Source organism: Carcharhinus amblyrhynchos, chromosome 13 (assembly GCF_965287045.1).
Source record: "Carcharhinus amblyrhynchos chromosome 13, sCarAmb.v2.hapA, whole genome shotgun sequence".
Lineage (NCBI taxonomy): Eukaryota > Metazoa > Chordata > Chondrichthyes > Carcharhiniformes > Carcharhinidae > Carcharhinus > Carcharhinus amblyrhynchos.
In genome coordinates, this window is record NC_137336.1 from 57,762,271 (window position 1) to 57,980,537 (window position 218,267).

General features: G+C 43.5%; 1 protein-coding gene, 1 non-coding gene and 1 pseudogene across 2 annotated transcripts; all 3 read left to right on the top strand.

Annotated features, from left to right (window-relative positions):
- The first annotated feature begins 5,951 nt into the window (after positions 1-5,951).
- On the top strand, positions 5,952-7,079 carry LOC145351935 (actin-1 pseudogene; annotated as a pseudogene).
- A 70,016-nt stretch (positions 7,080-77,095) lies between these two features.
- LOC145351533 (shootin-1-like) lies at positions 77,096-197,717 on the top strand. Its single transcript, XM_080201129.1, has 17 exons — positions 77,096-77,260; positions 92,306-92,366; positions 150,075-150,169; positions 150,826-150,982; positions 152,210-152,307; positions 159,936-160,017; positions 164,978-165,072; positions 168,680-168,826; positions 171,333-171,486; positions 172,524-172,689; positions 173,711-173,781; positions 174,585-174,685; positions 175,892-175,909; positions 179,970-180,029; positions 184,569-184,689; positions 188,274-188,421; positions 195,144-197,717. Exons 1-17 carry the CDS (start codon positions 77,096-77,098, stop codon positions 195,319-195,321), a joined length of 1,917 nt encoding a protein of 638 aa, XP_080057255.1. The 3' UTR covers positions 195,322-197,717.
- Positions 197,718-211,683: 13,966 nt separating this feature from the next.
- On the top strand, positions 211,684-211,756 carry trnaa-agc (transfer RNA alanine (anticodon AGC)). Its single transcript has one exon. It is a non-coding gene; the product is annotated as a tRNA-Ala (tRNA).
- The last annotated feature ends 6,511 nt before the right edge of the window (positions 211,757-218,267 follow it).

Genomic DNA, 218,267 nt, shown 5'->3' on the forward strand with positions numbered 1-218,267 from the left:
GCATGTCATTCTTTCAAACACTTCTCTGGTTCCTCCCACCGATCCCAGTGATGTGGGCCCACCCCTGAAGCTAGGCAGCACCTAGGACAACAGGAATGGAAGCATTGTTCAAGGAAGCAGTGTCACACCAGATTAGCTCATCAGGCACCGGGGCAGGCACATTCATCTTTGTGTGCACACTCTCAGAGCGTTGTGTGACAAACACAGCACCAGTGAGCAGGGGGAGCTGTCTGACACAGAGACATCTGTGAACAAGGCCTCTTGGAGAGGGGAGAGCAGTCACAGGCATGCTCCACAAGGCAGTGAGCAAGGGTGTCAGCAGTCACATTTTGGCAACCTGCCAGTATTTGGACCTGCAGCAGCAGATATGTGACCACGTGGAATAGTTCACTGAGACATTGTAGGGTCATGTTCTGTGAAGGAAGCAGTGCACTGTACAGAACGGCACGGTCATATCTCAGGGTTTTGAGCATGTGAGCTCCACCCATGAGTGATGAGCCTCATGGAGAGGCACATGCACGCAGGAGCATTGCCATGTCAATCGCAGAGTGTAAGACTCACTCTGTGGCCTGGACCAGTGAGTTAGGTCAGTGCCAGATTGCTGATGTCCATGGAGTAGCAATGGCCTAAGGGTGGTTGGTGGAGATGGCAGCTATATCCCAGCAGCAGCCTCCTTCCAGTCAATGGGAGAGAATGTAAAGTGCTGAAAATGATGCAAGGGAAGGGCTGAGGAGTTCTGGACAGAATCGACTCAGACTTGCCCCTTATTATTTCTGTGCAGGGTTTTAGTATGAGGGCACCTGGGTTTAGAGCCACCTTCTGAGAGGGGTGGAGAGGGTGAATGTGGTGAATGGGGTACCATCAGAAAGTCCAACAGCTCCTATTACCTTCCCATGGAGCATGACCCCACACCTTTCCATCAATCCATCATCTCTGGCACAGTCACCGAACTCTCTGCCCGTTGAAGTGGTGGAGGCTACCTCGCTATATATATTTAAGTCACGGGTAGATAGGTTTTTGGTAGGCAAGGGGATTAAGGGTTATGGGGAGAAAGTGAGAAAGTGGAACTGAGCCACTTCAGATCAGCCATGATCTTATTGAATGGCGGGGCAGGCTCGAAGGGCTAGATGGCCTACTCCTGCTCCTATTTCTTATGTTCTTATGTTCTCATCTCCTCCGGAGACATTCCCTCCGTAGTTTTCCATCTCAGAGTTTGTCGGCACAGAACAGGCCACTTCTACCTCCTTCCCAAAATCCACAGACAGGATAGTGAACATTCATCGATCTGCAATGCTGGCTTTGTTTGTCGCTCCGCAGATGTTGAGTATCACTGGCATTTTCTGTTTTTAATTCAGATGCCCAGCATCTTCTTGTGCTTGGCTGCTTAAGTGAGGTAAAGGGCTGGAACCACCAGTTGGAGGGACAGGTGGAATCAGGGGAAGGGCTTTATAGACCAGAGGCATGGGACTGTCACCTGGGGGCAGGGAGATCAGGGTCTTTAACTGCTTTAACTTTTGACAATACAAGACTCCTGAAGCCAGTGTCTCCTGTTACAGCGCAGAGGTTGATCCCCTTTTGAGAAGCCACGCCGATCTCCCATAGGGGATTACCTCGCTTTGTGATCTGTTAAAAATGTTTCGGAAGGTGTGAACTGTTCTTCATTAACATTTAGAGGTTCATTAACAGAAAGACCTGGCACTCACTTTAAGTGAATAATTAACAGGTTATTTATTTACCCAACTGAGAATTTTAACTAGACAAGTAGCACATCAATTAAAGTAACGTTCTACTGGAATGCTGTTCAAATAAATGGAAGGACCGTTCATAACCAAAATAATAATAATAATAATTTAGTCACTCTCAAAAATATACAAACAAGTTTTGTGGCTTTGGAAAAAACCTTTGGAGTTCTTCTGGTGATTCTGCTGTCTGTAAACTCTTTCTGATTTGATATCTTTTGTTAGATAAATGGAGAATTCTCTTAAGAGATATTCTTTAGCTGGCAGAGAGCTGCTCTTCCCTCTCTCACTGTTGAGAGATAGTAGCCCTTCAGTTGAACTGCCAGCAGGCAACTGAGTTCCTCTTAATAACTCTGATGATCTATCAATTTTCCTATACCAGGATTGGTCTGATTTTGTCAACAACAAAAAATTCAAATTTGATACGTTCCTGATAGCTGAGTGATTTCTTTAAATTGATAGACTGTCAAAATGCAAAAGCTTGCAAAGCCTGTTACCAAGCACTCTGATGCCTGGTGCTTGTAAGAAATGTTGCAATCTGTGTACCCTGTAGACATCTGCATTTTGAACAACTAAGCACCGACACAAAACCAGTTTTTAAAGGGACCATACTTCACAAATTCAATGTCACAACACTCAGTTTAAAGACTTAACTTTATTTTGACCAGCAGACACTCGGAAACCATCAAAAGGATCAGGGCAGCTGAGTTAGAGCAGCACGACCTCTCCAGGGTGGGGAGGGGGCAATAATGAGATGCAAATGTATTCAACTGAAGGTCCTGATGTTGAATGGTGAAAAATATGGCCTGCCACTGACGGGGCAAGGGGACGATCACAGCAACCTTCCACACTGATGTAAAATGTGACTTTGGCCTTCTCACAAGATTACCCATTCCACTATGGAACCCACCCAGTGCTAATGGGAATTAAAAATCCCAGCCTATGTCTCTGTAATTCTACATTCAGCTAGGCCAGTTAGACATGAATTAAAGAAATTATCCCTTCAAAATCCATGCAGCCTTTCTCCAGATGCTGAATCACCCTGTCCATAACAATAGAGCCTAGTAAAGCCCCTACAAAAATTTCTGCCTAAACCATCAATTGTTTCCTATTTTCTCTCATCCCCTTCTTACGCAATGGAGAGATAGCAACAACTTGTCTCTGCGAGAGGAATATTCCTGAATTAAGGAAAGAAGAATCCTCAAATTCTTCACTTGCTTCATTCAGCGCCCCAGAGGGAAACCATTGGTAGTGGAGTTCTGTCAATTTTCAGTCTCATTATTTTCTCAATTTTATTGTTTTATTTATAAGCATTCAGTTGAAGAGAATTTGAGTATTGCTGGAAAAAGACTTGTCAAAGCTTTTCATCTTGCACTCATTAACACAATCGCAAGAATATCAATGTTACTGGAAACATATGTTTTTATATGAAATCTGGTATGGCCCTCCCTTAGTTTATTTTTAGTTTTCATATCTCTGCTATCTTATCCTTTTCTTCTATTGATTGATGCAAAGTATTTAAGTGAGTGATCCCCAAGCCTGTCCATCATCTCCAGAACACAAGTCAGGCATGCAATGGAATACCCTCCAATTGTCTGGATGAATGCAGGTCCTACAACACTCAAGAAACTTGCCAGTATCCAGGATAAAGCAGCCTGCTTGATTGGCACCTTATCCAAAGACTTAAACATTTATTCCCTTCACCAACCATGCAGAGTGGGAGAAGTGTGTACCAGCTACAAGAGGCACTTCAGCAATTCCCCAAGACTCTTTCATCAGGAATAATATCGCCATTCCTTCTCTAATTGCTAGGTCAAAATCCTGGAACACACTCCCTATCAACACTGTGGGTATACTTATACCACATGGACTGCGGTGGTTCAAGAAGGCAGCTGACCTGCACCTTCCCAAGGGCACGGTCAGTAAAAGTTGGATTAGCCAGTGAATCCCACATCCTGTGAATGAATGAATTTAAAAAGAACTGGTCTGTAGGTTTCCCTCTTAACCTTGCTTGAATAACAGAGTGACATGATCAATTTTCCAAATTACAGTAACAGTTTCTGAATGAGAGAAAATTGGAAGATTAAAATTGGGGAATCAGAAATGTTCTCACTGACTTCTTTTAAATGCCTGAGATGGAAACCACCTGACCCAGGAAGTCTGTCACTCTTTAGGTACCATTACTCTCACCATTACTGCTCTTACCTTAATTTTGTTGATTCACTGTCTCTAATTCAATATTAATCCTCTTGGGATGCCTGGCATACTGACGTCTTGTAAATACTGTTGAAAAGTAATTCTTTAACAGTTCCTTATTTCCATTAACTGTATCACAACTTTTAATTTCCAAGAGGCCCACATTGCCTCCAACCATACACTTTTTCCCAATGCAACTGTAATTTTTTTTCCTTCTTTTTATGATATTACATGCAATTTCTTTTCGTATTTCTTTTGTAGCTCCAATGATCTATTTTGTCACCCTTTGCTGCTCCATACCTTTCTCATTTGCTTGAATCTGTGCTTTTGCTTGCGTTAATATTTGATTTTTTTCTTTTGGTTTTGTGTTGTTTCATACCTTTTTAATTGTACAACCCTTTAGCTTCTGTTTCTGTATCACAGTAAGTTCTTTTTTTGAACGCCTACCAACCTTCTGTTATTTTAGTGATTACAGATTCCCCAATATATTATTGTGAGTGTTTTTTGCTTCATCCCATTTGAAGTTAGCCTTACCTTAAATGTATCTTAGCTCAAAGCAAGTGTGGAGTCATCCAGACTCGAAACATTAGCTCTATTCTCTCTCCATAGATTCTGTCATACTTGCTGAGGTTTTTCAGCATTTTCTGTTTTTGTCTAAAATCATAGAATCCCTGCCGTGCAGAAGGAGACCATTCACCCCATCCAGTTTCCACTGACTCTCTGTCAGAGTATCATACCCAGGTCCTTTCCCTCCCTATCCCCATAAACCCACACCTTACTTACAGCTAATCCATCTAACCCACACATCTTTGGACACAAAGGGACAACTTAGCAGGGCCACCAGCCTAACTTGCACATCTTTGGACTGTGGGAGGAAACCAGAGCACCTGGAGGAAACCTAAGCAGAAATCTAAGGAGAATGTGCAAGCTCCACATGATCACCCGTGGCTGAAATCAAATCCAGGTTACTGGCGCTGTGAGGCAGCACTGTTAACTACTGTGCCACCATGCCGTCCTTAGCATCTGTTTCACAATTCTCCCTTTCAAAAGTTACATTGAACCGAAGTTTATTGAAATCGCTATGAAATATACATTCCTGCGCCATCAATGCTGTTAGGTAAACCCTTACTAAACTGAGGATGGCTTGTCTTTCTGTCACTTTGCTCAGAAGCAATCATAGTCTAAGAATGTCAGACTTTAATGAAGTGGCAATGGATGTAGTGGTAATCAGGCACGTTGTCATTCTGACAGAATGTCTGGGGTCAGCAGCTACAACAGCCAAACACTTTTTGTTCGGGTTATTTGTACTGTAATCAATCAAATGCAATCCTTATCTAACAAAAGTTTAAACACAAATCAATCAGTCAGCATTGACCTGTCTCAGCACAGCATGAGGTGGGACATAAGACAAATTCGGAATAGCAGATGGCGTCAGATCAGTCAGGAACTGATGATCAGATGTGTTCAGAAGAGATCAGTGAAGCGACCAATTCATCTTGTCTCACTTTTATTTGAATATATTCAGGGTTAGATTATGCCGAACAGGGTTTCATCCCGTCAGGCGATTCACGCATTCTTTGCAATGTGGGATTCTCTGTAAACTCTCGTTATTGACTTTAAATATTAACCATGTTGTGATATGGAACAGATGATGCTGCAATCATAAATTCAAGTTGTGCCTTTCTGACATGTTAACTAGTTGTTACATTGTTCTGTCCAAACTCTTGCAGCCATGGCATAGCTCATGAATGGGGATGACTGTCAGGTAATACTTAAGTGGCTCATTTCCCTGATCATCCGGCTGCCCATTATGGCATCATCATCAGTGTAATAATCTGAGCTGTTTAACCCCCTCCCCCTTAAGCGGTGACTGCACTGACTGTGGTTGCCTGTGCTGAGGAAGCAAATATTAATTGACAACCACACTCACATCCCCCGCCCCAAAGATTGTAGAAATTTAAAATCAACCAGTGCCTTTTCTCAACGTGTTTTGCATATCATTGTGTGTCTGCAAACATGATCAAAATGATGTCTAACCCTGCTGTGATCATTGACAATGGATCTGGACTCTGCAAATCTGGAACAGTCGGCGACAGTATCCCTACATCAGTTATACCCTCCATTGTGGGCTGCTCCAAATCGACAAAGGGATCACGTAATGCCAACCTGAAAGACTATTATGTTGGAAAAGCTGCCCAAGCCAGAAGAGATGTCTTGTCTTTGAAGTATCCGATAGAACGTGGCGTAGTGACTTCTTGGGAGGAGATGGAGATGATCTGGAGATATATATATGGTTTTGAACTGCGTGTGAAATCCAAAGAGAGACCAGTTTTATTGACTGCTGCCCCATTGACTCCTTTCTTCAATAGAGAAAGGATGGCTGAAATCATGTTTGAAGGATTTTCCGTGCCGGCTATGTTTGTTGCTATCCCAGCTACATTAGCACTTTATACATCGGGCCGCACTCGAGGCATAGTCTTGGATAGCGGATATGGAATAACTGATGCCGTGCCCATCTACGAGGGCTACTACCTTCCAGATGCTGTTCAAAGGCTTAACCTGGCAGGAAGCGACATCACCGAAAATCTTTGGAAGCTCATATTGGAAAATGGGCAGTCGTTTTCTGAAAAACTGGAGAAAGAGACTGTCCAGGAAATCAAGGAAAAACTCTCCTATGTTGCCCTTGATCCTAAACAGGAGAGCAAGAAGCCAGCTGAAGAACTCCAGCATGAGTACCAGATGCCAGATGGCACTCAGATTGTGCTGAAAAATGAACTGTTTGTTGCACCAGAGTTGCTTTTTATGCCTGAGAGTATGGGATTGAAGGAAACCGGAGCTCACAAGTTAATGCTAAACAGTATCACAAAATGTGAGCAACGACTACACAAAGAACTCTTTAGTAACATGCTGCTATGTGGTGGTTCGACCCTCTTCCCAGGAATGGAGGAACGCTTGCTCAAGGAGATCAAGCTGCACACTCCCAGTGGAGTGCAAGTCAAAATCATTGCTCCACCAGAGAGGAACTATTCTGTTTGGGTGGGAGCCTCAATTTTAACAAGTTTGGCATCCTTCAAACATATGTGGATTACCCTCAATGATTACAATGACTTTGGGCCATCTGTGGTGAATAAGAGGTGTTTTTAAAAACTGATTTCCCAAAATGTGACTATAGTGATCAAATTTTAAAATGTATGTGATCAAGTATTGGTTCATAGCACACGCTGCCTTGAGTGTTGGGCAAATCAACGAAAGATTTGGAATTAATATTTCTTGCGGGTAATTCTGTTTTGGTTGTATTTCTTGGCACCCTTTTCTTTGTAGAAATGGGACCAGTCCTGTTCGGTAGACAAAAGAAAATTGAGCTTATAAACTATTTGTAATAGAAGCCACTAAGTTGTAAAATGAACGTGTAAATTTGTTTTGGGCCTTTTCTTCATTGTCAGGTTGTATGGTTAATATCCAAAGTGGTACAGCGGTCCCACAACTTTGCTTTTAACTCATTTCCTCCTCAGTTTCCTCAGTCAGCCTCTTATTTGGTTACCATATACCATGGAGTACACTGACAGGTCTTCACTATCATTGTTCTTGAACATTGAGTGAGGAAGGGTCCATTGTGTAAAACTAATCAAATTCCAGATTTTCTGTGGAGCTGAATGACCCTAAGTGCACAAGTAGAATGTCTCAGGTTTGGTTTACATGTGGTGTTGGGTGGTTACAACTAGGCACTCACTTTAGCTGTTACTCCTGAGCAATCAAGGAGACAAACCAACACACTGTGCAGGATTTTCCAGCTGTGCTGGCTACAGGTCCGGAAAATCTTGTCCAAGATCAATGGACCTTTGCGTGGTCTGTGTCCCACCCACTATGATTCTCGTAGCAGGGATGGGAAAATTCCACCCATTGTTTCCACTTCTGATTGCAATCTGGTGATGCTTGCCAGAAAATGCGCCCATGGACAGAAACCACTTTGGGTGAGTAATAGATGAGTTTTAATTTTGATACTCTCCATGGCTCAAGGGTCTGCAAACGTATCTCACATTTGTAATATTGCTATTCGAGAAAGAATCTAGATGAGTTTAAAGATTTGGTGTAAAAATAGAGGTAAATATCTATTTATAAGATGTTAGAGATGTTTTAAGCAAAGGTTAAATGAGCGCATTGTGTTTAGAAATGTAAAAAAGAGAACAGGATAAAATGGGAGGAAGGATACTTTGGGTGTGGAGTTTTCAATCTTTTATCCTCCGTGTCCCCAAAAATTCCAACAATCTTCTCACAGCAGAGCTGCTGATTGATAGTGTCATACATCCGAGAGATCTGATCATAGAATCATACAACACTACAGTGCAGAAAGAGGCCATTCGGCCCATTGACTCTGCACCAACCACAATCTCGCCCAGGCCCTACCCCCATATCCTTACATATTTTACCCACTAATCCCTCTACTCGACACATCTCAGGGCACTGAGGGGCAATTTTAGCATGGCCAATCAACCTAACCCACACAGCTTTGGACTATGGGAGGAAACCAGAGAAAAAAACCCATGCGGACACAAGGAGAATGTGCAAACTCTACAGACAGTGATCCGAGCCAGGAATCGAACCCAGGTCCCTGGAGCTGTGAAGCAGCAGTGCTAACCACTGTGCTACTGTGCCACTCGGCACGGTATTTCAGGGAATTTCAGGGAAAGTAAAACCTCTGGTTTGAGCTCAGCTGATGACCTCGGGATTAGTCACATGTCTACATCATTCATGTTGTAATATCTTTGCTGGTCATAAAGAAACTGGTGTCTCAAGCGCCCAGCTGAAATTAGTTTAATCCAGCTTTGGCTTATATATACCCATACACAAGAGGATGCTATTAAACTTCTCCCTCAATGAAAAGGTTGCACAATGTTCCCATTCCATATAACATATATAAATTTCTTATTTTTAATTCATTTACAGATCAAACTTAACCACTAGTTTTCTATTTTATAAAACTCTAACAGGGTTAGACAGGGTAGATTCAGAAAGAATGTTCCCTATGGTGGGGAGTTCAGAACTTGGGGTCATAGTTTGAGGATAAGGGATAAATCTTTTAGAACTGAGGTGAGGAGAAATTTCTTTACCCAGAGTGTGGTGAATGTGTGGAATTCAGTACCACAGAATGTAGTTGAGGCTAAAATATTATCTGATTTCAAGAAAAAATTAGATCTACTCTTGGGGTCAAAGGATATGGGAGGAAGGGGTGTCAGGATATTGAATTTGATGATCAGCCATGATCAACATGAATGGTGGAGCAGATTCGAAGGGCTAATTGGCCTATTCCTGCTTCTAGTTTCTATGTTTCTACGTTACCTCTAGGAGGATACCTGCTTTCTTGACCCAAACTTTCAGAACTTTGATTCACTTCAGGCTGAATCTGAGGAGACCTTTTCTTGATTTTGCCTTTGTCCTTCAATTTAATTTTCCACTTCATCAGACATGTTTGATCGACTCTGACTCGGACCCGAACTGGTTTCAGGCATAACTTGCGATGGTATTCTACTCATATCCCAACTATCTAAATCATCACTCATTTGATTCTTCCCAATCCCTTTGTGAACCTTTGATGGTAAAACATGATGGAGATGTACGAACCTTTCCATTAACAAACACCTTGAGCAAATATGTGTGAGGACCGCTTATTTTCATGAACTTTCCTGGTAGTCACTTCAAATAATAATGATGATCTTTCACCTCAAACTTCTGGTTCAATCTCAGGCTTCTTTCTCTCAATCTACCCCCATCGTGATTTTTTTCAGCCTGGATCTTCTACTAGCTGTGCCTTCAGCAATGAAAATCTTAGTCTAGACTGGCTTCTAAGAAACAAATCAGCTGCCACTCTGCTGGTAGTAATGTGAGGTGTGTTGTAAACAACAAAAATAATCACCAATTTGTGATTCAATGACAACAGGCATTTCTTCTAATTTGTGTCTAGAATTTATTTAACAAGATCATGCTTAACAATTTGTACTGTATGCTTGGCTGCTCCATTTGAATCAGTGGCATAGGGTGGAATTCTAATAGGCTTTTCCCATTATATCTCATAAGAACATTGGAACTAAGAGCAGGAGTAGGCCATTCAGTCCCTCAAACTTGCTCCGCCATTCAATACAATTGTAGCTGATCTCATCTTAGTCTCAACTCCTCTTTCCTGCCCATTTACCACCCTTTGTTAACCAAGATCCTTGCTCCACTTAATTGAAAAACTCTGGGTGGAATTTTCATAAACAAATTTTAAATGTCACACAAGTCTGAAACATTTTTTCAGCAAGCTACCAGGAGCAATTTTGCCACACTTGGTCAATTTTTTTGGCAGCCAGGAGTTTCAAATCACTGTGGGGAGCCTAAGGTTGGAGGAGAAGCTGGCTGCAGGCTGCTATGCATATGCCATGTTCTCCCACGTACTGTGTACAAGAGCGATCTGTCAAACCACCACCCCCACCACACAAACATCGCTGCCCCTCCTCACACACCCCCTGCATCACCACCCCCCCAAAGGATGCTCCCCATTGCCACCGCATCCCCCCCCCCCAGAGCTCTCCAAATCATGCCTTGCACCTTCCTCACAGACCTTCCTCGATCGCCAATCCCCAACAGACACCCCCCATTGCCATCCCCCCGCCACAGAACCCCTAATCGTGCCCTCACAGAGCTCCACCCAAATTGCCATCCTCCCACGGACCCCTCACCATTGCCACACCCCTGCAGCTTCCCCCCACTGTACGCCATCCCCACCACCCCCCGGTTCCCCGTTTGCACTCCCAATCACCAGCCTCCTGATCGCTGGCCTTAACACCCAATTGACAGTTTCAACACCTGATCATTGGCCCCAAGTCCCGATCAGCAGCCCCGACCCCGATTGCCAGCCCCACCACCAGCCCCCAACCTGATGCACGTTTCCCCCCCTCCCTCTCCTCCTACTGACCTTTCCCCTCCCTTGTCTGGCTCCACAATATCTGGATCTTCCCCAGTCAACCTCATCCCCTTTATGAAGCCCTGCTTCCTCAGGTTCCACCTCCCTGGCACAGCCTGGTACCTGATAGGCAGCACCATGATGCCCAGTGGGCAGTGACAGGTGCTAGGTTGGCACTGCCAGGCTGCTAGGCTGGCATTGCCCAAGACACACGGCCCACCCTTTCCCCCGACAACCTGGGAGGGCTTCAATGACCTCTGGTCCCACTGGTGAGGTCATCACATCAGGTCCCCATTGGTGGGGGCCATTTGCAATCCTTGCCTGTGAGGACTATGTGCGAGATCAGACAGCTAAGTGAACCCAGTCTATCAAGCCCCAGTGTCATATCCAGATCTAAATAAGCCTGTAAATTTCTGCCCATTCTGCTTCTTCCTGGGTGCAAGCCTGACTGCGCTGTCAAAAATAGCCTATAAGGAGCAGGAACAGCCCGATGCCAGGCACAATTCATGTTTTTAGTTTCGTGCTTTAATTTCCCACCTTATAATATTAATCGACCAGTGCAGCAGGGCAGAAAGATTGCACTACTTGTGACACTAACATTTAAGAACATAAGAACATAAGAAATAGGAGCAGGAGTAGGCCATCTGGCCCTTCGAGCCTGCCCCGCCATTCAATAAGATCATGGCTGATCTGTCGTGGCTCAGTTCCACTTTCCCGCCCTCTCCCCATAACCCTTAATCCCCTCTCTTATCAAAAACCCATCAACCCGCTTCTTAAAAATATTTAGCGAGGCAGCCTCCACCACTTCAACGGGCAGAGAATTCACCACCCTTTGAGTGAAGAAGTTCCTCCTCAACTCCGTTCTAAACCGCCCCCCCTTTATCTTGAGGCTGTGCCCCCTAGTCCTACTGTCTTTTTTGAGCGGGAAGAGTCTCTCCACCTCTATCCTATCCATCCCATTCAACATCTTATACGTCTCAATGAGATCTCCCCTCATTCTTCTAAACTCTAATGAGTACAAGCCTAGTTTATTCAGCCTCTCCTCATAGCTCAACCCCCTCAACTCCGGTATCAGCCTAGTAAACCTCCTCTGCACTCCCTCCAAGGCCAAAATATCCTTGCGCAGGTGCGGCGCCCAAAACTGCACACAGTACTCCAGCTGCGGCCTCACCAATGCCCTATACAGCTGCAGCAAGACCTCCCTACTTTTATATTCAATCCCCCTCGCTATGAAGGCCAGCATCCCATTCGCCTTCCTGACCACCTGCTGCACCTGCAGGCTGGGTTTTTGCGACTCATGCACAAGGACCCCGAGGTCCCTCTGCACCGTCGCCTGCTGCAGTTTTTCGCCACGTAAGTAATAGTAAAACGTAAGTAAAATTTAAACAAATAAACATGTAAACTGTTAACTCCTTGGTCTCATCCTCCAAGGGACCAATTTCACTTTAGCTACTCTCTTCCCTTTTATATAGTTATAGAAGCTTTTGTTATCTCTTTTGTATTTTGCGTATTTTTCTTTCATAATTTACCTTTGACAGTTTTGTTACTTTTTACGAATCCTTTGTTGATCTTTTAAAGTTTCCCAATCTTCCAGCTTGTCATTGGCCTTTGCAATATAGTATGCCTTGGTTTTTTTCTTTATGTTGTTTTTAACTTCCTTGCTTAGCTTTGGATTTTTTTATCCTCTCACAATCTTCATTCCTCTCTGGAATATATTTTAATTGGAAGGAATTGATTATCTGCTTAAACAACTGCCATTGCTCATCTACTGTCCTACCTTTTAGCCTTCCTCCCCAGTCCACTAGGACCAAGTCTGTCCTCGTGCCTACGTAATTATCTTTGTTTAATTCCAAAATGCAAGTGTGGGACTCCAGTTTCTTGCACTCACACTGAATTTTGAATTCTATCTCTCTTCCCTAGAGGATCCTTAACTATGAGGTCATTAATTAATCGCTGCTCATTACACAATTTCAAACCCAGAATAGCCTGCTCTCTGCTTAGTTCCACAATTTCTAATACGTACAATGAACTCCCCCATGAGGCTATCCTTGCCAATTTGATTAATCCAGTCTATATGCATACTAAAATCACCCATGATTGTTGCCATACTTTACTAATAAGCCACCAGTATTTCCTGGTTTATACTGTGCCCACTGTGGAACTACTGTTTGAGGGCCTATGCATTACTTCCACCAGGGACTTCTTTCCTTTGCTATCATTTCTACCAGTCTGATTCCACATCTGGATCTCCAGTGCTTGATGAAGTTTGGCAATTCCTCTGAACAAAACTGTCACCTGTTGTCATGCCATTTCCTCTGGGAACGCATAAGCCACTTCAAGCGACTGCCCATCACAATGAATAGCTGTTGTCTTTCAAATCCTGAAAACTGTACGTCGCACACTAGCTGGTCATTTCCATAGTTGCAAAGGTACTATTAATAGCTTCTTTTCTGAAGCTTGATCCATGCTTTCATTGTGTCTCCTACGTCCTTATCAAACCCTGACCATCAAAGATAACCATTTGTTAGACTCTTTGTCAAGCTCATTCTTGGGTGTTGAACATGGGGATTGCATAGCAACAATGATCTGTACTTTTCAGGAATTAACCATTTTGCCTCCTGACATAAACCAACCTTTATCAACTGATAACTCATTCTTACTTATGAAACAATGACATGATTTTTAAATTGATCGGCCATCCATTTGCGGTATAATTGTATATCCTTGCCAATCTAAGGTTCCGACAAGCTGTTCTACTTAATGTCATCTGCTGTGACTGCCAGCTCATTATTGTGCAAAAAGAATACTCTTCCTGTTGGGCTCTACCTCTGATAAGGACATTGCATCACCATGGCAACGATCTTCCAATTGCCTGTATTTAATGTCATACTTATAAGCAGACAACATCAATGTCCATTGCTACATTCAGACTGCAGCTAAAGTGGGAGCTGGAGATATTTAAAATAGCCATCCGTGGCTTATAATTTGATTATGAAACTATGACCATACAAGTATTAAGAAATCTTCTTACTCCAAAAAATCAAAGACAATGCTTCACGTTGTGTCTGAGCTTTCTCTTCTTAGGCAGTCCCTCAGAGTCAAAGGTGATTGCTTCCATACTAAAAATGAGTTCTCAGGTGATTGAGGAGTCCAATACATGACCCACAATCTGCGTCACATGTGGAGCAGACATTGGTTGGAGCAGCAGGTGGATGGGGTGCCCGGGTTGCCAAGCGCTCCTTTTGCTGTCGATGTTTGGCTTCACCTTGACAATGAAACACCGGGTGTTCAACTCCTTCCCAGATGCTTTTTCTCCACCTCAGGTTGTCTTGGGTCAGAGATTCTCAGGTGTTGGTGGGGTGTTGCACTTTGTCAAGGAGGCTTTGAAGGTGTCCTTGATGTATTTTACCTGACCACCTGGGCCTTGCTTGCCACGTTGAAGCTCCATGTGAAGTGGTAGTTTCGGAAATCTGGTGTTAAGCATGTGGATAACATGGCCTGCTCAGTGGAGCTGATCGAGTAAGGTCAATTCTTCACTGCTGGGAATATTATCCTGAGCGAGAACACTGATTTAGTGTACCTATCCTGCTAATGCAGCATACTTTTGTTCACTGACAGTGAGGATGTATGAAGCAGATACAATAAATCTCTCCTCACCGTTTCCGAATACATCAGAAGGCACAGCACCTTCTCCATATTGAGAGGCATCGCATGCTAGCTTAATCTTTTTGGACAGATCGTAACGTGCAAACACTGTACCATCTACCAATTTACATTTACACAACTGGAGTGCCTTGTCACACTCCCTTGTCCAATGGAACACCTTCCTCAAGAGCTAGTTCAATGAATGCAATAATCTTGCCACATTTAGTATGAGTTTACCACAGTAAAGTTGGGTGAGTTATCTTATGAGGGAAGGTTGGGCATACAGGACCTGTATCCACTGAAATTTAGAAGGATGAGAGGTGATCTTTTGAAACATATAAAATCTTGAGGGGACTTGACAGGGTGGATGCTAAGAGGATGTTTCCCCTTATGGGAGAGACTAGAATGAGGGCATACAGTTTGAAAATAAAGGTCTCCTATTTAAGATGGAGATGAGTAGGTTTTTTTCTCTTAGATTGTCATAAGTCTTTGGAACTCTCTTTCCCAGAGAGTGGTGAAGGGAGGGTTATTGAATATTTTTATGAATGAGGTAGATAGATTCTTGACTAACAAAGGTATTGGGGGTAGAAACAATGTGGAGTTGAGACAACAGCCAGATCAGCTTACTGAATGGTGGAGCAGACCCTCAGGCCAATTGGCCTACTTCCACTCCTAATTAGTACGTTCAAACGTATGTTCACTAAGTCACAAAACAGATCTGAGTCCAAGAGATATTTTGAGGGGGTGGATATTTATTATTGCTAAGGCATACTCCCTTCCACCTTCTTCCATCAGGAAAAAGATAGAAAAGTCTGAGGACACATACCAACCCACTCAAGAACAGCTTCTTTCCTGCTGCCATCAGACTTTTGAATGGACCTATCTCACATTAAGTCGATCTGTTTCTATACCCTAAATACGACTGTGACACTATATTCTGCACCATCGCCTTTCCTTCTTCCCTATGTACTCTACGAATTGTATGTCTTGTCTGTGTAGCACGCAAGGAACAATACTTTTCACCGTATCCCAATACATGTGACAATGATAAATTAAATCATTAATACATCCAATTAAATCCTCTGGGTCACTGACACCTATATTCTCGGTCCTTTTTTTCATTTCAGTTCAAACAGTTACGTACTGTGCATCTGCTTTAGTGAGGGAATCACAGAATAGTTTCAATGCAGAAGAGGGCCATTCGGCCCATCATGTCTGGTCTAGCTCTTCAAGTGAACTTAGTGCCACTGTCCTGCCTACTCCCTGTAACCCCACACATTCTTCCTTTTTGGATAAAGAATTGTCTCTAATGAGGTCAAGAAACTAATGTGCAATGTATTAATTTGCTAACATATTCTGTTCTCTATGGATGCTATGGTTTGTCTGTGTAATGTGTTAAGAAACATTACTTTTCACCGCATACCGAAACATGTGACAATAATAAATCAAATCAAATCAAATGAAATTTGGTAGGGTATAATCCATTTTGTCTACCCTGTGATCCAAATACTCTACAGAGCTTTGAAACATTTCATGTTTGTGGACGTTTGAACTCCAGGCTTTTTCAAATGTTGGAGCTCCTTAGTCAGCCTGACATCATGGGTCTGCCTGTGTGGAGCTGAAATAAGTATGTCATTCCAATAGTACACTACTCCCTTTGCAAAATTTGGTTCATCACCCTCTGGAAAACTCTGGAGGCTGAAGAAGCACCAAATGGCAGCCAATGAAACTGAGATAGTCCCACATGTGTATTAATAGTAAAGTGTGACTTTGGCTAACAGAAATTGCAGATAGGTGTTTGTCAGGCCCAATATTGAAACAAAAAATCTGGCCTCCTGATAACATTGTGAACAGATCAGCCAAGTTTAGCAAAGTATTGGGTGGGTTACATTCCAGCATTTGACTTATGGTTAATTTATAATACTCAAATCTTCTACTGTCACCAGACTTTGATCCTGCCATTATGGGGGTAGTCCAATTACTCTGTTCTATTTTAGACGTAAAGGCCCAAAAATTCCTGAGTGTGACAACCTCCAGCAGATTGCCATTCTTGGTGGACTTACCCACGTCAAGATTGCAAAGTCCCTGTTTTGCACAATGTTCCTCATTCAGGCTGGGTGAGACCGGAGTAGTGAAGCTCCCGGCAGCATCAGTGAGGAGTAACTGGATTGCAGGGAATAAAGGAATGTCCCTTTTTTATGGCACTAGCGGCCATAAAGGAGAGTTTAAAGGCACAGTTTAAAAGGAGAAAGTAAGTTACAAAGGTGAGTGGTTCAGACAATTGGAGGGAGACTGGGAAGAAAGAGGGGTGGGTGGCAGGGCCATGGGGTTGAGGTGTGGGATTGAATTGACATAGTGAGGGCTGGGGCCAGACCACAGTGGGGTGGGAGTGTGGGATGCATTGGGTCAGGGCTGGGTAGATTTTGATAGAATGAATAGAGTGGGACTGTTTCCACTGGCAGCAGGGTTGAACACATATTTAAGATTTCTGATAAAAGAACCAGTGGAAAGACAAGATTAATTGTTTTGATATGGGGAGTTATGATCTGGACTGCACTGCCTCACATGGTGGTGGAAGCACATTCAAAAATGGGATAGATGCATGCTTGAAAGGGAATGTTGTTGGACTGAATGATTCTGTGAGATTTTGCAGTGTAAACTTTGAAATATTGCAGGAATGTGTGTTTTAAGCTTGTTTCTCTGGAATTTACCTGCAAAGCTGAATTTATCTCCTAGTTTATTACAAGTCAACTGCATCAAGTACAAAATAGGAGTGTAGTACAGTACAGCACTGGCCAAACACCCATGTCTCACCCCAAAAATATCAAAAACTGTATTGCACACAATTTGATGTATTTACCAAGAACTCCATTAAGTATTTCTGTGCAGCTAAGGACAACATGACCATCAGTGTGGTCGTACACAGACAATAACTTGTTTTTAGGAATACACTACCACACTACTGACTTCTATTCGAATCTATCATTCATGGATACTTTCCAGTCTTCATGACATGTGGACATTAATCCTGTAAGATCAGGTTTGCTACAGTCTTTCCTGCAATCAGATTATTGCAGATTCAGACCCAGTAAGAATTTTGTTAGACACATGGTCCAGTGAGTAGTCTTAAGTATTCAAGAGTTATCCTTGTTAGCTATGAAATGTCGTGACACCTCTGTAAGTGATAATGACCAACTAATAAAGTCAGCATGGCTGATGATCTAGCTCACAATGGAGTTATGGTTATACAAGGTGGCTGAACTTTAATGTCATAAAAAACTGAAAATTGGAAATGAACACATTTTAATTTTGATGAAATTTTCTAGTTTTTTGCAGCTCAAAAGTGTCAGCTGCTAGGTGGAAATAATAAAGAAAAGCATTAATTTGTAAAGCACATTGTCACATTTCAGAATGTCTCAACGTATTTCACAATTAAATGAATTACGTCTGCAGTGCAATCAATTTGTCACATGAGCATCTGATGAGGCGATGACCAGTAAATCTGATTTTGGTCGTACACATACCAAATAGTTCTGCATTCTCTTCGTAATGAAGTGGTTCTCTGAACCACATCCCAAAGAGTACTGTGTTGACAGTAGTGTAAGCTCATGTGATAGGTGACACAGCCTTGTGTGGATCAGAAAGAATGCCCATTAGTAAAAATGCCCACGTATATCCAGTATGATTCCAGGCACCCTCTAGCCATAACACATCTATAGCTCATGGAGAAATGTTCATATTAATTAAATAGATTCTTTCAAAGGTCTCATAAGAGTCACTAATACGTCTTGGTTATAAGTGACTGTTTTTCCAAATGGAGCTAAGAATAAAACATCCAAAACTGTAAATTGGTTTAACAAAACAAGTATGGAAATAAAGACCACTTTATGAAGGAGGAATGTTGCTCAAGTCACTGAGAAATCCTTCTTCTTCTTTGAACAAACTAAAGTCATGTTGCCACACTTGTGAAATGTTTTATTTCTTTGCATTTCTTATAATTGACCCAGTGTTAAAATTTGTTGTTACTTATGATAGGACTTTAATCGTATGAATCAGTGCCAGCCTTACACCAAGAATTACCTACCAGTTAAAGCGATATCTTCAGACAAATGCAGATCTCGCATCTGTTGTACAAAAATACTAAAAATAGGAATCGAAGTAGATGAAATAGTCCAACAAGGCTGCTCCAACAACTAACACAATCCTTGGCGTTCTTGAGTTTCAAATCCATTTTCCTGTCCTCTGCCCATACCTCTTAATTCCCTAAGAGATCAAAAATCTGTTTATCCCAGCCTTAAAAGTATTCAACAATGGAGCATCCACATAACCCTCTGGATTAGAGAATTCCAAAGATTCACAACCCTTTGAGTGAAGTCATTTCTCCTCACCTCAGTCCGAAATGATCAGCCCTTTACCCTGAGTCGGTGCCCGAGTGTCTTATATTCCCTGACCAGCGGAAACATCCTTTAGCATCAACTCTATCTAACCCTTCCTGTGTGATCCTTACAGCACTCCACAATGACTTGCTGCAATTATATAGAGCTTTGGTAAAACAACACCTGGAGTATGGTATACAGTTTTGCTTTTCTTATCTCAGGAGGGATATTCTTGCCGTAGAGGGAGTGCAATGGAGGTTCACTAGACTAATCCCTGGGATAGTGAGATTGTCTTGTGAGGAGAGATTGAGGTAACTATTCTCTAGAGCTACCAAGAGGTGATTTCACTGAAATTTACAAAATTTACCAGCATGCGGCAGGGTAGATGTAGGATGTTTCCCTGGTTAGGGTAGTCGAGTAAGAAGTCTCACAACACCAGGTTAGGGTAAGCTATAACCAGGGAACACAGTCTCAAAACAAAGCGAAGGGCATTTAAATCTGAGATGAGGAGGAATTTCTTCACTCAGAGGATTGCAAGTCGTTGGGATTCTACCCAGAGGGCTGTGAAAGCTCAATCACTGAGCTTGTTTTGAAACAGAAATCGAGATATCTGAATACATATGGCCTCAGGGGATACAGGATGCTGGGAGGAAAATGGAGTAGAGGTAGATGATCAGTCATTATCTGTTTGAATGACAGAACAGGCTTTACAAGAAATATAGCCTACTCCCATTCCTATGTTCATATTTACTACCTGCCTTCTTGAAAATGCCCTGTTTAAGCCCATTCTCTGCTTTCTGTCGATTAACCAATCCTCTATCCATGCTAATATATTACCCCCAATTCCATGAGTCTTTATCCTTTAACACTTTGTGAGGCACCTTATTGAATGCCTATTGGAAATCCAAGGTTTACAATATAGGTTTCCCTTTATCTACCCCATTAGTTAAACCCTCAAAAAATCCTAATTTGTCAAACAGAATTTCCCGTTAGCAAAACCTTATTGATTTGCTCTAATCAGGCATTGCTATTCACAGTGCATTGTGAAGACTTTCTTAATAGTAGAATCTAGCATTTTTCCAATGATTGATGTTAGGATAACATTAGATGGGATACACTGTAAAAAGGAATGTCACACCATTGTTAATTGTTTACCTTAAATGGGTTGGTGTCTCCTTGGAAATGCTGGTTAAAATAATTTGATGCAAGCATGTTAAAGAAATTGAATTGGGTACTTTTTTTAAAAAGGCCCGAGCATCTCAGTATTCAATTATAGCCCACAACCATTCATTTGCATTGTGCATTGCTGGTGTTAAATTTGTGCATCAGCATTAATTTTCACATGTGATCCAATGACTGATCTATCCATCTCACTACCACCTCTCACAATTGTCTCTAAGTTGTCTAACTCCTTATTCGACATCCAGTATTGGATGGGCAGAAATTTCCTTCAGCTAAATATCAAGAAGATAGATCAAAGCCATCACCTGTGGTTACCGTGGCAAACTCGGTGTTCCCGAGCCACCAACTCCTTCCTTTTCCTGCTACCTGGCTGAGGTGGAACCAGACTGAGTCACAATCTTGGTGTTGAATTTGATCCCAAGTTAAGCTCCATTCACATATCATGCCATCTCTAAGACTGCCTATTTCCAGCTCTGTAATTAGACTGCTCGCCTGCTTCAACTCAACTGCTGTTGAAATTCTTGTCTATGCTTTTCCTACATCTGGACTCAGTTTTTGCAGTGGCTGGTCCCCCATATTTCACTCTCCCTACACATCCAAAACTCTGCTGCCCATGTCCTAATTGGTATCAAGAATCTTTCATCCCTCACCCCTATGCTCACTCACGTACATCAGTTCCCGCTTGAGCAATGACTTCAATTTAAAATTCTCATTCTTGTTCCTAAATCCCTCTATGGTATTATCTCTCCCTCCCTCCGTAACCTCCTCCAGCCATATAAATCTCTGAGCCAGCTTTACTCCTCCAAGTCTGGTCTCTTGTGCATCATTGATTTTAATTGATTCATCACTGGTCGCCATGCCTTTAGCTGCCAAGGCCCCAAGCTCTGGAATTCCCTTCATTAACCCCTTCACCTCTTTACCTCTGTGTGCCCCTTTACGAGGCTCATTAAAACCTACCTTCTTGGTCAGACATTTGATCATCTTCTGGAATAATTCTGTAGGTGGCTTGGTTTCAGGTTTTGCTTTATAATACAATTGGTTGTTGTTTTTGCTGCCTGCTATTTGAAAAGTCTGTTACGTGCAGAGACCGCTACTTGTGCTATTTATTGGTCGCATACACCATTAGGGAGCCAGAAATCAGAGGCGGCTCATGCTGTTTAAAGGCAGTCTGCACTTCTTGAAGGGGAGGTGCACTGTGGCTGCCAGATGTGGTGAAACTCATTTCAAAACTGAATCTTGTGTGGTGAAGTTCAACTAAACTTGTGGGACAGTGCGAATCGAGTTTATCTGAGAGTACTTTTAAGGTCTTGGTGCTAGATGTGGTGAGATGCAGGGAGCTGCTGGATTTAAATATTTCCACAGGCCTTCACTTGCTTTTCCCCCCCTCTGATTCCCCCAACTTGATAACAAATAAATACCCACTGGCAGGAAAAATTAAAGCAGGGCGGCCTGGTCAATTTTCTCCCGGAGTCTGCGCGGGCTTGTAACGAGTGCTCTGGGATCCTCCCACAGTTCAAAGATGTATGGGTTAGATTGGCCATGCTATTTTGCCCCTTAGTGTCGGGGGGGGTGAAATTAGCTGGGGTAAATGCATGGGGATAGGGCTTGTGTGAGATTGTGATTGGTGCAGACACAATGGGCCAAATGGCCTCCTTCTGCACTGTAGGACTCTATGATTCACCCCCAACATTTCTGCTGGGGGTTGCAAAGAGTCCAGCCTCAATGTACAATCCCATCCATAAGATAGTATGACCAAGGATTGGAGGAGTTTAGAAATTAGTACTGTTGATTAAAAAAGGGAATAAAATAGAATGCAAGAGTGAACTGGTCAGGAATAATATAACAGATTATCAAGTATTTAAAAAGAGGAGCGGTTAAGATAATCATAACTAAAATAGAGGCAGAGACAGGAAAAATTATCATGGGAATGAAGGGCTGGGACTTCAAAGAGTTTAAGTCAATAAATATTAACAGTGAAACAGTATTATAGAACAGAGGGATGAATTTTACACTTCTCATTTCCTGGCAGCAGAGGGGGTGGTGGGGAGGGGGTCCTGTAATTCCCCAGATGACTTTTCCATCATCTTCCCATCTAGCCAAGCCTGCCTGCAATTTTATACTTTATGGTGGAACAAGCAAAGCTTGGGCCAGCCCACCCACCTTGTATTAATTGTGACCTTTAAGTGGTGCACTGTCACATTTATGTTGTGGGCGACACGTTGGCATAATGCTTCCTCACAGCCTGAGAGATCTGGTCCATTTCCTGCCTCGGGTGACTGTCTGTGTGGAGTTTGTAGGTTAGGTTGATTGACCATGCTAAATATGGTTACAGGGGTGAGGTGGGGTTGGGGGGTTTACCTGGGTAAAATGCTCTGTCAGATTCAATGGGCCAACTGTTCTCCTTCTGTACTATAAGAGCTCTATGGATTCTGTGCTATACGTTTGTGTCTACTTGTCACATTTCGGTTAACATTACCGAATATACTGTGCCTTATCCTTTCTCTTTAACTTTCCAAGTCACTCCCTCATGTGAATTCTCCCCCACATTATTTTGTTTACAGCTGCAGTTATACAATTCAATAAAAAGTCTGACAACACCAGGTTTTAGTCCAACCTATTTATTTGATAATATACTCACAAGCTTTCGGGGTTAGCCCCTTTGTCAGGTGATTCACCAGGACACTGGTCCCGGCATGGTCCAGGTGGTCCCAATGGTGCAACTTCCTCATTTTCCTCAGTGCTGGTGCCTAAGAATTGAAACCCAAAGTTAAATGTCCTGCAGGAAATACTGAACATAATCATTCACAGTTAAACTATTCTATAACAGCATTTCAATTATGGAAGGCCAGTGAATGATTGCAGAAAACTCAGATATCAGCTGGTAAAACCGCAATGGAAATCGGTAACTCTGTTTGAATGGCAGTAAGTCTCAAAATGACAGTCTCGAGTTAGTCAATTAGAATTTATGATTGCCAGCACGTTACGCAGCACACCACAGCTCCAATTCTGGAGTAGAAATATATCTACATCTGCAGGCTGCTGCAGTTCAGTTCAGAATTGGAGTCACTGGTGCACAAAGTTAATTGGCGCAGTTTATCTCTAAAGTAAAGTAAATGAACCAAATTAATTACAGAAGTCTGTGTGGGGACTAGAGCTATCAGACGTTTTGAAATTCAGAAATATGCAAAGCTGGGTGACTATGATATTGGTAAATGCTTCCAAAACAATTTACATTTGAAAAAAAGAAATAACCAGAGTCTATAATTATCTCCTGGATAGCACGATCAGACTCATCAAATACCATCTGTCAGCATATTTACAGCGATTTGCACATGGTTAATCTATTCTTGACAGCAGCTGAGCTACTACAATAAAGATAAATCAATAAAAGGAACTGCTTTAAGGAAACAAAAATGATATTGGTTACCGTGACCAGGATGGGCACAGAAGCAACAGGGATACCCTACCATGGTGTTTTGCCACCTCCCGCAGCAGTCTCCCCATCGTCACTCTTTCATTTGCTTTTCCCAGACTCAGTCCATTTAGTTCAGCTTTGGACTTCCAGGTGCTGCTTGCTCATTAAGATCCTCTCTGCCAAAGATATGAGCGGTCACTTGTAAACGATCCTTGACTTTTCCCAAAATTGTGACAAGTACAGGAAGTCTGTCTTATTCTTTTTGTAAATGTGCTTAAAGTGCTATAACTTAATTCAAAACCTTTTTTTTAAATGTAACAAAAAAGGAATGATCGGTCTCTCTTACAGCCTCGTAACCTTTTGACCCAGGCATGGATTGGATTGTGCATCTGCATTTTACATGGGCTAGATTAGCTTTTCGTCGGTAGTTGACACAATGGGCAGGATCCTCCACTCTTACCTGTGGTGGGACCTGTTGCGAGGGAGAATGGAAAGTTTGGCCAAGTTCCAGCCAAAACTCCATTCACCTTCTGAGACACCAGAAAATCCCAGCCACGAACAAGGACTGAAAATTTCAGCCACGTGTGAATGGGAAAATTGCCTGAAGATCCTTAAAGTTGAAAGCCCCTCCTCCTCAATATTTTCTGTCCTCTTAACTAGAAGATAGCATCATTCTCACATGTTCCAGTAGGATGCCTCTTTGCCCTCACAGAATTTGGTTCTATCATTGTGACGGAGGGAAAACTGAATTGTGTATGGAAATACTGGACTTTGAGTAAGACCAATGGGTTTTAAAAGAAAAATGGAAATTAGAGCCAAAGATTCCGAGTTAGTAATTGGCTGAATTGCTGGTAGGTGATACTAAAAGAGAGACAATGGAGCTACAACCATCCACATGTAAGGGTAATTTATTAGCTCGGATAGAGGATTGGCTAACCAACTGAAGGCAGAGTTGGGATAAATGGGTCCTTTTCTGGTTGGCGAGATGTAACTGGTAGGATGGCACAGGGTTTGGTCCTTAGGCCCCAACTATTTTAGTCTATATTAATGACATGGATGCAGGGATAGTAGGTACCATAGCCAAATTTGCAGATGACACTAAAATAGGCGGGATAGTAATTTCGATAATGGATATGGATAGGTCAAGCAAAATTTGGTAGATGAAGTGTAACGTAGAAAAGTGGCGACTAGGGGATTTTCACGTCACAGTGTTAATGCAAGTCTACGTGTGATAATAATAAATAAACTTTAAATTTTAACTTCGTGAATCACAGAAACCTAGTATGCAGGTAATAGGGAAGACAAATGGAATCTTGGCATTTATTGTTAAAGGAATATAATATAAAAGTAGTGAAGCATTGCCGCTACTGTACAAAGCATTAATGAGAACACACTTAGAATACTATTCACAGTTTTGGTCCCCTTAATCGAATAAAGATGTAGTTGCACTGGAGGTGGTTCAGAGGAGGTTCACTAGATTGATTTCAAAGATGAAGGGTTTGTCGTAGGAGGAGAAATTGGGCAATTTAGGCATATAATCCCAGAAGTTTAGAAGAATGAGAGGATAGTTAATTGAGATGCATCCGATGATAAGGGGGACTGACAAAGTAGATGTGGAGAGGACTGGTAAGGAGGCAGGGAATTTGAAAGGTTTAGAGTATTACAGAATAATTGTGATATTACCATTCCCAGCTGATTCCACGTGGCTAAAATGATGGTTAAAGCATTGAGTGATGGAGGACATAAACAGGTGGACTTTCCAAAGAAAGTCCTCTTTCAGGACAAACTAGAACGAGAGGCCTTAGTTTTAGGATAAGGCGTAGCAGATTTAAAACAGGTGAGGAGAAATTACTTCTCTCAAAGGGTCATGAGTCTGTGGAATTCACTACCCCTAGAGCACGGTGGATACTAGGACATTGAATATACTTAAGCAAGAGGTGGACAGATTTTTAATTAGTAATAAGTTGAAGGGCTATGGTGAATGGGCAGGAAAGTGGAGTTAAGGCCAAGATGAGATCAGATGTGATTGTACTAAACAGCGGAGCAGGCTTAAGGGGATAAATGGCCTATCCTGCTCCTAGCTCATATGTTTACCCTGTTTCCAGACAAGGATGTTTACCTTAAGCTATAGAGCAAGCCATATGAAAGCTGATGGCTATCACCTGTGGAGATAATGGAAGCTAATTACATTTTCAGCGAGAATGATTCAGTGAACCATGTCGCAGACAGGGTTGTGAAACTCAGGCATATAGAGAGGCTGGGATAAAAGTCAATTGTAAATCTTGATCAGATGAAGACTACTGCTGGGGTTGTCAGAGTGTGTGTGACATAGAAGCAAAAAGCCTACCATCTGCAGACACTCCAGCATAAGTTTTTATGAGGCAGCTCACTCTCTCTGATTGCTGAGGGAAGAAAAGTCATCAAAGCCAAAGTAGAAAAGGAAACAAGGCAACTTACCAATCAAAATGCAGAACATTGGAATCCTGAAACCAACTATTCACCAGCTGAAGGCAGCACTACTGGAATCACGAATTGCAATGGCCGCGATGTTGCATCAGCTAACTGAGGGACAGGTTCAAAGACTGTTTCATTTTTTTTGGACTTATTATGGACTCAATTCTCATTTCTAATTTATGTGAATGTATATGCAAGCCTTTTATAATTTTCTTGTGTTTGGTAGTTAATAAACTCTATCTTTAACTCAAGAAAATCTGGTCAAATTGACCCCTTTTAAAACTAAATGTATTGAACTGGGAAACCTTATAAACAAGGGAAGAAATCCCTTTAGATTAATCTTGTTGTGACCAACCAAGGGGCTTGAATAAAGAAAGAGGTCCAGTTCATTCCTGCTTCGCCTGTGGAATAATGTATCTGGGTATCCCGGCCAGCTGTTAATAAATTTGGGGAATCTCACCTGGGGACTGGCGGTAACAACTCTCAACATCACACAGAAAACAGAAATGCTAGGCGTTAACCTCAAAAGGGCGCTCTTGCATATCCCCAAATGCAGTTTATTGTTGCCAGGGCGATTATTATATTCTACCAGAAATATTTCCAGTTAGATCAATGCACCTCCTCGTTGGTTATAACATTATATACCCTGCCAAGTAAATAAGCTCATCATAGCTTCCCTGTCCTCACCATCAATGACCACCTCTTTAGTGTGCTTTCCTTCTCCTGGCACTTTTCCCATATCATGACTATAATTTTTATCCTTGAAAACTCTACCTATTTATGCTCTTTGTCACTGAATGCTTTAACCATCATCATTTCAGTAATGTGGAGTCGGCTGGGAATGGTAACATCACAATTATTCTGTAATACCTTTCAAATCCCCCACTTCCCAATGGTCCCAAATAATAGCAAAGTGGGTAATAAGATACAGACTTCATGCATTCAAAATCATTCTCCTCACAAACAGAATGGCAGGCAACTAAAACTCACCACAACATATGTGAATGCATCACCATCATGCTGTTCATGATTAGAGCAAATTCTGATTTGATTTGATTTATTATTCTGACATATATTGGTATACAGTGAAAAGTATTATTTCTTGCATGCTATAGAGACAAAGCATCCCATTCATAGAGGAAAGGAGAGAGTGCAGAATGTAGTGTCACAGTCATAGCTAGCGTGTAGAGAAAGATCAACTTAGTGCAAGGTAGGTCCATTCAAAGCCTGACCTCTTTTTAAGTTCACTTATGGGACATGAGCCTCGCTGGCTGGCCAGCACTTATTGCCCATTCCTAGTTGCCCAAGGGCAGTTGAGAGTCAACCACATAGCTGTGGGTCTGGAGTCACACGTAGGCCTGACCAGGTAAGGATGGCAGATTTCCTGTCCTAAAGGACATTAGTGAAATAGATGGGTTTTTCTGACAATTAATAATGGTTTCATGGTCATCTGTAGATTTTCAATTCCAGATTTTTATTTAATTGAATTCAAATTCCACCACCAGCCTTGGCAGGATTTGAACCCGGGGCCCCAGAACAGTAGCTGAGTTTCTGGATTAATAGTCTAGTGATAATACCACCAGGGAGCGAGTGGCTGAGGCTTGAAGTGAGAATCAAGGCCTTCACTAAGTACTATACCACTCCCTGTGGCCATCACCATCTTCAAACAGCAATACAGACCTCCAAACACCTCTACTAACTCAGCAACAGCCATCAGAAATTAATCAACACCTAATCTGAAGTGGTTATTGAACACTTGAAGTAGTGTTGCAGGGGCTTCATTCCTGCTGCTGAGTAGACAAGGTTAACAAAGAACAAAGAACAAAATCAGCCCGGGAAACAGGCCCTTCGGCCCAACGAGCCCGCGCCGCCATCTCAACACCACCAGTCCCCCTCTCTACCCATGACCCCTGTCTAATGTTTTATGGCCATCCAGATTGAGGGAAACTGATTTAGGGACAATTTATTCCTGCCAATCAGCCTAACAGCACATCTTTGGGGTGTGGGAGGAAACCGGAGCACCCGGAGAAAACCCACGCAAGCACGGGGAGAATGCGCAAACTCCCACAGACACTGGCCCAAATCCATGTGTCTGCACAGCAATCAGCGATAGTCACCGAGCTGTCGTCTTGCCCAGTATCTTGTCCAGTTTAAGCACACACTAACGACATGAAGCACTAGGCCAATCTCGAACAACCAAGAGCAGCCCCAGTAAGACCCATCGTGTGTATGCCCCTCGTTGGACATCAAGGTGGACCAACTTAAAACCTGTGAATGAAAAGAGAAAAAACATTATTATCATACTATACCCATTTACATTACCAGGGACGCCCCAATGCTAATGACCCTTATTTAAAAGGATCTCCTATATCCACCCATCTCCAACTCAGTCATGTGCCTGTCTAAGTTACTCTTAAAGGACTCTAGCGTGTTTGCCTCCACCACCTTACTTGGCAGAGCATTTCATACCCCCACTACCCTCTGTGTGAAAAACCTCCCTCTAATATCTGTGTTGTACCTCTCCCCCCTCACCTTAAGTCCATGGCCCCTTGTCCTACGTGTCTCTATTATAGGAAATAGCTTACCTCTGTTTACTCTATCTATACCCTGCATAATCTTATATACCTCTATTAGATCCCCCCTCAGTCGGCGTCTTTCAAGGGAAAAGAGCCCCAATTTCTTCAATCTTTCCTCATACCCCAGTCCTTCCATACCAGGCAACATCCTGGTAAACCTCATCTGCACTCTCTCCAGAGTCTCCACGTCCTTCCAGTAGTAAGGCGACCAGAACTGGACGCAGTACTCTAAATGCGGCCTAACCAACGTTCTGTACAACTGCAACATTAGACTTCAGCTCTTTATATTCTATACCCCTTCCTATAAAGGCTAACATACCATAGGCTTTCTTCGCCACACTCTCCACTTGCACTGCCACCTTCAAAGACTTGTGCACTTGCACCCCCAGGTCTCGCTGCAATTCTATACTCCTTACGGGCTTACCCTTTATCGTATAACTTCCCCCTACATTATTCCGGCCAAAATGCATCACCTCACATTTATCCGGATTAAACTCCATTTGCCACATATCTGCCCAATCAACCAGCCTATCAATATCCTGCTGTATTGCCAGACATTGCTCCTCACTGCCTGCCAATCCAACCATCTTGGTGTCATCAGCAAATTTGCTAATCACACCACCTACTCCCTCTTCCAGATCATTTATATACACTACAAAGAGAAGAGGTCCCAGTACTGAGCCCTGCGGCACACCACTAGCGACAGACCTCCAGCTAGAAAAAGACCCCTCCACTACTACTCTCTGACTCCTCTTAGCAAGCCAGTTCTCTACCCATCTAGATACCTGACCACATATTCCATGAGCTTTAATCTTCTGTACCAACCCACCATGAGGGACTTTGTCAAACGCCTTACTGAAATCCATATAGACGACGTCAACGGCTTGACCTTCGTCAACTGTTTTTGTCACCTCCTCAAAGAATTCTACCAGATTTGTAAGGCAAGACTTCCCCTTGACAAAGCCATGCTGCGTATCCTTAATCAGATCGCAACGCTCCAAGTGCGCATACATCCTATCCCTAAGAATCCTCTCCATCAACTTACCTACCACTGATGTTAAGCTCACCGGCCTATAGTTACCCGGGCTATCCCTCCTATCCTTTTTAAACAACGGTACCATGTTTGCTATCTTCCAGTCCTCTGGGACCTCACCTGTGTCCAAAGAAGAGACAAAGATTTGCGTCAGAGGCCCAGCAATCTCATCCCTCACCTCTCTAAGCAGCCTAGGATAAATGCAATCAGGACCCGGAGATTTATCGGTTTTAATGCCCTCTAAAAGCCCTAACACCTCTTCCCTCGTAATCGATAGATCTTTCAATTGGTCTACCGCTCCCTCAATGACAGTACTGGACATCAAGCCCCTCTCCTTTGTGAATACCGACGCAAAGTATTCATTCAGGATCTCCCCCATTCCCTCTGCCTCTAAGCACAATTCCCCATGCCGGTCCCTGAGAGGACCGATTTTACCCCTAGCCATCCTTTTGTTCTTAAAAAGTTAATTGGAATGCTAGCCTGAGAGATCTGCAGGAATGGCACCACTACAGGCGAATCACAATCTGCCGACTCTACATATTGATGGCACATGTGTCTCGTCCTGGAATATTTGCTGCAGCCCACATCAGAACCATGCACATGTTATACAAACAGCATTTTGTACATGGTTCATTCTGTAAGTTAAAGCACCGTAAGTGTTAGTTATTTATATTCTGATGCCATCTCCCTCATGACTTTTTGTTGTTGGCTTCATTCTATCTAGATTGTAAGGAGTTAACTTGAAGTAGCTATATCAACTGTGCAGATCTGGTGATTTATGTGGTAACCATAGCAACTGCACGGTGTCTCCTTGTTCCTTTGACTTGGAGGTGCCATCAGATGCAATTGCCGCTCTCACTGTGACTGGGTTAAGCTCAGGGACAGAGGCAGTCATAGTGGACCCAAGCTGATCTTTGAGGGACTCACTAATTGTGCACCTTTTAAACTCTGCTTTCTGATAGCTCCCCTCTCCGCTGTAAATATACAATGGTCAACAGAATAAGCATTACTAACAGGAAGGCACTCCAAAGCACAAGGCTGAAATCTTCCTTGTTGCTCCATTCCAAGGAAAGTAAGGTTAATAGCAGATAAAACCATGAGGAGAAGCAAACCACTATCACTTCATCTTGATCTTTCCCCCATGGTTCCTATTCCCCTTCTGTTCCTCCTCTTATTGTTGCCCCTGCAGCAGGTTAATGGTGATAGATGCTAGTAATGGCTGCCATTCCCTTATATCTGCCCTGGTTTTTACCCTGTAGGCCTTCAGAGAAATATTTTCCCCGGTGTGTGGGTCTCTGTAGGCCTTTGGGAGACATCTTCCAGATATTTCTGGACACCATTGCAGGCATCTAATTTGTGGTGGGATCCCCTTTGGAAACCAGTCATGTATATATATAGTTTTAAAATTTATTTTTATGGGATATAGATGTCGCTGTCTAGACCAGTATTTATTGTCCATCCCTAATTGCCCTTGAGAAGGTGGTGGTGAACTGCCATACTGAACCGCTGCAGTCCCTGAGGCGTCAGTACATCCACATTGCTGTTGGGAAAGAATCCCAAGATGTTAACTCAGCAGCAGTGACGGGACAGCGATTTATTTTTAAGTCAGGACAGTAAGTGAACCTCCAGTGTTGGTGTTCCCAGGCACCTGCTGCTCTTGTCCTTCAAGGTGGTATCGGTCACAGGTTTGGAAGGTGATATCCTGCACTGTATCTTGTAGACAATACACACTACTGCTTGTCAGTGGTGGAAGGATTGAATGTTTGCGGAAGGGGTAGCAATCAAGTGGGCTGCTTTGTCCTGGATAGTGTCAAGCTTACGTTGCTGGATCTGTACACATCCACGCAAGGGGAGAGTATTCTATCACACTCCTGATCTGTGACATGAAGATGGTGGACTGGCTCTGGGGAGTCAAGAAGTGAGTTACTCGCCACAGGACTCCTAGTCTTTGACCTGCTCTGATAACCACAGTATTTATACAGCTAGTCCAGTACAATTTCTGGGCAATGGTAACCTCCAGGGTATTGATAATGGAGGATACAGCGATGGTAATGCCATTGAGTGTCAAGGGGCGACAGTTAAATCCTCTCTTGTTGGAGACGGATATTGCCTGCACTTGTGTGGCACAAATGTTAGTTAGGCCCTTACACATGAAACAGGCTGAGGCCTCAGTAGTGTCAGGGGAGCAGGTGGAATCCTTGCTTCTCCTCTTCTTCCAGTTTATTCTCGGAGTATGAACATCACTGACAAAGACAGCATTTATTACCCAGCCTAGTTTCCCTTGAGAGGACGATGGTGGTCCCATGCATGTCCTTCACTTTACAACCTGGGTTGAATCTAACTCAGATGAACAGGAGAAAGGTCTTGCTTCTTTGTGACATACACCTGCGATATTTACAGTGAGATTTCTCACATCTGTAATTCAACACCAAGGAAGGGGGGGGGGGAGTTTTCCCATCCTGTCCTCCATGGGAATTGCAGTGGGCAGGGTGGGGGGGAAGTGGGGGCAGACCATGCAAAATTCCATTGACCTTGGGCACGATTTTCCGGTTTTGGGGAAAGCGGGGCTGGAAAATCCCTCCCAACATGTGTAGTAAAGGTAGGAATGGAAATATAGGCTAGGTGCTTCTGGCCTCTTTCATCATAACTTTGTTAGAAGTGCGGTAGAAATATGCCTACACACATAAACACCATGGGCACAATCTTACTGGCCATTCATGCCCCACTGCTGCTGCAATTCAGGATGGAGAATTTGGTGCTCAGCCAAATATCTACTCACCATAGCAGGACCAGAAATTCCCACCGGCATGAACAGCCGGAAGATTGCCCCCCAGGTATTTTTAGTGAGCTAGGACAGCGGGACAGGAGCACTAATGAAGTGGGAATGCTAGTCTGACTGGGACTCATTGTTGTATGGGTTTTATCTTACTTCTCACCTATTCTCCAGCAACCCTTTTTTATGCCTGGTGTAGAAATGGATGATGGGATGGTGCAGAGGGAATATTTACTGTATAACTAATGCAACATAAGAACACTTGACACTAACACTGGAAATCAACCAGTTGAAGATTTCACACTTACAGCATTGGCATTGCTTTTAATTGCTCCAACCAATTACTTCTGAAATGCTTTTCTTCCATGACTAATTCGAGCACAGCAAGGTGTCTTAAACAACAAAGAACAAGCGTGTAAATCATCTGCATTTTGTCAGTGTTAGTTAAAAGTTGGCCACGTAGTACCATCAATTCTTCTATACCTACTTAATGACCAGATCCAGCTGATAGGGCTTCAGTTTAATAATTCATCTAAAAGCCGGTGCCTCTGACCATGCAGCTGTTCCTCACTATAGTTTTGTAGAGAAATGGGCTTTCATGGGGATTGATTTATTGTGATATCATCTTGTTTAGCAAAATACAAGGTTCTTTTTCAACTGGCTGCAGATTTAACTTCAACATGGTGTAAGGTTAGAAGCAGTCAAAGCTTTTGTCTTTCATGTTGTACAAATCCAGTCTTTTCTCTTGCACAGTAACGTAATCTCCCTCTGTCTCTAATGCTAGCTGTGTTTGTCTCAATCTCACTAATTGATTTTTGACTGACAAGTTGCCCTCTACCCTCTAGGACTCATTATTACCTGACAGTATTACAGTGACTGTATTACAACTCTGAATACACTCCTTCATCTTGCATTTAGAAAGACAACCAATTTATAATGGCTGCTTAACCATACTTAGATTATTTAGTCTGCAGGCAATTCAAAAACATATATTAGACTACCATCACTTAGCTGCTGGGATATTGGTCTCAATACAAACTAAAGCAATAAATATATTGGGATCGATACTCTTCAGTTGTGAGTTTACCAGTAAAATTGTTTAACATTTGCAGAGAACTTGTGCACCCTCACTAAATGTTCATGGCTGTCTCCCAGGACTATTAGTTTATTCAAAAGGGAATCTGACTGGGAGGAGCAATTCAGTGTTGTTCCAACAACAGAAAGAGCGAAGGCAGCCATTTTGAATCCGTAGCAATCGAGCTGAGTGCAACGTCCTAGGCTAGCTTATAGGGCAGCGGACATTTGAAACCTCTTCAATTGAACTGTTAATGTCTATAAACTGGTAAACGATTATCCAGCTTTTTGTTGTGAGGGGTCAGTGCCAAATAGGGGAATGGTCCAGGCTCATGGAAGAAGGAATAAATTATTTCTACTTCTAAAATTTATTCCCTCCTGGCTCCTCAAGGGCAATGATATGAGAGGGTCATTATCTAGTGCACTGTCAGAAGCACATTTCCTGTTTACAGCCACCTTGCTTTCTGTTTGGAACACCATCTGGAACTGGTCACCCAGATTCACATGATGCAACAATATCCCTCATCCTTTCTTAAGCAAGCATTTCTTTATTCACAGCAGCTGAGTGAGAAAAGTAGTCGGGAGGATCACGTGATTGGCACTTCATTGTCAGAAAGTTCCATGTGATGACACATAGAACACCTTCATTACCTTAGTTCTTGTTAAAGGATAACTTGCCCGTATTCAAAGGAAGTGTCACTTCAATCTCCCAAAGCTACTACTTCAAGTTATCAGGCAGTCAATCCAGAACCTCTTGCTAGTGTAATAGAAGTATGAAGATACTATTAAAGGGCAGACAAATGTTGGGTTTTTAACTGTGCAGCCTAGATGTGTTTAATGTATAATAATGCTGACATATTGGGTTGGACTTTTACCACCTCGCACATCACGGGAATCAGAGCGGGCGAGCAGCACACCATGGGAAGGTCTGTAGACCTTGGGTCGGATTTTCTGGACTTGAGGCAAACGCAGCTGGAAAATCCTGCCCATTAAATTTGTTTTCTGTTCAGTAGTAACATAACATGAAATTCAAGTACCCAGATTGTCAAAAGGTTGAAAAATAAGAACATAAGAAGTAGGAGCAGGAGTAGGCCATCTAGCCCTTCGAGCCTGCCCCGCCATTCAATAAGATCATGGCTGATCTGAAGTGGCTCAGTTCCACTTTCCCGCTTTCTCCCCATAACCCTTAATTCCCTTGTCTGTCAAAAACCTATCTACCCGTGACTTAAATATATTTAGCGAAAAAATATAAATCCTTTCTTCCATTAGTATCAAATCTTTATAAACATTAATGAAAAAGTGGAATGATGGATCATTTATGTTTGGGATTGAGATGCAGCCATTTAATAAAAGTCTTACCTCACTTGTAGTCGTATGGCCTCTACCATGAGGCACAGGCTTGGGTCATCCATGTTACATTCAGTTCCAATGAACACATTGTACTAGAAACAAAGTACTCATTGAACCTGTAATAATATACAATGTATGTTACTGAACGACTTTCAGATCCACTAGGAGAATGTTGCGCGCTTAACTCCTCATCTCTAATCAACTGGGCAGCACAGTTCAGTTGGTGAAAGCTTTTATCACTAGTTTCCTGTGATTAAATAAGCCAGTACCTCATCTGCTAAACACAAAAGGAACCTTCCTCTCTGTGGGGTTTCTCGGGCTCAAGGGTGTTGTCCAGTCAGTCTGACTAGGTCTCCAGCAGCTATATTCATTCCACTTCCCAATTCTCTAGCCATTGTCAAAAGTTTCGAGCTGCCCTACTCATGGCCTTGGCTCTTACCACATGCAAGTCAAGTCTTGGAGCTTCTCGCTGCTAGCTCCCACCCTCATGGCAATGGCTCCACCTTCTCAGCCTGCCAAGGACATGGCTCCCTGCACAGATGAAGCCACGGGGACCTGGTCAGATCCCCTGCTCGGTGCTCTACCCACATAGAATCATAAAATGGTTACAGCAAGGCAGGAGGCTGTTTGCCCTCTTGTGTCTGGGCCAGCTCTCTATAAAATCTATTCAGCAAGTCCCACTCTTTCCCCTTAAGCCTATATTCTTTAAGTTTATGAAGATCTTCTTGTAATTTGTATCCATCACCCTGACTATCCCAAATGTCTGTTGCAAATTTAGAAATTAAGTTTTTGTTTACAAGGTCTAAATTGTTAACATAAGTTGTGAGCAAGAGTGTCCCAGCAATGGTACTTGTAGGATTCCAGCTCTCACTTTCTACCGTACTGAATAGATATCCTTTACTCTGATGCTCTACTTTCTGTCTTATACCCTGTTGTGACCAGTCCTCACCTGGATCTCCAGGTGAGATCCCTCAACTTGCTACCATCCGGCTGAGATATCCCAGACTTTTATGCCCCAGGTGAGGAGGAATGAACTGGTTTTCTTTTTTTAATTCAACCCCCTCTGCTGGTCACAACAAGATTAATTTTAAAAAGGTGCCCCTCCCCACAACCCTCCCCCCACCACACACACACACACACACACACACTCTTTTCCCTTGAAGGACAGCGACTGAGGGGGGATCTAATAGAGGTATATAAGATTATGAAGGGTATAGATAGAGTAAACAGAGGTAAGCTATTTCCTATGATAGAGACACATAGGACAAGGGGCCATGGGCTTAAGGTGAGGGGGGAGAGGTATAACACAGATATTAGAGGGAGGTTTTTCACACAGAGGGTAGTGGGGGTATGGAATGCTCTGCCAAGTAAGGTGGTGGAGGCAAACACGCTGGAGTTGTTTAAGAGTAACTTAGACAGGCACATGAATGGGTTGGAGATAGGAGGATATAGGAGATTGTTTTAAATAAGGGTCATTAGCATTGAGGCGTTCCTGGTAAGGTAAATGGATATGGTACAACAATAATGATTTTTTTTCTCTTTTCACTCACAGGTTTTAAGTCAGTCCGCCTTGTGTCCAACGAGGGGCATACATGCGATAGGTCGTACTGGGGCTGCTCTTGTTTGTTTGAGAATAGCCTAGTGCTTCATGTCGTTACTGTGTGCTTAAACTGGACCAGATACTGGGCAACACGACAGCTCAGTGACTATCACTGTTTGCTGTGCAGACACATGGATTTGGGCCAGTGTCTGTGGGAGTTTGTGCATTCTCCCCGTGCTTGCGTGGGTTTTCTCCGGTTTCCTTCCTCACCCCAAAGATGTGCTATTAGGCTGATTGGAGGTAATAAATTGTCCCTAAATTAGTTTCCCTCAATGTGGATGGCCATAAAACATTAGACAAGGGTCATGGGTGGAGGGGGGGGACGAGTGGTGTTGAGATGGCGGCGCGGGCTCGTTGGGCCGAAGGGCCTGTTTCCCGGGCTGTTTTTGTTCTTTGTTCTTTGTTCACACAGGGGTCCCTTTTCCCAGCTCCAATATTTATGTTTTAAAAGGAACCAGTTTAACCAGACTTTTTTGAGTTAATGAGAAAGTGATTTGATTAGCTACTAAAAGTAACAACATGATGAAACACATGCATATACATTTGCAAACAAGTGAGAATTGGTCCGAAGTAAGTTTAAAAAAGTATATTGTCCAGTCCTTGACTCATGGAGAATAGATGATTGCGTGTTGCAGCCGTTACGATTTGAGATTTCAGTAGGGCAGTCCAGCAGGCAATTAGTCGGTTTCGAGATTCCAGCATTCCTCAGCATGGTGGAAAATCTTCCCTGTTTCCATCTCAGCTGTGGTCTTTACTGGCTTGGCTTACCTCAACACTCAAAAACAGTAATGAAGATGTACCTGTAAAACACTTTTGCAGGGATTCTGCCACTACTGGCTGACATTTTGCTTCTTTGTCACATACCCTCAACCACCCCAGCTATGTTTTAGTTGGCTTTTATCCCAGTATTTGTATACTCCTGGAAGGCAAAATACACAAATCTGGCTAGACATTATGCATATATCTCTTAATGAGACGATATTCATCTGCCATTATGTCCCATTGTCCCCATTGGAGATGACAATGAATTTAGAAGTACTTTGCCTGGAAACGGGATAGTCCCATTGCCTCTCAGAGTAATATCCACCAGCAATTCAGCCAATGACTGAATATTTACATTCTCAGCCATCTTTAGCTTGTATGTCCATTAAAAAAAACACACAGGTCTTATTTAAAGTTCAATACTTTTCACATTATTTTATATATTTTCTCATGACAAACCAGATAGTTATCCAGGTCACCATTGTCTGCTGACTCTGCATGCACTGTATGTTACACAATCCCACTGCAAACAAAAATATTTATTTAGTGGGAATTTAGATAAACATGTGAGAAAGGAACATAAGAACTAGGAGTAAGCCATCTGGCCCCTCAAACCTGCTCCACCATTCAATAAGATCATGGCTGATCTTATTGTGTACTCAGCTCCAGTTAGATGTCTGCTCACCATAACTTTTAATTCCTTTACTGTTCAGAAATCTACCCTTGCCTTAAAAACATTCAATGAGGTAGCCTGAACTGCTTCACTGGGCAGGAAATTCCACAGATTCTCTTTGGGTGAAGAAGTTCCTCCTCAACTCAGTCATAAATTTGCTCCCCCTTATTTTGAGGCCATGCCCCCTAGTTTTAGATTCACCAACAAATGGAAACAACCTCCCTGCTTCCATCTTCTCTATTCCCTTCATAATCTTATATGTTTCTATAAGATCCTCCCTCATTCTTCTAAATTCCAATGAGTATAGCCCCAGTGTACTCAGTCACTCATCATAAGCCAACGCTCTCAAATCTGGAATCAGCCTAATGAATCTCCTCTGCACCCCCTCCAGTGCCAGCATATCCTTTCTCAAGTAAGGAGACCAAAACTATACACAGTACCCCAGGTGTGGCCTCACAAGCACCTTATACAGCTGCAGCATAACCTCACTGTTTTTAAACTCCATCCCACTAGCAATACAGGACAAAATTCCATTTGCCTTCTTAATTACCTGCTGCACCTGAAAACCAACTGTTTGTAATTCCTGCACAAGGACTCGCAGGTCTCTCTGAACAGCAGCATACCACAATTTTTTACCACTTAAATAATAGTCCATTTTGCTGTTATTCCTACCAAAATGGATGATTTCACATTTACCAATATTATACTCCATCTGCCAGACCTTCACCCACTCACTTTGGCATCTATATCCCTTTGCAGACTTTCAGTGTCCTCTGCACACTTTGCTCTACCACTCATCTTAGTATCATCTGCGAACTTTGACTCACTACACTTGCTCCCTACCTCCGAAACATCTATGTAAATTGTAAACAGTTGCAGTCCAACATTGATCCCTGAGGCACACCACTAGTCACTGATCACCAACCAGAAAAACACCCACTTACGCCTACTCTTTGCATTCTGTTAGTTAACCGATCCTCTATCCATGCTAATACATTACCCATAAAGCCAGGTACCTTTACCTTATAAGCAGCCTTTTGTGTAGCATTTGTCGAGTGCCTCCTGGAAATCTAGATACACCTTATCTGAGGAAGGATGTCCTTGCTATTGAGAGAGTACAGTGAAGGTTTACCAGGCTGATTCCTGGGATAGCAGGTTCGTCATATGAGGACAGACTAAGTTGGTTAGGATTATATTCATTGGCGTTTAGAAGAGTGAGAGAGTATCTCATGGAACTTATAAAATTGTAACAGGGTTAGATAAGGTATACTCAGAATGAGTATTCCCAGTGGTGGGGTGCCCAGAACTAGCGGTCATAATTTGAGAATAAGGGGTAAACCTTTTAGAACTGAGCTGAGGAGAAATTTCTTCACCCAGAGGGTGGCGAATGTATGGAATTCACTACCACAGAATGTAGCTGAGGCCAAAATTTTGTCTGATTTCAAGAAGAAATTAGATATAGCTCTTGGGGTTAACGGGATCAAGGGATATGAGGGGATGGGGTGATCAGGATATTGAATCCGATGATCAGTGATGATCAAAATTAATGGTGGAGCAGGCTTGAAGGGCCAAATGGCCTCCTCCTGCTTCTAGTTTCGATGTTTACCGCATTCACCAGCTCCCTGTTATCCACTACACTTGTAATGTCCTCAAAGAATTCTAGTAAATTTGTTAAACCATGATCTGCCTTTCACAAATCCATTTGCTTCTTCTCAATGGGACTATTTCAATCCAGATATCTTACTATTTCTTCCTTGATGATAGATTCAAGCATTTTTCCCACGACAGAAGTTAAGCTAACAGGCTTATAGTTACCTGAATAAAAATTGAATTTAAATTTCACCAACTGCCATGATTGGATTTGAACCTGGGTGCCTGGATCTTACCCAGCATTATTGGATTACTAGCCCAGTGAGAATACCATTACAGCACTACCTCCCCAGAAGTTATCAAGTGAAATGCCCACAAAGTTACCCCTGAGATTTGAACTCAAGATCTCTTGTGTACTAGGCAGGCACTTTAACCAATAAGCCATGGCACTTCATGCAGAGTTATGCTGACAGGGTTAGATAAGAAGCTGTTGTCGTAGATTTCAGGAAGGGAGCTGTGCTCCCTGACTGCATTGAGAATTCCCAGACATATATTAGATGGCAGGATTAATATGCATCTTGGTGCAAAACCTGGGACACCTTGCAGACAGCGATTTAACTTGGATGTGTTAAAACAAAAGTCGGGCTGCTTTAAAATACAAACAGGTATGCAAGAGAAAATAGAATAAGCATTTATGTATTTGAACACAATCAGAGTTGATTTGAGACTTGGGGTGTTGGGAGCGGTTATAGTTATGGGACAGGGAAGTGTATATAAATTGATAATGGATGTACACTAACATTTAGTGGATCTTGTCTCTGTATGTTAGCAGCTGATGGGGAACTATTAACATGTAGCCTAGACCTATTGAAACTGGAATTCTGCTATGTAACATCGCTGAATATGTAGCAGTAAATGATCTCCGAGCATTGTACACGACCTCCGGGAAGATATGTTTCAATGCGTCAGGGTATAAAAGTTGCACTATAAGAACTTGTTTATGGCCTTCCTCTGCAGAGGTAGCTCTTTCTGAGAGTTCACATCTCTCATTGCAATATTAAAATCTGCTCATAATTCTGCATCCAGTCAGGGTCTCATTGTTCCTCTGTTTTTCTAGGCCACCTTCAATTCAACAAGTCATAGCCCTCTCTAAATTATAGACCCTAATAGATTTTCCCCATAACAGAACAATGTGAGGACATTTGAGTGGAGCATAAACACTGGTGCATGGACCTGTTGGGTTGAATTTAGGCTGGTTCTCTGTGTTATCATTCAATGTAATTCTATGTAATTATTCCCCAAAGGCCCAATCGGAGGACTTCAAATTTATGTGGGTTTCAGCCAGGTGCTCTGGTTTCCTCCCACAGTCCAAAAATGTGCAGGTCAGGTTGAGTGGCCATGCAAAATTGCTCCTTAGTGTCAGGGATTAGTAGGGTAAATACTCGGGGTTATGTGAATAAGGTCTGGGTGGGATTGTTGTCAGTGCAGGCTTGATGGGCTAAATGGCCTCCTTTGACACTGTAGAGATTCTATGATCCTATGTGTTGATATTAAGATTTATCCATAGCTACTTCTATTTTTGGAGAATGTCGTGGGGGTTGGATTCAGCCATTAGCAGGTGAAAGATGTGGAGCTATTTGATCAAGCATAAATAAGTATTGAGATGCATTTCTGGGTGCAGTTTGTGGTTAAGGAAAATAAGTATGTTTACTGAACATTACGTGCTAACATGTCAAGAACTCTGTATATAGCGATAAATATGCAAACTAAGGATTGAAAAGATGCTGAATTGTATTGGTTGAAAGTGCACACCAAATTACAATGCTATTGCTGTTTTAATTGGCGTGTATTGGCTGCAGAATGCTATGATTGAAACTGGTTTACAGAATCTGGTCTGAACATTATAGTGATGCCCATTGTGTTTGTTCTCCTTGTGCACAAGCAATCAAGGCGTAGCTTTTAAGTAAGCACCCTGCATCGTCTGATTAATTCTTAACAATATCACTGCATCACTCTCCCACTTTCACATTTGAAGTCAGGAATTGCTCTCAATACATGCAGTGTGATTTTCTTTTAATACAGACGTCTGCAGGCAGGAAACATTGGGACTGATTGCCTGCTTTATATTTAGAGCCATTAGGGAATATGTTGCTCTCAGGAAAAAGGAATCAGTTATATTCATATTATGAACTGCACTGGTCAGTTGTGACCTGGTCTAATGCTCACATATAAAAACTTATTTTACAAATACATACAGGAAATCACAACCACTGAACTTGTATACAAAATGCAACAGTCAGCTGTTCATGAGTCTTCAGCCCAGACAGTCAATAGTTTTCTAAACCCCACTCTATGGTAGATGAGTACAATGTGGTTTTATTAATTTTAATCCAGTTTGCCTACACTGCCAGACTCACTGTATCTCCCCCTAACTGTGTTAACCCTGTGGTGCTCTCCCCATGCAGATGCCGTCAGCTGAGTTTTTACGGGATCCTTTGTTCTTGTTTCAGATTCCAGCATCCACAGTATTTTGCTTATTCCTGTGTTAGTTACCATCATTTCCAGACCTGAGAGTGTAAAGTGGTTCACAAATAAGGAAAGTACCTTCTGTCTCTCAAGCACTCTCGTTTATCACCTCGCTGATTACAGGGGGAAAGATGTGCATTTGTTTCATAGAATTGTTTCATTTGTGTGTTGTCTCATGCTTTAAGCTGGCCGGTGTTGTGTGAAAAGCTTTGGCTGCTCAATAATAATGGATGATTATGTCAATAGCCTGTAATCTAGCAACATACATCTGTCTGCTGTCCACAAACATTACCTTGCCCTATTTCCTGGAATCAGAACAGATTTCCTTATTAGGTAGGCCAGTTTCATTCATTGTGCCAAACCAATACAATTTCCCTGATTGAAGGTTGCTTACCTCCTTTGTGACCATTAAACACAAATATTATCAGTGCAAGCTAATTATAGAATCTCACTGCCTGGAAGGAGGCCAGTTGTCTCTTTTGTGCTCTGTAACAGAGCTATTCAGTCAGTGCCCCATTCCTGCTCCTTCTCAATCAGCCCTGCAATTGTATCTGTTTTGATTATATATCCATGTTGCTTCGTATACCTGGAAACTGCTCGCCATTTGGTGTGGCATTTGTCTCAGTTCCTCACTGACTCTGCCATCTGAGTAAAGGATGTTCTGTCTTGGTTGTAAGGGGTGGACAGAGGATCAATTAATAACTGGAATAAAGGCAATGACCCACTGTAACTGGCTTTCCCTCATCTCATTAAGGATTCTATTAATTGCTGCTGGAGTAACAGCAGGAGGCTGTCAAAATCCCTACATAATTGTAGAACATTTAATTGTGAAAAATCCTGTTCAGTGATTAATCTTAAGAAAATACTGGATATGACTGACATTAACCAACCGCTGAATTTATGTAGGGTTGCAGTAGAAACTCTACATCTAAAATGTCCTTTAGGGAGGGAAGTCTGTCATTCTTACCTGATGTGATCGATATTATATTCCAGACCCACAACAGTTGGTTAAAGCTCAATTGCTCTCTGAAATGACCTAGCAAGCCACTCAGTTGCAACAAAAACATAATGAGAATAAAACTGGAGCAACTTTGACCTGGGCACCAGAAAAGACGAAGGCACATATGCCAGAATTTTACCGTCTCACCCAAGGCTCATAAGATACTACCCGAGGCCAATGGAGAATGTCGTTCTGCAAGCCAGAATCGGGACAGGCGTGGTGGTAAAGTTCCAGTCATACTGTCCAGTCATTCCAGCAAAATCCTTGTCATTAATGCCTGGGACTTGCATCCAAACTTGCGAGAGTTGTCCCATACACTGGTTAAGCAACCGCAGAATTATACCTGACAGTCAATGCCCCAGATTCTTCTATCTCACCAGCAGGACAGACCCACTAGAAGTGGAGACACAGTGATATTCAGTTGGGAGGGCGAGCTGTGTTGACATTGATATAACTGTCTGACTGGAGTTTGCACGCTCTCTCCATGTCTGCATGAGTTTTCCCTGGATGCTCTGGCTTCCTTCCATAGTCCAAAGCTGTGCAGGTTAGGTGGATTGGCCATGCTAAATTGTCCCTTAATGCCCAAAGATGTGTAGGTTAGATGGATTAGCCAATGTAAACGTGCAGGGTTATGGGGACAGGGCAAAGGAGCCTATGTAAGTGGCTGTTTTAGAGAATCAGACGTAGACTTGATGGGCTGAATGGTTTCCTTCTGCACTGCAGGGATCCTATGGATTCTATGACACTTTACTCCATGTAATCTTGTGACGTAAGTTCAAACACAGGCAAAGAAACCTCCTGCTAACAGTCATCTACTGATAATTGTACATTAACTAGATTTAATTATAGGCAGGCGTTGGTGTTACCACCACCCCTAGATGAGGTTCCCCAATTTTGTTGATGTGGGTGAGACCCCTCAATTTGTCACTGTCTGGCTGAGATACCACCAGATTGTTACAAACACGGGTGAGGAAGGGTGAACAGGCTCCTTGTGTCTTTTTTAGCCCCCTCTGCTGCTAGCAGCAAGGTTTAATCTAACAAGATTCCAATTCCCGTGGATACCTCTCCCAGTCGCAATAGTTATGTTTAAAAGAAGAGTCAATTTAACCAGACTTTCATGAGTTAAAGATAGAGTAAGTTTATTAACTACTAAAATGGCAAGATGAAAAATGGTAAAACACTTGTATATACATTCCGAGAGATTAGAAGTGAGAATTGAGTCCAATAATAAATATAAAAAAGGGTATACAGAACAGCCCTTGACTCATGAGGACTAGATGATGAAGTGTGAAGCAGTTATGATTTGATTCCAGTGGAGCTGACCTCTGGATATAAATAGTTGGTTCTTTGATTCCAGTGTTCTGTGGTTTGGCAGAGAAATTTCAGTTCTGTTTCCAGTTGCAAGCTAATAGCCGGCAGGGTTGACTTCCACTATCAGAGAGAGAGTCGCGTCATACTTGCAAAAAATGGTTATCTTGCAATGGCATTGCTGGCTGCTTCTGTTAATAGTGCCCCACGCATTCAGTATGAGAACTTCCAGCTGTTTGTCCTCACAGAGCAGAGATAATGTTATGGTGCAAAATCAGAAACCCTAAGGTATATTATGAAGTCACACTATATGTCAACTATTCACTATTTTGACATTAAGAACAAAGAACAACACAGCACGGGAAACAGGAACTTCAGCCCAACAAGCCCGCGCCGCCATTTCAACATTATGAGCGCCCTCCTCTACCCATGACCTTTGTTTACACCAATTGGGGAAGATTGAGGGAAGAATAATTTAGGGACAATTTGTTACCCCAATCAGCCTAAGAGCACATTTTTTGGGATGTGGGAGGAAACCGGAGCACCTGGAGAAAACCCACGCAATCACGGGAAGAATGTGCAAACTCCCGCAGACACCGGCCCAAATCCATGTATCTGCACAGCAAACAGTGATAGTCACTGAGCTGTCATGTTGCCCATCAGATGGTCCTGTTTAAGCGTACACTAACGACGTGAAGCACTAGGCAACTCTCAAAGCAACATCCAAGAGCAGCCATCGCACGACCCACCGCGTGTATTAATGTGAGGATATCATGTTGACACACTAGAAATCTTTTATCAAAACAAACTTTATTTAAAAACATAGTTTAACTGTAACAAATTAATAAGCTTAACATTTAAATCTTGAACAATACTTAAACATGACAAGATACAATTCGTAACTGTGAACCGATCTCTATTAGTTCCAATTCAAGCAATATTCCTCATACAGACTCAAAACTTCTCTTCAGAATCAGGTAGCAAACATAGGCTTACATGCTTATAATTAGGTTACCAGTCCTAGAGCTCTCAGGGCAGTTCTGGAGAGAGACAGAGAGACACGTTTTGCTTTTGTCAGAACCAGGCACTAACTGACTGTTTTAAAACACTGCCTCTCCTGCAAGCTTCGCTTCACCCATTAACACATTACTCTGTCTCCATCAATCAACCCAATCAAATCCTACTCTGAAACTCCAAGGGAAGCCAAGGTAAACACAAATGTTTTAACTATATTAAGACACGCACCTCATTAGCAAAAGCCAGTCATTATCCTGCATTCCTAACATGGAGTTATATATTTTCCCAGACAAATTGGCACCTTGTAAAATAGAACTTTTTAAACATATCCCTTACAAGAAGTGTGATGAAAAATACATTTCTTAAAGGTACAGTATCATCCCAATAACAAGGTGCAAGTTTCTTTAAAACAATCAGATAGCTCCTTTTGCTCAAGGGTCACAGATAAACATAGATTTTGCCATTTTAAAAGATTCTTTTCCAATTTTTAAAATTTTAGAAATAGCCAAGAGGATATCTACATCTATTTTATCAAAAATATATAGGGTGGGGTCTTAGTTACCTCACATATTTTAGGACATGTCAACTACTGCCCTCCCTCAGCTGTTGAATCAGTGTTCCTCCTTATTAAACGCTGCTTGGAAGAAGCACTGAGGGTGGCAAGAACACAGAGCGCATTCTAGCTGGGGGACTTCAATGTTACTGGCAGTGTTATTGAGAGTCAGTCAGTAACACCACTGCTGTTCTGAAGCGCTTATCTGCCAGGCTGGGCCTGTGGCATCTGTGAAGAAACCCAACATGAGGGAAATATCTACTTGACCTCTTTCTAACTAACCTGCCCATTGCAGATACATCTGTCCATGACAGTATAGTCGGAGTTATCACCACAAAGTCTTACAGAGGCAAAGTCCCATTTTCACACAGAGGGTTCCCTCCTTTCTGTGAAATAGAATAGATTCAGACAAAATCTTGCAGCTGACATGAGGCACAGTGGACCATCAGCAGCAGCAGAATTGCATTCGTACAGAATCTGTAACTTCACTACCAGAATAACCCTCACCTTTCCATTATCATCAAGACAAGGGATCAAGCTTGAGGAGTGCAGGAGGGCATTCCAGGAGCACCACTAGGCATTCCTAAAGATAAGGTGCCAACTGGTGGAGCTACAGCACAGGACAACATGCATGCTAAAGAGTAGAAGCACCACACAATAGAAAGAGTTAAGTAAGCCCACCATCAACAGATGAATCAACACTCTGCATTCCTGTCACCTCAAGTTGTTGATGGTGGTGAAAAATTAAACAGGAAGCATCTGAAAAGGAGGTTCCATGACCACCCCTAAACTCAAAGCCCGGCCTGAGTGCCAGAGACAAGCATTTATAACCATCTTCATCCAGATGTGCCAAGAGGATGATTTATTTCAATGTCCTCCTGAGTCCCACCACGGCAGAATCCAGTCTTCACTCCATGTGATGCCAAATTATGACAGAGCACATCGGATGCAGCAATGGCTATGGGAGCCAACAGCATCTCAACTGGAATACTAAATGCTTGTGCACTAATACTAGTGCCTCTAAGCAAGCTGTTCTCTGGTACAGCTACAAAACATGCACCTAACCAGCACGTCTTTCAGACTGTGGGAGGAAAACTGAGCCCCCGGAGGAAATCCATGCAGATATAGGGAGACTGTGAGGACTCCAGACACACAGTGACCCAAGCCAGAAATCGAACTCGAGTCTCTGGCGCTATGATTTGATTTGAATTATTTTTGTCACATGAATGATTGTACAAATAAAAGTATTGTTTCTTATAGTGTCTGTATTGTGTCTGTATAATAACTATACAGACTATAGTATAGTCTGCATAGTGCCAAACAGACTATAGAGTCTGTATAATCTGTATAGCACACTATACAGACAAAGCATACTATTCACAGAGAATGAAACGAGCGAGTACATAATGTAGCGCTACAGTCATAACTAGGATGTAGAGAAAGATCAACTTAAAGTGAGGTAGGTCCATTCAAAAGGCTGATGGCAGCAGGGAAGAAGCTGTTGGTACATGTCCTCAGACTTTTGTATCTTCTTCCTGACAGAAGAAGGTGGAAGAGAATATGTCCAGGGTGCGTCTGGTCCCTAATTATGTTGGCTTCTGACACAGTGGGACGTATTGTCAGAGTCAATGGATGGGAAGCTGGTTTGAGTGACGGACTGGGCTTTGTTCACAACCCTCTGTAGTTTCTTACGGCCTTGGACAGAGCAGGAGCCATACCAAGCTGTGATACAACAGAAATAACGCTTTCCATGGTACATCTGTAAAAGTTGGTGAGAGTCGTAGTGGACATGCCAAATTTCCTTAGTCTTCTGAGAAAGTAGAGGCGTCGGTGGGCTTTCTTAACTATAGTGTCGGCATAGAGGGACCAGGACAGCTAGCAGTGAGGCAGCAGTGCGAACCACTGTACCACCGCCCTGCCCCGTATCAAATGCACTTTATCATTCCAATTTGAAATGTTTTGTCATTTGTTTTTCTCATTTTACATGAATAAAGTGCAATTATGCAAGAAAGAAAAACATTTGTCTTAAATGCGCACTTTAAAAATCTGGCTGCTGGCACTCTCAGCCCTGCCTCATGAGTGTCTGTGAGGATAGGCAGTCGTGTTGTTGCCAGGCCAGCAATAATGAACAACCTTCGCTGACATTATTAGCACAGTGACGGGCTAAGTGGACTCTGGCGTCAAGCCACTAATTAGAGAATGGGTTTTAAGGTCACTGGCTGCTTCTGTTACTTTGTTGAGGTGGAAAGGAATAATATATGAAACTTGTGAATTTCCACTTACTATTATTTCATTTATGTTGGTTAGATGAAAATTCAGCTCTTAGAATATAGGACTAGCCCATGATGTGAAACTCCCCAAACCCACAAAACCCCTCCACAACAAAGAGGATTTTATATTTCATTTGTATAGGCTGAATACAAATCTAGCTGTCAGAATTAATTTTACTGATTTTTATATAAATCTTGCCATCTGACAACATGATATTGCAGCACACAGTGGATTACACTGTCTCTTCCCTCTCTAGAAACAGCAGGCAGTGTTTGCCATTCCATTTGAAGCTTTTTCCCCTTTGGGAAGCAGGGAGTGTGCCAACGAGATGGGCATAATACCTGTGATCTTGCAGAATGCTGCAGCTTCACAGAATTGTGCCAGCAGACAGAATGTCAGTAAGCCTGGTAGAATATTGGCGTGCTGGGAGGAAGAGTGCAAAATAAACAATGCAAGTACGGAATCATCTCTAAATGAAGAGGTGAATATTAACTCAGCCATACAATGCTGCCTGTGAAATTCAGTGTAATCAGCCTGCTTCCAAACTCAACAACTTCACCTGTATGAAAGGACCAGATGTCTGGAATGAGAGAAGGGGAAACAATTTAGAGTAAGAAGCAGAACAAAACATTAAAGAAAGAGGGAGAATTTTTGCATCCCCTTCAGAACATTGAGTAGGATCGGCACTGCACCTTTCACCTGCCTGGAAGGGTACATTTTAAATTCACTTTATGAGATGTGGCATTATTGCCCATCCCTAGTTGTGCTTGAGAGTCATAGAATCCTTACAGTGCAGGAGAGGCCATTCAGCCCATTGGCACCGCACTGACTCTCTGACAGGTTATCTTACCAGGGCCCTCTTCCCCTCAGCCTTATCCCTGACCCCACAGATTTACCCTGCTAATCCCCCTAACCTGCACATCTTGGGACAGTAAGGGACTATTTAGCATGGCCAACCCACCTGCACATCTTTCCATTGTGGGAGGAAACCCATGCAGACATGGGGAAACTGTGCAAACTCCACACAGACGAGGCGCTATGAGGCAGCAGTGCAAATCACTGTGCCACACTGGCGGTGCTGAAGGTGATGATGAACTGCCTTCTTGAACTGTTACAATCCCTCATTGGTAAATGTATTTTTAACAATATACATTCTGTAATGGCATTTGGGGATCACTTGTGAGGCTAGCATTTGTTGTCAAAACTCTTGCACTGAGTGGCTTTCTGGGCCATTTCAGAGGGCAGCTGGGAGTCAACCACATTGTTGTGGCTCTGGAGTCACATGTTGGCCAGACCAGGTAATAATGGCAGATTTCCTTCCCCCTAAGGACATTAGTGAACCAGACGGGGTTTTACAGCAATCAATGATACTTTCATGCTCATCATTACTGAGATTAACTTTCAGCTTCTGATACTATGGTGGGATTTGATCCCATGCCTTCATTTACCTTGGCTTACTGGATTACTGTTCAGTGACATTATTGCTGTCCACCATCTCCCGATATAAAAAAACTGCTGGTGTGTCAGAAAGCTAGCCCGTTGTCCTCCACAGTTATCTATGAGTGCAATGTGAGTGTGCAGAAAACACAGGCAGGTGACTAAAACGTGCAAGAAGCCACCTGACGGAAGATTCTTTGCCTGGGTGAAAAGTTTTTGCTCACAGTAAGATGCTCTGGAAGCGCCAATCACTGAATTAGAGGCGATTTCCAAGGCATAGAGTCCTACAATGTAGAATGAACTATTTGGCCCATCGGGTCTGCACTGACATAATCCCACCCAGGTCCAATCCCTATAACTCCATGCATTTACTCTAGCTAGTCCCCCTGACACTAAGGGGCAATTTAGCATGGCCAATCCATCTAACCAACATGTCTATGGACTGTGGGAGGGAACTGGAACACCCAGAGGAAACCCATGCAGACAAGGGGAAAATGTGCAAATTCCACACAGGCGGTGACCCCAGCCAGGAATCGTACCCAGGTCCCTGGTGCTCTGAGGCAGCAGTGCTAACCACTGTGCCACCCTGCTACCCCAATGGAGGCCATTGCTGCTACTGCACTATTTTGTCTTTGCTCTGCACAATTCTGTTATCACTCTTGAGAGATCCGTGATAGCCGTTAGTGCAACTCCACCCTGGCATTCTGATAGATGAGCAGCAGCAATAGCAGCTCCAGAACCAGGGACAGCAACACCGTCAGAGCCAATACTAACCGATCCATCATCATCAGAACCAGTACTAACCGATCCATCACCATCAGAACCAGCACTAACCGATCCATCACCATCAGAACCAGCACTAACCGATCATTACCATCAGAACCAGCACTAACCGATCCATCACCATCAGAACCAGCACTAACCGACCCATCACCATCAGAACCAGCACTAACCGATCCATCACCATCAGAACCAGCACTAACCGATCATTACCATCAGAACCAGCACTAACCGATCCATCACCATCAGAACCAGCACTAACCGATCCATCATCATCAGAACCAGTACTAACCGATCCATCACCATCAGAACCAGCACTAACCGATCCATCACCATCAGAACCAGCACTAACCGATCCATCACCATCAGAACCAGCACTAACCGATCCATCATCATCAGAACTAGTACTAACCGATCCATCACCATCAGAACCAGCACTAACCGATCATTACCATCAGAACCAGCACTAACCGATCCATCACCATCAGAACCAGCACTAACCGATCCATCACTATCAGAACCAGCACTAACCGATCATTACCATCAGAACCAACACTAACCGATCCATTACCATCAGAACCAGCACTAACCGATCCATCACCATCAGAACCAGCACTAACCGATCCATCACCATCAGAACCAGCACTAACCGATCATTACCATCAGAACCAGCACTAACCAATCTATCACCATCAGAACCAGCACTAACCGACCCATCACCATCAGAACCAGCACTAACCGATCCATCACCATCAGAACCAGCACTAACCGATCCATCACCATCAGAACCAGCACTAACCGATCATTACCATCAGAACCAGCACTAACCGATCCATCACCATCAGAACCAGCACTAACCGATCCATCACCATCAGAACCAGCACTAACCGATCATTACCATCAGAACCAGCACTAACCGATCCATCACCATCAGAACCAGCACTAACCGATCCATCACCATCAGAACCAGCACTAACCGATCATTACCATCAGAACCAGCACTAACCGATCCATCACCATCAGAACCAGTACTAACCGATCATTACCATCAGAACCAGTACTAACCGATCCATCACCATCAGAACCAGCACTAACCGATCCATCACCATCAGAACCAGCACTAACCGATCCATCACCATCAGAACCAGCACTAACCGATCCATCACCATCAGAACCAGCACTAACCGATCCATCACCATCAGAACCAGCACTAACCGATCATTACCATCAGAACCAGCACTAACCGATCCATCACCATCAGAACCAGCACTAACCGATCCATCACCATCAGAACCAGTACTAACCGATCCATCACCATCAGAACCAGCACTAACCGATCATTACCATCAGAACCAGCACTAACCGATCCATCACCATCAGAACCAGTACTAACCGATCATTACCATCAGAACCAGTACTAACCGATCCATCACCATCAGAACCAGCACTAACCGATCCATCACCATCAGAACCAGCACTAACCGATCCATCACCATCAGAACCAGCACTAACCGATCCATCACCATCAGAACCAGCACTAACCGATCATTACCATCAGAACCAGCACTAACCGATCCATCACCATCAGAACCAGCACTAACCGATCCATCACCATCAGAACCAGTACTAACCGATCCATCACCATCAGAACCAGCACTAACCGATCATTACCATCAGAACCAGCACTAACCGATCCATCACCATCAGAACCAGCACTAACCGATCATTACCATCAGAACCAGCACTAACCGATCATTACCATCAGAACCAGCACTAACCGATCCATCACCATCAGAACCAGCACTAACCGATCCATCACCATCAGAACCAGCACTAACCGATCCATCACCATCAGAACCAGCACTAACCGATCCATCACCATCAGAACCAGCACTAACCAATCATTACCATCAGAACCAGCACTAACCGATCCATCACCATCAGAACCAGCACTAACCGATCCATCACCATCAGAACTAGCACTAACCAATCATTACCATCAGAACCAGCACTAACCGATCCATCACCATCAGAACCAGCACTAACCGATCCATCATCATCAGAACCAGTACTAACCGATCCATCACCATCAGAACCAGCACTAACCGATCCATCACCATCAGAACCAGCACTAACCGATCCATCACCATCAGAACCAGCACTAACCGATCCATCACCATCAGAACTAGTACTAACCGATCCATCACCATCAGAACCAGCACTAACCGATCATTACCATCAGAACCAGCACTAACCGATCCATCACCATCAGAACCAGCACTAACCGATCCATCACTATCAGAACCAGCACTAACCGATCCATCACCATCAGAACCAGCACTAACCGATCCATTACCATCAGAACCAGCACTAACCGATCCATCACCATCAGAACCAGCACTAACCGATCATTACCATCAGAACCAGCACTAACCGATCATTACCATCAGAACCAGCACTAACCGATCCATCACCATCAGAACCAGCGCTAACCGATCATTACCATCAGAACCAGCACTAACCAATCCATCACCATCAGAACCAGCACTAACCGATCCATCACCATCAGAACCAGCACTAACCGATCCATCATCATCAGAACCAGTACTAACCGATCCATCACCATCAGAACCAGCACTAACCGATCCATCACCATCAGAACCAGCACTAACCGATCCATCACCATCAGAACCAGCACTAACCGATCCATCACCATCAGAACTAGTACTAACCGATCCATCACCATCAGAACCAGCACTAACCGATCATTACCATCAGAACCAGCACTAACCGATCCATCACCATCAGAACCAGCACTAACCGATCCATCACTATCAGAACCAGCACTAACCGATCATTACCATCAGAACCAGCACTAACCGATCCATCACCATCAGAACCAGCACTAACCGATCCATCACCATCAGAACCAGCACTAACCGATCCATCACCATCAGAACCAGCGCTAACCGATCCATCACCATCAGAACCAGCGCTAACCGATCATTACCATCAGAACCAGCACTAACCAATCCATCACCATCAGAACCAGCACTAACCGATCCATCACCATCAGAACCAGCACTAACCGATCATTACCATCAGAACCAGCACTAACCGATCCAAAACCATCAGAACCAGCACTAACCGATCATTACCATCAGAACCAGCACTAACCGATCCATCACCATCAGAACCAGCACTAACCGATCCAAAACCATCAGAACCAGCACTAACCGATCATTACCATCAGAACCAGCACTAACCGATCCATCACCATCAGAACCAGCACTAACCGATCCATCAGCACCATCAGTAGCAGTAGCAAGAACAGCATTGCCCACCACTACAACCAACTGTCACTCCACAGGACACAAAACTCCAGCTCATAGGAGGCAATAGGTTTAACACAGGGCACACCAGGAAGCGGAACAGTTCACACAATGTGAAGGAGCAAAGTGCCTCAGGAGGCTCAGATACTCACAGCAGCCGCCTGGCACAAGGCCTCCTTCTAAGTGGATCAAGCACACTCACATGCTAGTGGCTCTTAAGGCCACCATAGTCTGGAACCTCTTCACCTCCAGCTCCTTCCAGGGGTCTGCTGGTGCCATCTGCAGGATTTTACAATCTGCTATGTACAGGTGCCTCACGCAGGTGACCAGTACCATGGTTCTGCCAGTGCCACCAATGATATCCACCTTGTAATGGAGCAATCAGACATAAGTGTCTTTGGGTTTATTACTGCAGGCATAGGGAGGCCTTGATGGTATTCATGTGGTAGCCAAGGTGTCCTAGATCAATCAGGACTGTTAACTGAAAGGGATTCTACTCCGTCAGTGTTTAGCTGCTGTGTAGCCCCTGGGCCCATTGGAGGCACTCCCCTCACAGGTTTTTCTTCCTTTAACCCTTCCCTCTTGAACCTGCAAATCCACGATCCCATCCATCACTACCGGCCCCCTCCCGCCTCCTCCAAACCCATCAAAACTCAGATCCCAGATTTCTCTGGGTTCCTCGGCATGGGGAGATTGCCTGTAACCTCAGCAGTGGCCATTGCTCCCTTCTGGAGCTGCTGGGATTACAGAGTTTCTGACCATCCGATTGGCCAGTAGCTCTCTAAGACTTCCTCCCAAGAAAGGGGCAGAGGTTTCTTGTAGGGAAATTAAACCTGATCTAAGTTTAAATCGCACTGAGGCAGCCGTCGGGATTGTGGCCGTGCTCCCTCCTGATGTTTTACTCAGGAGTTGAGAGGCCATAGTGCTTGTAACATCCAGCCCCAGCTATCTGGGAGACCTCCGCCCATCCTTCCATTGCCAACAGCCAGGCATTTCACCAGCCTGCTGATCTCCAAGCCTTCCTCCTTCACTGGGGTCAGGCTGGTGACAACAGGAGGGTGACCCCACCTGATTCTTTATTCCTCCCTGGAGTTCTGCACTCTTTTCTCCTGCAAGGAGAGAAAGCAGGGAGTTCTGAGTGTGAGAAATGAATGCTTTGAGAGGATGGGAGGACAACATTTGTGGAGGGTCACCATGAGGGACGTGTGTCAGGTGGCGATGAGATTGAGTGTCAGTGTTGTCTGTTCAGATGGGGAAATGAGGTAGGAGCCTCAGAAAGAGGAATGGATTAGGCTTGTCAGCCTGAGGTAGGCTGTATAGTGGAATGATGGGGGAGTCAGAGTGAGGGACACGGCACTCGTTCTGGTGAGGTAAATGAATCTATGAAGATGGGCATCATCCTCTGCCTCATCTCTTCAGCTACTTCCAACCATGTCAGGCCTCAAAGCCTGGCCTCCTCCCCCTGTCCGCTGAGAGGCATATTTTGCTGCAGGCCCTTACAGCTCACAGCATTATCTCCAGGGATGCCTCAGAGAATCTGAGGGCAGCATTCTCACCTTGAGGCACCATTAGTACAGTTACTGCCTCATCCTGAAAATTATCGAATCCATCCATTTTGACTCACTGCCAGGATCTTTTTTAAGGAACGAGGCTTGAGGAGTGAGATTTGGGTCATTACTTCACCAGCCCATAATAATTGGTAGGGAAAACTGGAAGTTGGGGTGGCAGGGGCACAGTGGTTAGCACTGCTGCCTATTCACTGATGCTCAGTTTGTGTTCTATCAGGGCCAAAGAATAAAGAACAAAGAAAAGTACAGCACAGGAACAGCCCCTTGGCCCTCCAAGCCTGTGCCGATCATGATTCCCTAACTAAACTAAAAAAAACTTCCGCCTTCACTCGATCCATATCCCTCCAATCCCTCCCTATTCATATACCCATCCAGATGCCTCTTAAACATTGCTAATGTGCCTGCTTCCATCACCTCTTCTGACAGCACGTTGCAGGCATCTACCACTCTCTGCATGATAAGCTCCCCCCGCCAAACATCTCCCTTAAACGTTCCCTCTCTCACCTCATCACTCACTCCTAGCCTTATCATCGCCTTGATCCAGACATAGACAAAAAGTGCTGAATGTGTGAGTGGCTGCCCTTGACATCAAGGCAGCTATTGACAAGTGTGGCATCGAGGAGCCTGAGCAAAAGTAAAGTCAGTGGGAATCAGGGGGAAAGTCCTCCACTCCAGGTATGGAGTCATAGCTAACACAAAGGATGTTGTAGTCAGTCCCAGGAAATCAATGCATTGTTTCCCCAGTGTGGCCTCCTAGGCCCAACTGTCTTCAGCTGTGTCATCAAAGACCTGATTGAATGGGGGATGTTTGCACAAATTTCAGTACAAGCTGCAACTTCTCAGATACTGAAATAGTCTGTGCAGCTAGACTTGGACAATATCCAGGCTTGCACTGATAAATGGTAAGTAACATTCACGCACACAAGTGCCAGGCAATGAATATCACCAGCAACAGAGCATCTAACCATCCCCCCTTGACATTAAATGATACTTCCATCACTAAATCCCCACTATCACCATCTTGGAGTTACCTTAACAGGAAACTAAACTGCAGCAGCCATATAAATACTGTGACTATAAGAGCAAATGATGTGGAGATGCCAGCATTGGACTGGGGTAAGCACAGTTAGAAGTCTCACAACACCAGATCAAAGTCCAACAGGTGTATTTGGTAGCACAAGCTTTCTGAGTGTTGGTCTTTCTTCAGGTCGGTGAAGAGTTGTGTTCACAAGCAGGGCATACATAGACACAGACTCAATTTACAAGGAAATGGTTGGAATGTGAGTTTTTACAGATAATCAAGTCTTTGTAGGTACAGACAATGTGAGTGGAGAGAGTGTTAAGCACAGGTTAAAGAGGTGTGAGTTGTCTCAAGCCAGGACAGTTAGTGAGATTTTGCAAGCCCAGGCAAGTTGTTGGGGTTACAGGTAGTGTGACATGAACCCAAGATCCCAGTTAAGGCCTTCCTCATGTGTATGGAACTTGGCTATCAGTTTTTGCTCAGCAATTCTGCATTGTTGTGTGTCATGAAGGCCACCTTGGAGAATGCTTAACCGAAGATCAGAGGCTGAATGCCCATAACTGCTGAAGTTAACCCCCTCACCCCAGCAAACTCCCTCCGTTGCTTACCCCCCGGCAGACCCCGCAGCCCACACCCCCACCCCCAGCCCACACCAATTGCTGGCCTTCCACCAGCCCAGACCAATCCCAGGGTGGCAGTGGGATCCCCCTAGGCCCCACCCACAATAGGCCCTGCCCCCTTGGCCCTGCCTGATGCCCAATGGGCATGGGCACTTTGCCTCTTGGGCAGTGCCAGGGGGCACAAACTGGCACTGCCAGTGTGCCCTTATCCAGGCGGCACCACCCTCCTGCCACCTGCCCCCTCTTGTCCCCCCCTTCACTCTGGCTGGGGTTCCCTCTAGTTCCCTGAACTTGGGGAGCTACTCTAAACCCTGCCTGTATGAAGTATGGGAGATGCTATTGGGCCTGGCATGTTTCATGTCAGGCCCAATAATCACATGTAAAATAGACTTAAGATACATTAAAAAAAATTTAAATCACTTATCTCTCTTCCGGCCGGTTTCCAGTGTGGACCCGACTGCACCTGTTTCCTGGCTCTGGGAGACACACATGCATTGGGAATACATTGCCAAATCCCGCAAAGTGGCCGACACACAATTCTCCGGACCAGACCGAGCAGAAAATTTGCAGGTCACAATGGGAGATCCTCTATCCCCGCCCCCCCCACCCCCCGCCACCCCCCACACACATTTCCGACTGAGTGGGCCCTTTAACAAGCTCCTTTAATAGACAATGAATTGGCAGAATGTAAGTTTCCCATTCCCCACCCCCCCTTCCCGCAACAACCACCACCACCACCATTCCCCCATCCCCCACCCCCCGCCAACCCTTCGAAAATTCCAAATGATTCCAAATACATCAGGATTCTGAGGAGACCCCCAGGATTGATATTTTCAAATTATACCCTTACTGGGACCTCTCATTCATGGGATACAAGTGTCAGTGTCTAGGCCAGTCCATCCTTAAGTGCCCTTGAATAGATGCTGGTGAGCTAGTTACATGAACCACAATGGTCCATGTAGTGAAGGTACACCCATAATATTGTTAGGGAGGATGTTCCAGCATTTTGATCTAATGACAGCAAAGGAATGGTGATATATTTCCAATTCAGGATGATGTGTGGCTTGGAGGGGAGATTCCAGTGGCCATGTTCTCACATCAGCTGCCCTTGTCCTCCTAGATGGTAGTGGTCATAGGCTTGGAAGGTGCTGCCTAAGGAAACTTGGTGAGTTTCTTCAGTGCACCTTGTTGATGGTTGCCACTGTGCATCATTGGTGGAGGGACTGGATTTCTGTCAATGGGGGACAAATCAAGTGGGCTGCTTTGGCCTTTTGAATGCCTCGAGTGGAGCTTCCTCTTCCTCTGAGACAGTGCCATCCAGATCCCAATCACTCTGTGAAAATATTTTTCCTCATCCAGCTGTTGCTTTTTCTGCCTTAAATCTGTGCCCTCTAGTTCTCTATCCTTCCACCAATGGGAACTGTTTCTTCTTGACTCACTCAAGATCCCTCATGGTTTCGAACAAATCTGTCAAATCTCCTCTCAACTATCTCCTCTTCAATTAGAACAGTCCCAACTTCTCCAGTCTTCCATTATAATTGAAGTTCTTCATCTTTGGAACCATTCTCATGAATCTTTTCTGCATTCTCTCTGATGCCTTCATATGCTTTCTAAAGTTTGGTACCCAGAGCTGGACACATGGTGGTGTAGTGTTAATGTAATAGGTCTAGTAATCCAGAGACCCAGGCTATGTGCTGAGGACATGGGTTCAGATCCCACCATGATAGCTGGTGGAACTTGAATTCAGCTAATAAGCCTGGAGTTAAAAGCTAGATTGGAATTCTCTGGCCCTTCATGCTGGCAGTATTCTCTGGTCCCACCAGCAGCGCACCCCTGTCTGTGGGTTTCCCACTGGCATGGGGTGATGTCAATAGGAACTCCCACTGACAGCAGTGGAACCAGAGAATCTCACCACTAGCAAACAATGCGCCACCTCCTGCCGGCAGGAAATGTGCAGCTGAGAGGCCGGAGTATTTCAACCCAGTCTCAGTAATAGACCATGACATTATCATTGATTGTCATAAATACTGGTTCACTGTTATCCTTACCTGGTTTGACCTACATGTGACTCCACACCCACTTGGTCTAGTAAGCCACTCAGTTCAAGGGCAGTTAGGCTTGGGCACTCGAATGGTATGATACCCACAACCAAGAATGAAGAAAGAAACAAGGCTGATGGCAAACCAACGTTTTATAAAAGTTTAATGCAACTTCCTTGAATTTGCACTCTGCCCATTGATAAAGCCGGAGATGCTGTTTACATTATTAACTGCTCCCTCAACCTGTCCCACCACCTTCAATAATTGATACATATGTACACCCAGGTCCCACTGCTCCTGCACCAACTTCAGCCTTTTATTAAGAGAATTGCGTGACGCATACCCAGGACAGAGTAAGGTGGAAGCTCTCGGCCAAAGTTAGGTTTGGTGGCTGGGTATTGATAAAGAAATCGAAAGAATGGTCAACCAGTGCCCAAATTGTGGAACTCAATTGGCATTGCTGCCACCAGTGAATATGTACCCATGGGAATGGTCAGGAAGGCCAGGGGCAAGACTACTCATAGATTTTTCAGGTCTCTTCATGGGGCATATATTTCTCATTTTGGTAGATGACATTCCAAATAGTTGGATGTCCAAATAATTGCCACAGCCACCATTGTTATACTGAGGCAGACTTTTGCCATCCACGGCATCCCAGATGTTTTAGTGTCAGACAATGAAACAACATTTACAGTGGACGAATTTCAGAACTTGTAAAGTCAAATGGTACTCGCCATGTTTGCTCAGCAGTATATCACCCACCCGTGGAATGGCACAGTGGCACAGTGGCTAGCACTGCTGTTTCACAGTGCCAGGGGCCGGGGTTCAATTCCCAGCTTGGATCACTGTCTGTGTGGAGTTTGCATGTTCTCCCCGTGTCTGCGTGGGTTTCCTCTGGGTGCTCTGGTTTCTTCCCAGTCTTCAAAGATGTGCGACTCAGGTTGACTGGCCATGATAAATTGCCCTTAGTGTGGGTGGACTAGCTAGGGTAAATATATGGGGTTATGGGGATATGGCCTGTGTGGGATTGTGGTCGGTGCAGACTTAATGGGCTGAATGGTCTCCTTCTGAACTGTAAGGATTCTACAATTCTATGAAATGGCCTCCTTCTGCACTGTATGATTCTACAATTCTGTGCTTCTAATGGATTAGTAGAAAGAGCTGTACAAATGTTCAAATCATCAATGAGAAAGCAATGGAGAACCAGTGCAGAAAGACAGGCAAGTGGGGAGCAAGGCTGCTTGTCTGGGACTGGTGGGGAATCTCAGCTGGAGCTGAGGAGCACGGAGCATAGTTGCTCCATTGCTTGTGGATATATATTTATCCTTCTTGAAGTCATAATGAGTCATCCTCAAGTTATTGCAGAGTGTGAGTTCACCAGATGGTCTTCGGCTATCCTCTCCCTCTGCCCTTGCTGCTGCACACTTACACACTTCGACAGTCAGCCCTGAGCAATGCACCAGCTCACCATCTAAAGGTCACGAGAACAAATTTCAGAGTGAGGTGAGAGTGAATAATGCTGCATCTTCAATCACACTCTGCCTTCTCTATTACCAAATAACCTGTAAATTCGTCAGGGAAAGTAGAACTAGAGAAGATGGCTCATAACTAGAAGCAAAGCTATTTGGTAGCAAGATGTTTGCCTGATGAAGTATCATGCTGTAGACTGTGAGGGGGATGGATTTGAGGAATGTATGGTTACAGGTCCCAGCAGCTTGTGACATACTGTCCACTCCACATCTGCCCAATATAATCCATTGAAACATCACTGGGACATGTGGCAATTTCAGAATATTCACACCTAAGTTGCAACTTGTGTTAATTATGGGGCGAATTTCCCTGTCCTGTCCACCATAGGCACCATAGCGAGCGAGGGCCAAACCATGGAAAGGACCATTCTCCTCAGGTGAGATTTTCCAGTTTCAGGAGGGGCGGAAAACTCTGCCCAAGGATTGAGAGCACTCATGTTCCAAGGCTGAGGGGAGGCTTGGGGTGAAGGTGATGATACAAGTGTTACAGCTCGAGATCTGGAAACTGTCCTGTTTTCTTACTTGCGTTCCAGTTTTGCACGGATCTGAACAGATCTTTGCAACATTTGGCAGCAGTGGGAAGGAGCCATGGTGAGGCTGGAATTGAGACTGTAAGGAGCACAAATCTGGATGAAGCAAATATTCAAATGATAACACTGCAAGGATGCAGAGAAATTAATAAACTCTTTGTGAAACCACAAGCGGGAAAAATAGTTTGTGTTCAAAGAAATAATAATGCACTGTCCTGAGAAAGTCTGCATTATGTCTCATCTAAGCACGCAGCTTAGATATAGGACTAGCTGTGGAGAAACTTATCAACTCAATGCTGTTACACCTAGAGTCAACATTTCATATTCATTGTAAGTAAGGCAACGCTGACTGTGAACCTCATTTGATGTGTCTGATATGCGTAATTGCCTTCTAAGTGAATTACAGCTCAACCACCATTCTATGTTTACTGTGCAAATGAAGGCACAAAAAGAAATAAGATTGAAGTTGTGTGAAGCACAGATCTGATCCTGGTCTAATTAAATCAGTGTTGATGTACTGAACGTAGAATCAATGATATGGAGCCACTCAGCCTTCAAGCTACTGAAGCCAGGAGCAAAGAAACTAACGCAACTGATCAAAGAAAAACTATTCACACGCCAATGACTTTGAAAATTGTAATAAACAAGCAAAGTAAATGGCATGAATCATAAATCATTCTCATCATTATAGTCTCATGGTTCATATTGTTTCTTAGAAAACAAAGCAGTTCCACTGATTTTTGAATGATAGTTATTTATTACAGAATTAATTCAGTGAGCCCATACTCTGTGTAGGGAAGCTATGACTGGGACACAACATTGCAACCTTGGTTCACCAACTCATGCATCTTAAAATATATATGGAACAGGAAAAGATGCTAGCGAGAAACAATGTCTGACTCTCATTTAGATAATGCCTTTCTTGGCCTCAGGATATGCTGAAGTGCTTGACAAACTATTAAGTAGTTTTTTGATTTGATTTTATTTGATTTGATTTATTATTGTGACATGTATTAGCATACAGTGAAAAAGTATTGTTTCTTTTACACTATACATTCAAAACATACTGTTCATAGAGAAGGAAATGAGACAGTGCAGAATGTAGTGTTACAGTCATAGCTAGGGTGTAGAAAAAGATCAACTTAATGCAAGGTAAGTCCATTCAAAAGTCTGACAGCAGCAGGGACGAAGCTGTTCTTGAGTCCGTTGGTACATGACCTCAGACTTTTGTATCTTTTTCCCGATGGAAGAAGGTGGATGAGAGTATATCCAGGGTGCGTGGGGTCCTTGATTATGCTGGCTGCTTTGACGAGGCAGCAGGAAGTATAGACAGAGTCAGTGGATGGGAGGCTGGTTTGCATGATGGATTGGGCTACATTCTTGACCTTTTGTAGTTCCTCGCAGTCTTGGGCAGAGCAGGAGCCATACCAAGCTGTGATACAACCAGAAAGAATGCTTTCCATGGTGCATCTGTAAAAATTGGTGAGACATGCAGACATGTAGCAGACATGCCAAATTTCCTTAGTCTTCTTAGTTTTAGTTTTAATGTGGCAGCGAATTTACACACAGCAAGGTTTAACAAACAGCAAAAGTGATAATGGCCAGATAATCACTTTTACTGATGTGAATCAAGGGGTAAATAGTTTTTGTTTTAAAGTTTATTTATTGGTTTCACAATTGGGCTTCCATGCCCACCGCAATGAAGTTACTGTGAAAATCCCCCAGTCACCATACTCCGGCACCTGTTCGGGTACACCGAGGGAGAATTTAGCATGGCCAATGCACTTAACCAGTACGTCTTTGGACTCTGGGAGGAAACCTATGCAGACATGAGGAGAACGTGCAGACTCCACACAGACAATGACCCAGGAATTGAACCCAGGTTCCTGGTGCTGTGAAGAAGCTTTGCTAACCACTGTGCCATTGTGCCAACAAATATTGTCCAGGAACCCAGGGAGAACTCCCAACCTCTTTGTCAAATAATGCCATGGGGTCATTTACATCCATCTGTTTAATGGCCTATTCAAAATCTGGCACCTCCAACAGTCTAACACACCCAAAATACTGCACTGACATGTAGCCAAGTTCACTTGCTGGAATGGGACTTGAACCCAGAACTGCCAGACCTGAAACTGCTACCACTGAGCCTAGGCTGACACATTTTCTTCTATTCATTGTTTTTAACAATGTCACAATAAGACTAGTTTGCAGGGATGCTCTGGCTGTTCAATCTGTTCCCACTAATTAGTAAGATTAAGTTGTTAATTACTCTCCACGCTGATAAGTACTGTTTTCTGTTTGGGCATCAGTTTCTGTATGCAATAATCTTGAAGTCAGTGGGTGCAAATTTGGCTTGTGTAGGGCTGCTCAAGATGTGCTACAGATGCCAAGTGACCTTTTGCTGGAACCTGACCTGTGCTGCCAGCTGCTTCTGGGAGTGACCCGCAGCTCCTTGACAAGGATTCAAGTGCCAGTTTCCTCTGCCTATATCAAGTGCAATTGACTTGGCGCATCACACAATCTATCGGCCCATCTAGTAAATGTGGAGCTCACAGGTCAAGGATTCAGCTGCAAGTTGGACCAATGCCTATTTAAAAAGCCATTTAACAAGTTGTATGCTGATTTTTGTTCAGTATTGTTCTGCTTTTTATAGAATTTTGTTTTTTGCAGTTACAGATGATAGAGGTATGGGGGAAATCATTCCAGTGTCTCTGGATCTATAATATGACCAGCATGTGGAGTAGAGGATGTAGAGAGGTGGAGTTCTGCAAAGAGGGAGGAAGAAGAATACTCTTTATGGAAGGTCCAACCAAGCAAAGGTTTTCGAGCGAGCTCTCCTAACTGGATTGTGTCAAACTTGAGCGTTGTTGAAACTGCACCCATCCAGACAAGTTGGAGTATTCCATTACACTCCTGATTTGTATCTTGTAGATGGTGAATAGGCTTGGGGGAGTCAGGAGGTGAGTTACTGACCACAGTATTCCTAGTCTCTGACCTGCTCTTGAAGCCACTGTGTTTACGCGATGAGTCCAGATGAGTTTCTGGTCAATGGTAACCCCAAGGATGTTGACAGTGGGAGATTCAGTGATGGTAACATCATTGAATGTTAAGGGATGATGGTAAGAGTGTGTCTTATTGGTGATGGTAATTGCCTGGCATTTGTGTGGCGTGAATGTTACTTGTCACTTGTCAGTCCAAGCCTAGATATTGTCCAGATCTTGTTGCATTTGAACATGGACTGCTTCAGTATCTGAAGAGTTGCGCTGCATCAACTCACCAAAACTCCTTTGATAGCACCATCCAAACCCATGATCTCTAGCATCTAGAAAGCCAAAGTTAGCAGATGCGTGGGAATGCCACCATCTGCAAGTTCCCCTCTAATGCATATGCCATCCTGACTTGGAAATACATTGCTGTTCCTTCAATATTGCTGGGTCAAAATCTTGGAACTCCCTTCCTTAACAGCTCTGTGGGTGTTCCAATACCACTGCAGTGGTTCAAGAAGTTGGCTTACCAAGTCCTTCTCAAGGGAAATTAAGGACAGGCAATAAATGTTGGCTTAGCCAGCGGTATCAACATCGTGTGAGTGAATAAATTTTTTAAAAAGCTATGTCTCTTGCACTCATGCATAGATCTTTCTCATGATTGAGAATGGGAATGTTGTGGAAATGGAACCTTCCTACTAACTGGTTAATTGTTCACTGCCGTTCTCTGGCTAGGATGTGTTTGGGCTACAGAGCTTTGCACTGATCAGTTGACTGTGGGGTTTGGTTTGTGTTTTCATAATGATAAAAAGGCACCAACTCATAAAGTATTGAGCAAACACACTGTGGATTCATTTGTTGAGACTAGGCCCATGAAAATAGTAGAAAGCTTGAAGACATCAGTAGCAGAGCTGGGGGTGCTGCTTCTACTCACAGACCAAAGTGACACTGAAATTGGGTTCCTTGACACACTTCCCTTCCTGTGATGGCATACTGCTATCTCTTAAAGACACATTACAACAGTGTGCAGGTTGTCCGATGTTGTGTTTCACTCGCTTTGATCTTCTACACCTTTCTACACTCCATTTACTCATGAGATTTACCTCATGAGATTAAATCATGAGATTAACTCAAAAGGTGCACTTCACACCAAAAGTCTTCTTGTGTAACAAAGCTGAGAACAGAATTTATAAAAATTAAATTTTATAAAATTTAGATTGTAAAAATACAGTCATTATCATGGAAAATACAACACTGGTGTTTCATACAAAGACTTTGAAGTTTTGGGGTTCAAAATATATACTGTTATGTCAGACTTTGAAGAGGCTGTCATGATAAAAGATCTGAGACTAAAACTTAACAGGTCACATTCAGGGCAGCCAAGATGCTGGTGAATCCTGTGTAAATTAATAGTGATGTGTTTGAACAGTGACAGCGGTACAGTGACACATCGGCTGATTACGAGACTGCACACTCCAGATCTATTAGATTGGTCACAAATCCCTCAGGAGCAGGAACAGCTGTGATGTGAGTTGCAGCCTGGAGCAATGAACCTAACGTTGCCTAGGCAACAGAAACTCTTCATGAACTTCAGAAGAGAAAGTGAGACAACATGGGAGCCATAGCCCTATCATAAAACTAACATCTCAATGGTTATCAACACTCTGTACAAATTTGATTTTAAAGAAGTGATAACTGTTCTCCAAGTATATTTCCTTTCATTGGTTTAAACAGCTGTAAACTGCACAGGAAGACAGGCACACTACTATTTTGCATGATTCTACATCCGTACTGCACTGTACAATAATTGGCATTGAAGAAATGTTACAACATTAGAATGCCGGTCGTGTAAGGGTTGGATGAGCTTGTACATGAAAACTCAAAGGCTGGAGTGAATAATGCATGGTTGCATCGTAGAGTGTTACAGCTGAAGGTAATAAGTGGGCTGGAGTGTTGTGGATTGAGTGTGCAACTTTATGGGTGGCTGCAGGCAGAGTTTGATAAGCCCTTCACAAGGCAGCAGAGAGACTGGGCATGAAATATTACATTGGATAAGGACTGGTTTGTGCAGTAATGCACACGGAAGAAAGTCGTAAACTGGAGTTAGATTGGGTTCAGTTGCAGCACAGTGACACATCCTGGGTTTCAATAACATGATAATCCATGAAGATTAGCCTTTCCAGTTAGCCAGATTAGCCCCAAATTTTTAACCCTAGATTGGGCAATCCTTATTGAAAGCGTTCTATAGTGAACCTCAGATAAACATTTAAATCTACAAAATGATGGGCCATGGCATGTTGTAGCAGAGCAATGAATGATTTGCACCATTAGCTCGGTATGTCCATGCCCATATAACTGCAAAGGTACTTTATGCCATGAGTCAATGAAAGTGTGAATGTGGCTGTAAGGGAAACAGGAATCGGGAGCTTAAGTGTACAGGGCGGGTATTGTGTGTCCTTAACCAATGAGAAGGAAGTGGATGAATTCAATGTCAAATTAGGTACAAAAAGAGAAACAAAAAATGGGCAAGAAAGATTGAGGGGCAAGAGTAGAAGAACCTGCAAAATATTCTCAATGGGGCACATTTTATGGACATGGGGGAACATGCTACTACTGATGCCAAATTGTCTCTCCTTTTTATTTGGAGGATAGACATACAGGCATATGTAGTGCAGTTGAAGGTGCCTCATACCACTCAGAGTCTCATTTTTATGGCAAAACTGCGTGCCTTCTTACCCTGCTTCTGGCACCTGAATGAGGCCATAAACTCCCCTCACCTGATAAAAGTTAAAGTTTATTTATCAGTCACAAGTGTGCTTACATTAACACTGCAATGAAGTTGCTGTGAAAATCCCCTAGTCTTCACACTCTGACGCCTGTTCAGGTACACTGAGGGAGAATTTAGCGTGGCATAAATGGCCTCTGTGACTTCCTGGGCAATGAACTGGGAAATGTTAGCAATGTCTCCACAACTTGCCTGCAAGGGCTCGGAGACATAAAGATCGAGGGTGACATTGACCATGGTGGAGCTGTTCTTGCCCAGGTCAGGTTGAAGGGAATGACACAGCTCGGTAACCACCTGCCTGTTCAACCTGAATCACATCAAGCATTGCTCCTGGGTCAGATAAAGTTAGGAGAGCTCGCTCGAAAACCTTTGCTTGGTTGGACCTTCCATAAAGAGTATTCTTCTTCCTCCCTCTTTGCAGAACTCCACCTCTCTACATCCTCTACTCCACATGCTGGTCATATTATAGATCCAGAGACACTGGAATGATTTCCCCCATACCTCTATCATCTGTAACTGCAAAAAACAAAATTCTATAAAAAGCAGAACAATACTGAACAAAAATCAGCATACAACTTGTTAAATGGCTTTTTAAATAGGCATTGGTCCAACTTGCAGCTGAATCCTTGACCTGTGAGCTCCACATTTACTAGATGGGCCGATAGATTGTGTGATGCGCCAAGTCAATTGCACTTGATATAATGTGGGTATGCCGGCGTTGGACTGGCGTAAACACAGTAAAAAGTCTGACAACACCAGGTTTTAGTCCAACCTATTTATTTGATAATATACTCGCAAGCTTTCGAGGTTTCCCTCTTCGTCAGGTGAATGGAGAGTTCTGGCCTCAGACAGAGCATATAAAGCACAGACAGTTTAGAGATTACTGATTAAAATGCGAATCCCCACACCCAACCTGCTGTTCAAGACCTGAAGTGGCTGATAATGTGAGTGGTAGGAGCACTGATCACAGTTTAAAGAGATGTGTATTGTCTCCAGACAGTACAGTAAGTGAGGTTTTGCAAACCCAGGCAAGTCACGGGGGTTACAGATAGTGCGACATGAACCCAAGATCCCTGTTGAGACCGTCCTCATGTGTGCGGAACTTGGCTATCAGTCTCTGCTCAGCGACTCTGCGCTGTCGTGTGTTGTGAAGGCCGCCTTGGAGAATGCTTACCCGAAGGTCAGAGGCTGAATGCCCGTGACCACTGAAGTGTTCGCCAACAGGAAGGGAACAGTCTTGCCTGGTGACTGTCGAGCGATGTTCATTCATCCGTTGTCGTAGCAGACGCTACGACAACGGATGAATGAACATCGCTCGACAGTCACCAGGCAAGACTGTTCCCTTCCTGTTGGCGAACACTTCAGTGGTCACGGGCATTCAGCCTCTGACCTTCGGGTAAGCATTCTCCAAGGCGGCCTTCACAACACACGACAGCGCAGAGTCGCTGAGCAGAGACTGATAGCCAAGTTCCGCACACATGAGGACGGTCTCAACAGGGATCTTGGGTTCATGTCGCACTATCTGTAACCCCCGTGACTTGCCTGGGTTTGCAAAACCTCACTTACTGTACTGTCTGGAGACAATACACATCTCTTTAAACTGTGATCAGTGCTCCTACCACTCACATTATCAGCCACTTCAGGTCTTGAACAGCAGGTTGGGTGTGGGGATTCGCATTTTAATCAGTAATCTCTAAACTGTCTGTGCTTTATATGCTCTGTCTGAGGCCAGAACTCTCCATTCACCTGACGAAGAGGGAAACCTCGAAAGCTTGCGAGTATATTATCAAATAAATAGGTTGGACTAAAACCTGCACTTGATATAGGCAGAGGAAACTGGCACTTGAATCCTTGTCAAGGAGCTGCGGGTCACTCCCAGAAGCAGCTGGCAGCACAGGTCAGGTTCCAGCAAAAGGTCACTTGGCATCTGTAGCACATCTTGAGCAGCCCTACACAAGCCAAATTTGCACCCACTGACTTCAAGATTATTGCATACAGAAACTGATGCCCAAACAGAAAACAGTACTTATCAGCGTGGAGAGTAATTAACAACTTAATCTTACTAATTAGTGGGAACAGATTGAACAGCCAGAGCATCCCTGCAAACTAGTCTTATTGTGACATTGTTAAAAACAATGAATAGAAGAAAATGTGTCAGCCTAGGCTCAGTGGTAGCAGTTTCAGGTCTGGCAGTTCTGGGTTCAAGTCCCATTCCAGCAAGTGAACTTGGCTACATGTCAGTGCAGTATTTTGGGTGTGTTAGACTGTTGGAGGTGCCAGATTTTGAATAGGCCATTAAACAGATGGATGTAAATGACCCCATGGCATTATTTGACAAAGAGGTTGGGAGTTCTCCCTGGGTTCCTGGACAATATTTGTTGGCACAATGGCACAGTGGTTAGCAAAGCTTCTTCACAGCACCAGGAACCTGGGTTCAATTCCTGGGTCATTGTCTGTGTGGAGTCTGCACGTTCTCCTCATGTCTGCATAGGTTTCCTCCCAGAGTCCAAAGACGTACTGGTTAAGTGCATTGGCCATGCTAAATTCTCCCTCGGTGTACCCGAACAGGTGCCGGAGTATGGTGACTGGGGGATTTTCACAGTAACTTCATTGCGGTGGGCATGGAAGCCCAATTGTGAAACCAATAAATAAACTTTAAAACAAAAACTATTTACCCCTTGATTCACATCAGTAAAAGTGATTATCTGGCCATTATCACTTTTGCTGTTTGTTAAACCTTGCTGTGTGTAAATTCGCTGCCACATTAAAACTAAAACTAAGAAGACTAAGGAAATTTGGCATGTCTGCTACATGTCTGCATGTCTCACCAATTTTTACAGATGCACCATGGAAAGCATTCTTTCTGGTTGTATCACAGCTTGGTATGGCTCCTGCTCTGCCCAAGACTGCGAGGAACTACAAAAGGTCAAGAATGTAGCCCAATCCATCATGCAAACCAGCCTCCCATCCACTGACTCTGTCTATACTTCCTGCTGCCTCGTCAAAGCAGCCAGCATAATCAAGGACCCCACGCACCCTGGATATACTCTCATCCACCTTCTTCCATCGGGAAAAAGATACAAAAGTCTGAGGTCATGTACCAACGGACTCAAGAACAGCTTCGTCCCTGCTGCTGTCAGACTTTTGAATGGACTTACCTTGCATTAAGTTGATCTTTTTCTACACCCTAGCTATGACTGTAACACTACATTCTGCACTGTCTCATTTCCTTCTCTATGAACAGTATGTTTTGAATGTATAGTGTAAAAGAAACAATACTTTTTCACTGTATGCTAATACATGTCACAATAATAAATCAAATCAAATAAAATCAAATCAAAAAACTACTTAATAGTTTGTCAAGCACTTCAGCATATCCTGAGGCCAAGAAAGGCATTATCTAAATGAGAGTCAGACATTGTTTCTCGCTAGCATCTTTTCCTGTTCCATATATATTTTAAGATGCATGAGTTGGTGAACCAAGGTTGCAATGTTGTGTCCCAGTCATAGCTTCCCTACACAGAGTATGGGCTCACTGAATTAATTCTGTAATAAATAACTATCATTCAAAAATCAGTGGAACTGCTTTGTTTTCTAAGAAACAATATGAACCATGAGACTATAATGATGAGAATGATTTATGATTCATGCCATTTACTTTGCTTGTTTATTACAATTTTCAAAGTCATTGGCGTGTGAATAGTTTTTCTTTGATCAGTTGCGTTAGTTTCTTTGCTCCTGGCTTCAGTAGCTTGAAGGCTGAGTGGCTCCATATCATTGATTCTACGTTCAGTACATCAACACTGATTTAATTAGACCAGGATCAGATCTGTGCTTCACACAACTTCAATCTTATTTCTTTTTGTGCCTTCATTTGCACAGTAAACATAGAATGGTGGTTGAGCTGTAATTCACTTAGAAGGCAATTACGCATATCAGACACATCAAATGAGGTTCACAGTCAGCGTTGCCTTACTTACAATGAATATGAAATGTTGACTCTAGGTGTAACAGCATTGAGTTGATAAGTTTCTCCACAGCTAGTCCTATATCTAAGCTGCGTGCTTAGATGAGACATAATGCAGACTTTCTCAGGACAGTGCATTATTATTTCTTTGAACACAAACTATTTTTCCCGCTTGTGGTTTCACAAAGAGTTTATTAATTTCTCTGCATCCTTGCAGTGTTATCATTTGAATATTTGCTTCATCCAGATTTGTGCTCCTTACAGTCTCAATTCCAGCCTCACCATGGCTCCTTCCCACTGCTGCCAAATGTTGCAAAGATCTGTTCAGATCCGTGCAAAACTGGAACGCAAGTAAGAAAACAGGACAGTTTCCAGATCTCGAGCTGTAACACTTGTATCATCACCTTCACCCCAAGCCTCCCCTCAGCCTTGGAACATGAGTGCTCTCAATCCTTGGGCAGAGTTTTCCGCCCCTCCTGAAACTGGAAAATCTCACCTGAGGAGAATGGTCCTTTCCATGGTTTGGCCCTCGCTCGCTATGGTGCCTATGGTGGACAGGACAGGGAAATTCGCCCCATAATTAACACAAGTTGCAACTTAGGTGTGAATATTCTGAAATTGCCACATGTCCCAGTGATGTTTCAATGGATTATATTGGGCAGATGTGGAGTGGACAGTATGTCACAAGCTGCTGGGACCTGTAACCATACATTCCTCAAATCCATCCCCCTCACAGTCTACAGCATGATACTTCATCAGGCAAACATCTTGCTACCAAATAGCTTTGCTTCTAGTTATGAGCCATCTTCTCTAGTTCTACTTTCCCTGACGAATTTACAGGTTATTTGGTAATAGAGAAGGCAGAGTGTGATTGAAGATGCAGCATTATTCACTCTCACCTCACTCTGAAATTTGTTCTCGTGACCTTTAGATGGTGAGCTGGTGCATTGCTCAGGGCTGACTGTCGAAGTGTGTAAGTGTGCAGCAGCAAGGGCAGAGGGAGAGGATAGCCGAAGACCATCTGGTGAACTCACACTCTGCAATAACTTGAGGATGACTCATTATGACTTCAAGAAGGATAAATATATATCCACAAGCAATGGAGCAACTATGCTCCGTGCTCCTCAGCTCCAGCTGAGATTCCCCACCAGTCCCAGACAAGCAGCCTTGCTCCCCACTTGCCTGTCTTTCTGCACTGGTTCTCCATTGCTTTCTCATTGATGATTTGAACATTTGTACAGCTCTTTCTACTAATCCATTAGAAGCACAGAATTGTAGAATCATACAGTGCAGAAGGAGGCCATTTCATAGAATTGTAGAATCCTTACAGTTCAGAAGGAGACCATTCAGCCCATTAAGTCTGCACCGACCACAATCCCACACAGGCCATATCCCCATAACCCCATATATTTACCCTAGCTAGTCCACCCACACTAAGGGCAATTTATCATGGCCAGTCAACCTGAGTCGCACATCTTTGAAGACTGGGAAGAAACCAGAGCACCCAGAGGAAACCCACGCAGACACGGGGAGAACATGCAAACTCCACACAGACAGTGATCCAAGCTGGGAATTGAACCCCGGCCCCTGGCACTGTGAAACAGCAGTGCTAGCCACTGTGCCACTGTGCCATTCCACGGGTGGGTGATATACTGCTGAGCAAACATGGCGAGTACCATTTGACTTTACAAGTTCTGAAATTCGTCCACTGTAAATGTTGTTTCATTGTCTGACACTAAAACATCTGGGATGCCGTGGATGGCAAAAGTCTGCCTCAGTATAACAATGGTGGCTGTGGCAATTATTTGGACATCCAACTATTTGGAATGTCATCTACCAAAATGAGAAATATATGCCCCATGAAGAGACCTGAAAAATCTATGAGTAGTCTTGCCCCTGGCCTTCCTGACCATTCCCATGGGTACATATTCACTGGTGGCAGCAATGCCAATTGAGTTCCACAATTTGGGCACTGGTTGACCATTCTTTCGATTTCTTTATCAATACCCAGCCACCAAACCTAACTTTGGCCGAGAGCTTCCACCTTACTCTGTCCTGGGTATGCGTCACGCAATTCTCTTAATAAAAGGCTGAAGTTGGTGCAGGAGCAGTGGGACCTGGGTGTACATATGTATCAATTATTGAAGGTGGTGGGACAGGTTGAGGGAGCAGTTAATAATGTAAACAGCATCTCCGGCTTTATCAATGGGCAGAGTGCAAATTCAAGGAAGTTGCATTAAACTTTTATAAAACGTTGGTTTGCCATCAGCCTTGTTTCTTTCTTCATTCTTGGTTGTGGGTATCATACCATTCGAGTGCCCAAGCCTAACTGCCCTTGAACTGAGTGGCTTACTAGACCAAGTGGGTGTGGAGTCACATGTAGGTCAAACCAGGTAAGGATAACAGTGAACCAGTATTTATGACAATCAATGATAATGTCATGGTCTATTACTGAGACTGGGTTGAAATACTCCGGCCTCTCAGCTGCACATTTCCTGCCGGCAGGAGGTGGCGCATTGTTTGCTAGTGGTGAGATTCTCTGGTTCCACTGCTGTCAGTGGGAGTTCCTATTGACATCACCCCATGCCAGTGGGAAACCCACAGACAGGGGTGCGCTGCTGGTGGGACCAGAGAATACTGCCAGCATGAAGGGCCAGAGAATTCCAATCTAGCTTTTAACTCCAGGCTTATTAGCTGAATTCAAGTTCCACCAGCTATCATGGTGGGATCTGAACCCATGTCCTCAGCACATAGCCTGGGTCTCTGGATTACTAGACCTATTACATTAACACTACACCACCATGTGTCCAGCTCTGGGTACCAAACTTTAGAAAGCATATGAAGGCATCAGAGAGAATGCAGAAAAGATTCATGAGAATGGTTCCAAAGATGAAGAACTTCAATTATAATGGAAGACTGGAGAAGTTGGGACTGTTCTAATTGAAGAGGAGATAGTTGAGAGGAGATTTGACAGATTTGTTCGAAACCATGAGGGATCTTGAGTGAGTCAAGAAGAAACAGTTCCCATTGGTGGAAGGATAGAGAACTAGAGGGCACAGATTTAAGGCAGAAAAAGCAACAGCTGGATGAGGAAAAATATTTTCACAGAGTGATTGGGATCTGGATGGCACTGTCTCAGAGGAAGAGGAAGCTCCACTCGAGGCATTCAAAAGGCCAAAGCAGCCCACTTGATTTGTCCCCCATTGACAGAAATCCAGTCCCTCCACCAATGATGCACAGTGGCAACCATCAACAAGGTGCACTGAAGAAACTCACCAAGTTTCCTTAGGCAGCACCTTCCAAGCCTATGACCACTACCATCTAGGAGGACAAGGGCAGCTGATGTGAGAACATGGCCACTGGAATCTCCCCTCCAAGCCACACATCATCCTGAATTGGAAATATATCACCATTCCTTTGCTGTCATTAGATCAAAATGCTGGAACATCCTCCCTAACAATATTATGGGTGTACCTTCACTACATGGACCATTGTGGTTCATGTAACTAGCTCACCAGCATCTATTCAAGGGCACTTAAGGATGGACTGGCCTAGACACTGACACTTGTATCCCATGAATGAGAGGTCCCAGTAAGGGTATAATTTGAAAATATCAATCCTGGGGGTCTCCTCAGAATCCTGATGTATTTGGAATCATTTGGAATTTTCGAAGGGTTGGCGGGGGGTGGGGGATGGGGGAATGGTGGTGGTGGTGGTTGTTGCGGGAAGGGGGGGTGGGGAATGGGAAACTTACATTCTGCCAATTCATTGTCTATTAAAGGAGCTTGTTAAAGGGCCCACTCAGTCGGAAATGTGTGTGGGGGGTGGCGGGGGGTGGGGGGGGCGGGGATAGAGGATCTCCCATTGTGACCTGCAAATTTTCTGCTCGGTCTGGTCCGGAGAATTGTGTGTCGGCCACTTTGCGGGATTTGGCAATGTATTCCCAATGCATGTGTGTCTCCCAGAGCCAGGAAACAGGTGCAGTCGGGTCCACACTGGAAACCGGCCGGAAGAGAGATAAGTGATTTAAATTTTTTTTAATGTATCTTAAGTCTATTTTACATGTGATTATTGGGCCTGACATGAAACATGCCAGGCCCAATAGCATCTCCCATACTTCATACAGGCAGGGTTTAGAGTAGCTCCCCAAGTTCAGGGAACTAGAGGGAACCCCAGCCAGAGTGAAGGGGGGGACAAGAGGGGGCAGGTGGCAGGAGGGTGGTGCCGCCTGGATAAGGGCACACTGGCAGTGCCAGTTTGTGCCCCCTGGCACTGCCCAAGAGGCAAAGTGCCCATGCCCATTGGGCATCAGGCAGGGCCAAGGGGGCAGGGCCTATTGTGGGTGGGGCCTAGGGGGATCCCACTGCCACCCTGGGATTGGTCTGGGCTGGTGGAAGGCCAGCAATTGGTGTGGGCTGGGGGTGGGGGTGTGGGCTGCGGGGTCTGCCGGGGGGTAAGCAACGGAGGGAGTTTGCTGGGGTGAGGGGGTGAGGCATCGCCACTGCTGGGTGCAGAGGGCTGGACGTTGGGGCGCTTTGGGAAGGGGGGGGGGTTGAGGTTGGTCCAGGAATTGTTGTGGGGGCCATGATTGGTTGTGGGAGGGGGGCTGGAGGGGCAGCACTGCGGGGGTCCCAGGCTGGCTAGTGATCGAGCTGGCCAGCAAACGGGGAGACTGACAGATTGGGGCCATTGCATGAGTGCAGAGTTCTGCAGCTGTCAGACTCCTGTGCGAATAGGCAACCCCTCCTCCCCCGGATTTTTAATGATATTCACGATTGTGACCTCTGCATTGCTCAGAGTAGGGAGATTCGGGTCTGAGGTTGCAATGAGATAAAGTCGTGATCTAGACTAGTTTTCTTGCCAATCCAGCACTTTTGGGAGAATCGCCCCTGCGATTTTTAATCTTTGTTTCACTGAACCTGAGCAGTATTGTGTGTGCTAGTGTCTATGTGTGAGCTTCATTACAGGGCCATTGGAATGTTCATTTGAATTTGTGTAAAACCTAAGTGTCGTGGACCAATTAATGCTGGGCCCAGTGCTGTGCTTTTTCTATGTCTGCACGGCCAGTCTCCTCCAGCTCCCTGCCTCCTGTGGAGCTGCCTGCTCTATCAGGCAAAACAGTGATAGCAGCAGCAGGCCCCAACATGGCTGCCACCTGCTTTTGCGCCTGCCTCACGAGGGTGCTCGGCAATTCTAATTGGACACCAAACTCGCCTCCTGTCCAATTAAAGTATTGGAATTTAAAGACAGTGCCATGAAAGAGATGCTGCGGTGGCATGGGGTTGGAACCTGCCATTCATTACTTAACCACCCTCATCCCTGGGCTGCAGGGATTGCCTGTGCCGGATTCCCAGAGCACCCTGCAGTCCAACAACCGGCAATAACTTTCCCTGTTAATCTGCTGGACAAAGAGAGCAAGTTTCACCCCAACGAATGAGCAGGCACTCTTTATGGCAAAGCAACAATTACTTTGATCAGCACTGTTGCGGTTACCTTTTAAACAGGTTTCCTTTTTATTACGAATGATTGACGGGGTAATATTAATTGTCACTTCTATGGCACATGTAGGTCAGGGATCAAAGAATACAAAAAATATTGACCTCATTATAACGCATTTTTCAAACTTCCTTGTCAGTTCATCACTGTTGAATGATATTTAGTATGACAAACATTATTAGCTTTGGTATTTAACAGCCTCCATTTGCGCCTTATTCTCAATGGAAAATTGCTGAGATTTTCAGAATCTGTTTCCACCCGCAGAGTAACGCCTCTGTCAGGGATTTTCGGAGCTCTCCAAGGTCTGATTATTGTGCAATCTTTAAGATACACCTGAATCCACACAATGTTATAAAGTCAGGGTCAGAAACAATTTGAAGAATTATCGCCCAGTTTCCTTTTTTTTAATTCTTGCTAATATTGAGAAGAACAAAAGAACAAACAGAAGTCTGCCTGTAACAGGAATGGGAATTTTGAACAGTGGGAGAGAATGCAAGTCTATAATTTCACAAGGCAAACAGTATCCTTGAAGTGGCAATGAATTAAATATCTGTAGACAGAATGAACATGCCGGCGGCCGTTCCCTCTTTGCAACTGAGCCAGGTTTTATTTAGGTGGAAGGATCAGTCCTGCGAGGACACATCTTGGTACCCCGAGCAGCTGTTGAGTAAATTATATAATGTATCAGTTGTACAATGTGGGAGAGAGACTGATTAACGCTGCTGAATGTGCTCATTAATAGAAATGAGCGAGGGAGCTCCTGTTCAGAATGCGTCAATGTGCAATCCATAAGGAATCCCAAGAGATGACATTGAGTGTGTGTGTATGTGTGTGTGTGTGTGTGTGTGTGTTGTGGGGTGGGGTGGGGGGGTGTGGGTGGCGGAGGTTAGTGGGAGGGAGCCATTCTCTCCGATAGGGGCCAGCTATTATCAAATGGCAGAGTAGAAGAAAGTGCTGATGCACCACACATGCTCAGTGTGCTCTCTGCTGTCTCATGCAGCTGCCGGCTGCAGTCTGTTCTGGTCGTGGCTCGCTATCATGCTGTCTTGCCCCTCTACCCCAGCAATCAGAGAGGAACAGGAGGAGGAAGAACAGAATGAAACTGGCAAAATGAAAGTGGAGGTAGGTCAAAATGAGATTATGTGGTCTGCCTTGCCCTGTCTCGAACAATAGGATTACACATTGTTTGAGACCGTGGGAGACCTCAGCCTAGTATTGTATGAAATTAATCTTTTATTACAATAAGATCATTGCTATAAGTAGTAGTGATTCAGTAAAATGATGGTACCTGATCTGCTTGCATGTTAAACACAGAATGTGTTAATATTTCCTGTTCTACCTGGGTCCATATATTCTGTCAATGAATAAAAGGCAGCTCAACTTATAAAATTTCAGCCAACACTGCATTTGATATCTATAATTTTTAACATTTTTTGTGACCATAATGCATATTAAAAATCAAAATTATTTGGAATATGTTTCAAAGCACTGAGTGCTTTTTCTCCTCCCATTTGAGTAACAAGGACAGATTGAGTTACTACAGAAGGTTGATTAAGGTGTGTACCAGGGAGTCGCCTGCCTGCCTGCCTGGCTGGTCAGTCTCCCTCTGGCAAGCGCTGGACACAACACCTTAATCAGGACAGGCTGGCTGCTTTACAGCGACTCTGCAAGCACCCTGGGACACAAATCCATAGATCACCATTCAAGGGTGGGGTGAGGAGGAGAGTGTGTATGAGGGAGAATATGCGAACAGGGAAAGGGCAGGCAGCTAAGCAAAATTACTATTCACAAAACAAAAAGCAAGACACTGGATCTATGAGTAAATCTTGGTCAAATGAAAACATTTGCATGAAATCACAAGTCAGAATAAAAGATTTTTTTTAATGGGTAGGGGCTCTGTTACTTTTGTTCTCTTGGTCCCTGTAATAGGAGAAAGATTGGCAGCCATATAAACTGCACAATGAAAATCTGTGAAATAATTATTAGGAGAAGACATTAATACCTGTAAAAGGAAGGGGAGGAAAATGCATCTCTGTCTACACAAATTCTAATTTAGGGAGCAGAGGGGTTTCCCTTCACCACCCGCACTACTGTAATAAATGCACTCTATAGAGATGAATTTTTTCTGTTCGTTAAGAGGTGTTTCTTTTCCAAGTTCATGGTCAGTCTTACAGGTTACAATACAAAGGAAGCAGCTTTGATCCCAGCTGCTGCATTAGCTGGAGGCTGGGCAACCAGTGTGATGGCACAGTCACTTTCAGACTCCTGTATTTAGGTGCTGGGAGCAATGAGGCCGCTTTTTAATGATGTGTTATTTGGTGTGTGTGTGTGTGTGTGTGTACGGGGGGTGGCGATGGGGTGCAGAATGCTTACTGAACAACAATGAACATGCTGCTTATTGCCCTTTTTTATATTTTGGAATAATATAAAAATATGGGGACACAGCTAGGCAGCTTTCCTCACTGTAAACCTTTTGACTCCTTAATTCATAATCTTTTTTATACCTTTCAAATCATTGCAAAGAATTACATAGATTTTACAGAACAGAAACAGGTCATTCGGTTCTGTAATCCTAGACTGTGTTAAAACACCCCACAAGCCTTCTGCCACCCTACTTCATCCAGCCTATCAGCATAAATCTCTATTCCTTTCTTTCTCGTGCGCTTATCGATGTTCCACTTAAAGCCATCTATGCTATTTACCATACCAACTCCAAATGCTCAGGAGATACACATTCTGTCCAGTCAGGTTTTGTCTGAGTTTGCTACTAGATTTATTACGGACTGTCTTGTGTTTCTGAACTGACCACAGCACTCTGACGAAACCCGTTCATTATCTTAAAAATCCCTATCACGTTACCCTTGAGCGCTATTTTCAGGCCTTTCTGCAGCTTGTTTTTCAGCAACGGATCTTCCAGAATTGCCAATGTCCGTGGCGTTTTGTGGGTTCGCCTGTCCCACTGCAGAGGAACCCACTGTCTGAGGGGAAAGGTGAGGGGGGTGAAGTTGGGGGGAGGCATTGCCTTTAGTGGTGTCAGAAGATCCTGCCAGCAGAAGAACCAGAAAATCCCACATTTTGGGGGCAATTTTCGCCCTGGTGGCTGTTGGGCAGTGCAGGCCAGTAAGATCACAAGAGAGTTGAGAAATCAAGTTTGTCGCCTCTTGTGATCTTACCACCACTGAATATCTGGTGCCCTTTTTGGACATCAGGCTGATTGTAATATTTATATTCTATTCAAAATAGAATATAAATATTACAAGTGAGCCTGGGATGGAATTGCCTGGACTCACTTGCCTCTGCGGCCTTGCCGGTGAAGGTCCACATCGGCGAGGATCACGTATGGTCTGTAATCTGACGTGATGGCCTCACTGGAGGCACTGGGTCCATGCCTCCAATGTCAGTCTCTCTGACACCCTGGCACTGTCATCCTGCAACCATGATTGGGGTGGGGGGCAGGGACACTGAGTGCCCAGCAATCAGTGATTGGCTAGTCCGAGCATTATGGGGAGAGGGGGTGTGCAGTGTGGGGTGATCAGTCCATGCGGGAGGGGAATTGATCATGGAGCTCTACAGTAGCCGGAAGGGGTGATTAGCCACGGAGGCCAGTGGTAGCCGGGGGTGAGGCAATGACAGACAGATCTCTGTACTCATAGTGTGCATAGATCTGACCATGCACAATTGCGCCTTCTGTTGCAACCTGCCAGCTTTCGCCAAGCTTAGGCCCCACCTTGCTCCTGCTGGCAAGAAACAGATCATGCATTGTTTTTTTCACAGAGCGAGGTAGGATTTTTAACTCGCCCAAAAAACAGCATGGTTCTTTCTAGTCTTCACACTCGTTCGGCACTTAAATTTTTTTTGATAAGATTGGCCCCTTTGTCTTTTCGGAAGAAAGGATCCACAGCATGTTCAGTCCTTCCCGAAAGTGATGACCTCTCCTCTCAGTTCTGGTATTATACTGAAAAATCTTTTATTGCAATTTCTCCAGTGCCTCGCTGAACCTTTTGTCATATCAATATTGGGACTAAGCACAACATTTCTGTCAGTCTTTAAGAGTCTTTTTCTCTTTTCATTCACAGGTTTTAAGTCGGTCCGCCTTGTGTCCAACGAGGGGCATAAACGCGATGGGTCGTACTGGGGCTGCTCTTGGTTGTTCGAGATTGGCCTAGTGCTTCATGTCGTTAGTGTGTGCCTAAACTGGACCAGATACTGGGCAAGACGACAGCTCAGTGACTATCGCTGATTGCTGTGCAGACACATGGATTTGGGCTGGTGTCTGTGGGAGTTTGCGCATTCTCCCCGTGCTTGCGTGGGTTTTCTCCGGGTGCTCCGGTTTCCTCCCACACCCCAAAGATGTTCTGTTAGGCTGATTGGCAGGAATAAATTGTCCCTAAATCAGATTCCCTCAATCTGGATGGCCATAAAACATTAGACAGGGGTCGTGGGTGGAGAGGGGGACTGGTGGTGTTGAGATGGCGGCGTGGGCTCGTTGGGCCGAAGGGCCTGTTTCCCAGGCTGATTTTGTTCTTTGCTCTTTGTTCTTTGTCTTCATGTTGCTCCTTTAATTGAGATTCCAGAAACCTGTGATATGCCACCTAAGTCCCAACATTTGTTTTGTTAAATTGGGTTACTGTAGATTAGATGAAACTTTCACACTGCTTCACCCAGGTCTGTCTCAGTTGTGGTCACCCAGCCTAATGGATCAATTGTCTGACTTTGGCATATATTGTGATGCTATCAGAAGGTTGTAGGATTGAGCTCTGCTCAGTGCCATTTGAGAGAGCATTTGAGATAAACTTGAATGGTACTGCTGTAGACCATTCTACAAATAAATTGATTCTCGGTATGCCTCTGGTCAGCTTTAACAACATAACCGTCAAGTATGTTGGGCTCCAGCTATCTTGGTGAGAAGCTGTTCAAGGGGATGGGATATGAGGTAAAGGGAACCTTTTACCAATAAGACCTCAACCTCTCCCCCGCCAGTAGCGACCCTACTCTCACGTTACCAGTGGACATGATCTCACAATAGCCTGCCTATAACTGGCAATCTGACTGAGAAAGATTCTGTTACTTTGCTACAGGTTTGTTCAACCTTTCCAAGCGAGAAGCCACATTTCATATATTTTCTTACTCAAGGGGTTGCCGAGCAAATTTGCAAAAAAATAAATTTTGGCATTGCTCAACCTAGCTAGGAACAACAATGGTACACATCTATTTCCTACTTTGTGACATTAGATTTTGGAAGTCAGCTACAAATCCATCATGAGTTGTCATCTTCCGCTTTCAAGCATCTCAGTGGTTTAGTTACAATCAACATTGTAACATTGAAAGATAGATTTCATCATCTAAGAAATACTGGCTTGAGACAATTCACACCTCTTTAATCTGTGCATAACTCTCTCTCCGTTTGCATTATCTGTAAAGGCTTGATTACCTGTTAAGACTCGCATTCCAACCATTACCTTGTAATTGAGTTTGTGTCTATATATGCCCAGCTTGTGAATCACTGAAGGAGCAGTGCTCTGAAAGCTTGTGCTACCAAATAAACCTGTTGGACTTTAACCTGGTGTTGTGAGGCTTCTTACTGTGCCTACCCCAGTCCAACGCTGGCATCTCCACATCATAAGAAATACTTGACTGCATGGACACCATTTCATTTCAGTGTCTCCAGGATACTTTCTTTGGATATATTTCTACCCAATCAGGTATTAACAAGAGACACACAAAGCATTTAGTGAAGACACAAAAGGAACCATATTTAATTTGCTTCAAGTTTATTTCACATGTTCTCTCAAATGGTACTGAGATTCTTACTGTGCTCTGCTATGGTACCTTAACATCACTTGACAGCACTTTAGCAATAAAATGTCTTCTACTCCTAGAAGGCCCTCAAGAGACTGAAACATCTGATGTTGCTACTTTAATCTCAGGGCAATTGCAGAAGACATCAGTCACTTTCAAAACTTTCAGATGTTAAAGGTCATCAAGAAACTTGAAGATTTGTCCTGTTTAATTTGCCAGAACCCAAGGTTGGCATCTAGTAGCAAAATGTGGCAATAAAATTGTTGGTGATGGATAGTGAACCTCCTAATTGCTCAACTGAAATCTTGAGGATTGCACAGCTTTATTCCATTTCACAACTGTTATCATATTTCTGATGCTCCAGGTATAGTAGCTTCATGGCTGAACTTTCAGCCTCATATCTGTGCCATTACTAAGACTACAGATTTCCTACCTCTGTGACAATGCCCGAGTCTGCTCCTGTCTCCGCTGCCATCATTCACGCCTTTGTTACCTCTAGACTTGACTTTCTGACATGCTCTTGGCTGACCTCCCGCATTCTATCCTATGTAAACTTGAAGTCATCCAGAACTTTGGTGCCCATGTCTTGACTCATAACAAATCCCATTCCCCTATCACCCCTGTGCTCATTGACCTACATTACACTGACCTACACTGACCTATAAGCAACATCTCGATTTAAAAATCTCCTTCATGTCTTCAGATCCCTCCATGGCCTTGTCCTCCCTACCTCTGGAATCTTATCCAGCTTCACAACCTGCTGATGTAGCTACATTTCTTTAATCCTGGTCTCTTGTACATTCTCGATTTTAATTATTCCATCATTGGCTGCAGTCCCAAGCTCTGGAGTTCCCTCTCTGCACTTCCCTGCCTCTTCACATCACATCTTCCTTTCAGACACTTCTTAAAATCTACCTCTTTAGTCAAGTTTGGTCACCTGACCTAATAACTTATTATGTGGCTCAGTGTCATACTTTGTTTTATGATAGGCAGTGCTAAAGGTGTCCCCTGTATATTTGCAATTTGCCCTTTAAGCACAGGGGCAGCCTTCCCTCCCTCACCCCGCACACCGACCGATCCTCTGAAGAGCCCAGAATGCTCCCCCTTCATTCCAGCAGGGTCGGGCCATTAGTTGCCGGTCAGTGGGGAACTACTGTAATCACCACTGGAGTGAAATACTCTAGTAGGGTGGGAGATACTTGTAGGCCCGGAGCCTTCAATCCCAGGGCTGCTAATCATATTTAAATTAGATTACAATGACCATGTAAGTGGTCTGTCCACCTCCCGCCGATTTCTGGCACGGAGCAGACGCCACCAGACATCCGACGCCAGGAGATGCAAATGGGGAGTGAACACTCACACACACCCTGCGAGTTGGCTGACATGAGGATCTCCCAGTCTGCTGCACTAAAAAATTAGCACAGCGGGATGGGAGAATCGTGGCCAATATGTTTGATTAAAAAATCATCTAGCAGCAGAAAGAAATGATTTGGAAAGTTGAATTCTTGTTTAAACAAAAACTCAAACCAATGTATTTCAGGGAAGGGAGCCCACTACCTGTAACTGTTCCGACCTGTGCATGACTCCAATTCCATACAATATGATTAGATTCTTTCTGTATTCAGGCTATTAGAAATGGGCCATAAATTTTATGTTGCACAGGGTGCAGAGAAGATTTGTGTGAATGCTACCAGATATGAGATAATTCAGTTACATGGAGAGACAAGAGAAGCTTGGATTATTTTCCTTAGAGGTGTTGGAGTGAAATCAAAGGACACAAAATGGTTACCCGACACACAAAATGGACTCTGGGAAGGGACATTAAGAGGCATTGACTTTGGGCACAGACAGTACACAAAGAGTTAAAGCCTATAGTGTTTAAATTACTACAGGAAACAGATCAGACCTTGAGGCATCTTAAACTTGAGATAAAAGCAGATCCAGAGCAATGAGTTTGATAACGAGATCAGCCACTGATGAGGACATAAATGCATAAATGTATATAACAAGATCAGTCATTGACAGAGAACATAATGCATAAATGTATCTACTCTATGTACAATGATGTGATAACTGTCAATGTCTGTACATGTCTGTGTATAACCATGTGTTAACTGTCGATGTCCGTACTGTCTACTCAACTTGTAACAATGTGCTAATGTACGTACTGTCTATTATCTAAAAACTATGAAAGATGCTCAACCACTATTGTGTAGTTGAGAAAGTGGCTGCCTGTAGTGTGGAGTGCCAGCGCTTCTCCCAAAGCTTTGTCCGAATAGAACTTTGCTGAATTCCAAGTCTGACTCCAAAATGGTGAATTTCCCACAACAAGTTGGCGTGGTCAGGCAGGATCTCACTATTGGTAGTAAGTTCAATCGTTTGGCCATGATCGGCAAACCAGGGTAGAGATCATTGAATCTGTGGGAGTCAGACGGAGTTAACAATCCAGTTTAAAACGGGTAAAAATTAAGGGGTATTATGGAAATAAGTACTGATTGTTGATGGTATAGTAATAAGTATTGATTGACTGTTATTTGTGCTGACCGACTAGAGGATAAGGAAGTGCCTGTCTCAAACATGCAGCCTTAGGCAGGTTATAAGAGGGGAAATCCCCCACGTGAAGGTCAGGACCCTGAAGTGGGCATAGAGGCACCAAGGGCACTTAGGACTATGAAGCACAAGTGCAAATTTTGGTTAATATCAAACTCTGTAGTGGTGAACAAATGCAGAGTTTGCCACCTGTTTGAATGAAACTTTGTACAGTTGGGTACTGGACTCTCAATGTTGTAAAGTGGTGTGGAAAAAGGAGCTGATCACTCGAGCCAGATTCCGGTGGCAGATAAAGAAGTTAAGAGAGGACGTGCAGCATCTTTTATTGAAATGTACATGACAGGCAGACATGCGTTAATAAAGAGGATGCAAAGGAATGGCTGGGATTCTTCTCAGACCTTAGAACAGCAGAGAAAATGGATAGATGGGGAAAAGAGAGACAAGACAAAGAAGGTGGGGGCACTATTAGTACATCAATTAGCAGGACTGATTGAATAAATAGTCGCTTCCACCAAAAAGTGGAGCGAAGATAAAGAGATTAGAAAGTTAGAATCCAGAATAAAGGAACTGGAGAAACGAAATCGAGTGTTAGAGGAGAATCAATGGGGAGGGGAAGCTGTTCCTCGACATTCTTATGATCATCAACAACCTGTCCTGGCCCCCCTATGATGACACTATATTAAGAAAGCCCACCAAAGTCTGTACTTTCTCAGAAGGCTAAGGAAATTTGGCATGCCAGCTACGACTCTCACCAACGTTTACAGATGTACCATAGAAAGCATTCTTTCTGGTTGCATCGCAGCTTGGTATGGCTCCTGCTGTGCCCAAAGCTGCAAGGAACTACAAAAGGCCGTGAATATAGCCCAATCCATTACTCAACCCAGCCTCCTATCCATTGAGTCTGTCTACACTTTCCACTACCTCGGCAAAGGAACCAGCATAATTAAGCACCCCATGCGCCCCAGAAATTCTCTCTTCCATCCTCTTCCTTTGGGAAAAAGATACAGAAGTCTGAGGTCACGTATCGACCTATTCAAGAACAACTTCTTCCCTGCTGCTGTCAGACTTTTGAATGGCCTTACCTTGCATTAAGTTGGTCTCTCTCTACATCCTAGCTATGACTGTAACACTACATTTTGCGCTCTCTCGTTTCCTTCACTATGAAGGTATGTTTTGTCTATATAGCGCGCAAGAAAAAATACTTTTCACTGTATGCTAATACATGTGACAATAACAAATCAAATCAAATCAAAAATTCTATACTATCACTGGTTTCTCCATTCAATCTGTTTCAAGTCAGTGCTTCATCAAATAGTTTATTGCTAATGGTATTGCACATATTGTAGTGTCACTGGGCTAGTAATCCAGAGACCCAGGATAACATTCTGGGGACCCGGGTTTGAATCCCAGCATGGTAGATGGTGGCATTTGAATTCAATGAAAAATAATCTGGAATTGAAGATCTAATGATGACCATGAAACCATTGTCAATTGTTGTAAAAATCCATCTGGCTCATTAATATTCTTTAGGGAAAGGGAAGGAAATCTGTCACCGTTACCTATTCTGGTCTACATGTAACTCCAGACCCTCAGCAATGTGGTTGACTCTTAAATACCCTCTGAAATGGTCTAGCAAGCCACTCAGTTCAGGGGTAACTAGAAATGGGCAATAAATACTGGCCCAGCCAGCGACGTCCACATCCCCTGAATGAATCAATAAAAAAGATAATAGTATATCAGCTCCTGACAGATTCCAATTTTGACCCAGTTCTGAACTCAACAATGTTGGAACATCTTTATCTACAAGTTGAAACCCATGATTGGATCTAACTCCTTCTCTGGTGATTCAGTCTGCATTGCAAATTGTGAAATAAATTTGACTTAGTTTAGCTAGTGGAGATGGAAAATTTCCCACAGCATTGATTCAGTCTTTGAAAGATTGCAAACAGCAATACAACCTAACCGAACAACTTCACAATCATTGTTCTGTACTGCCATTTAGAGTTTTAAATAGTTTTTCATGTTCACCGCTGCTTCAAGTGACATGCATTCTTATAATCTATTGATCTGGTCCATAAACACAGCTAATAATGGATTAATAAGTGCATTTATATTACATGGCATGATGCTGTGGCATCTTAATCTACAGCAGCCACTCTGAAATCAGCAATGTCACATAAACAGCAAGAATTACAGCTTACATAGAATCATAAAATCCCTACAGTGCAGAAGGAGACCATTCAGCTCAATGAGCCTGCACCATCAACAATCTCACCCGGGCCCTATCCTGTAACCCCATGCATTTACCGTGCTAATGCCCCAGACACTAAGGGGCAATTTATTATGGCCAATCAACTTAACCTGCGCATATCTGGACTGTGAGAGGAAACCAGGGCACCTGGAGGAAACCCACGCAGGCACAGGAAGAAGGTGTAAACTCCACACATAGAGTGACCCAAGGCTGGAACTGGACTCTTGTGCCGAGAGGCAGTAGTGCTAACCATTGTGCCAACGTGCTGCTGACATGGTGACACTGAGAGTGATGCTTGACACTGAGTGTCCAGAGATCATGAAAAATGACCTAACCAGGAATCACGTGTCTTTTCAGAGAGGAATAGAAAAAACTGGCTGAGAAAATCAGGAAGTGAGAGTCTAACTTGACCGTATGTTTTGGTACTCTGAAACAAAGGAGCAGTGTGATGTGCTTTAAAAAAAACTCAATGAATACAGTTTCACGCTTTATTGGAGAACCTCTGCTATTTTCTTAAGGGAAAGCTCGAACGTCTGTATGTCGAATCCTGACTTTGGAGCTGCTTCCATGAGATTTACCCCAGTGGGAGTGAGGCAGATAGTGCTTAATTACAGTGCCTGCATGCCTCGTAGGAGTAGTTCAGGAGCAGACTGTCGTCTGGCTGCTAATCTTGGTGAAGCAATATTGTTAAGCTGGTGGTTGTTATTGACAATTCTCAGGAGAAAAATTCTAGGGATTGGCCATGGGGGAAGGGATGTGGATGGGGCCAGGTGTTGACTTGCTCTAGCAAATGCACACCTGAACCATATTCTTCCCCTCGCTGTCTAACAGTGCATGATACACGACCAATTTCTCCACTTTTTTTTTCCACATGCAGTGGAGCTGGGTTTTCCTGTAACAAAGGTGCCTTTCTATGTGGCCGGATCATTAACATGGCCGGGGGACTAGGTGTGATGGACAGGTCACCATTCCACTCGCATCAGGCACGAGCACTCTGGTGATGTCAACCCAATATTAAGAGGCCAGACCTCTGGCCTATGGCCTTTGATTGCACTCAACAGGCAGCCAGCTTGTGCCAGAGCTGTTTCCCCTCCCCAGACAGAGGCAAACAATCCGGCAACAATAGAAATATCACCAGAATTCCTGTCCTCAAAAAAAATTCAACTAGTTCGATTCCAAAGAAATTGTTTGGAGTCAAGGATGTAAGATTAAGCTTGGCTGTCAGGAAATATTACTCTGTGGAGAAAAACATTAAATTTACTCTCTGATTTTTATATCCTTAATGCTATCTTAAACATTTCACAGCCAGTTAAATAATTCAGAATTGTGGCAACTCTTCCAGGGAAATGTTGCAAGCAATTCCCACACATAACCATGATAAACGACCAAAATATCCGTCTTTCCTGATGTTGGATAAGAAATGGTTTGCCAAAACACTAGAAAAATCCCTCTGCTCTTCTCTAAATATTGCCACCTTTTAAATCTCTGTGAGAGGGCAAACAAACCCTTGCTTAGCATCTCATCAAAAAGATGGTGTCTGTGATAGTGTAGTATTCCCTCAGTACCGGACTGAATGCCCATCTAGATTACATGCTCAAGTCCTAGATTGGGCTTGACTCTGTGACCTTCTGACATGAAGGGCTAAGCTCCCATTGAACCAAGTCGGACACCTCTCGAGTTCCTTTGTCCTGACTGGCATGGGATAAAAGACAAAGTGAAAGGCTGCCTGTGGAGACAATGATTGTCGTGAAGGGGGCCTGGAGGACGTGTGGGGGGTTGTGGGGAGTTGGTGTGGCAGAGGATATAGAGAAGGAGCCAATCATACGTGGTATTACTCTCCAAGCTCACTGGCTTGATCTGTCCTACGAGAAAATGTTAATGAAGATGTGATTCTCTGAGCATGTGCACCTTCATGCACTGCCAGGACTTACTGTAAATTCAGACATGCATTACAGATGACTTTCTCACCATGAGGGAAATGATATTTAGAATATCATGCCTATGCCTAGATTTTAGATGTGTGCACCAGGCAGGCAAACTTCTCCAACAGAGCAGAATACTGGAACTGCTCCATACATGTAAACATTCAGACTGCTGAAAGCTTTCATCTTTATGGAATCCCTACTGTGCAGGAAGAGGCCATTCTGCCCATTGTGTCTGCACCGACTCTCCCACCCAGGCCCTCCCGTTCACCTTATCTCTGGAACCCTGCACATTTGCCATGTCCAATCCATCTGACTTGCATATCTTTGGAATGTGGGAGGAAACCAGAGCAGCCGGAGGAAACCCGTGCAGACATGGGGAGAGCGTGCAAATTCCACACAGAGGCTGGAATTGAACGTGGATCCTTGCCGCTGTGAGGCCTGACTGAGATCATTTCACCAAAGCAGTGTTCCTGAAATTTCTAACTTTGTTTGATTTTGATACTCACTGGATAAACTTACTAATCTATCAAAGAAGTTACCGCATTATTTAAATGGTAAAAAATTGCAGCATGCTGCTGTGCAGAGGGACCTGGGTGTCCTTGTGCAAGAATCACAAGGAGTTGGTTTGCAGGTCAGCAGGTAATTAAGAAGGCAAATGGAATTTTTTCCTTCATTACTAGATGAAGGGAGTTTAAAAGCAATGAGGTTATGTTGCAGCTGTATAAGGTGCTGGTGAGACCACATCTGGAGTACTGTGTACAGTTTTGGTCTCCTTACTTGAGAAAGGATATATTGGCACTGGAGGGGTTGTACAGGAGATTCACTATGTTGATTCCGGAGTTGAGAGGATTGGCTTATGAGGAGAGGCTGAGTAGACTGGGGCTATACTCATTGGAATTCAGAAGAATGAGGGGAGATCTTATAGAAACATGTAAGATTATGAAGGAAATAGATAAGATAGAAGCAGAGAAGTTGTTTCCACTGGCGGGTGAAACTAGAACTAGGGGGCATTGCCTCAAAATATGGGGAAGCAGATTTAGGACTGAGTTGAGGAAGAACTTCTTCACACAAAGGGTTGTGAATCTGTGGAATTCCCTGCCCAGTGAAGCAGTTGAGACTACCTCATTGAATGTTTTTAAGGCAAGGATAGATAAATTTTTGAACAGTAAAGGAATTAAGAGTTATGGTGAACAGTAGGTAAATGGAGCTGAGTCCACGAAAAGATCAGCCATGATCTTGTTAAATGGCGGAGCAGGCTCGAGGGACCAGATGGCCTATTCCTGCTCCTAGTGCAGGGTGGCATGGTAGCACAGTGGTTAGCTTGCTACTTCACAGCTCCAGGGACCTGGTTTGATTCCTGGCTTGGGTCACTGTCTGTGTGGAGTTTGCACATTCTTCTCGTGTCTGCGTGGGTTTCCTCTGGGTGCTCTGGTTTTCTCCCACAGTCCAAAGATGTGCGAGTTAGGTTGATTGGCCATGCTAAAAAAAATTTGCCCCTTAGAGTCCTGAGGTGCGTATGTTAGAGGGATTAGTGGGTAAATATGTAGGGATATGGGGATAGGGCCTGGGTGGGATTGTGGTCTCGATGGGCCAAATGGCCTCTTTCTGCACTGTAGGGTTTCTATGATTTCTATGAGTTCTATGGAGATTAGCAGCAATAGCCTGATGGAGTGCTAACAGTTCCTGCCCCTTCCACAACAAGGTAAGTAAAATAGTTGAAACTAAATCCATCAGTGGCAACTTGTGACACTCTCTTGAAGGCTGATGGTTTGGTTGCCAAGTTCTTGATGAAACTGGTGGTTGCATAAACTGATTGTATAATTGTTAAACCTTTATCTGCATCTGCAAGGATGTTTCAAGTGTATGTCACCGACATCTAAAAAGGAATCTTTAACAAAGTGGCAGACAGTACTTCTATTGCAGAATGAGCGTGCACGTGCCTTTGACATGGGTGCAGCACGTTTCAATATCTCGGCCGGTATCAGATAATACCGATCATGATGGATCTTCTGTAGCTTCTAATCTGTTACTTTCAGGAATTCTAGAGAAACTTTACTTTGGATTTTTTTCTTCAGGCAATTATATAAACTGGTGAATGTCACCTCATTGAAAAATGGTCAGATATAAACTGTAGGATGGCTATATCTCAAAGGTATCTCTGATGAGTAGCTAAACCAGTGGCTGAGGTTAAAGCCATCAGGTTGAGTATCCTGAGGCAGTGCAGTATCAGGACATGGAAGCTCTGAGCAATCCCAAGGATTAAAGCCACCAGATCCCACCTGTAAAGATTTTGGATGACAATTTACACAAAGGCCAGAATTTTATGTTGACACCCAAAAGTGTGTGAGAAAGCTTGATAAGACACAGTGTGCATCTGGACTTCATAGCGCACTGACGCAATATTTTGGTCAGTGGGTGTGTGTGTGTGATTCAAAAGTGCAGCCACCGACAATCAAGTGGGCAAGTTAGCCCACTAAGGGGCCAATTGAATGCAATTTTACACTGCCCATCTGCCCTCACTGATTGGCCAGGCAGCCTTGAAATTTTAGCTGCAACTTTAATCTATGAAGGGTGAACTATCCAGGCCAAAATAAAATTTCAAAAGGTGCCTGCTGACTGAGGTATGTGTTTGAATGTGCTGCCTAGACACACTTTGCGTAGTTTTTCTATTGCAATTTATTTTTACAGGTCAGTGGCTCCCTGAGACAGGTCACCCAATGCAATTTGTAGTATTTCACCACCAGGAAACACTCAAGAGAGTGTTGGAATAACAAAATTTAGGTCAGAATTTTTCATCTGTTAGGTATATCCATTGGATAGCCTGGAAGCAGCCACAGTGGCTGTCCCCCTAAGGGAACATGTAAGAAGCACAATCCATTTCTTGGCATATACCTTCTTCCTATCCTCCCTTACAGTGCTGAGCCTTTCCAAGTGCGTGTTTCACACTGGCTGCCCATTAACTAGCCAACCAATGCAAAATGGCGTTCTGGAGCCAAAAGTGTGTTTTGTGGCTGCTTCCAGCCTATCCAAAGGATGTACCCAACGGATGAAAATTTCTGACCTAAATTTTGATACTCCATAGAGTGTCTCCTGCTGGTGAAATACTACAAATTGCACACATATGCACAGCGTGGCCCAGGAGAAAATTGGTGGGCAGCTAACCTCAACCAACATGTACACAGACATGCATATTCACCACAAACACATGATGCATTTAGTCCAACACATGTGTTTTCACACACACACACACACACACACACACACACACACACACACACACACACACACACACACACACACACACACACTCAGAATGTCAAGCATTCAAACACAAAGAAGAGAGGACTAGCACTGTAGAAGTATGTCCGTGCCTCAGTAAGAACCCTGATAAATAGACCACGATTAGCATTTTCCCTGCTGGAAAGATTATAAACTGAGTAAGCTTCAATTCCGATCACTGCCTGCATAACTCATCCTGCCTGTGCTTGAGCAGAGTGATTTTCAGAGATATATTGTGGCCCCGCTGCTTGAATAAAGCCAGGGCTGTCAAAAGCAAGACGATGCTTACTATCAATTTAATTAGTCAATACACGACCGGGTCACTGAAGCACTACCCTATTTGTGTTTGTTTTCCTACTTTAGTGCAAGCGACTGGCTCGTGAACGAGATGAGGCTGAGAGGCAGCTGAAACAGATCAAGCGAGGTAGGTCTATTCCTCTTCCCCTATCCATCATTCTTTAATTTAATTGCTGCAGATGAAAATGTTACAGTGAGCAGCCAGTCTGTCGTGGTTTTAAAAAAAAAATCCAGCATTTGGGACAGCGAGACAATCCATTCTGAGGGAAACTTCATTTTTCAGTGACCGATGACAGTGCTGTGTCATTACTTTGTGGTAAGGTGCCTATTTATAATCCATGCAGTGCTGCTGAGAAGAAGGTTCATTGATTGGGGTTGTACAGGTGGAGAGATATTCTACTCATGAGTAAAGGCTGTGTTTAGTCATCACCAATTGTTCACCCATGTTCTCTAGAGCTCTGCATATAAACAAGCATGATGTGGGTATGCCGGCGTTGGACTGGCGTAAACACAGTAAAAAGTCTGACAACACCAGGTTTTAGTCCAACCGATTTATTTGATAATATACTCACAAGCTTTCGAGGGACACCCTCTTCGTCAGGTGACTCTCCATTCACCTGACGAAGAGGGTGTCCCTTGAAAGCTTGTGAGTATATTATCAAATAAATAGGTTGGACTAAAACCTGGTGTTGTCAGACTTTTTACTGTATAAACAAGCACACAGTCTCATACACAGCAGTGAGTTTGAAGTCTTCAGTACAACATCAGCATTGATCTGTTTGTGTTGGCATGCTTCATTGTTGATATCATGACAGCCATTGATGGTACAGGGTTTAAGATTATTTATAATCTTTCCTGGCAATGAACATGCATGATCATTTTGGATTTAAAGATTTAGAATATCCCGAATGGCCCAGTTGTTAACATTACAATGCTGAAGGTTTAAAACGTGAAATGCATTTATTTATCTTGCATTTTATCACCAAATATTAATGCTCCTTCGCTATTGACTATTGTCTATTTTGAAGAAAATGTTGGTTTAATTCTTTTGCTATGCTACCAGTCATCAAGGACACCTCAATCACTCACAGCCCACCAGTTCTGTCTACATTTCAAAACTGGACAAAGACATTGAGGTTGAATTCCTGTAGGAACTTTCCCAATAATATGTTGTTTCTCTGGATTTTTCATAGCTTTTCTGTTAAAATCATAAAAACAGAAAATAGGAGGAATAGGCTATTCAACATGTTAATGGCTGATCCTCTATCCCAACACCATGTGCCCACACTCTTCCCATGTCCATTGACATCTTTAAAGTCAATAAACCTATCTATTTCCCTCTTAAATATATTCAGTGACTTGGTCGCCACAGATTTCTGTGATAAAGAATTCCATACGTTCGCCATCCGCTGAGTGAATATGTTCCTCCTCATCTTAGTCCTAAATAGCCTACCCCATACCTTGATACTGTGACACCCCTTGTTCTAAATACCCCAGCCAGAAAAAACAACATCCCGGCATCCGGTCTTTCCAGTCCTATCAGAATTATATGTGTTTCAATTAGATCCCTTCTGATTCTTCTAAATTCCAGCGAATGTAGGCACAGTCAACAAATCTCTCCTCATACAACAATCCTGCCATCCATTTGGTGAAGCTTCACCGCGCTTCATGTACGATTAGTGTACTCTTGTTTTGGAGACCAAAACTGTATATAATACACCAGGTATGGTCTCAGCAAGGCCCTGTACTGCTGCAATAAGATAACATTGCTCCTGTATTCAAATTCTTTTGCAATGAAGACCAACAAACCATTTGCCTTCCTAATTACTTTCTGTACGCGCATGCTAGCTTTCGGTGAATACTGTACCTAGGACACCAAGCTCCTTTGTACATCAACATTTCCTAATCTGCCACCAGCTAAATAATACTCTGCCATTTTGTTTTCCAGTCTGAAGTGGATAACTTCACATTTATCCACATTATACTGCATCTGCCATGTATTTACCCACTCATTAACTTGTCTAAGTCACCTTGAAGCCTCTTTACATCCTCCTCACCACTTACATTCCTCCCTAGTTTTGTGTCATCAGCAAACTTGGAAATATTAGTTTTGGATTGAGGCAGACAATGAAGAAAACGCTTACAAAATATAATTCTCAATAGTATTTAGATTATTGTATTTAAAAATAATTTATGCCATTAAGTCTGCGCCAGAATTCTTCTTCACGTGAACTGTATAATCTAATTCCATTCTTCCATACATTCTCCTTTCCCTTGAACATTCCTCTTTGTCATTGCATTGTTACTATTCAAATGGTGAATGAATTGTCTGTATGTGCAGTCTTATAAAAACAGAACAAAAGTGTATTATCATCCATAACAATGTTCAGATGCCATGGGATACAAGTTCAATGCTTATCTGGTGTTGACTACCTCTCAGTTGTGCCGGTATTAAAAAAACTGAACCAAAGCCATGCTTGCTCATGGAGAAAGGAAATTTTTCACATATAAATGGTTTGCTCCATTGGAATTCCAATCTATGGAATGGGATTGATTCACTGGGATTCTGTACGATGGGCATTATCAAGAAGAGATTTGGTCTACTTCTGTTTCATGCAATGGGAATTTTGTCCGTGGGAATTTCACACAATGGAAGGGAATAAGCGGAAGTGTATTCCTCTGGCTGCAAGATTGATTTCGCGTTTCATAATAGAGATGGAGAGCAGAAGGAAAACGGAATAAATGTTAGTCAGATTTTCTTACAGCATTTTGATGTATAGACGTCTCCAAGTTATGAAAAATAGGGTGAACCTCTCAGCAAATTCTTCCCCATTGTTACCGTGTGTAAATTACCCAAGTGGAGTATTGGCACATTACTGCAACAATGCTTGGTACAGATTTTAATGAAGTGTCGGCATCAAAACTGTACTTCAGGAGCTGCATAAATGCTGTCCTGTCCCCTTGGTGGCATGTCCTTAACAGCATCCGCTGCTACTAATGGAGTGGGAGAATAAGTTACATTGTTTGTGCACTGTGCGATTGCATTAATGCAGTGAAGCACAGAACAGACGTAAGTGTATTCTGGTGTGATGAGAATAGACTGGAGGTCAATTTATCCTTGTAGAAGGCAGTGGTGAAAGATTCCACATAAATCAGAAATTAAAATCTGACAAAACCAGAACAAAAAAAGGACTGAAACAAATTCTCTATACCTAATTGGATTAGCAAATTTGAGTTATCAAACTCAGGTTAAATTATATCAGATTCAGTCTCCGAGTTCATAAATAAATTATTTGCACAGCTTTTGTAATAACAGAGATACTGTATTAGAGAAGGGAGTGTTTCATTATTTTAGTGAATAATTCAGTCTGAATGTCAATAATTCAGCACTGGATGCGTTGACAGGAGTGTCTTGTGTTACTCACAGACATTTGCAGCTTTTTATTCATTTTGTTTTGGAAATGCACACACTTGAGAAAATATGTCTTTATTTTATTTGAGTCACATTCTTTCATCTTTTTCTTGGGGCTTCTCCAACCCTTTAGTTACATGCCATGCAAACATTCTGTAACCTCCATCTAACTCACCAAACTGTAGTGTGGGTTCTGTTACTGGGCTGTGCCCCTTCAGCTTTGAAAGTATGATTTTTCGATGGACTGATCATTTTGGAATTGGAACCGAGACACAGCAAACTATTTAAAAACGCAAGGCCACTTTCCAAGGTGAAGGTGAGAAACAATTAAATCACTCTCAAGGGAATGTGCAGAGAGGAACATTTCCTATAATCCAGACACCCGTTGAAAGTCATAACTGTCTGAGGAAGAGATATTAAAATACAAAGTACTCGGTGTTGAAACAAGAGCTGCAACATATTGATGCCCTTAAAACCTCTTGAAATACTTCATTCATTGTGTCTTTCCAAGGCAAAGCTGCTAGCCACTAGAGAGAAAGATTGCAAGTGGTTTCAAGAAAGCCTTCAGTGGAGGAAACAAGCTGAGGACTTTTGCTCTTTCTCATGCTCTCTTTTGAAACAAGTGTGTCACCAGGTTTGAGAAGCCATATCTACCAGAATCCTACCAGAGAACTTGTAATAACTGCAACATCTTCTACATCTGACCACAGCCAAAGAACCAGTTAACCTAAATCAACTGCAACATGTGCATGTATGTGCGTATATAAATGCATGTGCCCTAAGGCCTGCTTGGGGGCTGAATGCTTGGTGTCGCATTTTTATTATTTCCCTCAGGTATAGTGTTTAATAGGTTAGCTCTTTCTGTGGCACAAGAAAACCTAATTTGATACCTTCTTATTGCTCAAAGCATAAATGGTTAAATAACTTCCTATTTGAAAAAGGCATATCCTTGTTAAAAAAAACCCTGACCAACCAAGGAGACTGAACAGGGGGGAGTCAATTCATCCCTTCACACCTTGTAGGAGTTGTGCCCAGTAATGACTCTTCTGCCTTCAAAATGAGAAGATATCCATCCTCTGCATTTAAATGAACCCAGAGAGTTGTAATTAACACCTCAGCATGTGGATGCTCTATCTTGTCTCTCCATAGCGCAGGTAAATTGGTGCTGTAAATTTTACAATAAGTTCAGACAAATGTTAGTAGAAATTTTGTGCAGTCTTTCTCCAGGGGCTGTATGTCGATGCTGGGTCACTCGATGTTTTCAGGACTGAAATCTTTAGATTGCTGTTAGGTAATGGGAGTGGCTCACTCCTGTTCCTGAGTTCCCTAGTCTTCCTTCCTGGGATAAGTGGGGAGAGGAGCAAAAAGTCTTCCTCCCTGGGATAAGTGGGAAGAGAGCAAATTTAATGTACAGTTATGAGGAGACACAAGCTGAACCAATTAAGCTGAACCCAATCCTCCTTCTTCAGGCAACATGACACTTTTATTGAATTAAGTCAAAACGAATGAAATCATACAGCTGTGCATTTTGATTATGGATGAAAATACTTTAATATTGCCTAGCCAATAAATAATATTGTGATAATGCATTCTGCTGCTGATAAATTATTCTGTCTACTGGGAAATTGGTTGAAATGATCCTGAATTAATTGCTTTAATAATCAAGGAGTTCATCTAAGTAAATGAACAGAACTTAATAGCAAGCTAGTGGTTTAAGGCAGAAACCGATATCTATTGCAAAGTTACACAAGCAGACTACATTTTGACAATGATGAATTTATTGATATAGAGCAATTACATACTAGAAAAGTTTATATAATAAACTTTAAAAAATGGAGGATGTCAAAAGATCTGCCCTATCACTGTACAAAAAAGGTAATACGCTTTCTGGGGCTCAGTGTAAGGCTGCAAGATATTGAGTAGTGATTTGATAGTAGTGTGGCCCCTTTAAGAGAAGTTTGTGGGTCAAATGACCCTCCTGAGGCCTACAAGGGAAAAGTGCACAAACAGTCACTTATTGAGTGTTCGGGTGTGAGTCCTTGTAAGAGGGAACTTTAGTGTGAACCCAGGAGTCGGTAGGACTAGACGTGTATCTGTCCTGAGCTTTTTGTATTTTGACAAAAATAGGAAGGCAGATTATTTATTTGAACGGGTGTAAATTGAGAGAGGTGGATACTTAACAAGGCCTTAATGTTCTTGTGCATCAATCGCTGAAAATAAACACAAGGTACAGCAGGCAGTAAAGAACACAAATGGTATGTTGGCCTTCACAGTGAGAGGATTTGAGCATAGGGATAGGGATGTTTTACTGAAATTGCATAGGGCATTGGTGAGGCCACACTTGGAGTATTGTATGCAGTTTCAGTGTTCTTATTTGAGGTAGGAAGTCCTTGCTATAGATGAAGCGCAGTGCAGGTTTACCAGGCTGATTTCTGGGATGGGAGGTCTGTCGTATGAGGTGTGACTACGTCGGTCAGGATTATATTCATTGGAGTTTAGAAGCGTGAGAAGGAGTCTCAGAACAACTTAAAATTCTAACAGGATTAGACAGGGTAAATTCAGAAAGAGTGTTCCCAATGATGGGGGAGTTCACAACTAGGGGTCATTATTTGAGGATAAAGGGTAAACCTTTTAGTACCGAGGTGAGGGGAAATCTCTTCACCCAGAGTGTGGTGAATGTGTGGAATTCACTACCGCAGAAAGTATTTGAGGCCAAAATGTTATGTGATTTCAAGAAGGAATTAGATGTAGCTAAAGGGATCAAAGAATATGGGGAGGAGAGGGGATCAGGGTATTGAGTTTGATGATCAGCCCTGATTGTAATGAATGGTGAAGCAGGCTTGAAGGGCCAAATGTCTACTGCTGCTTCTATTGTCTGGGTATACTTCTATGTATATGGTTTTATCTTTAATAAATCATTGTTGTGTTTCAAGGCTTCCTCATTGTGATACCTGCACCATAATAGGTTTAATGCAGAATATAATAAAGATAGTCTGCAGTGGTAGTATCCCACTCGACTACTACCAGCTATAGATCTGGGACATATGCTTCAGGGCTTCCCAAAACCCATCCATCATTTCACTGGTATAATTGGTCTTTTTGTAGGCTGCTTGAGAAATCTTCAGTTGGATTCTTTGAAAATGTTTCTCTTATCTCCTATTGTACATGTTATATTTGTATAAATTTTCTGTTGCAGCAGCAGCTTTTTTGTATCCTCTTTTCACTTCTATTTCTGCATTGATAGATTAAGTAATTCAGTTCCTGCATGTGCAAAAATGTTACAATAGCCAAGTTTCCTCAAGTGCTCATTCACGACACTGAAGTAATGCATAAGAGAACATGGGTAGTGTTGGATACTGAGCGGTCAATGTGGGAGATGATTAAAAGAAGATGCACTCTATGTTGTTTATACCTAAAATTTGAAGGGTTTAGTTCTCACCACTTAAGCACTTTCTCACTTGCTACATTATGCAGCTATCCCCCTTCTTCATGTCTTAAATTCAGTCTGGCTATTCTGCTTAGTTCAAGCTTTTTTATAACCACAGAAGCTAGTGTGTGTGTCTGAATTCACAACCTCTGGACCTGGCCCTATGCCTACATATATGACTCCTATATCTCTTCAGAACTTTCCTCCAACAAGGTCTCTTGCTTTTTCTTTCTCAGTCTCTCTCTCTCTCCCTCCCATTCTCTGACTCGCTATCTGTCTTTGTACAATAGTCAGAGTGCAAGGAATAGAATCTAATGTGATTGGTTCTAGGAAAGAAAAGTATGGAACAGCCTTTTCCTTGAAAAGATACAACCCTTAGTCATCCAGAAAATTGGTTGTTAATAATAAAATTGAACATTTAGGCCTGGATTCTCACTTCTTCATTATGAAAATTGAGATCTGGAAGTCCCACATCCAAACATGGCACCTACCATTTTCCTAGGGGGCAAGAACTGGACCAAGTCAGGATTTGCACACAAGCATTTCATGGAGGCAGCTTCCTATATAAAACAGCATCTGCCTTCGGCTATGTTTGATTTACATTAACTAGGAATGGGACACACAAGGTAGGAATATTAGATCTGGTGGGAGCATGTCTAAACTGTGCAATTCTTTGGAGAGATGAGGCATCCTTTCAGAAGGGTAAGGTACCTCTTTGGATTTGTTCCTGGACTTCTTCAAGGGAGGTGCCTGAGGAAGAGGTAAGCTGCTATTTAGAATCATTAAAAGTGGACATGAATGTGCATTAAAAATGAATAAACTCATTGGAACTATCAATCGAACTGGCAAGAGGAACTGCCAGAAGTATTAAAAGCATCTGTAAAGGGCCATGGAAGTGTGTAGAGGGCCTAGATTGGGGATGAGGGGTCAGGGAGTTGGGTGGGGGGCATGATGTGACCGACATGGATTAGCAGGGATAGGAGTGTTTGTAGGGGGGAGGAGAGAGGGTGAGGATTGGAGGGCTGACTTTTTTGCTTTAATTGCTTTGTCCAAGTGCTGGTTCATCAAGGCCAGTCTTTTGACCAGCCTGTCTCTACACCTGGTAGCCCCCCCAACATGTTCTGGAGTCTCCCAGCTTGATTCTCCGAGAACCCTGCCACCCCAGAATGATCCCAACTCCAGGATCTCTATTTCCTCAGAAGATTACGGAAATTTGGCATGTCAGCTACAACTCTTACCAACTTTTATAGAAGCACGATAGAAAGCATTCTTTCTGGTTGTATCACAGCTTGATTTGTCTCTGCTTTTCCTAAGATCACAAGGAACCACAAAAAGTCGTGAATGTAGCCCAATCTATCACACAAATCAGCCTCCCATCCATTGACTCTGTCTGCAGTTCCTGCTGCCTCAGCAAAGCAACCAGCATAATTAAGGACCCTGTGCACCAAGACATTCTCTCTTCCACCTTCTTCCATCAGAAAAAAGATACAAATGTCTGAGGTCACTTACCAATTGACTCAAGAACAGTTTCTTCCCTGTTGCTGTTTTGAACAGACTTATCTTGCATTAAGTTGATCTTTCTCTACACCATAGCTATGACTGTAACACTACACTCTGCACTCTCTCGTTTCTTTCTCTATGCATGGTATGCTTGGGTCAGGTTTGCAGATTGAGCGATGACCCCACTCTGTGCCCCCATCCTAGGAGCTAACATTCGGGCCAATAAAGTTTTACACTTATAATACCAAAATGGCACAGAGATTTGATTTATTATTGTCATGTGTATTAACATACATGAAAAGTATTGTTTCTTGTGTGCTATATAGACAAAGCATACAGTTCATAGTCTCCTTCCTGTACTCTGTCTCATCATTATGTAAAGATACTTAATGATTCTGCTTTAAAGAATCTAGTTTGAAATAGTGGGCTGTAATATATAGAACTTGTAGGTTGCGGCAATACCACTTCCATTAAACACCTGAACAGAATGGCACAGTCAAAGTACCAACAGAATTCCATGTCTTGTCTAAAATTACAGTCATACCTCCGGATTCTCCAGCTGTGTTCACCTTAAAAATGGGGATTCCATCTGGACTTCAATGGACCTTTACATGACCTACATACTTTCACACCAATCCATCCACCTCACCACCCCACCCCCACCACACTCCAGTAGCAGGGCCGATGGGAGATTTCTGGCTACAGAGTTATTGTGCACTTAGACACTTCAACAATTCCATAGTGGTATATAATTATGTACTGTTGATGGAATCCTGTTAAGATTATAAAGTGTGGATAATTAAACAAAGGTAGAGAAATGGAGGGCCTGGAATAAAACCACTGTGCCTAGGATTTAGTGTTACGTAGCAGAGTTGAGTAGGAGATAATTGGCTCCCCTGCTTTGAAATAGAATATGAGAAACACTTTATTTTTATTTGTTCATGGGATGTGAGTGTCGCTGACTGGACCAACGTTTGTTACCCATCCCTGAGGGCATTTAAGAGTCAACCACAAATCTGTGGATCTGAAGTCACATGTTAGGCAGACCAGGTAAGGACAGCAGATTTCCTTCTCTAAAGAACTTGGATAAGGAAGTATCTAAGAGTTCACATCACCTGATGGAATCATGGTTTCCATTGATTAGATGCAGTCAATATTTCCTGTACAGTTTTCCCCAATATAACAATGTGAATGGAGACTGTGCATATTGATGAGAATGGAACTTGATAATGTCACAGTCAGGATATAAATAGGTATTCCAGCTTGAAATTATCCCATTTATTTGAAATTTATTGTCTCTGGGTTAATTGTTTACTAATTGGGTGTTCATTGTATTCAGATGACAGTTATTAACTAGGGCCACCTCTGAGTTCATATTATTTTGGAGTAGCCTTTAAATTTTTGGTTTGTTTTCATTAGAGTGAGTTCTTGGTGCCCCTTTCAAATGGGGTAGTTAAATGGAAAAGGGTAGATATATAAAAGGTGTGATGGTTGATTGGAAGTATATGATATGCATTGTGTGTACCTCTTCCTGTCTAAATAAATACTTGTAATTGTATCAAGATTAAACCTCAGTGACCACCTAGCTATCTGAGTTCCAACAATCTCCAGTAAAAGAGTGGAAGAAGAAATTTCAGATATTATACTTCGGTGCAACTTTACGCTTATGTATAGCTATGTTGGAAAGCCATTTATAAAGAAAATGTTTATGATTTAATTGCACTTAGGCGGAGAAAGGCCTCCTCATTGTCTCCTCCAGCCCTTGCCTATCGGTTGTACATTGACTGGCACAGCGCCGAGGCAGTCAACGATACAGAGGAGGTCACTATCAATACGTCAGTGTGAATTATTTAAACAATTTCTAATCATTGTATATAATTAATCAGCCATGGATAATGTTTAGATAGTTTTATGTTCCAGCAAAGTATAACAGAATTAGTTGTCTGTGTGCCTCTGCATAAATTATACACTCAGATGAAGAGGAGTTTGTGAGCTTACAGTAGGTAAAGAGCCATTAACAATGTCAGAATTGTCACCGAGTCATGGATATCGGTTCTCGGCACCAATTAAAAACTGAAGGATATTCGGTTAGAAAGTCTGCACATTGATCTCTAAATAGCTGTCATTACTATAGGTTGTAAGAAGAATTTTCTGAGATGTCCCACTGGAGTGCCCTGTACTTTGTTGACCTCACTCAACCAATGCATAGATTACAAAGATAGTATATAGTTAAAAAATGAAAAGAAATGTATTTGCTAATGCAGGCATAGGAGGGAAGAACTGTCAGAGGGTTGACTGTCCTCTCTCGAAGTTACAAAACTTATAGTGTTCTGAACATTTCAATATCCTGCCCAGCCTCGTCAATCAGACTGGAGGGTCCAATTAAAACATTACACGTTTAACCTTAGCCAATAACATTCCACCTGTCAACAGGAATAGGAGATCATAAGCACATTGTCCCTGTATGTTCCTCCCCTGTTATCTAGGAAATCTAACACATGTTAATTCCGGTGACAAAGGCCAGCAATTGCAGCTACAAATCTTAATTGGTAAAAGGAATCATTCTCTGCCCGAATCTGGCCTCTTCTTATCAGCTTGTGAGACTTCTCCAGCCATGTTACCCATGAACGAATTCATTCCCTTACATACCAGGTCTATTAAACTTGCTTTTGCATATCCAAAAACAGATAAGAGAAACTGCCTTTCCATGCTCCATTGTATTAAAAGAAGTTGGTCTGTCTACCGCTTTGGGCTCTATTTTACCACTTTGATTCTAAGTGCTGGGTGGACTTGAAACTGGGAGTGTTTCAGATGTGACTTTTAGACCTCGTTCTTAGGTGCCCCGCTATGCGCTCTGTCTGCAATAATATCAGCGAGTCCAAATCGCACTGCACAAGTGGGTGGAGCTTACTGCGCCCGAAACCCTGCAGCTCCAGTTAGCGCCTCCAACTGCAAGCGCGCAGAAAAAAAATGATAGAATGCTGATCCACTGCCACATATCTCCCGAGCCGGTTAATGCTCCCCCCTTCTCCCGGTCCCACAGACATTGCCCCACCCCCACAACATTGCTGACCACCTATTCCCCCCACCCCCTCCGCCACCCAGACTGATCACAGGCCCCTTCTCCCCCCCTTCCTCCCCCACCTTTCTCAGGCAGCATGGCAGTGGACCCACCCCCCCTTCCCCACCACCGACCTCAAGCAGAGAGCCATCGGACGCCAGGCACTTACCTCCTAACGAAACCTCACTGATGAAGTGCCCGAATCGGACTTCTATGGAGCATGTCTGTTTCGTGCCAATTCCAGATGGGTGAACGCGGTGCTAAAGGAGGAAGCGCCAGTCAAGTTGAGCATGCAGCCCATTAAGTCAACTTAAATGCATTTAAATGGCCGTTGCATCCGATTCGGGCGTGGTCCCGATCACGGCCATTTTCGGGCCTTGGTAAAGGGGGATCCGATGTAGAGGTGGGCACGGATCGCACTATTCGCCTCATGCCCGTCTTTACCAAGTTTTCACACCCGAAAACAGGAGCAATGCGATGGTAAAATTAGGCCCCGTGTTTCCCATCATGCTGCATTCAGAACAAAGTTGGCCAAGATGCACAAACATATATATTGAAAATACTTGGTTAATTTGTGGTTATACAATTTATAATACCATTGCAGTTTACAATACCTTAGCATATTTTGTTCCAGGCACATTGTGAATTCTCACTGTATATTAAGCACTTTATAATTACATTAACCTAATCTACTTATTATATAAAACTAAAATGAAAGGCCTCATAGTAAGAATTCTATACAACCCTCCATCATAGGTATCGGAACTGAATGTTACTTGTAGATCAAGGTTGGTTTGCATTGTCATTTGAACATCTGTCCCTGCACTGATAGAATTCAAAACTGGTTTCTCAAAGCTAGTGGTGTTCTAATGTAGGAGTCTGTCACTGTGTGCATCTTATAGATTACATTGAGACCTTGTTTATTAGATCCTATTTACGCTGCAATAATTGAGATTAATTTGCTAGAAACCAACTTTGGCTTATGAGCGAACCGCTGCTTAACATTCCTAGGCAAATGCTTAATTACATAAAGCCTAACCCACTTCAACCCATTTGCTAAGGAACATGAAGACAATTCATTTTACATGTGTATTCCCAGGAGTTAATTACGCAGCATGTTAACAATACTCATAGCATTCTCCATGGATTTGTGCTTTTTAAAAATCAGGCCAAGGGGAAGTGCTGAGGCTTGTACAATGGTATTGAGAAGTTCAGCTATGGAAGAGTGGGATATGGCTTTAAACTGGGACACTAATGTTTCATCATCAGTGTCATAGAGGTAGCTCTTTTAAAGTTTCCTTGTTCTTCTTGCTGCTTTCTTTTCTGGTTTTAATTCCTCTTTTTGAGTATTAGCTTTTCTCTGTCTGATCTTTACTTCAAAATATTGGAGCCACAGACACCACTACAAACAAATGCATGAGTACCTAATACTGAAGGGTAGATGCGTGAGAGGCATTGAGCTCGTACGCCATGTGTGCCTGGGAGCATGAGCGACATTGTGACCCAAGACCCAGTCCAAAGGCCAAACACCTGGAACAGAGCAGAAGGCAAACCCTGAGAACTACTATTATTTTCCCTATAGGATCTCTCTAACGCAGACCATTTAATCGTCCTATCAGAATACCAACCCATATCATCTTCCCATTCAGAGTTTTTGATATCCACTTGAACAGACCTTGGTTGAATGTCTCATCCAAAGTATGTCAGTTTAACATGAGACACAATTGATTCTCTTTGTTTCATATCACGTTTGTGAAGCTTATATAAACACTGAGCAATTAGTCTGCTCTTTGCATTACTCTATTCTAAAAAGAATCAGTACTTGCTGGTGACGTCCAGGAATATTAGTGCCATACATTGCATTGATATGGTGGTCTGATCTGGACCTGAGATAGGAGGTTGGATTCTCCAACCTCACTCGCAGCTGGGATTCTCCAGACCCGCCACTGGGAATGGAGATTAGGCTGAGTGCCAAATTCTCTATTCACCCTGGCAACAGTAGTGGGGAATATGAGACGAGAGAATTCTAGCCAGACTTTTGGATATCCATCTTCATATAGTACAATCTGGGGATCCCTTCAATATCATCTTTTCTCTCAATGTCCAACATAACTGTTCCCATAACTGAATGTTTTGAAATGTTCTTCATTATCATAAATCCATTGCATGAATTATTGAATATAATATAATTTCTAATGGGACAATCAAATTCTCTTCAACATGATGTTTCCTCCTGTTAACTTGAATTATCAGTTAATTCAAAAAAAGCTACTAAACATTGATGTGTTATTTGCTTAATTCAAATGTTTGGAGAATAATTATATGCAAAGTTTTATTCCTATTGAGACCAGAGTTTTACAGACTAAAGCCACAAATTACAATAGTTGCAAAAAAATTGCAAAGTAAAGCACCTGAGTCCGCAAATGTTAAAAATGTAACATAAGTAGAAGAAAATCATTAAGACAATAGGAGATGGACATAGCTAACAACTTACAAGAAAGCTTCTTTATTCAATGGCCCCAGTTAGTTCAGCGAGCAAAGATTTGATTGTTTTGTAGAGAATTTAGCTGTTTTGCCTGCTAGCATCTTTCTCCCCAATCTGAAATTTATTTCTGGGCTCTTCCCCACTCATTCTAGTAGCTTTTGAGAGACTCCTATGCAGTGTCAGAGCTTGTATTTTTTTTTATTCATTCATGGGACATGGGCATCACTGGCTGGCCAGCATTTATTGTCCATTCCTAGTTGTCTGAGGGCAGTTGATAGTCAACCACATTGCTGTGGCTTTGGAATCACATATAGGCGAGACCAGGTCAGGCAGGTTTTCTTCCCTAAAGGACATCAGTGAACTAGATGGGTTTTTCCAACAATTGACAATGATTTCATGGTCATCAGTAGATTCTTAATTCCAGATTTATTTTAAAAATCCAAATTCCACCATCTACCATGGTGGGATTCAAACCTGGGTCCCCAGAATATTAGCCAAGTTTCTGGATTAATAATCAAGCGATAATACGACTAGGCCATTGCCTCCATGGAAGGTGTTTTGAATACCTCATGTGCCAAGAACACCGCCGCCAGAATCTCCCAAATGTATAAATTTTGAGATGCATCAAAGATAGTTCAAGTGGCTTCTAGCCATCCAGAACAGGCAGTTTTGCAAACAAATCAATGTTCTATATATGAATCCAATTAAAGTGTACAAATTCTTACAATATGCAAGGTCTGAGATTAATCTATTTGTACATAACTAAATAGGATTGTTAGGTAACCACTTAAAACTCTTCCAATAAACTAAGCAGTTCTTAATATATCTGTTAATTACATTAATGAGGCTCTGCTGAAAGCAGTTTCCAAGCTCTGCCAAAGGGAAAGGGAGTCTTGTGCTTTCTTTCAAATGACTTTAGATGGAGGTTTAAAAATATGCTTGTGAATTGTGCATTTTGAAAATATTCCCTTTTTGTTTTTGTGTCAGAGGAGAGGTTAATACACAAATCAATTCTCATTCATCCACATTTTCAATGTGAATAGGCTGGCCTCCTCTGTCGGTGTTATTTACCTCATTCAGAAGTGACATGGGTATGAAATTTTAATGTTGAATGTTTGCTGGCTGGGAAAATTGATTAATTTATTGGCTTTCGTGTAACAGAGGATTATCTTTGCAGGATGACGGTAGATGTCTCAACATTAATATTCTATGAAACAAAATCCTTTGCTTCACATGAACATCAGTCCATAACTACTCATCTTTAGTCCAACTTCACATCCTTTCTGGTCTCAGTTTTAGTTTCTAAAAATAACCTTTCCCACTGAGTGAGAATACCATCTCGATCGTGTGTAAATCACAAATGGGGAAAGCCTACAGAAGAACAATTTTTTTTGTTTGTGTTCGATAATGTTTCAGCTTCTTTATGAGGTTTTAAACTAAAACCCATGGGAGCACTTTCCCATGGAAGCAATGAGCGACCATGTTGCACGGATCAGTGACATGTTGAAACATAAAGCAGAGGAAGCATCTTTGGTTTCTTTAGTGCTGGTCATGGTGGGCACATAGGGGTAACATTGTCTGTTGCTGCCTGTTGCAGGAGTAGACACTACAGTCTGGGATGCATTATTCCTTGCTTAACAATGTTTTCAACTTAACACCTTGGTATAATCAAGCTGAAGAAATATCATTACATTGGAATGGGAGATTTAACAGTAATGGCTTTAAAGGGGTTCATATTTTAGAATAACTGAACTATTTAATTCAAATCTATTACCACACAAAATGTCCAAGTTTTGAATTATAGAATCCTACAGTGCAGGAGGATGCTATTCAGCCCATTGAGTCTGCACCAACCACAATCCCATCCAAGCCCCATCTCCATAACCCCATGCATTTACTCTAACATTGAGGTACAATTTAGTATGGCGAATCACCTAAATTGCACATTTTTGGACTGTGGGAGGAAGCTGGAGCACCCGATGGAAACCCACGCAGACACAGGGAGAACGTGCAAACTCCACACAGACAGTGACCCAAGTTGGGAATTGAACCTGGGTTCTGTGGGGCAGCAGTCTAACTACTGTGCCACCATGCTGCCTACGTTTCCCTGCATTTGAACATAGAGAGCAGCAATTTATCTGGTGTCCTTGTGAGAAAGTTTCTGTCTTTACAAGGCTTAGTTCTGATATATCTTCATAGGATTGACAATGTATCTTCGTGGCTGATGCGATTTCAGTTGGCAGTCAGCCAGTAAATTTCAAAGCAAGAGGGACTGAGCTAGATCTGTCTCGGGGGTAATGTTCCACAGTGGAAGAAATGAGAGACCGCGTTGGAAGGATTAATGAAATGTTGAAAAGTAGAAGGGAAAATGAGTTTATTGTTTGGACATTTCAAGCAGATTAGTAAAGTTTGTAACTGCTGTGAACATACAGTTTGTGGCAAACTGTTCATTCAACTCTCTAACGTTAAGCACATTTATCTGTTGGTTGATGCCTCATCTTTTGAAGTGTAAATTTATCTTTGAAGTGATGAGAAACATTAATTATTATATTGCTGCAGGTCTGGAGCAAGGTATTGTTGTTATTCCACATTGGGAGTCACTCTACACTCCTAATGCTAAGCAGCCAAGCATAGCATCAGATTGTTCAGGGCTAACAGAATTGATATGTGGGGCTGGAAAAACAGTTCCACCCAAATGATAACGAGTCACGTGACTAAGAGTCTAGAGGAGAAAGCCCATGGCTAAGACTGAGTAATAACCGTAGTCTTGTACATCTGTAAATTATGTTCTTACAACTCATTGTTCAAACATCCCTATATCTCTACAACTATTCCTTTAGCCAGTCAAAACCAGCATGCAACAAGGAGGATATGATTTGGTTCATAGGGGATATGAGGTTCATTTACAGTGTGGTCATGAAGGCTCAACCCAAAAGGAGGACTTCACATTAAAACATAACAAATTGTTTTAACTTCAAGGTTGTTGGAATGTGTAGAAAATAGATATGGAGGAGATATTTTGATCTCTTATATTGATCATGTTCTGGTATCAAGAATTGAAGGAGTAAAAGTTGCAGGGGTATGGGAAAGAGTGGGGGGGAGGAGGTGGGATTAACTGAATTGCTCTTCGAAAGATTCACTCAAACTCGCTGACTCAAATCACCTTCTTCTGTGCTGTATTATTCTATGATTCTATTTATACTAGGGGTAACTTCTCCTTCTGTATAATCATCTTACATGAAAAAAGTGTGACTGTTAGTTTTAGCCTGATTATAATGGCACTTAGCAATGCTCAGTGTAAAGAGGAGAACATATAGAACATACTTTATGGTCTTCAGTGTACTCTCGTATAATTAAAAGGCAACTTTTGGTGCTGAGAGGTGCTAACAGTACGCTCTGAGATATGGGTTTTGGTTCACAGATACATGAGGGAGGATAATTGTTTTGGGGTTGGGATCCTATCTTTGGGATCAAATGTGGGTCCTGACACTGTCCCCTGTTAGAAATAGCTGACACAATTTTCAAAGGAAGAACCACATGGCCAAGTGGAATGCCTACCGTACAATTCAGGATGGCAAGTGGGCTTTCAATGCTGGGGGCCCAATAGGTGGTCCTCCAGCATTGAGTGAGCAGTACCCTGTTGATGCAGGTAAAGGGGAGATTGGGAGAGACACAAGGTGGATGTACATTTTCAGCTTTTTCAAAGGTTTAAAAGTAAAATTGGCCAGAAATGCCAATTCATCATCGTGGAGAGGATTCCTCGACAGCTACGACTGTTTTCTTTTTGCACCCACAGCAGGTGGAATGCTGGCTCCTTTAGCTGGTCTACCACTAGGAGGCCGCCCCCTTTCACCGCCCATATTTTGGCCACTGGTCAAGGGGTGTTGGCTGTTTGGTGCAGGAGGGTGATGGGAGGGAGTAAGGCCTGTCTGTGACTGGAAAATTCTAGTCAAAACTAAAGAGGCCCCACTACAGTCCTCTTGAAGGTGGGTAACTGTGGAACTGGCTGCATAGAAAATGGCCCAGAGGATGCTTGTAAACTGACACGCCACTCTTCCATGGCAACTGTTCTTCAGTCAGTGTGTGGTCTTGTCTCTCATGGTCATTTAAAAATCCAGTCGTTGTTTTGTTGTAAACATGAGTTAAAATATTGGGAGAAAATGCAAACTACAGGAGATGCCTCCTGCTATTGAGTCAAGCTGGCAAACAATTCAAATATCTCATAATAGATGTCAAAACAATCAAAAACCTGCCAACATTCTGAGATTGGAAGGATATCTATTTTTAAATGTAATCTGTAAACAGAAAAGCTTATCTGGTGAATATAGATTGGTCCCCAGAGTCGGTGCTGAAGGTTTCAGAATTATAGTTCTGTGCTGGTTTTCACTGTGATGTAAATGCCTGTCACTATTCTGAATGTCAGTGCAAGAGCCCAAGGCTGCTTGAGATTAAACATTGCAGCAAACGAACATGCTGTCTCTTCATCTCTGAGACCTATGTTCCAGTTCTGCCCTGACTGATGGGATAAAAGTTTCATCTATGCAGTGACTGCAAAATTCTAATGTAACATGAATCAGAATTTGTCAACCTAACTCTCGTGCATTGTGCAAGAATCATTCTCACATTAAATCATATTCATTCCAATTTTTGTTAATGTGCTCGGCAGATAGTATATTTACACTAAAGACCCACGAGGGAATATTAACCGCGACATCCTTTAACTTGGAATGAGCATTCTGGCCTCAGGTTCCATTCAAAATTGGTCACTGCCAGTTTGGCACAGCGGTTAGCACTGCTGCCTCACAGCTCCAGGACCCTGGGTTCAATTCCAGCCTTGGGTTACTGTCTGCGTGGAGTTTGCATGTTCTCCCCATGTCTGTGTGGGTTTCCTCCCAAAGTCCAAAGGTGTGCATGTTACGTTGATTGGCCATGCTAAATTGCCCCTTTGTATCAGGGGAGTAACAGGGTAAATATGTGGAGTTACGGGGATAGGGCCTGGTCAGGATTATAGTTAGTGCAGTTTTGATGAGCCAAATGGCTTCCTTCTGCATGGTAGGGATTCTATGAGTTTTTTTCCAAGAGTTTGTCTGGGCCAATCTTTGGATCCATTCAGCCAAATCCAAATGAGAGTTTGGTTTAGTCAACTGCCTCAATCGTGTTGAAAATGGAGGATGAGTAAACAGCTTGGCCAAGAGGGAAGAAACACATGGGTTTGAGTGATTATGGAATTAAGGTCACGGTAAAGGAATTTAGAGGCATAAATTAGAACTCTTGATGTACGAGGGATAAGATTTTACAGTTTAGTTTAGGGTTAGTGCAAACATTCAGCATCGTGATCCATCAACAAAGAGAGGAGGATGGAATTTTTGTCAGGAGCTGAACACAATGGCTATTGTCTTGGCGGAATTGTTAAATTCTTCTCATCTTTGATTACTGGTCAAATCAGTTGCCAGTACAGTGATAATTACGGAATTGATAATGATGACAGAAATGTATCAGTGGAAATTCCTGAGATGACTGAAGAGTAACAAAGGAGGGAGGTGATGCTCAGGCACTGGTTTCACTGAGATCACTATGCAGAGGCACAAATGGAAGATGTTCTTAATCCCTGCTGACTAGAGTGGGACATATAGGATTGGAACCAAATAAGGGTGGACCCACAGAACTAATCTTTCTCTGATGTACTCGACTGCAACTGGAATTTTCTCGACTGCAATTGGAATTTTTCACACTACATTGTCAAACTTATGCAAAATTCTGTCTCCTGTATCCTAATTCAACCACTATAAGTAGCATTTTCTACAAGGAGATGTACATACTATTGATAAAACTGGTTTTGTCAAAAATTAAGAAACAAGTGAAGCTAAGCAAGGGATTCGAAGACTGAAGAGCTAATTTGTTTATTGAACCTGTGCATAGCCAAAGAACCAATTTTGTTAGTGGCTAGATGGAGTTATTTAATCCCACCTTCAAGTTTAATCAGTGAAGACCCCTCAACAGCGTGAGTCATTGTTTGGGGCTACAGCAATCAAGTGTTGGAAATGGGTTTGACTGGATTATTTCGCAGAGGGCCAGCATAGACTCATGGGCTGAATGGCCTCTTCTGTTTTGTAAATGTCATAGAGTCACTACAGTACACAGGGAGATCATTCAGCCCATCAAGTATGTACTGACCACAATCCCACCCCCTATTCCTGTAACCCCACACATTTATCCAGCTAATCCCCCTGACACTAGGGTCAATTTAGCACGGCTAATCAACCTAATGCACACATCTTTGGACTATGGGAGGAAACCGGAGCATGCGAGAAAACCCACGCAGACACAAGGAGATTGTACAGATCCACACAGACAGTTACTTGAGGCCAGAATTGAACATGGGTCCCTGGCGCTGTGAGGCAGCAGTGCTAACCACTGTGTCACCCTCTGTCTCTGTCTCTCTGCAGCTGTACTGTGGCTGCATGCGGCGACCCCACTGCTGTGGCTGCACAGAGGAGCTAGGGAAATATGAACAGTTCCTCTCTTCTCAGGACAGCTGCAGTGGAAAGATCTTGACAGATCAGAAGCAGATGAAGGAGAATATGTTGTGGCACTAAACATGTTAATTGTTACTCTCCAGCTTAATTAGTCTCTGTCTTAATGGAAAAGAATATTGTCAAGGCCATTTGCTAAGGTAGCTGTTAAAGTGTCTTATCGCGTGGATGTGATGTCAGTGCTATGGCGAATACACTGAATCACACAGCTGCTCTTCCTTTCAAGGCCACTGCCTTTGTAAACTCTGACCACCATTATCAGGCCTGCGACTAATCGGGGACAATGAGAAGGGAAGGAAGCAATTGTCTGTGTTTAATGGGAGACTTCTAAAGCTCCAGTGAACCAGAAAATTAGTGTCTGTAAAAATGGAGATAGATTAGAAAATTACAGAAAGTGTTAACAGCATGAATTTATTCACACAGTATTGAGAGTGGATTTAGATTAATGCGGGGTTTAAGTAGCTTACTCTTTCCCTGAGCCAATCAGCTCAGATTTGATTGATTCTGAATGGATCTTTGTGATGGTAATTGTTTGATAATGTTAGTTACATAGCTTGGCACTGGCATGAATATGGTTAACTAGTCTTAGCACTGTTCACAGAAACATACAGCAATATTAAAAATGTGTTGATGCATCGCCAGAGCATTTGTGGCAGTTTTGATACATCTTAGTAGCTTTTACATTGAGACTGACCACTACTTCAAGATTTAGCACAGGGTCTGTCACTCACTCTACAACTCGCACCTCGGCCCAACATGAGCAAGCAATCAGAGAAATTAATTGGTCTGGTAAGACCACCCCACTTTCCTACATACATGTCACAGATAAGAACCCCATCAAGCATTAAGCCTTGTTTATTGAGATGTAACTGGGTTTTTAATGGCGATCTGAGTAAAATGACTGAACAACAGAATTGGGCCCTGAAAAAGTAATTTTATATTCTGGATGTTGCTAAATGTCTTTCCCCTTTTACTAGTCCATTTAGAATATATTTTTTTAAATAGTTATATATTTTTAAATTTCATCTTCATGTATGTCCTAATCTCTATATCATCTTCTGTGAAGTTCTTAATAGAGACTGTATTGTAATTTCCTGTTGGGCTGTCTGTGAGAATTCTTTAATGTAATTGGCTGCTTGGACAGCTTGATCACATCACTGCAGCTTGACGCTTGTGGTATAATTTTAGAGGCATGACTGCCCGAGGCCAATGGAGAATGCCTTTCTCTGTGTCTCGCCCATCCCGATTCCGGTAAAATTCCAGCCTTGGAATCCCCATTAAGGACTGTTTCAATCAATTGCACTATGAGAGAGTTATCGTTCACATCACAGAGATCACTATCTTCAAGGCAAGCATTGTAGCTGCTTCACCACTGACCACAAAATCCGGGCCATTCTGATTTGGCTTTCATTATATTTACATAATTCCTTTAACACAGCAAAATGTCTCAATGTGCTTTACAACCAAGGTGTTAGGGCAGATGATCAATAGCTTGATTGAAGGGGTAGGTATTAAGAATCATCTAAAAGGAGGAAAGAGAAATAAAGAGTCAGAGACAGAATTTTAAGGCCTTGCCGCTGAGGTATGACAGCCAGTGGTGGAGTGATTAAAATCAGAGGCCAGGGTAGGAGAGAAGGAGGATTTTAAATGGGAATTGAGAACATGTTGAACTGCTCAAAGGAGAAAACAATGCCACAGGATAACAGGGACAGATCAAGGTGTGATTTGGTGATAAGAACTGCACAGATGTAACAGTCCAGATATAACCAGGTGTACACAGTATGAAGTCTCAACAGGTTTATTTGGTAGCAAAAGCCACTAGCTTTCGGAGTGCTGCTCCTTTGTCAGGTGAGTGGAAGTTCTGTTCACAAACAGGGCATATAAAGACACAAACTCAATTTACAAAATAATGGTTGGAATGCGAGTCTTTACAGGTAATCAAGTCTTAAAGGTACAATGTGAGTGGAGACAGCATTAAGCACAGGTTAAAGAGATGTGTATTGTCTCCAGACAGGACAGTTAGTGAGATTTTGCAAGCCCAGGCAAGTCGTGTGGGTTACAGATAGTGTGACATGAACCCAAGATCCCAAGCTACCAGGTGTAGCCAGGCCTGGAAGCTTTGTTTTGGGACAAGTGTCACCAGCCCTCAACCAGATTGCCCTCAAGGCTATCGATGCCAAGGCTATCGCCCACATTAAGCTAATGAAGGGCCTTGCTTATGAATGCACTTATGAGTGAGGGCGATACAGAGAGGAGCAGAGGAAGCTGATCCAATGGCAGAGTCTATTGAAGCAAAGGGTCAGTTGTGGTTAAGTCTCCAATTTGTCAGCCTTGGTTTAGTGGTTGCGGTCTCAGCTCTGAGTCAAACAGCTGTAGGTTCAAGCCCCACACTGGAATCTTGATTGCACAAACAGGATTGTTACTCTAATTAAATTTTAAGTTTATCTATCAGTGTCACAAGTAGACTTACATTCACATTGCAATGAAGTTACTGTGAAAAATCCTCTAGTCGCCACACTCCGGTGCCTGTTCGGATACACTGAAGGAGAATTTACCATGGCCAATTCATCTAACCAGCATGTCTTTCAGAGTGTGGGAGGAAACCCATGCAGACACAAGAACAGGCAACTCTGCACAGACAGTGACCCAAGATGGGATTCGAACCCTGATCCCTGGCACTGTGAGGCAACAGTGGTAATCACTGTGCTATCATGCCACCCTCAAGACAGTACCCAGGGAATGCAACAGCGCTTGACATTCTGTCTTTTAATGATACACTGAACAGAAGTATGTCTGTTCATCAGAGACCTTACGATGGAGTTCAACATAGAACAGGGGAGTTAATTTGGTGTCATTATTATTTATCTCTAAACCAATAACCCAAACAGATGAATCTAATCATTAACACATTGGGAGCTTGCTGTGCATAAATTGGCTGCATTGTTTCCTGCATCACAACAGTGAAACACTTCAAAAGTACTTCATTACCTGTTTTAGGATGTCCTAATAATAACATTGCATAGCACCTCATGAATGGTGTTATACAAACGTAAGTTTTTTCTTAGCTTGGGAAAAACTGGGGGCACAAACAAAGGGCTGGATTTGATGTACCGCGGGCAGGCATGTTTCCCATGGTGGTGATGGAGGCGGGGGGTTAGGTGTAAAATGGAACAGGCACCCATCCCAACGTTTTTCTGTCCAGCCCTGAGCTCACCCCATTAAAAAAAAGTGGACGGGTGGGAGGTGGGTACTCAAATCAGCAGCCCACGCACCACGTGGGCTTTTTATCAAGCCGGCTGGCCCTCACAATAGACAGCCCACACCATAAAATGTTTGGCATGGGCAGCAGGGCGGGAGCAGGAAGTCCATATTTAAATGTAAGGGCAGGAAGGAAGAGGGAGCTTGCTCATCGGGGATTGTTCCTGGCTGACTGAAGGGCAGCCTCTTTCGGTTCAACTATGCCTTCTTTCTACCCTCCGTCCCTTAAACCCACCCCATCCTCACCACTCCTGCCCCTCGGCCTAACCTAACCAAATCCTCCCAACCCAAGGCCCTAGACTTAGCTGCTTTGAGGGGTCCAAAAGTCTGATGTTCAGTTCTGGCAATGTCCACTGATGTCTTGCTGACCAACCCATGACTGATGGGAAGAGGATGGAAGTCCCATTTGGCCCCTGTTAATCAGTCCTGTAGCACTTTATATCCCCAACCCACAAACCCAGCACGTTCCACCCAGCAGTGTCTCTGTGAATTATACGAAGAGAGGATGAGCTTCCACTTCAGGCAGCATTGATCTGTCAGGACCAAAGTGGAAATGTTGTAATTTGAATAAAAATGAATTTTCTTTATTCTTTCAATCAGGCAATAAGGTTATAACCAGCAAGTCTCACCTGCAAGTGCTTCATTTTGTGATTTGGTTTTCTAATTAGATTGATTTTTGCTAAGTGATTGCTAAACCACACAGTCAGATTCGACCAAAGCATGTAGTCAGAACCAAAGCACACGGTCAGAACCTGGCCAAAACGCGTGGTCAGAACCTGGCCAAAACGCGCGGTCAGAACCTGGCCAAAACGCGCGTCAGAACCTGGCCAAAGCACACGGTCAGAACCTGGCCAAAACGCGCGGTCAGAACCTGGCCAAAACGCGCGGTCAGAACCTGGCCAAAACGCGCGGTCAGAACCTGGCCAAAACGCGCGTCAGAACCTGGCCAAAGCACGCGGTCAGAACCTGGCCAAAGCACACGGTCAGAACCTGGCCAAAACGCGCGGTCAGAACCTGGCCAAAGCACGCGGTCAGAACCTGGCCAAAGCACACGGTCAGAACCTGGCCAAAACGCACGGTCAGAACCTGGCCAAAACGCACGGTCAGAACCTGGCCAAAGCACACGGTCAAAACCTGGCCAAAGCGCGTGGTCAGAACCTGGCCAAAACGCGCGGTCAGAACCTGGCCAAAATGCGCGGTCAGAACCTGGCCAAAGCACACGGTCAAAACCTGGCCAAAGCGCGTGGTCAGAACCTGGCCAAAGCACGCGGTCAGAACCTGGCCAAAACGCGCGGTCAGAACCTGGCCAAAGCGCATGGTCAGAACCTGGCCAAAACGCGCGGTCAGAACCTGGCCAAAGCACACGGTCAGAACCTGGCCAAAACGCGCGGTCAGAACCTGGCCAAAGCACACGGTCAGAACCTGGCCAAAGCACACGGTCAGAACCTGGCCAAAACGCGCGGTCAGAACCTGGCCAAAACGCGCGGTCAGAACCTGGCCAAAACGCGTGGTCAGAACCTGGCCAAAATGCGTGGTCAGAACCTGGCCAAAACGCGTGGTCAGAACCTGGCCAAAGCGCGTGGTCAGAACCTGGCCAAAGCGTGCGGTCAGAACCTGGCCAAAGCACGCGGTCAGAACCTGGCCAAAACGCGCGGTCAGAACCTGGCCAAAACGCACGGTCAGAACCTGGCCAAAGCACACGGTCAAAACCTGGCCAAAGCGCGTGGTCAGAACCTGGCCAAAACGCGCGGTCAGAACCTGGCCAAAACGCACGGTCAGAACCTGGCCAAAGCACACGGTCAAAACCTGGCCAAAGCGCGTGGTCAGAACCTGGCCAAAGCACACGGTCAGAACCTGGCCAAAGCGCACGGTCAGAACCTGGCCAAAGCACACGGTCAGAACCTGGCCAAAACGCGTGGTCAGAACCTGGCCAAAGCGCACGGTCAGAACCTGGCCAAAGCACACGGTCAGAACCTGGCCAAAGCGTGCGGTCAGAACCTGGCCAAAACGCGCGGTCAGAACCTGGCCAAAACGCGCGGTCAGAACCTGGCCAAAACGCGCGGTCAGAACCTGGCCAAAGCACACGGTCAAAACCTGGCCAAAGCGCGTGGTCAGAACCTGGCCAAAACGCGCGGTCAGAACCTGGCCAAAATGCGCGGTCAGAACCTGGCCAAAGCACACGGTCAAAACCTGGCCAAAGCGCGTGGTCAGAACCTGGCCAAAGCACGCGGTCAGAACCTGGCCAAAACGCGCGGTCAGAACCTGGCCAAAGCACGCGGTCAGAACCTGGCCAAAACGCGCGGTCAGAACCTGGCCAAAGCACGCGGTCAGAACCTGGCCAAAACGCGCGGTCAGAACCTGGCCAAAGCGCATGGTCAGAACCTGGCCAAAACGCGCGGTCAGAACCTGGCCAAAGCACACGGTCAGAACCTGGCCAAAACGCGCGGTCAGAACCTGGCCAAAGCACGCGGTCAGAACCTGGCCAAAGCGTGCGGTCAGAACCTGGCCAAAGCACACGGTCAGAACCGATCAAAGCGCAACTGACCAGACTCCACAGTCAGAACTGACTAACCAGAAATCTAGCAAGAAGCCTGAATTTTCAAAGGATGTAAAACTTGGGATAAATTGGGTGGAATTTCCAACTAGTGGAATTAGTTGAGGGCAACCCCATTCATTCATATCACCAACTATTAGAGAGATAAAACCTCCGTCCTATCATTCAGTGTGGCATTTGAAAGCAGGTGCAAGGACAGTGTGCTGAGCAACGCTCCATTCCAAGTCATCCTGAATTTTACTAATTCCCCAATGTCACTCACGGGTATTTGGCTCAGTCTGAATGGAACTGGGAACGGGTTACTCAAGTTGTGATAATCCCAGTGACTGGGTACAGGGTTGAGGATTGGGATGGTTATAAATAAACAAAGGAAGTTGCGGGAGGAACGGTGAGAGCACCTGTAGTCTGATTGCAGAGCCACTTTCCCAGACTCCCAGATGGTTTGTTACCTCAGTGGATTTGTATAACAGGAAGGATGTAAAGCTTACTGCAATGAGAGTTGCCAGTCACAGCATACAGTATAAATCTGTTTTAAAAAAAGATTTGTGAAATAGATTTAAAAATGCAGAAAATTGGAGTGTTTAAAATGTCTGTGTGCGCGTGTGATTGTGGAAAAGGAGAGAAAATTATCACAAGAGATGGAGTATTAATGAAAGATTCACATTTATGGCGTGCTTTTCACCACCTCAAAACACTTTAAAACCAATGGAATTGTTTTGAAGAGTAGTCATTGTGGTAATGTAGTTAACAGTACTCTTATGAAAAGCAACTGCTGGCAATGGTATTTCATAATGATACGTGAGGGTAAACTCTGTACAAATTGTCTGCTCCCAACATGTCCCACCCGGAAAAGCACCAGTTAATGTAAGTGATGTCAAGATTATTGGAATAAGCAAAATACTGCAGATGCCACAATCTGAAACAAAAACAGAGGATGCAGGAAAAAAACTCAGCAGATCTGGCACTGATAAGTCCAAAAGGGACTCGAAACATTAGCACTGTCTTCTCTCCTTCTAGATGTGGCCAGACTTGCTGAGATTTTCCCGCATCCTTTGTTCTTGTCCACTTTGACACATTGCCATGGCCTCCTAAGCAATGTTCTCTATTTATGTGTTGTGATGGCCTATCAATTTTCCTACAATGGGTTTGTCTGATGTTGTCAACAACAATAAATTCAAATTTGATAGTTTCCTGATAGCTGAGTGTCTTCTTTAAACTGATAGGCTGAATTTAAAAGCCTGAAAAACCTGTTACCAAGGCAACTCTGATGCTTGATCTTGGCTATAAATGTTGCAGTCTGTGTATCCTGTATGCACCTACATTTAAACCTCCAAGCATTGACACAAAACCAGCTTTTGTAGCTTTGCAACAGTGTGCACACTGCCAAGTAGTAATTCAGAAGGCATTGTTGCAGGCTGCTCCTTAGATAGATGGACAATTGATTTATTAAACGTCATCATGGCTGCAGGTACTGAATTGTGGTGATGATAAAACAAGTAATGATAATTCATAACACATTACAGGCAATTATTAAAATTAAAGAATAGGATGGACTGGAATCGCTGATTTCACCCACAGCTGGGGTTCTCCAGTCCTGCTGCTGTGAACAGAGATTTGGCTGAGTGCCAAATTCTCCATCCTTGCTAGCAGTCGTGACGGTGTGTGAACGGCCAGAGAATTCTGGACCATATGTCCCTGTAGGATGTGGGGAGAAAGCGAGAACAGGTTACTGAGTTGGATGATCAGCTATGATCATAATGATTGGCAGAGCTGGCTCGAAGGGCCAAATGGCCTCCTCTCCCTCTTTTGTATGCTTTGATAGAAGGATTGCACAATTATCATCATTTCAGTATACAAATAATTGTAATACTTACAGAATTCTGAGAGACTTCGATAGAGTGGGTGTGGAGAGCATGTTTCCATTAGTGGGAGAGACTAGAACTCGAAGGCACAGCCTCAGAGTAAAGGGACACTCCTTTAAAACTGAGATGAGGAGGAATTTCTTCAGCCAGAGGGCAATGAATCTGTGGAATTCATTGCTGCAGAAGACTGTGGAGGCCAGGTCATTGAGTATCTTTCAGACAGAGAAGGTTCTTGATCAATAAGGGGAATCATGGGTTATAGGGAGAAGGCAGGAGAATGAGGTTGAGAATCATATCAGCCACGATTGAATGGTGGTGCAGACTCAATGGGCTGAAAGGCCTAATTCTGCCCCAAACCTTATGTTTACAATGGTTTTAAGGATGAGAAACTTCAGTCACGAGGATAGATTGGAGAGTCGGGACTGTTCTCCTTGGAGAGAAGTCTAAGAGGAGAATTGTTAGAGATGTTCAAAATCATGAGAGGGCTGGACCTCTAAGAGGAGAATTAATAGAGATGTTCAATGAGAGGGCTGAACAGAGTAGATAGAAAGAAAATCTTCCCATTTGTGAGAGGATTGAGAATGAGAAGCCACAGACTTAAAGTGATTTGGAAAAGAAGAAAAAAATAGTGTGAGAAACTTTTTGCACACAATGAGTGGTTCAAATCTGTGATTCACTGTCTTGGAAGTGCAGTGGAGGCAGGTTCAATTGAGACATTCAAGAGGGCAATAGATGACTAGTTAAATAGAAACAATGTGCAGGGGTAGAGGACAAAGTCAGGAAAATGGCACTAAGTGATGATGCACATTTGGAGACTCTATACAGACATGATGGAACAAATGACCCCCTTCTGTGCCGTAGCAATTCTGTGAAAATACAGAATGGAAATGGAATGCTTACCATACTCTGCATTTTGGCGTACGGTCCAATGATCACATGTTGTCAGGTTGAGTTCAGGAATTCTCAATCCTTTATGAAGTAAGGGACTGACCTGTCTCAAAGTCTGTTTATTTTATAACTTACTCCTGGATTGATGTCTTTTCTCCTTTTTGCCAGCACATATTTACTTTAATGTGGTTGTGACAAAACAAAGTAGAAGATGGGATTCAAGAGTTTTCTTGTGAAGTCTGAACAGAGCTTTTGCTGTGCTTTTAGCAAAGGGACGCATTCAGTTATTTGATTGTGTCAGAGAAGCTTTGGTACATATTACCTAGGACTAGTTTCTGTGATCATTGCTAAGTGCTTTCGAGCTTTCTCTCACACTCTCTGGTAATTCCAACATTCCAAACAAGTAGCCCCTTTAAGATATTGCACATGTGTGTCTGTGCAAAAACATTTCAAGGTACCACATATTCGAATGAACAGATTACACACCGCAAAAATAAAAATTGATTTAGAGGGGACATTGCCCACAAGTAGCATGCCTGCTTGCTGTTGAGACAACATTTAGCCAAACTTAGCATTCAAGAGGGCGGCATGGTGGCACAATGGATAGCACTGCTGCCTCACAGCTCCAGCCTCGGGTCACTGTCTGTGTGGAGCTTGCATGTTCTCCCTGTGTCTGCATGGGTTTCCTCCGAGTGCTCTGTTTTCCTCCCACACTCCAAAGGTTTGGTTATTTGGCCATGGTAAGTTGCCCCTTAGTGTCAGGGGGATTAGCAGGGTAAATATATGGGGTTACAGGGATAGGGCCTGGGTAGGACTGTTGTCAGTGCAGGTTCAATGGGCCGAATGGCCTCTTTCTGCACTGTAGGGGTGCTATGGTCCATTTTAGTGTGAGAAATGAGCAAAATGCCACATACTTCGATGAATTTGCAACAAACCACACTTTTTTATTATGAATCTCTTTAAATATCTTCATGGTAAAACAGCTGTAGGTTAATTTAGCTGGCGCACAATACCAAATGGGTCGTGTCTGTTTAAGCAGAAAATGAAAGCCAAACTAAGCTGGAACAGAAAGAGCAAAGTGTTGACAATTTTAGTCTAATTACACCCCCTCACACCAAAACATCACAATAGACCGCCACCAGATTGCAGGATAAAGACTGCAAAGGTCACCTATGTTTTCCTGTTTGCTTGCCCTTATTCTTGGCATGCTGCCAGGCAACTTTCACTCTCACAAATAAGGGATTCAGCTGCCACATAACGAGTGGAAGATACAAATTACATTCAAGATGAACGACGAATGATGATCTGGTCACTCCCTTTCAGCCAGTGACACAAATGCTCAAATTGTGGTTACATTTGACCATTTTTTGTTGCTGCTTAAGTGTCAGGAATGTGTGGTGTGGAGTTCAGTGCATCAGACTTATATTCCACAAAATTTTCTGTCTCCCTAGCTTTATCTGACAAAGCTCTGACAGGGGTTTTAAAATTTGCCTCAAATCTCTGGGCCTCATTAAACATTTGAGGACTGTAATACAATCTGAAAAATGTTAAGTCCCTGATTGTATTTGCGTTCCATTTTCTGTTAACTCACACTGGGCAGAATTCTCCCACCATTTCTCAGTCTCAGGTTCTGACTGAAAACTGGAAACGTTTCTCTCCAGGTGCACTTTTCAGACCAGTTTTTCTGGCACTCAGCGCACAGAGAATCTGGGGCCATGGTTTATGCCGTCGGTCTGGCGGAGTGGGGCCTGATGGAGTTGGCAAAACCGGCACGAAAGAGCGCCGGGCACCAACTTTAAAGGGTGCCCCGATCTGCACTGAAAATAAACGTCCCCCTCATGCGCATGAAGGACCCCCACCAACACACGGAGGACCCCCACCAGCAAGCATCGGGGTGAACCCACTCCACTTCACAAGTATTGGGGGCTCTCTCTCTTCTCACCACATAAGTTTTGGGGACACTCTACTCCCCCCAACCCCTCGGAGGTATCAACCCCCCCCAACACACATAAGGGGAACCCCCTCCCTCCACTACAGGGCTTCCCAGAGGACCCACCCCAGCACTGCCAGAATAACAGGGGCAAACTGGTATAAATATTCAGTGAGGGGGATCATATGGTTGAGAAGTCCTTTAATTGGACTGAAATTTGTTAAAGTGTATGGAATTGAAAGGATGGGAACCTCAATACGTCACCTGCAGGGGCCAAGGCAAAGCAGAAAACAAGATGTCGCCAGCGAGAATCTCATTTCCCGACTTTCGCAAGATTTTGCACTCACGTCACTGTTTACTTTTCCATTGCTTCACTGAGAATATCTTTGAGAAGTCATTATAACCACCCCCACTGCCCCGATGTCCTGAACCTCTACACAGAAGGCCAGCCCCGATTGCTAGCCTCCCTCCCTCAGTGCAGAGTGGCATTGGGACCCACTAGACCCCACTGATTGCCCCATTGGCATTGCCCAGCGCCATTGGGTAGTGCCAAGGTGCTCCTGGGCATTGCCACTTTACCCCTTGGGCAGTGCCGGGGGCTCAAGTTGACACTGCCAAGCTGACAATGCCCAGGGGGAACACTCCCCCTTACCCCTGACCCTCTGGGGGCCTCCATGCCCTCCCGTCACTCCAGCGGGTTTGAGCTGCCAGCTCCCCGCTAGTGGGGAGCAGTTGTAAACAATACCGGAGTGAAACATTCCTGGTGTGTTGGGGGTGGGGGGGCAGGGTGGGGGTGGAAGCTTCAATCCCAGGCCCGCTAATGATATTTAAATGAGCATTAACATAATTTATTCACGTGCGCATCAATTTCTGGCGCAGAGCTGATAATGGTGGAATTAGGCCAGCTGGAGACATGCAAAGGCTGTGATGCCCAGCGGGAAGCTCACTACACGACCTCCGCTTGAGTCTCTCAGCCTGCTGCACTGATCTAGCAGCACAGCGGGCTGGGAGAATCGCCCCCAAAAGTCTCTTCCAATGCTATTTAGTAGATGCATGAACTCATTTCTTTTATATGGCACGGACTTGGGAAGAAGAGGTGGTGGTGGAGGCAGGCGGGTTGCCTCACATCCTTTACAAAATATCTGGATGAGCACTTGGCACATGATAACATTCAGGGCTGTGGGCCAAGTGCTGGCGGATTGACTTAGGTGGGAGTTCAGGTGCTTCTAATTGTTGGTGCAGAGTTGATGGGCCGAAGGGCCTCTGCCATGCTGTATGATTCTAAGATTGTTCAGAATAACTTGCATCCTTAAATCTTGATGTTATGGAAGAAAAGTTCCTATAACTCTCATCTCCCCAGTCCTACTATCACCCCCACACTGTGACTCTGACCTGTTAGTATCACTCCTCCCTGAGACCCATCCCTCACACCTATCCCCCCAATCCTTAGCCCCAGTTTTAAGTGCTCATGCTTTCATATGCTTCAACCCATAAATTGGAATTCTCATCCTAAGCTTCAATCATTTTAAGACCTTCCTTAAACATCATCTCCTTGATTTTACATTTGATCAGAGCTCCAGAGCTCTTTTTTGGTGGTTTTTGTTTGGTTGTGTCTCTATGAAATACCTGATTAGGTGGGGTGTTTTCCTGCACTAAAGGAGCTATATAGATGCAGTTTAGTGCTGTTTTGCCACCTGCTGCTTGAATTATATCTCCACGCATTAAATGTCTTTTCAAGGGTCACTCTGAGGGGTGGCATGGTGGCGCAGTGGTTAGCACTGCTGACTTACAGCGCCAGGGACCTGGGTTCAATTCCTGGCTTGGCTCACTGTCTGTATGGATTTTGCACACTCTCCCTGTCTCTGTGTGGGTTTCCTCTGGGTGCTCCGGTTTCCTTCCATAGTCCAGTGGTGTGCAGGTTAGGTGCATTTGTCATGCTAAATTCTTCCTCAGTATATCCCAACAGGGGTTGTGGTGACTAGGGGATTTTCACAGTAACTTCATTACAGTGTTGATGTAAGCCTACTTGTAACTAATAAATAACTTTAACTTTGAAGTGTAATAGTAGGAAGAGTGTTTCCAACTATGTTAGAACTATCAGGGAGATAGCAGCTGAGATCGGGAAATCACTATGGTTAGAACACAGAAGTGAGCTCCATTTTATGGTGTGACATTGCAGAGTTCCTTGACACTGTGTGTAATCGATAGGATAACACATGGCACTATCTTCACTGTGTTCAATAATTTTTAAAAGCAATGGTATTACCAAGGGTCAATGTAAAGTCATTTTTTCAGTTGCCTTGAAACTGGCTAATATGTTTACAAGCAGGGATTTCTGGCTTGCAAGTATTCAATTCCTTAATATAATACACTTTGCATGTTGCAGTTGGGACCAGTTAACCTCATTTAGATTTTTCTTAATCAGACAGTTACTATAATGACCATAATTGAGTTAAAACATTCTATTGTGCAGACTCCTTGCTGCTTTTCAGTGAAAGATCATTACTTTTATTTGCTGTAATTTCACTGCTGTTGAGAACAGCAGATGTCATGAAAAGATATGGGGGACAGTTTTGGCTGAATACTTTAGTCACTAAAGAGGTGGCCAATAGAGTCTTAAGGAACAATGTCAGTTTACCCTAATGTAAGGTCCTGCCTTGGTAATGAAGTTGAAACCAGTACTAGAAACAGTCAGGAGATTCATTAAGGGGCTGGCAAATAAATTAGTGCATTTTAAAGGAGCTGCATACCATTTGGTGGATAATATTTTGTTTAACAATCTCCTCAGTAACAACCACCTGAATAGGAGTAAGCAAGTCATTGCTTAGAATTAGAACTACATGAAGGTGTATCACCTCCCCCACAATCTCGCATGATACTTTCCCCTTTCAAGATTCATTAATTACAGAAATGCCCTTCATCTTTTAAATGATCCCATGTGACGACTAAATAAACCAGAGATTACAAATTTTACTTCATCAGCGGATCATACAATATTATTACCCATGATGTGGAGATGCCAGCATTGAGCTGGGGTGGGCACAGTAAGAAGCCTCACAACACCAGGTTAAAGTTCAACAGGTTTATTTGGAATCACGAGCTTTTGGAGCACTGTTCCTTCACCAGATGGGTCACCTGATGAAGGAGCAGCACTCCAAAAGCTCTTGATTCCAAATAAACCTGTTGGACTTTAACCTGGTGTTGTGTGACTTCTTAATATTGTTAGCGTGACTGGAAATATCCTGTTGGTCACTTATAACACCGTGCAGGTGATATCACTGACTTCGATGACTGCCTCAACCCTCATTAACAAATTCTGTGCATTATCTTATTAAATGATCGTATTGAATGGCGGGCCAGGCTTGAAAGGCCTGGTAGCCTATTTCTGCTTCTATTTCTTGTGTTGTACCATATTAACATGGTCAGGGGAATTTTCCATGCTATGGCAGGGATCCGGGAATGTTTTCTGCCACAGAGGCCAATGGGAATTTGTGCTGTATTGAGGGATGTTGGCCTAATTAATTATTTAGTTGGAGGTTTCTTGACATTTCACACAGCAGGATAGGCTGGATAATACACGCACCGCTGCCATATCCAGGCACCAAATTTAAACAGCACACAGGCTTCAACTTACCCCTGGTTGATGGAAGATATGTTTCACCATTCTGAGCAAGCTCTGGGCTCCAGATTCAATGTTGCATCCCTCAAAGCGTTTTCACGACTTGTTCCTGCTCTCATGCTCTCAGGCACTGATAGAAATGATTGTTTCAAATGTGAACACACAGTTTAGAATGACAGCAACCATTATACATTCACAAGTGAGGCAGTCACAGCTCAGGGAGGGAGACACTAAAACCCACTGCATTCCTTGGCTTAATTCTTTCACAATTTCATTCAGTTATCTATGGTGATTCAGAACTTGGAAAATGAGCGGTGTTATGTGAAGCCAGTCTGATTTCCATGTTGATAGGCATGAGAAAGATCATCTGAAATTTTCTGCATCGAGAAAAAAGTATCTGGAATGGTTCTGGCAACTTTATAAACACAAAGTTTTTGGGAGTACTAACATGCCAGTTTGGGGTTTACAGTTGCCCTGCCCCAGTCCGACTGAAAGACAATGGCCCTTCTTGGACAATGAAACTGCTTTGATGTTTGTCAACAGGGGTTACTGATGTGACTCCTCAAATGCATCAATATGTAACTGAAAGCCAAACAGCAACACAATACTCACCAGAAGAGCTACTGGATCCAATTCCCATCTCTTCTGGCAGTAAGCAGGACACCTGTGCTAGTCACATGGCAGGACTAATGGACACTTGAGTGCATTGTGTAAGTCACTGAAAGGGCAGTTATTCCTGAGTAATTTTGGGGAAGTTGAAAGGTCGTTTGCAATTATGAAGAGTAATGTCTGGGCAGGAAAGCCTCCCATCTGCAGTAAAGCTGTCAAAGGGGTTGAAATATCATTATACATTTTGATCCACTTTCCAGCTTAAATTTCAGTGCTAATGATGTCTATTTATTAAAATGTAGATTAAACCCAATAACCAGAGTTCAGTCAGTCTAATGTCTGTGGTGGGGATACTTTTAGCATGCTGGGACAAAATTCATCACCACTTTGAAAGACGTGGGCTGATAAATGACAGATAGCATGGAGGTTTGTAAAGGCAAATTGTGTCTGACGAGCCTTTGATGAAACAGAAGCTTTGATAGGGGTGGCAGAATTGATGTTGAGTGTCTGGACTTTCAAAAAGAGTTTGATAACACATAATAGACATGATAGCAAGATTGAAGCCCATAGGATTAAAGGAACAATGGCAGCATAGATCTAAAATTGGTGAAGGGACGGACAGCAGTGATGAATGGTTGTTTTTCAGATTCCAAGGATTGTGCAGAGACCTCCCGCTGGGATTGGTACCAGCACAACAGTTCTCTTTTATACATATTAATGACCTGAACTTAGGTATAGGCAAGGCATAATTTCCAAGCTTGCACCTGACACAAAACTTGCAAGTGTAGTAAATGGTGAGGAGAGCTTTCATGAGGACTTGGGACAAACTAGGCATGCAATTGAAATTGAACATGAAGAAGCATGTAGTAGTACATTTTAGAATGAGGAGACGTATCATAAATTAAGTGTTACAAGATTAAAGTGGATGCTGGAACCAAAGATGTCACATAATTTGTTTGCATAGAGTACCCACTTTTTCATCACAATGACTGCCATTCTTGTTCCAAAACAGTATCGACACCATGCACGTACACATCTGGTGTGGCCTGGGTAAGATGCTCTTTCAGACACGAAGGATTGAGTTGCCTCCTCCTCCTGTTCTGCAGGGATTCTATGAAATGACAACGTCAAACCCAGTCCTGTCGACCCTGCAAAGTCCTTCTTACAAACATCTGGTGGCTTGTACCAGAATTGGGAGAGCTGCCTCATAGACTAGCCAAACAGCCCAACATAGTCATTGTCACGGAATCATACCTAAGAGATAATGCTCGAGACACCACCATCACCATTCCTGGATGAGTCCTCTCTGAGTGGCAGGGTTGACCCAGCAGATGTGGTGGGACAACGGTATACAATCAGGGGGGGTTGCCCTGCAAATCCTGAACATCAACCTTGGCTCGGTATTACCATAGCAAAAGCACCTTAGCATTTGTCCGATCCTTTGACACCCCCAAGTGTCACGGCATCAGGTCAAACATGGACAAAGAACCCCCCTGCTGAATACCGCATACCTCTCAGTTGATAAATCATTACTTCTCCATGTTGAAGACCACTTGAAGGAAGCATTGGGATGGCAAGGGCACAGAATATATTCTGAGTGGGGGACTTCAATTTCTATCACCAATAGTGGCTCGGTATTACCATGAAAGACCAAAATAGTTGGGTCCTAAAGGACATAGCTGCTAGACTAGGTCTACACCTGGGGTGAGGGAACCAGCAAGAGAAAAAACATACAACCTTATCCTCACCAACCTGCCTGCCACAGATGAATATATCCATCTTGGGTAGGAGTGCTCAGCACACAGTGGAGACAAATTCCTGTCTTTGCATTGAGAATACCCCCATTGTGTTGTGTGGCACTACTACCATTCGAAATGGGATAGATTGAGAACAGATCCAGGAACTCAAGACTGGGCATCCATGAGACGCTGTGGGCCATCAGCAGCAGAATCAGACTCTATCAATCTGTGACCTTATGGCCTGATAGGTCCCCCACTCTACCATTACCATCAAGCCGGGGGATCAATCCTGGTTCGATGCAGAGTGCAGGAGGGCATGCCAGGAGTAACACTAGACATACCGAGAAATGAGATGTCAACCTCAGCTCCAGGAAATCACTACAGGAGTTCCTCAGGGCAGTATCTTAGGCCCAACCATCAACGACCTTCCATTATGTCAGAACTGGAGATGTTTGCTATTGACTACACAATGTTCACCAGTATTTGCAACTTCTCAGGTACTGAAACAGTCCATGTCCAAATGCAGCAAGAGCTGGACTATATCCAGACTTGGGCTGACAAGTGCAAGTAACATTCATGCCGCACCAATGCTCTCTGGTAAGGAGGATGGGGGGGGTCTACTGCCACTCTGTGTGTGATCGGTGGATGGGAACGGGGAGTCTGATGCGATTGGTGGGGGGGAAGGGGGCAGGGGGCCGCGATCAGCCTGAGTAGCGGGAGGGTGGGGGATAAGGGGGACAGTAATATTGTGGGGATGGGGCAATCTCCCAGGCCATGGGGGCGGCATTATGTGACCCGGGAGCAATATGGCAGGGGAGGATTTTTGTATTTGTTTTTTACTGCACGTGTGCAGTTGAAGGCTCCAGTCAGAGGTGCAGTGTTTCGGGTGTGATATGCCCCGCCCACAGGCTTCTGCAGCGCAATTCGGAATCGCTGATTTTTTTTTCAGGCAGAGTGCATATGGGGGCGTCTGAGAACGGGTCTAAAAGTTGGATCCGAAACACTCCCAGTTTCAAGTCCGCCCAGCACTTAGAATCAAAATGGTAAAATTTTGTGTCAGACATTTCCGATACACAAAGTGGCAGTCATTGAAACCTGCCACCTGTTGCTGCCATAACTGGTCTCAGACCAGGGCAAAGATGGCATTGCCAGAAGATACAAAACTGACTGTGCGCATCACCCTTTACGTGTCAGGTTCCATCCACCTGGTGCAGGTAGTATTTACTCCTCCCTGCTTTCACATCCACGCTCACATAACAGAGATCAGCGAGGCTCTATAATACATTTCAGTCTCCCTTGCCAGAAAAAAGCAGATGGAGCGGGCACACAGCAACATGAGGATTGCAGACTTCCTCATAGTGCAGATTGCCATTAACTGCTTCATCGATGCCACGTATCAAATTGGCGATCCAGTATTACCAGAAGGGAATCTATCCTCTGAGTGCAGCTCGAGTGTGACCATACTCAGCACATTGTGCTAATCAATGCTCTATATCCTAGCAGCAGTCATGGTGCCTTCGTTGTGCGGCAGTCTGCTGTACCATCTGCATTGGAGCCACCATGACAGACCAGAGGTTGGTAACTGGGTATCAAGTCACCATATAGCTCATTATCTCATTGCACATTGCATGCGTGTGTGGGCCTTTTGTGTACAATGTGAGGTACGTCATTTTACAAAATGTGATCAGGAAGAGCACTGCTGTGCTTAAACAATACTGCTGCTGCCTGGACTGCACAGGACGGGCCCTGCAGAATTGAGCGAAGCGTGTGTTAAGATAGGTCATGGTCACTAGCTTGCTGCACTACCTCACCATCATTAGGGGCAGCCTTAACCTGCAGTGACCAACTGAGGATGGTGGGAGGAAGAGCTCGGATGGAGGACGAGGAGAAAGAGAGGAGGCACCCAACGCATCCCCTTTCTGGCTGGGTTGTTAGAGATTAATTCATTTGTTTGCAGAACTCTTCTCCATTCACCAACATTTCCATACTTACTATCCCTCTGTTTCCATCATCAGAGCATCCTCCTGGCTAAAATAAAAGTCACCCCAAAACATCATTCCAACCCAAGTTTATAAATTAAACCACCTGATACCCATCTATCTATAAATCAACCAAACATCCCGTGCATTCTCAGTGCCTATCTTCTGTTTGTATTTGCCTGTCCTAGTGTGGCTATTTAGTACTGCCCCAGTGGCTGTAGCACTGCTGGTGAAAGTAGGCTGACTATTAGTGACAGAGGCTGCAGATAGCCTTGGAATATGACCTTCAGCAGCTCTGCCCTTGGGCCCGGCTTTGTTCAGCACTATGTCAGTCTGGACGAGCTGGCTGACAGGCAACAACAAGGGCTGCAGTGACGGTGATGGGAGGACACGCTGTCATCCTGACAAGCTTTAGCAAGTTCACCCTCATTGGTGACACTGCCACGGCCAAGGGTCTGCGTCATGCGTTAGAGGGAAAATTGCTGGACTGCTATTAGACTCTTTGAATCCATCACCCTGATGGCAACAAACTGAGCTTATTTAACTGCAGTCTGAGCTCCCGCTATTGCACCCGCGTGCTGCGTGATTTCTGCTCCAGTGGAAGCCCAGGCACTGCATCATAGATTATGGATCAGGCCGCAAGTTCTACACTGGAGAGACGGACTTCAAACTTTGCACAAAGTCGTGCACCAAGTTGATGTTGGACTCCTCCATATTCCTTGGCATTGATGACAGGATTTCTGACAAGCCAATGTACAAAGCATTTCATTGTGCATACCCATCAGCTTTTTACTGTAGGCCACTGCATCAAAGTCCTCACCCGGGTTCTCTGCTGTAGAGTTCACGTGTGACCTCAACCTCCGGCAGGTTGTCACTTGTTCGATCCTTTTCCCCTGCCCTGGTTGTAGCTCACTCATGTCAGGCATCTCACCGCATGCAGATTCTGTCTTCAAACAACCCCCTCAAAGATTGTGCAGTGTCAGGATCTGAGCTGGTGGCTGTGAGTGTGAGAGTGAGTGACAGTGTAGCTTCCTTATCATTGGCTAGAATTTTACATGGAGGCAGTGGCCCCACCCCCTGGCTCAGCCATGACAGGGCCGAGCCCCTTTCCAGTTGGCCGGGAAGCCCTGGACCGATTTTGTAATCAAAATTGACAGATGTTTGAACTCCAAAGGAAATCCAAGGGTTTCACCATGAGGTGGCAAAGTGGGATTGATGGAGAAGATCGGCCCTGAATGGTGGAGCAGGTACAAGGGGCTGTAAGTCCTGTTCCTGCTCCTGTTTCTCATCTTCTTCTTTGTGAGAGTTTACTCTGTGTTTGAACCTATGTTAATAATTGTACTGTGGAAGAGAGATTCTGGGGGTGATTTTACCATTTTCATTCTAAGTGCTGGGTAGACTTAAACTGGGAGAGTTTCAGATTGGACTTTTAGACCTGATTTTAGTCCTTTTCCCATACACTCCGCCTACAAAATTTTGAGCCTGTCAGATTTGTGCTGCAGAACATAACGGGCGGCCAAAGCCTGCAGAGGGACATAGTGCGCACGTGCAGATTTCTGTTGCTGCACATGCGTATTAGTAATAGCAGGGGCCTGACAGACAAGAGAAAGCTATCAATCCCTTGATATTGCAGACTGCCTGAAACAGCTCCCTCCCCAGCAATCACAGGGACCTGCGGCCTGAGATGCAGCCCCCGCTGACCCTCCGGCCAGACTGATCGCAGACCTCAATCCCCTACCAGTTGTGGACCCATAGCCCTCCCCCCACTGATTGCTGCAGAGTGGCAGCAAGCTCCGCTCCCTCCCTCCCTCTCCCCCCTCCACCAATCCCTGCAGAGTGGCAGTGGGACCCCTTCATTCATTAGCCCCTCCCCTTTGGCCCTGCCACTGCCTTATGGGCATTGCCCAGGTGCCAGACAATTGCCTGAGTGCCAGGGTAGTACTGCAGGTCTGGTGCTGCCCAAGGGGCACTCCCCCCAGCCCTTGGCATCCCCGAGGGGCTTCAATGGCATCTGGTACCATCGGCGAGCCCAAGTCGACTGCTCCCCGTTCATGGGGAGCATATCTATTCCTCTTCGGCATGAACTTTTCATGTTTTATATATATATAAAAAAGAAAGATCTGAGATAACTGAAGTTATAATCCAATGGAAAATATAGGTCATAAAGGGAAGCGGAGCCTAGACAATTGAGCTAAACAGACGCAAATGTCCACTTTAATAGATTTAAATATATTAAGCTGCCTTTCACTCATTTCCAGCGAGACACTGACCGCATCATATATCCGGCGCTTGTAAAATGGTGCAGGTCGTGATAACCGGTGCTGATCATGCTCAGTGCTTTACAGCCCACTTTACCACTGCCTGAAAACGGGTGCAATGCGATAGTAAAATTGTCCCCAATGTATACTGTTTTGTCTCAGTTATTCTGTTACATCTATTACAAGACACAGTGACATTGCATTTTAGCAATGAGCATATTAATGTGTTTACGTGAAGTTCATTCTCTGTGATGTTAACAATGGCATTTGCTGAGGAGGGTCGCACCTCATTTAAAATAGTGAAATAGCAGGCGGAGAAATTTCACAGGAATGGATCACCATGCCCCTCAGCAATATCACTCAGTGATGCTACGACATTCCAGTCAAACGGAATGCTGCAGAACCATTCATTTTAATTCAATAAAAAACATAATTTCAAGCAGAGAAACGTCAGGAAACTTGGGTGGCAATAAATTTTTGCCATAGTAAATGTATCCCTGGTGCCCATTTTACACCTCCATAAACTTGAGAGCGTCCAAAAGTCAATTAAAAACAAAATACCTGCCCTTGAAATAGAATCTGACCTGTGGATCCAATTACTGCCCACTACACACAGCACCATCATTATCCACTAGCAGCTAAGCAGATAAATAGTGAGCATGAGGAGTTGGCTGTTGATTTACACTATTGAGTAAGGAGCAACTTCTTACACTCAACTTCATGGGTGGCAAGGTGGCACAGTGGTTAGCGCTGCAACCTCTCAGTGCCAAACACCCAGGTTCCATTCCTGGCTCGGGTCACTGTCTGTGCGGAGTTGACATGTTCTCCACACGTCTGAGTGCGTTTCCTGTGGGTGCTCCAGTTTCCTCCCACAGCCTGAAAGACGTGCTGGTACGTACATTGGTCATGCTAAATTCTCCATCAGTGTACCCAAACAGGTGCCGGAGTGTGGTGACTAGTGGATTTTCACAGTAACTTTATTGCCGTTTTACAATTATGGGCCTCGGCAGAACTCATTATTCAAAACTTTGGTCAGTTAGCACTGTAGTTCCTGTTCAGGTGGGGTTTGATCTGCAATGTCTTCCATTTGGGAGATGAACTCTGGATTGTCATGCTGGAAGTGGGGAATTTCCTGGCTCCGTGCGCCCCTCTGCAGGGAAAAGATAAAGGTAGGATTTTCATTGTGGGGGTGAGGGAGGTGGAGACACAGGCTGTAGGTGAGCTAGCCAATCCCAAAAATTGCTGATACACAGAGGCTGCTGTATGCTGAGGCGGAATGTTCTTTTGTGCTGCAGGACTTCATCCCAGTTATAATATAAACAGTCAGGCCCTTGCCACATACTCCAGTGCACCATCCATGCCACCTCATGCTCCTCCACCCAGCCCCATGGCCCCCTCTTATCCCCCAGCCAAGCTATGGTGCTGTTATGCTCGTGCCCCTACTGTACAGAACCCATAAAATCTGTAGTGACAATAGGATATGCTAAAAACACAATCATTCATAACATCCCATTTCCATAACACAAAACTCCTTTCATGACACATCAATAAAAGTGTCAATCATCTAGACCTTTTAAAGTATCAATAACTGAAACTGCAAATACTTGAATCCTCCTTACCTTGTGGATATGTATTGTACATTTGACAGAAAAATCAGAGCCAGAGCTGTCAACCATGAAATGTTTTTCCTGGGCTCAGTGTTTGCATAATAAGAAGTCTCACAACATCAGGTTAAAGTCCAACACATTTATTTGTAGCAAACGCCACTAGCTTTTGGAACTGGCTGTTCCTTCGTCAGTTGGATCAGGACTTTAACCTGGTGTTGTGAGACTTCTTACTGTGTTTACCCCAGTCCAACGCCGGCATCTCCACATCATGACTCAGTTGTTTGGACAGTCTATTGGATATCTGGCCCAAGAATGCATTATGCGCTAGATACTGGGGGCGATCTCACCAGAATTTGGCAGAGTGTTAGACCCAGCAACAAAAAATGGTGTGTTTCTCCCCAGAGAAGCAGATCAGTTTTCTCTCTGGAACTTATCTCAGTGTCAAAAAAGACCAGTTTTATGTTGTCATGCAGGGGTGGGGGTAAGGCCTAAACACATTGGCAAAGCCTGGCTGCACTGAGATCAGAATGACATGTTTAAAGGATACCATGATCCGAACATGAATTCGGCATTAACCCTCCCCTGAAGTCAGCACTTCTCTTTCCCCAACCCCACTGATTGGAGTGGCACGCTGTGGGTATATGGCAAGGGGGTCAATATTTGGAGGGAGAATCATATTGAAATTCATTCAAATGTAGGTAAGTCATTTTCATGCCCACTGTAGGGGTGAACCTGATTTTATTGTTGGCGAAAGTCACAAAGTTGCCGGTGAGATCTGTGACTTCCAGGTTTCACCATTTCTTGAGCCCATGCCAGCAATCTTGTGGACGGTGAGAGTGGGCTCAAGATCTCGTACATTGTCTACAATTGATCCTGGAACTATGTAGCAAGTTGGAATATGAAGCAAAGTCAGTGAAGAAAGTTTTTCTCTGATATATCTAGTTGTGTGTGTGGAGGGGACTTGAAATGTTGGTCCCAGTCTGACAAGTGCCTCAGATATTGATAAATCATTATACTTGTACCTGTTAGTTCTTTCATAATGTCCTCTTCCCAAACCCACATATCTTCTTTGGAATTCTCAAAAGAAATAGTAATCGTACCACTTTTTATGGCGCAATTTAAGTGACAGCAGCAAAGAAGGACAATGAAGGAAAGTATAGTCAGAATCAAAACCCCAAAAAACTGTGGACTACCAACAATGCATTGAGCAAGCTACAGCAAAAAGTCTTTTAAAACCCATTACAAAACCACCAATGTGTACGCAGCAACGTTCATTTCACTTTAAACGACATACTTAGCACTGCTGCCGTGTTCTCCCTGTGTCTGTGCGGGGTTTCCTCCAGGTGCTCTGGTTTCCACCCACAGTCTGAAAGACGTGCTGGTTGGGTGCATTGACCCGAACAACCACCAGAGTGTGGTGATGAGGGGAATTTCACAGTCACTTCATTGCAGTGTTAATGTAAGGCTAACTTGTGACTAATAAATAAATAAACTTTATACTTCAGCAGCAAGGTCCCAGGGTTCCTACACTCCAATTTATCTGATGGAAGTGCATCATGTGAATGTTCCCTAATCTGAAACCTGGTAATTTAGTTTTAATCAATTGCTATATTTAAATGGGGCAAATTGATACTTTCCCCATCAGGTGAACATGGATTCTGACTCAATTTTAAACCTCACACATACTGAAGACAGACGTGCATTTATATATCACCTTTCACAACCACAGAACATCCCAATGCACTTTACAGCCAATGAAGTACTTTTGAAATGTCATCATTGGGGCCTCAAGAAAATGGCCTCATAGAAACTTTTACAGTGCCCATCAAGTCTACACTGACTCTCCAAGAGCATCCCACTCTATCCCTGAACACCATGTATTTATTCCACTTAATTCCCTAACCTATACATTTCTGGACACTAGGGGACAATTTAGCATGGCCAATCCACCTAACCTGCATATCCTTGGACTGTGGGAAGAAACTGGAGCACCCAGAGGAAACCCATGCAGACAGGGAGAGAACATGCAAACTCCACACAGACAATCACACAAGGCCAGAATCAAACCTGGGTCCCTGGCGCTACGAAGCACCAATGCTAACCACTTTGCCACCCATGGACTGAAATTTTCTCTAATACTGTTGCTGTTCCTTCTTTGTGTTGTGCCTTGAGTATCTGCCCCTGACTGTAAGATTATAGGAATGGCTGTGCCCTAATACGTCCTATCTGTCAAACATTGTGACATTGATGTTACTTCATCAGGAGCACAGGAAAGGATAGTGGTAATAACCAGTCTGGTAGTGCTTGGTCTCTGTAGAGTACACAACATTAATTCTCTCTCTAGAATTCTCTCACTGCAAAGGGTTTGGTTAAGACTTTGAACCTGTTAGTTGTGCAGTATGCCATTTAAGGTCCCTGCCACTTTTCTCCAGAACTTCCAGACATTCTGATTCTAATAATAGATTTTTCAGGGATCAATAAATAGTTAAAGTTAAATATGTGCAAATTTAAAAATAATTAAATTTAACCAAGCCAACTGAGATAAGAGCAGATGTAGTAATTGCATCAAATTTGATGCAATGGGATTTTTTTTATAGTGTATGATCATAAAAGTGAAATATGACTGGGCTGCAGGGTTTGAATTCAGATTGTACAACTCAATGAAATTGCTGTATAGTCTGAATTACGCCATATCGCTTCTCGGCCTTCCGGCTAAGATGAGGCATCTGATCAAGCCCAAGCTAGGGTGCAGTGCCTCATCTTGTCACCTTGGATTTTGTTTGCCTCTTGTTGGGGCCATGAACTGGATTTTGAATTTGGTTTTGGAGCAGGCAAGGAATGGATTTGAGTTTTCCTGGACCACTGTAAGTAAGCATTGGTTTTGTAACTTTAAGGATGGAATAAAAATTTTTAAAAATACCACATGAAGTCAAGGCTTCAGTTCAGAAACAAGGGGTGGACATTCTCCTCAATGGCCCCAATGAGTTATTGAATTGGATTGTGGAGAATGAAGAAAAATTCAGACGATTGAGTCCACGACTGCCTCACCATCCTGACCCAGATTCCCCCCACCATCTCTTTCTCCATTTCCTCTGGCCTCTCCTGCCTCTCTGCAGCACCTTTGGGATTTTCAACCTTGGCCCTGACATGTAGCCACAATGGATTGCACTGCCCAAATTTATTTTCTATACAAGCAATTGGGAAACCTAGGCTAGTGAGTGGGTCTCATGTGTGACCCTCCTTCATCTCAGTGGGCTGCAAGATTCAGGCATGTTCGCTAACCATGACCCTATGAATAAGATTGGATACATTTAATACGTACTGAATATTTCATAACATGTTATAGAAAATGTGGATGGCACGTGGTTAGCACTGCTACCTCACAGCACCAGGGACCCGGGTTCAATTCCTGGCTTGGACCACTATCTTTGCGGAGTCTGCATATTCTTCTCCTGTCTGCGTGTGTTTCTTCCGGTTTCCTTCCACAATCCGAAAGACGTGCTGGTTAGGTGCATTGGCCATGCTAAATTCTTCCTCAGTGTACCCAAACGGACATTGGAGTGTGGCAACTAGGGGATTTTCACAGTAACTTCATTGCAGTGTTAATGTAAGCCTACTTGTGACACAAATAAATAAATTTAAACTTAATCGTTTATATATTAATGGAACTATCATCAACCTCAAATGGTAAAACAAAAGAAATATTTATATTTTGGATGCAGAGGGAGCGCATGGCTCTCACAGTCAATGTTGTATGCAATCAGTATGCACCTACTTGCCCTTGCTTTACATGCTTATCACTGGTAGGAGAAAAGCTATGCAGATGGAAATCAGTGGCGTGTGGCAACACTGCACATGAGCAACAATCAATAAAATGTCTTGTGGAACACACTCAGAACCCAGATCCATATTTGGCCCCGGGTCACAGTTTGCCCACCACTGATCTATACAGTCCCGACAGCCAACACAATCAAAAAAGCACAATTGTTTCTGGCAGAGATCAGGTTCATGGAACTATGTATCGGCTCTGCTCACCCAAAATCAACAGGCACTGACCTTTTGCAGTTTAATTGCTGGAGTCTCAGGTGGCCAGTAAGCAATGTGTGATTATTCAAGGCAGGAAACAGGTCACCTTGCATGCCCTTGAATATCTCAGCAGTCACTTCACTGACAGATATGAATCATACAGTCACAGCTACTGGCATTTTAATTGAAGCTGCAACAGTGAGTGCTCAGCACCTGAATAACAATAACGTGAACTTCTCAGTCCTGCAGCTTGATTCATGTGCTTCAGTGCTCCTGGTAATGTTGCAAAGCTAATGAGGAGGATGGTTACCACTGCATGTTCCAAATCTTCAACAACAGAACTTTGCATTTGCATAGCACCTTCCCATAGTGAAAATTCCAAGGTGATTTGCAAAAGCATAATCAAACCAAAATTGGCACTGAGGCAAAAAGGAGACATTAGGACAGGTAATGGAGGTAGGTTTTTACAGCAGGGAGAGAGATAGGGAGTAGGGAGAGAGGGATAGAGAAACCAAGACGGAATTTCAGAGCTTAGGGCTCAGATGGCTGAAGGCAATGCAGCCAGTGGTGAGTCAATAGAAGAAGTGGAAGCACAAGACATCAGAGTTTGAGAAGCACCAATTTCATAGTGTGGCTGGAGGAGGTTACGGAGATAGGAAAGAGAGAGGCCATGAAGGAAATTGAACTTCAGCTTGAGAATTTTAACATTGTGATATTGGTGGATCAGGAGCCAGTGAAAGTTAGTGAGCGCAGGGTTGAATTGTGATCAAGATTTGGTGTGAGTAGTCACGATGTGGAGATGTTGGCATTGGACTGGAGTGGACACAATAGCAAATCTCGCAACATCAAGTTAAAGTCCAACAGGTTTATTTGAAATCACCTGATGAAGGAGTAGCACTCTGAAAGCTCATGATTCCAAATACACCTGTTGGTCTTTAACTTGGTCTGGACATGGGCAGCTAGGCTTTGAATTAACTCATACTTTTGGAGGATGGACGGTTTGATTCTGGCCAGGGTATTGGATGCTAGCCCAGTTGAGGGGTAATAAGTGCATTGTGACAACCGATGGGATCTGTCAAATGCATACTGCATGAGACTGCGGATGGCCAGCAACTATTAATAAAATTAATATAAAATCCTGTGAATGTGGAAGATTGAGCAATGAATTGGAGTGAGTAATGCCAAGGTATCCATGCTCAGATTGGTAGCAATCCATTGCCATGACACCTCTCAGACTTTCTATGTGGATCATAACACATCAAATAACATTTTTTTTCAAAAAAATTAATTCTCTCAATTCAATTTATTAATAGTTTAAAAAAAAAGATGCATGAAGGCAGTGGCCACCAGTAGACAACCCTCTCCCTCACACCATATCCAATAGTATAGAAAACAGTGCAGCTGAGTGCTCCCACTGTGCTGTGTATCTTCTTGTCTTGATCACTCAGGGTTGAAGTGATGACTTGCAAAACAGAACAAGATAACATATGCAATACACTGAATCATTCAGCCAAGTGATACATACAGCCAATGATAGGTGAAGAGCAGACAGACTTTATTAATATTTCCTTGAAAAAAACGGAAACATTAGTATGCAAGCTGCAGACATGCTGCCGTTCACAGAATGGCTCAACTTTTGCAGTGCTTTCTTTGTTACTTGCAACAGAATTGAGGGATGAAAGCTTCCCTGGGATGAAATCATTTTCTATTCTACATCGTGGACCTCTGTGGACCTCTGCTGTGTGAAGAATGGCACAGTTCCTCCCTCGGGCATCGAATGCTATGTTTCAACACATGCTTTCCCTCATTTCCTGCAGCATGATTTCAAATGGCCAAAATATTAATTTCTCTGACTGTCTGACAACTTGCATTTAAATTAACTCGTGAATGTGCAAACACACTCCCTCGCTAAGACTCTGCTGGTTGTCAGACTGTTCTTACAACTGAATTACTCGCGCACTCCTGAAGAGGTGTGAGAGACATCAGATCTATTTGGCTTGTTCTCCTGAGCAAACAGCCAGATTCTGCCTTACTCTGTCACAGGGCAGGAGCAGCACAAACAAGATGGAGAGCAAAGCTCATTTCACTCTGTCTCAACAATGACTTCACTCCTTCCCCACTCAACTTCAGAGGGGTTCCCATTGCCGCACCAATATGATATTATTGTTTTACCCAACATTAACTCCCATGGCTTCTTGGAGTGACAATACCCAATTTCTTGAATTTATAGGCAGAACGATCAATCAAATTCATCTCAGGTTATCCCATAGTGATCTTACCTGGGAAGAACACCTTTCAGAAAGGGGAGAGATTTGAGGTTAGTGCACACTTTCTTTGTTCTTTCCTAGGAATGTCGGCTTCATTGGCAAAGCCAGCGTTTATTCTCCATTCCTAATTGCCCTTGAGAAGGTGGTGGTGATCTACCTTCTAGAATCACTGCAGTCTCTGAGGCGTAGGTACACCCACAGTGCTGTTAGTGAGAGAGTTCCAGGATTTAATCGAGTGACAGAGAAGGAACAGTGATGTATTTCCAAGTCAGGATGTTGAATAACTTGGGGGGTACTCGCTGGTGATGACGTTCCCATTCATCTGCCACCTTTATCCTAATTATGTGAGAGAGGTCATGGGTGGAACTTTACGAGAATGATTCGAAGTGTCCAGCTAGCGTGAAAATGGGAAAGTTGCAGATCTGTTTTTTGAGTGAATTTTTACTCCCGACCCTATGAACTTAGACATTGAAAATATAGACTAGACGATTTCTAACTGCAACAGGCAGTGGCGGGGTTTAATTCACCAGCCAACCTGCCGAGGGAGCTATTGCTGTTGTGCAGACCTCTGCACATGTGTGATAGCAACAGCAGAGGGAGTTATTGCATATGTGCAGACCTCTGACTTTGTACTTGTGCAACAGCAGAGGTCTGACAGAGAGTTATCAGGCCTCTGCTGTTGCAGGCGACCTGAACACAGCCTCCCAGCCCCTGGGGACTGCAGCCGATCACAAACCCCAGATCACCCAGAAATGCAGCCCCACTGCCCAAACAGCCACCCAGACTGATTGTAAACTCCCCTCCCACCCCATACCAATCGGACTTGCAGAGTGGCAGCAGGTCCCCTCCTTCCCTCCCCAATTGGGCTGCCACATAGACCCCACTCAATGGCACTGCCCGGTGGGCATTACAGAGTTGCCAGACTGGCAGTGCCCTCATGATCTTGGATTCCCTGGGGGGCCTCAATGGCCTCTGGTTCTACCAACAAGGCCAACACGACTGCTCCACATTTATAGGGAGCAGGTGTTTTCCTCGCCAGAGAGAACTTCTCCCAGTGAGGCCACGATGGCACGTGAGCCTGGATGATTGAGCGCCGGGCTCGTTAATGCCATGTAAATCCTCATAAAATATATTTAAATAATTTATTCAGCATCTTGCCCATTTCCGGTGAGAGGCTGATCTCGCCAGAAAACCAGCTCTCATAAAATTGCGAGAGCTGAGAAACTGGGCGCGATCCTGATTTCTCAGCTCATGCGTGATTTTACCGGCAACATTCTAAATCCCAATTTTACATTTTGTCAGCTGCAAAATAAATGCAAGATTAAAAATGTTTGAATGTAAAATGTCTCTGCTAATGGCTGTACAACATGATGAAGCAGAGTTTAAACTAGAAAAGGTGACCAGAGAGCAAATTAAAATCCAAGCCAAATATTTGGGGGCGGCATGGTGACACAATGGTTAGCATTGTAGCCTCACAGCACCAGGGTCTCAGATTCAATTCCAGCCTTGGGTCACTGCCCATGGGGAATTTGTGTGTCTGCATGGATCTCCTCCGCGTTCTCCAGTTTCCTCCCATAGTCCAAAGATGTGCCGATTAGGTTGATTGGCTAAATTGCCCCTTAGTATCAGGAGCATTATCAGGATAATTACGTGGGGTTAGAGGAATAGGGCCTGGGTGGGATAGTTGTCTTGATAGCACTCTTGATGGGCTGAATGGCTTCCTTCTGCACTATTAAGACTCTATGAGTTTAAATTTCATTGGTTTATTTCTCCCAGTATAATTTTCTGTCAAGATACATCTTGTATTCTCCTCATTCATTGTCCTGCATTCCAAAAATGAAAGTAGCAATTTGTTGCAATGGCTTTTCTCCTCAAATAGTGGTCATGAACAGCTAGGGTTTCTATTTCTGAGTTATACCGCGAGGCTTTGCTGGAAAGTGATGTGGATTGGATGACTGATAGGCTTCATCACTAACAACAGCTAGCCAACAAGTGCTAATTTGTTAACTATTCTTTGGATTGTTTTAATGCAGATGATTTACTGGGATAGGAAAGAGAAATATTTTTTATTTAATCTCTTAAAGTGAATTAGGTTCATAACCAATAAATTATTAATTAAATCATAAAATGTTGGCATTTATGGGCTTTGTTCTGACTGGTCCCCAGTCAAGATCCGTTAGTTTGTTATGATTTCATATGGCTTATTACCAAATGTTTGTGCTCCCAGTCAAGACAGCGGAAGCTTTATTCAACATCATTTATAAGTTACGACAAGATTAATTTCAGTCCACCCCTCGTGCATACGTTTTCCCAGTCCAAATATATTTATGCTTAAGGAGCCAACTTAACCAGGCTTTTTTGAGTTAAAGAAAAAGTTACTTATTGGTAAAATGCAAGAAAAAACTCATAAAATTCAACAGGCATACACACAGATTAAAAATGAGAAGAGAGTCGAGAATTAAAAGTTCTCTACAAAAAGATACGAAACAATCTTTGTCTTGTCCATGAGGAGTAGAAGGTGAAATTTTGTGGCTGTTAAGTTGGGTGATTCTGATAGCATTAACTTTGGCAGTTGAACAATTAGTTTGGAAACTCTTCATTTTGCAGGTTAGTTGAAAGGATTTTTCTGGTTTCCTTTCCAACTGTGGCTTATTCCAGAAATCAAAGAGAGACTTTACCAGTAAGCAACAGTCAATGCTCTTCAGCTGTGACTGTTACAGCACACACTAGCACAGTGGAACTTCACCAGAGACTAGAGTTACAGTTGGTTTTGAAATCTTTTTCTTGTCTATTTCTGGAAGGGGAAAACCGCAAACATGTTTGGGATATGATTCATGCTGGTAGTAGTTTCTGCTGAGATGATAATCAGCTTTCATTATCTCCATAGGGGATTACAGTTCAGTTTCTGCATTACTTTTTTCTTTGAAATGTACCTCTCTTAAAAACAAAGCTACAACATCCTGTTGTCTCTTTTAGGACTGAATATAATCCACATAGGAGTTCCAGCATGTGGTTACTTGCAGTCTAAACTAGTTTTTGTTTGTATGCCCTTAAAAGAAAACCAGATGTCTTATAAACAAGCTCAATATCTCTGTACAGAATTTATGAGTTATAATCCATCGTCATGACAGCTTACACATGAAGTCTGAACTGGCATTAAAGTGAGCTAGTACAGATGCTGCTCCAGTTCTTGTTTTATTGCATGATGAAGACATTGGTTCTTCATTTTATCACTCCTTCACCTTCCCTATCCTCCTCCTCTACCATTCCAGCCATCCTCCTCACCTTTCCTACTCCCCTCCCTTCCTTCCAATCACTTCCTCATCTTCCCAAAACTCTTCTTCACCTTCCCAGCCCTCCTTCTTGAATATTCCTGTATCTGCTTGATATTCCAGTCAGTTTTGGTTTTCTGTGAAATGTGAGTCTCACTCTGGTTCAATCAAATCAATAGTGAGGAGGGCAAATTATGATGACAGATAGAATCACCTCAGGAGTTAACAGTACTGAGACCAAAGCAGTTTCTTTCTGCTCCAATTTACCAGTCACTCTTGGGATGTAACCAAGTAATCTGAGAGTAGTCAGACATTCATGAGCACTCTGGCTTTTCCTTCTTATCATCCCCTATTCTCTATGAAGAAGAAAAAAGGAAATGTTTCAGTTTCATTACTGATAGAATGAATATTACAAAAATCTTCAAATAACAAGTATCAACAATGAAGAAAACCAGGACAGTTCAATGGAAGGTGTATAATCCACCTAACTAATTCCAGTAAAGTCTTTATGATTGCTAGGCCTTTGTACCATTGTGCATGTAACTTTTTTTTGTATTTGATTACGCCATTTTATATTGCTTCACCAATTATTTATTATCTCTACATCCACATTCAATTAGTTGCATTGAGTGGGTCATAACAGAAGAAAGATTTTCACTCCTGAGATGGAATCGGAAACTGGAATTGGGAAAAAGTGCCCGGACAGTCGGATTTTCATTCCAGTGATAACTAGAATCAGGCCCCCATCCTATGATGGTCACAGAGCTGAGGTTATCTTAAAGGGTGGTGAATCTGTGGAATTCACTGCCCAGTGAAGCAGTTGAAGCTACCTTGTTGAATGTTTTTAAGGCAAAGGTAGATAGATTTTTGAACAGTAAAGGAATTAAAGGTTATGGTGAACAGGCCAGAAAACCAGCTCTCAGAAAATCGCGAGAGCTGAGAAACTGGATATGATCCTGATTTCTCTGCTCTTGCGTGATTTTACCGGCAATATTCTAAATCCTAATTGGAGTAAAAGGAGCTGAGTCCACAAAAAGATCAGCCAAGATCTTATTGAATGGTGGAGCAGGCTCGGAGGACGAAATGGCCTACTCCTGCTCCTGGTTCTTATGTTCTCATATAACCAATTTGATAATGGAGATAGAAAATGCACATGGGAGGGTAATAAAAGATGGTTAAACTCACCTGATGAAGGAGCAGTGCCCCGAAAGCTCATGAATCCAAATAAACCTGTTGGACCTTAACCTGGAGTTGTGACAATTCTTACTGTACCCACCCCAGACCAATGTCGGCACCTCTACATCAATAATAAATCAAATCAAATAAAAGAATTGAAAGGGCCAGGTAAAGTGATAGGGACAGTTGGCAAAGTAATGATACTACAACACGGTAACCAGACAGTGCGAGCCCACTCTTCGAGAGTAGTGGGAATTGATTATGAATTTGGAGCATCTGAATAAGATGTAGAAATACTAGAAGCACCTTGAGCAGCTATGATGGTCAGACAGCTTTAGACGAGAGGGAATCTGATGATCAGCTAAGTAATACTGAGGCATGGAATGAAGCTGTTATTTCAAAGGTTCAATTATCCAAAGTGGACACAGGGTATCATACATACCCAAAGGGTCAAGTGAGTGGAGGGATGCCACTATAATCGGAAGAGCAGGAAAACTCTCAGGTAAATATAAACACTGGCTCAATGTCCAAGAGCAAGGGCAAAAAAGTGAAAGCTTTGGGAAAGGTTGGGAAAATAGGGGGACAGGATGGAAGCCGACAAAGCAAGATTTAAGTTCTGAGGATGAGTCAGTGAGCACTTGTGAATCGATGAACATAGGAAAAAGTCACAAATCTGTAACCGAAGTGTGTTAACAGAGAAGAGGTCTGAGAGTAGCAGCCCTTACAGGGACAGACATGGAAGTAAAGGTCAGAGTTTAATGAGGAAGGCTAGGAATCAAACCGATGACAGATAGAAGTTCCCATGATAGGAAAGTGTTGGTGGTTGCCAATAAAATGAAGTTTATTGAATAAAGAGAGGCGAAACAAAGAGAATTGGACAGTTGAAAAGATTTTGGAGTGTACACCGAGGTACCAGTTGAAGGGCAGCCTGCTCTGTCCCAGTGATGGGTTTCCACAGAGGAAGTTTTTGCAAGATGGGGCTTACAAAGCAAAAATCGGATTAGTAGCCAGTGGGTATGAAGAACACTTGGAGCAGAGAGACATTAGGGTTGTTTCACTCACAGTGGAGAAAATAAGACTGAAATTTATTTTTGCTGTCCCTAGCATGTAATAATTGGGAATGTAAGTTGATGGATATCAAAACAGCATTTCTGCAGGGCGAAACATTTCAGAGAAGTTTAGTTTGAAGCCACCCAAAGAAGCAGGTAATACACAGGGACAGTTGTGGGAACGGAACACATGTATATAAGGATTGAGTGATGCATCAACAGTTTGGTATTTTTCTGTACGATCTGTATTGCTGACGACTGGCTGTGCCCAGTTAAAAGCAGATCTTGTAGTGTTCTATTGGAAGTCTAAAGGAAAATTGGCTAGAGTTTGAAGAGAGGGTAATTAATAGGCTTACAAACAGAATTTAAAGTAGGGAGACAAACGGCTGGTGCTTTTCAATATCTCGGTCTTGATATCCGACAAACGAAATCTGGGATAATGATGAATCAACAGGGTTATTTAGAGAGCAGTGACCCTATTCCCATAACTAAAGAGAGATCGATGGAAAAAGAGAAACAGAACTTTTGAGGAGTATGATAGGACAGTTAATTGGCTATGCACACAGACAAGACCAGATGGGAGCTACAGTAACTTAAAGCTCAGTAATATGTTGAAGCGTGCTTCAGTCTGAGACCTTTCAGGCAAATAAAACTTTAAAAAAGCTAAAATTAAAGGAGTGTGTCATTAAATTCCCAGCACTGGGAGAATCGGAAGTCATGAACTTAGTTGTGTTTAGTGATGCTTCACATGCTAATCTACCAGATGGATATTCAAGCTGTGCCAGATTCATAATATTCTTGGTAAGTGAGGAAGGAAAATATTGCCCCTTGGTCTGGAAAGCAAAGAAAATATAAAGGGTAGTCAAAAGTACATTGCAGCTGAAACCCTAGCATGAATGAAGGTGATAGAGATGGGGATATATCTGTTTGACAGTATAACAGTTATTTTTCATGGCAATGTTGGGAAAGAAGGTACCAATTGAGTGTTGTATAGACAATTGATCTTTACGTGGACAATGTTCGCTCAACAAAAAGTGTAACAGAAGAGCGACTGAGAATTGTTTTGGCCAGCATTAAACAAATGCCTGAAAAAAAGGAGGTTTCAAAGCTCAACTGGATTGGTGCAAATCTACAGTTATCCAACTTCTTTGCCAAAAGGGAAGCAGGTATTGGAAAGTTGTTAGAAAATTACAGCTCAGAAACAGACCTTTTGGCCCTTCTTGGCTGTGCCAAACCATTTTTTTGCCTAGTCCCACTGACCTGCAGTTGGACCATATCCCTCCACACCCCTCTATCCATGAACCCGTCCAAGTTTTTCTTAAATGTTAAAAGTGACCCCGCATTTACCACTTTATTCAGCAGCTCATTCCACACTCCCACCACTCTCTGTTTGAAGAAGCCCCCCCCCAATATTCCCTTTAAACTTTTCTCCTTTCACCCTGAACCCATGCCCTCTGGTTTTTTTCCTCCCCTAGCCTCAGTGGAAAAAGCCTGCTTGAATTCACTCTATCTATACCCATCAAAATCCTATACACCTTTATCAAATCTCCCCTCATTCTTCTACGCTCCAGGGAATAAAGTCCTAACCTATTCAATCTCTCTCTCTAACTCAGCTTCTCAAGTCCCGGCAACATCCTTGTGAACCTTCTCTGCACTCTTTCAACCTTATTTACATCCTTCCTGTAACTAGGTGACAAAAACTGTACACAATACTCTAAACTCAGCCACATCAATGCCTTATACAACCTTACCATAACACTCCAATTTTTAGACTCGATACTCCAATTTATAAAGGCCAATGTACCAAAAGCACTCTTTACAACCCTATCCACCTGTGACGTCACTTTTAGGGAATTCTGTACCTGTATTCCCAGATCCCTCTGTTCAACTGCATTCTTCACTGGAGGGTGGTTAGCTTAAATTAATTTGGGGAAAAAAAGATAAAAGAGGAATCTGTTATAATGTAACCAATGATAACATGCTGTGAGGGTCAGCTGACCTGGTAGACAATGTAACCAATGGCAAAATGATATGGTGGTCAGCTGACCCAGTATAAATAAGAAGCAGATGGAAACTGTGGGGAAGCCTGTGTGGCCCCAGGATGTGACCCCCAGGTGTTGGAGTAATTCAATTTCGTTATTAAACCTTTTTCTTTGATTTACTTCCTGAAGTTAGTTCTTTTATTACTTGCAACTGAACTACCCTTATTGCTGAATGAACAGTAACTTTCTCCTTTCTACAGAAGATACCTGGATTCAACTTCAATATCTTTCACAATAATAAAATTCCACAACAATATAATAAACAAAGGGTCATTTTAAAATTTGACACAGTAAACACTGACCAGCATTAGAGCTTTCTTCATTTTAACCATCTGTGGTCACTTTCTCTCTTCCTCTATCTGAACCTTTCCCTCACACTTTTGTCATTCTGTTTCTTTCCCTTATCAATTTTCTTTTGGCTTTTCTCATTTTACCGGAACTTGATGCTTTGAGAGGTTGGATAGATTGGGCCTTTTTCCCCTGCAGCATAGGATTCTTGGAGGTGATCTTATAGAGGTCTACAAAATAATGAGGAGCATAGATAGGGTAGATTGGCAACGTCTTTTCCCATAGGTAGGGGAGTCTAAAACTAGAGAGCATAGGTTTAAGGTGAGAAGGGAGAGATATGAAAAGGTCTGGGAGTATTCTTTTCACGCAGAGGATGGTGAGTGTCTGGAACAAGCTGCCAGAGGTAACGGTAGATGCAAGTACAATTTTGTCTTTTAAAAAGCATTTAGACAGTTACGTGGGTAAGATGGGTACAGAGGGATATGGACCAAATGTGGGCAACTGGGTCTAGCTTAGTGGTTTTAAAAAAAGGACAGCATGGACAAGTTGGGCCAAAAAGTCTGCTTCCATGCTGTAAGCCTCTAGGATTTCATGACTTTGAATCTCTTTCTCGCTTGTTTTCATATCTGTGACATTTTGATTCTTTCTTTTGTTTTCTCGTCCCTGTCTTCCTCTGATTTCTATCTCTTCCTATTTACCTCACCAACCAAACAGAAAAATAAGTTAGTTATGGAAATGAAAGATTCTCATATCAGCCCCAGTAATTGTTTGTATTTCTGCACCATGTAAGAGCAGTTCTGCAGGACACATACTGTTGCCTGGATAATACACTGTGATGGAGTACAAGCACACCAGTGTATTTCAGAGATAGGTGACCAGTCACTGTTACCAATGAACAGGGGACAGCATAAGGTAGACTCCAGTCAAGATTTCACTGTAAGAAGAGATGGAGTGCATGTATGATTTTGATGAATTGACCTTTCCTTTCTTCCAGTTTCACAGATGGTTATCGAAGAAGTGAATGCTTTGCACACGCAGCTGGAGATTGAGAAATCTTGTCGGGAGAATGCGGAAGTCTTAGCCACCAAGGTAACAATGTCTCTCAGAATGCCCGGTGCTTCTGTGGAGGCCAGATGGCCTGGTAGCACAATGCAGACAATATTCACTCAACTCCAATTATCATCAAAAGTCCTAACTAGGGCTAACTGGCTCTCAGATCCTCCAGGCACAGTGGGATGAGTTGGACTGTTTTCCTGATAACCAGGAAATGAGAACTGGGCCAAAGTATACCGTTCAAATGAACATGAATGTACACTGTTGAAATGGTGTCAGTGTCCACATTCCGCACCACCAGTCGGGGTCATTGAAGTGAATTATACACTCTTGCTCAGACATTAACCCTTTTCTCTTCAATGAGGAAGATAGTGCTACTGAAAGACACTGTTAACGACAACAAATTTCAGATTCACCAAAATGCCACTGAATTTACCAAACAAGGTTTGGACAGTCTTTGTGTACTGTTAGCTGGACATGTGTAAAAAATTGGTATTAAATGCCATTGATTTATCAATTTCACGTTCACAGTCTATGACGACAGGGAGTATGGGAGACTATTTTTAGTGATTCATTGAAGTATACGAATAGTGGAGTGTAAGGTGAAATCTTGCTTCTTTGGCTGGGGGTGCTTTGTCTTGTCAGAACTTTCATACAAAGATTGGCTGAATCTCCTTTACTTCTCGTCACAGCTCAGTCATGAAAACAAGAAGCTGAAGTACCTCAGTCTAACATCCCGGGTTTGTCTTGATGACTTGCTTCCCAGTATTTCGGATTGTGGAGCTGCAGATGAGGAGCCACAGGACACAAGCCCTGACCCCTGCATTCAATATCAGCAGCAGGTCAAAGGTGAACATTTAATGGCTTGCATAAGTGAACTCTGACCCAAAACCTGCATGCCTCAATTACTGGTGCCCAAAATGTCAGAGTCTGCAACATCATTATAGTCATCACACCGTGTATTGCAAAGTAGGGATAAAGGTACACTAAACTCGGCAGCACAGTGATAAGCACTGCTGCCTCACAGTGCCAGGGACCCAGGTTCAATTCCAGCCTCGGGTGACTGTCCGCGTGGAGTTTGCACATTCTTCCCATGTCTGTGTGGGTTTTCTCCGGGTGCTTATGTTTGAACTGTCGGAAGAAACATATGCAGGTTAGGTGGATTAGCCATGCCAAATTCCCCTTTCATATCCGAAGATGTGTAAATTAGAGATTAGCTATGGTAAATGCACAATGTTACAGGGATATGGCTGGTTGCGTGGGGAGGAACCGGACAAAATGCTCTTTTGGAGAGTCAGTGGACTAAATGGCCACCTTCTGCACTGCAGGGATTCTATGGTTAATTTGACCGCAGGAGGAAACTTTCAACCTAGCAGAGTAAGAACCAACAGCATTAGTTATTGTATCATCCATGTCGGAATCCAGTATCAATTATCTTGTAACACAATGCAGCAAAGGAAATCAGGTTCCATTTTCTAGTAATCTTATAGCGGACACATTATAGGATGAGGTGTTAGTGTCATAAATGAAAGCTTTATAATGAGAACAAGGTGTGTAACAAAGATAGTGTTACAACTGAGAGCCTCAATGTCTCCCTTGCGCAGCCCACTCCATACTATAAAGTTCACAATTTTCTTTGTTCCACAGCATAAGTGGAAAGGGACCCCAAAAGTTAATGGTGGAGTTATATCCTGACCGTTTTTTTCTATTTGTTCAGAAAGATGGGCATCACTGCCCTGTCTAGAGCAGCATTTATTGTCTGCCCCTAATTGCCCTTGAGAAGGTGGTGGTGAGCTTTCTTCTTGAACCGTTGCAGTTCATGTGGTGTATGTACACCCACAGTGCTGCGAGGGAGGGTGTTTCATGACTTTGCTGAAGAACATTAACAGTCCATAGTGCTTGCAGTCGAGTCTTTTCCTGACCCAAACAAGATCTTTTGGGCCTTGGTTTTCCAGGTTGCTGAATAAACCCGGGGGTGGGGCCTCCTTGTGATGACTTCGCAGTGAGTGGGCGGGTGACGTTTGGCTGAAAGGGAAGTTTGCTTGTTTTTGCAGCTTAATCCCTATGTGTCCACAGATCTGCAGGAGACAGTAACACAGCTGTTGGAGGAAAAGAAACAGTTTGCTGGCCAAGTGCAAGAATTACAGAGCAACATTGAGGAATTAACCACCAGAGTAAGTGTCTGTTCTATTTGCCTGACAGTGAGAGGACTCTACAACAACAACAAAACAGTGAAATTTTTCCCACTGTGCATGGAAGGTTATCACATACCAGGCTTATGAAAAACCAACTAATGAAAGAACTAAGGTTAGCAGGGTTGGATAATTGAACGATTTGAAGCTTTCAAACTATGAGTTGCGTGGGTATTAATGAGGTGACAACTGGCCCTGAGCTGCCAGTGTTCTGCTGAGCTCTACACCATGTTCTACATGTTTAGAGTACTAATAATGGATCTTGTAAGAATGCTGCGAACTGTGATCAGTGTCAGGAATATCAATCAGATAGATCTATAATCCCTTCACAGCAATTCATTCTCAAAGGACTGGCTGGAGATTTATCCATCTTCAAGCATTGCTTTCATAGCACGTTATGATAATGTGATTAGCAGCATCTGAAAATGAAACTTGAAAGAATGCTTGAGACAGATGGTAATAATTGGCAGAATTGAAAGACTTTAATGCACCTCACACACTCAATATCAGCCAGGGTTCTATTTAATAATAAAATGAAATTACTTTCAAATGTTCCAGATTAGCAGAAGGTTCACAAAGGTTATTTATGTTTAGAAGTAAAAACAGGAAATGTTGGATAAAATCAGCAAGTCCAGCAGCATCTGTGGAGAGAGACAGCAGTAACGTGGCATTCTCTCCTTCCTCCTCAACGGCATGTTTCTCAGCAATGGGTGGGGGTGGAGTTGGGGGGGGTGGTGGTGTGTGGAAAGGGGGGGGTGCGGTGTGGGTTGCTGCTGGCCAGTGGTGGGGTCTTTTGGTTTCACAGTAAGTGGGGGTTTCCCATTGAATCCATCTCCACCACCGTCCCCCCGCACCAACCAACTAGGAAACCCAAGGTGGGGATGTGTTGTCAGTGGGACCTAGAGATCCTGCTGGTATGAAGAGCCAGAAGATCTTACCCAACATTTCAATCTAAATTACCCTTCTACAGAAGAAGGATCAGTTAGACTCAAAACTTTAACTCGGTTTCTCTCTCCAGAGATACTGCTTTTCCTGTTCAAATTTCATATTTTCAGCCTTGCAGTAAAGGTGTGAGTAATGATGGTAAGCAATGGTTGAGATTCGGTGGCTATATTGATCAGCAAATGTGCTTGTGAAAGATCAGTCTTGCTGAATTTATGTTGACCTGATAATCCAGCAAACCAATCTTCAGCTAATGCAAGCGGATACTGAGCAGTACACAGCATTGGATTTGTGGTTGTTTTGAAATACAAACTGAACTACTTGGTTTCATGATAGGTACTATAAGAAGTAGCTCAGTCACTTGTTGTAACTAGCTCTAACACACCAGCGTTAACAAGTCATATTAATTCTTCTTTGACCTTGGGACGAATTGCCTAGGGCACCACTCCTGCTCTGAGACTTTTAGTTGACAATTAGGTTTTATCTTGAGTTTCACTTGAACTCCCTTCGTTGAGCCAAGTCTCTCTTTGAATATACTCTTGTGCTTATCCCGAGGGTGCTGTAGGTTAGTTTTGACATCAATCAATCTGTTGACAACACTCTAGTTAAGCTTTATCTTCTTCAATTATGATCTCTCAAATAGAGCTGAAAAATCACCACAGAGCACAGTTCGACTGTTTGTCCACTCAACTCAACAATGGCCATAATATAACACTTCAATGGCACAGCACCACTATCAATCTCCATCCTAGTAGATTGTTCATTTAACTTTGGAAGCACCCAGAATCTGAGATTCATTCTATAGATAAACTGTTCAGTTGATGGACTTTATCATATTCAGTCTTTTTTTTATTCCATGGTGTAAATTATATTTGTAGAATACAGCTTTTTTTTTCTTGAATGTACACAGATTGTTCTTCTGAATATTTTTCTCAGTGGAATCTGGTCTTGCGCAACAAAGTTTTACAATGTGACCCATTTTAGCACAATTCCTGTGTTGACCATCCTTGCTCCAGCATTTACATGTTGAATGGCCCATTTTGGCACATCTGTGACATGTTTGTTGCTGTTTGACTTCTTATGGGCAGCTCCCTATTTGTCTTCATTCTTGCGTGAAATTGTGAAGTACCTTTAGCAGTCAGTTCAATTAACATTGCAATTTCTACTACTGTTTTTAAAATCAAAGTGCATTCAGTAAGCAATCTTCTTCGGACAGCCTCATTTTGGAGACCACAAATTAGATTATCTTGAAGAGTATCTTCTAAGGATTCACAAAAGCCAAAATGTTGTGCCAGCCTTTTTAAGGTTGCCACAATTGAGCAATGCTTTTGTCTTCCACTGATTCCTTTGATGGAAACTGAACTGAAGCTTTTAATTCCTATTGTACTGAGAAAAGCGAGTATGAGCAACTTGTATGCAATTTTATTTCCTCGTACAAAATGCTGGAAATACTTGGCATAGGAACTCCAAGATTTGTCTTCTTAATTGAAAGAGCCTATGGATCCTAATTGACGTGCCATTTCTCTTGCAGACACTAGTGACTTGAGACTGCTCAGAATATTTTTATTTTACTGTCTTTCCAGTATCTTACCCATGTAACTGCCTAAATGCTTTTTAAAAGACACAGTTGTACCCACCTCTACTACAACCTTTGGCAGCTTGTTCCAGACACTCATCACCTTCTGAATGAAAAAGATGACCATCTGGATCCTTTCATATCTCTTCCCTCTCACTTTAAATGTATGCCCTCTAGTTTTAGACTGCCCTGTCTTTGGGAAAAGATGTTACTATCTACCTTATTTATGGCCCTCACGTCTATGAGATTCCCCTAAGCCTCCTATGCTCCAGGAAAAAAAATCCCAGTCTATCCAACCTCTCCTTACAACTCAAGCCATCAATTCCCAGTAGCATCCTAGTAAATCTTTTCTGCACTCTTTCTAGTTTAATAATATCCTTTCTATAATAGGTGACCAGAACTGTACACAGTATTCCAAATGTAGCCTTATCAATGTTTTGCATGACTTCAACAAGATGTCCCAACTCCTGTATTCAATGTTCTGACCAATGGAACCAAGCATGCCAAATGCCTTTCTTCACCATACTGTCCACCTGTGACTCCACTTTCAAGAAGCTGGTTTGATCTACCAAAATCATCACCTCACATTAATCTAAATTAAATTGTCATTCGATTCATATCTGCCAGATACAATAGTGACTTTTAAGGGGCGTTTGGACAAACACATGAATAGGATGGGATTAGAGGGATATGATCCCCAGATGGATAGGAGGTTGGGCAGCATAGTGGGTGCAGGCTTAGAGGCCAAAGGACCTGTTCCTGTCTGTAATTTTCTTAGTTTGTACTCCCCTTTACGCCTCGGAGACTGTCAACTTTGTTTTTTGTTTCAAACCACCCTAGCCGTACAGCAAAGCATTCCTCCCTTTACACATGCCAGACACTGCCTGGAATGTCACCCTTCACCTCTCTCTTTTAAAACAACACAGGGAGCTTTTTTTTTTAAACTTGTCTTCCTGCACTGGCACTTCAATCTTTCATGCTGTTATTGCTTCTCCCCAGCCTTCTAATATTCAAAATGTGAGGACCCACAATGTTTTTCTACCACTTAGGATCTTTTCTTGGTTTTCTTGATGAAACAATATCCTGACTCATTGCCGATTTTCTTTTGGTAATGGTCTAACTATATTAGCGGTTGTGGGTTATAACAAAAAGATAAGAATGTGGTTTGCACACATAGCTTCAAAATAACAACCGATTCATTCCAGGAGTTTTCTTGTACAGAGGACAAATTGACAATAAAACAGCAGCCTCTGCAACAACCTAATGATATTACTATGAAATCATGTCATTGGCTCTTAAAGCAGCCATGCAACTATTTAAATACACAACAAAACCTGAGGCCATTCAAACCCCTGCTGCCTGCATTCTAACTCACATCAAATCCAGTTCACCATCATCCCAACTTTAATTGTCATGCTTATTTTCAAATTCCCCCATGGTCTTGCTCATCCCTCTCTCTGTAATCTCTTTCAATCTTTCAACCCCACATGGTATTTCTGCTCCTCCAATTATGATCTCTTGAGCATTCCTGATTTAAATTGTTTCACCACTGGTGCCCATGCTTTCATCTGGTTGGAGCCCTGAGCCAGCATTTCACAGCACCTTCTGCCAGGTGGGATATTATGGTCCTGCCAAACCGAACACAGACTTAAATGGCCCACCCCATTCGCCTGGGAAAGTCACCGCAGCGGGTCTGTAAAATCCTGGCCCTCCTCACACCTTTCCACCTCCATACCTCACTTTCCTCTTTTAAGATGCTCTGTAAAACCTAAGGCTGGGATTTACATCCCACCCCACCCAAAGTGAGCCATGGAAAGCACCATTGCCTTCAGTGGGATAGGAAAATAATGCAGCTGGAGGGCCAGAAAATCCTGATCTAAGTCTCTGATTAGGCTTTTGGCCATCTGTGTAGGCCTTTTGGATGTTGGATTTTTCTTTGGAACAGTCCTGTGAAGAGCCTTGGATATTTTATTATATTCAAGGTGCTGTACAATGCAACTTATTGGTGTAAAGTCCAGTTCCGAGTACAGTTGATGCATTTGGAGCTTCAACAACATAAGTCCTTGATCTCTGAAAGCTCATTCTACCAAGTCAGTGTAATGCAATAGGATGTCTCACTGCCCTCTAGTCTTTTTTATGGGGGTGTCAGCATGATAATTCTCTGTCTGCCAATGCAGTATCCATTTCCCAGTGGATGTTCAGTTCCTTCCTGGTAGAACTAATCTTATCTTCTCAAGTTCAGAAACATAACTCTCTGAAGCTGTGTTCCGCCACTCCCTCTGACAGTCTTGGGTCTTCTATATGAAAACTGGGTAGCATGGAGAACATGATGTGGAGATGCCTGTGTTGGGCTGGGGTAAACACAGTAAGAAGCCTTACAACACCAGGATAAAGTCCAACAGGTTTATTTGGTAGTAAACACCACTAGCTTTCAGAGTTTGCCCCTTCGTCAGGTGAGTGGGAGTTCTGATCACAAACAGAGCATATAAAGGCACACACAGTTTACAGGATACTGATTAGAATGCGAGTCTTTACAGCTAATCAAGTCTTAAAGGTGCAGACAATGTGAGTGGAGGTAGTATTAAGCATAGTTTAAAGAGATGTGTATTGTCTCTGGACAGGACAGTAAGTGAGATTTTGCAAGCCCAGGCAAGTCGTGGGGATTACAGATTGTGTGACATGAACCCAAGATCCCGGTTGAGGCCATCCTCATGTGTGCAGAACTTGGCTGTCAATTTCTGCTCAGCGACTCTGCGCTGTCGTGTGTCGTGAAGGCCACCTTGGAGAATGTTTACCTGAAGATAGAGGCCAAATGCCCATGATCGCTGAAGTGTTCACCAACAGGAAGAGATTGCCTGGTGATTGTCGAGCGATGTTCATTCATCTGTTGTCATAGCATCTGCATGGTCTTCCCAATGTACCATGCTTTGGGACATCCTTTCTTGTAGCGTATCAGGTCGACAACGTTGGCTGAGTTGCAAGAGTATGTGCCGTGTACCTGGTGGATGGTGTTCTCACATGAGATGATGGCATCCATGTTGATGATCCAGCATGTCTTGCAGAGATTGCTGTGGCAGGGTTGTGTGGTATTGTGGTCACTGTTCTCCTGAAGGCTGGGTGGTTTGCTGCGGACAGTGGTCTGTTTGAGGTTATGCAATTGTTTGAGGCAAAAAGTAGGGATGTGGGGATGGCTTTGGCGAGATGTTCATCTTCATCAATGACATGTTGAAGACTCCGGAGAAGATGTCGTAGCTTCTCTGCCCCAGGGAAGTACTGGACAACGAAGGGTACTCTGTCCACTGTGTCCCGTATTTGTTTCTGAGGAGCTCGGTGCGGTTTTTCGCTGTGGCGGATCAGAACTGTCAATCAATGAGTTGAGCGCCAAATCCTGTTCTTATGAGGGCACCTTTCAGCGTCTGGAGGTGACTTTTGCGATCCTCCTCATCTGAGCAGATCCTGTGTATACGGAGGGCTTGTCCGTAAGGGATGGCTTCTCTAACGTATTTAGGGTGGAAGCTGGAGAAGTGGAGTATCATGAGGTTATCTGTGGGCTTGCAGTACAGTGAAGTGCTGAGGTGACCGTCCTTAATGGAGATGCGTGTGCCCGACAATGCAACCGATTCTGGAGAACAGTCCATGGTGAGTCTAATGGTGGGATGGAACTTGTTGATGTCATCATATAGTTGTTTCAGTGATTGTTCACTATGAGTCCAAAGGAAGAAAATATTATCGATGTATCTAGTCTATAGCATCGGTTGAAGGTCCTGTGCAGTGAAGAAGTCTTGTTCGAGCCTGTGCATGAAGATGTTGGCATATTGAGGTGCGAAATTGGTCCCCATGGCTGTTCCGCGTGTTTGGATGAAGAACTGGTTGTTGAAGGTGAAGACATTGTGGTCCAGGATAAAGCAGATCAGTTGTTAAATTGCATCTGGACACTGGCATTGTCGGTGTTGAGTACTGAGGCAATTGCAGCAATGCCGTCGTCGTGGGGGATGCTGGTGTAGAGCGCCGAGATATCCATTGTGATGAGGAGTGCACTGGTTCGACTGCTCCATGTGTGCTGAGTTTCTGATCTTCGGGTAAACGTTCTCCAAAGCGGCCTTCACAACTCACGACAGCGCAGAGTTGCTGAGCAGAAACTGATAGCCAAATTCCGCACACATGAGGACGGCCTCAACCAGGATCTTGGGTCCATGTCACACTATCTGCAACCCCCATGACTTGCCTGGGCTTGCAACATCTCACATTGTCCTGTCTGGAAACAATACACATCTCTTTAACCTATACTTAATGCTATCTCCATTCACATTGTCTGTACCTTTAAGACTTGATTAGCCGTAAAGACTTGCATTCTAATCAGTGTTCTGTAAACTGTGTGTGCCTTTATATGCTCTGTTTGTGATCAGAACTGCCACTCACCTGACAAAGGGGCAAATCCCGAAAGCTAGCAGCGTTTGCTACCAAATAAACCTGTTGGACTTTAGCACGGAGAAGGCAGTAAAGATGATGAACTTACCCATTTTATTCTCATCATCTGCTAGCAAGAATACAGACCAGAAACCTTTGGGACTTTTATAAATATGGTCTCCAATTATTGCTTTTATTGTCGAGTGGGGCAATAATGGTATCTTTCTCATCAAGTCAGCCTGGTTGGGAATAGGAACGAGGGCTTAGGAGAGGCCCAGTAAGGAGAGTTTTAACAAACATTGTAAGGTTCCCAGTAAGTTGGGGGGAGAACTGACAATCAAGCTGCATAGTGGGTGAAATGTTATCATCCATTTTATGTAACAACAAAAGATTAAAATAGTTATCCCCGCTTGTTGAGACAAAACACCCTCCCCTACAATTTTTTTGGTGGTTAACTTGCATTTTTCTAACTGAATGTCAAAAACAAATGAGAATTTGGAGTATTATGACTGGATATTTGTCATTCAGAGTGATATCATGTCACTCTGTGTAGCAATATGCATCAATGCATTAATGATCTGTATCAGGACCTGGTTCATGCCGGGATAGGACATCTACAAACTCTGGAGATGGGTCAACTCAAAACTAATGTTGTGACCTTTTTCTGTGTGTGCAATGTTTTCAGCTGGAGAGGGAACAGGCTGAGATGACTGAACTACAGAAAGTGCTAGAAAAACAAGCAAACACCATAAAAAGTTTCAACAGAGGTGAGTTCAAACATAATTGTCGCTGTTCTAGAGAATGGCCATCATATTTAAATGAACCTATTTGTAACACTCATCTGAAGTTGTATTGGTAAACTATCCGACTTCCTTGATGCAATTTGTAGCTCCTGGTATCCATAGTTTGCTAGATAGGTAATGGATGAATTATTTAAGATGACTTGCTCCAGGATTTAAAAAATAAAATGAAGTTATCATTCACAGAAGCATGTGGAATAAGAAAAGGAATAGCGGTCAGGTTTTAAGAGGTTGAGGCCAGGTCCCTTTGCTGTTTCTTGACAATCTCATAGTTTCAGGGCTCTGCATTATGCACAAAAACTAAAGGTTCCCCATATCCTTCTGCAGACTGACGTTAGGGTTAGGCTGGCAGGATTGGGGGGGTGGTGGTGGTGGTGGTGGTAGTAGGTGGGGGTGGGGGGAGGATAGAGTTCAGGGCGTGCATGGTGAATGATGGCAGAGCAAATGTCACATGTGACTTGAAAGGCAAAGCACACTGCAAGAGTGAGTTCAGGAGCGGTGGACAAGTGCAACAGGGAAAAAAAGCCAATCTGGTGAGGAAAATGTAAGAAGGGCAATTAGCAAACACATGACAGACAAGCAGCCTCAATTGTACTATTAAAGTCCAAATTATAAACCATGTCATCAGGCCGACTGCCATATGTCCCCTGACAAATTTGTTCTTGAGAATGGATAGAGATTTTGACACTTACTGGTCATGTTCTAGGAATAGCGCCATTATCCAGGGTAATCTGCTGATTGCTCCATCTGGACTCTCCTGGGAAACCAACAGAATCCTTGTGGAAATCTCAGCCCTTGGACAAATACAGAATGTGGAATTGAATTATCTTTTTTCAATGATTCTTCATTTCCATGAAGTTAACCTAAAACAAGTCCAGATAAAGTGAATGATTGAAACATTTGCCGTGTTTTAAAAAGATAGTGAAATGTTACCTAATCGCAGCAACACCCTGATCTAGGGTGGCACAGTGATTAGCACTGTTGCCTCTCAGTGCCAGAGATCTGGGTTTGATTCCTGGATTGGGTCACTACCTGCGCAGAGTCTGCATGTTCTCCCCGTGTCTGTGTGGGTTTCCTCCAGGTGCTCCAGTTTCTTCCCGCAGTCTGAAAGACATGCTGGTTAGATGTGTTGGCTTTGCTAAATTCTCCCTCAATGCACCCAAACAGGCACTGGAGTGTGGCAACTAAGAGATTTTCACTGTAACTTCATTGCAGAGTGAATGTAAGTCTTGTGACTAATAAATAAACTTTAAGTTTTTACCTTGGTATCAGGCACTATTTGGGACTGACTGCTGTCCACGCAGTCAGTGAGCAGTCTTAGTAGCGCTGCTGCGACTAAGCCCAAACCATGACCTCCTCCATCTAGAAGGACAAGAAAGCAGAAATCTTGGAACACCACCACCTGGAGGTTCCCCTCCAAGTCACTCACCATCCTGACTTAGAAACATGTCGCCATTTCTTCACTGTCGCTGGGTCAAAATCCTGGAATTCCCTTCCTAACAGCAAGGACTGCAGTGGTTCAAGAAGGCAGCTCGCCACCACCTTCTGAAGGGAAACCAGGTCAATAAATGCTGGCCCTGCCAGTGACGCCCACAACTCGTAAATGAATAAAACAAAATTAAAATACTCTGTCGGCCATTTGAACATCTCAGAGATGGAGCTTCCTCCAAGTTGGAGTGGGGTGGGGTTGCTGTGGCAGCAGAAGCCTCCCCCTAAGCCAACTAAGATGACCATAAAATCGCTGCAGGGCAATCCAGCCAAGTGGAGGTGAGCTCGCTCCCTGCTTTTCATCCTGGAACCAAGGTTACTGCCTCTGCATAAAAGTCAAAACGATTGTGTTTACTGCATTGCAAAGAGGTGAACTGGAAGCTATGTTTGTTAATAAATTAGTATGAGCATTTGGTTCGAGTCCTGATTACTAAGCAGAGTGCTCACAAACTATTCTGTATTCTTTGAATGAAATACCTGGGGCAATATTCAATTTTTAAGGGGCTTTGGAGGCCTAATGAATTTATTTACCAGTTAGTGAGCAAAGGGTATAAATTATTTTAACAAGATTGGTCTGGTAAATCCATGATCAGACACTGGCATTGTTGTCCTAATTGTCCAGGCAAAACATTTTAGAACCATAGAACATTACAGCACAGAAACAGGCCTTTTGGCCTTCTTGTCTGTGCTGAACCATTTTTCTGCCTAGTTCCACTGACCTGCACCTGGACCATATCCCTCCACATTCCTATCCAAGTTTTTCTTAAATGTTAAAAGTGAGCCTGCATTTATCTGGCAGCTCATTCCACACTCCCGCCATTCTCTGTGTGAAGAAGCCCCCCCTAATATTCCCTTTAACCTTTTCCCCTTCACCCTTAACCCATGTCCTCTAGTTTTTTTCTCCCCTAGCTTCAGTGGAAAAAGCCTGCTTGCATTCATTCTATCTACACCCATCATAATTTTATACACCTCTATCAAATCTCCCCTCATTCTTCTACACTCCAGGGAATAAAGTCGTAACCTATTCAACCTTTTTCTGTAACTCAGGTTCTCAAGTCCTGGCAACATCCTTGTAAACCTTCTCTGCATTCTTTCAACCTTATTAATATCCTTCCTATAATTAGGTGACCAAAACTGCACACAATATTCTAAATTCGGCCTCAGCAATGTCTTATACAACCTCACCATAACATTCCAACTCTTACACTCAATACTTTGATTTGTTAAGGTCAATGAACCAAAAGCACTCTTTATGACCCTATCTACCATAATTCCTTTTAGTGAATGATGTATCTGTATTCCCAGATCCCTCTGTTCTATTGCACTCTTCAGTGTCCTATCATTTACCTTGTATGTTCTACCTTGGTTTGTCCTTCCAAAGTGCAATACCTCACACTTGGCTGCATTAAACTCCATCTGCCATTTTTCAGCCCATTTTTCTTGCTGGTCCAAATCCCTCTGCATGCTTTGAAAACCTTCCTCACTGTCCATTACACCTCCAATCTTTGTATCATCAGCAAATTTGCTGATCCAATTTACCACATTATCATCCAGATCATTGATATAGATGACAAACAACAATGGACCCAGTACTGATCCCTGTGGCACACTACTAGTTACAGGCTTCCACTCAGAGAAGCAATCCTCCAGTACCACTCCCTGTCCTCTTCCACTGAGCCAAAGTCTAATCCAATTTACTGCCTCTCCATGTTTACCTAGCGACTGAACCTTCCTAACTAACCTCCCACGTGGGACCTTGTCAAAGGCCTTACTGAAGTCCATGTAGACAACATCCACTGCCTTCCCTTCATCTACTTTCCTGATTTTCTTTCAATACAACAATCGCTACCCTTCAGAAGTACTTAATTGCCTGTGAAGTGCTTTTCACTGTCCTGAGGTTATGAAAGATGCTTTGTAAATGTAAGATTTGCTTCCTCCTTTAATTGTGTCTATGGGTTGCAAGCCCACTTCTGCCATCGCAACTCATAATATTTTATTCATGGTCTAGTGGCAACAAGAAAATTGTCAAAGAACATAAGAACACAAGAAATAGGAGCAGGAGTAGGCCATCTAGCCCTTCGAGCCTGCCCCGCCATTCAGTAAGATCATGGCTGATCTGTCATGTCTCAGTTCCACATTCCCGCCCTCTCCCCATAACCCTTAATCCCCTCGCTTATCAAAAACCCATCAACCCGCGTCTTAAAAATATTTAGCGAGGCAGCCTCCACCACTTCAACGGGCAGAGAATTCCAGAGATTCACCACCCTTTGAGTGAAGAAGTTCCTCCTCAACTCCGTTCTAAACCACCCCCCCTTTATCTTGAGGCTGTGCCCCCTAGTCCTACTGTCCTTTCTGAGCGGGAAGAGTCTCTCCACCTCTATCCTATCCATCCCATTCATCATCTTATATGTCTCAATGAGATCTCCCCTCATTCTTCTAAACTCTAACGAGTACAAGCCTAGTTTATTCAGCCTCTCCTCATAGCTCAACCCCCTCAACTCCGGTATCAGCCTCTTACATTATTTTTTCTAAAAGCTACAATGAAACTAAAACAAATCTCAGAATATGGAGTAGGTCATTTTTGACTGAGAATAGAAGGAATTTCTTTACTCCCAGAGTGGTAAATCTTTGGAATTTTTGACCCCTGAGGGCTGTGAAAGGTTGTTATTGAGTATGCTCAAGGTAGATAGCGATAGTATAGTAGAGTGTGGGGTCTGTCAAGACAGCATAGCAGAAGAGAGTTACCTGGCTTTAGGGACAAATCACACCAGAGGATGTAGTCCTCTCTCACACAAAATCATCGAACAGCCAGGCAGTAAGTATGTAAGAACTGGGGATCTGCCCCAAGACAGCCTTGGCTGCTATTCCCTGTACATCATTTCTCTTTATCAATAAATACCTTTAATTCTAATGAAGGCTGAAATGCCTTGACATCACTGAGAGGTGCCACACTATTACAGATAGGTTTCTAGATAGTAAAGACATCAAGGGATATGTGGATAGTGCGGGGAAATGGCACTGAGGAAAAAGAACAGCCGTGATCCAACTGAATGGTGAAGCAGGCTCAACGGGCCAAATGGTTTCCTCCTGCTCCTATTTCCTATGCTCTTGAGGAACACATTAATTTAACTTAAAAAGCTGTGAAAATTACTCTAAAATCAATCCAAATTTTCAATGTTTTCAATGTAAAATTCAAAACTTTTCAGGTAAGGGAGGAATGGGCACCCACCCTCTCTGGAAAGCACAACGCAGACTGGAACAGAATTTGGAAGGAATATGTGCAATTTTAGAATTGATGCTCGCAACCCTATTGACTTTTAATGATCCATAAGGATTTGCTTCCTTCCATGCAAACCTCTGCCTCCCTGTCCCAAACCCCCACCTTACACTTAGAATTTTGTTAACAATCTATAAGTGACTGTAATGTTTCCTGACTTAGTTTCCATGATGGCAACTCAGGAGTATGAGGATCTTAGACAACAGCTAGAGCTGGAACAGAGCCTAAGGCAGAAGGCCGAGTCCTTTGCTCATGAGGTACGTGTACAAGGGCACTCTGTAAGTAGTCTGCACCAGGGAAGGTTAAGTGACTTGAAACATTGCTAGTGTTATTCTTTTATTAAATATTCTTGCCTGAACCCATTTAAACATTAAGTATCATATATCTGATCAGAGACTATTGATGTTGTTCGTTGTCCAACTGGACAACCTTTGAATCACCAGTATAGCACTGTTTTACTGAATGAATGTGCCATCACTGACCCTTTCAGTAATGGAGATTGCAATCAATTCCACTTCAACTCATAACTGAAATATTATTACAACAGCTTTTATATTGCCACATACCCTATCTATAACCATTAGAGAGTGCAAGAAGACACTGATAGTATTTAAAACAAGTACACACAGCAAAGTGTGGGCAGTTCTGTCCTACATGAAACCACTATATACACAAGACCCTGATACTACACCTCCCCTCAGTGTTTTATCACATGGATGTAGAGTTACTTTAGTTAACTTAAAGTTTTGCATTGTTATAAGTCTTAACTTATTGTTACAATCTTGATGTTATTCCAGTATAATATTAACAACATTTTCAGTATCCCATCATACATTTTCAAGTCCTTGAAGTTAGAGGTTTAGGTTGTCTGGAGGCCATATAACACTTCCAGATCTCATTTGCTGTTCTGTTGAAAGAGTGGCAGGCTCTATTAATTCTGGTTCTTGTTATTGGCTCAGAGGTTGGGCTGGCACCTGGATGCCCTCTCATTCTTTTTTTCCATTGCTTTGTGCTGAACCAGACCTGGTCAGTTTGGCTGTTGTGTTATCTATGATTGCTGTTACTCTTGATCATTTCTTGTGGGGTGGATGAACATGGTGTTCGTTTCTTTGGAGCTGCTTCTTCCTCTTCCATCTCTGTGTGGGCTGTCTCGAAACCTCTGAGGTTGAGGAGAAGCATTTGTGTGGTGAGGAGATGGTTTACTGGTATGCTGACTTCTGCTTTTTGCTGTCAATGATGAGAGCTGGCTCCATGTTTCAAAGTCCATTGTGGTTGTGGCACGCTGTCTGGAAGTTGTAATGTGGGCACAGTGGTTCCTGTATCAACAAGCTGTACCCGTATCAGAGTTAGAGTGGAGGCTTCTCAGACCGCTGATCAATCTCTGCTACCACTTCCATCTTGTGGGCAGTATGTTCGTCTGACATTTGGGGCTTTCCGGAACCTGGAATGATAATGGACAAACCTGCTCCACAAAGGGAGAACAGAGCTCAAAGGTGAACCCCGCGAATGAATATCTTTCAGGGTGGAAGTCTCTGTTTTTGAGATTAAACGAGGTGGCAGGTGGCTCTGGTGATGTCTTTCCCATTGGCTACAATGGCAGGATCCCATTTCCAGATTCTGCATTTGGAACAATATTAATTATACACAGATTATCTGAATATCTTGGTGGGCCAGTAGCTGATTCGTCCGCCTGCTGTCCAGCATACTCACTTCACTCTCTCCAGCCCTCCTATCTTCCCCAGACCATGCAGGATGTCTAGAACCCAAAAGAAAAAGGCAAGGAGCCTCAGGAAGAAATCTGTTCCTTGATCCATTCACCCTGAGCCCTTCACCCCTGCGAGGCGTCCTGCCCCACCCACTGAATTTGGAGTCCTTATCCATCCCCTTCCAGTAATACACATGCTATCCCTTTGACTCCCTTGTTTGCAAGCTTTTCATGCAGCCTTCTGGGGTCCTGCTTCTATCACCTCAATCTTCCCTCCGTCTTCCATTGTTCATCATCTTCATCCACCTCCTTGCCCCTCTGCCTGACATTGTGAACCCCCATTATTCCCCTCAGCTCCTTGCACAGCCCTTCTTCCATATTGTCCCCCTTTGTCCTTGTCATGCTGACTGCTTTAATGAGCTTTCATAAGATGCAAATGGCCGTTACACCACCAGCCAATAGGAAGGCTGACCCTCTATTAACTTATCATTAGGAACACTGCAATGCGATTTAATGACGCAGGTTTCTGACTTGTCCAATGTCTAGGCAGCATATTCAAACACATATCTTAGTCCCCACATATCTTTTTGACCTTTACTTCAGCCCTGGATCAATGGTTGCAGTTTAAATGTAAAAGCCACCTGGCCAAGGGGCCTGTCTGCCCACCATAAAACTAGACGGGTGATGTAAAGTTGCTTTCAATTGGTCCTTTAATGGGCTAAATTGCTTGCTTGATTGTTGGTGGGTGTGCTTGCTCTTTTCACACATGCCCACGAGTGCTTGATGACGTCAGGACGAGTGCCTGACATCCTCTCGTACAATTTCATGTGCTTCGGAGCTGGGCATGTGTCCACCTGAGCAACATAAAAATTCAGACTATCAGCTCTGAAGCTGGGAGGAAGTGGGTTGTTGAATAGGAAAAACTATATCATAATAAAAATTGTAGTGTTAATTATTTACTATCTCCCAAAGATGTTATATGTTCATTGTATTCCCTGGTCACTCTTCTGTTTTGTAGTTGCTTTTACTTGTATAGAGCGTTGAGAGAAGTGGTATCTTTTATAGGTTAAGTAAAGATTTGAATAATGTGTTCTATCTGGAAGTGTTTGCTTTTCATCAGGAAAGAGTTCAGGGCACAAGACACTGGACTGTACCGGTTGATTCAGATTTTTCATTTCTTTATTGTCCTGAAGTACACAGGGTCCTCCTTGTGTACCCGATTATACACTCTTGGACTAGTTAGTGGGTAACAGGTAATGACAGTTTATCCCCAGTGCAAGGTCTCCTCTGCTGAACAACCTCATCTTCATCTCAATGTTGTAACTTTGTGGTTTTCTGTGAATCATCCATTTCCGGGACAGTAAGAGGTGAAAGAATGAAGATATGGCTCAAGAATGGATGTCCCAGTTGATTATGGGTTAATAGCCACTGCAGAATTCTTCCCTTTGTATTGAAATCCTATGATAGGAAGAGGAAATGACGCAAATACTGAGTCTTCTGCAATTATCCTTAATCCTTCATCATCTTGTATATTGAAAATCTTTGACTCACCATCACCTCATACAGAATTTCTACATTTCCCCCATTGCTGAAACTGTTTCCAAGGAGTCTGTTTTCCTCTCGAACAGTTGTAAACTTTAGGATTTACATCTGGGGGCTTATCGAACACAACTTACACATTGCTGAACAAGATACCAAATTGTTATCATCTGATAAAAGCTCCTTCTTTCATCTGTTGCTTCCTTTGAATGTTTGTGTGCCACAATCTTTCTGTTTTATTCTTCCTGCTTTGATTACTGCTCTGTATCATTACCCCTCCCTGTGTCCTTGAAAACTCATCAACAGTTTCCTACTTTAAATCTTTCTTTCCAAAGTCTCCAGACTTGCAGGTTCCCTTACTTTTCTCATCCTCTCATTTACTGCAAGCTTTTAAACGAAAGCTTAGTGATTTAGTGCTTTCCTGGCTTACTTCTCCTGGACCTTCACCCAGGGCTCTCAGTGAAGACAAATGTTAAGGATGAAAGTGGTTGGGCTGGGCTGGGAGGGGAGCTGTGAGGGGGCCAGTGGGGAGGAGGGGAAGGGAAAGAGGAGGGTGGGCTGGGTGGTGATGAAGACTCACTGAACAGTTTTACTATTGTTATATTTTGACTCTGTTGCAGATGCTGATTAAGCAGAAAGAGGTGAATCGGCAGAGTGCAATCCTACTGCAGCAGGTAGATCCCAGCATACAGCTGCTCAAAGCACTGGAGGAGGTCGCCACCGTCACCAAGACCCTGGAGGAAGAAAGGCTCCAGCATCAAATAAAGGTAATGATGAAGGTTCCAAGCGTAATGTCACTGTTTTCTTTAGTGTGGCTGTGGGCAGGGAGAGTCTGGGGGGAGATGGTGGGCGGGGTGGGGGACTCTGCTCTGCAACTAAGGAATTTCCCTCATCATTAAGTCATATCAGAATCAGAAAGCAACTTCAGGAGCACCCTATTCGTTCCATATTGTTATCCTGCTGGCTAAATGATCGGACTCACTCACACTCTTTACATGGTCTTGTGTAGCAACATACATCAAAATTTGTAGAGTTATTTGTGTTTCCATAAATAAAAATGAGTGATGGAAGCCCCTTCAATGGGCATCACTAGTGAGGGCGTCAAGGATGGTTCAAGATCATTCTCCCACCAGCACTTCCCCCACCCAAACAGAACAATGTTATAACAACCAGACAATCTGCTTTAGCAATGTTAGCTGAGGAATGAACATTGAACAAAGTGCCAGAACAAACTTCCGTATTTTTCTTGAACACGGTGCCATGGGATCTTTTACATTTACCAAGGGAAGGCCAATGACTCTTCAGTTTAACTTCACTTCCAAAAGACTGCACCTCTGACAAATCCAGAAAATACATTAGATGGAATTCTAGCCCTACACCCCCACCCCTCCTCCCACCCCTTCACCCAAACCCTCTGCCCATAACCAGGGCAGTTCTGATTTTAACAGATGTAGATTGGAGAAGTGGCAAACAGCTCTCACAAGCTGTATCGGCCTTTAAAATACTTTAAGGAGCTTGTATGTATTTAATGTATTTTTAATATCCGGAGATCAGTTTCCTGGACCTCTGGAAAGCCGGCAGATGAAAGGAGGCATTAAATGCCATATCAACCAGGTTAACCTTCTTAGCACTGTTTATAGACTAGATGGAACAAGAATGTTTATTCTAGCCCGACACGCTAATGTGTAAATTGGCACAACACTCTGCAGCCTTCCCCCGGACACACGATTGTCTAAATCCCTTGTAATGTACCAACTTCTCCCTTGTCATCTGTCTGCCTTCTTCTTCACCATGATTACCCCACATCCCCTACTCTCACTGCGACCTGTCCAACTCCCACCCCGTGACTGCTCTGATTCGCTCGCAAAAACCCACTTCCTCATGGTCATTTGCCCCATTCAATGGCGGGTGGCCAGCTGCGGCCTGGTTTCACAGACCTACCTGTGCGACAGACAGCCTTCAATCTGTCTGGCTGCATCTGAAAAGTAGCCTTTTCAAAACAAAATCAGTCAAAAAATGTTTAAAACCTTCTTTAAATTTAGTTCTTCAGTTAAATTCGGCTGGATTCTAGAAAATCAGATTTCCCAGCTGTTAAACCACCCCACCTCCCACCCCTCCGCTACCTAAAGCTCATCCCGCTATTCTGAGGTGATGTTATATTTTAATCCTTGCAGGTCGGAGTTGGTTGTAATGCATGTGATTTAAACAAAAACATAGGGGACAATTCTCTGACCTTGCCATGCCTGACGCAAATCGTGCCGATTCTGGAGAATAACGTGGGCACTAAAAATTGGTTTTGAATCTGGCGCGAGGGCGATTAACATATTTAAAACAGCATTTAACTACGCATAGCCTATTTAAATCCCACACACAGAATCCTGTGGCCTTCCGGCATGGCATGAGAACGTGGGAATAACTACTGGTCTTCACCAGTGGAGACCTGGTGTGATGGTCATGCCAGGAGGCTTAGGGGCCATTGGAGCCCCTGGGTGGCTGGGGGCATGTCTGGGCAGTGCCCACCTGGCACCACCCACCTGGCACACCAGTACTGCCCACTGGACTGCCCCACAATGGTCACTGAACAGTCTGGCGATACCAGTTGGATGATGTGGCAGTGCCAATCAGCCGCTGCTGATGTGCCAGGGACAGTGTTGAAGATTAGTACCTATATGGGGGCCATGGCAGGGCGAGGGGTGGTAGACGGCTATGATGGGGGGTGGGGGGGTTTTCTGACAGGGGCTTTGTGCAAGTGTGGACTATGAAGGTGGTCATGATGGAGGGGGACATGTTGGGGGGTTAGGCAGGGACACTCATTGGGAGGTCCCTGATGCCAGCAGGGAGGTGATAGTGGTACATCCTTCCAATAAATGGAGGAGTCGGTCCTGATGTGGGTGGGGAGAGTGCACTGACAGATCGGGGCGCCCTTGTAAAAGGTGCTTGAGTGCTCTGAAACCAGACTCACCGGCATGTTTAGCCACCCTTCCCCACACTGGTGTGAAACTCCCAATTCTCCAAAAAAGTGTGGGAGGATTGCGGTGCAGTGCGCACCTGAGGGATTGGCGAGGATCACTCCAGTTTTCTTGCTGTTATGACACTTAGAAAATTTTTGGAAAAATTCTGTTCACAGATGCGGTGCTATAACTCAGTTGAACACCATTATGTACCATCTGGTTCCCAGCTAGTGGTCTGTACAGCACCAGTTGAAGGCAAACTGAGGCACCAAGAGCCTCCGTATTATAAATATGTAATAATTTCCAAGCCCTTCCTCCATAGATTCAAGAGCTAGAGTCTCGTCTGGATGAATCGGCACTGCAGAAGGAACTGGGTACGCTACAGAGACAGCTGGAGATGGTTGAGGAGGAGAGACGGGAATCAGAACAACGGGTGCAAGAGGTGGAGCAGAGCAACTGTGAACTGGAGGAGCAAGGTGTGAACTCAGTGTAAAGAAGGAATAAACTTCCATTCATATAGTGCCTCAACCACAGAATGTCCCAAAGATCTTGTCTGCCAAGGAAGTACTACTTCCAAGCGTAAGCAATGTTGTAATGTAGGAAATGGGGCAGACACATTGGCTGAAATTTTAACAACCTTCCAGGATTTTCTTGTCCCGCCAAAGTCAATGAATAATTGAATTGCTCGCTGCATTTAGCAGAATGAATCTACCACGGTGGAAACAGAAAATTCCGGCTATTGTTTATGATGGACATCCTCGACTAAGAACTGCAAATAACTGAGAAATTTATGATTGCAGAGTATCGTGAGGCTTGGGCATTATTCCAACTGTAAAACCGTACAAGCTTAAAATTACTACTTGTAGTATTAACAGAGGATTCAAATGCTCATAAACCAAGCTTTTTGTTACTATCCCAATACCTTCTTATGTAATTCATTTTTTTTTGTTTGGTAACATTTCAGTGAGTGGCATCGTGGCACAGTGGTTAGCACTGCTGCCTCACAGCGCCAGGCACCCGGGTTCGATTCCCAGCTTGGGTCATTGTCTGTGTGGAGCTTGCATATTCTCTGCGTGTCTGCGTGGCTTCCCTCCAGATGCTCCAGGTTTCCTCCCACAGTCCGAAAGACATGCTGGTTAGGTGCATTATCCATGCTAAATTCTTCCTCAGTGTACCCAAACAGGCGCAGGAGTGTGGCGACTAGGGGATTTTCACAGTAACTTAATTTCAGTATTAACACAAGCCTACTTGTGACTCTAACAAATAAACTTTAAAAACTTAAACTATCAAGCACCTTGGCACATTTAAATATTGTTAAAGGTGCTATATAAATGCACATTATTGTTGCTATAGCACAATTTCTCCTTCTGGTTCCAGATAGAATGTCTATGCTTTACCTGAGAAAACAACACATTTGTTTGATGAAAACCAGATTTCAGAATGAAAGCACGACATATTGAGAGCAGCGGGAATTATTCTGAGCACTAAAATGTATCTTGTCATCTTTTTGCAGTGAAGGAACTAAAGGAGAAGATAAAATTTCAAGTGATTGAATCAGCTCCTGCCATAGCACCACCTCCTCCCCCTCCACCTACTCCACCCCCTCCTCCCCCTCCTCCTCCTCCACCCCCTCCTCCCCCTCCACCTCCACTCCCATCCACACGTTGCAACCCAATTAGGTATGTACCCAGAATCCTCCACAAGTTAGCCATGAGGAGGAGGTTGAAGGAGCAGGCGATTGGTATAATGGATGAGGAGGGTACAGGGGGAACAAAATGAGGGAAAGATGGAGGTTCGGGGAAAGGACAGGGAGAGTAGCGGGGAAGGATTAGCTTAGTTCACAAGTATAGAATTGCAAACAATAAATAACAGCTGAATGAATGTATTTCATGGGCAGCACAGTGGCACAGTAGTTAGCACTGCTGCCTGACAGCGCCAGGAATCCAAGTTCGATTCCCAGCTTCGGTCATTGTCTGTGTGGAGTTTGCATATTCTCCCCATGTCTGTGTGGGTTTCTGCCGGGTTCTCCAGCTTCCTCCCACAGTCCAAAGATTGCGGGTTAGGTTGATTGGTCATGCTAAATTGCCTCTTAGTGTCTTGGGATGTGTAAGTTATAGGGATTTCCGGGATAAATACATGGGGTGACGGGGATATGGTCTGGGTGGGATTGTTGTTGGTGCAGACTTGATGGGTTGAATGGCCTCCTTCTGTACTGTAGGGTTTCCATGGTTTCATCTTAATGCCAAGATCCATGTGGTAAGGGGTGATGACGAACAGTAGAGTGGGTAGGGATGTAAGGAGTTAGCAGAGTAAAGGAGGCTGGGGTTATCTTTGTCACTAAGGTGAGCCTCGCATATTGAGAGAATATGGAGATATGTTGCAGCTGAGCTTGATGTGGTCCACTCAGATATGGTGGACAGGTTGCTAAACTTGTTGTGAGTCATTTCAGTTGGACTCAAGACAGCAAAGATATGCACCACATCACAGGAATTGCAGAGGTGGAAGGTCAAAATGGTTTTATTGGGGATGAAGGCATCAGAAGAGACGAGGGTTAGTGGTTGAACAAATCAGCAGCTGCAGAGTTATTGTGGCAAATGGACAACCAAAGACTAGGCAATCGGCGTTTAGAAAGTTTTGATTGTGCCTGTGAAGAGGTGATTTGTTTTGCCTCTGTTGGGACTCACGTTGTGTCTCTTACAGTTCCCTCATTGCTATAGTGCGGAGATCGTCCAAGAACTCCAAGACACAGCCAAAGCCTGAACCTACCAACAGTAAGTACTCAGTCTTACGTTCTGTCAGAAGTGGGTTTCAATCATCAACGTCACAGGCACAGTCTGTTGGGATGAAGTTTTCAGCACCTTTCCAAAACAGAGAAGATAGCACCAACCCCGCCCTGCAGCTGACACCCACCCGATTTTAGATCCCATTAACTTCAGGCAAGTTCAGTTAAAATTGGCACCAGACATATAGGCCTCATTTTTTTCTTGTTGGGCGCACGCACTGGGCAGGTCCAGAAGCAGGAGTGAAATTCCCTGTATGACCGTGATCACGATTTCATGTTGGCCGGCGAATCAATAGGCTGGAGAGGGTTGAGCGCTGTCAGGGAGGGCGGGCACTGAGAAAAGGGAGGGTGCAGCTTGATGTTTCTATTGTGGTCCCTCAGGGAGATGGCTGCTCCAGAGTGTGAGGGAGCTGCAGCCCTGTGAAAAATAAATAGCAATGATAAATGCAGCAGAGAGGGCCTGGGCAGCACAATCAAACATGAATCTCAGTCCACAGACAAATTTAAAATTTTTACTTTAGCCCTGACATTTCATCCCATCCTGGATAGAGGTTGAAGCTAAAAGGCGGGAATTTCACAGTAACTTCATTGCAGTGTTAATGTAAGCCTTACTTGTGACTAATGAATAAACTTTAATGACTGCCTGGCCAATTGGCCCACTCACTAAGCCTAAAAGCAGACTGTGGCAACCAGGGGAATTATACAGTAATTTCATTGCAGCATTAATGTAAGCCTACTTGTGATTAATAAATAAATAAACTTACTTTTTTCTCTCTCTCTTATTTGCTCTAGACCAGACTGGCATTGATGATGTGAAAGTGAAAGCTGTGAATGAAATGATGGAACGAATAAAGCATGGTGTCATGTTGCGGCCTGTGGCCCAGGTCTCAAAGGTAAGATCCCTGGGAGTTTCATGCATACGATACCCCCGCCACCCACAGAGCAGACGTCCACACCCTTCAGCCTCGCCTGTGGCTACGATTCTCTGGTCTCACTGAATGGAGATTTTGACTCAGCACCAAACTCGCCATTCTTGCTGGCTGCAGTTGTGGGACATTCGAGATCAGAGAATTCCACCCTCTGTCCTGGCTGAGATCCGCTCCCAAGACCCCACCATCAGAGAGATGACAACAATGTTTCATTGCTCTGTTGAATCATCGATACCAATATGGTAAAAAAAATAGTGAACAAAATAAAAAATTGACATAACGGCCTGGATTTTATGGTCTTGCTTCTGTGAGCCGCTCCCGCCCTGATTCCGGGGTGGACATGGTGGTAAAATTCCTCAAACCTCTCCAAACAACTGAAAAATCTAAATCCTCCCAATGACATGTGAACAATAGAAGCATCAAAATCTAACATACAATTTGAATTTGAATTTGTTTTTGGAGCAAGTAAGATGTATTAAGGGCTTGCCCTGGCACTCTGTGCATTGACTTTGTAACTCTGGGGAAGAAATATAATGCCCCAGGTAACTGTAGTCAACATGAAAAGCATATTATACATTCCCTGTCAGCGCAGTCAGAAAATCTGAAGGCACCAGGAGTTGATGGAATGGCTCCCCACCCAATTTTCTGACCCTGCCGGCTCTAATTTTACTGGGAAGCCGACTTAACCTCAGCAACCAAGGAAAAGTTAGAAAGCCTCGGACTCTTTCAAAAGGAGTGACAGCGAAAACTTATTTGGTGTGTATCAGATGTCACCTGGGATTCAAAAGATTGACCCTAAGCACTGTTTCTGAGATAAACAATTAAACTACATTAAAAGTGAAGACAGATACAAACTGGTTAAAAAGAGGCAAGATTAATATCAGGAAACATGGGTTTCTACGTATGGTATTGGAGGTAAAGACTCAAATCTTGCAAGAAGCAGCTAGATACCTTGATTTTGGTTACCAAAGAGCTGATTGACCCTATTCATCTGTATGTATTTTTATGATCGATTCTTATGTATTAATATGATTGAGTTTCAACTTTAAATGTATTTTGGCTTTTGGGCAGTGTATCATTGTAGATAATACAATATGAGACTCTACACTTATAGTCTTTCTCTCTCTCCTCTTCTTTCTTGCTGGCTGTTTGGTCAATTCCATTCTGAAGAGGAAAGTTATTAACAAGGTAGGATTCCTCCTTATCATCTCTGATCTCCCCATCCCCTCTACTCCCACCACCCATGTATGTTTTGGAAACTCCTCCTAAAGGTGTATAACAGAAGTCACAAATTAAAGGGATTGTTTGGTATTATTTTTTCAAAAATGTTCACTAAACCTTTAATAATTTGGCGAATTTGGCGAATTTGGAGAATTTGGCGCTCAGCCAAACCTCCATTCACTGCAGCAAGACTGGAGAATCCCAGCTGAGGGCGAAATCAGACAATCCAGCCTGGGGTCAGTCTTCTTGCTTTGAGTCCAGACAACAGAGTGGCAGTGGGTAATTCAAACATGGGGTGGGGGGGAGTGCTCTCACCTCACACCCAAGGATGTATTTTTCCAGCAGACCTAAGAGGGGAATGGGAACTCTGGCTGATTCATCCTGTGTCACCCACAGCAAATGCAGGGGACCTTGATTAATCTTTGGCCTCCCTGTCCTATTTAGCTGCATTTACCATCAGTGTCACTAGGGGAGGCTACTGACATCAATTTTAGAATTAATTATATATTAGTATGAATCATTGCACAGAAACTTCATTGCAGTGCTAATGTAAGCCTACTTGTGACATTAATAAATAAACTTTAAACTAATAAAGTTTAAAGTTTATTAATTAAAGTTAAACTTTAAATTGAAAGTGTGTCTTAGCATTCCATATTATGGGATGCTGAATCTCTCAATACATCCGAGGTGACCATCTTCAAAATCCTCTTGGTAAAGATGAAACTGGGGTCTAAATGCTATTCCTTTGACAAGGGAGTCTGGAAGCTCCTAGAAATACTGTGCTAACATTTGAGGCATGATCTCCTGTGGCTTGGTGAGGTAGGGCTATGAACTCCGACTGTGTGCATGCCCTGAGGAGATGATGAACTGTGCTGTACCAGCTTGGGCTCAGCTGTTCAGACAACTTCCGGGAGCAGTGATAGATGCTTGAACAAGCTGCTGCCTAAAGCATGGTCTACTCTTAACGTGAATCAATTGAAGGAATATAACCTCTGACATCACTCATGCTTTGATATTGTTTCCATGGTTACACAAGCTCCAATATATGTATTTTTTAAAGTTAGACCAGATTGGTCAGAAGAGACCATAGTCATGAATACCTATTAGTAGTGAGCTGCTGCATCTTTAAGTGCGTGATGCATCTGAGCAATTTTTCCCCGTTGCTGGATAATTACCAGATTGTTTTTTTAAAAAACTAAACATTGAGTAGCTTCTCTGTTAAAAAAATTAGGCCAATCCGATGTTGATGATGATTTCATTCACAGACTGTGGGCATTGCTGGCAAGGCCCTACATTTACTGTTGGTGCCTAAATCCCCAAGTAGCTTGCTTGGCCATTTCAGAGGACAGATAAGAATCAGTTACATTGCTGTAGGTCTGGAGTCACGATGTGGAGATGCTGGCATTGGATTGGGGTGAGCACAGTAAATCTCACAACACTTGTTGGACTTTAACTTGGTGTTGTGTCACATATAGGCCAGACTGGGGAAGGACAACAGATTCCTCCCCTAAAGGATATTAGTGAACTAGAACTAACTCTAGTTTCGAGGTCCGTATTACTGAGAGTAGCCTTTTATTCCACATTCATGTAACTAAATTTAAAAGACCCAGATGTCCAGTGGTGGAATTTGAATTCATACTTCTGAATCATTAATCCAGGTTTACTGGGGTAGTGACACTGGTGAGGGCAAGGGCTGGAGTTACCCAAACAACAATTACTGTGTTTCAATGTCATTTAAATTTTTTTAAGATGCTTCAGTTCTTTGTTCCTATATCATTTTTGATGCGTAAATACTGGCCCCAATATTAACAGGGGGAAGCCATGATTGGGGAATGGGGGCGCTGGCAGAGGGGTGTTGGGTGAGGTCTGAAGGCACAATTTAGCAATGCAAAATCCAGAAATAGGGATTGCAGCCAGGCCCTGCTGAATTGTTTAATACAGGACCGATTACCACGTTTGGACTTCACATTCCATCATTCAGCCAGCTGAAATGAGAGGCTGACTTATTCATTCCAATAATTCTGTGTTGAGGAAGAATGAATCTGAAATGACCCTGTAACTTAAAGCAGGTTTATTTCCAAGACAGTAAAGTCACAGACTCTCCCAGTTCCTCTCACTCATCCAGACTGGACAAGTTTATATACTGTTGCATTGATTCACTAACCAGTCCTCGACTGCAGACAGTTGGAATCCGTTGAATTCTTACAGTGCAGAAGGAGGGCATTTGGTCCATTTGGTCTGTGCCGACTTTCCCAAACAGAATTTTATCCAGCCGCCACCTCCCCATCCCTATATTCCCATGCATTTACCATGGCTAATCCATCTTTGGACACTAAAGGGCAATTTAGCATGACCAGTTCACCTAACCCATACATCGTTGGACACTCAGGCCAGAATTCTACCAACTCGTCTGCCATGACATCAGAGCGGGTGAGGGTCTGACATTGAAAATCTCTGTCAACCTCAGGCGGGAATTTGTCTGAGTGAGGCTGTAAAATCTCACCCTATTAGCCTCTTTAACTTGGCCAATCCACCTAACCGCCTCATCTTTCGAGTATGGGAGGAAACTTGGAGCATCCGGGGAAACCCATGCTGACACTAGGAGAATGTACAAATGCCACACAGATAGCCACCCAAGGCTGGAATTGAACCCAGGTCCCTGGCGCTGTGAGGCAGCAGTGCTAACCACTGTGCTACTATTCTCAACTTAAAACATGTATTTTATTGCAGCACAAATTCAACACTAAGATGTCTGGCTGTTGGGCAGACAGCTCTGCTGCCTGAGGCTGCGATGAGGCATGTGTCTCAGGGAGGTTAGAGAGTTTGATCACCAGGAGGGGGAATGCTGTGATTAATCCGATCAGAGGGTGACAGCCAGAGGAAATCACTCCTCCTATTACTGATCCACAAACAGTGTTTGAAAGGGACAGCGTTTGTTCCATGCAGCAGCGTTGCTTCTCTTCAGCTTCCGTGTTTCCAATGGCCAGCCAATGCTAAAGCTAAACCAGAAAAAAAAATTTAGAAAAGCAAATATTTCAATGAGAGACCCAACTCCTTAGACCTTGTTGGTCACCTGTCTCCAGTCCTGCCTGAACAAAAGCTGAAGTGGACAGGTTGGTTGTGGTATCAGAATTTCTAAAAATCTATTTTCAGGGGTAAAAATTCTTTGACTATGTCTAGAAGATGGAACAATGGGTCTAGCGGCATATATTTAAAAACTGACTTCATGTGGGTTACACAACCGCTGATAGATGGGCTGGGGTTGGAGGGGTTGGTGGACAAGAGAAATATGAAGAGATAGCAGACTGGTTAAAACAGAGACCACTCTTCCCATCAAAGCCCTTTGAGTTGGTAAAATGGCCAATAATCCCATGCCCCCTGAACCAGCTTGCAAAACTTTCCCCTTCTTCCCCTGCATAAAGCAATTACCACAGAATCATAAAATCCCTACACAGCAGAAGGCCGCCATTTGGCCCATCAAGTCTGCACCAACCACAATCCCACCCAGGTCCTATCCCCATGCATTTATCCTAGCTGATCCCCCTAACACTAAAGGGTAATTTAGCACCTAACCCGCAGATTTTTGGACTGAGAGGGGAAACCGGAGCACCTGGAGGAAACCCACGCAGACACGGGGAGAATGTGCAAACTCCACACAGACAATGACCAAAACCGGGAACCGAAGTCAGGTCCCTGGTGCTGTGAGGCAGCAGTGCCAACCACTGTGCCACCATGCCGCCCCTAGATCCAATTGTGGAAAATGTTAACAATGAACAGGACTGTCTGATTAAAACTCTGGAGTATAGTGTCCAGGTATTTATAGGTGAAAGGAGAAGACTCACATTTGCTTATTTAAACTGGGTTGGCAGATGGGAAGCAGCTGCACTTGGTAAGACTAAGATACTAACTTGCCCCAGGGATGCTGGAGCGGCTGAGTAGACACCATGTGCTGTGAAGCTAAGGGGAAGCAGCCTAGCTGCAAACGCCATTATTCATACTTGCTGTGTGTTTGTTTTTACTCTGACAGCCACCACCAGTGGATGAGAAAGCACAAGAGAGTGCCATGGATGAGCTGAAGGGGATCCTGGTAATGCAGAGAACAAATTTAACTCTTTCTTAACAGCCACAATTTTAAACACTGTCAGTAAAGATAAAACAACACTTGCAGTGTTGGTCAGAAAGGATTAGTCTTGTCTGTATGTATCAAGTGGACGTTAAAATTCCCATGGCAATAAAGAGAATTGCTACCCGCCCCTTTACATCGAGTGGTCTCCTCTGGGCCTCCAGCGGCTGCATTGCTATGCTGCTTCTACTTGGCTTCCTAAGGTGGTAATCCTGCCACTGGAGTCAACCCTGTAATTAAGAGTGGGAAGATTTCCTGGTCATAATCAAGTTAGCTTCCTGATTTTAAGCAAGTTATTCACCTCGCTGCTTTTTGTTGGACCTTGCTGCACAGAATAAGCATTGCTACATTTACCTACATTAGGACACGAACTGTGCTTCAGAGTAATTCAGCGTCAAAATTGCTGGGATGAGATATGACAAAATGCCAATGCGAAAGCATGTTTATTCCTTTCTCTGATACCTCAATCCAGGTAGTCTGCAATTTCTGAATGCTAAAACATTGCCTACCACTGGCACTGAATCTCATAGAATCCCTACAGTGCAAAAGGAGGCCCATCAAGTCTGCACCGACCACAATCCCAACCAAACCATATTCCCATGACCTCACATATTTACCCTGCTAATCAAGGTAAGTCAGGGACTTGAGTAGGCTGTGGTCATAGCCTGCCTGTGTAGGCCAGCAATACATTGTTAGCTGCGCATGCCACCCTCAGCCAGTGGGGGAAACCATTGGTTAAAGTAATTGGGGCTTTTTTTTAGCTGAGTGTGAGAATCACACATGCATGGTTCCGTTAAAGCCACACTCATGCATGTGCAGCCCAGTGCACCACAAAGAGAGATTCAGCAACAATGGAGCTGGAACAGATTAAAACAGTTGTCAGTCCAAGTGGAATATGATGTAGCTCCCTCTGCCTCCAGCACCTCATAGCTTAGAAATGATGCAGAAAGGCTTTTCAAAATGCCCCTACGTTGACACTTCTGATATAGACATGATGTGGAGATGCCGGCGTTGGATTGGGGTAAACACAGTAAGAAGTCTCACAACACCAGGTTAAAGTCCAACAGGCTTATTTGATAGTAAACGCCACTAGCTTTCGGAAAGCTGTTCCTTCGTCAGGTGAGTGGAAAGTTCAGAACTTTCCACTCACCTGATGAAGGAATGGCGTTCCAAAAGCTTGTGGCGTTTACTATCAAATAAACCTGTTGGACTTTAACCTGGTGTTGTGAGACTTCTTACTTCTGATATAGAACACCACTGACTCCAGCAACAACAACTTGCATTTTATTTGGTGCCTTTATAAACAGTAAAACATCCCAAGCCACATCACAGGGGCATTGACGAGCAAAATATGACACTGAGCTGCAGAGGCAGATGTTTAAACACAAGAAAGTGGTTGGATTTTAAGGAGCATTTTAAAAAGGGAAAGAGAAATAAAGAGATGGGGAAGATTAGGAATTAAATACTAGCGCTTGGAGCCGTGACAGCTGAGGCCACGGCCACCAGTGGTGAATCCATGAAAATTAGGGACAAGCAGGAGGCCAGATTTGAAGGAGGACAGAGATCTGGAAGGGCTGTAGGACTAGGAGGAGGTGACAGAAATAGTGAAGGGGCAAGGCTATGGGGGGATTTGAAAACAAGGATGAGGGTATTGAAATTGTTGCCAGGCCAGGAACTAATGTGGGTCAGAAATCACAGGGATGATGGGTAAACAGGATTTAGAGTTAGATATTTTGGGTGGGCACGAGTTGACAAAGATGGGAAGGCTGCCCTGCGAGCTTTGGAATAGTCAAGTCTGGAAGTTATAAATGCCAAATAAGGATTTCAGCAGCAGAAGGGCTGAGGCAGAGCAGTGACAGGCAATGTTTCTGGGATGGAAGGTCTTGGTGATGGACAGAATATGGTGTGAGAAGCCCAGATCAGTGTCAGAGAGGAGACCATGTTACAAACAGTTCTCATTCAGCTTCAAACTTTAATCATTCCCTCATAACTTCACTTGTTGCTTAAACAGATGTGCTAGGATGGCCTGGTAGATTATTCTCACTTAGATGCTGTAGTGTTGGTGAAAGATTCTCAGAAACACATTCACAATGTTCGCCATAGTCTGTGCACATCTCCCAAAGTTACAGCGATTAAACAGGAGAACCTGAGGAAATGCTCAGAAATATTATTTATGACTTCCTTATTAGCAAAACCATGTAAAATCCTCTCTATTGTCAGCATCCACAGTACAAGAAACCCATGGCAATGGATTATTATAATGCTTCGCTTTCTATAAGATAATCTTTGATTGTAAACTGTTTTATTATTGCTGTCATATAAAAAGCCCTCTTAGTATTACTCACCTTATCAATTTTTGTTAGGTCACATAATAAGAGTATTTAAGTGAAATCAGCAGACATTGCTTTCTTTGAATTGATTTATGTATTGGGATACATGTGAAAAGTATTGTTTCTTGTGTGCTATACAAAGCATACTATACACAGGGTATAGAGGGGCGAAGAAAAGGAGAGGGTGCAGAATGTCATGTTACAGTCATTGCTAGGGTGCAGAGAAAGACCAACTTAATATAAGTTAGGTCCATTCAAAAGTCTGATGGCAGTAGGGAAGAAGCTGTTCTTGAATCAGTTGGTATGTGATCTCAGACTTCTGTATTTTTTCCCAATGTCAGATGGTGGAAGAGATGTCTGGGGTACGTAGGGTCCTTGATTATACTGGCTGCTTTTACAAGGCAGAGTGTTTGATATTTGCCAATTTCCCTTTCTATCTTTTAGCAGAAGGCTTGAAAAATCAGGAAATCCCTTGAGATTTGGCATTAGAGTGAGCGAAAACTACCTTCTAGTGACTTCTTTTCCCCTTCCACTCAGCCTCTGAAAACAGGAACCCTGTATCTGTAGCCATTTAAAATTGAATTTTCCCTCCCCAACTCCATCCCATAAGTCACTTACATAATGCACTCTTGATTTTTAAAACATCGTTTGGATAAAGTAGTAAGTAAGTAAGGAACATCACTCAGACTCAACTCACGTTGTGACTTGGTGTTCTGTTGTGAGTGCGGCAGACACAGTCAAGTGAGAAATAGGAGCTGAATTTTTCTGATTTGAATTTAATTACTGTGGTCAGAAAAAGAGGCAAAGTGTTGGTGAATGCAAGATCAAGAGGCACAGGCAGACCTCCTGTCAAGCATATCTGTTGTATTAACCAATGATGGGTTGCAGTAAATTCACATGATTACTTTGGTACGAACTAATCTTTCCACATTATATTCAGTTAGATATAGATTGCTGCTTAGAAAAATACTTTTAAATAGCTTGATCATTTAATATTTGTGAGGAATCATATATTCCTGATTATAATACACCCTTCATAATAATAACACTATCTGAAATAGCAAATCCTTTGTTGTAGCAGATTGATATATCCTTTTAATCCTTCTCAAATAACATGCCCCTCTTTGCAGTAAATCTTTGTATGACTGTATCTTACAAGTGTTATACACACTAAAAAACATATAGCTTGTTCTGATATAACACATTAAAAATATAGCCTTAATTGTCACACACTGACATTATGCCCCTTCATTGTAATCCTAATATATCCCATATCTCTCATTGTAACTCTGTCAAATAACACAATCCCCTCTGTAACACTGTGTAGAATTTGATTTTGGTGATGGCTGTGTCTTCCACCAAGGCCTGTTTCTCCTTGGGATTCAGGACTCTGGGGATGGAAATCCCACCCGCTGAGAGCTGGTGGCCAATCTGAGACCTCTCCTATGCCAGCAGGAGTGGCTGCTGCTGTTAAAGCACTTAGGGAGAGGCCTAGGATTGCCAAGGGACACAGGTACAAATGATGGAGGTGGGATAGGGAGGACAGTGGCTGGCTAGATGGGGGGGAGAGGGGTCAGAAGAAGAAGTAGGGAGGTGGTTTTCAGCAGGGTCTCTGCCCCTTCCCAATATTGGTCCCTAAAAAGGCATGTTAATTCTGCACAATGAGATCAATCAAAAAGTAAGTGCCTTTTGGAGGCAAACTCTAGTAATGTTTTTTTTGAAACAGCTAGATAGCCGCCACAACCAGTGAATGTTGTCACAGCACTTTTCAAAGGAGGTGTCAAACAGGCATTAGGTTCCTCCTCATTCAAATATGCAAAGGGTTTTGTTTCAGGCTCTGAATGTACAAGACCTTATCAATACCAGGCAATGTAATTTCGGTCTAAAATAAGCATGCATAGGCGCTCATTTAACACCTTTAAAACTGGTACCGCATCATCAATATGCTAGGCCTATGTCCTTGTGCCATAACTAAAGAACTGCACTTATACATATTTACAAATTTAAGTGAAAACTTGGAGTTAAACTTCCAAGCTTAACTGTAACGCCAATGATTTGCGTGTCTTGAGGTTTGTTGCACTTAATGTGATATTGGGCACAGATAAAAGGTTACTTGGCCTGTCGTGTCTGTGCCGGCGTATAGTGCATCTGACTTCCCTCCATCTACTCATAGGATTCGATGAAGAAGAGTCCAAGTCGGGGGTTTCCAGATGTAAGTCAGAACAAGACAGAGAATGAGCTGGAGGTTGTTCTTAGACGGAGGCGGAAACAGACTTCCGATTACAGTCCGAAAGGTAATGAATGCCCAACACTGTGAATGTTTGCTTTCTCCTCAGTTTTCAGGTAGTAAACTTACAAACCCAGTTATCCTTGACTGTAGGTTTAAATATCACTTAATTTCACCATGCACGAGAGCAGAGTTTGTCATGGTTGCTGCAAAGGTTAAAGAGGAGACAATCACATTCAATATACAAACTTCTAGCGCACAGCTCCATTCTATGCTGAGGTAGCTGCATCACTAACATTACAGTACATTACAGGCCCTTCGGCCCTCAATGTTGTGCCAACCAGTGGAACCAGCAGTTGCAAAACTGCAATTGGCCTCAGTACCCCTGGGCTGGGAAGTGGGTGGGGGTGGAAGGATGTGAGGGAAGGGCCAACTCACATTTCCTCACTTGCACATTATCAAAGAATCAGCCACGGATAGTGCAACAGGGGCGATTTTACCTCTTAGGCGGGGCAAACTGGGAAAATTGCAAGAACACCCTGAAATCAGGTTCTCACCTGATACCTCACCTCTCACGATCTTACCGGCACCAGATATCCAGCACGTTCAGCCTTCTGCCCATTTTTGGTAAGAGGCTGAATAAATGATTTTAATTTATGTTAAAACTAATTGAAATTAAATTTGTGAGCCCGGGACACAGTTATTCAGGTACACTTGCCAACTTACTCACTGGGAGAGATTCTCTCCGCTGAAGAAAACACCTGGTCCTCATGAACAGGGACCAGTCATGATAACCACGCTGGCAGAACTGGAGGCCATTGAGGACCCCCTGGGAAATCAAGGGCAAGAGAGGGGTGCAGCTTGGGCAGTGCCAACCTCGCACCTTGGCACTGCCACTGGGCACACTGACACTGCCTGCCTGACCTACATAGAACACTACAGCACAAACAGGCCCTTCAGCCCACAAGTTGCGCTGATCACATCCATACCTACCAGGCCTATCTATAATCCTCAATCCCATTAAATCCCATGTACTTGTCCAGAAGTCTCTTAAAAGACCCCAACGAGTTCGCCTCTACCACTACCGATGGCAGCCGATTCCACTCATTCACCATCCTCTGACTGAAAAACTTATCCCTGATATCTCCTCTGTACCTGCTCCCCAGCACCTTAAACCTGTGTCCTCTCATTTCAGCCCTGGGAAATAGCCTCTGAGAATCCACCCTATCTATACCTCTCAACATCTTGTAAACCTCTATCAGGTCGCCTCTCAACCTTCGTCTCTCCAGGGAGAAGACCTAGCTCCCTCAACCTATCCTCATAAGGTATGCCTCCCAATCCAGGCAACATCCTTGTAAATTTCCTCTGCCCTCTCTCAATAGCTTCCACATCCTTCTTGTCGTGAGGCGACCAAAACTGCACACAGTACTCCGAGTGGGGTCTGACAAGGGTCTTATAAATTTGCAGCATTACCTCCCGACTCCTAAACTCAATCCCTTGATTAATGAAGGCTAGCACATCATATGCCTTCTTGACCACATCCTCCACCTGTGAGGCCGATTTAAGAGTCCTATGGACCCGGACCCCAAGGTTCTTCTGCTCCTCAACACTGCTAAGACTCCTACTCTTGATATTGTACTCGTTCATTCCATTGAACCTGCCAAAATGGACCACTACACATTTATTTGCATTGAAGTCCATCTGCCACTTCTCTGCCTAGTCTTGTATCCTATCTATGTCTCACTGCAACTTCTGACATCCCTCCAGAGAGCTGACCTGTCAGCTCTCTGCTGGTTGCCGTTGCGTATGTGAAACCACATAGATTTACACATGCACAGTGGCTCTGTCTGCTAATGCATCAGCCATCTGGTGATTTAAATCCCACACCCTTCCCTCTAGAGACTAAAAATTGTCTAGTTCATGTTTTGCTACTCTTCAGTGCATGACACATGCAATTTGGACTTGCCCAAAAATGGATCTGAAACTCATTTTCATGTTGGCTAGGCACCCTGAATTTTTCTCAGAAAGTCGCCACCCCCCCTCCCACTACCCCCCCTCCCCCCCCCGCCGCCCCCCACCCCCTACCCCCCCACCCCCCACCCCCACCCCCCCTCCGCCGCCCCCCCCTCCCCTCCCCTCCCCTCCTCCCCGCCCCTCCCCCCCCGCCGCCCCCCCTCCCCTCCCCTCCCCCCCTCCCCTCCTCCCCCTCCCCTCCCCGTCCCCCCTCCCTCCCCCCCCGCCGCCCCTCCCCCCCCGCCGCCCCCCCTCCCCTCCCCCCCTCCCCCTCCCCCCCAGCCGCCCCCCCTCCCCTCCCCCTCCCCCCCAGCCGCCCCCCCTCCCCTCCCCCCCTCCCCCTCCCCCCCATCCTCCCCCTCCCCCCCATCCTCATAGTTTGAGGATAAAGAGTAAACCTTTTAGACCTGAGGTGAGGAGAAATTTCTTCACCCAGAGAGTGACAAATGTGTGGAATTCATTACTACACGAAGTAGTTGAGGCCAAAACACTGTGTGATTTCAAGAAGAAATTAGAAATATCTCTTGGGGCTAAAGAGACCAAAGGATATGGGAGGAAGGTAGGATCAGCATTATTGAATTTGATGATCAGTCATGATTGTAATGAATGGTGGAGCAGGCTCGAAAGGCCAAATGACCTATTCCTGGTTCTATTTTCTATGTTTCTAAGTCATTTGAAATAGTTATTTTAAATCACTTTTTCACTTCCCTATTAAAAACAATATGGGCGGGATTTTACAGCCTCGCTCAGGCAAGACCAGAAATTCCCGCCTGAGGTCTTTGGAGATTTCTGTTGTTGGACTCTCATCCACATCGATTCCATGGTGGGTGAGGTGGTAGAGTTACAGCATATGGCTTTTGCTTCTGAGTAAGTTTGGTAAAGATCTTTGGTGTCCTACTAACATTGCATTAAAAACATTCTTCTGCTGCTCCTTTCATTCTGGCGATTATTTTAACTTTTTTTTAGCAGTTAGTTATTTTCTATGTGTATCTGATTGAAACTCAGCCTCTAAATTCTGACACCGCCATCAGATTTTCTCTTTATCATTTGTGTCCAGATGAAAAGAGTCCTAGTTCTTAAGTGTCACCTCCTAACTGACTTGCTTAGATACTCCTGAGATGCCTTGTCACAGTTAACTACTTGCTATTTTGGTCTAATATTGTGCCCCCTTATTCCCAAATCCATTTCCTATAACACCATTCTTGGATGCTCTAATGTTTATATCTCTGTAGTCCAAAAGACATCAATCTTCACTTTCTGATTCTGAATCAACTTCCTTACTTTAATTTTGATTTGATTTATTATTGTCCCATTTATCAGAATACAGTGAAAAGTATTGCTACCCCATATTCTTTTTAATACTGTATGCTATAGTTTTGTCAAAGCTTACTATGCAGCAACTTATGTACCTCTTGAAAGTCCACATACATAGCATCTGCTGCATTTCCTTTATCACATACAGGGATTCTGTTCTTTGTTATTTAAAGAAAAACTTCAATCCGTATGATACCATCCTATTAAACTACAAACCTAAAGACACAGATTGGCTCCCTAGACAGAGCTTATAATTAAGAATACGTATTGTTAATTGTAATACTGTATGAATGAGGAGAGCCTATGCTATGCTACCTCTGACAGGTGGAAATGAAACAGATGCCAGCGACGTTACCTCTTCCAAATCCCTCAACCTGAAGGAAAGCGATGAAAGAAAAAGTGATAATCTGGAGCCCAGTCCTGTTCACCAGGCTGCAGGAGCACAGGAGCGGGATAGCAAGGAGTCAGGAAGGTAAAGCTTGGCAATGCATCTGAACTATAACTGTTTGTTCTCTTAATGGAGCACAGAGGGACATTAAATTAGGCCCTTCTTTAAACTAAAGTGATGGTCACACCTAGGCAGCTAATGTCCATTGCCAGCAAAGAGCTTTCAGTCTGTGCCAGACTTTGGGTAAAATTTAAAACATCTTCCTGTGTACTGTCAAAAATTTAACAGTCAAGAAAAGTCACGTTATTCAAATTATGGTGTTATGCTCAGTAATGAATGCATTTGTTCATCCTAATGAATTATTGAGAGAGCAGTGGCCCTAAAATTCTGAGCAGGGCCAAAGCAGAGCTCAAGATAGCGGCTGGAAAATGAGGTAGAATTAGGTTGGGTTTGGAAAATGAGATAGAACCACATTGCGATTCGATTCCACCCCACATTTTTTGCTGCTTCCATTTTCTGGTTGGCTATCTGCATGAATCACCTTATGTCGTGAGACAAGTCAGTGGGGGTTCTCCAGCTTTTACCCCTTTTTCCGTTCAAAGAGCACTGCCAACTAAGAGGCTGAGGAAAGATCCATTACCTTGCTGGTATTAAGGTCTTGGCACAGGTAAGGAGATTTTAGGCTTCTTCTGTTTTTGGCCTGAGAATAGACTCAGAATTGTCTTAGGCGGAATGGCTGAGCACTGCTCCAACTATTGTTGGCAAAATAGGATGGGAATCTGAAATTGCTCTTACAAATGCAATGCATTCATTCCAGTTATGCTAATAATCCCTTCTGTTATAAACGTTATACTATCTTTGAGCAATGCCAGGATGGCAATAGTCTTTACATGTGCCACAGGTTTATTTACAAGAGCTGTAAGATATTTCTGCAATCACAGAATATCTACACTCAGCTCAGCTTCTTGGTCTTTATGTCCTGTCTGTTTAATTTAACTCTGAGGAAACATCCAAGCAAGCACATTGAACATGCATCAGTCATCAGACTCACATCATCAAACAAAGATCAATTAAACCATTGAACACACCACCTTCCCAGCAATTTGGATTAGAGTCAGCAACCTTTGCTTTGAGTAGAAATGGGTTCTGTACTGCTGCCCACCAACATTTGCAATCTGTTGCTCCCAGGTTGGAAAACATTCACCACTAGGAGAAGAAAAATCAATGCTGATGGTGGATAGGAAGTGAATGGAACATATTTAAATAGCATTAACATGTGCACACAGAAATTTCTGTCTTGCACTCCCTTGCAGACTTGAGTGGAATTCAGGTCTGGACATTCAGGCACAGTTAATAATTATAATACTCCCCTAATTTGTGAAAGAACCCACCTTGGTTTTACTATACCATTGAGACTATGGATGGGTTGGAGTGTATTGGTCTGTGTGCAATAGTTGCTGTAAATTCAATTGATTTGCTTCCTCTGTTCAACAGTAAACAATGGGAAAACCTTAATCTCTTACAGCAGGGCTTGAATTGACCTCAAGTCTGAGGTAAAAGATCAGGGAACATGGACATTGGGTGCCTGCAGAAAAATTACCCATGTTGTTTGCAGTTTCACATTCAGCAATTCCAATGAGCTCCTGCTAGCCATCTTCCTGATCCACAGGTCATCCAAAATGCTGCTGCTCACAACATTTCCACAGTAGTTTGTTCACCCATAACCCTTGAGCTCACTAGTCTATACCCAGACACAAAACAAAACTCTTATATTGGTTTTCAAATCCTACCATTGTCTCCTCCTCTCCATCTCTATTACCTCCTCTTAGCCACCAGCCTTATGAGGTATCTGCATGCCTCCAATTCAGGCTTCTTTTGCATCCCCAATTTTTCTCATACTATTGGTGACTGTGCCTTCAGCTGTTTAATCCCTAAGCTCTGGAATTCCCTCCCTAAACCTCATGACCTCACTAACCCTTGCTCCTTTAAGCATTCCTTAAAACCAATCTATTTGTCCACATGCCCTGTTATCTTTTTCAGTGATTCAGCAACAAATGTTCTTTAAGTATTGCTCCAATGTAACTTATTGAGATATTTTTACTATGTTACAGGCACCAAATCAATGTAAATCATTGTTGTAAAGTCTACTTTCCTCTGACCATTGCATCCCTTCCCCAGACCATTGGCAGCCTTGATGTTAGCTGCCTTACAGCTCCTGGTATAGAATTCCTTCACTAAAACCATACATCACTCTATTCTCTCTCTTCTAAGACCCTGAATAAACCCAATCTCTTTAAAAAGCATTTGGTCAATTACCCTAATTGCCTTTTCCTGGCACAATTATTCTTCCTAATTACACATCTTTGTCATTCTTTGCTTTTCTACATTTCAATCATGCAGACAAGGCAAGAAGTACAAACTTTGCTTGCATTTCCTTGAATACTGCACAGAAATTTAAAGGTGATCTAATTGAGGTGATTCAATTGAGTAGATAGAGAAACAGGTGTCTTCAATGATCTTTGTCCGACATGCTGAGTGGAGCACACCTCCCCTTGAGACCGCCATCATTACAGAAGCCAGTTCTCAACTCGCACCAATCACTACCATGAAACAGCTGAAGGCACTGAATATAGCAAAGGCAATGTGCTCTGACAAGAGACTGGCATGTACTACCAAAGACTGGTATTCCAGATCTAGCTGCATCCTCAGTGAAACTGTTGTTAAGATACGGCTACCATACTGGTATCTCCCCAACAAGCCGGAAAACTACCCAGATACGTCCTGTCTATGAAAAGCAGAACATTATCAATCTGGCCAATTACCATCCCATTAGTCCACTTGCAAACAGCATGCTGCAAGCTACTATCGACAATGCAATCACCAATGCTTATTTTGAGTTCTGATGTGGGTATGCCGGCGTTGGACTGGCGTAAACACAGTAAAAAGTCTGACAACACCAGGTTTTAGTCCAACCTATTTATTTGATAATATACTCGCAATATATTATCAAATAAATAGGTTGGACTAAAACCTGGTGTTGTCAGACTTTTTACTGTATTTTGAGTTCTGCCAGGGCCACTCATTTTCAAATGTGGACCTTGGGTCCAAACATGGATAAAAGCTCTGACTTCAAGAAGGGAGGTGAGAGTGAGTGCCCTTGACATCAAGGCAGCATTTGACCAAGTGTGGCATCAAGGAGCCAAAGTAAAATTGAAATCAGAGGAAATACCGGGCATTGTTTCAAATCATACCTAGCACAAAGGAAGATGATTGTTGGCTGCCAATCATCTCAGCCCAGCACATCATATGGGAATTCCTCAGAGCTGTGCCCTAGGTAAGGCTGTCTTCAGTTGCTTCATCAATGAACTTCCTTTCATCCAGGTTAAGCAGTGTTTCACTTGCACCTCTTTCAATTTGGTGTATTGCTCCCAATGTGGTCTCCTCTGTATCGAAGAGACCCAAGTGTAGACTGGGTGATTGCTTTGTTGAACACCTTTGGTTTGTGTGCAATCAGGACGCTGACCATCTGGTTGCTTGCCACTTTAACACTCAATCGATCCTGCTCCCACGCCCACATATCTGCCCTTGACCTGCTGCAATGTTCCAGTGAAGCTCAATGCAAACTGGAGGAATAGCATCTCATCTTCGGGCTAGGCACTTTACATCCTTCCAGTCTCAACATCGAATTCAACAACTTCAGATGATTTGCTCTACCACACCTCAACATCTTTGTTTTCATTCTATTTTATTTAATTTTTACTGTTCTCTACCTTTTATTTCTTTATTGGTCTGTCTTCATTTTTCTCCCTTCCCAAATTTCCCCTACTGTATCCCCCTTCCCTTACCTATTCTCCCCCTTTACTAAATTTTACTTCTGTCCTATCCATTCCATCCCCACACCCCACATCCCCCACTCTCCCCACATGCCCCCCCAATACACACACACAAACACACCCCCAACATTTTCATCTGACACAGCTTGCCGTCTCATTTTAGCATTTCTGCCATTTGGCCATTCATACCCTTTATTCTCTCTGTGGTCAGCCATTGGCAGCTTTTCCCCTGGTTTCTATGACTATGACTCATCTTTCATTCCTCACCCTGCAGTATAAATATCGCCCACTTTCTATGCCTTTTAGCTTTGACAAAGGGTCATTTAGACTCAAAACATCAGCTCTTTTCTTTCCTTGCAGATGCTGCCAGACCTGCTGAGATTTTCCAACATTTTCTCTTTTGACTTCCTTCCAACATCAGGTCAAATTACAGGTGTTTGCTTGTTGCTCAGTATTTAGTTCCATTTGCTACCCCTTGTAGAGTAAAGCAGTACAAACCACATACAGCAAGACAGATGACATTCACACTTGAGCTGACAAGTGGTGAATAACATTCATGCCCACAAATGCCAAGTAATGATGATCTCCAACAACCTTTCCCTTTAACATTCAACTGCATTGCCGTTGCTAAATCCTCTACCATGAAAATCTTGGGGTCCATTGACCAGAGATTTTATGGGATAAACCGTATAAATACTGTGGCTACAAAAGCAGGTCAGAGGAATTCTGTGGCAAGTAACTCACCTGCTAACTCCCCAAAGCAAGTTCATCACCTACAAGGCAAGAGTGTGATGGAATACTCTCCACTTGTCTGGATGAACTCCAACAGTACTCAGGAAGCTTGACACCATTCAGGAGAAAACAACGCACTGATTCAGCACCCCATCCGTCACTTTAAACACTTCGGCCTTCCAGAACCAATGCACCGAACCTGTGGTATGCACCATTTTGATCATCAACGTATCTGTTTTGTTTCATTATTTTAAGTAATAACCGTCAGTTGTAACAACCACAGAATTAGGTCTTTAATGAGCTTGTTATACAATCCAGCATGAGAACTCGAATAAATTCTACCACACAACTCCTCTGTTGAGCTCACAATTCAGTATAAGAACTCAAGTACAGCACAATGTGCAATCTAATATGACTACAACATTCAGTAATTCATACAAAACTCTTACACCAATTCTATATTTGATCGCAATATTTCATAAATTTTCTTCAGTTCTCTCCTAAAGGCAGGGGGGTGGGGGGATGATCTTGCCAAAATAATTCTCAGTGCTGACCAAGTGTGGAAACTGGAGAGAATTGCACTCATTCTTTGGGCAAGCTCCAAGATGCTATCTTTTCTGGTTCTCACTAGTTGGGGGAAATGGGCGAAGTCTACTGTCACTAGGAAGCCATCTGAAGACTACTAGAAGGCACTATTGTGCATGTGCCCCGATCTCCAATGCACTGTGGACAAGTGTACACAGTGCACTGGTAGATCACTCACTCCTCACCACTCCCCTCCTCCTCCTGATATTGCATCCTCACCCCTCCAATGACTGCCTCCTCATAATCACTGCTCCTGATTCCCCTCTGCCAATTGCCATCCCCAATGCAGAGTATGCAGCCCCTCCAGAGCTCGCCGCCCCCTTCAGACCCCTTCCCCTTCCCCTTCAAGCGCCTGTTCCCTTAGGTCCTGCCCTTTGGCACTACCCATCCTGGGCGCAAGGCTGATTATACCGGCAGTACAGGGCTGGTAATATTGCGGGAAGCGACAAACTGGGGGTGAGCTCGATTTTTCTCCTCTTGTGCAATCTTACCATCTCACCATGCAGATCAACCAGCATGACAAGCTGATAAGATCACCTCCAGGATCCTTTGCCAAATCACAGAAATAAGCTGTGATTTTTACTCCAGATAGACCATGAATCTATCTCAGCCGGAATGGGGATCGAACCCCTTGCCGTGCTGATCTGATCCACACACCAGCCATTTAGCCAACTGAACTAATCAGTCCCCATTTCATGCATGCTGCCACTGCAACAGAATACATCAAAGGACAAACAAAAATAACATCAAAGTAACAAAATGGAAGCGAGAGATAAGCACTTAGCTCACCTCAACCTCTTTACCATAACTGTATGATCCATTTAAATCTCTTCAGTTACTTTATTATTATAAACACAGTGACCAGACCAACATCTTCCAGACCTTCAAGGCATGGATGAATGATTTTCACACATTCCTTTAGTTGCCAATCCTTGCCCCAGGCCTGTTTCACAATGAATCCCTATTCAACAGGAAGTTGAAATCTATTTTAATTCATCATGTGTTGATACCAAAAGCAACCCAAGACACTGAAACACACAGATAGTGTGAAACACATTACAATACAAAACCCATGACCTCCACTGCATGGAAGGACAGGGGCAGCAGGTACATTGGAACATCACCACCTGCAAGTTTCCCTTCAAGTCAAACACCATTGCGATTTGGGAACATTTTGCCTTTGCATGAGCTATAGTTATTCAAGAAGGTGTTTCACCAAACCCTCCTCGAGGACAATAATGCTCATATCTGATGAACAAGTAAAAAAAGCGATTTACTCTGGTGGGGAAATTCAGGACAAGAGGTCATTGTCTGAAATTTAGAGCCAGACCATTCAGGAGTGAAATCGGAAAACATTTCTTCAGCCAAAGACTAATAGATCTCAAACTCCTACCGCCCCCCCACCTCGAAAAGGATGTGGGTGCTGGAACACTTGAGCTCAACAGATTTTATGGGGTAAGGGTATCAAAGGCAATGGTGAGTAAACAGAGTTAGGTTACAAGTCATGCCATGATCTAATTGAATGGCAGTGCACTCTCGAGGGGCTGAATAGCTTCCTCTTGTTCCCACATTACCATTAAAGGTGCTATATAAATGCAAGTTGTTTTTATTTCTGCCAAAAATTTATTACCATTCTCCTCGCTTTCTTCTTTACAGCTCTGAAGAATTGAAGAGAAAATGTTCAAATAAACAAGAAAACGCCCAATCCCAGGGCATCCTTATAACCATAAGCAGCCCGTCAGAAACACCTGACCAAAGAATTGCTCCTGCTCAGGTCCAGAACAAATCCAAGAGTCAAAATGCAATTGATGAAAGCACGGATGCGGATTGTTAACGGCAGCTGGGAGGTCGTGATGTCAAGGAGTTTGCAGTTATTGTTGAAACACGATAATCTCTCCATGTGACCAGAATGCCTTTAGCCAGGGCTTCGAGTGAAATTCCCGACATGCATGAGCTGGGGTGGTAGCCTCCTGAGAACCTCAGGCTTTGCTCACCCAAACCAGCACAAGGACAGTTGTAAAGCCATTGGAGCAGAAATGCCTTTTTCTCCACTCACTAGCCTCACTTTTCACCTTCACGGAAGTGAATGGGTAGTAAATGAGGAGCTGGCGAATGCAGAAAGGGAATTTTGATTGCTCTGTCTGAAGATAGAACCTTTTCACTTCCTTTGTACCACTAATTGTGATACACTTGACATCACTGCCTCATGTGAGAAAAGTTTTACACATGCATTAAAAAATCTATACAAGGGCCACAGTAGATCTTTTAGTGACAATCTCACAGTTCTTTTTCTGTTTACTATTGCAATGTTATTAATTTCTTCAATTTTACTTACAAGAATTTAGGCAGCAAGCAATAACAATGGCAACTAATAAAGATTCATCCCCCCGGTCATCAAAAGAGCTTACTAAAATATAGGCCTCAGAAAGCCCAAGGCTTAGTCTGGTCCACATTGTTATCCCTTCCACTTGCCTCTTAACTATAATCCAGGATTTGTCAATGTCGAGGTTGTTTTGAATACAAAAGCATTCCTATTTTCTGATATCCGGCTTTATACTGAGATAAGACCTCTCTCTCTTTCTCTCTTCCTTACACATGTAATGCAGCATTTAAAAAAAAAATCCCTTAGTCTCATTCCAGCACTTATTGATTGTAAAGCACTCTGCAGTTGTGTTTGATATAATTCGACTGCAGGAAGACTGTAACAGTCAGTGTATTGTCAGTGAGTAATAATCAATCAGATATTGGACTTCCCCTTTTATCTTGTTCCTACAAAGCTTGACCCTCTGGGTTTCTAATATTGAACCAGAACTGTTTATTCTCTATACATAGCCTCTCATTTAGACAGGAAGGGAGTGCAGTTATGCTGCTGCACTGCTTTTCTCATACCTCAGTTCAATGGAGTTCACCTGTCAGCATGATATACTGCAGCACCAGTGCAAGTCAGTTACAAACTCCTTACAGTAACAACTGTGGTGTCACAATCCAGCTTCCCTGTAATATTTTAAAATCACTTTGAATGAGCACAATTTTATAAAAGATGGAGGATTGAAGCGCCAGCGCTGAAGTAGTAAAGGGAAATTCAGCAGAGATAGATTTCAGGTCCTTCTCCTGTGGACATTGCGTGTGAAGGACTCAGACCAGGGCCTTGATTTATGTGCCTTGCTGGGGCCTGTTATGGAGCTGGGGTAAAAATCGTTCCAAATAAAATAAAAGCAAATTACTGTAGATACTGGAATCTGAAACCACAAGAGAAAATGCTGGAAAATCTCAGCAAGTCTGGCAGCATCTATAAGCAGAGAAAAGAACTGATGTTTCGAGTCCAGATGACCCATTGTCAAAGCTTTGAGATTTTCCAGCATTTTCTCTTTTGGCTAAGATTCGTTCTGCTGGCCAGCATTCCACCCTCTGGCTGTTTTCCCAGGTGGGTAACTTTTCATCTCATTAAGGGCTATTTAAGGCCAATTAAAAGTGGCTGATTGAGACACCCCAGTCGGCCTCCAGGTGCATGCAGGCGTCATTGGCCAGATTATCTACCAAGAGGCGGCCTCCTGGTGGCAGGCTCAGGGACAGCATTCCAGGCCAGCCCAAGGCCTTCCCTGCCTTCCTGCATGCAGGAGCAGTTGCAGATTGCCCTCTAGATTGGTTCTTCTTCTCCACCCTCCACCCCCGTCCCTCTTCCACCACAATGGTGACCAGTCTGCACTAGACATATCTTACTTTAAATTCAAAAAACTTGGAACTCCATTTTGAAGCACCTCTCCCTTACTGCCTTGTCATCACAGTCTACTACTCCTTTTAACCTAGAAGGCCTTTGATTTCCCTGTCAGCTTTGAGAGGCTGCTCACCTCTGTTGGCCATCCTGGGGAAAATCACATTGACTTATTATTTTCCATACAGGTTTGAAATCTACAGACCTATGGGGGTAGGGGTGTAAAATTGGGCACCATGAGAGTAGTGCCATGCCTGTTGCTTGCCACCCCAGTCAACCCTGTAAGTATTTTGCCCAAGAATGGGGTGGTATTGACTGGCCCCTTTCCTTTGTGTTAATGGAGGCCCTTACATGGCCAATTAATGTTCACTTTAATGACCTTTCCCCACCTTTTCTTGGAATGTTTCTGCAGTGTGGGAGGTGCATGACAAGCATTCAGGCCTCATAGTAAAATCTGGTGGCTGGGCTGGGAGAATGTTTGGCTCCTGTTTAGACAACTTCTGCCCATCCAATTCCACACCCCCCCCGCCAACCCAACCAAAGGTTTCCCCCATACTGCGATTCCCCTCACCCTTGACTGGTCAAATCTGGCCTCCCACCCCCCCCCGCCCCCCCAATCTTCCTCGATGGGACCTGCTAGCATGGCCCTGGCAAAACCCCAGACTCACTTTGTTCTGTGTCCCATGGCTCTTCTTTAAGGTACTGCCTTGCACTCCCATTAGCGGCCACTGCCATTTGATAGATCGGCTGCTCTCAAAAGCTGGACTTCCCCTTGGATGGGAGCAGAAGTCCCTCCTCGGGCCAATTAAAGGTCAAATACTAGTTAATTGGTTGCTGGACAAGGCAGCCAAGTACAGGCAGGATTGTGCACAATTTCGCACCTGGATGGGGAAGCTGACCACCACATAAAATTCAGCCCAGTGTCAGCTTTTCACACGCACAAGTCTGACTGTGAGGGAAAATCCTACCCAATGTCAATCATGTCACACAGCATTCTCAGTTGAGAGGAATTACAGGCATCGGCAGACAAAAAGGAAATTTTACGTAGAAATAAGTTTACTTCTTGTACATAGGTGTAAAGACTGGAATGAGACAGTAAATTAAAAATAGTGAATACTGCTGCAATATCAAAATTAAGGCTGTTTTATTCAAATTTCTTATCATAACACTGCTGAATTCACAGATGGCGCAATTAAACCGTTTTCTTGATGGATGGTCTGGTTATATTTTATCACCCCCTGTATAACAACTGGAACCAGAGAATATTCTACATAATGGTATCACAACATTGTGGGGCACATTAAAAAACTACCTGGCTGATTCAGCAGTGTCTGTTGTATAAGACACAAGTTTGGCCTCAGCTGGAGTATTATGTACAGTGCTGGGTGTCGCACTTCAAGAAGAGTGTGAAGGCATTTGAGAGGGTGCAGAAAAAGTTCATGAGAAAGCTTCCAGAGATGAGGAACTTCACTCATGAAGATAGTTTGAAGGAGTTAGAAAAGAAGGCAGACAGGAGATTCGATTGAGGTGTTCAAAATCATCTAGACAGAGTGGTAGGGAGAAACTGTTCTGACCTGTTAAAGGATTGCGAAAGAGAGGACAGAGATTTAAAGTAAATATCAAAAGAAGCAAAAGTGACATGAGGAAATTATTTTTAATGCAGTGAATGGTTACGTTCTGTAATATACTGCCTGAGAATGTGGTGGAGGCAGATTTAATCAAAGCAAGACTGTTATGTAAAAAGAAGGAATGTGGAGGGTTCTAGGGAAAAGGTGGGAAAATGACACTAAGTGAATTACTCATTAGGAGAGTCAGTGTGGACACAATGGACTAGGTGGCCTCCTGCGCTATAACAGTTCTGTGATTCTGTGAGACCCGCAACAGAAGGGCAGTAAGCGGATTTAAGTGTATGTGGTCAACATAAATGTATGGGCACATTACATGACAGTCCAAGCACAGTAATACACTCAGCATTGAGGGAAAATGGAGGGTCACCTCTATTGCCTTGCATTGTGAGATGACATAGTTTGATGTTGTTCATTGATACTGGGCTGGAATTTCAACTTGCTGTTCAGGTATTTAAACTGGAAATGTAGAACATAAGAACATTGGCCGTGGAGAATCAGAGGTCAATTGGCCCTTGGGTCTGCTCCGCCATTTCATAAAACAATGGTTGATCTGATTGTAATCTCAGCTCCAGCTCAATGACCCAACATCTATTGCTCGCTTGGGAAGAGAAAAAGGACTAATGATCTTCTGAGAAAAGAAATTTCTCCTCATCTCCATCTTAAATGGAAGACCCCTTATTTTTAGACAGTGTCCCTCAGTTCTAGGTTTCCCCACCAGGAGAAGTATCCTGTAGCATCCACCCTGTCAAGCCCTCTTAGAATGGTATATATGTTTGAATAAGAGGAGATTCACCCGGATGTTACCTGATTGGAGCATTTGAACTATGAAGAGAGAATGGAATGGGTTGGGTTGTTTTCTTTAGATCAGACAAGAGTGAGGCAAGGCGGGGATGGGTGGGGTGGGGAGAGAACTTGATGGTGTATAAGATTGTGAGGGATATGGAGAGGATGGATAGGATGCAGCTGTTTCCCTTAGTTAAGGGCCATTGACGAGGGGACATAATTTTAGTGAGCGTTTAGAGGGAATTTGAAGAAATGTTTTTTTCACCCAGAGGATGGTGGGAGTCTGGAACCCTCCTGCCTGGGAGGGTAGTACAGGCGGAAAACTCACAATCTTTAAAAAAGTACTTGAATGAATACTTGAAATTTCATAACATTCAAAGTTTCGGGCCAAGTGCCAGAAAATGGGATTAGTGTAGATGCAATGGGCTGAAGGGCCTCTTCTGTACTGCACGACTCCATGAACTTTCATTCAACTCCAATGAGTATAGACCCAACCTGCTCAACCTTTCTTCATCAGATGAACACCTCATCTCAGGAATCAGCTTGGTGAACCCTCTTTGAGTTGCTATCAATGCAAATATGTCTCTCCTTAAGCAATGTGACTCAAACGGCACACATTTCCCTCGGTGTAAAACTGACCAGCTTTCATCTTCGCTGTGTTGAAAATCTATCTGACTGTCTCCTTCAGTGTTTCAGTGCTAAGCTAGCTCATTGTATGTAGCAAGAGGAGGACTGATCAAAGGAAAATTACTTAACCGCTTGTGGGTGGCGTGGTGGCACAGTGCTTTGCACTGTTGCCTCACAGTGCCAGGGACCTGGGATCAATTTCGATCATTGTCTGTGTGGAGTTTGCACATTCTCCCCATGCCTGCGTGGGTTTCCTCTGGGCACTCTGGTCTCCTTCCACAGTCCAAAGATGCGCAGGTTGGGTTGATTGGCCACACTCAATTGACCCTAGTGTTGGGGGATTAGTAGGGTAAATATGTGGGGTTACAGGAATAGGGTCTGGTTAGGATCATGGTTGGTGTAGACTCAATGGGCTGAATGGCCTCCTTCTGCACTGTAGGGATTCTATGAGTAAGAAGCCTCACAACACCAGGTTAAAGTCCAACAGGTTTATTTGGTAGTAAATGCCACTAGCTTTCGGAACACTGTTCCTTCATGAGGTGAGCTTACCTGACAAAGGAACAGTGTTCCAAAAGCTAGTGGCTTTTGCTACCAAATAAACCTGTTGGACTTTAACCTGGTGTTGTGACACTTCTTACTGTGTTTACTCCAGTCCAACACTGGCATCTCCACATCGGGACTCTATGATCCAAATTTGTTTTCAACATGGAAATGTTACTGTTCCAGTCATTTTTATCAACAAGCAGAGTTAGGAAATTTTCCAACATTTTCCAAATCATTGGAAGAGTTTAATGCTGCAAGAAAAATATCAGAGATTTTGCAGAATCATGGAAATGCTAATGTTAGTTCTGTGATGGAAACTCAAGTAGGAAACCAATGGCTGAATTGTCAAATCAGTTTCCTTTGGGATCATGTTCAATGTTAGGAGGTCAGTGCACATGCCAGCCCATTAATAGATCACACACATTTGCTAAACAACTGATAACATTTTCTATGTTTTTCCAGCTTAAGTTCCAGGGTCATATGGCTGCCCTGGATTCAAAGGTCAGACTGGCCACCATTGTAGGATTCTTGAGGTAACTATGTGCTTCCCCAGTCCATGTTTACATGCCCATTGATTTTTCTTCCCCACCCCCACATATCTCATAGGGAATGCCCCCTCAGGACAGCAGAGTCCATCAACACATGGGAAATTGTAGGTATCCATCCATCCATTATATTTAATCACTAACCTGGCACCTGAAGGAGAGGATATTCTTTGGAAATCTGATTAAACAGAATTTTTTTCCTGGAGTGCCTTTTTGAAAAAGATGATTCTTCCTGGGCTATTGTGCACTAATCTCCTAGCTGGGCAGTACTGTACTGGAATAAAATAACTATTTGTTGTTTTCTAGGAGTCTATACTTGACTACATAAGGGAACAATGTTGTCTTCTCCTCAGCCTCCTCGATTGTCACCTTGATTCATATGCCTAAGCAAGCCATGTTACATTTGAAGGCGTGTTCCTGTCTTTGGATCATATTGAAGCAGCTAGGTTGGGGGAGGATTCAAATAGGCTCTCTTTAACTGTTGGGGACAAGACCATGTTCTGTCCCCAGCAGCGAGGATGAGCAACCCCCTCCATCTCCCCCCTGCCACTACCCCATTGTGCTCCTGTGATAATGGGAATAGCACAGGATGATTCTTCCTTTGCTGGGAGGAAGTGGTGGATAGTATAGAGAATAGCTATAATCTGCAAAGCATTATCAGTGGGTTGGTGGAATGGGTAGTAGATTTTAACATAGAGAAGCGTGAAGTAATGCATTTAGGGAGATCAAACAGCTATAAGGAACATACAATAAATGGGAATATATTAAGATGGATAGATGAATTGAGAGATCTTGGCATACAAGTACACAGGCCCCTAATGGCAGCAGATCAAGTAGACAAGGTTGTAAAGAAGGCATATGGAATGCTCTCCTCCATTGGCAGAAGTATAGAATATAAAAATAAGGATTTAATTAATGTTGGAATTGTATAAAACACTGCTGAGGCCACAACTGGAATATTGTGTGCATTTCTGGTCACCGTATTATGGGAAGGGCATAATTGCTCTGGAGAGAGTGCAGAGAAGGTTTACAAGAGTGTTATCAGGACTAGAAAAGTGTAGCTATGAGGAGAGATTGGAGCTTGGGCTTATTTTCTTTGGAACAAAGAAGACTGAGGGATGACTTGATGGACGTATACAAAATTGTGAGTGATAGAGATAGAGTGGACAGGGTTAAATTGTTTCTCTTGGTGAAGAATTCTAGAACCGTGGACATCGATTCAAAATAAGTGGCAGTAGGTGTGTGAAGGAGACATGAGGAAGAACCTTTATATGCAGAGAGTGGTGGGTATCTGGAATTTTCTGCTGGAGTTGGTGGTGGAGGCAGAGACGCCCTAAATTCTTTTAAAAAGTACCTGGATCTGCACCTTAAGTGTTGTATGCTACAGGACTATAGGCCTACTGCAGGAAAGGTGGGATTAGAAAGGGCACCTGGTGTCCTTAGGCTGACATGAACAAGATGAGCTGAAAGGTCTCCTTCTGTGCTGTAATGTTTCTATGGTTTCTATGGAAGTACTTGTCCTCAATCTGTGCTTCACCATCTGGCACTGTTAAAATAAGAAATTCACAAGTGTGGGTACAAACCTGCAGATACAGCGTGATGTTGCTGTGAAGATTACTCCAATGTGTTGTACGCACAGGGTGCTCTTGCATTTGGGAAGGCTCCAAGTCTTATTGGTTGAGAAACTGTCACTCATAAAATCTTGTATGTAAATCTACCTTTCACTCTCTCACACAGGTGCTATTATTCTGGTTACTCTTTCAGCACAAAGCATGATGTTGATTTGATTGAAAGTTTAATGCTGGTTTTCAACAAAGATTGATGAATAAAGGAGTAAAGGAAACTATGGTTATCTCTCATCCTTTTTTCACCCTTCAGTAGGTTGTTAATGACTAAACAAATTGTATTAATTGATGAAAAAAACTTTTCTTTTAGCATGCTTCCACCAAGTATTTTATGGTGTTGCTTTGGTGGTAATTTATAGTGTGCTATAATCTCTGTGAAATCGATAACATTTAAAAAGACATTGAAATTTCCAGCTGAATAGCTGAAAGGATGACTCATCAAGATTTCACATAATAAATGTTTCCTTTTCACTTATCACACATCACACTCGCCTCAGAACTACAGTTCTTATAGAAAACAGTTCTAGTTGTTTCCGGCTTCCAATTTGTTATCTTTCACTTTCCTAGTCAGTTAACTTCTAATCCCAGAATTGGCTTCCACTGTTAGAGTTATAGTGTTGATTCCTTGCCTTAGCTGCAAACTAGGCAAATCTTGCAGTCTCCTTTAAATCTTCACAAACCTGGACTTCAATCTGAGCATGAGTACCCAACCACATTGGTGAACACTAGAGACAGCATTTCCTCTGCTTCAGGTGCAGGACGGCCTGCTTCTATCTCCTTCTCTCTACCGTTTGGTTGGCTGCCAGATCACACAAGACAAATCCACAAATTTTTGAGATGTTAATGGATTTATAAGCAAACATGTAACTCAGGTTCAAAAATGGCTTCCCCTATCCTCTCCCCCTGGCAATGGGAAACACATTGGGTGCGATTTTCCACTCACATTTCCCTAAAACCAGAAAATCCTGCCTGAGGTCAATGGGCCTTTGCGTGGTCCCTCCCCCTTTTCCCCCCACCTCCACTACGATTCCCGTGATAAGTGGAACAGGAAAATTCTGATAATTAGCTATTAATTATCTAATTAGAAATACATATTACTATCACTGACATCCATTCCCTTTTATCTAAGAAATATATAGATTACGGCACTATGATCCAATATCTATAATGACTTCTTGAGACTTTGGGAAACTCAGGTTCTACTCATTGGAAACTCAAGAACTGTTGTTATTTTCTCCAAACATACATATCTTCCACTTCCTTCTCAGTAAAACAATATGTCTTCTTTTGATTGCTATCCATTAAACAACCCTACTGCTAAGCAGATTCCAGAACTGACCACCTCACCCTTTATTTACCCTAAACTTGAAGATACAAATCACATAATTCTGTAAGTGGCAGGAATATTATGCTATAGAAACAGGGGTAGGCCATTCATTCCCTCAGTCCATATCTAACATTCAGTCAGATCATTATTGATCAGTGCCTCAATCCATTTACTTACCTTTGTTCCATATCCCTCGAACCAGTGACCAAAACAAAAATCTAACCACCTAAGTCTTGAGAATTCCAATTGTCCTATAATCCATAGTCTTTTGGAGAGAATGGATCTTGGGTTTCTACCATCCTTTGTATAAGAAAGTGCTTCCAAGTTTAGCTCTTGAATGTCCTAACCATAATTTTAGGATCATGTCCCATTTCCTTTGATTTCCCCACCAGAGCAAATAGTTCATCTGTATTGACTCTATCAATAGGCTTCAATATTTTAAAAGCCTTAATCAGATCACCTCTCAATCATCCATACCAAAATGAATAGAACCCAAGTTTATGCAATCCATCCTCACAATCTAACCCTCCAAGACTTGTTACTATGTAACATACTCTATTAATTTGCTGCTAAGTGCAATTATTTTTAAACTACTCCGTCCCTTTAAGTCAACAAAGATGAAATGCGTTTGCAGGTCAGATTGCAGATTAAAAGAAGAATAACTGAAAAGTGCCACATGAATAAAGTATTGTAATTATTTTGGTACCAGATGGTAACATAATAATACTTGCAGGCAAAAAGAGGCCTTAGGTCTGACTAGCTCACCTATCCACAGTATTTTCTGGGTGCATGCCTAAAACCCTGAAACCGATTTGTGGATGAGAACTTGTCCAGTTCCTAAATGAAATGGTGGCATTATGTTAAAGTCACAGGACTAGCAATCCAGATGCCAATGGTAATACTCCAGAGGAGTGGGTTTTCCACCAGGCAGCTGGAAGAATTTAAATGTAATTAATAAAAACCTGAAATTGAGAGCTAATCTCAATAATGATGGCCATGGAATGATCATTGTTGCAAAAATCCATCTGGTTCCCCTTAGAGGAAGAACTCATAGAATTCCTACAGTGCCAAAGGAGGTCATTTAGCCCATTGAGTCCGCATTGACCACAATCCAACTCAGGCCCCATTCCTGTAACCCCACACATTTACCTTGCCAATCCCTGACATTAGGGTCAATTTGGCATGGCCAATCAACCTGACCTGCACATCTTTGGACTGTGGGAAGAAACCAGAACACCCAGAGAAAACCCATGCAGACACAGGGAGAATGTGCAAACTCCACACAGACAGTCACCTGAGGCCAGAATTAAAGTTGGGACCCTGGCACTGTGAGGTAGAAATGCTAACAACTGTGCCACCGACCAAGGTTTTGGAGTTGTAGTTAATGGCTTTATTATCAGTGTTAATAGGAATAGCAGAGGACGGTTTCGATCCATGGGCCCAGCACGCTTCTGCTGTGCCACTCTACTACACCTGCAACCCTTGCCGGGTCTGGTCTACATGTGACTCCAGATCCACAGCAATGTACTTGACTCTCAACTGTCCTCTGAAATGGCCCAACAAACCATTCAGTTCAAAGCCAATTAGGGATGAGCAACAAATACTGGCTTTGCCAGTGACACCCATATCCTATGAAAGAATCAATTAAATCCATTAAAGTTGCTTGACCCACCACATGTGTCAGTAATCTGTTCCATATCCTTTTAGTAAAAACATCCCTCCCTGTGTTTCCATATATTTTTTGCTGTATGTTTATTATGTATGTAAGACCCCTAATGCCTAAATTCTGTACATGGCAGACAAGTTTACCTAGATCTAATATGTATTTGCATAATTGTAAATTCCTGACATATCTTCTGTCAAGAGAGAAAAGACCCAGGATAGTTAATCTTTCCTCTTGCACCATTCCCTTAAATTTTGGGATTAACTCTGTCTTTTTTCTCTGTACTCCCTTTCCAGGAAAAGGGGCCCAAGAGCTGTATGCATTACTCAGATGTGGTGACCACTTCAGGGTCAAATATAGTTTTAAAATCATTTCTGGAGTTATACGTCAAAACTTTTTGTATGCATTCCAACATCCTTTTTTTGTCTTTTTAACAGCTTGACACTCACTGGAATGCCTGCATAAAAATGTTTCCCTATAAGTGCTCTTGAGTTTCATTGGATTACCTTATAGCTGGTTCATGGGTTGTTGTTGCTTCACGAGTACAAATGCCTGCCCTGTTTTCATTCATGTTCTTATGAAAGACCTGCACAGACACATTGCCATCAGAATCTGTTCTGATTCTGGTGGGATCTTTCAGCTGCGCTCACCCCAAGACCAGAAATGTCACAGACTTTTGCACTGGGCGTGTCCTGCCCACTATGATTCCTTTCACGGGCAGGATGGGAAAATTCCGCCCTGTATGTAACAGTGTTGCATTATTTTTTCCTATGGATCTTCTCAGCATTACAACTGATAAAGAAAAACAGAAAATGTTGGTAATGCCCCTTAGAACTCTGGAAAAATCGATACCCAAAATACCTACTCTTACTGTCCAGGGGCAAGTTGGAATGCCAAAGAACTTTACTCTCAGGTTGGCTGCAGCAGCAGCATAAGGGAGACTCATTGTGAAATCTTATATGTTTGTACACCGAGACAAATATCAACTGCTGCTGGAAGGTCATCAACTCGGTGAAGGACGCACTTTGGTCCGCCCGAAACTTGCTGATCTTCCAGCTGAAAGAACTGTCCTCGACCGAGTGTTGCAGACTGGCACATTCCAAGGTCCAGGACTACGTGCTGAGGGACGCGCTGAAGCTTGGGGCAGCCGCCGCAAAGGCACAATGGGGAAAGGCCACACTGTAAGGCCTTTTAACAGAGGCAGACCGAGGGCCCAGGAACTGCAGAATACCCTCGACCTGCGTAACTGTGTGCCAATCTGAGCACTAACGGCACACAGTAATCTTTTGAGGCGTGTATATAGTTTTTAAGTATTGAAATGTAATCATTGTAATTAGTACAAATATGTAAATATTGAGACATAGACATAGTTTTTTAAGTACTGAAATGTAGTCACTGTAGTTTGGACAGATCTGCAAAAATGTTTTGATTCCGCATTGTTTTGCTACTCGAAGCCCTGTACATTGTAATAGATTACTTGAGATTTTTATGAATAAAGTATATTTTTGGAAAAAAAATATGTTTGTACATGAGATGGGAGCGTCACTGGCGAGGCCATCATTATTGCTCATCCCTTAAAAAGCTGCTGCGGAGCCACCTTCTTGAAAAGCTGCAGTCCATGTGGTGTGCGTTTGTTTTCATAATCTAAAGGACTACCTCATAAAACACCCAAAAGTTCATATTTTAAGTCTCCATGAGTGAATTTTTAAAAATGAATAGATACAATCTAAAGGGATTACTAAGCTAAAAGAAAATGCTCAGCAAACCAGTCAGTGTTTGTGGGGAGAACAACACAGTTAGTGGTAATGACTGGTGATAGTTAGTGGCTGTTAGTGGTAGAGGTAGCTAGGGGTAATGGTAGCAGCACGGTGATACTGACGCCTCACACACCAGGGATCTGGTTTTAATTCCAATCTTGGGTGAATGTCTGTTTGGAGTTTGCACATTTTCCCTGTGTCTGTGCGGGTTTCCTCTGGGTGTTCCAGTTTCCTCCCAAAGTCCAAAGATGTGCAGGTTAGGTGGATCAGCGATGGTAAATTGCCCCTTAGTGTCCAAAGATGTGTAGGTTAGGTGGATTTGCTATGGTAAATGTGCAGTGCTATGGGGATAGGGTGTGAGAAGTGGGGGAAGGTGGAGGGAGCGGGAGATGGGCTTGGATGGGATGCTTTTTCAAAGAGTTGATGCAGATCTGATGGATTGGATGGCTTCTTTCTGCATTTATAGGGATTCTATGGTTCTATGAAAAGCAAAATACCGTCGATGCTGGAAATCTGAAACTGTGTGCAGTTTTGGGCGCCGCACCTGCGCAAAGATATTTTGGCCTTGGAGGGAGTGCAGAGGAGGTTTACTAGGCTGATACCGGAGTTGAAGGGGTTGAACTATGAGGAGAGGCTGAATAAACTAGGCTTGTACTCGTTGGAGTTTAGAAGAATGAGGGGAGATCTCATTGAGACGTATAAGATGATGAATGGGATGGATAGGATAGAGGTGGAGAGACTCTTCCCACTGAAAAAAGACAGTAGGACTAGGGGGCACAGCCTCAAGATAAAGGGGGGGCGTTTTAGAACGGAGTTGAGGAGGAACTTCTTCACTCAAAGGGTGGTGAATCTCTGGAATTCTCTACCCATTGAAGTGGTGGAGGCTGCCTCGCTAAATATTTTCAAGAAGCGGGTTGATGGGTTTTTGATAAGAGAGGGGATTAAGGGTTATGGGGAGAGGGCCGGAAAGTGGAACTGAGCCACGACAGATCAGCCATGATCTTATTGAATGGCGGGGCAGGCTCGAAGGGCCAGATGGCCTACTCCTGCTCCTATTTCTTATGTTCTTATGTTATGTAAAGGCAGAAAATACTGGGAAAACTCAGCAGGCCTGGCAGCATCTGTGGAGCAAAAAAACAGAGTTAATGTTTTGAGTCTGTATGACTCTTCTTCGGAGCACAATTATTGTGGCCTGGATTTTGCACAGTAACAGAGCTTGCCACTGACCTGAAGGAAAGTTGTGAAAAATTTTATGAATTCCTCCTTTTCAGATGTCAGTTTTTACTTGGCTTCAAACTAAAGGGATCACCATCGCCCAGCAACAGTGATGTCATCAAGCAAGGTTAGCAGTAATCATATTAAAGAATTCTTTAAGCCTCCAAAAGCAGATTGTAACATGCACTGATAACCATTCACTCTTAATTACATTGTACAGATAGGTAAATAAATGATTGGATCATACATGTGGGATTAAGGTTGAAGCTGAAATGTCATTTTAAAAAATTGTTCTAAAACTGTGGTTATGTTTACCTTCATGGAGAAGTTATAAAGATTGTTTTCCAGCTCCAGAGAGATTTTTCAGCAGTAATTACGAACTTAATTCACTATTAAAAAACCCACTTACTTCATTCAATAGTTTATAAAGGCACTTACAGCAACCAACTCTGTAACAGGGAAATCTCTCATCAATTCAATAATTTCTATTTGATTTCTGATGGGGGAGGGGTTTCAACAGCACACCTCATGGACCAACATGGAATCACTGACAGCAACCTCTGGATTTCCACGTTTAACCTCGCATGTATGGATTCCAGATGTTGCTGAGGAGCAACCATAGTGAACCCTGACACTTCCACTAGCATTACTGTCACAAAATCTGGGTTATAAACAGAAAATGCTAGAAAAACTCAGCAGGTCTAGCAGCATGAGTGGAGGGGAAGACAAGAGTTAGGAGGCAAGACTTTATGGCCTCATTCGTCCTGAAACCATAAAATCCCATCTGAAGTCAATGGACGTTCCCATTGTTCACTCCTTGAGCGCTCTGATTCCCGTAGCGGATGGAGCAGTAAAATTCCAGCCAACATTTTGAGTCTCTGTGACTTCTTCAGGGTCACCCAGAGCTCTTCCTCAGAACACTGAAGCACAACTGTTAGACACAAAATGAGGTGATAAAGAGTAGCGCCCTGAAAGTTCAGGATTCCAAATAAACCTTTTGGGACTTTAACCTGGTGTTATGAGACTTCTTCCCATGCCCACCCCAGTCCAATGCCAGCATCAACACTTCAAAGGTTTAAAACATTCATTCTAATTTCTCTCTCCACAGATGCTGCCACACCCATTTTTTCTAGCATTTTCTGTTTTTGTTTCAGACACCAGCAGCATTTTGCTTTTATTTTAATGCAAAGCCTTGAGCATCCGTTTCAGGTTGATAATTTGGCAACTTGAGGATTTTCACAATAACTTCATTGCAGTGTTAATGTAATCCTATTTGTGGCACTAATAAATACTTAAAACTTTAATTGACCATTTACAAATATAGGTTGGCAAAAACTGCTCCACAATGCCACTTAATGAGAAAGTGTATAAGTGGAGACAGATCTTTCTGACTGAAAAATGAAACAAAAAACTGAGTGCTTTAAATGGGTAGAATATAATGGAAGCATTTGCTTTGTGGCAACCCTTTTTAATGCTCGGATTTGCACTAATACTACCCACCTAACTGGTCAAATTGGAATTGATATGATCAGAAACCACTATTCGTCATATCAAAATCGTTCATACAATGGCCTGCAGAAGTGCAGATCAGCAGGCAGGTGGATAGAAGGTGTGAACTCGAGCAGAAAGAGGTCAGAGCTAGAAGGTCAGCTGGCACCAGAGTGGAAGAACCTGTCTGCTGTAGAGTAAAACTCAGCAGCAGGCCAGATACTAGAACCAACTAAGAATAGAGTCTCTGTACAGAATGCTGGAAGTTACTAAAAGGTAGAGAAGCAGTAGAAAAATAGACTGAGAAATTGTGTACCCTGTTTAAGAGCAGTTTCAATTGGGATTGGCACTCATGTGGAACCATGCAGGGAGAGTATATGGCGTTAACTCAGCAGGGTGTGTAACAAATATAGGAGTACTGAAAACATAAAACATAAAATATTGTTTTATACATTATGGCTAAGTATGTTATTCTTCCACGGGTTTGCCAGCAACCAAAATGCTACTGAAAAAAAACAGCTGGGTGAACAATGAAAAACTATTCCAGGTTGTGGAGTGGGTGACTTTGTTTCCTGGGAAATTTTGAGCTTACATATTCCTACTAAGGAACGTGAGGATATTCCTGCTTCTGAGGGGCCGAATGGCCTCCCCATATGCTATGCCAATTCTGTAATTATTTGATAGTGCACACTTCGACCTCCCAATTTGGATTTAGGAGGTAATGCATTTTTTAAAAAAAGCTGACTTAGGAGTGAGAAACGGCAAAACGAGTCTTTTAAAAAAACTCAATTTAGAAACTCTTAGTCTAAGTCTGCGATGAGTCTGAGTTGGTGGGACTGTATTTCATCTCCTGGGGTTCACATTCTGCAGCAAAGTCTTTTGTATTTCATGGATAGAATCAAGGGATCGCATTAGACTTCATAAAGGTCTATAACCCACGCCTAAACGTACAGAAGAACATTGCACAGGTCAGACATGCTGCATTTTAAATTCCAGGTCTACACTGACGACGACTCCTATCGCGCTTTGCTGAGCTTCACCGCCCGCTCTTAACCAGGGGGAAATGATACTTCCACTGACTGACAGGCAGGATGGACCAATCAGAATGGTGCTGCGGCCTCCTCCCAACTCCGATTGGTTTACAATCAGCTCTCCCCACCCTTTCGCAGAATCACAACTACTATTGGCTCAGTTCGCTGTCAATCATCAGGAACACTACTCGGCCCAAGCGAGGGAAACCAATCATGTTACAAAAAGAGCAGCGGAAATAGGACACATGTGGTGGGGAATTAGCTCAAATGGTAGAGCGCTCGCTTAGCATGCGAGAGGTAGCGGGATCGATGCCCGCATTCTCCAAGTATTCTTTTTGTGTCAGTAAACGTAAAATTAATGTAACTGCCTGTCATTGAGAGTCTTCAATTTTTTAAAACATTATATCATTTGTTTATACTTGTTATTCCATTTAACATTTCTAAATCAGCAAAGATTCACAAGACTGGTTCCAGAAATGAGAAACTTCAGTTGTGAGTCAGTCCAAAGGCGTGCAGGTTAAGTGCATTGGTCAGGTTAAATTGTCCTGAAATGTGTAGGTTAGATGGATTAGCCATTGTAAGTGTGTGGGAGTTAAAGGGCTAGGATGTGGTAACGGGCCTGTGTAAGATACTCCATCAGGTGCAGATTCGATAAGCCAAATGGCCTCCTTCTGCACTGTAGGGATTCTGAAGCTGGAATTTTAATGCCCCACCCACTGCAAGGAATCAGAGTGGGCTGGGGCGCCAACAATGGAAAGGTCCGTTGACCTCAGGTGGGATTTTACGGTTTCGGGAGAAGTGAGGACAAAAAATCCCAGCCTATGATCCTACAAAGATAGATTGGCAGAGTTAGGACTGTTTTATTTGGAGAAAGGAAGAAGGGTGATTTGATAGGAATATTCATAATCATGAAGGATCTGGACAGATAGGCAGAATCTATTCCCACTCATGAAAAGATCAAAAACAGGACAGCACAGATTTAAAGCATTTATCAAAAGAAGCAGGAGCAATACGGGGAAAAACATTCTCATGCAACAAGTGGTTAGGGTCCAGTGAAGGCACATTCAGTCTATACATTCTAACAGGAATTCAACTGTTATTTGCAAAGGAAGAATGTCCAGGATTAGGGAAGAAGGTGGGAGAATGGTACAAAGGAAAATGCTCCATGTCCCATCGGGAGTGCAGCTAAAGGGCTTTTTTGGAGCCTAACACTAATGTAAAGAGCAGTGCAATACTGGATATTCTAAGCATTATTTTGTGGAAGTTTGTAAGATTCTTTTAGGCTATAATTTTGCACACATGTAATCAGCATGATAACTCCTGCCTGTAGATGTGTCAGTTATCCTCCATAAATGTTGTTCTTGCCTACCCATTCTCATTATCTATATGATTGTAATGCACAATATTGGAAAATGAAAATATTCTGATCACCAACTTCCAAAAAGCTGGCATCTCAAGAACACTCTGATGTGCAGAGACATAAGAACATAAGAAATAGGAGCAGGAGTAGGCCATATAGCCCTTCGAGCCTGCCCCGCCATTCAATAAGATCATGGCTGATCTGTCGTGGCTCAGTTCCACATTCCCGCCCTCTCCCCATAACCCTTAATCCCCTCTCTTATCAAAAACCCATCAACCCGCGTCTTAAAAATATTTAGCGAGGTAGCCTCCACCACTTCAACGGGCAGAGAATTCCAGAGATTCACCACCCTTTGAGTGAAGAAGTTCCTCCTCAACTCCGTTCTAAACCTCCCCCCCTTTATCTTGAGGCTGTGCCCCCTAGTCCTATTATCCTTTCTGAGTGGGAAGAGTCTCTCCACCTCTATCCTATCCATCCCATTCATCATCTTATACGTCTCAATGAGATCTCCCCTCATTCTTCTAAACTCTAACGAGTACAAGCCTAGTTTATTCAGCCTCTCCTCGTAGCTCAACCCCCTCAACTCCGGCATCAGCCTAGTAAACCTCCTCTGCACTCCCTCCAAGGCCAAAATATCCTTGCGTAAGTACGGCGCCCAAAACTGCACACAGTACTCCAGCTGCGACCTCACCAATGCCCTATACAGCCGCAGCAAGACCTCCCTACTTTTATATTCAATCCCCCTCGCTATGAAGGCCAGCATCCCATTAGCCTTCCTGACCACCTGCTGCACCTGCAAGCTGGGTTTTTGCGACTCATGCACAAGGACCCCGAGGTCCCTCTGCACCGTCGCCTGCTGCAGTTTTTCGCCACGTAAGTAATAATCCTTCCTACCATTATTCCTACCAAGGTGGACCACCTTGCACTTGCCAACGTTAAATTCCATTTGCCAGTTCCTGGCCCATTCGCCCAGCCTATCTAGATCCTTCTGCAGACCCTCCACACCCTCTGCACAATTTGCCATTCCACCAATCTTGGTGTCATCAGCAAATTTCGACACCATACACTCGGTTCCCTCCTCCAGATCATCTATATAAATGGTAAATAGCTGAGGCCCCAGCACCGACATGTGCAGGCAAGTTTGTGATGTTGCAATAGTGATGCCATTCCTTTATTATGCTGCAGCAAAACAAAGCAGAGAAAGCTTGCAGAGGCAAATTCAATCCAATGGTACAAAACTGATGGTGCATTTCCAGATGAATCACGGATTCCATCACTGACATCGTCCTTCCCCCTGCAGCCCACCTCCCACCCTCCCACACACACATCTTAATCTCCCCTGGAAATATTTCGATGTTTCTATTTAAAAAATAGACACTTTGGTTAGATTTAAGTTTTTTTTTCTAATTCACATTTAACAGATTTTTTTGAGTGATAAAATTACAAAACATATAACATCCCCAGTTCCAGACAATTCATAAGCTGTGCAACCTCTTCAAACACCATGAACCTATTTCATATGGAGAGGTCACACGACACCAGGTGTCTGCCAAAAACCTGTTGACTGTTTTTTTTCAATAAACCAGTCCAACAGGTTTATTTGAAATCTCAAGCGTTTGGAGAGCTGCTCCTTTGTCAGGTGGAGTGAGGTGCGCAGGCACATAATAGAAGCATAGAAACCCTACAGTACAGAAAGAAGCCATTTGGCCCATCGAGTCTGCACTGAGCACAATCTCATCCAGGCCCTACCCCTTATCCCTATATATTTTACCCACTAATCCTTCTAACCGACACATGTCAGGACACTAAGGGGCAATTTTAGCATATATAGGCAGAGTGATGACAGCCTGACACTAGTGTATTTTTTTCCCCATCCAAGCTCCTTAGTTTAATGTATGATATTTCAACTTCATTGTATCTTGTGCTGACACTTAATCATAGAGTTTCGCAGCACAGGAAGAGGTCCTTCAGCTTTGTGTGTGCCCGCCATCAACCACCTATCTATGCTAATCTCATTTTCCATCAATTGTCCATAGTCTTATATGCTCTGTTGTTTTAAGTCATCTAAATGCTTCCGAAATGTTGTGAGGGTTCCTGCTTCTACCATTCTTTTCAGGCAGAGAGTTCCCGATGCCCACTACCCTCTGGCGAAAAAGCTTTGCCTCAAATCCCCTCTAAATCTCCTGCTTGTTACCTTAAATCTATGTCCACTGGTTATTGACCCCTTTGCTGAGGGGAAAAGTTTCTTCCTTTCTACCTTGGTTACATAGCATTTATTATATAGAATTATATCTAATTTTGTGCACCGTAAAGCAGTCTCCACACAACCTTCTCTGCTCTAAGGAAAACAACCCCAGCCTATCAAGCACTTTTCATAGCTGAAATGCTCTAGCCCAGGCAACGTCCTGGGGAATTTCCTCCTCGCACTTTCTATTGCAAACACACCCTTCCCATAGTGTGGTGACCGGAACTGCACACAATACTCCAGCTGAGCTTTCTCTGCTTTGTTTTGGCTTAGTGGCAGGAGGCAGAGGGTGATGGTTGAAAGTTGTTTTTGTGACTAGAAGTCTGTGTCCAGTGGTATACCACAGCGATTGGTGCTGGATCCCTTGCTGTGCAGATCAGTGGTAAATGGAATTTAACCCTGAAATTTGTGAGGTGATGCATTTTGGAGGACTGACAATTTATCAAATTGCACTGGATCCCATGGGCTTCTTGATCAGTCTCCCATGTGGGATCTTGTCAAAAGCCTTACTAAAATCCATGAAGATGATATCAACTGCACTGCCCCTCCTACACTGCATTCTTCCCAGTTCATACCCAGACTTGCCTTCCTTATCTTAATTAATACTGAACCAGCCCAATCTCTGTCTTTGTTCATGCGTGAACTCTTATTTCTGAAAGGCTAATTCCAGTCCCAGCCAGTCCTCATCCTGTTAAAGCACCACTCCCAACTTGTGTATCCTCTCCTCTCCCTTCCTTCCCTCCTTTGATTCTGCCTTCTTTTGTCCTTGCCTATCTTTGTAATCTCTTCCAGCCCCACAAAACTCCGAGATATCAATGCTTCTCTAATCCTGGCCTCATGAAGGGATAAAGAAAAAAAAACCAAGCAAAGATGGAAACAGAATTTACGATCTGAAATAATTGGACTCAATATTTAACTCAGAAGGCTACCAAGCGCTAAGGTGAAAGACGAGCTGCTGTTCCTCACCTTTAAACTTCATGGACAGAAAGGTCAGAGTAGGAGCAATGTGGAGAATTAAATGACAAGCAACAGGAAACTCAGCTCTGACATCTATGTCAAACTATTATTTATTGACTACAGCCCAGCATTTAACACTACTATTCCTACGAAATATCGCCAAACTCCGTGGCCGGGCCTTGGCTCCTCCCTCTGCGATTGGATCCTGAACTTCTTAATCCACAGACCACAATCAGTAAGGAAAGGCAACAACACCTCCTCCACTATCATCCTCAACACCAGTGCCTCACAAGGCTGTGTTCTCAGCCCCCTATTATGTTCCTTATACACGTTTGACTGTGTGGCCGAATTCCCATCCAATCTGATTTTCAAGTTTGACGATGACATCACCGTAGTGGATTGGAACTCAAACAATGACGAGACAGAGTACAGGAATGAAATAGGGAATCTGGTGAACTGATGCAGCAACAATAATCTCTTCCTCAACGTCAAAAAAAAGGAGATTTGATCGAACAGACGCAGCACGGATTCGTTAAGGGGAAGTCGTGTTTGACGAATTTATTGGATTTCTATGAGGATGTGTCTAGTGAGGTAGACAGAGGGGAACCGGTGGATGTGGTGTTTTTAGATTTCCAAAAGGCATTTGATAAGGTGCCTCACAAGAGGTTGCTACAGGTTAGGGTGCACGGAGTTGGGGGTAAGGTGATAGCATGGATAGAGGATTGGCTGTCTAATAGGAAGCAGAGAGTTGGTATCAATGGGTGCTATTCTGGTTGGCAGTTGGTGACTAGTGGAGTGCCGCAGGGATCGGTGCTGGGGACTCAACTTTTTACCATTTATATAGATGATCTGGAGAAGGGGGTTGAGTGTAGGGTGATGAAATTTGCTGATGACACGAAGATGAGTGGAAAAGCAAATTGCGTAGAGGGTGTGGAAAGTCTGCAAAGAGATCTGGATAGGCTGAGTGAGTGGGTGAGGACTTGGCAGATGGAGTATAATGCTACTAAGTGTGAGGTTATCCACTTTGGTAGAAATAATAGTAGGAGGTATTATTATTTAAAAGGCGAAAAGCTGCAGCATGCTACGGTGCAGAGGGACCTGGGGGTCCTTGTGCACGAGTCACAAAAACCCAGTCTGCAGGTGCAGCAGGTGATCAAGAAGGGGGATAGAATATAAAAGTAGGGAGGTCTTGCTGCAACTGTACAGGGTACTGGTGAGGCTGCAGCTGGAGTGCTGTGTGCAGCTTTGGTTGCTGCACTTGCGGAAGGATATATTGGCCTTGGAGGGAGTGCAGAGAAGGTTCACTGGGCTGATACCGGAGATGAGGGGGCTAGCCTATGAAGAGAGACTAAATAGACTGGGTCTGTACGCGTTGGAGTTTAGAAGGCTGAGGGGGGACCTGATAGAGATGTATAAGATAATGAAGGAGATGGATAGGGTAGAGGTAGAGAGATTTTTCCTGCTTAGAAAGGATAGCAGGACTAGAGGGCACAGCCTCAAGATAAGGGGGGGGGGGCAGTTTAGATTGGAGTTGAGGAGGAACTTCTTCACTCAAAGGGTGGTGAATCTCTGGAATTCTCTGCCTGTTGAAGTGGTGGAGGCTACCTCGCTGAACATATTTAAGTCATGGGTTGATAGGTTTCTGATAGGCAGGGGAATTAAGGGTTATGGGGAGAAAGCGGGAAAGTGGAACTGATCCACTTCAGATCAGCCATGATCTTATTGAACGGCCGGGCAGGCTCGAAGGGCTAGATGGCCTAATCCTGCTCCTTTTTTTTAATGTTCTTATGACATTGACATCGATTTCAGGAAGCATTGAGGAGTACATGCCCGTCTACATCAACAGGGATGAAGTAGAAACGGTCAAAAGCTTCAAGTTTTTGGGTGTCCAGATCACCAAAAACCTGTCCTGGTTCCCCCATGCCGACACTACAGTTAAGAAAGCCCACCAATGCCTCTACTTTTTCAGAAGACTAAGGAAATTTGGCATGTCAGCTACGACTCTCACCAACTTTTACAGATGCACCATATAAAGCATTATTTCTGGTTGTATCAGAGCTTGGTATGGCTCCTGATCTACCTAAGACCACAAGAAACTACAAAAGGTCATGAATGTAGCCCAATCCATCATGTAAACCAGCCTCCGTCCATTGACTTTGTCTACACAGCCAGCATAGTTAAGGACCCCATGCACCCCAGACATTCTCCCTTCCACCTTCTTCTGTTGGGAAAAAGATACAAAAGTCTGAGATCGCGTTCCAACCGACTCAAGAA

Coding starts and splice junctions, on each gene's coding strand:
- LOC145351533 (XM_080201129.1), top strand. CDS start 77,096: ATGCACCACACATGCTCAGTGTGCTCTCTGCTGTCTCATGCAGCTGCC. Junction 150,170..150,825: donor CGGAAGTCTTAGCCACCAAG/GTAACAATGTCT, acceptor TTCTCGTCACAG/CTCAGTCATGAAAACAAGAA. Junction 173,782..174,584: donor AAAGCCTGAACCTACCAACA/GTAAGTACTCAG, acceptor TATTTGCTCTAG/ACCAGACTGGCATTGATGAT.